This window comes from Gymnogyps californianus, chromosome 10 (genome assembly GCF_018139145.2).
Source record: "Gymnogyps californianus isolate 813 chromosome 10, ASM1813914v2, whole genome shotgun sequence".
NCBI lineage: Eukaryota > Metazoa > Chordata > Aves > Accipitriformes > Cathartidae > Gymnogyps > Gymnogyps californianus.
In genome coordinates this window covers 10,430,154-10,698,766 of record NC_059480.1, presented here as the reverse complement: position 1 = coordinate 10,698,766, position 268,613 = coordinate 10,430,154, and the positions used below count along the sequence as shown (strand labels likewise).

At 39.8% G+C, this 268,613-nt stretch overlaps 1 long non-coding RNA gene across 1 annotated transcript; it reads left to right on the top strand.

Annotated features, from left to right (window-relative positions):
• The first annotated feature begins 88,019 nt into the window (after positions 1-88,019).
• On the top strand, positions 88,020-252,393 carry LOC127020059 (uncharacterized). The gene is made up of 5 exons (XR_007767009.1): positions 88,020-88,108; positions 141,757-141,920; positions 249,091-249,183; positions 250,199-250,245; positions 251,929-252,393. It is a non-coding gene; the product is annotated as an uncharacterized LOC127020059 (long non-coding RNA).
• The last annotated feature ends 16,220 nt before the right edge of the window (positions 252,394-268,613 follow it).

Below are 268,613 nucleotides of genomic sequence, written 5' to 3'. Positions count from 1 at the left end.
TAAGAAGTACACGACTGCTGCAGTGTTGGGCAACATAGAAATGCTTGTAAAGAAACTATGTAAACGTTGTTGTTGCAGAACAGTAGTACTATCCAGCCCTCCTTATCTCTCCAGATTTCAGCATCCACTTCAATGCTTCCTCTGTTCTTTTTAAAGTCATCTTGCTCAGTCAGAAAAATTGGTCGCTGGAAGGTTTTGTTCTGTGTTTAGTCCAGTAGTGCCTTCCACTCTTGAGTTTCGTTATAACTGTTGGACAGTCAAGGTGTTCTCACCAGAAGATAAGCATTTTAAGCCAGGTCTGCAATTCTTCTCAAAGAACCTTTGTAATCTATTAATAGAAGTCGCACTTGACCCTGACTCAGGAGACCACTGCTATTCAGGAAGACCTGTGCAATTTAAGGTGATCTTTACTAAACAAAGCCTATAAACTAAATATAGAAGCTTAAAGCAGGTATGTCCTTAAATTAAGAATGGCTCTATACACATATAATAAGTGCTTTGGGGTGTCTGTGTTTGTTTTTCCAGCAGTTTCATTGTGAGAGCTAGAAGCTCTATGAAGTGGAGATCTTTGAAGCTTCCTTGAAGATATGATGTTCTTCTCCACTAATGTCTTGACTTTGTGCCTTGTCAAAACAGAAGCCTCTCTTAGTCAGTGCGCTAGTCTTCTTCCTCCTCTTAATACCTCTTCCGGTGGACGCTTCAAGGAGGGAGCTTCTTATTGTTGAGCTCCTTATCTCTTCACCTTACTGGTGAGCCCCTCATGTTTTCCTGAAACTATTTTTCTTTGCTTTCCTGTTTTCTGTGAAGCACTTCTAGCACCTCAATGTTCTTTGGCTGCTGTATGCTGACTTTGGGGACAGTGCTGGCTTAGTGAAACCTTGCCCTCTACACAGCTGCTGCTACTGCACTACCACAACATGCCAGCAAAACTTTCTGGAGACGTACTGTGAGCAGTATCACTGAATTGACTTGGACTTAAATGACCCAAGAATAGGGGAAAGTGTGAAATCCCTAACTTGAAATTGCCACCGAAGGCAGTGGATCCTGAAACTACAGCCTCTCCAATTTTACTGTGAATAGGTGGACTTGTAGCATTAATTTTTTTGGGGAAATAAGACTGTTTTTCCACATTATAGGATTACTTTGGTTTTAAAAGGCTCTGTGCTCTCCGATATCTTCGGCTGGAAATGATGGCCTGATGGAATACTGGGTGGTTTTACCTGGTTGAGTGATTTTGTTCCTGACTAGATGTGTGGAATGGTTTCATTTGAAATAAGACCTCCAAAATAAAAAGTGAACTCACTTTTTTTTTTTTAAACATCATTTAATAAATACAATTTAGAACATGATTACACAGGTAACAACACTACTCAAAAGATGGAACCTTCCAGCGTGAAACATAGCAACCTGTTAAACTTATTCTGGCTTTAGAAGAAGAGAAGCAAGAAACTAGAAGACTAACAGCTCACAGAACATGCTGCTTTCTTTTTGATGGGATCCAAAATGAACTTAGTGTTCGGATTAGAGTCTCTTTCGCACAGTGTGTTTGTTACACACCTTGCTAGCTGGCAGTGCAGTGAAATTGTTTCCTAATGAAAGTTCCATCGCTGTAAAATAATCACATATCCTTGCTAAGCAAATAACATTGTCATAACTGTGATGTGGGTTTGTCAGTCCATTTTCTTAACAGTGTTGTTATTTAAGCAGGATGTTTGTCATATATAACAGTAATATAAATTGATGCCGAATAGATTAGATATTTTAAGGAAAGCTGTGATCAACAACTCTAAGAATTTAATGGCTTTTTGGGGTGTTTTTTGTTTGTTTGCTTGGGGTTTTTTGCTGCTTATTACGTTTGTGTGCGTGCAGAGTAGAAACCACTTTCAGAAGCTTGTCAGTGAAGAATCAATGATTGATTGCATCACAATAGACGTTTAGATAGGTGCTCTCTTAATAAATTCATATTTGATCTTTGTGTAGACACTTCAAGTGTTGCTTTCCAGCAATCAGCAGCTCTTCTAGCTCCAGTGATCGCCAGAAGTTATTTTGGGAAATTAGAGGAAGTACATGCTTAGTCTGAAAATAGTTAAGGCCAATTCTTAAAAAGAGGAGTTAAGCCATGAATGACTTACAATTCACATAGATAACTGTCATTATATTATAATACTTCCCTAAAAAATATTTCAATAGCTATAATGAGAAGGAAACAAGAAATAAAACTCAAAGGAAATAAAAGTCCAATGTGCTCAAATTCTCCCTTTGTCATTTTTGCATATTTTGTTGTTTTCAGTATTTCTGAATATTCTTTTTCGAAGCAAACTTTACCCAGCAAACAAGAGTCAGATTTCTCATGCTTATCATTTGCATTCCTTGGTTTCTTCTCTGTTGTTTTCTAAGGCTGACAACGATAAATTTAGATTGACTGATTTAAGAGCCTTAGTGTTCTAGTCTAATTCTACCTTTAGTATACCTGTTTGGTGCTATTGCAGTACTGTGGTCTCTCTAAGTGTAACACTGTATGCGTTTTCATTTATTATGAAGGAAAATAATTCAAAACCAAAGTTGTGAGAACTCTTAAGGCCGCGCCTTCAGAAACAGGTTTTACCTCCCTTGCTTCTTCACAGGAAATGAAAGGTCAGGAGAGTTAAACCAGGAGTGCTGATTTTGCTGCAAAATACAATGCTTCCGTATGATCATAACTTTAAATGACTTCTCCAAATTTGTCACTGCCAAAATTAATCAGAGTAATGTATGGCAGAGTGAACTGAAATATACAAACACAATAAGGTATCCTGACTTCCTAAGACAGGAAAAAAATCGTTCATGTCTGAGAGGGAGCTGAATTAACAGAAGATAATTCTCTACCGTATGAAGTAGTCCATAAGATATTAGTGTGTTGTGTTTTGTCTACATAGCGAGGCTTAAAATAAGGCTGCGTAAAGGAAGAGGGAGTTCAATGTCATAAGGATTCTTTGTTTGGGGGTGAAGGGAAAAAATGATGATTCCCTGCCAGTATTTTTTTATATGATAATAGGCACAGTACACAGGTTGGTGTGGGAGTGTGCTGTGCACAGGCTTCCATAAACCAACGTCATGAGGCACACAGCAAATAAAGACATTCCAGATTATAATTATTGTTTAGTCGATCCCCTGTTTTAGAGCCGGTTTAGAGAGTGGAGAATAGAGATAACCCTTCCTCACACCAGCAAAATTTGAAGGAGCTGAAAGCTAGGCGATAGGGTCAAGCTTGGACATGTGTTTCTGCAGGGAAGCAGTGGGTTAAAAAGCATAGCCAACAAAGATTGGAAAAAGCTTAACAAAATCCACAATTGTGATCTTTGCCCATGGAAACAGCAAGATCAAAGCGGAGCTTGGATGCTGAACTTAACCCCGCTCACACCAGAGGGATGATCCTCTCCTGACTGGCCTTATCTGATCTCCCCTCAGCAGAAGTGACCTCAGGAGCAAGGTGCACCACGTCATCGGAGGGCTCAGCCGGCGGTCACTGCCGTCTGTGACCGTGCTGTTGGCCCTCCCTGGGGAGCATGCATGCTTGCAAGGGTGATGTGACGGGTCTGCTGCCCAGGCCCAGGCAGTGGCTGCACCCAACCCTGCTGTAGTGGGAAACCATCTGAGTGCTATTAATCACTCATCCCTGACGCATGGAGTTAGGGGCCACCATTCAGGTGTACAGTGGTAACGTACCTGATTAAAACGAATGGGGATTTGGCTGCAAGCTTCTGAATGCCTGCCTTGGTCGCAGTAGCAGGCAGAACATGTCATGACTAAGTAAATTCCTGCAGCTCACACAGTCAAAGTGGTCCTCTTTCGGTTTTATAATTTATGAATATGTTGCTGGGAATAAACATAGGGCTTGTGTGCTCCAGGCAGTGTTTAAAGCTCTATCTTGCTCTTGTTTCACTGCATAACAAAATCCCCGTCACAGATGGTAGCCAGGCCAGAGACAAAGCTTATAATGAATGGATGTTAATATTTTTTTAACACGTACAGTTAGATTTTTGTAAACATTTCTTTCTTTGTACCTTCTTGTGTATAGAGTATCCCCACGTCCTCTGCACCTGCGTGGAGAGTCTGCCACTGCTCCTAGAGTGATGTGACCTAGATTTTAAAACAAAAACTGAACCCAAGAGGTTTTCAGCTGTAGGCTTACATTTTCGCTGGAACTGAACTTTCCCAAAAGTACATTGGCCTTGATCAAGGTCTGGAACGGGTGAACCGAGAAGGGAATTCTTGCAACTCAACCCTGACTTTCAGATCCAGCTAGCATAATTATAGTTTAGCTACTGGCCAGTAGTATTGCTCTGGATAGCATCAAAGCATTCTTGTAAAACATTTTGAACTACTCCCAACGACCGCTTCTGTGGTCGGTATATAGTAACTTCTGAGCACATATTCAACTGTGCCTTGCCCAAAGAGTTATGCAGTTTCTATATACAGACACCAGCACAGATCTGTGTGAATTACCCATCTACTAAAAAGCTCAGTTGTGAAGACCAGATAATTTGACTACCCGGGCATTGTGGCATCCATTGCATAACTGTACTTCAAACGCTGTCTGGAGTTTGTGGCAGCTTCCCAGGCAGGATCTATCATATTGGCTAATGCATCCGGAATGGGCTGTATCAAAAGCTTTAGCAAATCAATGCCTACAGAAGTGTAATTTGACTTTAATCAATTTTATTGTTAGAGTAAAAGAGGAAAAGGTAGATAAAAGCTTTAAGAGTACAGAAAGGAAAAATTTAATTTGTAGGAAGCTAATTAATTTGTTTTCAAGATGTGTTTTTTCAGTCCTTTGGTGGAACGCATCTTGTTTAAAGAAACTGACTTGCTGGAAGGAAAAGACAGCATCCACAGCAGTGTTCTTTCTCTATGCAGAGGTTAGTGTAAATTATTTGTATTTATTTTCTTCTTTCTCTAAGGACCTAAAATACACTGAGGTTATTCAAAAGAAAATAAAAAGAAGGAAAAAGGGAATTAGGTGGAACTGTAGAAGATAAGGAAAGAGGAAATGGGAAAAGCATCAGAGAGTGACTGTGTCTAACAAAGTGTGTGTGTGTGTATGAATGTACGTGTGTAAAAACCAACAAATGCTCCAACAGCACTGACTGCAAGCTAACCAAAAGTCACAAATCGCCGTGAGAAAACTCAGTTCTATGTTTATCCCACAACAGCCTTAACATCTGTATTTAGTAGGTATTTATTCATTAGTGAATTACATGAAGTGATGTTTTTTGTATGGGGTTCAAGTTATGGTTTGCTTTATGTTGTAGTTGGGATGTACATGTTCTATGGGATGTATTTAAAGATGAATATCTGTTGGAGGAAATGTTGAATTATTTGTGTTTCAGAGTATGTTAAATATTCACCCGGGACTCAATTTCAGTAATAGACCTGTTTCTGTGAGGTGGGGTACAGTTCAGCAGTTTCTGTTGAACCACGGTAAGTTTGGAGTTATTTTCCTGCAGGTGATAGCCATCTTGGATCTCTGTCAGTGTAAAAGAGGTCAGTATATGATTCTTGCTTCTATAGCAGGCTGCTTAGTAAATTAGATAATCCTCTCCTATTGCTGTTTGATTTGAGGGATATCTATTCTGGAAAAGACAAATACAGATAACTCTGCCTATCCATTTAGATGATATCTGAAGAATGTCTATGAAATTAAGAGGCCAAATATTTACATTTAACTGTAGTCATTGCATGTTAATTCCTGTTCCTATTTATAATACTATGTGCAATGAAAGAAATTAAATGATGAAATTTCCTATAGATGTATGTAAGATTATCATAGCTGTCAGTCAGCCTATTCTGATAATACTATGAATCTGAGCATTAATTTTCAAATGCTCTCCTTTTCCTGGTTTTCTGTCAGCTTGCTGCTGCTATTCTTAACTCCTGAGCAGTCAGCATTTGGGTTGGAGGAAGATGAAAAGTAGGTATTTCATGTCTGTGTTTCTTATTGAGGACAGCTTAGAAGCTGGAGAGGTGCATCTGAACATTTGTGGGAAAAACTATGTGAATACAGATCAGAACTAAGCACTATGAATTTTCTATTTATTGTTTTTAAAACAGGTGAGATTTTTATAAAGTAATTAGGAATTACTTTAATGCGACAGACATAGAAAGTATCTTTATTTTTTATTTCCAGCTTTTAGAATTGGCCTGATTTCCACAAGTGCAAGGCAATGACAGATGCTGTCTTTTATATTAGGCTCTGAGGTTATGGCACATTTCTGAGACCCAAGCCATTTGCTGCTACTTCTGCACCTCTGAAACTAGCTTCTTAAGGTATTCAGGACTATAAAATGATTTATATCATTCCCGGATATTGTGAATTATTTGCAAAAAACTTGTATTTTCAGGAAAAATACTGCAATTCTTACAGCACCATTAAAGAGCAACAGACCTAAAAAAACCAAACCAAAAAATCATGTTTGCGTGAGCTATCATGCATCATTTGGGGATTTAAATCTGTCGTCTTTTATTACTATTTGCAGTGCTTTTTGTGTTTTGTTCTGTTGAAAGGAGATAGTGCTGATAAAGAAGCAGCTCTCTTCTGCTGGGTGTGAACTCTTGCCTTTCAGTTAATAATCCACATATTTAAAAGCGTGTGTCTGTGCACATACATGTGCATGCACATAAATAACAATTTTTAAAAAGAGAGGGGAATGCTGTGAGAAGCGCCTCAGTAACTTTATAAACTTAAGTGCTGACTGCTCTTAAGAGTTATGATCCTTTTGTTCTATGGTGAGCATTGCTGTAGGGTCATATTACTATTCTTTGTGCCGTATATATTTCCTTGCGTTCTTGCAATAAAAAGAACCCCTGCTTTTGTTGTAAGCATTTCCAATTTGTAACAGATCAGCGACCCAGTGTTGTTTCTTTGGCAGGGTGAGGCCATCAAGAGCTATCCTTCATGGGACTTTCCAAGTGATTTACTAGCTATGACTTTCCCTTCATATCACACTTGAAGTTTCATCAAAATAATTTGGAATGTACTGGGACCAAATAAATGGCATAGGCTAAAGTATCTGTTTGCCAAGATAACCACACTAAAACTTGCCAAACCAAACATTATTGTTAGAAACGTGGCTCGACCATAATGCCTATCTCTGAACTGGAGTGGGAATGGTTTCATGGGAAAAAGTTTGCTCAACAATATATGGGTTCATAGATCCTACATTTGGAGAAGAGACAGCATACCTAATTTGAATAAGTTTAAACTGCAGCCAGTACTGTGGTTTGTGGCTGATCTTTATTACCTGCTATCTTTTCAGATTCTACTTTTTTTTATTTTTTAAATGTTATCTCAAGATAATTCTCTTTTTTTTTTCTGGGTTTTTTTTTAAACTTGTTTCCCCCATTGTTGTTTTTGAGGACTCATTAGAGAAAGCAAACTATATTTCCATCAAAGATTCTTCTTCCATTTTGCCTTTGAATTTTGTGACTGTAGGATGCCTCACAGAACATACAGCTGATTCTTGACCTTACAGTGTTTGGGTAGTTTAGCTTGAAGCATCATTGCAGCATTTGAAGTTAGGAAAAAATGAAGATTACATGATGAGATTATTGGAAAGGAAGGGGGAAGAGGACTGGATGTTGGGCTTATCAGCTTTGCATTCAGTACTGGAGTCAGATTCCCAAATTTAGTAGCATCATCTAAGAACAGCTCATACCTTTTAAGTGGCTTAAAGGCTGAGGCTCTGGGAGGCAGTTTCCACACTTTTCGTAATCTACCTGAAGTTTGTTAATAGAGTTATGTCGGTCATGGGTGGGAACGACAGAGCAGGGTAGATTCCTCAGCATCCAAACCTTGCCCAGCCCCACAGAGGAAAACCAGCACAAGTTGATAAAGCCAGCTGCTAATTTAGTTGAAAAGTCTTTTCCCTTCATTTTTGTGAATGAAACACTCAGGTGAGACAAGTGCTGTGAGGAGGATGGTGGCAGTGGGAAAGCCATGTGAACAGTTTGTCACCCAGGGACTGGACTGCAGTAGTGCAGATGCAAAGCACCAGATCAACAGGATAAAAGGGGATTAAGTAATCAGGGTAAGTTCCTTTTCCTGATAAACTCCGTGGAAACTTTATTGTTGTTTCCTCTTGTTCTTTAGCAAGGAGAGCTATAATTAAACAGCAATGCTGAGATTGTTTCTCCCCTGTATGGAGTTTGTTCCAGCAGGTTCTGAAGAGGGAGAGGGGATAATGAAGCATTAGACTGCCGTGCTTTCAGCTGGCCTTTCCTTTCCCTTTCCCTTAAGCTTTTCTATCGAGGATCATCCAAATATATGCCATCTCGCCTCATGAATGTGTCTAGTGTTTCATTTTGTCCTTGGTTCAAATTCTCAAGTGGTTTGTGTTGTTTTGGTTTTTTTTTTCCCCCAAGCATCAATGCAGCTCGTGTTTTGTTCTTCCCACAGTTTCCATCACACTTTGACGAATTTTGACTATCCTTTCACCAGCTTTATTGTCACTTTTCTCTGTATTACTGTTTCTCAGCTTGTCATTTAATAACTGAAATACTAGGACATATAAGAACATGGGAAATGACATATATCACCCAGTTGTCATGTTTGGAATTGTAGCAGCTCTGTTGCACATGATACAGTTGTAAATTAAAATTTTCCATTGACCTGGAGATTAGCAGGGTATTCTCAGTACAGTATTTGCTTGGTCAGTTTTGCTGCTCTTGATATATTTATATCTGGGGTTTTTATATTCCTATTTCTTATTTCATTTTGCTAGTCCTAGTAAAAATCCATTTCTCTGGCATGCCCTTGCCTTTATGGGAGGCGACGTTTGCAACCATTCTTGAGATTGGGTGAAAAGTTTTGATTGTAAACTGATTGGAAAAAGTATACAAAATCCTCCATGTTTTATCTGTGCGGGAAGCTATGAAAGTTGACTTTTCTTAATATCAAAGGAGAAAGGAGAAAATTATGTCTTTTAAAAATTGCTGTATCTGAAGTAATTCAGGATAGGAACGTTTTATGAGACCTGTCTTTATAAATTCTGGGATTGATGTATTTGTCTCTTTGAAATTTAACTACAGTCAAGAGAAAAATTAAAGATTATGTAGTTTTGATAATGTAATACAGAACTATTTTTAGTAACTAAAAAAGCTTGTCAAAAGCACCTGCTTTCCACCAGGACTGGCACACTGAAGCCAATATGGGATTTGAATCCAACCCATTTTTGAGTTGTGACAGGCCCAAGATCTCTGTAAAAATTTTGAAGTCTCAAATGCTCTCTGCTTTGCTTCAGACTTTACAGGTAAGTTCTGCCTTGGCATAAGGTCTTGAAATTTCAGACATGTTGGTGTTACTTTGCTGAAGCTGCGACTGTATGTGTCACAATCAGTTTTCAAAGGGAAGGACTGTTTCAGCCTTCACTATGGAGAGGCTATTGTCTCTTCAGAATAAAGTAATAGATATTTCAGAAGTGCTTTGAAGTTGTGCCAGCCTCCTCACGGAGCTGTGAAATCTGATACCTCCGCTTTTAAGCTGTTTGTGAAAGTACAAACTGTAGTACTTGTGGAATTCATTCACTGACTTCCAAACTTGAGTCTGGCCTGGGAATGGGAAGAAAGAGTTTAAGAAAAAGGCGGGGGGGGGGAGACTTCAGTAGTATGTGGCAGTTAACTGTCAACTTTGGCATCTTTTCAGATTTGCGGCTTCATGCTTTCTAGAGATAAACTGTGACTTTTCCCTAAGGACTGGAGGATTTTATTTTCTTTTCCACTGAAGCTCTTAGGATTGTATGACTGTAGGAGCTAAGTGAAGTGCAGAACTACCAGCAAGCCGCCTGCCATGCTCTTAGTTAATTTAAGGTTGCAGAACATTTCTTGCAGCTTGTTCCTATTTACGTTAGTTTCTCAATATTTTCCATTCGTAAAACAGATAAATAGGATCCCTCTGTCCGTATTACCATGCTTTGTCGTGTTTCATCTGGGTTTGCCTGAAACCTTTTGTCTCATTAACAGGTGAATTGAAGATTTTCTGTGGGCTCAGAGCATTCCTGTGCGCCCTCTATGACAGGGGATCTCATGTAAAAGCAGAGAAGGAGCAACCCTGGGAGCAACCGAATCTTCAAAGAGTCAAACTTTCTTATCCTTTTCATTCTCATTAGAGCTCAAATGTGAGTGGAGAGCGAGGCCTCTGTTTCTGCTGTGCAGCCTGTTGCTTTTGTTTTATTTCAACAGAGTTGAAGGAAAGTATCCACTTAGGTCTCTTCATAGTGCTCTCTGAGCTTATCTTGACTATGCAGTATGAGTCATAACTTCAGTTTTGCCCAAGCTCAAGTTTTGTCCAAATGCAGAAACTTTTAAGGTGAGGATGGTGGTGTTTGTACTTGAACTGACTGGGTTGGCTGGTCACATAGGCTACAGCTCAAGTTAACGCAGTTCGTCAGCTGCTAACGCAGTTATTCTGTGCAGTAATCCAATCCCTCTGTGCAATGCAAGGGTTATTTTGCAATGTGGCTGCTCTTGGCTAACGATCCCAAAGAGAGGGCAGGCAGTGAGAGATGAGCATGGCTTACTGCATTGGGGAGGGGTGGGTAGAAATGGAAAAGGTGCATTTCTACTTGCTGAGGACTGATATGACAGATTTCATGGACGTGTAGGGAAAAGTCAGAAAGCTGAGGCTAAAACTGAATTGCAGCTGCCAAATAAGGAAGACTAGCAAGGAAATACTTGAGTAATCAAGGTGGAGGACAGTAGAAGTTTAATACTTAATGTGGAAATGAGCGAATAATAGGTGATCTATTTGATGTCTTTCTCCTTTCAACCACCACAGAAAAGGTGAATTATGACCAGATGCTTAAAACAGTTAATTTTAATAAAAATAGGACCAAAAAGGAATAGGTCGGGTGGACTTGATAGATAAGAGAGATTATGCAAGTCAGCAGGACTTGATATGATATCCTATAATGTGAAAAATTTGCAAATGCTAAGCTATCTGCCATTCTCTTTAAAAAATGTGGAGTCTCCTGATGGTGTCAAGAAGGCAAATGCATTACCTGTGTTTGAAAATGCAAGGGCAGCTGAGGGGAAGGAAACCATGGTGAATTTAGACAAAGCTAATGCTTATTCAGTATTGAAAATGAATAATGGCATAAATCATTAGATGATACTTTAAAAATCTTTCTTGTCCTTACAAATATGATAAATAACTATCATGGTGCCACTATGTACTGGTGCTGCTGGTCTAGTAGATTTGGTGGAACCTTTTTTCAAAGACAAGCTAGGACACAGTCCCACACAACATTCTTGTAAGTAAATTAGGCTGGTTTTATCTATCATGAAAACGTGGTAAAGTGGGCACACAACTGACTGAGACATCCCGGGATGAATGGGCAAATGAGGATTTAGAATTTCTAATCTGAAGAGTGCCCAGGGAGGTCATGATGACTTTGCTGCTGGAGTCTTTTAAAAACAGTGTAGATATACAGCACCTGATTGTGCCTCAGAGGTGGTATATGGACTAGATGATTTCCTGCAATTCCTTCCACTTCGCTGTTCCTGTGACTCTGTGACATGAGGCTAACTGGGGAGATATTAACCCGAGCGCAAATAACTCAAGTTAATTGTGCGCTGAAGACACAACCCTCAGCTTAATAGATGTAATTTTAAAACCTGGCTGGAAAAACGTGGTTTCATATGTGGTAGCAATGTCCCAAGAGGACATCCCAAGATGAATGGTAGATTCAAGAATGATGTGGACTGATTGGAGAGGCTCCACAGTGTGAATGATCAAACGACTAGGAAACAAACCTAGAAGGCGGACTGAAACAATTTGGATTGTGTAGAGAATAAAAGACCAGAAGAAACATTACAAGAGTCTTCAAATACAGAAAAGGCTGCTGTAAAGAAGAGCAGTATGCTGTTTGCAGAGAGTAAAAGCTCTGCAATAGGTGGAAAAAGAATTAATAGAACTAAATTGCAGCAGAAAAGATTCAAAGAAGGCATTAAAAAAAAAAAAAAAAAAGAGGGGGAAAATACCCCAAACAACTATCCAAAGCAGGGATAGCAATGCACTGGAAAAGATTGCTCAGGTGATTATGAAATCTGTAATGATCTTAAAGAGCAGGTTAGAGAAATACCTCTCAGAAAGGACATGGAGATAGTTGTTCCTACGTCGGGACCTGGGATGGACTGGATGTCCTTTCAGTGTCCCTGTCTGATTTCTTTTTCAAAGATCTTTTTTCTCCTGAGGAGGAATGCTTTGCCTTGCTACTTGAGGTACTTGGGGATGAAGTTTGTTCATTTACTTTTCAAAATAGAATTGTTACTCTCTGTTCCTACCAAAATTGTCTGCCTAGCAAGTAGGGAAAGTAGCCAGGACTGCATCTAAGGTTTTCACCTTTCTGTTCCCTGTTTGTCTGCGACGAGGAATACGTGGAAGATAACCTGTCCTCTACCCCATTGCAGCCAGCATTGCAGCTTGTGTATGGGAAGAAAGAGATGCTGTTTCTTTGCATGAGATACTAGAGCTGTGAACAGGTAGGCCATATTGAATATTCAGACATTGCAAATGAAACTGTTGTATGCAGTTGCTGTGTATGTGGATTCCTAATTAGCATTTGCAATGGTTCTTCAAATAACACTTGCATTCAAATTAACTTGTGCTAATTGCACATATTTAGATTCTGTTGCAAGTAAAATCCTCCCATAGCTAGAGCTTATGTCTAAATTTTCCTTGTCTTTTGGGTACTAAGCTGTTGGAGAATGTGATGTAAATTAAAAAAAAAACAAACCTGGATGCAAAGTGTAGCTCATATTTAGGCAATGTCAGATAAGTTTTCTGAGGCTAGATCTGTTTAAAACTACAAAATGATCTGTCATTTCTGTTTAGAAGTTCAGAAGGAAGCAGACAGTTTGGATCAGGCAACAGTCTGCAGTGATGTGTCCAAAACAAGACCTTTTGTTCCAAACTGGGCTGATGCATGCCACCAAATATGCGAAGAATGCAAGGCCGTTTGTGGTGCTACTGCAGATACCATCACCGGAAAGCTAAGTGCCCAAATTCCTGTTGAAATAGCATTGCAGTTAAGAAGAAGGCAACCAAAATAAGGCAAATCCAAAGCAGAAGGGTTCCATTGCCTGCAAGAACACTAATGTTTGATATAAAATGATCTCTATTTTTTCTTTGAAATCCATCGTTTGTAGACCTCTCCTTCAAGCCAGTGCATTGGCTCAGGCAATTAGCTGTGAAACCTTTCAGGGTCGAAGGGCTGAGGTTAGTTACAAGAAGGAGGTTAAGAATTTTTGAATCAGCTAGTGTGATTTCAGTGAAAAATCTGTGAAGGCTGCATCCCTTACATCAGGAAATGATGTTTTTCCAGTTGACGTCATTTCCAAAATCAAACATAGCCATATATGTGAAAGCTCTGTGTGTAAATATGTATGAATTGGAGGAGTTGTTGCACTGGCTTGTGAAAAGGCTCTACCAATTGCTCTGAGCAATTTTCATACCTGCTTCAGTGGTATTTTTGTAACACCACGACAATTAACAGTTAAGACTGCACTCATACTTTAAAGTAAAGTGGGGTTTATTTCTTGTTGTTAGGTATGAAAATAGTGGTTGAACATAACCAAAATAAACACTGTTCTTAGGGAAAAAGTTTATCTTTCTGGAAAATTGTATGGAAATGTATTCATTCCTTTGGGAATTCAAAGAAGTTAACAGTAACTTTCCTTAAATTTTAGAACTTCTGTGTAACACTTGAACTGTCAGGACATTTTAGTGCTTGAAGCTTTAGGTAGGCATAGATTGTAATCCACTCCAATAGGTTGACTACCTTGAAAATAATTTAAATGAGCAAAATTTCTAACATGACACTTCGTTAGTAGTAGCTAAAGTAGCTAAAGAATTAAAAAAAACTCCAAACCCACAGAGCACCAAATCTGCCAAATGGCACATCTGTATTCTGACACTTGGCAGTTTTGGAATTAGCTCCTTTGAGCAGCTGGTAGAGTTCATCTTCAGTAAAGCAAATATTTTGCAGAAGCAAGTTTATCTTTTACTCCAGAATTTGGGGCACAATAAGGAGCTGCGTTTCACAGGACCATGACTCAAGAGGTTGCTCTGTGTCAGTATGACCATCTGCTGGTGTTTGTCGGTGTGCTGTAGGGGAGGAATTTTTCATCACCCATAGGGATGAGCTAAAGTAAATCTCTTCTGCTTGCTGTGGGTAACTTTTAATAGCTAATAAGCACAACTAAGCACATCTGGAGAATAGGCATTCATAGCTATTAAACACCATGGTCTTGGCTGGTTACAAGCTCTCCTCCTGCTGGAGGGAGGCTAGAGGGGCCCTTGGCCTCACCCAAGCTGGCACTTCCGATGCTGGAAATCAGAGCGTTAGAAGTCTGGGTGCCTGGAGGTTACCTGAACGGGTGTCGCAGAAAAAATGGCCTGGAAAATACTGATTAATATGTAAAAACAGGCTGCTATTGCAGCAGCAGGGGCTGGCACCAGTGGTGAAATGGGAAGCAAAGCAGATTAAACTCCCTCTGGAAAGATCAGTTGATAAAGGTGATGATTTGGATCCCAGCCTGCCTATTAACCCATCTAGAGGAGTCACTGCAGAGGATTCCCCCAGCCTCTGTTTTGATGAAGCAGTTAAGTGGTATAAAATCACAAATTCAACACCACTGGTATTTTACTGTTTTTCACTCAAACCATTTTTCAATTATGCTTCTTTTCCTTAAGCTCTTAATACATGTATCAGATTAACAGATTTTCCTGCCTTTTTATAAGGAAATTGTGTGCTGATACTAAGCAAAAAATTTAGGGAAGAGGGACAGTTTATTTCCAGTGTCTTTATCTTCCATCAATGACAAGATGGATAGTAAAATCTTTTTTCTCTTTGCAGAACTGAGTTTGTGTTTTAATGGATAGGTCTAGTCAGAGCTAAGAGGAAATTTCACAATATATTTTTTGTAGAGAAGACTCCCAATGCTAATGAGCAGCCGAATCTGTCTCGGGGAAACAGTTTGTTACTAAAAATAAATTGCAGCCTAACTGTAACTAAAATCAGATTGCAGAAACCAAGCTACTCTGATTCCTGATTTCTACTGCAGAAGGACATGAATCTATTACAAACAGCTCTGATTATTACATATTTTAAAATGTGCCAACCGAGCCCTGTTTTGAAATTAATCCACTTGTGAGCTTCTATCAAATACGCTTACAGCATTCTCCAGAGATTTTCTTCAGACTCTGCAAAGCCAGTGAGGAACCAGTTCATAGTTATGAGGCCAAAAGGAAAAACAGTGCACGCGAGCTATTTATAGAATATGAAGCAAAACAGTGTGATAAAGGGCAAATGAAAGCTTTCAACAAGAGGCTTCTTTTCATTCTCAGTCACGTGGTCCTTACATGCAATTTATTTTTTACTGTACAATTTACCAGGGAAATTAAATCACTTGACAACAGCCTTTTTCTGGTTAGAAAAGAACCTTTCAGTGTTTCTTTACCGTTTATAATACGCTCACTTGCAGCTGTCGCTGTTGGAGAGGTTTTGTTTGCAGAAGTTTCTGCAGGGGCCAGTACTTTTCTGGCAGGTGCCAGCAGAAGTGGTGACCAGGGGTTGCCCCAGGGAGCATTTGGTGTTCGGCATTGAAAACCACTCTGCTGTCCAGGACAAAGTGCAGAGTTCTTACTCATGAGCCCCAGATGTTTGGGACAACAGGACAAGGATCTATCTCTTCTGAAACTTTGACATTTAAAGGCAGTAGTAGAAGCAAGTAAAGGGGAAGCCAACCTTTCTAATTGCTTTTGTGTCCCATCACCCACTGAATATAAATTTCCTTGTTCCGTATTCCTGCCCTTTTGTTCTCAGTGCAAAGAGCAAAGGACATTTCTGTCCTGGGAGTTTATCAACCAAGCCTCATCCAGGTATATTTTGAATATATTTCTTTCAGTCCTAGTTAGTACAAGTCAAGTATCTGTGCTCCATCTCCAGGGGCCGCCTTTAAGCAATTCTGACCTTGAAAAATAAACTTGACCTGGGTGCCAATTTGTGGCTTAGCCCCAACACCATATTCAACTCTTTCAGAAATGTAGGAGTTGCCAATTTTTGACACTCACTTAAATTAGATACTTTACTGCCTAAGTGTGATGTCTCCCAGAAGGGAATGGTGCTGAGGAGAAAATGCATGAACTGTGTCCCAGAGGTCCAGGCAGATAAAAATAAGTGGCTTCTCAGATAGATTTCTTTCTGTTATCTTTCCTTTTTCTTTGTGTCTGTGATAAAATTTGAGGGAGGCTGAAGAAACTGGATAGTTTATCTCCCAAATATGGAGAATGATGATGTCATTTCAGAATATTTTCACAGACAAGGTGATTTATGGCAGCAGCCTTTTTTCCTTGGACATTAGCAGCACATTTGCGGGTTCACAGTGTGTGTGCTACCTGAGCTCCTCACCACTTCGGTAGATCAGGCCATCACCCAAACTGTCACCTTTAGCAGATTCCTCTTCAGTCCTGGGAGCTCATGTGTTTGCTTAAAAATATTAATACTTCACAGACTCATTCTGCATTGTGACAAGTGAAAAAGTGGATAAAAGTGGATATCAAGGCTTTAACACCTACTGATGCTGTATGGGAGCTAAGCACTGCAGCTAGGAAGCTGGGTAGCAAGGATCAATGAACGTGATACATCTATCTGTATTCCCATATGTCAGTCTCTCAGACAATTTCACAGATTTGCTCATGGGAACAAGACTTTTCAGTAAAGCTTCTTCAGGGCCCTTACAGAGATGTGAATGTACTCCAGAACCTTGATGAGTGATAAGAGGAAAAACTGAAAGACAAATTTCCACTGCTGCTTCTCAGACACATGAACTCCTTCATAAGTCAGGAGTCACTCTGAGTTTAAAGCAATCAGTGCTGGCTTCCTCCCAGGATGCGAACTCTTTTAAGAACTCTGTTTTGTGTGCGTGTGTGTGTGTGTATGTATGTGTATGCATATATAATGTTATTTTCAAATACCCAGTGGAAATTTAATGGAGTTGCAGGAACAGAAGAATGGAGGAGAACTAATTCTATATCCAGCGTGTAACCCAAACACTGCTGCTGAGTCGATCCCCAAGAGGAAGGCAGGGCAGCAATGCAAAGCCGGAGTTGAGAGGTTGGGGGCTGCCCTACAGAGCTTGGTCCAGTCTAATGGCTAGAAATATCTCCACCTTCTCCGCTCCTCTAATGTTCTTGCTGGACACTAAAACTAACCTAAAAAAAACAACCAAGCAAAAGTGGAAGAAAAAAGAATTTGGAAAGCATGGAGGAAAAGGAGAAAGAGTTATTTTCAGCAATCTATTCTGTGGAAGTTTTACTTTACTGGGCAAAAATTAAAGCAGTGATTTTGAACTTCTGATGTATGCCGTGATGGCTCATTGCAGTTGTTCAGATATGTCGTGCTCCCATTTGCCTCCAGACCTTGAACTTCCCAGTCAGACTAACAACGTCTTTGGTGGGACATCACCTTTCCATCCAACAGCTGCACAGAGATGAAGCAGAGGAGCGAGTAGCTGCTTTCGTAGATAGTTGTGGAGCGTGCCCAGCTCTGTGTGAGGTGGGAAGGCGTTCCCACTCTGTCATGCCCTGTGCAATAGCAGCAGGGCCCAGGCACCCCAGTCTCAAGAGGTGGTGGCAGGCATGCGGAATGTGGGTCTTTGGAGCTGCCTGAGCTTGGCTTTGCTTCCCTCAGATAGGTGTTTCTGAGCACATTATGAAGTCTCAGCTCATCTGTTCCTGTCTACTGTGGCATCGCTGATGTTTTTTCACTTGTAGTTATTTGTGCGTGAAGCCAGTACAGCTCTGCTCCTAAGTTAGGCTATGACCAGAGCTACAGTCAGTAGGTTATAGATGGAAAAACAAAACAAACCCCCACATGCTAGTTCCCTTAGTAACAACCTGGACCGAGGGCAAGTCCAAGAGAAGGGCTTTAAAGCTGTGGTGTTGGAGCACAAGTGGACACAAATCTGCCTCACTGCACTGCCTGTCTCAGCCTGAGACTCATCTCTTGATAGCATGGAACAGGCTGATCCCGTTCATTACTGTCACCTTCAAATATAAACCTGCTGGAACAGATAGCTCTTCACAAAGCCATCCCATACTCCCACTATGTGCTAACAAACAAGACTGTGCTTGTAAGAGCACACCATAAAGTGGCAGAGTGTTGTTTTTGTTGTTGGGTTTTTTTTTAAAAGATGATCAAGAGGGACAAGAGACACAGGAGACTGGCTTAAGGGTATTCAGATCACAAGACTTTTTGATGAAGAGAACATGCAGCTGACTGCATATGTTATTCCAGAAAAATAAACACCACTTGTAAATATCTAGCCCTCTTGCCATCTCTGAAGAATTTCTGCTAGCTGATGTAAGTATCTGAGGGAGAGTTTGGAAAGCTGTTGCCCCTAGGCTGCCACCCTTCTGTGTTGGCAGGGCGAGACGGAGCAGCCTGCAAAATGCAGGGCAGAGGAGGATAAGCGGAGGGGACTGTCCTGCTCCTGGTTCTGCTGGATCATGTGTTGTGAGCCACGCGTCCTACTGAAGTACATGCAAGAAGTGTATGCAGGGGTACACAATTTACAGTAAAGACTTAAAAGATGAACCTTAATGGGCACAGACCTGTTTTTAAGAGGTTGCTGAAATTATGTCTTAAAATATGGGAGTACCTCTTATGCTCTTGTGTGCTCTCAGCTGTCTAAAACTGGCTTTTGTCCTGACACTCCAGATGCAGAGTAGTCCTTTGGCACAGAAGGGGATCCCCCGGCATAGCCGAGGGGGGCTGAGTACCTGGCAGAGCAGGGGGCTGGCTCACAGCCAGCGAAGGGCACCCAGCGCACAGATACTTAGCTGAGCTTTCAGCCCTAGGAACTCTTTGGACTTGCTATGAAGTAAAGTAGCCTTTACTCAGAGAGACTTTTCTGGCACAAAGGCAGCACTAGGACTGGGAGACTGCCAGATCTGCAAGTTTTACTGTTAATAGACATGTTTTGAAGCAAGCATTGATTTGTAAAGTACTATGTGAAGTGATAGGTCTCTTTCCTGAAGAGTGGCTGAGGCTTCAGAACAAAGCATTGTGCCTTTTATGTATTTCTCTTTCCTTTGCTGTTACTGTTAAAAAGACTACTGCAAGAAGAGTTTTAGTTTTGCTGTAAGAATTCATCCACTTCTGCCCCTTGTTCCTCATCTGAAGTCAGTGAAGTGAAAGTTCAGGTAGTTATCCAGATGTGCTTACCCAATTTCAGGTCTAAGAGTTTCCAAAATACACCAGGATTGCTGGCTTTGGACTCCAGCCCACAGACACATGCGATTCTGATACAACATGTCTGATTCTCTGCATTGTTACCTCCTTTTTCAGTGCTTTGCTTATACTGCAATAAGATTGAATTAAGCTTAACTGTATCATGAGTCATACATGAGCACACATGCAGGTCTGTATGTACATAGAAACAGGGAGATAGGAAATACACTGATACTTACAGTGCTTAATATCTATATATTTGCATAACAAAATCCAGCCTATTCTGTCTCCATTTTTACACAGACTTGTCTGATTACTTAATCCAAAGCCTCGTGCTACACTCAGTTACTGCTGAGGCGAGCCAGCAGGCAGGAGGTGAGCTGAGTTGTGTTTGGTTAGTCCCCATGCAAGTTGTTCTTTCCTTCTTTTCTTCTCCTGCTCTGCTGTTTTCTTGCTCTTCTTTCTTTTTTGCTTGCTTTCTTTTTTTCTGATGGGGTGGGTTTTTTTTGGTCATCATTTTAGATTATGAGCTTCTTGGGTCAGGAGGTTCTTCACCTACATGTTTACATTGCACCTAGTAGTATTGGGCTCTGATCCCAAATTTGGGTCTGTGTGCTACTGCAATATAAATAATAATAAGCATTGCTGCTTTGGCATGCAGTCAGGTTGGAATCACTGCAGCTCTACTATGCTTGTGGGCACTACCCGTTGCAAGACTGTTTTCTTAATTTTTGCCTGAAAGTTATGCTATGTACAGTACAAATAACCCCCAGCACAGCAAAATAATAAACAGCAACAGCATAACAAAAACTTTCAGTGGTGCCAATGGTGAAAGCATTTTCTTGCAAGAGTACAAATGTGCTGTAAGCACTTCTTGGTTTGTTAGACATCTTGGGATGTGTAAATATAACTAATCCCATCTAGGTTATCACAAAGGGAGTTTATTGGTGAGTCTGAGGTCAGAAACCCCCTAAGGCTCAAAGGATAAGGGAAACAGGTGCTTTCCCGGAGCCTTAGAAGTTATGCTACAACTAGTTTCTTCCTTTCCTTTGGGCTTAATAATATACTAAGGTTGGTATATTATAGCTATGGTAACATTTATAATAAGAAAATATGCAAATACAGCAGCAACATAATTTTTCCAGGCTGCTTAGCAAGTAAATGGTTGTGTACAGAATGGCCTTCAGTCCTGTGAATATCTTTCTGTCAGAGACAGCTCCTGTTACTTATGATGGCAATAAAACTACTGATTATTATTGGACAAATTTCTCAGACATGAAAAAAATCTTCAGACATTTTACTTTCAAATCTTTCAGTTTGTAACAAAAGGTTTGGGGTTTCAGAAGTTTAGTCCCTGAGGATAAACAAATAAAGTTGTCAAGAGCACACCTTGCTAATATGATTGCTCCTTATTAGCATAATAGTTTTCAAATAAACAACCTGCTAATGTCTCTAATAAGCAATTACTCTATGATGAAAACTGCAAATGGAGCCCATTGGTGGGTAACAGATAACAGTAAAATCTGTCAATAAACCAAATATTGTTCTGCCTGAACAGCTCTCTCTACTCCAAGAGAAGAACAGAGCTGCCTAGGTATTTTTATAGGCTGATATTTGACAGCCAGGCATGTCACAGCACTGCTCTTCTGATACGTTGCTATGATGTTATGTGGAGTCTTTACTCTTCACAATGTTAGTGTTATAACAAAATAAGACAGAGATCTTTACTTAGCTGGAAGTTACCTACTTTGAGTACTTGAGTCAAAACCACAGTAGAATGAGTGTTTGCCCAAGAATAGTGATTTGCCAGATTATTAGGGTTTTCTTTCTTTCATAAACTGAAGATCATAATTAAAATTTGGAGTGCATCCTATCCCTGAAACATGCAAATGAATGGAAATTGTGTCTCAGCATTCTTCTTGCTATTCTAAAACATAAAAAATCATTTACAGTGGCAAAAAAGTGTTAAATATGTGCAACAATCTCACTTTTCCAAACATTGAAAAGTGTGAAAAAATTTCATAATTTTTCAAGCATAGTTGACAAACTATTTTCAAAACATTTGCAGACGTAATTTACATACTTGCCTAGTTGCCTTACCATCGATTAGAAAGCCGTGTTGTGCTTGCTTTGGTCTCTCTATTTCTGCAGTCATTTTTCCAAAATCATTTTGCATATGTTCTTTTAGTTTTCAGGAAATAAAGATATGGAATATGAGAGGGTCACAAGTCCCCAAACCTGGTCTTTTTCAAATTCCATGGTGTGTATTAGGTTTTTAGTTTATATATAGCTTTGTAGAAAAGGCATCATTTGAAGGAAAATGTTGAACCATTCTTATCTTTGTTCCACTTCTGGACTGACATCATGGTACGAAAATGCAAGGAATGTACAGTAAAGCCTAGTGTGGGAAGAAGATCTTGGCAGAGGGATGATTAATGGTGTCTAAAAGAGGGAAAACAGTTATGTAATAAATACAGCCCAAGAGATTCAAACTGAAGAAACCATCACAGGTGCAGACTGTAAACAGGCCCCAGAGGAAAGAATAGTGGTCTTTTAAAGGTGGACTCTGTAAACAAACAGATGAGGCATAGGAAATATCTTTTCATATACATTTTTATGGTACAAATCCAGTACATGGAGCACATAAGCACCATAAGTGTTTATAAACTCAAAGAACATCCATACTGCAGTAAAGCAGCACAAATAGTGCCACGGTGTAAATTTATATAGCATGGGGAAGATGTGTGGTCTGATGGCTCAGTTTGGTTTTTTGACTTTCGCAAATGACATGATTTCTGCCTCTCTGGTTTTGTTTTGTTCCATTTAGCTGCTCTCAGCTACATAATTGTTCTTTTAGCTTGTAAATATTATGGTCAACCTCCAGCAAAGTTTAGATGAGGCCAATCAAATGTAAACAAGTGTGTCTGCGCCAGTGATGTGAGTAAGCAAAGCCCTCTCTTGTGATTTTTCCTCCCCCTTTTCCTAACTCCCCTGGGACTGCAAGAGCTTTGCAGAGCCTGCCGTTGTAGCCCACAGCTTGGAGTTCAGTTTAACTGCCTGTCTGGGATTTTTTTTCCTTTTTTTCGGGTATTTGATGTAGGAATTATCCAGTGAAATGAGAACAATGGACCAGAATGACTTCTGGGGAGTGTCCTCGCGTCTGTCCATGCTTCTGTCCCTGGCCCAGAGATCACTGTCTGCAAACTCAGCACAAAGTTAATACAGGTGTAACATACAGTGCCGAGGGGTCCAGAAGGGTTGAGCATGAGTAGCGACTCCTGATGAGCTGTGGCCTTACGCAATGTTGCAGTGCTGTGGCAGGACATGGTGGTGTTGCAACGATGCCGTGCGATGATCTCAGAACCTCTGCTTGGCTGTGCTGGGACTGCAGTTTTCCAGCGGGGCTCAGGCTAACCTGTGCTGCTTTGCACTGCAGCGGATAGGAAGGCCAGCAGCACCACAGGTCCTGTGGCTTGGCGGCACTGTCAGAGCTGTTCCGGTGCAAGGGTCGCAAGTGCTCTTACGCTTCAGTCACTGAACCCACTGCTTGAAAGCCTTTGAATTAAAAAGGTATACATGGCATACTTTTTACCCTTGAATACTATCTTTGAGTAAAGGGGTTTCACTCCACGTTGCTCTACTGTTTGAGCCCAAATTCAGCCAACCAGATTTAGCAGCACACTAATCCACTGTCACTCTGTACAGCCCCCAACCTATAGGACATACTGTCAACCCAGTAAATGAATCCCATGGGCTTTCTACTGCATAAATGCAAACACAAGCATGCAGGTAGGTTTTCCCTGCGTGCGAGCTCCTCCCCATTGCTTTGGAGCCCCTTGCTGTTGTGTGCTGAACGCAGGCACTGCCAGCTCCCCTGCACCCAACCTTTCCCCGTCTCCTCGCCTTGCCTTCCCACCCCAGCTTTGTGTCTTCCAAGTGCCCGAATCCTCCTGCTTTTTGCAGCCGTAGCAGTTCAACAGTAGTGGCAACCTTAAGTCCCACACCTCATCCTCCCATAAGCAGTGAGCTGTATTTGGTGGCTGTTGGGTCACGAATTGTGATTAAGTACAAATTAACCTTTAAGGAAAAAAAACACCAAAGTAATCATTGCAATGCTATTGATCTCCTGGGAGCAGAGCCTGGGAGGTGTCTGACATTTTGCATTATTATCTATGGGAGAGGAAGGAGCTGGGCTGTTTTTTCCCACAAGAAATGTATCTATTTTTGAGTGCAAAGTACTTTCTTTGCCATGGGACCCAAAACAGTTTTCATTCACTGACTCACGGTCTCCAGAGGCTTTTTCCCTGAGCTTAGTGGGCAAATGCTTTAGTGATTTGCAGCTGGAAAAGTGACAGCCCAATTAGCTAAAACTGTTAGTTTAAAGGTAAAGATGTTACCTGTTTAGAGCTATCTTGGCTTTGAAGAACCAAACAGTTTCCACCAGCCCTGTTCCTCTGTGTTTACATACAGAGTTGCTGTAGATTTGATCATAATAGCTATTGGGTGAGAATCCAAAAGCAATGTATCAACAGCATATGATTTATTCTGTAGTTCTTGTGCAGAAAGCCAAAATATGATTTCATGCTTTCCTGTTCCTCTTTAGGGTGCTTTTTCTTTTTTCTTTTTTTTTTCTTTTTCTTTTTTTGTCTTCTTACGGTATAAAAATCATTCATTAGCTATTTGCTGTTAAATTTGTTCAATAGCCCATTTACTTAATTATGGATAAATGCTTACTGATTAATCTTTCCTTCCCAAGAGACAATCTCTCCAAGGCCTAGGCAGAAACTACAGGAAATGTATTTGGACAGTGTTCAAGTTGCATCTCTTCTTGTGGTGTATGGCAGAGCCAGTATGGGTCAGTTTGGCAGCTCATGGCCTCAGATTGATCCATAGGATGCTTCCAGGTGCTTTGCTTTTTTTTTTTTTTGAAAGATGAGGAATGTCTATAGTCAGCACTCATGGTCCAAACAGCTGAAAACTCTTTTCTGCGTCTGTGGAGGGTCTGATGGTTGGATCCCAGTCTGCCTTGTCCACATGGAAGGAAAGGACTAGGTGGCAGATGTACTCTGGGAGCTGCCAGTGTCATGCAGCCTGGGAGTTGTGGCAGGTATGGGACACTGGCAGTTGAGATCAGACATCTAAGCATGCTTTTCTGTTTCATTCATAGATTACATGGGGACTGTTTAACCTTTAGACAAAGCCTTTCCAAATAAAATGTTTTACCAAAGGAACAAAATACCAAGGAATGGGATATAACAATATTTAGAATTCCTCCACATTGCAAAATCTGTGCAATAAACTTTGGATGAGTCATTACCAAATGTGCCCAGTAGCACTTCTTCATATTTGGAGTTGTTCTTAAATCTATATACCTAAGCAGCTCTTTAAGCTATGCTCCAGGCATGGTGAAGGGGAAAGAAATATTAAAAAAATGCCTGCAGAGATCAAGTCTCTTGGTCTTTTTGGTAAAAGCACTGCTTTTGCTCTTGTTGGGGATTTCATTAGTTTGAATTGTCTGTCTTAATGCAGCTTATAAGTTATTGACAGTAAAGGAGATTCCAAAATGGCATGTTACCATGGAATACTTTTACTGTTAATATATAATAAAGAGGTAACCCTCATTAATCCAAAAGTCAAAATGCAACTTCAGATTTCTTATTTAGAAGATGATATCTTAATTGAGCTCCACCTGGGAGATGGCTGGGTAAAGTTCATGTGATGTTTTTGCATAAGATGTGGCTGTCGGGTGCAATTGGTTGTTTTGAGAAATATAGCAAAGAATTTCAGTGTGGTGGAACCATTTTTGCCGCCTGTTCACTAAAGCCCAAATTTTCTGTTGGCTTTTTAGAGCTTGGCTTGAGTGAGGCTGTCTGCCACAGTATGGCAGAAGGTCCATGAGCTTACATACCTCTAGGCACGTAGGCAAGCAGATCTACAGGACAGCACAATGGAGTGGGATCCTAGCTGTATGTTGTAGTATATGTTATCAAACAGCTGAGAGCTCCTTGCACCACCTTTTTTTACACTGGTGGGCAGGGTATGGGCACACAATGGTCTGAAATGCTAAGTGTGGACAGAACTGGCAGTCAGTACCTTGTGTCCTTAGTGAAGGAGCATCTTTGATCCCAATCTGTTTGTGATGTAACAACTACCGTATGCAAAGGGCCTAATGTGGCTGATTATGTGCTTTTTCCTCCTATTCTTTTGAATCAGCCTCATGTGCAGAATCTTTGCTCAAACTCCTTCTTACTGATGTTTCACGCTTTCTGCTTCCCATTATTTGCCAATTACTAAAAGGAGGTCTCGTAACCAACGCAGCATTAAGAGTAGATCTTAGAACAATCAGTAGTTTCAGTAACTCTTTCTATTCTCCCTGCTTTTGTGGCTTATTGTAAAAGTGTCAATCTCTCACTGCTATCTAACAAACAAACTTCTGCCCTGGATCCGTTTCCTCTTGGGCAGTTTGCCAGGAATAACAAATTTAACTTCAGCTCTCAGCTTAAGAAGTTTCACTTCACTGAGTAGAGTTCAAGTACAGTCTATTACCCTGACTAAGTGATAGAGGAGTCCTTTGATGTTTGCTTCTTGAGTGGCTTATACAAGCCAGGGCTTCCTGTAGGAAAAAGATCCGCAGCTGAAGGAAATACTTGACTGGTCAGGTAACCTCTCCCTCTCACTGTTATCTGAGAGTGCCTGAGTGCCCAATAACAGAATTATGCAGAGATATAAAGACAGACTCGGTACGTGCTCCACCAGGAGAAGTCACGTACGGTTTGATGATGTTGCTCAGTTTATCAGGTGAGAGGAAGCAATCCTGCTCCTTCCACCTTCCTGTCCCCCACTGCGTTCTCCCGCTGCTTTCCCTGCATCAGCTCTGGTGCACCACCACGGCTTGCTCAACCTGCTTAGTTTGTAAGACTTAACAACTGAAGTTAAGTTTTCTGCCGTGCCAATGAGCTGAACCAGATAATTAGTAGGGCTCCTGCCACAGAAGGGGCTGGGCTGTACAGGTGGCTCCTGGAGTGGGAGGCACAGGGGAGAGGGGAATAACAGCATGGGGGAACAGGAGTCCTCCCTCCATCTGCAGCTGCCAGCCAGCAGGTCAGCCTGGCTGCATCACTGACCCATGGACTGGGGAGGTCCTCCAGAGCCCTTTGACCTTCAGCTGTGTCCCACTCTGAGCTCTTCTGGAAGATACTGTTTTTCTCCTATGATCGCCAGGGGCTAAGTTCACTTTATCACATAAACTGTTTCAGTGCTGCGTTTTGTCTCTCTGTAACAAGGCATAGTGATGCTTCATTCACAGTGATTCTGACATGGAAGTTGGAGGAACAGGTGGAAGTTGGCTAGAGTATATAGAGGAAAAATAGGGAGTGTGCATTGAAAAGGTGATCAGAGCATAGGGACTGGCTAAGAACATGGAGGAAAGGGAAGAGGTACCAGCAAACAGTGCATTGTGTAAGTTGTTTCAAGATACCCACTGTTCTTTGGTCAGTGGTCATGAACTGCTTGATCTCCGAGCTTGTGTGTTTAAAACTCCCTTTGTTAGCTTGTCACTCGCAGATAATTGTTTTTTCTGGGCCAATGTATGTTCATGACAACTTTGCCTCTCCGTGATCTTTATAGCTGTGGCCACAATGTGTGTGGTGAGTGCAGCATTGCTTTCCTGTCCATGCTGGAGCTCCCGGGCACAGTACTGACTCACAGAGCTCTCTCCTTTAACCAAAGGGACAGCTGAGCAGTTTGCGAGTAGCACTGCTGTGTCAGAAGTAGCTGTGCTAATAGCTCAGTATTACTGTCAGGAGAGGCCTTACTCCTGTTCTTAGCTCCTGGCCTTGCAGTTCTGCTGTTTCCCTTGAGTTGGACGTGTTGGGTGCCTGTCAGATGATTACTGAGCTGATTCAACTCACTAACCCAAAAGAAAACTATCCCCATGTAACATTGTCACCATTGGCTGAAAGGAGAGCATGAGGAGGTTTGGAGGAAAACAGCCTTTATTTTGCAATTAGATGTTGCAATACCTGTGGATATTGCATGTTCCACAGTGTCGCAAGAGAGTCCCTTGAGCAGAAGTCATTGAATTTGGTTTGTAAAAGCTTCTCTTAAGTATGGGCATTGGAAGTTGTGAAATTACCCATTATTCAGTGCATGCAAAGTAACAAGATATTTCCTAAACTATTTTATTACAACTTATTTTGGATTGTGTAGAAGTGGCTTTTCCTTCAGCCATATCCATGCCCAAGTTCTGGAGCAATTTTAATGCTGAACACTCGCTCTCCTGAGTTCCTTTGTTGTATAGTTAAATACTTTAATAAGGTCTAATTATCTGTAGAAGTGCACATGTTGGAGACTTCAGTGTTTTCTCCCTTTGCAGCTCTGATGTAGCAGGCAGTTTCAGAGTACCCTCAGGATGACTGAATAGACCTGGGAATTGTCTTTTTTCCTCAAGTGATCTGCTGTTGCTCTCCACCTTTCAAGATCTACTCTCCCTCCACAGAGAACTTCTGAAACTTTTTGCAGTTAGCCCCAAGAGTGTGTCCTGCATAGTGGACACTGACATTTTCCAATCAGCAATGTTATTTTTAAGCTCTGCCATGTCATCAGCTGGTCATGTATCTTATTGCTTCACAGACCCTGTGGCCTGCTTGTGCCTGCAGGCAAAGCTAGCACAGGCTAGGGGGAGGGTAATTCCTCCTCTTCTGCCTGCTCCTTCCCCTCTTACATCCCAGAGGTCTATTTCTAGCTGGGAATGGGGGCTGATTTTGAAAGGGCAGGTGACTATATATGACAGCGCCTTCTTGAATCCAGACAGCTCTGCTGGGTCCCTTCCTCTACTACCTGGTGTCTCTGAATATCTCCTGTAACCCATGGTGCTGCTTCTTCCCGCAGTGGGACTTTCGGCTCTAAAAGTGCTGTCAGTTTTCTTGGGAATTATTTCAAAAGGAATTATGATTTTCCTGTTGTACACCCAAGATGTGCTTTCTTTGAAAACCCTGTGCATTACGCCGCATATGGGCTGCAGAGGTCATTTTTTTGCACTTTGGTACTCTTCCTGCCTTCCCGTAGAAACGCTGCTCATCAGCTAGTTCAACATTTGTGCATTCCTTTTCTTGTCCTAGAGCTCAATGCTACTCATTTCTCAGTCTGAGGATGGATAAAGTGATGGTCCCTCACTAAATGGAAACATATTTTTCCCCTCAAGAGATTTGCTTTTATCCAACTTGTTTCTTGAAGAAAGACAAAAATGTCAGAAACAGAGACGTGAGCTGAAGCAATTTGTTTTTCTGACTGCAGGCTCACCCTTACTTCAAAGTACAGTATGGTTGTGTGGTCAGATTGTCAGGTGCACGTCCTGAGTGTGAGGAAATGGAGTTTACAATGACTGCAAATAGATAAGCTTTTAAAAAAGTTGAATTGGCCAAGTCTCAGTCACGTTTCTCTTGGTTCTACTCATTAAAAACCATGTTCTTGCTTTCTCATGAACTCTCTTCTGGATGAAACGTTAGAATAAATTCCGTTATGCTCATCCTATGCAGGTAATAAATATTGCAGGACTCCTCTGGAAAAAGTAAGTGATAAAATTCTGGTATCTTTGCCAAGATTCTCATTTTTGCATTCAGTGAAACACATTCCAAGGTGGTGGAAAACAGAGTTTCTGGTTTGTAGAAAATTTTATTGTTGGTGGTTTTTAATTTGGTTTTGGACCTCAATTTTTAGGATTGTCAGCTTTGAAGCGAGAATCCAGGCTGGGTCCTGGCTCAACTGGCTTCTGACCTGGGGAAGGTTTGGAACAAGGTATTTCAAATTAACAGCATTTGCTTTGGATAAACTGACAATTTAAAATGTCTAATACTTCATACTGCTGGTCAATTGGATTTGTTGTGCAAAAGAAACAGAATCTGTCCCAGCTGCCTGGAAACCTTGTATTTTCCCTGGGTGTGCTCAGGGAGACACAAGAGCAGGCACCGCAGCATCCACTCCGGAAAGTCACCTCTGCATAGGCTGTGGTATCTCCCCTTGCAAGGATGGAAGTGTAGCTTTTGTGGCTGACTGCAGCTCTGATGATAAACGTAAAATACACTTGACTATTTACACTGAGAAACAAAGCAGCCCTACAGCAATAGGACTCCTAACTGCCAGCATTTCTTAACTGCCAATTTACTTCCGTAGTAACTGGGATAAGGCCTTAGGGGGAAAAAACATGACGAGGAACGTGGCAAAATATGCAGCCCCTTTTCTTTAGTAGCAACTGCTCTCTTCCCACAGTTGGCAGTGAGGGAGCAGATGTGAAGAGAGCCTGAAGCTTCTTTGTGCCCAACGTGTAGCTTTGTGATTGATTTCTTCTGCTAGCAAAGGGCACGTAAGAAATTCCTGCCCCAACAGATTGTTCATGTCCCAAAGTTTTTAGCTGGCATCATGTCACAGAGCCAGTACGCACACCGCCCCACAAGCAGTTATCTCCCTCTAAGTATCGCCATGGCCCTGGCGTGGTGAGCTGCAGTGTTGTGGCTGCTGGTGGTGTAGCCACGAGCGAAAATGCACACTGATGGCATACCTTGGGCAGCCAACGTAGCCCGAGGGCATGTAGCCTTCCCATCCATTGGCCAAGTAGCACTGCATGTCCTGTGTTGCTCTTGTTCATTGTTTCCGCAGGTGATCGCAGTCAGTATGCTGAAGGGTTGGATGTTTTTCTTTAATGAGAGGAAAGAAGACTATGATAGAATCACCTGATTAAAAAAGTCCCATATGCGAGGAAGGACAGAGGGAGGAGAAGCACAGCCCTGACACCTCTCCACCAAGAATGAAAGAGGAAAATGATAGGTCCTTTTTAGGAAGGCTGCTTTTTAGGAAAGCTTTGCTGCTTTCTTATGAGTCGCTCCCACTGAGCTGGAGGGCCTCATTGTTGTTGTCTTTTGCCCAGCACAGGAGGAAATCAAAGCACCTACCATAGAAATTGTAGGCCTCATGAGCCAATGTCCATTGAGTGCAGCTTTGGGAACTTCATGTTCATTGTGCCAGAGGCTCGTTGTGCCAGAGGCTCAGTGTGCCTCTCTCTGTACGTGCTGCTGGTAAAGGCATTACTTGCAAATTGTTTTTGAGACTTTCTGGCTTTTTGATTTTTACTTGTGTGGGAAAAAACCCCTCCTATAACTGTGGAGAGAGGAAGGGAGAAAGGCAAAACTGAATGCAATAGACGTTTTTACATTATTATTGAACTGTTTAGGTAAGAGAGAGAAAGTTCTCTGACGATTTGAAACATTTTCATTTCTTTGGAAAAGCCCTTGCAGAAGTGGTTTCTGTTTTTTTGGCTGGCACTCCCCAGCAGCTGTTGCCAGCTTTCTTACAGGTCTTGTAGAAAGCACATGGACTCTGGTGTGCTGCAGGACTGTGTGTTCCTTAACGTGTTTTGTCTCTTTGACAGTCCCCAGTCCTCATTTCAAGTTTTAAAAGTCTGCGCAAAGATGAAGGCTTGAGCATCACACTGCACAAGTGCAAATGGAAACCACCTTTGTTTGACCCCCTAATGCCCATGGTCTTTGCTAATAAAGATTCACTGTGTAACTCCCCATTAAAAGTGGCAGTTGGAGGCCAGGAAGAAAATCAGTTATCCAATGTTTGAAATATCTGTTTAGCTGCTGGGAGCCACCATTTGATCTTGAGCAGGATACTTAGATGTGTTCATTTTTAAGTGTCAGGTTATTTCAATGACTTCACTCAGCGTTTGCATTTTATGGGGGTACATGTAACCTGAAGAACAAAAGGGAAGTTTGCTATTTCCTGTAAACATTTTTATATAAAAGTGTCACATGAAAGGCTGGTGGATGAAAAAAATACTGTATTGTTGAGTGCCTGGAAAAAAAGCACTTAGGCATCATTTTAATCCTTGGCAGTAACTATTCCAATGTATACTGTTTGTTTAAGAAATCTAGAACACTGTTCCTGAAATGACTTTCTTAGGACTCTGTGTACAGAGCCAAGTACAGGGAATCTATGTATGGACGAGTAGATAGAGGCTGTCCCCTTCGGGAGAGTAAGACCATGTAAGGGTGCAGAAGGATTCTGACCATTTTACCTGGAATTTAATTCAGACCATGTTGGGTTAGCGGTGGCATAAGCCTGTAACCAGAGCAGGTAAGCCTAAAGGTCGACAGTCATTAGGTGATTTTCCTTGTACCGCAACAATATGCATTGACAGAGAATTCTCTCTCCTCATCTTCTCAAGCTCTTTAGATTGGTTGAAAGGTGTTAAACATACAACTTTTCTAGGGCTTTCATCTTTATGGGAACAATGTTATGCTGCTCTCCTTGTGTAATTATGGTTATGTCTGGGAAAAAAAGAAGAGCAGAGAAAGAAAGAACCTGGAAAAACCTGAAGATACCCAAATGAGACAAGCGAAAACACATTTTGGGAGGATGAGGTGTAAATCAAAGATCTTGGAAATACTCAACAGCAAATTTTGTCCTTTCAGGTGGCAAAAGGATTTTGGTCATTAATTTTGTGTTTAATCTTGTATCCCACCAGAGAAATAAAAGTTGAAAGAACAATCTCTTGCCTGACAACAGAAACAGACTGAGAATTTTGAGCCTTGATACATTCCTAGCGGAAAATAAGTGCCAGTAAGAAACAAAAACATCCCTTTAATAGGGAAATGGTGGCACAGGTCATCATCTATTTTGACAAGTCGTTTTCTCTTGTGTCATTTGTTGTTTTTGCTGTTATCTGTAGGAATGATCAAGGAGGCTGATATGTCATTGGAGAGCAGGAGAGAGGTCGCACATGAAGCATGTCTTCTGTACTGCCTTTAATTGAACCTTCCCTGCTGCTTTTCCAGGCTGGTGGCTTTTCTGCACAGAATTAGCTGCAGGCAGTGCCTTGAGAGAAGCCAGGTTAGCATGACAGTTTGGTTAGAGCAAAAGTCTTGAAAGATGGCAGGAGAACTGAAAACATTGATGGGGGAGGAATTTTTGATAATGGTAGATGGAAAACACATACATATAAATAGAGGAAGGCAGCCATAAAAGGTCAGTAAAAAGCATAATGGAGGAAGACAGGACACAGTCTTTCAATGTTTAAAGGACGTTCTTTATACATGTGACAGTTCTGGACACATGAGCTGGTCTCATGCAGCTAGATACTTTTCCCAGGAAACCTTTAAACTATTTAAATGTCCTATTTTTATTTTTCGTGGTGCTTTTCACAGCTGCTTATTTAAAGATCTCAGGCAGCCTGCAAGTGTTGGTATTAAGGAAATATGAAGTGGCTGACAAAATGGCCAAACAGCATGACTATATTGTGTTTATTGAGACATACCTGTCCCAGTCTGTTTTTAATTCAAGAATGTTTAGTTACCAGTTGCTACAGTGAAGACACACAGGTCTGAGGAGGAATTGGCATCTTTCTTACCTCCTGATGCCATTGTCTCTGAGGGAGGAGGGAGAGAATACAGAGCCCCTTATTTCAAATATCCCTCTCCTGGGGCAGTCTTCTACAAGAATTTTAAAGTCATCTCATTTATCTCTATAACCCTGGTTTCACTTTTTCCTTAAATCCTCATTGAATCATGATGGCTAATTCTTATTTACCATTTCTAATTTGTAGCTCTTTAGGTGCTTTACAGTGAAGGTCAGGATGGCTCTTATTTTACAGTAGGGAAGGTGAGGTCCAAAGAGGCAAAATAGCCTTGACTCTGCGATCCTATTCATTCTGGCCCCTCTGCTGTACCTGAATGGAGGTTTCTGCTAGGAAGCCTTCAGAGGCTGTTTGCCCACCGTACCAGAGGAGTTGGGGAGAAAGCTCCCTCACTCCTTCTCTCCTGCTCATCAGAGGTAGCCATCTGACATGTTGCAAATTGTGGTCTCTTTGGAGGCAGGTCAGGTTACATGTTGTCCTCATAAATTTTCAGATAAAAGAGATGCTGAAAAAGGTGAACATGTTTAAGAGGGGAATTGGCCTCCTGGGGACTTAAATGCTGTTATAGTGAAATGCCATGGGATACTTATTTCTGTGTATGGGAGAAGTTATACGACTTGAAATTGTATGATATTGAATCGTCTGGGCTAAATAACAATCAGTGACTTAAAGCCTTCTCTTTGGTCTCTGCGTACTTTCAGCACTTAAAGTTTCTTTCTTTCTTCTTCTTTTTTTTTTTTTTTTTGGTCTTTTATTTTTTGTGGTTTTGCTTGCTTTCCTGGTGTGTCTCTGAGCCTTCAGGAGGAATAAGAAGCAGTGCCATCTTCAGACCTTGTCCTGGTTTCAGCTGGGATAGAGTTAATTTTCTTCCTAGTAGCTGGTATAGTGCTGTGTTTTGGATTTAGTAGGAAAATAATGTCGGTAACACACTGATGTTTTCAGTTGTTGCTAAGTAGTGTTTATACGAAGTCAAGGATTTTTCAGCTTCTCATGCCCAGCCAGCAAGAAGGCTGGAGGGGCACAAGAAGCTGGGAGGGGACACAGCCAGGACAGCTGACCCAAACTGGCCAAAGGAATATTCCATACCATATGACATCATGCCCAGTATATAAACTGGGGAGAGTTGGCTGGGAGGGGTGGATCACTGCTTGGGAACTAACTGGGCATTGGTTGGTGAGTGGTGAGCAATTGCATTGTGCATCACTTGTTTTGTATATTCTAATTCTTTTAGTATTATTATTGTCATTTTATTATTATTATTATCATTATCATTATTTTCCTTCCTTTCTGTCCTATTAAACTGTCTTTATCTCAACCCACAATTTTTTTTTTTTTCCTTTCTCTCCCCCATCTCACTGGGTGGGGCGAGTGAGCGAGTGGCTGCATGGTGCTTAGTTGCTGGCTGGGGTTAAACCACGACAGACCTTTATTGATAGCCAGAAGTAGCAAACCAGAAGTAGTGTTAACTATCCAGTGCAGAATCATTCCTGCATTTGAAATTTATTTTTATATAACCTGGACAAGAAAGAGCTCTTAAAAGCCATGTAGAAGATAAATATAGAAGGTGCATTAAATCGTCAGTATGGTACTGAAGTCAGATATATGGCTGCGTTGTTAGAAGCTTGAGTCGCTGTTGTGCGCTCTTACAGTGGACAACTTGCTCAATGGAAGCTTGATCTGAGCCCTGTCCTGACCCCATGCTTTGCTGCAGTGACTATATCTAAATTGCAGTTCTTCCCTTGTAATTGCAGAACTGCCCTTTCTGGGTGTCCTTCCTGATGCAGGGGTATCAAGTCCTGCTGGCTGTGGCCCACCGCACTCAGTCCCTTTGTGCACTGTGTTCAGTGCTTGGCCAAGGTGAGGCTGTGATACTCCCTTGCCAGTCCCTCACCTGAGAAAGTAAAGGAGGAACCATTAGTCCTGGCCATAGGAAAAGCCACAGAGATTTTAGGCCAGTTTTTTTGTTGTTCTGGTGTTGCGTTTTGTGCTGTACCACTCAGGACAGAGCCAAAGTCGTACAGGCAGGCAGGTGAAAGCAGTTCTAAGCTTTTCCCTGTCACAGCAACTTGTCAGGGAATCTCTAATAGGTATTTTTATTCTCGCATCAGTTGAGTCAAATCCATTCCATTCAAAATTACTGCCCTGACATTTGAACCTTTCAGGCAGACTGCCAGTGGCAGCACCTTATTTTTCTGTTGGAAAAGGGGAAAAAAAAATTGTTGACATGTAATTAACGGAACCAGATAGAATTTGAAATCTGAATGACACTCATTATTGAATAATGAGCTTCAAATCCTTTGTTACAAATCACTTCAACACAGCAATGGTATGGGAGGATTCAGAGAGGATAGTAAGTTGTTTTGCTTGAACGCTGATCTTGTACGTAGACAAATGCTCATGAGTTGTTCCATTAAAGACATACCTCTACAGAGCAGACAATCTTGGACCAAAATGGCAAAGTGGAGCAGGCAGGAGCGAGCCTATGCAGCAGTAAGACACCAAACACATCATGTGAAATCAGAGCAAACACTTAAAAATCCCATATTTCTGTTTGCTTGCACTGCAATGAGCCCTGTGCAGACGCTGCCCACGTGGCTACCCAGGCACAGGAAATCCCATGCACCCTGGGTGCTGGGCAGGCTGTGTGCATGGAAGGTGAGTATATGGAGCAACATGCTGTGCGTCCTGCGTGTTGCACTTATGCCTGCCTTATGGCTGTCAGATAGATAACCGGTGGGATGTGTGGGGTCTGTGATCCATGTGCTGCGCCTAATCACACTGGTGGAAGGAGAGGGAGAAGATGAAAATCTTACTTTGCCTTCTTCAACTTGCTGAATCCCTGCCCGGGTGTCTGTGTATATTTTTAGAATCAGGCCTGTAGAGTTCTAGATGCGTGAACTCTGTCTTGCATCTACTTTTATAAAGTATCCATCCACAAATGTGTTTCTGTCTGTATAACTGTTGTTTCTCAGAATACGAAATATTACTAATGCATAGCTTCTAATTGAATACTAAGCTATAATTAATTGTTCTTTTCAATTAAGGGGGAGCTTCGATGCCCTAAGATCTCAGAATATTGAAAGTAATTAATTGTAGATTAAATTAGAAGCCAAATTAGGCTTAACAAAACAAAATTCAAATTTGAGAAAATGGTTTTATGCTGTAAGGGGTAAGCTTTACATGAGGTAAATGGTTATAATTATAATTTGAATTATCTTTTTATCAGTCTCAAAATATCAAATTTCTGTATTACATGAAACCTAGATGAGTTTTGAAGGCATTTTATATAGTACTATGGGGTTCAGAGGAGATAGGGGATGTCAGACTGACACTGGATAGAAACAAATGTAGGTTAGCTGAAATTCTAGGGAAGCTCAGAGATGTTTAAAGAAAGTGTGATTCTATAATGTTTTTAAGAAGATGAGAGAGGAAAAACAAACAACTGTTTGCCTGTTTTAATAAGAGAGTCTGCAAAGATTTTGACATCAGTTTTTAGTGGTAACTGAAAGCTGAAGGGTTTGGGGAAATTGCTGTTACAGAGCTGTCTCTGTGGGTAGAGTCAGAGGAATGTTCTTTAATGCCACATCCCAGGATCTGAGCTGACAAAGCTGGTTTCTATGCAAAATGCATAAGACACAATCTTTTTTATGCCTTTTGTAAAAAATGACTGGACCTCTGGTAAAGTGATTGCAATGCTCTGAAAGTTCAAAGATTTGGTCCAGTCAGAACCCCTGCAATTCAGAAAACTATTGAAATTTTTCTTTCTTATCTCTGGACAAATCCCCTTGCCTGAATGCAAGCCCAGCCCATGCTCTCTTGCTTTGACTCATTCCTGATCCGAATCAGCTCCCACTCAAGCTCCTGTATTGCTTGAAGAATCTCTGTCTGTCTGGCCTGACAGGCTGCTGCCACATATGATTAGGCACGCTCAGGGACTTTCCTCAGCATTAGAAAGGTACAAAATCTATTCAATGCCTCTGCCTGTGAGGAAGCCTGTCAGCAAGCAAGATTTGGAGACAACCCAGTTAAGCATTATTGAGTCTGCTGAGACACAACTGTGTGTTTCATAGAACATAAACAAAGGAATGCCCCCACACCTTTTGGAACAGAAATGGCTGGGTGATTATATGATGATATGTATCCAGGTGGACCTGTCTCTGGAAAATGTGATTTAGTTTATGCTGTTGAGAAAAGTCAGGTTCCGAGATAGTTTAATCAGTGTACTCATAATTCTATGATAAGCATCACCCCTGACATAATCTACCTACTCTCCTTCTTGGATCTTATTTTTGCAGGTACATTGGAGACCAAGAAATTAGAGCCCAACTCAACAAACTGGGACATAGCACAATGCAGTGAGCTAGTGTCACAGAATATTTGAGTATCCCACATGTCCTGGGGACAGATCAGTACAAAGCTGGTTAGAGAAGTCTTTATGCGCCTCAACTGTTGCAGTTTGTGTCAACTCATGCAAGAGGCAAAGGAAAGCAGCTAAAATGTAGAAGAACGAATTCACTTGTAGGAACAATTTCTGGAAGAGTCAAATAGTAAGAACTTTTACTACAGTCTTGCTTTAATACCTGACAAGTTAAAAATGCACCTTGTTATACACATCTTTTTTATATAGGTATGTAGCTTCCAATTGAAATGGTTTTATATCTGATGCAACCTCTTAATGGGAACAGGTTTTCTTCTAAAAAGAGAGCAGGGTAAAAATGTCTAAAATAGTGCCTTTATTAGTGCTTCCTCACTTAACAGTAGCTCCATGTGCTTCCTGCGATTGCATATGACATGCCCATGCTAATACTGCAAATGTCTTGGGTAGTATAGAAATACTACTGGTCTTTACGAAGTGTGTCACCGATGAAGTGTACATTAGACAGCTGTGTTGTGTTCTGACATTAAGGTATTTCAGTTTACTTTTTTTATCTGGTCAGTTGTGGTATTCTGATGGGACTGGAGAAGATAAGGTTACAGGAAGAGGCTGATATGAGAAAACCTCATGTGCTACATTAGATTGAGTGGGTCAAATGCATGGCATTGTATATAGATAAAGAAGCCTATTCTTGTTTGTTAGCAGTTACTTTTATTATGGAGCAGAGGAAAAGATAGTGCTGCTTCATCCCTGTTTCAATCTAGTAGAAGTCCATTCCTCATCTAAGCTTTAGTGATTGTTTATTCAATCTGACATGATGTCTTTGGGAAGAATGACATAAAAGAAACGTCTGGAGGGGAAAATGCCACTTGACCTCACAGGCTTGTCCCCCCTTAAGTTTCTCTTAACCCCCAGTTTTCTGTTTTGTCACTATATCCTTTAATCCTTTCTCTCTCCATAAAAGTGCCAAGATGTCTCCAAGCCACTTAGACTGCAGTACTTGTTTCCATGTTCTTACTTGGCAACTAATTCCATGGGTTCATTATTCTGACCCTGAGTGAAATAGTTTGAATTTCCGGTATACACAATTATTTTGGGTTATGACTTCTGACTTTTGAACCCCTCACCAGAATGCACCATTTAAATCTCTTCATTAGCTCTGAGTGCCATTACCAGGTCAACTCAGTGTCAATATTCCTCTAACAGCATTGTGCTAGTCAGAATTTCTTCCTACGTCTTCTCTTGGAACAACTACAGCAAAATCTGGGATCTTCTGCTCAGAGGGCATGTTCGTTCCACTATTATTCATGTCCTCCAGGAGTCATGGGATTGTTTACAGCATATGAGACAGTTAGGTGCTTTATGAAAAGTAAAACTGGACTCAGTAACTAATAGTCCTTGTTGTGTATTTCATGCTCTCCACAACTGTGCTGGACTGCATTCGGATCTCATCTGTAGCAATACAAATAGTAAGTAGCACAAGCAATTTTAGTACATGACCTGAGTGCAAAAAGAGGTATGACTTGAGAAAGCATTCAGCACTCTGGTATTCCTGATCTGCAGTCATTCTTCTGTGTAGTAAAAATATTCTATATGCATTTTGTTTTCAGTGTTTAAAACATCTACAATAAAAAAAAAAAAAGATAGCAGATATTAAATATCCGGTCACTGCACATGGAAATAGATCATCTGCTTTATTTTATTCTTTCTTTCACACATTCTGCTCTGTAGCTGTAGGAAGTAATATGATATTAAAGAGTGATTTTCCTTCCTGTTGCTTCATCCATTTATTGTATTGATATTGTCAAGTACTCCTGTAAAATAACCTAGCAGCCCAGACCCACTTAATTCAGCCAAACGTTAGTCTACCAGTATATATCTTTAGTGAAGACCGATTTGGTGGAAGGGAGTTTAATAGAGGGTGCAAAATGGACATACGGATGGATTCCCAGCTGGAACTGTTTTGAAGTTTGTGTAAAAGCCGATAATAATCTCCTGAAATGCACTCTCAGCCAAAAAAGAGCAGAAAAAGGCTTACACCACTGAAGTGGTATTTACTATTTTTTATTTCCTTCCTTAGCTTACTATCAGCCATGGGAATTTACAAGCTTTCCAACAAGGCTGAAGAAATCCAGGAAACCACAATGACAGATCCACTTGAAAAGACCATTTCATGAGAGTGAGTTGAGAAAATACAAAATATTTTTTATCAGTGGCTGAAGATATCTATTAGAAACATCACTAATAATACAAAGTTCAGTGTAATAAAAGGAGTGTTTCTCATGCACAGCTGGCAGACATTTGTTTGCATCAATATTTTTTTTTTACATGAAAGCCACTAAAAGCAATCCAGTTCTCTCAGAAATGAGTGTAAGGTTACAAATTTCGAGCGCATTCTTTAAATAAGTAATTTGTTATTAACTTTAAATATTAATTTATAAACAAGAGATCTGCTAAGAAAAATCTCTATGTTTTTGTGAGGTTTTTTGACTATGCAAGTATCAATAAATGTGCAAAAGTTTGATTCTGTGAACAACATAAAGTGTTGATCAGTATAAGAAAAAAACTCTTGTTCTGAATTTGTTGGGCTTGAAAATTCTTGCCTCTATTTTGGCCAGAAATAAGAGGTAGGATGAGGAAGGAAGCCTTTCAAGAAGTATGTTAGTAGCCGTCAGCCAGAACCAGAAAGTGCAGAGGCACACAAAAATGAACAGGAAAAAAAAAAGGTAAGAAATTCCTTGCAGACCTCAAAGAAACAAGTACAAAATAAAATAAAAGCCCTTGGCTTGAGATTAGGGTAAGGATTTGGTGCTATTACTCTTTATTGTTCCCATTTTTGAGGAAGATTTTTACCCCCAGAAGTTCTTTTTCTTCCATAGGACAAATCCAGAGAGCAGACTTTAAGAACTCCTACTTGGATGATTTTGAGAGAACTTCTGACTGATGCGTTCAAAGGGAGCAGAAGAGTTAGCCCCACAATACCTTGTATTTGAAATATATGGCCACCCAGAGGAGTCAGTGTTTGCCTGTGCTGTGCCCCTCTGTGTGTGGTATTTGTTACATCTCCCACTAGTTTGAAGGAATTTTTACTATTGGGTTAAGTTGTGCTTCTCCTCTGAGAAGTGGTAATCCAATATATCTCATCTTTGTATTGTAAACTTGCTGATTTTCATAACAGTGACATTTCTACTACTTATTAATTCTATAGGAACTGTTCAGAGCCTGGCTTTGAGAAAGAGTGTGGTATTCAGTGCCATTTTGTGCAACTTCCACAGAACTGTACACAAAGTCTCACCCAGGTACACAAGTGTTGGCCTGAGGTTGCTTGGGTGTTACTGAGAGCATAGCGTACAGGTGTTGAGGCACTTGACTGCCACATTTCTGATGGGATGTGGTATGCTGGGAACAGAGAATCAGACATAGTGTGTGAAGGGGCTTCTCAGTGATTTGTGAAACGACTTGGCTGGACAGTCTTGTGCATATGTGCCCATCACCTAACCAGGTGGTTGGCTAGAAGTGCCTCAGCAGAAACTGCCCATGTTGACCTCCAACTTTTTCTGCTCCAGAGACATCCCTGTCCCCATCTCCCACTATTCCTCCACCTGCACCAGAAACTCAAAGTTCTTCTCTGCCCCTTTCCCACTGTTCATCTTCCCACAACCCTTCTCATCCTGGTGGGCCGGGGAGGGATTGGAGTACACTGTGTTACTCCTCCACCCTGGGCTCAGAGCCAGTTCAGAAGAACAATTTGTGCATGTATTGAGACTGGGCAGTAGGGGAGTTCTGGACAAGCAAAATCATCTTCTCCCTTCCATTTCTAGACAAAATTCTGGGGCAGAAAACCTGGCAGTATGGTAGTCCGGTGCAGAGATGTAATCAGTGTCTTTGTTTGTCCCACAAACTATTATTATGGGTTAAGATGGAGAAAGAAATTTGCCAGAGTGATTCTCAGATCCCAAGCTGAGCTTCCAAAGCAAGCAAAATAAAATAAAAGGAGCACAACTTATGTGGAAATCAGTAAGATACAAACAGTGTGGAATCTCAATACTAGTGGGAATAGCCAAAATATTGTAGTTAGTGAGGTACTGCTGTATATCTGAGCATGTGGATTTTAGATTGCTTCTGGAAAATGCTCTTTGTCAGCTATGCTATACTTCTTTTTTCATGCTTTGCTGAGTCCTCTGTTTAGTCTACTTTAGTCTCATGAACGGAAGTTTCCTTGACTGCTGCATGCAGGTGATAACAATATCACACGAAAACAACATATGGGCAGTGATGCCCATCCCAAGTATGTTTTGTTTGGAGCAGAGCTTCATTTAGAACAAGGTTTTGGCGCAAATGAAGGTATATGGGCCCACACTCTCCAAACTATTAGTTGGCTTTTTCAAGAGGCTTTTTTTTCTGGATTCCACAGCTTGGTTTCTAGTACATTCAACACCAAGACCTATTAATTTAATAGGATTGAGATTGTTTCCCATAACACAGTGCTCCACTGCTTCCTTGTAGAAAATAATCATGTGGGGTTTTCTGTAGGTTACATGCAGTCCTCAGGATTTTGTAATTTCATTGGAAGATGGCTACAATTATCAACTAACTTCAGGCTTAATTAGCTTATTAGCTTGTCTTGTAACTCTGCCTGCCCTTTAAAGTTTCAGCTTTTTTCCAAATGTTGCCCAGAGCATCATTTTGTACTTATTTCAATTTTGTGGATGCTTGGTGATGAATTCTTCTTGGTTTTGAATCCAGTTTAAATAACTATGCCTATATAGAACCTAGTTTGCTCTGTATAAAATACTGTACTGGCACCAATGTAAACAGAGCTGAAATGGCTAGCAGGCCACAGCATAATAAATCAGAATGATTAGTCATCCTCCTGGGACACAGATGAGTCAGCTCAGGTCAAGACAATTCTGGGAAAACTAGATAGCTGGTAAATGTATTACCAGCTGACTATCAAAGTCCCTGTGCCATACCAGGAAATATCCCTGACTTGGGCAATTCTTCCCTTCCTGCAATGACAGAAGCAAACCAACTGCTTAACAACCCATTCTCCTTCCTTCTATTCCTTGCTGCCGGTTTTGGCGAGCCAAACAAATTGTTTCTCCGTGACATTCTTTGTATTTGTGAGCTAACAACAAAGCTTTTTATTAGGTGAAATACTATCTGCAGTGTAACATGCAGCTTTTTTTCCTAGTAGACAAGAGGCAGGGTTACCTCATGATCTTTTAAAATTTATATCTTTAATCATGTTTTACTCTCTTCTCAAATGAGGTCGAGATTGTCATTTCAGAATAAAGCAGGAGCATTTTCTTTTACTGCACCACATTCTACCATGATGTGCAGAATTAAAGCCTGTGCTCCCACCTGAGTAGAGATTACATAGTTTGCTCCATTATTGGGATGTGAAACCAAAAAAACACCTGTTCTCATCAATATCTCTTCCTTTTCATACTGGTAGTTAAGGGGAGACTTGAAATGCCCTGTTGGGGCTGAGCACTGATGCCTCAAGGTAAAGATGTTTCTTAATCTGAGCTGGAAACATCCACAGCTCCTTTTTATTTTGATAGGCAGAGCTAATCAGCAGATCCACAAGGCCCTTTGCCTGTTTATTTTGTTTTTATAAGTAACTACTCTTCAAATAAAACATAAACTCCTTCTATCTTAGCCTTTTTCATATCATCTTATTTTAGATGTCTCTAGATATGCCACAAACAGGGATGGCCTTAGTGATTTGTTCATGACCTCACCAGGGATGAATTTACTAGGGAGTCTGTTAGTTCCCTCTTCTCCCTCCCTTCCATCTGCCTGTGCCTATTAGCACTTCTCAGTACACTGTGTCAGCCGGGACCTGTTGAACTCACAGCTGGATCCAGGTGTGATCTAATAATTTGCCTCCATCATTCATGCTGCTGAAGCTTTGGGCCGTAACCTCATTCCAGTGTGCTCTCTTTATCTTGTGTGTACCTGTGTGTCAGAGGTGTAGTACCATCCAGAGATTTGGGATGAACAGAGCCGATGGGAGTGGAACTGTCTGGAAATGTTCCAGTGATGCCAAGGTCTACAAACACAGATCTGTTGAGGCTGAAATGTTTGGAATTACATGCATTTTTGCTGAATTGCTGCAGCTTTGCTAAAGAATATAATCTTGCATCTGGCATATGGCTATCTCGGGAATGTGATCTCAATGCCTCTTGGAGCCTCAGATCTCAGGCTGACCGATAGTGGCCTGCCCTGCATCAGGAGACTTTGGGAACTCAGCAGAGGAGCAGCCCATCTAGGGGATGTGCTCTGAAAGGTGGGTTCCTTGTGTTTGGTGCTGTTTCCAGATGTGTTTGGAGCTGTAGATCTCAGAGGTTCCAGGTACTCAGCCTCACATGTGTGAGCATATTTTTTGGCAAAGCCCTGTACAGTGCCAAAACAAGGAACTGAACACGTTTCTATTCCTGCAGTGTGTGACCTTCTTTGTATTTGTTTCTTCAAATTCCACCAGGACAAACATTTATATAAAGAGTCATTGTGACTCAGAATTTTACCAGTGAATATATGTATTTCAGAATTTGTGTTCTGTGAGCCATATCGGTCTTAAAGTTTGCTTTTGAATGAAAGGCTAATTTAGCTTACCAACACAATGTGAGTGATGCACCTGTCCTCTCTTACAGTGAAGGAGTTGCAGCTGAAGACACATATCTGACATTCGTTTTGACTTTTCGCTGTTGGAGATGTAGACCTATATGGTCTTTCATGATACATCTGAGAATTTTGCAATGTGTGGACAACTTGCAGACATGGAAAAAAATCGTCAAATGATTTAGTTAGGTCCAGCCTGTACGTGCCAGTGATGTTCAGGTAATAAATAACTTAGTGCAAATAGATAAAATTATCTACAATGCAATATATTTGTATACATAGCCCCTCATTGCTGTTTTGGTCACTTACCTAGCTTGGCCAGAACTGCACTTTCTAAACCTATGAAAACCTTGAATGAGTTTCAGAAGAGAAAAAAGGTTTTGTCACGAAAGAGTTTGATTATTCCACTCTGGTAGATATCATGAAGGATTTGATATTGCTGGGTTAGATAAGTGTGATTCTTAGGTTTTTCCGAGTGATCTTTTTGCAGCTCAATATTTAGAGAGCTTGGCGATGGGCACTTTACAAACCTTAAGGTAAGATATATGTCCTGTGGCCTGTCCAAGGCTCCGTTTCCTAGGCTGGATGGGATTCCAAGCCTTCAGACAGATAAATCATGTGTATGGCTCCTGGGAGATTCAGATGTTAAACCGATCCTCTCCTGATAAAGCTCAGTTAAGTATCTCTTAAAGATTTTAAAATGTAGGCCTCAGTCCTACAGTATAAGGAACATTGATTCACTGGCTTCAGCTAAGGATTTACTTGAAAATGGGTGTCCTCTAGCACATAACACATGGCAGGATTGAACAGATTCTCCCTTATTTTGGTTTCTGTGAAGCTTTTACCTGAGAATAGGGAAAACCAGTGTTACAGCCATATGGATACTATTCTCAATGGCATAAAAATCCTGGTGGTCTACAGAAATTCAGTCTGACTGGTACTTTTGTCTGACTGAACAGATCTAGTTGTCACCTACCATTATTGGTTTTTTCTATTGCTGCAGTTGTGAATGGGATTTTAGAAATATAGGCAATAATGTCAATGCCACAGAGTATGTGTCTGAAATTGGAATGCTATCTTGGTCCTGTGGATTTTAATTTGTAACATGGATCTTAACTCTATAAAAAATCCAGGTAGAAGTACGTTTCTGGCTTCACACATCTCTTTTGGACTCATTACTTGCAAACAGCACTGCTCTATTAGAAGCCCCTTCCACAGAGAACTCTTTGCAGGATTAGGACTGTAAGCAAGCTGTGACAGAAATGCCAGCTGTGACACAGGATTGCATGTCTGTGCTGTGGGAAGATGGTGAAAGAGCCTAGTTCCTGCACAGCACTTCTCATTCATAGATTTTGAGGACTTCACTGTCATTTTGCAGGGCTATCCCAAGGTTACTCAGCAGATAAGTGACACAGCTGGGAATGAAGTCCAGGTGTCCTGAGCCCCAGTCCACTGCTCCATCCATCCCACCTCCAAAGAAGCAATGTTTGCAAAGAGCTGTAGGAAATGCCCGATTTGCCTGTGTTTCACCCCGGGAATGGAATGCTAGGTCAGCAGTATTTATTTTCTTATCTTGATCCCCCTAATTTTTAGTTTTTAAAGAGCTCTCTGTGTGACGGAGCCTCTTGCAAACTCAAAACATGTTGCTAGTAGAGCTTGGAAAATTTCTTGCAAGTTACTGATGCTTGTAAAATGGTGATTCCCAAACTTTTCCTGTGGAGCTTGGAAAATGGTGGTGGGAGGAACCCACCTGGCAGCATGTCAGCTGCAGTCATGCTGCTCCAATCCCACCGATGACTGGATTTGAGAGTAAAGCATGGCTGGTCCTACCTCTGCCCTGCGCCAGAGTTCACCCCATTGCCCTTGCTCTGAAGTTAATGGGTTTAGAGATACGAACTTGCTGTGTGTTTCTTGGTCTGGCGTTAAACAGATTGCTGCACTTAAAAGCCCCCCCCCCATTGCTACAAATCTATTAAACATCTCCAGTTAACCATACAACCTCCTGCTTCAGCAGCTGAGCATGTAAATTCCTGTGACCAAATAGCTGCACAGTTAACTGCTTTCACATGTGCTCCCACCATGCCCATCTCAAAAGGCGAAATCCTAGCCTAGCTTCGCCCCGTGGGCAGCCAGCCGGTGACCAGGACATGGCTATTTTGGGGGTCGGATGGGGCACCCTGGAGCCTTACTCTTCACGACTTCCTGGGAGTGGGGCAGAGGGTGAGCGGGCAGAGGCAGCCCAGGCGACAGTGGGACCTCTGGCTTGCCCTCGTCCTCCTCTCTCCTGGCACTAAGGGCTGGTGGCCGCTGTGGGAGGCCAGACTTGCTGCCAGGCTTTCCCAGGACCTGATCCTGCTGGCTCCCCAGGCATGGCTTGGTGTGCCCTGGGGTGCTCCCTCCCACAGCCCCACCGCGCTTATGGGAGGGGAAACTGCTTTTATTTTCCTACCTGCCAGGCTGCAGAGAGGTTTTTGTTCAAAGTGAAACAATGCATATCTGGGCAGAAAGCACTGTGGCAGCTCTGAGGGGCAAATAGTTTCCCCCAGCTGCCCTCTGCCCCGGCTGGTTGCTATGGCCCTGCCGCCCTGTGGCTGTGCTCTGCGTGCCCACTCTTGAGTGTGGCACGGAGGGGCAGTGGGGCCTGGGGCCAGCCCAGCACAGAGGCCCGGCAGTGGGTGCCTGGGCGGCCGAGGTGTGCCGGCAGCAGTGCTGTAAGTAACTGGCCACGTTAGAAACAAAAGGGTCGTGTCCCCCCCAGTCTGGAAGCAGGGGCCGGAGAGCCCTCTGTGAAAGGCAGCGGTTAATTTGAAACACAGGCGAAAATCGCAGCGGCGCTGGGAGCATGTTTGCCTTGGCTGCTCCAAGCCCCACACTGCAGCACCGAGCAGGCCCCTGGCCGCCGGCCAGGCTGTAATATTTCCTTTTGCTGTTGTTCGTAAAGGCATTCAGGAAAACAATTGAGTGCAATGAGGGCCTTCCCGTTCCGGCGGCGTGTGTGCCTCTGGCGAGCGGAGCCCGGGCCGCGGGGACCCTGCCTGGCCTGGGGGCAGCGGTGGGGCCTGGGGCCATGCTCAGCCCCGCAGCGGGGCTGGCTGGCTCTGAGGGAGCCGCCTTTTGAAAGCTGTTTCTCCCATCCCTCAAGGCACAACGGGATTTCTCCCGGCAAACAAAAGGAAATGCCACAGCCGTATTTTGGTGTGGGGGTTATGGGCATGCAGTTTAAAAGGATTTATCGATGCAAGAGCTGTGGCTTTTTAAAGTGCCCAGATAGCAGGGGCCACACACCCCCAGCACACGCAGCTGCAGCCCGGTGAAGATGATGGCGTGGTTTTCCTCTGTGGGAGGAGGAATACACTGCAGTGCTACAAGGCACCCTTGTAGCTGGGTCTGTCTGACAGGCAGTGTTGAATGAATTGCTTTAAAATAAAAAAGCTGCTCACCTCACACTGTTAGTTATATGGGTATAAAGTCTGTGCATGAAGCAGGCCTCAGGCTACGCAAGATGTCAGCTATGCAAAGGAAATCGTATGGAACATAAACTAATAAGGACAGAAATGCTCAAATTACATGCCGTTTGCATTACCTGGGGCACGGCAGCAATAAACGTGAACACAAGGGAAGCTTGGCAAGTCTCTCCCTCTTTGTACATGTACAACCACACCTATTGTAATGGAGCCAGCCAGGTGCTGGGAATGCCCCTTCACAGCTCAGGGAAGCTCTGGAACTGCCTGAGACCTTGCAGGATCCTGGTTCTTAGTATGCAGCACTTGCTGAAGTGTCCTTATGTAAATTGGGACAACCCTATCAAGGCCATATTTATGCTTGTTAATAGCCCTGGTTCACTGCTGGAGGATAGTCCTTGGTGTATCTGTGACAGGACAAATCTCAGTGTACAGAAAGTACCTGGTGACCTTGCGCTGATGTAGTTAATGGAAAGTGAGGTCAGCAAATCCTGGACAGATGACAGGATCTAAAAGTCTGATGTTTCACATCTGGGATGGCCGACTGGTGGCCCAGGAATTGAACCAGGCCACAGCGTGGTTTTTTTCTGGCTCTTGGGAACACTGGCCAGTTCACGTGAATGCTTCAAGAGGCTCAGGAGGAGATGTGTTGTGTTCTACCTCTTTTTAAAGACAAGCATGCTAGGAGTGTGTCGGTTTTCATCTACTGTAGTGTAGCCGAAACATGTCTTCTGGTGTTCTTGCCTGCTGACTCTTTAGCTGGACACAGAAGTTCTTCTCCCTGCACAAGCTGGACATCCATGTTTTAGATGATGGGAGGAGAGAGGGGGATTGTCTGCATCCCAGTCACCTTGCCTCTGCCAGCTAAGGCACTAGCAGCCAAAGCTGTAGCTAGTTAAGCTAAGGCAGAAGGGGATAATCAGTGGTAGGAGGGAATTGTGTAGGGCAGAGGACTAGAGCGCTTTCTGATCACATGTGTGAAGCTTGTTCAACTAAGCTTTTTGGTGTCCCAACTCTACAGAGCATTTTTTATTACAGTGACCTTACATTTATGGATTTTTCCAAGTCATTTGGGCCTTGTCTACACCTATGCCTTTCAAAACAAACAAACTTCATGAAGAGAATCAATACCTTAGGTGGCAGAGTTCATGCAATTCAGAGCCTCAGGTGAGCAAGGTGAATTGTGTTTTAACATATGTGAGTTTGTTGAGGGGAATGCTGCTGGGGAGCCACTGAGATTTTTATCCTGGACTTCCTTGCAGATCTGGGCTTGTGGGCCAAATCGGGCACAAACATGCTACAACATGTTCCTGATGCCAGGGTAATTCCATGTGGGCCAGGACAGGCTCCAGATGGGTTCATCAGCCCCTGCTAATGTCACAGGGAGAGCTGCCCACCTTGACTCAGTACAGCCCAGAGAAGCTGGGCAGCCGGGAAAGAAGCAGCTACCTGGGCTGGTATATAATAGTAAAAACTGGAGTCAGAAACCTTGGCTGCAGCATGTTTTCTGGCCTCTTTCTGGCTCCCCCCACTGTAGCTAGTGCCTGCTATCTTGCTCTAGGGAAATAACTGCTTGTTGGGTGAAGCCTTGCATGTGCCGATGTGGCACTTTCACTGTTGTTGCAGCTCGAGTTTTTCAGTTTAGGGATCAAATTTAAAGGTGTTTCCTTGTTCAGGAGGCAGGAATGCTGAAACTGTAACTTTGAATCATTAAGTGATGTCTCCTGTCAGAAGCCTGTTAGGATTGGATTGTGCACAAATGACCGTGGTGAATAGAATGAGCTTTTTCTTTTGGGCTAATGCTCACCTGACATCTTATTACAGGAATTTGTACTGGAAGGACTATAGCCTTAAGGGCGGGTACACTGGTTATACAGGAGAGCATCCATTTTTCCAGTGTAGTTGACAAGGCCTTTGGCATATTGCAGCCTAAATAAATTTTTATTTTTATTTTAATGACATTTGAAAAGCACTTGAACTATTTTGAATTGAGTTTCTTTCTAAATGCACTCTAAATGTTTTTTTCTTTTTTGCATACACCCCAAATTCAGCTGATCCTTTTAACATGAATCGTTTGTGCGAGACCTTTGGGCTGTTCCCAGTGCCTGCAAAATGAGTATTGGTTGCTTTTTTCTTTAATGCCAGCAATTGAATTATACTGTTTTGTGTTTCAGGACTGTTCTGGCAGGGGAGGGGCTTGAAAATTTACCTGGAAAAGTCATCAACAAATAGTCCCAAGAGCACAAGCTGCAATTTTCAGGTGCGTGTTTCTTCTTCTGCATCAGAGGCAAGTGGCAGGTATATGCTACCTCGAGCAAAAAAATTGCACAGTTCTTGTTGCTGTTCAGACTGGAGAGGGATGCACTGCGTGTTTCTCTTTTGTGCAGAACAGTTGTATCACATCTAGAAATACCAACAGGGAGTTTTAAAAAGCAGTCTCTCCTGAGTGTCATGCCTTATCATATTTGAAGAAACACTAGCAACTGTGTTTCAGTTACAATGAGTTTATAATGTTCCTTTATCTCTGTGAAGCCTTAAGTTTTCCTAGAAGTTGTGGCAGCCCATGAAATGGACTTCGTTTTGGAGTTATAAACTCTGAATTCAAATTTTGTCACTTCTCGGAGCTTAACAGAGCAGTGGGTTTGTGATTTTATTCACAAAGCTATGGATCATTGCAAATTGCTTCCTACTATTTGACAGCTTCCTTTTTAGAAATTTCAACACTCCTGCTATCTGCCTTCAGCAGTGTATGATTCTAATCACTGCTATGATTTCATAATCCGCCTTTAACTCAACAAACATTCCAGATTATCAACATATGCGATTTGTATTTTGGGAGAGCACAGTGCAGCAAAATTTTCCTGTTGTCAAAATTTTCCTGTTGTCAGGCTTTTAGGTTTTGTAGCTGAAAGGTGCATATGGTCAACCAGGGGTAATTTCTTAGATATAGTTTATAAATATATGTAACTATTTCGGGTTGTAGAGATAACATTCCCTTCAATGAATGTAAGAGGTAAAGCTGCAGAGTTTAAAGCCAAATTCAGCAGGAAGAAAGAAAATTACTTCCATATATCTTCTGTATGTCATTAAATGGAAAATGAGATAATTCTTCCGTACATCTGAAAACTAAATAAAGAGGTCTATTCTCCTCTCAGTTTCTGTGGATAGCTTCAGCTAATTTTTGTGGCAGTTAGGCACGTTGATGGGAGAAAAGATGCCTCAAGTAGGATGATATGGTATACATGTATTACTAAATAAAATGCTCATTTTACCTAGGATAATCCATCTTTGTTCCAGATATATGTATGCATTCTTCTTACAGCAAGTATTTCAGTTGTCAGGATGACTTGATACATTTGTTCTCTGATGTCAAATTCAGTTGCATCACTGTGGAATGGTTGCTACAGAAACCCCAGCCCAGTTTTTAAATGTATTGAGTTCACTCCTTTTTACTTAGAGAAGCTGGATTTGATTTCTTTCCTGTAAAGACGTTCATAGTAAAATGGGTGAAACCTCTAAAACTGCAGCAATAAGCGTGGCAAAAATACCCAGATAGTGAGATCAGAGACAATAACGAAAAAAGCAATTTAAAGTCCAACAAACAAAGTCTATCTCTTGATAAAATGCTCCCCATTGTAACTGAAACCAGAGCTAAATTAGATCAATACCAAAATATTAAAGTGTGCCAAACCTGTTTTCTGTAGGCTTTGCTATAATTGGATTCTGATGCGAGAGATAGCTTAAGTAGGCAAAGTCTGTTGACTCAAGACCATGATTATTCATAGAAAAAGAGCTTCCTGCTAAGGTATACAGTACTTTTATCCGGTGTTTCTTGAAGAATTAATACATTTCTATCCTTCCCTTCCATGCTGATGCATTTGAAGTCCGTATCCTGCCTACAGTAAATCTCTGTCTCGCTTAACAAGAAACTATTTCACTGTATAAGGGAGGCATATTGACAACAGATTTAACCCAGACAACTCAGCTTTATTCAATCAGAAGAATGCTGGCCTGGTTTCAGGTTTCTGGGATACAGGCACAAATGGACATGCCCCAAGTAGAATCCATTTGTTTTCCCATGAATGCACCTAGTAGGAGGTCAAATAAAAATAAATATTTTGGCTGTTCAGAACAAGATAGATTACTGGAGTATTTGTGATTCAGACTGGAAATGTGATTACAACAAGCAGAGGTAGCATCAGAAATACGTTCCATTGAGAGTAAAAAAAAGCATTGTTTTCTCTTTCTCTCTGTGTTTTAAACTGTGGTTATTCCTTGTCTTCACTAATCAGATTTATGAGAATAACTACATATATCTTAATGCCCCTCACCTCTTTGTAGAAGTCATTCTGTTCAGGAGTTAAGGAAAAATAGCCATTTGTGTAGCCTGTTGGGATTTTTTTTTAATGTAGGTATAACTTACGCAAAGGAGTAGTTTATGGGCTTCCCCTGTGATAGTAAGAATAAATCAATTTAGATCCAGTATACCAGGGGCCCCAGATTCTCTGTGGAGTTCCACCAAACAATGGAATAAATTGTGCAAGGGCGATTTGTCCCTAATGTTTTTGGCTATTTGATTTTGTTGAGGTTTTGCCGGTATTATTTAGATATTCACTGTAATTTATACTGCAGTGTAAAAAAACCCTGCATATTTGCCTGCAGGGGAGTGAGTGCTCACTGAAACAATCCTTTGAACATAATAAAAATGAAATCCCCAGGTAATAAAAAAAAATCCCCGGCTTTTATGAATAATGCATTTGTGGAGCAGGGGGGAGGCAGTGCTTTTTAGATTTATTCCCTGCTCTGCCCCCACTCAACCTGTTGGCAGAAATAAACTCTGGGTTGGGAACGGGTTCCTACATTGTGAATGTGTTCTTAGGCTTTTTTTTAAGGTCCTGGCCTAAATGCTGCAACACAACCAGACACTAAATACTAGTATTTCTGATTTATTTGTTTGTTTGTTTATTTGTTTTTAAAGTCTGTGGGTGTCTTCCTCTGTGTATTGACCATCTGGTTGTGGGTTAGACTGTTTGGGATATGCCTGGCATGCTGAAAAGCAACACAAGATTGCAAAGTGGTTGGAGGCCCATTGACGATGGTTTGTTTGGGGTCCTCAGTGAGCTTTGACAGAGAGCAGGTGTTATGATGATAAATTCAGGATGGGGTTGAGGATTTCTCTCTTCAGCTGGTAAATGTGTGGGAAATGCTGGAGGCGCACTGTAAAAATAAATGGTACTTATTCAGGAGATACTGAAATGGAAACACTTTTGTGTCACAGTCTCAATGGAAAAGCTGTTTGAGGATTTTAATGGATTTCACCCCATAGCAGTGGTTTGGGTTCAGCATAGGAGGATCCAGACTCAGAGCTGAATTATGGCTGTTGAACCTACGTGAGACTTAAAAATGGATTTTCAGTACAGTTCCCATGAACAAGTGTCACAGTTGTGAAAACTGCCACAATACCTATCGCTGTACCTTTGTTTTTTGGCAGTGGAAAGCCTATGCTCCACAGCCATCGCAGAAATCCCATACCTTCTCTGTCATTTCATTAAGTGACTTGGACAAGCTATTGGTTTCCAGTTCTCTCTCTCACTGAGATAATTGCTTTGTAGGGTGGAAGAAAAGCAAAAAAGCTGACAGTTTCCAAACTGAGGATACTGGAGGAAATTTCCATAATGTGTGTGAGGGGTGTACATCCGGCAGCAGTGAATCAGTTCTCTCAGGGTTCAATTTCTAAGAGTCTCAGCGGATGTGGCACTCTTACAGCCAGTTAAACTTTGAATAATCCTTTCAGGAATAAAATATATTTTCTGTGACTATGATGGTGCCAAATCATTTTAAGTTGCCAAAAAGCTGCTTTGGAAGGACTTGAGGAAACCACAGCTGGGAATTGTGTCACAGATATAAAATGAGATTTATTTACTCTTCTACATCCAACACTGAAATAATAAGGAAGACAGGAACAGATGAAAGAAACATTTGCTTTTTACAGATTTTCTTTTTTTTTTTTTTTAAATTTAGTTTACTTTTTAGAGAGTTTCTGTAGCAAATCTGCATTTTCAACAGGGACTTAACGCTCTTCTCACTGAGGTCATTGGCCAAATGAGTACTAGGAATGAGTCTAGTGATGCATTTTATGTTTTGGGGGTAGGGAGGAGCGTGCATGTGCTTCACGACTCAGCAGTATCTTGAGGATTTCAAAGTGCCATGTTCAGTTTGCAGAGCCTGTTTCCAGGCCCACGTTCACTGATGCTCTTCTCTGCACGCTTGTTCTGCCTGTAGACCCTACTTACCTTGTCGCCCAATATTAGAGTTCAAGTGGTGCCCAGGGACTGACTTATACTTCCACAAATAATGAATTTATCACTATGATTTTTAAATGCTATAAAATGCTTATGTATTTTGTGGGTTGCAAGGATCCTTGCTTGTGCTAGGAGTGTTTGTGGACTGCCTGTATTTCAGCCTTCTCTCTTGGACACTGCTTTGGAACTGTAGCCATATAGAAAACTTGCAGGTTTTGCTTGGACATACATACCCAATATAGACCCACTCCTGCAGTTCTGTCTCCATGGATCCTAATTTTTTTCAGGGGGAATTAAAAAGAAACAGAACTGCAGATGATAATTTTTCATAAGTCTTTACTTTTTGGTGTTACTTGTATTTGCATAACTGACCAAATTACAGAGCAAGGAGTATATGGTATGCTCTCTTCTGTTTTTCCTTATCTAATTTACTCAGAGATACATTAGCAAGAAATCTCTCTTCTATCCTGGTGCAGGCAGGAACTTTCATAGATCAGAGAAGATAAGGAATATTGTAATAATGGGAATCTGAAAATACAATACATCTAGGTACATGTGTGTGTGCATACATCCAATCTCATTGTATTGATGTTTCTAAAAGTATTAGGCCAATAAATTTTGTGTTCTTTTAATATGAGTTATTAAAATACTCTTGCTTTGCATCACAGGAAACATATTAGAATGCAATGTATTTTTTCCTCAAATGAATGCCCATTAAAAAATAGCACTGAAATTAATTTATTTTTGAGTAACTGATTTAAGCATTGGACAGGTATCTACTTTATAAGCAACAACTGGCAGGGGAGGAAAAAATGAGGCAGAGAAGAGACAAGCAGAAACTGCTAATTGTTATAGGTTTCACGCCCCTGGAAAAGGAATATAGAGAGCAGTTTTCCACTGGAATGTAGAGACAGCAGTAGCATGGTAAAGAGGAAACGTATTTTAAACAATGAAGACGTTTTTAAGGACTCCTAAAGAAGCAGTACAATTCTTGAAGGGTACAGCATAGAGTCCTTTGTAGGATTGAGGCCTTAGGATTGTATAGTTTCAAACATTGAGATTGGGATTTGAAGAACACACTTCTTGCCAAAAGGCTTGCTTATATTCTACAGTTATTAGAAAATGCCTAAATTTGGCAAATTTGAGAGAAAGGAGCCAAAATTAGGCAGGGAAAGATTGGCATGTCTGAAATGAAATGATCTAGTTCGCCTGGTATCTTTACAACCCATTCAGATGTTTATGGTAGGATTTGTGTGAGCAAATGTATAATCCCTGAGGCAATCAGTTCTGTAACTGCTGTGTAAGATGCACTTGCCACCATTTCAGTAAAGTTCCATCTGCTTCTGCTGCGAGTGATTTTGTCCTGTTTTATGGACAGCTATTCCAACAGTTCTGAATGAGCTTATTGGGGATGTAGGTGGTGTTATCAACACTTGTGTTGAACATTTTTAAGAAAAAAAAATTTCACTGACAGGGGAGCAATGTTTCCACGTTACCATGCTGCAGACTAACATGCGCTAAAGGCTAAACCATCCAGTCCGTCTTCTTGGAATGAATGCATGTTTACTCCAGTTCAGCTGATCCTCTCACATGGCAAAGGTGTGTATGTAGCCTCAACATTAAAAAAGCAAATTAATCTGTGGTTTTAGCTCATACTGCATACGCAGCATCTTTAGGCACTGCAGGCTTTGGGACTCTCACTGAGTATTTCCACTGAGTGTAATTGGTTCAACTTTTCCTCAGGTTTTGCACAACTGTAGCTCTGAGTGAAATTGAGTGCCTCAGTGTTATTATGAGGTGGATTAAGCACTTTCTATCAAAGTTGTTTTTTCAACCAAATATTGGGTCTTAGAATACTTATTGTTTTTTTAAGCACCTGGTCCTCATGGACAGTTTGGGGCTTCTCTTTCTTGTTTTAGCTTTGGGAAACAGAACACTGGAAGAACAGAGACTAAACTGTCATGACACTTTTCTGGGAAAAAGGGCCAGTGTTTCCTAAGAAGGTTTAATACAAGGCCAGGTTTTGTTGTTGTTTGCAATCCCTGCCTTATACCTGCTACAAATGTTAAGAGATGCCTCATATTCTCTTTGAGAGAGATGAGGGCTAGAGGAGACTTGAACTATTTTATTGCTACTTTGGTAATCTCAGTAGACCCAGTTTGATACCTTGCTATTTATCACATGTCTGCAGCAGAGGTTTTTAGCTCTTTTTTTAAACCACGCAATAGAATTTCTTGTGATTTTTTTAAATTGATTTTTCAGTAAAGTTCTGAACTTTATTGTATTCATGACTTTACTAGATGCCAAGTAGAGCAATCCTCCAAATTGAGACTTTAGATGTAAAATACTAACAAATTCCTTGCTGGACCTAATAGATCTCCTGACAGAGTACTCCATGTTCCTATTCCTTATGGTACTGAGTTAAAAGATCTTGGATAAATAACTTGTCTGCTGTTCTCACATTTTAAATTAACTCCTTGTTAGTATAATCAGCAGCAGCTCCTCCTGTAGTTTTGAAGCCTTTTCTTGCTACCACATATCATTGGCTTCTGTATGAGTTAAAACTCCCTTGGAAAATGCTTGTTTCTGTGATGCTGTTTTCTTTCCTCTACCTGAACAGATCTGTGAATAGTCCAGTGAATACTGTATGCTGTAATTGGCCTTTTTCTTGGGTTGGTGATAGGAATCAGTTGCCTTCACTTGCTTCCCACTTGCTTTTCTATTCTTTGAATCCTTCAGACTTTGTGCAGTTACAACATGTTAGGTCTTTTATATTTGAATATCTCCTGAAAAATAATAGCCTTCTAGTTCTGTTGTACTAACTGTTGGTGTCCTAGGAAATGTTGGAAGAGCCACTCAGACTCAGATACTGAAGTAGATTTCATACTAGGTTTGTACAACTTCTGTGAATACAATTCAGAGGAAAAGTTGATTTTCTTGTGCAGTGCTATTGATATTTGTGGAAGAGATATTATTAATGTTTTGAAATACTATGTAACAGATCTCTTTCGTACATGCAAAAAGTGTGAAAAATAAAAACAAAAACCACTGTACCCAAGACTAAATACTTGACATTTTTTAGTTTTTTGAATAAAACAAATTTTGTTGCTAAGAAAGCATGCCAAAAAAGACTTTGAAACTACTAACGTCCAGTCTTTATTTGATGTATCTGTATTATAAATCAGTGTTATTTGGCAATTTTTAGAAGAAGACATTTGCAATGACACTAGCAATTTTATGTGATGCTTCAGCTGAGTATGTCTTAAACGGTGAACTAATAAAGTGGTTTTAAATGGAAATTGAAATTATGTCTTTAAAGAAAATTATAGTGATTATCTCTAATACGTTAGTAAGTTAAATAAATATTTGCTTAGGGAAATGTGTACAAGGTGGTAGAATTTTCTAAACAGTTTCAGAAATACCTGTCTGCCTTGCAACACATTCAGGGGCTTGGATTGTTTCTTACAGCATAGAAAATTCAGCCTTGCCCAGAGGACCAAAACAGGTCAGTGTCCCAAAAGATAACATTGTCCAGGAAGGAGTAACAGTCCTCCTGATGTTCTGAAGAGAGACTGTCTTGGGGGGTGAAAAAACTGGCAGAAGAATTGCCATTTCTAAGCTCTGGAAGCTTGATTGTTCTAGAGTTGCTTGCAAAGGAAATTCTGTCATTTAAAAACAAAGAAATCCCAATAGAGCTTAATTTGACATTTTGTAAATCAACTGTACAACTGTGTTTATGAAAACACAGAGACCGTGCAATACTCTGATGTTCTATTGTTTTGTAAGGGTAAGAGATCATGACTAGCAGTTTTCAGGGGTTTACCTCTACAGCCATAGAGTCTGTTTGCTTGACGGGTAGGAAAGCATGCAGAAAAGACTGCAAGTCTTCTCAAAAAACTTCTAATCAAACTTGTTGTTTGTTCATTATAAAAACAGAAACTGCACACTGCTTTTCCTGTAGCCTTTCTTCCTTCTTATCCCTGGAGGTGCTATCTTCAGTTTGCAGTAGCAGCTTCTACCAAGGTCTGCGTTGGTGTGAAGTCTGTGTGGAATAGCAGTTCTCAGTGGTCAAAGGGTACTTTCAACCCCGCTTGCTGGCATGTAGCTAGTATGACATTGAAATGAGGTAGCCAGCAAAATGGTGAATGATCACAAAGGGTGGGATGTGTCAGTTCTGAAATTGCAGTTTCCAGCACATTTTCTCTGAGGGAATATGCCAGAGGTATGGAGGCCTTTGCCCTGGGAGGGATGCTGTTCGCCACCTCTGGACTGCTGACAAGGAGCTTTTCTCACTGTTCTCACGCTGCAATGATATCGCGCCTCTTCACTGGAAGCTGTGCTGAAGCGTTGGTGATTTTTCTGGCTTTCTTTGCAAAACTTGAGTGACTTGCATAACTTTGATTGAAGTCAAATCCTGGTTATAAGTGGCCACCATGGCCCGAGGAGGCCTCTTGACTGAGAGGACCATTAGGGCAGAACCACAACTAGCAATCGCTCTCTCTCAAGTGTCCTAAAGCTATGTTGACCCGCCTGTTTGGCTTTCAGGGAAAGTGAATATGAAAGCTTGTCTGAGATATGACAGCCCAGTAAGAGGTTAGCCAGTGTCCCACGTGAACAAAGTTGTGTCCAGGGTGTTTTTGATAGAAAAGTTGTGTGTGGAGAAACTTTTTCCTTCATGTGGTAGCACAAGTCAAAAGGTACATAATCTTAAAGGAGCATTCCTGTGTCTGGTGTAGTTAGTGGGACAGGGAAACTCAGAGCCTGGGTACTCTGGAATACAAAAGGAGCAGTGCTATGTCTCAGGGATGAGAGAGGCTTCTGGATGGAGGAGCAGGGAGACGCAGAAACAGAGGGGTGGTAAATGAAGGTGCAGATCGGTAAGAAAGGGATTCTGAAAGTGTCCAGTGTGGGAGGGCTCAGGAAAAGCATATAAATGAATGGAGAATGAAATCACAATATAATGAGGAAGAGGTGCATGCACAACTGTATGTATTGGTTATAACTTCAGCACGTACTTCCAATCATTCAGCTTCATTTCTTTGAATTAAGAACTGTTTGTGGCCTGATCGCTGGCCTGTTCTGCAACTTTTTCTTGCAAGCGAGGGAGAAATTACAGATGTGACTGCAGCATGCTATGGAAATCTTTGAGCTTCCTAAATGCTAGCTAACTCAAGTACTGGAAGCAATCTTTCCACAAGAGTTTGGAGATCAACCCAGTAAAATTTATTTAGCAGGCAGGTTGTTAGAGTTTTGCAGCCGTTGTAGGGCTTCATGCTGCTGCAACGAACCTACTAAATTATGTGGCTTGGACTTAACTATGTAACAGTCATGGCCTTTGCAGAAGTACTTGAATGGAATGTCTTGTCCAGAGCCAGCTTCTGCATGAGGGCATGAGGACTTACTGTGGCAGTGAAACTGAAGAGGTCGAGGAGCAGAGGAGTCAGACTTCCAAAAATACGTCTAGGGTTGAACAGATTTCAAGAAATCTTCTTGGCTAACCTTGACATATTGTGGCAGCCCTGAGTCTAAAGCAGGGACATTCTCATTCTCTGTTTTGGTCCAACGTCTAGCACCAAGAGCTTTGTATTTGGTTGAGCCTTAAGCATCAGCCTAAGGAACATCATGATGATTTGTAGCTTAATATTCAGTCGTGCCTGTTCAAGGCTACCAGCTGTTGTTTATGGAATAGCTGTGGTGGGTGTGTTGGTCGGTACGTGCCCCGTTTGGGCAGGAGGATGGAATACTCCCTGCCCCTGCCACCCCCGAGAAGGCTCAAGTATAAAAAGAATCCTTGGGAAAGTCTGCAGTGGCAGCAGGGAATTATAAACCGGGAGAAAACGCAGTCATGCCGGGGAATGCTTCTGCCCCGTCAGCAGGGGTGTCCGGCGGCAGTAGCCGCCCGTTCCCTCGCACGCCGGGCGCGGTTCAGCACCCTGGCCAACGCCCCGCCCCGCCCCGCCCCGCCCCGCTCCCCGCCGCTGCGGCCTGCGCGCGCCTCGCCCCGGCCCCCGCCTCTGCCCGGACGGGGCAGGGCTCCGCCGGGGCACGCTGTGGAGGCCTGGGTCCCAGGCGAGGGGGTCGGATGCTCTGTGCTGTCCGGCCCGGGCGTGTGAGGGTGTGTATATGTGGTTAGGGGGCGGGGACGGAAGATACTCATCTTCTCCGTATTCCTTCTCCCTTGTGCACCTGAGTGTAGAGCCTATTAATTCTTACACCTGGTAAAACTCTGCAGAGATTTATATGCAAGGGATAAGATCAGCTGATCGTGGTTGCAAACACGTGGAATTTATAATAAGTAACGAGCCTATTTAACCGAGCAGGAAACAACTGGCTCATAAGAGAGTGCACAGCACACTGATTGCAGGAGAGCTGGAAAATCCTGGTTGTGGAAAACCTGCATAATTCCAAATAAATAGGGAGACTGGTGAAGTCCTGTGCTCTTTCAGAACCTAGGTTCTGCAGAAAATTTGGAGCTGAGGTTTTCCACTTATTTCTGCATCTAAATGACCTATCTGATCTTCCTGCTTACTCTCCCCCCATTGTGCAGCTGTTAATGTGGCTCCCAGCTCCCAAAAGAGTGCGTGAAGGCCACTTCTTTTTTGTACACTCAGCTTTCCAGACACATGCTTTACAACATGAACACCTGTGTATATCCAAGAGCTGGCTTCCCTCTCCTGCAAGCACAGATGTCACGCACAGAAAGTGCACTTGCTGAGTTTGTGCTGCAGAATAACATGGAACTAAAGGAAGGCAGCTTTTGGAAACTTGATGCAAGAGTGTCTCCCCACAGCTCTGACATGCCTTGGAAAGTGGGTGGAGTTGTTCACTTTATTACTGAGGGCCCATTGTGCCCAACTAGCTGAAATCAGTGGCAGTTTTTTGCTGGACTTACCAGACTGGATGTCTGTCTTCCTCCCATCCCTTGCTTTGGTCTTCCTCTAATTGAGGGGAGATAGCCAAGGTCCTATGTGTAATGTAACGTGAGTGCCTGTTGCAGCTACTCTGTTTGCCAACATTGTGTCTATTCACCGCCTATCAGAACTCTGTGAAACAGATAACAGAAAGCTGCTCCTAAACTTCCAGGACATGTCTTCTTACTAGTGGGAGTGCAAGGAAAGGCCTTGCTCATCTGAGAGTGTCACTTATCTGCCTGTTAGAAATAGGAGGTGTTTATTTCTCAGACCTCTGCTTTTCTGGCAAAGTTGGTTAAATTTGGCCAATGGCTTCAGAAGTTACTGGAGCAGAGGGAATTTATAATCAGACACAGACAAGCTGGCTTTATGTGACTGTGTAAGCCTCATTTCTTTAGGAAACCATGGTAAAATATGTGGATAAAGTTGCAGTAATATTAAGGTTAGAGTTCATGCTGGCCTATGTTTCTCTCTCAGTTTTTCTAGCATGATGGTTTTAGTCAGCCTGGAGCTTTTTGAAACTTTTTATTCCATATGCAGAAATTTTTCAAACCTAGCTTCTCTATCTTCCCTGATTTTTCCTTGCTGAGCTTAATCGTTAGGTGGGAAAAGTGAACACTTTAAAAATAAGAGGAGCCTGTGTGGAAATGTTGCTGGCTAGATTTTTTTTTTTTTTGGTAAAATACTTAATATTGGCAGAACTTTCTGATTCATTATGGTCCTAAAACAGCATTAAAGCGTTCTGGCTAGGTAGATTCCTTCGTGGCTAGCCAGCAGTCCCAATCGTCATGACGATGTTACTTGAGATAGGAAACATGCTCTACATCTGGGAGCAGGGCTGTGTCCTGTATCAAGCATGGTCAGGGATAGTGTTAAGTGTGTTCTCTCAATCTTATTTTTTCATTTAAACCTGATCTGTTGGACTATAAGGTGGCTATAAGGACTATAAAGACTTAAGTGTAAGGGAAAGAGATGGAAGTATTTCAAGGGGGAGAAGAAAGCACTGCCTGACATCTATGGATTTTGTTTGCAAGGTTGGAAGTAGGTAGAATTGCCCACATAGGAATCAATTCCCAGCTTTGTGCTTGCCACAGCATATCAAATAGGTACAGAAGGGATGAATGGAGAGGTACCTGTCTGGTCACGGTTTCCTCATCAGGTTCAGCATATACGGGAAAAGGCAATCCCTTTGTGTGAAGTGTAACCTTTAGCAGGCTTTGGCCTTGTATATTGAATAATGGGATGAGAGCAGATGTGGCAGGAGACATTCAGGCTTATTTGCTCCTACAAATGAAACAGCTCTAACAGGGAAAAAAAAAAAGCCTTAACAGAATTAGCTAAAAAAAATGTGTCAGACAAAATTGTGCTTTGAATGCATTATAAGAGCTTACTGTTTTGCAGTGAGAAAAGACAGTCAGGTGTTGATAGCATGTAGGAGGCAAGAGCTGTTATTAGTGAGTGGGAAGAAACACATTGAGTGTGGTGTGGGAGCAGGGCAGATGGGAATGAATCTAGAGGCTCTTTTGGAATTACTCATATTCTGAATCATCTTCTTACAAACTTACTCTCAAAGCCTCCAGTGCAGAACACCATCATCCTCCAAGGTCCCACAATATTGCCATGCTGAGCATGGCGGTGAGAGGGATGTTGATTCAGCTCTGTGTGCAGTAGTAGTATGGGATGTTCAGTGAGGAGTTTAAGTAACTACTTCAGCCAGGTAGGTTGTGACTACAATACACAGTGGGATGCATATCCATTAATTCAAGCCCTCTGTGGGATGACAAAACGGTAGTATATTGTTATTAACATAGTTAGGAGTGTCCGTGCAGAGCCATTAGTGGAACAATTTCCACACTCATCCACTTGTGAATGCAAGGGCTTTGTTGCCAAGAGTCTAGCTGCGCGCGATACTTGGTGGGAGCCATAAAAGCATGTCCGAATGGCCTAAGATGTGCCTGGAAATGTCTAATGAGAGAGCTCTTCCTTGGACTTGACATACATGCTGAGCTCTGACTGGAGACATATGGTGATGGCGTTACAAATCTGGTCCTGGTCCTGACCCTGCAGACAGTGGTTTTGCCTACACCATCTTTTGAGAGGCACTGTCAGCTGTCTGTCCAGGCTCCAAACAGCCGCAAAAGGAAGGAGGCAACAACAGATGGACTCAATCCAGCAAGTTTGGTATTGGAGGTGTGGGCATACCCAGACTTATACAAATGTGAGCATGCCGCAGTCTGGGAGCGACAGCCCTGTGAAAAGTGGCAGAGCTGCTAAACAAAGGCCTTGTGCTTCCAACCATTTGGTGACAATGTGACAGCTCAGTGGCTTGGAAAAAATAGCAGCAGCGGGACTTCCCCAGGACTCCCTGACCTCCAGGGCTGTACTGGGTGTTTGTACGCTGAAGGCTTCTGATGGTTTATCACTGAGGCACAGGGTCCTGGCTTGTGGTGAGGACCTCTTGAATTGCCTTGCTGGCAGTATCTTTTACCAATTGCCACCTTAACCTGCCACCACACAATAGGAGAGTTTCAGAAGGAAACTTGTTTAGAGACAGGTCTGTAGAGCAAGTTTATGACTTTCACCAAGTATACTGTGGTTTTTATGCTCAGCTATGTCTTAAAACGTACCTGGCAATCTGGAGAAAACAGTAGAAGCTGTGAGGATGTTCTCCCTTTATCTTTTCCTGGCCTCTTCAGGAAGAGCACTAATAGCTGCTGGGTTAATGCCTGACTTCTGCCACTACATGAGGGCTGCACTGGGCCAGCTACAGAGTCTCCCTTTAGATATTAAAGGTAGGGACATTCTTGGTGAATAGAAAATACCAACAGAAGCAGATTGATAGAGTGCTTAACACAACTAAGCCTGTTCTCTGGGCTTGTCACAGATCCATTAACTTCTTCACTAATGGATTCTAATTCTGATTTTTTTTGATCATATTCTAAAAGAAAAGAGTATATAATTTTACCAGACTATTGCTTGCAACAATACACCTTCCTGTTTGTTGCCTTTATTTGTTGCTGAATGTGCTTGTAGCTATATTTTTACTTCTACTGCTTTTGTCTACTAATCTAGTTTACCCCCAAAGGATTAAAGAAGATTCATTTTACAAATTTACACTTGAACTTCCTAGCACAAAGTGGTGGTTTTGCTCTCAGGTTTCAGGAGTGGTGATGAAAGGTATTTCCCACAACACTTGTGAAATTTAAATGAAAATGAGTCTCTGCATTAAATTTTTATTGCACTTTATATGTAGTATTAAATTTATTGGATATTCTTTCTGAGGCTTATTATGGTGGGATTGTTTGGTATTTCCTGACCTTTGTCATTAATTTTGACTCAGATACACACATTTATGTAATGTTTATCTATATACATGGATGGTTAGCTAGCTAGCTAAATATTAATATATTTATAGTTTGTTTCTGGGCAATTGTTGTCCTCTCTGAATAATAATGGAAAAAAAGAAAAAGAAAGATAACAGGAAAATATATTTTCATTTCCAAACTATCAGGTGGCTGAAAAGTGGGGACAGGAAAAAGGAGGCAGAAAGGAAGGAAGAAAGGAATCAGTGAATAGTCATAACAGAGAGGTGAAAACGCACATCTTAAAAAAAAACAAACAGTAAAAGCTGTAGATTCCTTCTGTGTTTTTCTGAAGCCCTGAAACAATTTAAAATATGAAAAACTTAGGCTAATTGAGAGCATTATATTGTTTGGCCCCAATTTTCTTTCTTGCTTTGTTTTCAATCCAGCCTCTCTCATTATAACGTCTTAAAATAAATAAATAAAAATTCTCTCTCTCTAGATATCTGAAAGAGTCATTCTTATATAATAGCCCTTTCTTGCAGCAAAATTTATCATTATAACAGTACTGTAGTAGTTTTGCTGGCAGAATCACAACCAATCAAAGCTATTACAATAATGGAACATTTCATGGTTTTGGAAATTAAATGTGTAACCATGGCACTGAAATGTCTCTTAAATCATATTTGGAGATGTATTTTCACCAAATGATTTGCACATTATCTCATTCCATCTGAATTTTATTTTCATCAAAATTACACCATCGATTTTTTCCTTTTTTGTTTCTGCAGCAATTTTGCAATAGAACTTCCCATCTGCTTTCACTTTTTGTAAGTTTGATCATATTTGTTCAAGAAGCAGATCTAAACCTTATTTTATCATGAGGCATAATTTAACAGCTGACTAATGGTCAAACTGTAAATTATGCTGTAAATAACTAGCATGCTAAGTTGCAGGAGTGAGTAATACTGTTATCAAAATTAGTAGCTGTACTAGTTTCAATACATAAGAAAGTGGCTAATGCAGTCATTGTTCCAAGACCTGAGATCAGCTCAGGGCATGTGAATCCTCAGGAGTTTCACCTGTTGGCGACTCATGGGAGCCAGGCATTTTTGAGTAAGAAAGGGTAGAAATCTGCAGGTGGTTGTTCTCTATGCACATACTGAGTCTTTCCTGAGGTGTTTGCATGCACCTGGGAGCCGTTTTTGGTACTGAACTAACATGCAATCTCATCTTTGCTATGAACCATGTCTGTCTCCTGTTCAGGGGAACTTCATACGGTTTGTTAGTAGAGCTCTCTGGACAATTGGAAGGAAAGATAAAGTAGGAACTGGAAGACACAGAGAAAATAAAAATATGCAGAGAAGATAAAAATATATCTGTGGTATGACCACAGGCTGCATTCTAACTTGTAGAGCTCAGATGGAACATCTTTCCATTGGAGAACAGACTGTTAGTAAAATCAGTGTTCGCAAAGCGTTCACATGAATATATAGCTTTGAACAAAATGTTGAATGAGGAAATTAAGTAAATTCTCATCTTGGTTTTCTTGTTTTAGTCATGAGAAAATGTTTTTTCAGCTTCATAACTTTTGTTTATATGAACTTTAATAAATTTTGTGTGGATAAGAGAATATATGAATATAATTTGCATTTTAGTAACATTCTCAAAATGAAGTGACAAAATTTAAACAAAACAGTTAGTGATATGAAGATGTATGGATTTTTCTAGATGTATGTCCCACCTGTGAGAATGCCAGTGGCTTGGTGTCATTTGCTGCGGTCCAGACACACTCAAGGTAGTTCCTACTGGAAGCTAGGTGCAGAGACACTAGACAGGGTTGGTGTGAGTTGGTTTTGTGAAAATGATCCGGGTACATCAGAAGAGCAGTAGGGTTTATTAGTTTGGGCGCAGGTTCACCGGAATGAGGCTCTTCTGGGCTGGTGCATCCACAGGCTGCTATGTGAAATCAGGTGGGCTCACTGTCAAGGGTCACTGTTAGCTTGGGGATTTCCTCACCTTTGATGTAGGGATTTGAATGCTATTCCAGGGCACTGGCCTAATGATGGGGTTGTTGGCTGCTCTTGGGGCGTGATTTCTCTGATCAGAAATTCCATCTTGTACCCAAGAAAATGTTCCAGACAAAGTTAGTGTGTATATTCCTGCCAAAAGCTTTGGTTTCAACTAATTGACATTTTCTTTTGAAAAACAGCTTTGTCAGAAAATGACCAACCAGCTCTGGTTTCACACCCTCTGATCTGTCATCTTTGATCTGCTTAATGAAATCAGGGTTCCAGTAGTACTTGCTGCTGGGCTTTTAAAAATCTTTTAAGCTGCCTTCTGCTTTCGTCTAGATTTCTCTCTTACTCGACTCATCTGCAGCTATTTTTCTCTCCTTAGGGAGAACCCTGATCCTGTCTCAGTCTCTTTCACAAAGGCTGCCTGCTGGTTTGCTGGCTTTTCTCTCTGCTCTTTTTCACCAGAAGTGCCAATAACTAGAATGTAATGGGAAAAAAATCATCCCAACCTATTTTCAAACTCAAATCAGGATTATGCTGACATTCGGGAAAGGTTCAGGTCATGATTTCTTATGAGATCTGGATCTGATTCCTGAATCCTTTGTCTGGTTGGTGCTTGCAGTACTGTCTGCAAACCAATACTTGCAGGTAATTCTAGCAACCAAGCCACTCATTATTGTGACTCGTCCTAGGCTAGATTTTGCTCATTGTGATTCTTGCTCTTTTTGGGGGGGCTAACTTATCGAATTTTTAAAATTAATTAAAAAATAGTATCTTTTACCCTGGTTGTCACAGCATCCTATTCCCCCAAATATCCAGATTCTTGTATTCTAGACTTTAGTGTTTGGAACTGTCAAAGATAACTTCTTTATATGGTATTTCATGTTGAAAAGGAGTAACAACACATTACGGGTAAGGGAAATACAGGGGTAGTTCTGGATATGGTGTGCTTCAGTGAATAAAAGCGTTTGCAAATCTACTTGCTTTGATATAGTAAATTGCAAGAACACTTTACACATATCTTTTTCAATGTGCCCATAAGTTACACAGGGGGAAAAAAAAACCCCTCTAACTAAAACTGGCAAGTGTTCAGAAACCACAACTATTCAGTGTATTGCCTGACCATTTTTAAAATGTATTTTGCACTTTTGGTAGATGTTGTAATGCATTCAGCACAGTGTGAAGTCTTGGCATAGATGCTGGGTTCTAAAATAAGATGAGCTCTGCCTTTTAAAAAAGAAATGTTTGCCTGTGAAATACCTTTTCTATTAAGGGTCTTTGGGAAAGGGGACAGGAAATGGTGATGATGCTGCCAACAGCGAGAAAACAGATTTATTTTGAATTTTAACAAATAATCACAGCAGTGGACAAAGTCCTTCTCAGTCAATGCTGAGTGGGCAGAATTTTATCCTCTTTGTATGTTAGTCTCCTTCCCCAGATACCTTTTAACAGTCAAACGTGCTCTTGGTTTGTACATAAGAAGGTGGCATTTGATTTGGTAGAGTGGGCAGAGGTCTGCCCCACAACATACTGTGTTTCTGAGATTGGTTCCTCCTCTGTCAACTGCACATCAGCAGCTCCTTTCATGGGCACTGGGCTAGCCAGTGGCCAGGGGAAGCCTTCAGAAATGCTGATGGGTTGGCTGACTCTGTCAGACCCCTTTCAGTGAGCACAGATCCAGACAAAGGTGCAGAGCACCAGAGGCTCTGGCTGACAGCAGTGGGATTTGCTCACCTTTAGCAGGTCTGCAGCCTTGCTCTTGGAGTCAGGTATGGAAACGTAATCAGTGTGGTTGTCGTTGTACCGGTAACACACCTGAGAGGTGCCGTGCAATGTACTTGGCTCCTGTCCTTAATGTCTGTTGCAGAATATAAAGGCTACACAGATGCTAAACTTTTTCTAAAGGTGACTAGGTATTAGGAAATAGAAAGGAAAGGAGGGCTTAAGTATGCCCATGCAAAACCTGTAATGAGCTCCATATAGGTGAAATTCATGCTGTGGCAGTGTGAAGAAAATCTTTGAGCACAAATGAAGCGCACTGAGCAATTTGCTGTCCAGACTTGGGAATTCTTTCCAGCTCGTGTCAAGCTGGAGATCTATGGCTCCCTCCCAGGTTCTCCTGTGATGTGTTTTGTCCATTGGTTTAGCTGTCCTTGAAAGAGCCTGTGGAACATGCCCATCCTCTCTAGAGAAACGAGAAGTCAGACAAAGTAGAGCAGAGTCTTTATTCAAGCCCTGAGGTGGCTGCCCTCCAGACTCTGCCAGTGCAGAGGAGCAGGTAGGAATTTTATAGCTGCAGTGTGAGGTACTGGTTCTTGCTGGTGCACACTGCAGTGGCTGTTATAGTATTGTTTCACACAAGGAAAAGTGTTAGCCCTGCTCAGTTTTAGATGTAAAAATAGTACTCCTAGAGTACTTCCCTGAGAAAGAGAGAGAATCTGGAGAGTAGCTGTAACCTCTTCTGCAACAGAAGAGACTAATTGCACCAAGTAACTTGGCCTCAGCACTTTACTGTCCTGAGAATAATGTGGTTAGTGAAATCAGTGCTAAAATGAGGGCAGAGTGACAGGGTGTCTTTATTCTCTTACAGTCAGCACTGACTCTAAGATTCTCTTTTTGGCTTAGTCTCTCCATTTTGTGCCATGAAAACAAAACAAAATGAGAAAATGTAATCAATGACATAAAATATTGCAGCTCTTTCTAGCTTTTTCTTTATTTTTCTCCGTATTTTGGTTTCTTCTTAAGTCAAGTTGCAGCTGATTGGTGTAAGAAAGCTTTCTCACGCTGAGTGCTGATCACATTTGTACTTAGACCACACTGCTTCTAGCGGTCCTAAAGGGCCTCATGAGTTCCCAGATCTCACTGCAGCATGCAGTGGGTCTGGCTGGCTGTGTGTGGGGAGCATATGTATCTCCTTAAAGTGGCGTGTGATGTAGCTATAACGACTGCTGTTCCTGTCCACTCCGGGCAGCACGATGTTTTGTGCGCTCCTGCCAAGGGCGGTCCTTGTTGCTGTGCTTCAGGGTGGTCCCCTCATTAATATGATTTGACCCTGTTACCTGTGTTGTCCCCTTCCATGTATGTTCCCTCACATGTGTTCCATCATGATTATGAGTGCAGGGCTAACTCTGGGAGCCAGTGAACTTTACAGTGCGCCTTTGACACTGGAGTGAAGTTGTGGTGGGGAAGTGGGGTGTTGCACTACCGGCGTATTGCGCTGAGTCTCTGTTTCTCCTGTCAGCCCTGCAGCGTGCTGCCGCTTGTGCAGCTGCGTCGCGGATCAGAATAAAGCCCTCTTGGCTTAAATTGCTTTGTTTATTAGGGTTCCAGGGAGATGTTTTGCGGCCCTGGAAGCTTGTCTCATGTGTTTCCCTTGCAAGTGCTGTCCTTCTCTCACAGGGTATGCCTCTGAAGTCCTTCCAGCTGCTGGCTGCACCTTCTGAAGTGTCGTGCTGGGAACCTGCAGTCCCATCCCTGAGTAGCATGGCAGGCAGCAGCCGTTACTGCTTTGGGAGCTCGGGCATATCGTCCTCCTTTGGCACACCCCCTGGGGTTCTGCTATGGCTCGGTGTTTGTGCTTGGAGGCAGGACTGGCTCCGGATATCTAGCCAGATAACGGCTGCCTGCAGTATGGAAAGATGTCAGTGCTTCAAAGGGGATGAATTGTGGCCCTTGAATGTATTAAGTGTTGCAGTGAGGATGGAGGTGCCCTGACGCATGGCCATACAATAGAGGGAATGTTTGCTTCTGCTGCCGTTCCTGTCTGTGGGTGAGAGCTGACAAGAGCCCTGCAGCCTGGCTGGGAGCACTCCACAGGGCTGCTGGCCGGGCTGCCAGCGCTCCACGCACTCCCCTGGGCACTGCGCTGAGGCTGGCCCCTGCCCAGGTGTGGTAGGGAGGGGAATAGAGCTCCATCTGGCCTCTTCTTTGTCTTGTGCACCCCTGGGAAAGAAAAGCATGATTTAGCTCCAAAGCATTGAACAAAAAACCCTGAAACGCTGTCCCTCCAGAATTGTCTAACCCTTTATGGCTTAATATAATCATGCCTGAGGATTGATGAGGAAAGGATGTTGCTCCTGTTGGTAATTACAAGTTTGCTCCATTCAGTGTTTTCTATTCTGGTCGTTCCATTTCAGCATTTAGACTTTGTCTTAGGTGTGTGCAAATGCTTTCTGCTGTGTCAGGAGCTTTGCCTAGCTATTCGTCTGCACAAACCCTTGGTAAGATACTTATCTTTTCAGGCAGATCAAAGACATATGTTTGGTCATTTGGAATAGGTAAGCAGGAAGAAAGAAATCTCTTAAGAGTGATGACATGGTATAACTGCTAAGTAACAAGTACACTTATGTACACATATGCACATGTCCCCTTAATAATCACTGTTGCCAATGACACAGAAATACATAGCAATTGAAATCTTCTAGTTAATTGCAATGGCTGTCAGTCAACCTGTCTTGCCAATGAAATTTTTTCTATTTCAGTGATCAACTCCCTTCTATTCAAGAGACGAGCTTCTGCCAGCAGAGAGAATATACAAGTTTTGTTTTAAGAAACAATGTTTTGACCTGGGTGATGAAACAAAAATGCAGAATTCTTCCCTCTCCACACAAAACTAAGGGCACAAGAGCTAACTGATGATTACTGGGATTCATTCAAAATTCTGTATTTCAGGCACAATATAAGCATGTGATGTATTCAGTATAGAATAGGAAATGTGGTGAGATGCAGGTGCTGTGTTTATTTGTAGATTGCAATGTGTGGATAGATAAATAAGTTTCAGTTTAGGAACAGACATTTTTGCATACTGAAGTGTTTAGAATTCAGACAATGAAATATCATTCAAACAGCAGTGGGTCTGCCGGAGCAAGATTGTGATATATGGAACAGATAACATTCAGTGGTGCAGAGACAAGTTTACTCTTTGCAGTGTGGGGCTATACAGAGCTGCAAAGGAGCTAGCTCTGGATCAAAGCAGTATAATGCAGAGCTAGCCTGAGCTCATTAGCCTGGGCGTAATGCCATGCTAATATATCTATACTACTCCCAGGACCCAAGCTAATGGCTCAGCATGGTGCTATGCTGGGTACTCACACCAGCTGGTGCAGGGATTTCTGCATTGTATAGTGTAGACATGCCATAAGCTCTGTAAGCAAAGAAAAATGAATTAAGGGCAAGATATAGTCCAAGACTTTGAAAAGCAAGGATGTTTAAATTTGGGTTCCTGAATCCTTGTTCATAATGTTCAGGAGGACTGCAGTGTAAACATTATGGAAGTCAAGGACAGTCTTCACATTGCCTGCCACAGGCTTTGGATCAAACTCAAGAACTCGAAAGTCCAAAGTACCTAGTAATTCCTACTGATGTGATTTTTCAACACCATTTAGTTGTATCTCTGGAAAACAGGCTTGTTGAGCTAGTCAGTCAGCTGCTGTGCTGCCTTTTGAATTTATCAGGAAGAAAAAGTGACTCCCAAGCTTCTACCTTTGTTCAGGGAATGTTTATATGCAACATAAAAATAATACCCTGTTCTCCCTCCCTCAAAAACAAGGAACAAGTGGTACATGAACAAGAAGTAGATGGACTAGTTGATATTATTTAATAATGATCTAATTACCCATCTCTGGCTGAAGCTTTTTTCTTCTTTACAAAAAAGAAAAGTGAGGGCTAATGTTCGAGTCATATTTTTATTGCTATTTTCACTGGCTTGATTATCTGCACCAACTTGCTCTTACTAAGGCTGTAACTGTAGATGCCAAAAAAACAGAAAAGAGGCAGTTCACAATGTAATTGTGGCCCAGATGGACTTGGGAAGTACTGGAAATCGCAGAACTGAACCTGCTGTCATAACCAGTAGAGCCTTAGATTGCTCAGTGAAGAAGGGTTTAGGCCCAGCAGAGTCAGTGCACTATTAACTCCCAACACAGGAGTTAATATCAGCCAACTGACATACATAGGAAATGCAAAATCTTCCAGTGGGAGTTCTGCCCAAGAACTACAAGTTCTGGCCTAAGAAGAGCAAGAGATAGGCAGTTTACATCTGAAAAACAGTTATATATTATTTCAGAAAATGCCATACAAACAGTAGAACTCCAGTGCAAGAAATTATTATCACTGGGTGACAATAATAAAAAGTTTATAATGTCCAGTTGAAATATAAATTATTCTAAAATGTAATCTGGAGGGATTGAAAGAATGAGTGAGGGGCCAGAAGTGTGAGGGTCAGGACTGGGTAGGGCTATCTATCAGGGAGAGAGGCATTAGATACTTTTTCTTTGCTAAAATTCATGGCATTTTAATTTTTTTAACATTACTGAACACGCTCAGGAGGTAGTTAAGAAATTAAATACTTATTATGCCAGTTTTACAGCTGAGGAAACTGAGGGAGAGAGATTAAGTGTCAGATTTTCCTTATAACTAACTTGTGCCCCACAGTAAGTCTAACCTGAGGTGGTTGTGTATGTAGTAACACCACAGTACTGTTCTTCCTTGTCATCAAGGTCATTGATGTTGCAGTCATAAAAACCCTACTAGAAATCAAGGCTGGTGTATTCCTCATTTCCACTCCTCTCACTCCAACAGTAGTATATTTGACTTTAATATCTGCTTTTTGATTCCTTGGATGCTTTTCGATTCCTTGGAAAGTATGGCATACACTTGTGCTTTGAACTAAATGAAAACATATAGTAGTATAATATACAGTGATAGAAAATTAAAAACATCTTAAATACACTGATTTAAAATTAACAAATGTATTTTCCAATAGCATTCCTATGATTTTGGAAACATGGAACGTAAATTTGTCTTAGAAAAGTCAGTTCTGTGACACTGTTCACAACTGAAGCAGGATCTGTGGGAATAGTACCTGCTACAGAACTTCATGAGGTCCTAAGGTCAAATCACTCTTGGGAAATGGTAATAAATGGTAGCTCAGCTGCTATGTTCTAAAAATATTTGTCAGATAAAACTGTTACCAACCCAACAAAGATTAGAGGCTTCTGTGGCACAGATGGGAGCATGCAACTGTCTGATTTAACATGTGACTAAGTATGTGCCCGTACCCAGAAACCTGTAGTCTTAAAATGCAGATCATGCAGCATCAACAAAATTGTATTTGCAGTCTAAACAGAGAGCTATAAACTGTCATTGTAATAGTGATAAATGCTAGTGCTCTAATGTGCCCCAAAGATTGTTAGGACGTGTGCTATGGGACTGTAAAAAGAATTAGAGAATATGGGAAGATGTTTTCATCAGAATAGGATTCACGATAAATATTAATCTTCCACGTGATCCTAAACTACGTTTCTGGTGTAACCTTGATGATGACTCTCTAGTGCTTCGGAGCTCACAAGAAGTTCTTATTGAGCATAATATTTTCAAAAGCACCTTTGTTCTTTCAGAGTATAAACTGGCTGGAATGCTTTTGATCATTCTGGTTTTTGCCCCAAAATACAGATTTGTTGGCATGAAGTACTTTTGGCAAACCTTTTGGCAAAACATTTTTGGAGGATTTTGAAAAAAATCTGTGGTCTATTGCACTTTCTGACTTTAGCAGTTTGTTTTCAGTTTTTCATTTCAACTTGAGCATTTTATTTCAGCTTATCCATTGCATTTCATTTCCTTTATGCTTTATGTAGTTTCTCACTTGCAGGAATTTGTGGTAGGACTTGCTGGGGAAGGCCACTCCTGCCCCAATTTTCTTTCATAGGTTTGAAAATCACTTGGTGTCATTTCTCATGGGGCAGCAAAGCTCTGGAGTTGTATGATTAAAAGCAGCTTCTCTTTGCCACTGAGTTTGCCTGTTAGAAGGTGTGTTGAGGGCAGGACAAAGCTGTCTGCTTCTTTGGAAAAAGCAGTTTAAGGACTGAATTTACAGCTTTTCCAGTTTCAGCGGACAGTCTTATGGTGTCCTTTTTCTCAAATGTCCCTTACTTTTTTGTGTGCTGACTGATGACTCTGCTCTTTCCAAAGGCAAGAATGGATTGCAGAGTTCACCATGTGCCCAAGCAGACTACCATCTCTGAAAGCCATTTTGTAACATGAAATGACATCTGGTAAAGCCATAGTTATCCCAGCAAAGAAAATGAGATGTTTCTGCTGCTGCTGCCCCTTCGAGAAGCAGCATTGTCTTATTGCTCTCAGAGTCTGCATCTGAAGAGTTTTGACCAGCTGGCTGTGATGGCTGTGCTGTGCCAAGGCTGGAACGAGCGGTTGTGTTGTTCAAATGCATTAGGCAAAGCTGAGTCCTGTTTGCCAGTCCTGGCACTGTGGGCAGACTACTTAGGGGCAGTCCTTCAGTGTCCTGTAGGTGCACCTGACTTTTGACAAGTCGCATGCAGTGGCCGCCTTTCATCTGAAAGGACCATCTGCCCTACGATCTTCCTGTGTGTGACAGGAGACCCGGCAGCAGAGACCTGTGGGCTTGGCTCGCGAAGGGCAGAAAGAGAAGGATCTGTTGCTGGGAAAGGGGGAATGACATCTTTTTGCCTCATGCTTCTACATCTTAGCTTGGCTAAGTATTATGTAAACAGCTACTTCTTTTGCTCTTTAATAGCTTTGTTTAACATTAAGAGTTTTGTTTACTGCTAACAGAAGATGTGTTGCTGGTACGACATTGGATAAGCAAGTACCTTTGGAAAGGACACATGCCTCCTTCCCTTTTGTTTGATTCTAAACAACATGGAGAGGAAAGAGGTTTTGCAGTACATTTTGCTGACTCAGTGTGTTCACGTTCACAGAATTTATGTCACTGCTGTGTCTGCTTGTGACAAATTTGCTGAGGTTTGGGAGAAGGTAAGCAGGGGAATGGTGAGAACAGGAGATGCAAATATTTATCCTCCTTTTAATCATGTTTTTTAATTTTGGAAGTACTAAGCAGCAATTGGTTTGGCATTTCCTTTATTTTGCTTGTTGGTACCCGAGTCTCAAGAGTCACAGAACAATCCTATGAGAAGATTTTCTCTCATTTGGGTCTGAGATGAGCTATAATGTATGGCATACTCCACAGAGCAATAGAAGTTAGAGGTAATGGTTTTCATTTGCTGTTTAGGTAATCAATTTAGAAATACAAAAAAAGACCATGTCTGAATCATTTTGACTCTGGAATGATTGATTTCAGAATGATTTTAGAAGCATAATAAGAGTGGTAAACAAGGGATCCCCTAGACGGCCCATCTAAAAAGCAGCAGTAAAGAAAGGAGATGCAAAACAAAACAAAATGAAGCTGCTGGGGGTGTGAGGGGTGCCAGCAAGTAAGTCTGTGGCAGATGCATGTGGGATTTTCACAGAGGAGTGAGAGTAGTGGTGTCTTCTACTAAGTATCAGAGAAATTTCTGAACTGGATCTTTCCTATGCTAGCAGACATCATTTAAACCATGATCAAGCCTTTGTGATTCCTGTTGTGCTCTTAGCTGGTGTAGTCCTTTGTCCCCCTGGCTATGGGGAAGGAACTGAAAGAATGAACTTAATGAGCAACACTGTAACAATGAAAAAACACACCACTTTAAAAAAATTAATATTTATTTTTTCTTATAAAAGAAAATAATTCCTTAAATAGCATAAAATCCCAAACAAATCCTTGTATTCTCCTTCTCCTTTGTTTGTAGAATTGTGGAGGACTTTGACTCTTAAGAGAAAACACGTTTCAAAGCTGGTCAGCAGCCTCAGGGCAACCACCTTGGGCCTGCCTCCTTTGGGCTATTGAGGCAGATAGGGCCCGCAGCACCCCGGGGCTGCTGCTGCCCCTTCCTGGGCCCTGGCACCCACACGGCTGCCCTCCCTCTCTTCAGCAATGAACTCCATTAGATAAGGTGAGATGGGTCAGGAAAGTGAGGCATTAAGAAGCCAGCTCGATACTGGTATCAGTGCAGTGGGTGTCCTGGCACTGAAAAAGGACAGTTTTCAGGATCATATCACCAGAAATGATGCTCACAATTTGGAGAAGATGGCAGTAGTTCGTGTTTTTCCTATGCCATTGGGAACTATTACTGTAGGGGAAGCTGGCAGCTATATTTTGTTTCCTATCCATTGTGCTGGTTCACATCTACTCAACCTCAGCTGTATTTGTGTAAATATATATCTATACATTTGCGTACATTTGAATCTGTTTATCCCATATGCTATTCTTAGATGTCTGAATGAATTAAAGAAAAAGAACTAATGCAGAGTTAACAAGGAGTTTTAAGATTGTTTTCTTTGTATATATTTAAACCATGAAGAAATAATTGCTTACTTGAAAGTATCCAGTGCTAAGATGTTCAGGGAATACTGTAACCTACAGTTGTGTCTCTGCTGATATAACAATATAGATGAGGTAAAACGTGTGATGAGGAGCATTAAAAGAAATTATAGTGCAAATAGCATTATAAAATATTCTTTAGAGATCTGGAGACCTTAACTGAGGAAAAAATGAGCAAAGGTCTGGATTTCATACTCTAAACTTCTTATCTTCCTTACTGATGTTTTTCATGTCTGATCTTTTTTGGAAAGTTTGACATATTTGGGGGTTTTATGAGTGTGATCCCTCTTCCTCCCTAGTATTGTCATATGTTCAAAGTGAAATTTCTTTATGCCCGCAACTCATTAGTAGCAGAATCTGGAAATTTAGGCCTCTGTTTCATAGTTCTCAGTGAGAAAGAAGGGGCAATGGTAATTTGAAAAAAATGAGTCAATTATTTTTAGTTTGGATGCTTGGAAAATCATTAGCATTGTGGCAGTACTGAAGGATTTTATACTGGCTGAGCTTACACTGAAATTTCCTGTATATATCCAAAATACTGCAAAAGAATGTAGGTATATATGAGAGTCAGCCCCAAAAAGCTTCTATTTCAGCATTTCTGCACATGGATTTTGGAGATTTCCACTTTTTTTTCCCCCAACAAGGTTAATTTAAGAGTGTTTCAGCTACATTCTCTTGGACTGAAGATGCTTTATTTCTATGCACCTCAGTTAAAGGTGCCTTTTATCTTAACAGTTTTCTTCTCACTTCCTTAAACACCATTATGAGAAATTTTTATACCTACCTACAGACCTGCTAAGTCACTGTATGAATTTGAGAAATCAAATCCTCAAAGGCAGAGACTTGCCCAAATTCTGGAACCTCACTTTTCTCTCAGCGGGGCCCTGCTTCTACAGCAGGATCTGCTGTCAGTAAAAGGAAAGACAACTGAATCTGGTTTGGGCTCAGCTCACTAAAGGAAAGATCTAGATCGGGAAATAAAATTTGATTTTTATTCTTTTTCTGAGCTCAAAGTTTAGGGTTATTTGGATTCAAAGGGCTTGGTTTGGCTGCTCCCAGGCTTTATAAACAATATTAGCATCTCTGTTTGGTTGCTTCCCCAGAGGCCACTGATACTCTCAAAAGGAGTATTAGCATATGCAGCAGTTGTTATTTTGGCAGTAGTTAATGGTCAGCAAGCAAGGTTTACCTGTGCTTAAAATGTGAAGTTTATGTTGGGGATTTTGGAAGGGTCTAAAAGAGTTAGCCAATATATGAAATTTGATGAGAGCTTTGTGCCAATGCTCCTTATGCTTCCTTGAAAGTCCCAGTTTACCTTCCATCATTCTGGTCTCCTGGGCCAGCACGGTGATGAATCACTGTGAGAAACCAGACAGAGCTGCTGATAGGACTTCCGCAGAAACCCATGTTGAGGAAATACATGGAATCAATACATTGCATGGTTTCCTTGGCTAGCCCTTCTCTGGGGCTATGTTGCCCACTTTTGAGGAAGCAAAAAAAATCTGGGGCACATTTCTACTTGATACTGAGCATATGCTGGCATGGTTGGAAATGTTTTTATATCTATGATGTTAAATAAAGATGCTCACTTGAGCATTTTGTTTTGGCTGAGTCTGCCCTTTCAGGATGTATGTGTAACCTCTTTGTGAATTACTGAAATAAAGGAATTGCCTATGCAAAAGAGAAATTCCACAAATATGAAACCCTTGGAATGTTTCCTACATCAGCCATTTCCTTTTTCACTTGTGCAATGTGTATGGATTGTCAGCATGATGTGGTATGTGGTAACCAAGGCGTGCAGGAGGCTATTAATCTTCTTGTTACAGTACCGTGTTAATGTAAGATTTGGGAGAGCAGTGGAATTCTGTTCAAGCGCTCTCAGCTTGTAGTACTTATCTGCCTATATGGATCCTTTATATGCACTCACAAGCCTGAATCTACTTCCTGTATGTGTTAGCATGTTCACCCTTTCCTTACACTCTTTGGGTAAACAGTCAGCTCGTGGATCTTGATAGTCTTTATTGATATATTCCCAGTATGGGGAAGGGGGTTCATATTGTCCTGTGTGTGCTCAAGGCAAAGAGTATGATGGAAACTGGTAGGTCTGACCTACCAGCTATGGGATTTAAATGCTTGAGGGTATGTGTTGTACTTTTAGATATGTAGGTTTTGAGTTTGTTAATTTATAGACCAAGATTTCATTCTCCAACAACTTGCCAGACAGTGAAGCTTGCAGAATAAAGATTTGTTATACTGCAGTTCAAGTTTAAGTAAGCACTTAGCCAAAAAGGAGAGAACTCTGAAAGGCAAAAACATTGGAAGAAAAGTGATTTATTAAACTTTTTATTTCCACTGTCTTTGCAATTATAAGCTATCACATTGTATAAAGTTTTTTCCCTACAATGCTAATACTCCCTCTGGTATATGTAGGGTATGTTTTTTTTCTACAGTGTTTAAAGTCCGAGGCTTTTAGCAGTTTAATCCAAACCAAAGTATCTTTATCATGGGACTTGCCTTTAATTCTCTCTTAGATGCTTTTTTCCCTGTATGCCAAATTAGATATCATTCTGAAGGCATGCATTCTTAATTAACATTTTTTTAATCAATGACTGGATTCTCAGGAGGATTTTTTTTCTATGCATCATTATTTTTCTCTTTCCACAGCAACTTCACAAGCAGATCAAATAAACAGAAAGAAACACTTTGTGGATTTTTCTTGTGACAGCCTGCAAACCTGTGAACTTTTTTATTTATTTTTAACTTGAAGCTGCTAATTGTAGAACTGTATAATTAATGCATTATCCACGACAACAAGGTTACATGGTTTGTGTTTAGCAAACATGCTTTTTCTGGAGGGTGGAAAAATACATAGTGAAAACTTATGGAAATACTAGGCTGTTTTTTACCACTCTGCATGACAGCCAGTCTCTCAACCATCATTAGAGCTGTGTGCCTAATCAGACTCTGAAAAGGTGCCCTAAAAATTGGCTGGAGCCTGGGTATCATCGTCTGAGTCCACAGCTTGAACCTTGCGGTTTAGCCTTCCAGGATACACCATTACAGCCAGATAGTCTCAAAACTGGAATGCTTGCTCTGCTAATTGGCACATTCCTACTTAGATTTGGTAGGACATGCCGATTTGTAACATGACTCAAGAATTTACTTCTTAATGGGTAATTGCCTCAACTTTCCCAAATCTTTCTGTTCACCAGCCTCCTTTCTTTATTGTGCCTGTCTACTGCTCTTTCAGCATTTATAATCTTTTTTTTTTATTAGCTAGACATCCTTCTGATTATTTCACATGTTTTTCACTGGTTTGAGAATTTCTTTACTCCCTGACCTTTTCATAAATCAAGTATGCGTTGCCATGTGCTGGAAATGATGGAATGATTTCCTTATAGCTTGCAGCAAATGATGATGTATCAATGCTGACTTTGTTATTGCCGTCGTAGAAACATTTTTAACAAATTGGATGATGCTTTCTGTATTCAGAAATCAAATGCAGTATGCCTAGGAACTTCTCTGTGAACTGAACGCTTGGTAGCCCCAGAAGTAGTGTGACCTCTTCCATTATGAAAATTAGAAGCTGGCTTATGACTTACACAAGTCTAAATGCTTCTCTCAGTTCAAAGAAATGGTTGTAAATACCATAGATTTGACTGAATTGGTCTTTTTGGCAACTTCTGTTCATGTAATTTTTGCCCCCTTGCTCCTGATCATTTCATTCTCTTGATTTTAAGATTTTAGTGAAAGGAAAATCATACTGCAATTCTTGGATGAGTTTTGCAGTTATTGCAATTATCATTATACAGTTGTTGACATCTGAGAGTGTCTTGGTGAAACTGTTACATCACTGTTCCACAATGAAATACCTGCAGGAAAACACTTCTGCTCTCAGGCAAAGTGTTCCCTGGGTTTGCTCTTCCCATGCTTCCATGAAAGTGCTGAAAACTCTACAGGTGGCTTTGAGAGCAGGGAGTTTTTTGTCTTGTCCTAACAATTTTCTAATGCTTAATTTGATCAGCTTTTACCAGAATGACTTATCTGGTGCGCCAACCTACACGTCTGTTCATCAGCAGTTAGAGTGTGTGCAGGGAGCCAGTGAGTAGCACTGTGGAAGAAGGGGAAGCTTGCTCTACTCCCTTCCTATAATTGTATGTCTATAATTCATTGCCTTTGAGAACTGTCTTATCACAGCATCGACTCATTAGTGGTTTAATACAGGATAAGCTTATTAGAGATAATCTGTTTACTGAATGTCCTTACCACAGAGCAATCTAGTTAACAGCATCTTTTGAAGCTTTGTCTTCTGGTTATATCTTTTAAACTGATCCCTGATTATTTATCTATATCTATATCTTTAGATCCTTTTCTTTAGACTTGTATCTGCTTTGGCATAAAATTGCAGTGTCTGGTGAATACACTGATAAACTAAATACTCTTGTGGGGAAATAAGGCAAACCAACACCAGTTTATAATGAGGTAGTCAGGGCAAATAATTCAGTCTGTTCATAGTTGTTTAGACTTAAAAATAATTTTCAGTATTATTAGGGTAAGACTTTTCTAAAGAGCTACTCTTCCACCGAATGTTGCCACAATCTCAGCAGTGCTCGTCACACAGCAGTCTGGATGTTCAGATGTTTCCCGTCCAACATACTAGCCTCCTTGAAAATCTGGACCACTGCTTAAGATGTACAGAAGAGGAAATGGAACCTGGAAATTCATCCTCAAATGGCTAGGTTTCATTGGAAAATACTTACAAGCCACTGTATTAAAAAAGACGAAATGAGGAAAGAGCATTACAAAAGAAAAACTGAAGAAGAAAAGATGAAAGCTGTGAGACATGTAACATAGTAAGCCTGTTTTATCTTTGGATCTTTCTGACCATTGGAAACTGCTCAATGCAATTCTGCCTTGATAGTTCCAAATACTCTGCATGTTTATCCTGACACAATAGCAGCTCCAGCAGTTACTGAAGAAGGCAATATTAATGTGGACAGCGCACAGACCCTCTGTATTTCCTCCTTTCTCATGGCAGTTTAGATGCATTTAAAACAGAACTACAAATTGTCAAGCAGCCTTTTCCCTTCATAGGAAAGAGAATCTCAGACTTACCAATAAAAACAGTCTTGGAGTGTCTTAAGAAATTCTGTTTTCTACAAAAAGTTTGAGGCATATAGATAACTGATGACAGTTTTGCTGTGATAAAGTTTTAAAGTGAATGTGACCCACTGTTTTAAAAACTGTATGGTACACTCTGTACTTCTTGCTTAACTGATCCTTTTGCTGTTGATGAAGCCTGGATGCCAAGAATCTAACCAACCTGTCTGAAACCTCCTGAGGCAGTAACAGATTTACATGCTACACTTAGACTAATTTTGCTTCAGTGGTTACTGTATCTGGTCAGGTCTTAGCAAGTGGTAAGCAATGAAACTGCTGTACTTGGAGGGTATTGCATCTTGGGTGCAAGGTATACTAGATAATGCAAACTTGAATAATGTCTTGTAGGCAAAATCTAGCACCTTGTCAAGTAGAATTTTTATTTTGGATCTTCCCTAATCTCCTTTCCTTTTTCTTGGCATTATTAGCTGCATTCACAAAAGCAGGTACAAGAGAGATTAGGCTGGAGTTGATACATGTGTACCAATGTGGTATTAATTCAGATAGATAGTGTTCAAAAAATGAACAGTAAGATCTTTCGATAGGAACGACTTATTTTGTAACATCGTAGGCAAATTCCACAAAGTTCATTCTTTGTAATGGAAAATATACTTGTCACAAGGGGTGCCGAAACTTTTGTGTACATCAAGAGAAAAAAAAGAAAATAAACATTTCCTTGCCAATGTTTTTGGAAATGTAGCACCCATTCTTGCTGGCGTGGACTGAACATTGCTTCCCCAATTAGAATATGGTTGCTAGATGCTGCAGGAAGTGGAGAAGCGTTTCTTTGCAAGCACTTTAAAGCTACTATTGAATTTCTGTAAGTCCAGAGAAATCTAGTACCTCCAGCCTGTAAAACAAGCTTCTCTATTTGGCCTCATTCATGTTTAGTCTGTTTTTTCTTGGCAAAAGCACTTCAGTGACAGTCTCCACCAGATTGACACTAGAGTGTTTTCTTTACTTGCCATCTGTCTGGACTGATTGGAAAAAGTAAAGTGGGGCTTGTTTAGAAAAATATATAAGCAGTTCATTTGGCACAAAGTTTGTTATAGATGTATGAAAAGCAGCTGGGTCCAGCTCAGGAGGTTAAAAAAAAAGTTTTATTACAGAGAGATGACTTTTCATGTACAAGTTCATGCACTAAATGTGTTCTTTCTTTTCACTTGCAAGAAGTGACTAAATAAATTAGCTATGACATTTAATTAGTTTTATTTGTGTTTTCCCAGGCCACTTATTATAAGTGTGAATAGGGATCTGATTTTTCAGATGTTGCCAGTCAGTTGTAAGTACAACATTTAAAAGTAGCAGAATAGGGCTCAAAGCTTCTTAAATGCTTTCTTCCACCTGAATTCAGCAAAGTACTTAAACACATCAAAGTTCAGTGTTTTACTGGATTGATTCTGGTTTTATACATGTTTGTCTGACAGGCCTGTAGTTTTGTGGCCTTTTTTTTTTTTTTTTTACAACATTGTGAAAGTTTTGCTAAAGACAGCTTAGAATAGTAATGAAATCTTGTTCACATTAATGCTTTCTCCAAATATGTTTGTGTGTGTGTATGCATACATGTATGTAGAGAGAGCATAAGCATGCTCACATGATGCTTTTTTCTCCAGCTGTGTGAATTGCTGAGCTTCACCCTTATTAGTATTCAAAATACATTATGGTTAGAGGTCTTTAAACTAGCTATGTTTGGCCCAGTCTTTTTTCCCCTCCTACTTTGAACTATCCACAGTTGCCTTTTGCTGTGTTTTTACTATGAGACTTACTCTCTGCCTTTATTGGCTGAACCTCTGCCATGGTGAGTGTGAAGCTGAGCAAAAGCCATTTTTCTATGGTTTCTGAAAAAGAGAGGGAGGCTGAATTCTAACAGCAGAAAAAATTAGGAAAAAAAAATCCTTTCTACCTTCTGAGGAACATTAATCCCGGGTGGGAATTGTCTGCTGTGTGTATTGTAATGCTTCTGCTTGATCACAACTCTCTCATTATTGTTTCTTGTAAAAATATATCACTTTTAGGAGGGAAAATTTTTTTCAGGCTCTCAGGTAGGAGGGCTCAGACCTCAGTCTTCTATATTTCCAGTTATGGGGTCTGTGTCTTTGTTATTTATAGTTTAGTGTACATAATCATCACAGCAGGATTATCAAAAGGAGAATTTATTTCATCAAATCATAGAATACCACGTTGGAAGGGACCTCAAGGATCGCCTGGTCCAACCTTTCTTGGCAAAAGCACGGTCTAGACAAGATGGCCCAGCACCCTGTCCAGCTGAATCTTAAAAGTGTCCAGTGTTGGGGAATTCACCACTTCCCTTGGGAGATTATTCCAATGGCTGATTGTTCTCATTGGGAAAAATTTCCCTCAGGTTAAAATTCTAATGTTGCATCAGAGCTGAAGGCTAGTCCAGTTTCTGGTTCCAGAAACTGAAGAAACTGAGTTAAGCCCTGCTGAACCACAATTTCACTTTGCCTGTGGTTCATAATCATAGAGAAACATAACTGTAACCATCTGAATGTATTTTTAAATTTCAGAGGCTCTGAAATTTCATGTTTACGTATGCACTTGTTAACATCTTTAACTGAACTGGGAATATTTTGCACTGTTCTAATGTTTTTCTCTTCTGAGATTCCATTTTTGGAAGCATTGCTCATGTTGAGTGCTAATTCCTTACTTAAATATGTACTGGTCAGGCCTTATGGATTAGGTCTCATCTATTACTGGATGAGAATTTTCCTTGGTTGTGCATGTTTAACATTGCTTCTGTAACCTCTTCTAACACGTGAAGATTGAAGACTGAACATGGACTAGGTAGCTATCTTTGGTCTTCTGAATTTGAAAGTATAGAGTAGTAAAGTGAAGTTCAGCAGTCCCCTTCTGATAAGCAAACTGTGGCAGCAAATGATGCACCTGGAAATTATTTATGAATAGGTGAATGTTTTCATTCATTAATTCAGATACTAAACTGTGTTAAACACTATCAGCCAGCTAGCTAGAGACATCTGTATATGAATTACTGGCATGGGTTGTACCTGCATCTCCTCTGTGGCTGGATTTGCAGGTGGGATTTTTGCAAGTGCAAATTCTGTTGTCCAAAACCAGATGCAGCTGTTTTGAAACTTGCCAATATATTGATTTTTTTTCTCTTGAGACTTTGATTAACGTAATTATTTTTGCCATTGTGTTTGTTTTGCAGCATCTGTTCTACATGCCATGTTTACTTTGTCTCATCTTGTCTCTGTGGCATGTTCCCACTCTGTATTTTTCAAATATTGTCTGCTGGGTTGGGTGATTCATGTTTTTGCTGGACCTTATTAGCTCAATTTACTGCTTTCACTACTGTTTGTTTTCAGTTCTAATGTAGAGGTTTATTCTTCCCTTCTTCATTAAAATTATTACTTTTCATACATAATGTTTTTACAGATGAGTCAGTTAACTTTTGTAGATGGAGAGACTAATTTTCATTGAAATTTTATGTGTCCATATGGGACTTCATTTGTCTTTGTTATACTTGTTTTCTGCTGTTGTAGTTCTACTAATGGCAGTAGAAATATATTTATATAAAATTTATATAACAAAGTCCTTTAGTATTGATGACACATATTAAGATAATACAGCATCTTTTATACATATAGTAGGACAGGAAGGTGTATTTAGAACACTGATGGTCTGTTCTGTGGGCCAAGACCCCCCATGATACAAACTGGTATAGGTCCAGCAAAGTTACTCTGATTTACCAGTTCAAAAGATCTTGCCACTGTACTTTTGTATTCGTAAATCTAACTAGTTTCATAGAAGAATTTGGAGAAATATGCACCTCATTCACTTAATGTTACTGGTCACTGAACAGTAATAACATTGCTGCCTCTTTAGACAAGCTATTGATTGATACCTGTATTTTTTTTGTGCATTGATAAACTAGATTTGACTACACATAGGAGACTGGATTCTTTACAATAAGAAGAATATCATGAAAATACAAACCATACCAAACTAGATAAATACAAAGGACATGATTGATTAGAGGGGTAATCATGTGTGCTTTCATTTCAGAGCAGAGACAAATGAGTTTTTTCCTACATATTCCTTTGAAGAAAGAACTCAGTTTCCCATTGAAAATCTACCAAAAGGTGGGGAGTATTCTTCATGGTTTTCCTCCCCTTTGTAAAAATAATTGGGTATAAACATAAAGTTATGGGATAATAGTATTTTTGATAGACATAGTGTGGGCAGAGGTGTTACAATTGTTCATCATAGTGGGCTGCTATTGAGTTTCAGGCTAGTCAACAACAATGTTGAATTAATCTTGAAAGTCCTCTTGGTAGACATGGCAATTTTTGCTAAGTTTTCACATGATGGTTTATGAAATGAACAGAGAAAGACTAGTATGAGAGCAAGAGACGTTGTCCAGTTCATCCTTGTAATTGTGTACTTCTGCAAAATTAAGCCTAGTCTTACAGGATGCAGTAAAAAGATAGGAAAATAATACAGGAAAAGGAGTCATTGTCGTGTGGTTAAGGAGACTATATTGAGGACTTGGCTCTGACTTAGCTCTCATCATATGGTATTAGATGATTCACTTTCAGTAATGATAGGAAATAACCTGTAGATGAACTCAGATTACATGTACTGTACTGTTTTAACTCACAAAGAGGTACAAGGGCTGTCAGTAAGGAGATGAGGTATGGCTTTGCCAGATTTTCCTTATACTGCTCTAATCAAACAATCATAGGCTTAGAAAAGATCGGCTGAAGCTGAACCAAAACAATTTGGGAGGCTGATGCAGAGGAGGAAGAATTCTCTTTTCTGAAATACTTTCTGAAGCACAGGGCCATCTCATTTGGGTGGTAAACCCATTCACAATTATTCAGTTCTGGCATAGAGTACTCAGTTCCTGGAAAACCTTTTGGTACCTGTGTTCAGCTGTGAATGGCCAGGAGCAGGAATGCAAGAAAAAGACTGGAGGTAGTGAATGTTATGTCCCTGTGCCTCTACCTCATAAGGTTAATCTTTGTAAAAACTAGTTTCTATTCTGGCTTTTTAGCCCTGGAAAATAGAGACTGGAGAAATTTCCCTTTGGCTTGCAGAAAGTTGTTCTGGTTTTCTTCCCATGCAGGTTTGAAAATCCAGCTGCAATTTCTTGCAGTTCATCCAAATCCCACTGTGTAATTTGGGTCATGACAAAAAAACTGCAGCTGGTTTTGGGTCCTGATGCCGAGGTGGTTAGTAGACATACTATCTGTAGGAAGTGATGAATGATCAGGGATGGGTGCCGCAAACTCAGTACAAAATTTAGCTTGGGGTTTAGGTTCTGGTGAGTGTTGTGGTTCCTGGAGCTGTTTAGTGCTAGGGAAGCTAAATGGTGCTTCTCATCTCCTCTAAACTAGTCTGTCAGTATCATACCAACATAGCATAGTGGTGCTGAGATTTGCACCAAGAATGCTTCCAAACAAGGTACTCTAGTCACACCCCAGCTACAACTTACATCAGTGCTCATGTGCTGGATGGAGAGCAAGGAAGCAGTCCATCATATCATTTGACAGATTTCCGTTCTCCTGTTCGCTTCCCAGTCAAACCTGGAATGTCAGCACCACCCTACAGACCTTTGACAGACCTTTGTCACAAATTGTTCCTTGAGTTTGGGAAGTGTTTTGCTTCCTCCTCATCAAGTGAGCAGGAGGAAATTTTTAATTCCTTCAGTATTTGAACTGTATACGTGGTACATAAGCTGATGCTTTTAGGGCTCAAGGCATTTTGCAGGGAATTTTTTTCTGTGGTACTTTTCTCCCCTCAATTTTTTACTTGCCCCAGGGTTGAAATCTGAGACTGAAAAGAAAGACTAAGAGGAAAAAAAAGAAGCCAAATTCCCATAAACCCATTTGATAGATAGGGAAACAAAGGCACAGGAGACCACACAGTAGTTTGATGGCAGAGCCAGGAGTAGCTTCAGATAATCCAACTCATGTGCTTTAGTGATGAGAACATACTATCTTCCTCCTCAATTCCTAAGCCGGTTCAAGCTCCTTCTCTGTCCCGGAGTGAGATTTCCATGTACAGAGCTTCTGAGAATCACCACTCTGGGGATTTCTATTAACTCCAAAGTGTGTTATTTGCACATTGAAGTACTTAACTGAGGAGCTTTTCTTTTTCCAGTTGCATTCACAGGAGGCTTGATGGTAATAGAGCTGTCTTGTGGTCTCTGCCAAGTTTATTTTCCAAAAGAAATATCTGAATGAGGAAACAATGACTAAAGAGGATACGTGAACTGTCTAGCATACTGCAAGGGTCCAAATGTTAAGAGAGAGGATTTTTAGGATGGCTGAAGGGTGTATTATTAGGAATAAAGGCATGAAATTGGGCAAAAGAAAATTTAGGCTGACTATCAGGAAACGTTACTTCATATGGTGTAGAATTACCTCCCGAGGGAGCTGGTGGAAGTCTCATGCCTTGAATGGTTTCAAAGGGCAGAAAAGTTGTAGGAACAACTCTCCATTGGCATGGGACGCACTGTATAACCAAAGAGGTATTTTCCATCTCCCCACTTCTTGTAACTGATTCTGTGTTCAAAGTCAAATTCACGTGTTAGTTGTCAGGCTTAAAAAACAACTACAAAATCAGGCATAATTGCAAGGCCATTTGAGAAAAGAGGGAAAATGTTTTAAAATTGGGAGTCATTGGAAACTCTGAGGGGATAGTTGCCAGATTTGGAAGCTGAAGGTGAGGTTCAGCCCAGTATTTCACACCTGCTTTCTGGACGTCCCCGAAACAGGTTGCCACGGGCAGGGCCTGAGGGCCTTAATTGCCCTGATCAGCCTCACCTGGGGCCTCCCCACGCCTGCCCCTGGGCCCAGGAGCCCTATTTAAGCCCAGCCTAGGGGCCAAACTCACTTCCTGAGGAATGCCATGACAGTACTGGTCTCTAGCTTTGCTGCAGCCCTGCTTGGCCCATCTCTGCACCAGTGCCTGATGCTGGGGCTGCCCTGGCCTGGCCTGGCCCGGCCCTGAGGAGCCCTGGCTGCTGCTGGCCCTTGCTGTCTGCGTGCAGGTAAGCCTGAGGCTGTGGCTGCTGATCTTGCCTCCAGGAAATAACTTTCTTGTGAGGAGAACATTAATAGTGATTCAGCTTTAGCACTGACTTTATATCATACTTTAAATTTAGAACATTTTTTTTTGTTTTCTTGTAATTTGTCTTGTCAAATCAATTCATGTCTGTGCAGCAAAAGTGAACGTTAGGCCCAATTGCTTGCATACTCAAAAGAAAATCAGATACCTCACTGAGGAGAAAAAGAAACTTGTGTTGTCTGCCAAGTTTCAGGCTTGGATGGAGAGTTAAAATGTCAGTCAACTGGGCCAAATTGCAACCTGTGATAAACTCTGTCCTTTTGAAGAGCCTTAAGACTTACTGTGTTTTGTCTAGTTTGATATGAAATCAGCTCGCAGCAGCTTGGAGTTAAGCTCTCATATATTCTCCTTTCCCTCTGTGTGATGCTTATTACGCGTTGAGACTTTGAAGTTGTTGTTTTAATTGCACAATATGTGAGTGAAAAATAACACTTTAAAGAGAAGACATGAACGTGCTTCCTTGTTTCTTAAAGAGCCTTGTCCTAGTCATTAGTACTTTTAACAGTCATCTCTGGGACCAGTGGCAGTGCTTAAAACCCATACAGGTTGCAGTGTTTGAAATAATCATGGTATAGTGCCTTGAGCTCCACCTGTGTTCTAATTCAGGAATTTGAAAGCATCTGTGAGTTACTGGCAGGTGTGCTGCAACCTGGGGGGATGGAGAGGCATGTCTGTGAAAGCTGGTGTGGAAAAAGGATGCTTTCAAAACCATGCAGGAACTTTTCCATTGCTTTACAAGGCAGTAGTATGTCCTCTGTCGCATAACACTAAACGTAAGATTATTGTACTGAAGGACTGGGCTTTCTGCCTTTGCAGGGTGCTAGGGGAACACATATCCCAGTTAACCCCTAAGCCTGAGTTTGAAGGATTCAGACGCTATAGACAGTTAAATGTTCCCCGTGGAGTTCATACAGACTGGGCTGTGGGCAAGAGTTGGAAAGTGCAATGTGGCTTTGGCCCTGAGGAAGAGAGATACTGTATGGGCAGCTGAGTGTTCCTAGCAATTGCATAGGCCTTGCTGTGAATGTGCATTTGTCACATAGCACCGTGTTTTGGTCTCCAGCTTTTTTCCTACATCTTACCTGACATTTTTCTGGTGATTGTTAGACAGCTTTTCAAATATTGCCTGTGAGAAAGGATCCCCACATCTTAAAAATAATATATATATATTAAAAAAAAAAAAAAAATTCCAACTTTCTGGCCTTGCCCAGAGCCCACAGTCTGCATCAAACACACAATGCAAAACCCAGTTGTTGCAAGTTAGCTGCATGTGCTCTAATGCTGAAAAGCTTCCTGAAGCCTTTCAGTGGTTTATTTAGAGTTGGGAAGAGCCAATGTACTTCAGAAGCAGACACAATATTCTAAACTTAGCTAAGCATAATAGCCATTGAGTGTGCTGCTACAGTGACCCATGAAAAAAGGCAAAATGAATGCAATGTCCTTGTAAAATTTCAGTGAATCTACCTTTGGATACATTATGTAAAATCCAGGTCAAATATTGGGAGTTGGCTGCTCTGCTTTGTTTATATAGCTCTAGTTTAAAACACGTTAGGCCATATATCAACTGTATGGTCCTGTGCAAAAGAGGTATAATAGTTTCTGTTCAGTCCCCAATGGACATTACTTCATTTAACAAAACTGTAAGTGGAGCACATTTTGGCTGTTTCTGTATGAGACAGGTGGAGGGGGTGAGTTTTTTACCACAGCTTTTACTGTTAAGCAGGCTGAGTTCTTACCACAGATGGGAAGAACTGTCACCTCCATTTAAAGGTGATGTTATAGGTTTAGTGGGACAATTATGCTGCAAATGCCCACACCTTATCTAATATCTGGGTCTATAGAAACATATGCTATATAGTTTTTTTGACTAATTGGAGACACAACTTTTCATTATTATTTTTAGAATAGGCTATAAGTCTATTTGAATGTCTAAGCTTAATAAGTAAATACATACGTCTTCTAACAGCAGTGGCAAAGGTGTTGAACCATATGTTGGGGTCTTTGTTTAGAATTCACAGATGTGACTTGGTTAATTTAATAGCCTTACTCTGCAAGTTGTCAAAGTCAATTGGAAGATTCTCAGATTTCAATGGTATTTTCTGTTGATAAAGGTATCAGAACCTTGTCCTTGGCCGTTATTTTACAAGGATTATAACAGTAAAAATGAAAGGAATCCTATTATTCTGTCAAAGCAGTTACTGCAAATTTTCAGGTCGTGGGGAATCAAGGTGGCTTTCTTTGTTATTTGTTTTTGAGAGAGAAATATTTGAGAAAAGGTACCTTTGTATTCTATGTAGCTTGTTGCAAATCTTGATTATATAATAATTCCAGAGTACACCAATAAGAAAAGGCTGATGGAAGATACTGATAATTTGCAGTGGAGACGTTCACTGGCCTCAGGGAGGTAGGAATGACAATACTATTTTAAGATGTAAGAGGAAGCTTGAGAAATGGAATAAATTAAGAAAAGCATGACCTGATAATTTTTGGGGGGAGGGGCAATGGGCTAAATGTGTCATGCAAACGGACCACATGCATCTGCAAGTCCCAGGAAATTAATGGAGTCTCACCAGGAAAAGGCCCACCTTGTACAACTGCATTTGAAGTCTTTGAAAACACAAGGGTTTTTTTCTGCCATCTTAACCATTTCTTCCATTAGTATCAGCATATCTGGAATTCCACGTATTATTTGTTCAGTGCTCATTTCATCCTTTAATAAAAGGGTCTGTCTTTCCAAAGATAAGCCTATTTTTCCTCCTTCTTAAAGAGAAAAGCAAGAATGCTTGACAGCTCCTCTCTTTCTCTTTCCTCTGCTCACTATGCAGCAAATAATCAATCTTGGCTGAATGACACTTTAGAGAAATTGCAGTCATAAATGTGTCAGTACTTAAGAAAAGTGTAAAATGCCCCTTGCATTTGCATAGGTGGGAAATCAGAATTTACCTAAACATACATGTGGTTGAGGAAAGCATAAAAATAAAACTGATTTTGTAACAAGAAAATGACAAGGCAGCTTTTTGAAGGAATTGGATGATTTACCTGAAGAAAATTGCATGAATGGTCATGACTGTGAAGACTTAAATGGGTGGCTTCCAAATCAGTCCTTGAGAAGAGTGAGGGTGCCTAATTCTGGGTGGTGCTGAGTGCCCTTGGCATCAGACCCCTTTTTACAAAAGGTTCTCCTCGTGCTTTCTTTAACTGCTGCTACAAGATCAGACATAATGTACCAAATATAACTCCTCTTTTGCAGGTTGGTCCGCAACTATTTTTCTCTTCCTTTCTCCTCTATTTTTTTGTACAATGTATTTACTGTTATTTCAATAATAATGTAATAACATACATTGATCCTTTAAACACATACAGTTTAATGCTTTTCCCAGTGGCATCTCAGCAGGCTTTGCAAACAGTGATCAATCAATAACCTTCACAAAGCCCTCTCCATCACTCTCTTAGTTACGCAGTTAGGGAACTGAAGGATAAGGGTGTTGAAAGACTTGCCCAAGGTCACACAAGGAGTTGGTAGCTGACTTTTTTTTTTTTTTTTTTTTATCTCAGACTCCTATTTCAAACTTCAGACCACATGGCCTCCATATAAGCATGTTTATGTTTTGGGCATGGTATAGGGAACAGTCTTGCCACAGTGACTTTCCGGGTCAGTGACTATTCCTTTATAAATTGTAAGGTTTCCAAAGCCAAATGTCTGACAAGTACAAACATGAGGGATACTTCAGGAGTGTGAAAGCTGATGTAGCGAGGATGTAGATTTCTCACCAAGGGAAACCACTGATGTGTTCCAACATCATTTGGTTTGCCACCAACCAACAAGCTACTGACAGTGGCACTGACTTGCAGTCAGTCTGTGCGAGGTATTTGTTAATGTTGCTACAACAGATATTCATTATGAACTACAGTTACCCACAGTTTACTCTGTTTATACAACCATTTAGTGGTTATTTATTAAAAATAAAATTTATGTATGGTTATTGGAAGTATATTTTGGCAGGGAAGTGACCTTGGCAGAAATATGTCTGAATCAACACTCAGCTAGCAGTCACTCTTTATGTTGTCATATAAAACCTTGTTAAATAATATTTTGTTTCTATCTTCAATTGCTGTTATATAAGGCCAGTAATGAAAATCTCCCAAAGGATTGGTAAATGGAGTGAGTTTTTCTGTATGTTTTCTCCATAAAATAAAGAACTAAGCCAATGAGTGTCAACATTATTGCCTAGTTGAAGTGCTTGCTATAAACTTGGATGGTAAATTGTTTACTTTTAGATTTTTGCAGGTATGAAAGTTCTCTACATTTAAATACAATTTGAATGGCTTTTTGAGAACTAAGGATAATTCACATTCAGAAGGCACTTAGTGGGACTACTCACATGCTTAGAGTTAAGCGGTTGGCTGAATTGTTTAACGCTCAGAAAAGATACTAAAATAAAACCAGGGAGAAACCTCGGATTCAGACAGGGAAACAGTGCCAAAGCTGATTGTACTTGTGATATTTTAAAAAGACACCTTAATATCAATGTACAATGTCATTGCCTTTTACAAATTTGCGTTCACTTGATGTCATTTCAATATAGCTGCAATCTCACTGTCTTTTTCCTCAGTTTTTGTGATTTTTTTTTTTTTTTTAGCCTTTAAAATAAAACCTTTGCATGAAAACCACTGGACTTGAAAGCTGCTATATAAAACTAAGAAAGAATAGATATTTCTGCGTGGTAGAGCATAGTTAAATATACTGATATAGATTAATGTGAGGAAAAAGTGGTTTCCATTTTGGCAATAGAACAGACAATATTAGTAGAAACTATCCTGTTCCTCCTAAGTGAGAATAAAGTATAACTTGTTTTGAAGGAGCTTTTGGGAGTATGAAGCAATGCCTCTGGATTAACAGCAAAATGGTTGTTAGTATTTATCGCATAGAGGAGAGGAAGAGGCATGTTCTGATACAAAGGATTGGTGGCGTGAATATAGAGGAAGGCTGACAATTGTGAAGTCAGTCCATCTCCATAGACATTATCAATATGATTAGAGGGGTGCATTTGTGCTTCTAGAGGCAAAGGCGTATGTTACAATGACAGAAAGAAATGGCTCATCAGCTTGTGGACTGCTAAAAGTAGGAGTGGTGGAGAGAATTACCTGTTCTTTGTGGATGTTGACTATGATCACAGGAGAGGGACAGCAGAGGTGCAGCCACATAGCTGCACTGGCTGTCTGCAAGGACTCTCTGGGTAGCATTTAGGTAGGGCACTCATAAACAGTTGTTTGGACAGCCGATAAGGTGAAGAACAGACAAGAAGGGGTCTCTACCACTGCTAGCTACTCTGACAAACGAGGATAAATACTGTCCTCAAACGTTGTCCTAAACCCCAGGGGGTATCTCACTCTGGGGCATACCTGAAGCTGTCTCTCTTCACTGAAGTAAATAACTGGTCTGTCTCTTGAGTCAGGAAAACCCACCATAGAGCCTTGGTTGTCAGGGGAATGTAAAACAAACCAGCCCTTGGCTTCTAGAACAAAAGGAGTGTAGTCCCTAGCTGTCAGGGAAAAACAAATAAATAAAGAAAAACCTCAGGCCCTTGCTTTGGGGTAAAAACAAACAAAGGAGCCCTCTTTGCTCTGGGCTGGCTGTGGTAGTCATCATTTGAGAAAGTTAGACTTCACCCACAGTTACCACATAGCAATAGCTACTTTCCCCATACTTACAGGAATATCTCAGTCTGCCATGTGGGAACTGTGGCTACATGATGACTTCTGAATTGTGACCAGCACTGGTGTGTGTGCCTCAGCCCAGCAGTAGCTGTGGCCCTCACTGACTGTTCAGTGTTCAGAGGCCAGGGCAGATGTACATTCAGTTCCTCCCTCCTAGGGGGAAAAAAAAAAAAAAGAAAAGGAGAATGAAAGACTGTCTTAATCATGTTTCTTTCTTCTGAGAGAGACTATGGCTGGCTTTTGCAGGGCTCTGTGTATTTTTTAGACCTGTAGACCTCACCTACCTGAGTGGGCTAATAACACTAGTGTTTCCATGATTAATGTGTTCTATCTCCTTCCTTTCTCTCAGCTGAGATACTCTCTTTCTGACCGCAGAACTGGGCTCATCTGGCAAACAGAGCAGCATCCTAACAGAGTGAATGGCTTCAGAAATGAATTTTGCCTCCTACCTCCTGGCCCATGAGCACTCCCTGTACCATCCTGACTCTGAGTGCTTGCTCAGAGGCTCTCCCATGAGACTGGTGAGGTGGGCAGCGTGTATGGAGGGTCTTGCTGCCTAGTCTCAAACTGTTGTAGCACCTGGCTGTGTGTTTGTTGTGAAAGCCAGCACTGTTAAGCGTGGTATTTAACCCTCCCACAGTGGCAGCACATCTACTCCTACCCCATCTTTTCTCTTTGTGATAGAGAAGCATCTTTGTGCCTGAAAGCGAGTATGTGGGAGGCATTGTTGAGAGGTTCAGTGTGTGAGAAGGACTCCAGATCACTTCTGGTGCTTTCCCTTTCACAGCATTTTTGCTAGAATCCATAGCACTTGCAGTCCCTAATGCTCTGTAAGAACCTCTTGGGAAAACCTAGGGGCACTGCAATACAAAGGAATAATCAATACAGGTAAAGGATATAATGCAGTGAGGAGAAAGGTTTTACTTTGATAACTTTGAGAGCTGGAATTTGAAGCCTTTCAAAAAAGCTCTCAAAATTGCTATTACTTTTGTGTTTGTAGCTGGTTTTGTGATGTGTTTTTTCTCTCTATACATCATCATCATCATATAATGTTGTACAATACGTTTCTTAGATTTAAGGACAGAGTGACATGCTGTGCTATGAATAGAGTAGTGAAGTGGCCTTTATCCACAGGCCATCAGGAGCCATCAAGTAAGCGTTGCTCTTTGTAGCAAAACAAGGTATGCAGTTAGGAGTTTGAATTCATAGCCACACTTCTCATTTGTTTGACTTTGACTAAGCCTAAAAGAGCTAATATGGGAGAAGAACATATCAAATGAAATACTAGGAAAAAAGACACAACAGAAAAAAGGGGCCATTTCATATGGCTACAGACATTGATTCCACTACGCAAGCATGGCTTTTTTTTTGGTGTCTGGTGTTTATCTACCAGAGCCTAAACATGCACTGCTCCCACCCTTTCATAGCTTTTCTTTCTCTACTGTAGAGCAGCTCAGAAGCTGAGTAAGCTGTATCCTGGAAAAACACATTGCAGGAAATGGTATTTACCCTTTGATCTTTAGATCCTTCCTCTGCTGTGATATACAGTAACTTGTTTTGTCTTTGCTCAGTGAACAGGCTTTCTTCATTTAGATTTATGGCAATGGCTCATTGCTGGTAGAGGAGGCTTTAGTGCCTTTTATAAAATAAGGGAAGAAAGACCACGTTTTCCACGTATCTTACAACTTTCCATACTGTCTGGAGACTAAGGAATTTTTTGAGATACAGACTTCTTTGATTGCAAGGTATTAATTGCATTGGATTGGGTGCTACTGTCCTGACTTTGAAGTGTCACTCCATGCACAAGCCCTATTGAACTCAAAAGAAGGCTTTGTAGAGTAAGCTGGCTAAATCAGAGTAACAGTTTGCAGCACTTATCCCAGAATAGAGTATTTATGTAGTCATTTAAATGCTTGGAGTGCAATGTAGTAACCAGTGGGGCTGTATGTTCACCTTCAGATGCATTCCATCATGAATTGTTTGTATTCACATACCCAGGGATGCTATTCAGCATCACCAAGGGGATCAGAATCCGGACTACATATATTACATGATGATAAAGGGGAAAAACTGGAACTAGTGTGGGGAGTTGATACAAGCCTCTAGCACATGCCCGAAGCCTTTCTATTTAACTGTGAGAAAGAGGGGACCACTTTACATGTCTCTCTGTACATTTCATTGAATCCTTCTGGGGTGCTGACGGGATAGGATTTGCTGTCTCTGCCTTTACTTGTGTTTCTTTAACTCCACCTGCCTCTCTTTGTTAGAGGCATAGTGATAACCTCAGTCTCCTCCTGGCAGAATCCAAATTCTATCCCAAACTGCCTCCATTTCCCTTGGAAATGCCAGGCCAGTATGTTGAGGTTCTTGATTGTTGGCAGGAGGCATTATGGACACTATAGCTGTTTCACTATAATGTGTATCATCTAGGTTAGTGTTTGAAACCTGTATATGTGAGTGCCTCCCATGCACTCAAGGAAGAAGGAAACTTCAACAGTAAAGTGGGAACTGATAGCAGAAGCATAATATGCTTTCAGTCCTTTTTCAACCCTTACTAACAACTTCCCTCTCAAAATTTCACAGAAAAGTAAAATTCCAGGGTGTAAAATTGCTAAGCGAGAAATCTAAAGATTTTTAGAGTAAAGTTTGTGGAAAAATTCTGTCACTTTCATCTGTATACAGTTAAAAGGCTTTGTATTAATTATATTTAAAGACTCTTCTATACACTTTTAGCATGGTACCCTTTTTGGAATATAAAGGATATAATAATGAAGGGAAGAGTGACAAGATGTGGAGGAAAAAATGTAGAGGTAGCTTTTCTACCCAAACTGACTCAGTTATAAAAGCTGTAGGCAAGCATATGGTTGAGAATTTCCTACTGGTTTACTATTTTTTAATGCCACTGCAAGTCTTTTATTTAAATAAAATGTTTATATTTGACTTATTTTAAAATACAACAGATAAAGTTTTATTTCTGATCTGGAATTATATCTGTATGTAAATACAACTTTTGTGCAGTAAGGAACAAGTAACAAATCAGTGAAAATCCGTCTCTTTCCATAAATTTTCTGTTTTGATTGCTTTATTTGCTAGCCCTGATGATCTTTAATCTCCAAGATCTACAATCATGCAACTGCTTCCTTTTTTAATAACACTTGCACTTGAATGTTTCTAAGAATAAAAAAGCCTTCTTATACAGCTGTATGCTTTCATGAAGAATTAATGACTTGATAAACATTAGACTGTTATTGTTTATGCAAATGCAGTCAGCTCCCTGAAAAGAAGGCCAGGTTGCATAGTGCGTGCATGATTTAGTGCAAGAAAAAGAAAATATTTCTTTTTGTAGGAAAACAAAGAGTAGGATCCATGGCATAAACACCAGTAATTTCATACATAGAAAAATTCTCCTCTCTTTAAGAGAACTCCCTGCTACCTAATCACAGTTCTCTTTTCTCTTGGTAAGGAATGGCAAAGAACCAAGTCCAAGCAGTTGAGTGCAGTTTTCTGTAGCTGTTCATGGGTCTCTTAATAGATGTAATTTGTTAATTGATTAAAGATACTGAAATAACAATAAAGGCTAAAAGAAATGGTAATGCTTTGACTACTAAAGCTACTTTTGTCTTCCAAGACTATGCCTGATAGTCACCATTTGCTTTGTGTGGAGAGCTCAAGAAGGCAAGGAGGAAGAATTTTAGCAGTGAGGTAGTAAAGCACTTAATGTGCAGTGCTTTTGTTGATTGCCTTTGGAAAAGCAGATAATAGAGCCTTTTCTTCCTTAGAGTTCAGGAGATGATTCCGAAATCCACATTTTTGGAAACCTCTTTGAGGAGTCATGCTAGAAACAAGTGTAATGATGACAGCCAAGGATTGCAAATATATTCCTAATCTTAAGGTTATGTTTGTGAAAGCCTCTACCAGGCCCCTAATTTTTTGGTCTAGGTTTTGTTTATGTAGGCTGCTAATTGGGGGCATGGTTTGCAGTGTTCTGTGCCCCACAAATTACTACCTGTCCAAGATTACTACAAGATCGAAATGTTGCCCTTTTAGCTCTAAATGCTTGACTTTTGGGTAACGTATGTGTACATTTTAACCTTTTGCACCAAGAAGTTAACATATAGCTAAATAAGGGCTGGCTCCAGGCTGCTTAGGGTATATTGCCCTGAACAGAATTTTGCCTGAGGGTCAAAACCCATCAGTTTTGCCTGGCCCAGTGAAACCAGGTAAAAGCTGCTGGCTGGGGGCAGGTGAAGCAATGGGAATGTAGGGGTGGGTGCCTTTGGCATCCCTCAGCCCAGGTCATTGCTGCAAAATCTCCCAGGGCAGCAGCAGGAGGATGAAGGTGGAAGCAGGCACAGGGCAATACCATCAGCAGCATCTTTGCTGCTGATCACACAGCTGGGGAACTTGCTTAATCTTGACACCCCAGAGCAACCAGGAAAGATGGTGCCAGAGGGACATTTTCTGTTGTTGTTGTGACTTTGCCACCCCCAGGAGGCTACTGTCTACTTTGTGGCTAGAACTGGCCATAAATGGTGATGGGAGATGCTGCCATCTCAGTGTGGGATTTGCACAGTTTTTATAGAGCTAGAATTGTGGTTATGCTAGCTTTACAATAACAATTATCCTATAGTAAACTAAATTACTAAATGATTCTAGCATCAGTTATTGTAGTAATTAATGGGTCTAACTGGAGTGGATAATTCTGTTGTAGGTTATAGAAATGGAATATGTGGGCCTGCAGTCTTGTTCAGGCAAACCTATTTTGACTTTGACCTAGAACAGGTTGTCAGGAGTTGACACTGAAATGTAACGCAAAGCCCTAGCCAACTGAAAGATTCCTGATGACTTCAGTGGTCAATGGATCCTGCTGAAGAGATCCATGTCTACTTCCACTGAAGCCAACGACAGAATTCCCATTGCGCAGGAGAAAGCCAGAGTGGGCCTCCAGCAGGAATAATGTGTAAGTAATAGACACATTAATTTACGGTCACATTTTTTTAATTTGACTATGTGAAAGTACAACTTCCTCTTCAGACAATACCAGTTATTGTTGCAGTCTTGTTCGCTTCTGCTTTGAAAATAAACAACGTAAGAAACAGCTTGAGGTATCAAATACACATAGAAATGATGTTTCCAGAGAAAGCAGCCTGAAGACTTGATTATGGAGAAGGTCAAGCAGCAGTGTGGTTGAAAAGAAAAGTCAAGCTTATGATTTTGAGAGGAGATGCCAGGGCATGTGTAGTTTTTTTTGTTGGTTTTTTTTTTTTTTTTTAAGATCCCCCCCCCCCAGTCATGGTTGGCAACGTTGATAACTGGCACAGATCTCCTATGGACTTTTACAGAAGCTTTTATGTCAGAGTGCAGTATCAAGCTCCATACAATGATGCAGAATGTTAAACTTTTGACTCATTTGAATACTAATAAATATCTTCACAGGTAGGAATTGATGTGGGGGAATATATAGTTTTATATATGTCCATGGCCGTTATGATTTAAAAGATCACAGAGTAGAACAGTTTGCAGCAACCAGTTACAGTGGGAAATCGTAGTCTTTTCTGCTTGCCATATTGAATTAACTGTAGTGTTTTGCAGTGTAAGCCCTGTTCAGGTCTCTTTACCCAGAATAATATTTTACTGAAATTAAATATTCTGTAGTTGATGTATGTCTAACAATAAATAATCACCAACAGCCTGAAGTATTTGCTGAGGTATAGCTGTGAAATGTCAACAAGATGTTATAAGCACACTTGCCAGAAATTATGTATGGAGAGTGTCTTAAATCCCTACTTCAAAGACAGGATCTGATTTTAAGAAACAAGCACAAACAAGCACTACCTCTCATGTCTTAACTTTTACTTTTGTTTTCTCTGTGCTTTTTACAGTTTCTCACATATGCTTTGTGAAGAATATTAGGTTGGAGCTGTGCTTCCATTGTATCAAAGCTGGATATCTAAAATGCTTCCTACTGATCTGTGTTTCATAAACGCAGCATATTTATGGCTGAAATCCACCACTTTTTTTGCTGAGGTGCCAGAAACTGTCCAGTCACAGCAGGACTGAATTTAGCACTGGCTAATTTTCCTGGCTTCCTGGCCACTCACTAATTTACTCTGGTTATGAACTCTGTGCTAAAGCCCATACTGACATATTTCTGCAGCTCTGCTTGATCATGCTGGATTAAACTAGTGCTATGATAGCCTGCCCTACAATGATACCATTGTAAGGACATAAACATAAGAGTAGCTATACATTTTCAGACTAAAGGTTCACCTTGCCTAGTTATTGTCTGCAACAATGACCAGAAGTGAATGCCTAAAGAATTTACAAATAGGGCAAGTACATAGGAATAATTTGTCCAAATACTCTTGATAGCTTTTCAATAGTTTGCAGCTCAGAGACTTTCAAAGCAGAGATGGCTTCTATTATTTAGTAACCTTTTGGGGCTTCTCTTTCATTAACTTGTGCAGTCTCCCCTAAACTTACATGAACTTTGGTATCTGCAACATCCTTTGACAGGAATTTACCTGTACCATAGTTTAACTAGAAATCGTGTGATGTATCTGTAACCTCTTTGTCTTTGTTTAGAACCCACTACTTCTTAGCTTCATTTAACAGCCCTTAATTCTTGTACTATGTGAGCCTTTTCCACTGCTATTGTACCCTTTTTGAGTGTGTGTGCACGTGCATGCGTGTGTAAAATGTCGCATGGATATTCAAGATGTGGTAGCACCGTAGCATATTGGCGTTCTTTTTCCTGTACTCTGTTCCTGTCTAATAACACCTAACATTCAGTTTGTGGCAATTTGCTGGGTAGGGAAATCAAAGGATGCAGTTAGGACTCTTCCATTGCAGACTGCAGCATTTGGGGAGCGATACCATCCTTGCTTCATGGAAAATTGCTGAAGTACTAGCAGCCATCAGGCCACTCTGGCATTGTAGCCATGAATGCTGACTTGCAGAGCTGCTTCAGGCAGAGACTTTCTGGTACTCTGCTGCTTTATTTACCACTAACTCTGGCATCCCTGTGCCAGCCTGCAGTCCACAGTGTAGACATACTCTAATCGTATCCTGGTCACAGTCCCTATCCAGTTTCTGCTCAGTACTAGCTTTTTTTGTGTGTCTTTGTCATTGCCAGGAGACTTCATTCCTGATTTGACACAGAACACTTAGCAACTTATAGTAAAGCTACTGTGGTAAAATAGGCCCCACCTACACGTGCTACTCGTGGAAGCCATCACAGTCTGGACTGTCAGGGACATTTTGGACCCTCACAAGTCTAACACGTGACTAACAGTTCTTTAAATGGAACAAATGTCTCTGGGTATGAAGTCAATCCATGCCTAATATTACTTCATAGACTTTTGGGATGCTCACCTATGATTTATTTGCATATTAATTGTAGTTCTCATCAATTAATTACGTTCAAATGCATTCTATGCATTCTATATATTCAGAAATGTATGCTGGGTTTTATCTTCCTGTTCAAGTACATCCTGTTGGCAAATGGCAGCACTGGAAAGCAAAGAAATTAAATGGAAGACAAATGCAACTTAATTTGCCTAGGCATTATTTTGTCTCTTGATAGATTGTGGCCAGAGTCTTTTCACTTTCCTGTTTAGGAGGAAAATTATGGTTAATATTTTAAATGATAGTACAAAAAATGAAAGACTTACAATTGCTAAGTGAAGTTCTACCTGGTAGTAGCTGGAAAGATGTAATGTGAGAGAGGACAGCTTCTGGTTAAGCACAGCTCAAATAAGCTTGAGCAAATTGATTCCCTCCACATCCCCAACCCCCCTTCCCCCCCCGCCATGTCTGAAAGTGAGGGAGACTGTTATTCTGGTTGTAAATCATGGGAGAACCTCCCCCCCCCCCCATGTCTGAAAGTGAGGGAGACTGTTATTCTGGTTGTGAATCATGGGAGAAAGTCAAGAAACCTATTGCTGGTGTCAAAACCAATTGTCTGTGTTATTGTGGCCAGTCTTATTGGTGAAATAAATATGTATACACGTATAATAGAGAATATGATTGTGAGTTTCAGCATCAGGAGAGCTATGTCAGGAACTCCTCAGCACAACTTTGTTTCATTCAGTGCTTTTGTGTTGCTGTTTGTGACAATTTCTCACTAGTCTGGCTCCATTTTATTTTTTACATGCCTCCCATTTTGAATCTAGCTGTAATCAATGTGAAAAGTATCCAATAATCAATAACCAAGTAGCAATTCTGTGCTTCTGATGAAAGTTACTGTGATCAAAATATCCACAGGCCAGTTTCTTTTTTGCATTCACAGGGTTTAATCCTGACTAATTCCCTCAAATCTGTTGAGGTATCTGGGTGCAGAATTTGACCCTTGGACATTGTTTTTTGATTACTTGTTTTCTAATGGTTGTTGATTTCAATGGCAATGGAGATGGGCTCAGAAGGGCAGATTCCACCTACACATGTGAAGCTGCACTGCAGTCCTTCAGAGTAATCACTTTTATAACTTTGCAAATCTGATAAAAAGAGATGGATTGAGTCCCATATCAATCTTGCTTTTTAATTTATAATTTCAGAATGAATGTGTAAATGCAGAATTAAGAAAAGCAGAAGAGTGCTCCCTGTGTGTTGCAATTACCAGTTCATACCAGGTTAAGTGTTGGATATATATATAAAAATAACCAGGTAGTATCCAAGGATTACTGGAAACTGTTTGAATTTCTCACTCCAGAAGTATTTCCTATGAGCAATTCAGCCAGGGCAATTCTGATTATTGTTGAGATGCCCCTAAACCCCCAGGAGTATTTCTATATGTTGATTAGCTTCAAAATTATGGATCTGATGGGATGGTCTGGATTGTTTTTCTGCTGCTGGATGCTGTTTGTATAATATCCCCTGATGAGTTGCTTCATGTGCTGCATAGGGTTACAGCAAATACTGGGATGCAAAGTGTAGTGAAATGGAAGATATCTTTGCAGTGTCTACATAACATGTATTTGACTGCGTGCCCTTCCCAAAGCCCAGCTGGCTGTATGGGCTTGAGCTGGCAACTCCATGAGAAAGGAAAGCTGCGGGGAAAGTAAAAATCAACAAAAATGTTATCTATAGAGTGAAGAACAGTGAGTAACTGACTTATCTGGCATATCACAGCACTGAATATTTTGAATGTCATCTGAATTAGTCTTCTAGTCTTGAGCATTATGAAATCTGAAGGTGTTTGTTTCTAAAATATCAGAAGCACAAAGGTCAGCATGAGTACACATCAACTTGAATGCTTAGTGAGTGGCATAACATGAGCTAAGCACTCTTAAATGCAAATTGCTAAGGATCAGCTCGCTTTGTCATGCTGTTTTCCAGGTGCAGTTCAGGTTGGCAGGATGTCTCCTTGGGTGGCTGTGGGATTTTGGTTGAGATTTGTATCTTCATTTTGTTCCCTTTAGGCTTGGGAAAGGGCATGGGACAGCAATAAAGGGGCCACAGACACTTGAAGTCTGATTAGGGAAGGATTTTTCTAGTCCTACCAGTGTGAAATGACTATTTAAACATTCATAGGACAGCTTCATAGGAGACATTGGTGCATTCACCTGAAAGATGTAGACTCAAATCTATTCAGGCAGTAGAGGTTGTTCCACAGATGGGTTCAAGACTGACTAATGTGCAACCCCATGAAAAAGATGAGAGTAACAATATCACTGGCAATATGGCCAGATTTCTCCAAAAACTTGCTGAAAAATAAATTCTCAAAAATCTGTCCCAATATGTATCTGATGTCTCTGAGACTAACTTCTATTTGAATTGAGTATGAATTTAGTTTTCAACACTTAAATACCCTATTAAGTAAATGTATAAAAATAAAATCTTTAAAAAAAAAAATCTTCAGTTAAATTCCTGCTAGCCTGCTCTCCTTCCTTTGCTGTGTGTTTTGGTTGAACTGTTACAAAGGGGGTCTCTGTTTGAAAGGTGGATATCTGTAAGGGAACAGAATAAATATTAGCTTCCCTTTCTGCATTGTTTTTGAGAGCTGGAAGGAATTGCCTTCCAAACTGCAGCAGATAAACATGGTAGAGATGACTTCCTCAGGGATTCAATGTAATGCAGAATATATGCAAACAGGTATTGCATAACGTACTGTTGTGGATGGGCTGGTTTTGCAGTTGGGGATTTTATGCCTTTCTAAATGATGGAAGATGCCAACAGTGCTCAGAGACTGGTGTGGTATTCGTACAAGGTGCTTTTCCAAATTGGCTGCTTCACTAGACTGGCAGACAGAAGACTAACAAAGATTTTTTTATTATTATTATTTTTAAATATAGAGAGAGCTTCTATAATTGAAACTTTTCCCCAGTCCACATGCAGCCACTATATCATAGTAGCCTCTATGTAGGTCATTTTAAAAAGTTGTATATACAAATGATGTTTAATAAAACCTTTGTTGGCTCAAAGACATGGTGCCAAAACAGTTGCTGCAGATGTATTAGGTGACTGAAGCTGTAGTTCATTTACAGTATTATGCCCCTCTGTTTCTCTGTGTGGCCTTGGAAACAAGCCCACTCTGTTTAAAGGGGAGCCCTTGCTTATTTCTTCACTTTGTTTCTATGTATTAACTCAGACCTATTATGAGAGGGAAGGATTTGAAAGCAACATAGACACTTAACGAGATGAAATATAACATGGAATTTACTGATTAGGCCCCTGTAATTACAGTTTATGCAGGAAGAAGCACTCCCAGGAGATTCCTGCAGATAAGCAGCAGGAATGATGGTGCCTTTCTACTGCACTGCTGAAATGTGGCTTTTTCCAGATGCTTCCAGGTTTCAGATAAAGAATCTGGAGGCTGCTTGTGCTGCCTGCACTGCCTGCTGCAGGGCAGCTCCAAGGGGCACCTATCATCTAGCCTGTGTATTAGCAATTATTTCCATTGCCGCAGCTCCCATAGCTCCACCCTTAGGCAAGGGCCCTGTTCTCATGGTAGGTAACAGGCATCAATTTGAGATTTACCAAGGGACTGTTTGGTGCCATGACTTACACGGAGTTGGTCTTGTTTTTTACCACTTTGACAGAGGATGACTCAGGTCAATTTAAAACAGGTGAATCAATGCACATGTGCAGACCAGCTAATGTACTACTTTCACAGAAAGTTACTGCACTTGGATTGTCCATTTCTCTCTCTAAACATGCATGACTGGTGAAAACTCTCTACTAAAAAAAATATTTTGTGACTCATACTACAGCATTCTGTGTTGCCTAGCGGCATAAGTAAATTGGATTTAAAATCATAAAAGACTTCCATCTTTCTTTTTAAATCTTTACTTGCTTTCTAGTCTTTGACACTTTATGGCACATTGGGATCTGGAGATCACTAATTCTCTGGCCCTGAGAGTTAGGCTTTCTTTAAAAGCATAAGAAATAATAAAAAAAAAAAAACCCCAAACAATTTTGATTTCCATGCAGTCATACTGCTGGCAAAACTCAGGCAGTTAAAAATAAATTAAAAACCCAACACTATGAGGCTTGGGGATAGAATTGGGAAGTTTGTCTGTACTGAATATTTGTTTCAGTATGAAAAGCCCACATCTACAGTCTGTAAAATGTGGGAATTTCACAGACTTAGATACAGTTAAAAGGAAACCGACTGTATCATCTCAGTAGTCTGTTTCTTCACAAGCATATGTCTGTTAGCATGGATGACACTTGCCCTGTGCAGAAGGCCAGCAGACAGCATATGTACCACTTACAGCTCTTTTGAAGTCTCAGAGCGGGGCATCAGTGAAATTCAAGAGGTGCCTTGTTCTCAGAGTATCCTTTGCACAAGACTGCATCTTGCTTCTGTCTCCTCATAGATAGCCTTATGTGTCTGTGGGGAAATGGTAGACTTTCTTGATAGAGGTACTGGTATTTAAATATGCCCCATTAAAAAAAAAAAAGCCACCTTGAAATAAAATGTCCTATAAGCTGACCATAGAAAGAAGGCACTTGCATTCAGAGATAAGGAGAGATTCAGAGCTTTCCCCAGACAGCAGCCTGTGTGTAGCTGCTCAGCCCTTGGACTATGCATTAATAAAGGTGAGGCTGGAAAAAACGACCCTGGCTAAGTTTATAAGCCAAGAAGCGTGGTGTACCAATCTCACCTGGAGAAAGAGTCTTTAGTAATTTTTTTCTATCTTATTACTAGCAATGAAATCTGTTTGTGTAAAATTGGAGGCCGAAATGAAATCAGAGGTGAAATCCTACTTCTTTGTTTGCGTTAATTTTTCCATTGGTACATCTGCTGTGAAGTCAATGGGGACTTACACTGTAATGGAGACCTGCCTGCCAGTGGAGCAGGGGCTTCTCTGTGTAACCCTCCTCACAGGGAGGAAGAGAGGAGGGAAATGGACAATCCAAAGTCATTATAGTTTCACATACGGTGTTAGAAAATGGAGCAAACGGGATGGCTGTCTTGATTATTTTTTAAATTTCTTTAATTAACTTGCTGTGAGGTAATCTGTTGTGATAAATTACATTTTGCTACTTAGTATGCTAAGGACCCAAAAGTGGGAAAGGTAAGAGTATTCCAGAATCTCTTTTCCTTGTGATTAATCTCTAATTTTGATCTTTTTCTGACAAAGGTATGACATCTGAAATATAAAAAGAGTAATTTTATTTGGGTGTATTACCTGATTCCTGTTAATCTTTCCCTGAATAATGTCGTGACTGGTTGCTAAATCTCTCCCCCCTCCTTACCTAGTGAGCATTTTTCTTATTCTTCCATCACAAAAGCGGTTACACTTTGCTGTTGCTCTGCAAGGAAATATTTAATTCGTGAACTGATGTTCCTCTGAACGAAAGGGAAAACAGCTGGGCTTATTTAATTTTGAATGACCTGGCATATTGGGGGCAGTGGGCTTTAGCTTTTCATCTGTAAGTGCTGTTTGTTTTGCAGTAGCATGCATGAGCTGGAAGCCTTGTCTGAAAGCAGTGCTCATGCAGCAGTAGGCCATCCAGCTGTCCTATAGTTGTGATTTTCCCCCCCCTGCCCCCAGGAAATTGAGAATTCACTCTTGTAATGGCTTGAATTTGCAAGCTTGGGTCTTTCACTTAAGTGGTTAACAGTATGTTTAGTTATTGGTAAGATCAATGCAGTGTTTTGTTCAAATTTCTGGGCTATTAGACAGTTTACTTAGCCAAATGCTTGTGCTAAGCCTTGAAGCTGGAGTAGGAGTGTGTAACTTTGAGTCTTAGTTCTTTTCTTCCTGATATCCTCATTGGCTTTTCTGAGGAGGAAGGAAAGTATTGGCATACAGAGCTTTTGTGTTGCTGCTAATGCCTGTCTCTGCCCAGGTGTTATTTGTGGACACTAAGAATTAAAAAAACCTCCTGAGCATGACTAGCGTATTCAGTTTCTGTTAAGAATGAGTTTTCAGTTGCCTGAAAGGAGGGATGAATTTAAAAGAGGTTTTAAAGGAAGCTTCCAGTAATGTAGATGTTAATATAATCTGTTCATCTTTGTGAACATCTTTATACATCCATTTAATTAAGCTAGATCCATTCCCCTGAATAAAGACAGACTGCACTGATACTAGTGGATCTGGGTATGAGAAGCATCGAAAAGGAAGCAAGGCTACTATGATAGGTGCCTGAGGTGTAACGTGTGAGGAAGCATGTGGCTCTTCTGACATCAGCCTGTTCTCACCTTCTCACCTGTTTGGATTCCCTGCATGTGCTAATGAGAGTGGAATTGATAACAGTTACGTTGATTTGTGCCTTAATCCGAAAAAGGTAGATTTGTGGCAGCAGTCAGTGAGGGAACCCTGCTTGCAACGGCTGTGCTGCATTGGAAATGAAGAAGGTTTTTTCTTTGTGATGTCTCCACTCTTCCAGAATCAGACAATGGAAAAGGAATTGTTGTGGCTGAGAAGAGACCAGCACTCCCTGCTCACTGCTTATTTTAATTAAACTTTGCTGCATACCCATGCTATGAACTAAAACAGAAGTTTTGAACTCATGACACTTCAATTTTTTTTCTTAAGGAATGTAGACATGGAAAGTTATGTCATTGAGTGCATAGGTATATGGCATCCCAGCTGCAGTGCAGCCCTGTCTAGATCTCAGTTGCTAGTTTCTGTTCTGGAAGTTTCTGTTCTGTTTCTTTCCTGTTTTTTTCTTTCTTTTTTTTAATTTTGTGCAGTTTTGTTCCAGGCATTTCTCTTCTGATATTTCTGGGCAATACCAGGCTGGCACAGCAGTCCCCTGGTTCTATTCAGTGTTTTTAAGCACAATAATTTAAGTCATTAAAAAAAATGGTCAATCTGATGCTCACTGTCTGTGTAACATATGCCATGTGTCTGATGGCCTTTTCTCTTAAACTACCAGTCCAAAGTATTTGTTCTTCGGTGCTAATCACACATTCATCATGGTTTACTCTTGGCTTTTTGATTAAATTACTGCAGTGAATTCTACTGCTGTGGTTGAGGCTTTCACCTACTGCTCAATTTAGGAAAGATTCAAGGGAGCTGAGGTAACTTGCAGTGAGATGAAGTCATACAATTAGATGTGGTATTTCCAACTTCTTAAAATCATCCCTAGTGTGATTTACAATCAAACCAATGCTATTCTTTCTTTTTGGTTGCTCACAGAAATTCATTTAGAACAGGAGGATCTTATTTATCAATTAGAATTGAATTTTGGCAAACTTTTAAGTGATTTTGAGGGAATTTGGAACATGAGTAAAGAACTCTGAGGAGAGGAATCTGTGGAAGCCACATGTATAATTGAAGGATAAGTTAAGGAATCTTCTATGAAAATTCAATTAAAATTTAAGTAGAGGAATCCTTCAAAAATATAATGAAAATTTTCAAGTGCATTGAAACAGTTTTATGGAAGAAAACAGAAAGAAGTATTTAGCATTTCAAAAGCCAATGAGATGAAAATTCTCTTTATAACAGCCAAGAGACCTGTAAGATAGGACTTACAATACCATGCATGTCATGCTATTAAAATTAAAACCTTGTTGAGCACACATTGATCAAGTCATTTTAATACACCTGCAATAAATGACTGTCTGACTACAGGTGGAGACTACTGGTGGTACCAGACTGCAGGTGGAGAGAGTGTGAAGTTAAGTCTGAAATATGCAGTCCAGTGAACCAAAATCCTTGGTGTTCCTGTGGATGAAAAGCTATTAGACGTGGACACTGCAGTAGCACTCTTTAGCCACTAAAATTTGATGTTGTTCCTGGAAGGGGAAGTATTAGATTAGATCTAAATGCTAACAAACCAGCTATTTTGGCACTCTGATTTAATTCCTGGAAGTACTGAGTTTTGGAAGTGATATTTACAGGAATCTCTCTTATACCCATACTTTTTCCCCCTTTCTGGTGGCAGTGCTGCAGCAGGTGAAAACTATCTCCTATGCAGTTCCCAGTAGTATCAGCTCTGGGGAATGAGGGATGAATCCCAGTTCAAACACTATTCCAGTGAAATGGGTGGGGATTTGTCTGGGGTTTGGATGTGTCTCTAGCTGTTAGTGTCTACACTAATAGCTGTAGTCTCTAGCTACATACAGTGTCTACAGTTCATCAGTGAGACCCTTCATTGATTTCTCTAGGTTATCCCAGAAATTAAACTGTATTCAAATTGGAAAATGTCATTCTAGGCTTTGGAGGTCCTTCCTGCAAGTCCTCTCTTTGGGTTTGGCTACAGTGCTGCTGACAGGTGAGTGCAAGTAAGTGTCCATATGTGCAACACGCTCCCCAGCTCACTGCTTTGTATTCTGTGGACAACTAGCAGCAGCTCCAGGACTGCCTGTCTGGCCGTGGTTTGCTTGCATGGTAGGCTCAGATATGTGCCATTGGCATGAACAGCTCCCTGTATGCCTTCCCAGCATGGACGATCCAAGTCTGGCTCTAGGGGCAAGGGAGCTGGACCTGTTGTGGCTGGTTGTGATATTTTTTCCCCTGTTCCTTGATGAATAGTTTTGGCCTTTGCTTCCTTAGAATTCTGCATCTTACTGCCAGGTGTCCTGACTGCCCTTTCTACTTGGGTTGCAAGTTTTCCCTGTCCTTCTAAAAAGCTATCTCAGGCTATTTTTATTTGGCAATTCCTTAGAAGGCAATGGTTTGTCAGTTAGGCCTTTTGATTGACAGGCTGCTGTCTAGGATACTAGCAGGCATATATTGTATGACTTCAGATCTTCATCCATTGTGGGTTAATTTAAGAGGTTAAATGAGAAGCTTGAGTAAAGAGCCTCGATGCATTAGGGTATTTCTGTAATGAATGGATAGAAGAATTGCCTCTGAATTGCCTTTGGGCCACTTGGTCTGTATCACTAGAGAAGGTTTTCTCTTGCCTGTTTAGGGTGACTAGACTGCTGACTTGGGTGCCTTAGTTCAGTGCATAGCACCTCTCTGAAGACCTTCAGAGGCAGTAAAATGTGGAGTCATGGTGAATGTGGATCATCTACCAGAGCAGGCAGTAAATTGGAAAGCCTACCAAAGAATTGAGAGGGAGTGTGGTGTTCATGCTAGGAAACCTGTTAGGACTAGAAAAAGGGATTTTTCTGCTGGGAAATGCAACATTCTGTCAGGTATTTGAAAGATAAGGACAATTTCTAGTGGATGAGCAGCTAGGATTCAGATGATATCCCATAGGGAAAGGTGTTTTATCTCAAGTCTTCCAGCAACAAAATATAAGCTATTTGCTAGCAACAATAACTAAGGAAAGGAATAATGTTTAGGCTTATTCTGATTTTTCAAAAAGCATGTTTGGTGAAATGTGCCTGCTAGTGACCCCTTATGCAGGGGACTGGAATCAGGCTGCACCACTGCTGCTCTGTGTCTGACACTGTGGCCATAGAAGGGAGATATTTAATTATACATGGGATTTTTTTTTAAATCTGACACTGAGTGGCTTTGAAACGTTGCCAATAATAACATTCCTGAATAATATTCTTGCCACTTCAGAGAGAAGTAGTACTGGAGTGCCAGCAGACACCTTCCTTTTCATTTCTCCATGACTGGCAGAAGCTGTTTTAAATAGGTAGTACGTAGTCAGAAATTGCAGTGTGCTGTGTCTAAAATGCTTTTTGACCTGAATAGCATTCTGTTGATAAACAAGAAAACATCGTCTGTGTATGGAGTTGCCTGTGGCATTTCAGGTAGCCATAATCTTGCTTCTGTTGGCATCTGTTGTGCATCCCCTAGCTCCTGGCACTTCTCTTTGGGGGGCATGGTATGGTAGCACTACTTTAGTTGTTTTTTGTCTTTTCAGTGAGTAGCTCTCCAGGTGCAGAGGAGCAGGTGCAAGTAGGGTTTTTGTACCTAATACAGAGGGAGGGTCTGTTGTGAGAGGAAGTTTCTTGTATGCTCCCCTGCTCAGTCCCACCATCACAGTTGATATGACCTGTTTTGTCCTAGAAGCTCTAAACCACGGAAAAAAAACCTTTCTATGTTATTCCACTAATGTTGCTTCCAAAGTTGTGCCCATCAGATTTACAGAATTACAGCTTTAGTTTCATGCTGGGTGATTCTTTTTTGCTTAATAATGTGTTCATTAGAAGAATCCAGTGTTGGTTCACATGAAATTATCCTTAGATTATCCTAATCTAGGAAGTGGTTTTAGTTGAAGAAAAGTGTGTCAGGACTGGAGTGCCTATCACAGACCCAGCAAGGATGGTGTGAGGTACTGCTGAGGCATCCTTCCATCCTTATAATTTGTAGACTCCTGGATGCAATACTGGTGTGTGATATAGGATACTTGGTCTCAGATTGCTTCTGTGCTTGCTTGAGCATGGGAATGTGAACTTGGGTTTTCTGTGACAACTGTGATCATTCCAACCACTGGCAAATTGCTGTTTGGTAAATTTATTTCTTTAGCTTTTATTAAAAATCCCCTAACTGCCATCCCGCCTCCCCTCCCCCCAACCCAACAAACAAAAAAACCCCAAAGCCCAAACCAAGTAAGAAAACAATAATTTTGGCTGTAGGGAGAGGGGTTTCTTGACCTGAACCAAATGTTTTCATCTTGCATAACATTTAGGATAAATGCCATTTTGGGACTGATGTGAAATACTTCCGGTTCTTCATCCGGTGAGCCATGACATTGATTATTCGCACAAGGGGGGTTTTTTGTGCTGTGTTAGAAAGGCAGGCATTTTATGGGAGGTTTTATGTTAACTTTTGGCCTCTAAGAACTGTGGACAAGACTGGAGTCTACCTGATCTCTCTCCCTGGCAGAGGCTAGGAATAACTTATTCACAGTAAGACAACATAGGAGAGATAAGTGCCTCTCACAACCTGTCTTTGTGCCTGCCTGCCTGTCAGGAGATGTTGGTACAGGTTCATTGAGGTTTGGATGGGGAAGAGGCTCCTCTTTCTTTTATGTTTGTGCACAAGAGAGCAGAGAACAGCCCTGTATGGAGCTGGCAGTTTAGAAGATGTGAATGGCCCCTAGGAACGGTAGCTGTGCATCCATCAAGTTCCCTGGGTAAAAGTAGGAGGAAACACTTGAAAAACTTGGCAGTCAGAGGGGAGCTGAGCTTTATTCCTCGAAGAGTATTTAAATTGTTGCCAGAAAACCCTTCCCCTGCCCTGGTAGCCTTACATACCTGGAGAAAAAGTTGCTAATGGTTTAATGTGACTTCAGACTCCCTTTTCTGTCTTTAGAAAGTTGATGTACTGTTTCAAAGCTACTAAAAAAAAAAAAAGTAGTATTTTCTTTAATGTGTACGTTGGATTAATTATATGACTCTTTCGGATTTTTCTCCAGATCTGAATATAACAGTTTTCCAGAACTAAGTTTGGTCAGGTTGTAAGTCCTATTGCGCACGCAGTTTTCCTTGCTGAATCCCGTGATGTGACCTGTGTCCCGTTATATGCACAGAGCAGGCAGGACCTCTGCTTTTTTTTTTTTAATAAACCTTTCTTGTTCAGCTCCTAAGGGTAGCTAGGAAAGTTGCTTGTTAATATGGTCAGCTGATTCCCATGCCTCCTTACCTCAATCCATTTCCAGCAGCTCTGCAGCAAGCAGGAAACTTTAGCTGTGTATAGCCTTCCTGTCAAGGGGCCACCAAGGGGGGATGCCAAAGACATTTTCTCTGCTTTCCATGTGAACGCAGGGTCTCTTGCTGAATTCCACAGCAGTCTCGTGTGTTACTCTCCATGAAATTGCTGAATTACAGGTCTGACAAAACAGACTTCCATCTGTGATTCTGTGTTGAGAAGCTGGATGATGTACTGGGTACTGTAACATAGGAAAAAACACTCACAAAAATAGGATTACTGATATTTGTTGAGAACATACCAAAGACTGCTTTTTTTGACATTTGATGCTCAACTTTGCCATTCTAGATGCAGCTTTTATCTGATCCACAGAAGTTTACTGGAACATATTAAGTTGAATGTTCATAATAGTTTTCTCAGTGATCAGCCTTGCTGAATTTTTCCATGATACATATGATGGATTTTTATGCAATTCACATTAATAGTTTTCCAGTTAACATATATTTTTGTTGTGCTTATCTGCACATATTTGGAGACAAATATGCAAAATTCAAAATTGTTATACTAAGTGAAATGAGCTTAGTAGACTTTGAAAAAGGGTTAAACATTTATAAGCATAATAAGATAACCTAGAGTTATGTAAGAAAGGATTAAAAACATAAGAGATATAAATCCTTATGCCTCAGGGGATAATTGATGGAGTTTAAAAAGGAATTTCCCTGATGGATAAATTAGTCTATAATTGCCCCCGTAGGGACTCCTTCCTTAAATATCTGATACTAGTCCCAGTCAATACCATGCTTGATGGACCTTCAGACTAATTCAGGATGGCAATTCTCATATCATAGTAACTAACACAGTATTGTGGTGTATGTCATGTTCCTTTCTGGCAATGTAAAAAATATTTACTGTTTAGCAATAGTATGTTATAGTAATACATTGTATCTTATGCTTATGTGATATATCATGGTATGTAATAAATAGTAAATGTAGTTGCTGGTACTATGTAATGGCTTTTGGATTTGCACTTTACAAGAAGGGAGTCTCTCTCTTACAAACAGTGGAATTAGGTGACTTATTTCAGGCTAAAACTCTTTCTATTTTAGAGATTTAAGTAGTGGTAAAAGGGCTCTGAGTCCAAACTATCTGTGGAGACCATTAAAAGACAAACCAAGGATAGCATTGCTCTTGTTCCCACTCTGACTCATGGATTTTTCATATGAAGTTCCATGGGCTTTGCCACAGAAAGGGCATCAGGCAGAAAAGCAAGTTAGATATGCACATACGCAGGGACTGAAAGCCTCGCTCACCTCTGAGGCACCTTGGATGTGTGGGAGAAGGGGGATCATAGATATGGGGCTCCGTGGATTAGACCCGAGCTGCTTCTTGGGAGACTTCTGTAACTCCAGAACAGTGAAGGTGGCAGCTGAGTAAAATATTTAGAGAACAAAGACAACAGAAGATGTCTTTTCCTTTGCTTTCAGTGATCTAACAAGTCATCTGCTAGGAGCTCCTCATGCCACTTCTATGGAGGGTTGAGAAATGACTGTCTGAAAAACTGTGTTACCTTTTGAATACGTGGTATTCTTAAGGAGAGTTATGGTACTGGATCAGGGCTACTCATAAACAATAAATCCTCAGATTTGCGATGCATTAATGACAAACTAACACCATCATTAGCCCCCCCCCCCCCCAATATTCCCTGCCTACTTAGTACAGATTCAGTTCCCCAATCAGTATGCAGAGTCTTCTCCCACAGAGGGAGCTGAGGAGTATTGTAACATCAGAAATGCTTAATCACAAAGTTATTTGTACGGTCATCCCAGACTGCTGTAAGGCTCACTGGTTGTTGCTCTCTTACTGGAGTTTTGGCTAATTCTCATGCTACTTGTGTATTGCCCACCTGGGAGTGAAATTCTCTCCATGGTCTGAGAACCATCTTAAAAGTGAACCTGCAGTGGGCTGTGTGTTAGCCCCCTGCTTCATAGTCTCTGCAGTGTAGAGGCAATAGAGACCATGCTTTATAACATTTCCTCTCTTTTGTAAATGACCTCAGGTTCATACCTTATAAGATTTTTTTTTTTTACTTTTAATTTAGCTACATCTAATTTTAAGGAGTGGAGTTAATTTCCGTGTATGTGATCACTGTAGACTTGGCAGTCAACTAGAACTGTGAACTACTACTTTTAATTACAGGCTAGACAGTATTTTGGGCAGCTAGACTGAACATTTTCTTGCCCAGATTCAGCAGTGATGTAAAAACTGGCAGTAGAAGACTCACCCTAGTAAAAGTCTAGGTTGAGACAAATGAGCACAAACACTGCTGCTAAGCATGTTCTGATCTCTCACTGAATAGTTCCCTTCTTTGCTCTGAGGGAGTAATTCAAAAGAGTTTTGAATTCATTCCCCCAAATAGATTAATTATCAAAAGATAAGCACTATACTGGAACTAAAAAATACTTATGGAGTAGTCCTAGCCATTGGTTGAACCATGGCAATGTGTGGTGACAAGACACACACCTCTGTTGCCCTGCTGAGTGAATACCAAATGGGGCAAATATGAGAATGTTGCTGCCTTGGAAGATGGAGCCCCAGCCAGGTGGTGTAAGAAGCTTGAAGCTAAAAGGACTCATAGGGGATGAGAAATAGGCATCTGGGGAGAGGTGAGGAGCTTGGCTGAAGGGTGAAAGAGCCCTGGAGACAGGGGTATTTCAGAACATAATCATGAGTAATTTCAGACTTTTTACTATAACCCTACTTACAACAAAATATGTATGTGCCTGTAAAACCAGTGGTTTTTGTGTCCTCCTATTTTCAGTATTCATGGTTTCTGTTTCATTTCATGTTTACATAATAATGTTTGCTTTTGCATTCACTTAGTAAAAGGTTGTCTTGTGGGAGTTTTCTAGATGAATGATTATCTCTTTCCAATTAACAAACTGCACAACAGATTTGTACATCAGGTTTTTAGATGAAAATATTATGATCTAACAATCTGTGAAAGTTCTTCTCACAAGTGCATTTTCTCACTCACACATGGAAGTGTGAAATGTGTGTCACTGACTTTTTGCTACAGACATGAGATATAAAAGCCAGGTTTGATGAAGGGTTTGCAAGAGTTCATGAACTTTGTTTATACTATGAGTTGGCTTGGTCAGCCAACAGTCTGCACGGGGACAATCAACAAGTTGGGTATTACTGAATGCTAGTTGTACCTGGCTCTGCATAAGATCTACTGAGTGCCATGGGAAAACTTGGTGGTGGTGTCAGGTGAATTTTGTCTCTGGACACGCATTCTCCTGAACTTAGAATTATGATTGGGGAAAAAGAAAGCTTTGTTTTGCTCAAAATTGTGAGGCCAACAGCTGGAAGATCATGCAGAGTCAGTTGAAATGAAGAGAATGGGCACATCTAGAGCTAGCGTGGTACCTTCTTGTTTTGCTGTTTCCTCCCTGTTTCACTGCTTCCATCAATCCTGTTTTATGTAAGAAAGATAAGTTCTTGAAGATGAACTTCAGAATTAATACACCTAGACTTGCTATCTTTTTGTAATACTAATGAGCATTTGGTGTTAGATGCAGGAAGAACATGAACCTGCACAGCAAACTGGGTTGCTATAACTTCCCTATAAATGCATAGTCATCTGGTAGCACCAGAGTTACAGACTGCAGACTACAACCAACTCTTGTCTCCACTTTCCCTGTCCTGTGTAGAATTGACATTGTCCCAGCAAAACTGTAAAATCAATGAAACATCTGAAATCTGGGTAATGGTGGTAAAAGATGAGTGTTTTGCTAATGGAGGGTGTCCTTAAACTATGATCTTGACAATGTGAGGAAAGAATGAAGTTTTTTTCCCTTCTGCCCCTTCTCAAATACAAGGGTGTCTCACACAGCCTGCAGGTCTCTTTACATAGCTAATCTTGCCACAGTAAATAATTCAATGCATTAGAATGCAAAAAGGAAATAAACATCTGCTGACAGATAAAAGGAAAGTCACTTTTTTCCTGCAGGGAAAGCAAAGAAACTTTTAGCAATGGTCTCTAGGCAAGTTTTCTTGCAAACAAATGTCTATGTGTTACCCTCCCCCCTGCCCCAATACATTTAAAAAAAAAAAAAAAGAGTTAAGGGTTATTGAGCACTGAGTTTTAGCCATTTATCACAGGTGTTTCTGTAACTGTGATTCATGAGGAGCAGTCAGACTGTTCAATGACCATCAGGCTCTGGCTTTGTGGAGGGAGGAGGGTCTTGTGCTAGTGCTATGGGTTGCAACATAAATCATATTGGTTGACTTAGGTATGTTGTATTTTTCTCCTATATGTGCTCTGGGCTCACTTTACTTTTTGGCTGTGGTTGTATCTTCCCAGTTTTTCTTTATAGAGACTTGTATTTTCATGCTGGGCAATTACTAAGCGACTGCACTTCAGAAGCCCTGGGGAAGTTTGGTGCAGGTGTGGTGTCACTGCCCGTGAGGACTAGAGCTCCTGCGGGAGCCATGTGGCTTGGGAGAAGGGACAGTAGGGGAAAGGATGGGTGGACTTGTGCACTCTGTCTGCCTGGCATGGGATGTGTGGATTCTTTTGATTAAGACTGGAAGAATTGACCTGCATTATATTTAGGATCTGTTGGTTTCTAGGCTATCATGCTAATCTCCTCCTTGTCAGCCTGACTGACCATTTAATCTGCAAGATCCACTTTTGAATTTTCCTGGCCTTACTATTCTCTTCAAACTCTGTTACTATGGAAGAGCACTGGGATTGGTCTGGTTGTCTTGAAATAGAAAGCAAAATTTCACACTGATTCCATTGGTAAAACAGGATCAAACTTTAACATTCTAACTTTTGACTTAAGTTTTTAATATGTCTTTAAGAAGTAAATATAGGTAGCTATACCAGCGTGTTTGTGGCAACAGAAAGTTGAAAATAGGCTCAATTATTTAGTGTATCTGGTGTCTTTCACAGCTTGCACTTATATAGTTCCTTAGGCTGCAGTCATATTTTTAATAGATATGAAAAGTATATCTGACTTATTCAGTGATTTTGAGCAAATTATTTAGGGCTTGACATGGTAACAGTGATGTCAGGCAGAGCTTTAATCTTATTTCTGATATGAAAATCTCCCAATGGCCTCTGTAGTGAGTACCAATGAAAAGACTATCCTTCCCCCCCACTTCAGTGTTATCTTAAACACTCCACTTTCACTGTGATAATCTGATGACCTTGCCAGGTATTTGAGGAGAATTCCTACTTGTAATATTTCATTGGAAACAAACAAAACAAGAACAACTTCTGTTAGTTGTTATGCTTTTAGCATGTAGCTTCTCAAAACTTTGTGGCCCTCAGTGTGGCATGCTAGACTGTGTGCTGTTTTCTCTATTCTTTGGACAGAACGTCCATTTTTTGAGAGATCTTTTTATGTCTAAGTACCCGTTTAACTTCTACCCAACTGTTTTTAATCTTTTTTAAAAAATCTTTTTGTTGTATGTTGTTTATTCTGAAACCTATACTGTTTTATGAAGTCATCAGGAGATTTAGTCTTTATAATTGGTGTGGGAACATCTGTAAGTTCCTCTGTAGGAACACAATGTTTAAGTGCTGTATTAGAAACCCAGAATAAATTAATAATCCATGTCACCTGTAGCCTCCAGAATTTTGTCAGCCATTTACAAATTTACATTTTCCTTCTAACTTCCTTATAGCAACCTTCCCTGTTTTTAGGTCATTATCTTTTTGAGTTGATGAGTGTTTTACAGGATAAGTGTGTCTTTGACAGTACAAAGGTATGTTGGATGTGTGTAGAAATGTGTTGTAACTCTTCAGCAGTTTACATCTTGAACCAAATTCTGTGCTTATAATATTGCTTGTTGAGTAAATCTTACTTCTTTCTTCTGTGCCCTGACTCTCCCACAACTCTCCACATGCTTGGATGCCCCTCTCCCCTCAAATATAAATGATATCCTGTCAATGACTTGAAGCTTCCCTGAAATAATGGCCAACTACCACTCTGTGCCTAATTTACTCTTTCCAGGCTTTCTTTATAACTTTCAGGATTCACCATCTCATTGAAATATTTTCTGAATAAGAAAATCATATTTGCTCTATTCTAGTTTGTATTTTTGCATACAAGTTTAATAGTAGGTTTTTTTAAGACTAACTTGTTGCTTGTTCTTTGTTTGGCATCTTTCATTTTCTGTACAGTCACTTATCCGCTTTGTAATACAGCATGAATAATTTCAGGACTCACAGAAAATGGCCTTCCTCACGCCTGTGCAGTCCCCTTGTCTGTGGCATTAGACAAGCATAAGTGAAGGGTGAATTTGGCACCTGATGTGGATGAGTTGCACTTGAACTCACTTCAAGTATCTAGGTGGGAATTTATGCAACATCAAACAAGCTGCACTTTTGATTAAAAAATCAAAGAGTTTTCTGGTTAGGACAGTCTAGCCTAGATCCTTATAAAGGAAGATGTGACAAGGCTCAAGTGTTTGCTTGTAACAGGGTAAGTTTGTATTTTCCAAACTGGGATACTTTACCAATATAATAAAGGAGGCTCAAACACAAGCTGCTAGATGTTGATGAGAATGCAAATTGACTTGTTCTGCTTGGTGGAAAAGCCCCCTGACCCAAAACGTGTCATTCCATCTGTCAGCATGTAGGCACCAGAGGAGAAGAAAAATGAATGCTGTGGCTTTAGAGGAGTTACTTTTGGAATCGTTTACATAGCACCTAATCTATAACCTGGTTTAAAAGATAAACAGTTTTCTGCTTTACATCAGAGGTAAATCATTTCTTAAGTCAAAAGTAGGTAAATAAAATAAAATGTTGTTATGGAAAACTTTACCTTGATTGTATTTTTACTTGTATTCTGTTTAATCATCATAGAAAGGCAGAATAACAAAAAGGTATTACACTTAGATCCATACTACACCAGACATATCTTAGCCAATTGTCTTGCTTGTAGACTTTTTTTGATGAAACTAGTGTGGATCAGCTTTATGCTAGTCTTTCCAACATCTTGCTGATGGTGTTTAATTTTGATTGTTTACCTGATGCATACTATTTGTTCCAGGCTTTTTTTTTTTTTTTTAAATAAAGGCATAGAATAAATCAGATTGCAAATCAGAAAAACAAAAAATGCCATTTAGGAAATACCTCAAATATATTCTACTGCACTTAGCAAAACCCCCAAACAAACATGTGGGGAAATATCTTCTCTTTCAGTACATCATGAAGCATTTCTTTTTACAGAAATGAGATGATTTTCATATATTTCTTCTAAAATTTATGAATAATATTTTCCTTGCTTTTTGTGATAAACTTCCACAAAAGAGGGAGAAATGCGTTCAGTTCTGATGCGGTTTCTCAAAACAGCTGAATCTTAATGTGCATTATTTCCTCTACTAATTCCTATTATTACATGAAAAATGCAGTCATCCAAAATGGTTTTACTTCACTTTGCGCAAACGTTTAGCTTTGTGAGGTTCTTTTCCCCGCAGATTATGTAGTATCATAGGCATTCATGTCAGTTTACAGAACAAATGTTATTAGGGATATCAGGGAAGATCCTCACCTGGTATAAATCAGCATAGTTTCTTCGGTCTTGGTAGTGTTTTGTATGTTGAGAATTAGATGTGATGCCAGATGGACTTTTTTTGCATGATAAGAACAAAATTATATACACTTTGTACTACTTTTTTATTTACTTCTATGAGAGCTTTCAAAATAATTTGTAATTGTAAGAATATATTCTAATGATACAGCATTACAAAAATGACCAAGCACTTTGAGACAGCAAATACTTTTTTCCTTTCCACCAGATGAATGGAAAACTTGGATCATTTTCTGTAGAAAGCTACCTTGCTGTTAAAATTAATCATGTACTTAAGTGCTCTGCTGAAGAGAAGACATACTGTATGAGATCATTAGAGTAGCTATGGCTTCTAACAGAGCTGCCCCCCAGCAAGGAGAGGAAAAAAATGTAAATTTCCTCTGGGATTGTACAATTGTATCTGTTAAACAGACAAACATCACTTGATACTAATGGATCACACAAACATAAATTCTGAGTACTGAAAAAAACAAAGGTAGATTTTTTCAAGGTGGGCAATTAATGAAACAGATGTAGGTATTATTATGTTTAGATTTTATTGTTTAGGGTGAATTATTTTTGAATGAACATAGAAAGCTGAAGTGCACTAAATGTCTCTTTCAAAGCCCAAATGTGTTTTTTGTTTTGTTTTGGTTTTTTTCAAAGGAATAAAGTAACAAATTAGTCAATATCACATTGTTGAAAGAAATGAAAAGCTCACCAAACATCTGCTGAAAATATTAGATCTGGTCAAAATGAAGCTTACGAGCCCTAAAATATTTCCTCTGTATCATTCTGAGGTACTCTCTGATGCTTGAAAAAGCTATCTATCTGTTAGGTATAAAAAGATCCCACTCTGGACTGAGCAAATGATTGATGATCTTTTACGTATTTCACTACACTATAGGAGCAAGAAAATTGTATAGATTTTTCTGGGACTTGCATAGGATTTATGAAGTATATACTGGCTTTTCTTTAGTAGTGTTGGACAGAGTATCATGTTAGAATAGAATATTTCAGTTGGAAGGGACCCACAATGATCAACTAGTCCAACTGCCTGACCACTACAGGGCTGACCAAAAGTTAAAGCATGTTATTAAGGGCATTGCCCAAATGCCTTTTAAACGCTGACAGGCTTGGGGCATCGACCACCTCTCTAGGAAGCCTGTTCCAGTGATGTTATGTTCCATTGTATTAGGAACTCAAAACCAGGTGTACTGCCATAGAAAGTTTGGCATAAAATATTTTTTAGTCCCATTTTTGACAGAAAACTAACTTTTAAAGAGTGAAAATTTAATGAAACAGAAGAGGCCAAGACAGGTTTATACAAAAACATGGCATTTCTTACATTTTTAGCACATAAATATTTGTTTGCTGTTTCATACAAAGCAAATTTTGCAACAAATAAATAGTTGTAATAAAATGGTGGTTTGCTGTGAGTTCATAAATCCTAAGATTATTCTTGAATTGATAACTGCTTTTTATTTTATCTGATTATTGGCTATGCAACAGTCTACAGCCATAAGAGTAGTGATGGAGAAGAAATTTTGTTTTGTCCACAAAACAAAAATCCACATCAATGTAGTTGACAGACCATCTGGGCTATTCAGGTGTTAACTAGAGATGATTTAGGTGCACCAGAGCTTAGATGTCACTCAAGGAGTATTTGCATTAACCTCAAAATCAATCTTCAAAGGAATTTAAGTAGGATAGATGGAGATGAAAGGCATGTAAAATATAGGAAGCTGTGTATGGGAGATGGGATGAATTCCTCTAGCTTGTGTCTCTGGCTTTCGCATCTGAGAGATGCCCTAGGTATTTGAGATGACGAATATTGTAGCAACTGGGAAGGACTGCTGTTAAGTAAAGGCTAATATTGCCTTAACTGTGTCTTTTAAACTTGTAATCTTTTACTTCCACTTGTAACACAGTACTTTAATCTCAATAGAAAAGTTTTCCCTTTAAGTGCTGAGTGCTTGAGGGAGCCCGTCAAAACTAACAAGTTGGGAATAAACAGCCTCCATTGAGGCAGCAGTTAAAGTTCAATGGTTTTAGAGATTTTTCTAAACACATCCAATGGTGCAGATTCTTCAGGAATCTAGAGACTGGGCAATACTTCCTGTTGATCTGCAGGAGATCATCATTGGGGGCAATAGCATCAGAAGCTAGCTTGTGGGCAGCTGTTCCCCCAGGTAGGGACAACTGAGTATTTTCCCCCCTTTAAAGAAAAGGGTAGAAGAGACAACCCACAGTTCCAGACAAACCCCAAAGTATCCCAAGTGTTTTTACAGATTAGTAGGAGGTGTCTGAGCTGTAGCTCCTAGTTCATCTCCCATATGGAGCATGTTCTGTATTCCACAATAAAATGGTGATTTAAAGTGAACTGAGGTAGGTGTTTTCAATTAATGAAAGCAGCTTACTGATGACTTTATTCCTCAGTAGAGAAATTAATGGAATGTAGCAGCATCTCTTGCTGATTAAAAATCCCGTTTAACGCATGAAACATATTTAGGTTTACATTCACATAGAAGGAATTCAAGCTTGAGTTATACTCCATTTATTTAAGTTCAGTTTCCATACCTGAGACGGAGCGAGCTCTGGAAAGGTCATGCCTGCCCCAGATCTGCTCCTGCACATAAGAAAGCACCCATATCGTACTCTGTATCTTAACAAAGTATGCAGCAATCGGAAATAGGTTTTAACCAAACATATGAATGTCTCAATTTTGAGGGCATCCTCATCAGTTTTTAAAGGGTGGGTGGGGGTAATCTTTGGGCAGACAGAAAAACCTGTGAGTTAGCGATTGCCAAGTGCACACAAGCTAAACATCTGATGTCCAAGTTTCAGCTTCAGATATATTGTTTTGTTGCCAGTGAGATTTCATTTTTGGAAGTAACACCTTTTAAAGACTACTGAGCTAAAGGGACAAAGGCAACTTAAAACCAACCCATTTGTAAAAACATTCAACAGTCACAATGCAGGCTGAATTCTAGAGTCTCTGCTGGCATATTTGAAAAGTTTGTAATCATATTTTACTTGATGGAAAAGGACTGGATTGTAAGAGAAGGACCCTGGACACTCACCTGGTAGGTCCCACCTATTTTTTGGGTCCAGATTTGGGTCCGAGTTAAATAACAATTGGTTTGTCTGTAAAAGAGTTTGTGCCACTCTGAAATGAAGAAGTGCTAAGCAGCTACAATACACTTTTTTTTTTCTTTGCTGTCTCTGGTCCTACCAGAAATAGAACTGTTAGTTTTCCTGCAAGGAAAACTTTTTTCACAGATTTTCCAGCTGTGTGTGTTAGAGGTGAATAACTTGAAAGTAGGATTTTTGAGTACTGCGTTTACAACTCTGAGGGGAATTAGACATTAAATTGCTGTTAGGAGTCTGGACCTTACAGCTTAATCCTGCCATCTTTTTACAGTGGAACTCCTGCTTAAAACAAAGTGTGTATTTTATATGGTCATTTGGAAGGAGATTCAGGCTTGAATTATCATGTTACAAGCCTATAGAAGTATGTTAGTGCAGCAGAGTGTCTAATTAATAGATCCTGGAGGTTATCTTAGGATGTGTTCAGCACTAGGCTAATGTACTCAAATGGTCAGTTTGCAGCCCAGGCAGAGCTTTTTTTCTGGCCTGTCTGCATCTATCTAGAACTCTGGAAATTTTTACCCTACAAGACCTGCAGGACAAGTCTTTAGATATGTTTCAGGGCAACACTTCAGTTTGGAGGTGTTATTTAAAAACTTCATTGCACTTCGACTGGCTAGTGGCTTCTGATACAGTCATGTGGTGGTTCCTTATGCTTTTCCCACCTCAGTATCACAGTTTTAGCATTGCCTGGCACTCAGATATTATGAAAACAGAGTTCAAGGGAGGAAGTGTAACTGCTGGTTTTAGAGGTTGTTCTAAGTGGGAAAATTTGTAGCACTGTGATCTCGGCGTTCACATCCTATGAGCTATGCAGAAAGGAGATGCTGTTGGAGTTAGGTAGATTTTATTGTTGTCTATAAAGGGTTCTAAACAAAATTTTTATTCCAGGCTTTTTTAAACAGTTATAGGAGGTTCTCTCTACCTGTTATACCTCTTTCAAAGCCTTAATGCATAGCATTTTATTCCAAGGAATAATATACCCATTCATCAACATCCCATTACAAAAGGAGTAAAAGGCTTACCAGACATCTGCGGAAAATATTATAGTTGAGAGAACTGAGATGGCTAGCTCTAATATTTCTATAGTGCTCCTCTGATGGATCAAGCTTGCAGAATTTCTCTGAAATACAACCACCTGCTTTCCTGAAGAATGTTCTCAACTGTTTCTAATGCCTGATTGTATTTAAGTATGTATATGTGAATGTATGAGCATGCATGGAAAATTTTAAACCCACATATCACTAAGACCCCTTTCCTCCAATGAATTAACATCAGAATTTGCCTGGATAGCTTCACAGATGATATTCAGGGAACTTTGATTTAAAATACTAGATTAAGCTAGGAATTTGAAAGCAATCTGTGCGGCAGTAATGCTTCTCTTATTTCATGCTTATGTTTACTTTTTCTATCACTTCTGCAGAAGGTCTGCTCTATTCAGTGAAGCATGTTGAGCGTGCTAAAGGTTGACCTGAGGTATAAATGTGTTGCTGAATAAGGGAGATGATCTGAACTGCAGCCAGAATTTTGTATTTTGCAAATCCACCCTTTACCTGTGGTACTGATTTTTTCAAATGAGAGAACTAAAAATATCTTTCTCAGATTTCTGAAGGGAATATCCAGTCTTTCATCTGTTCTAATGTCACTGCTTCAGGAGTAAATACTACTTTCTGCAAGTTGATGACCATCTAGTAGGTAATATGAATTGGTAGAGTGACTTCAATCCCTACTGGGCGCATAAGTCTTCCACACCGATACCACAGTAATATTATAACAGGCACCCAGAGGGCATTATTAACTGGGCACTAAAAAGAAAAAGAAACTCTGAAATGGTGTGATCCTTACTCTGTATGTTTTTAGGCAGCTTGTAATGACTGTCCTCCTTCTGTGGACGTGTAGCGTTTCTTGTCATAGGAGTTTAGACTTTAAACCTATTATTAAAAGGACAGAAAAGAAGACATGACTTCTATCTAAGACCATAGTTATTCACTGTCTGTCACAGCAGACTTATTAGCATGTTTCCATCTGCTTTGAAAGGTGCTGTTCAGGTGACTTTTTTTTTTCCTTATGAAATAATTCTTTTCATGAATATGTAAGGTTTGGTATGTAACTCCTGAGGCCCCATTACAAAGTTCATATAGCTTTTCACTCTAAATATCAGTTAGTCTAAATTGTCAGTTCATATTATTCATTAACAAAATTTGCGTATGATATTAGTTTTAAAAAAACCCACAACTAGTCCATTAGGGTTCTCCCAAGAACATTAAAGCAAATGCAATGCAGCTGAGAAAATGCATTTTGAAGTGGTAAAATCTAATTTTGTTAAACACAATGAGTATGTATGCTGATATTTTTTTTCCCCTCTTACACGTGGTATGTATTTATACAGTGTGAAATAAAGCTTTAAATTATGCACATGGATTTTCACCTTCATGGAATAAGGTTAAATGTAGCTATTCCTCCATGTGTGCAGACACCTCTATTACATAGGAATTTTTGTCCTTGTGCATTGAAATGATCTTAAATTATTTCTGATGTGTCCTGGGAATTCTTTTCTGAAAGATGGAGCAAAACCAGTTCTTCTGACTTGGTCACCTGGCAACCTTTTGAGCAAGGCAATGGAAAGAGCCTATCCTAGACACCCTAAAGGCAGCAGTCTTGGTTTCTTGAAGTTGTTTTCTGTGTAAGTAGTGAGACTAAAGATTATTCATGACCTTCTATAAAGACCAGAAAACAGTCTGTGGTTGGCAATATCAAACAGGTTCAAACTGAAGTCCAGAGGGTACGATCGAACTGTATCTATAATGTTTTCTGGTTTAGGTAGAAGAGGAAGAAGCTGAAAACTTTTCCTTCTACTGTTGCCCATGTAGGAAAGCAATATTTCCTGGAGTACAGACTCGGTAAAGAGGTTTCCTCTTCCTTTGTCACAAATGGCAGAAAGAAAGGGCTAAATATCTCTCTAACCCCTGCATAGTCAGTGATATCAAGATTTATTTTACCTGCTTATCATAGATTGATGGTGAATTCTGTTCTGTCCATGTTGGATATCTTTCTAGAGCTGCCTTTGCAATATTAGGTCTTGTTTGGTCTAGAATCCTTGCTAACAAAGGAATAACGTAACAAATACTTGAAATTTTTGTCTCTACTGTTTACTAGATTCATTTTTCTGTTGAGTCTCCAGACACATCTATGTCTGGCTCTGCTAAAATGCAGTGTTTATAGTATGGCTGCATTTGATTCAGCTGCAATTCTCATATTTTTGTGGCTTCTGTTTCACAAATAAGGTGATGTTGCTAGATCATATGCAGTTTTCAAGTAATAATGTTACTCTGTGCGCATTCCAGCAAGTCTGGCCAAGTGTATTTCCTTTGTGAGATCTCAGACTACTTTATGCACAATCCTTGCTTCCTCATTCATATTGCTTTTATTCCCTTCTTTCTTGCCTATTTTTTTAACTACTTTGTGAACTGTATCTAGTTTCTTAATTCCTGACAATCACCACTGCTACTATATGCATACTGTCCCTGGTTTGTGGTGTGGACAAAACTAAATCTCAAATGCTTCAGATATTGCTACCTTCTGTAATGACTTTGAGTAGTAGCCTTCTCTTTATTGCCCTAGATGCATGGGCCAAAAGCTGCCAGTTATGAAAGAAGATGCTTTTATTTTGTGGGATCAAAGTATTCTATCACCATCAAATTGAGAAGCAAAAATGTTTGATCAACATCATATTTTGTTGAGCAACAAAATTTTCATAATGTTTTAGTTCTGATGGTGGTTTCTGAAAAAAAAAGACTTCTGTTTTTTCATAATCAGACGCATTTTTGCTCTTGTTTATTTCACTTAAGTGGTGTGTTTTGGGAGAGAAACAATGGCATATTCTCATTGTTTGGGAGAATTCCTATTATGTCGTATTTTCAGTTTTGAGAAAATACTTTTTACTTTGCACATTTTTCTCTGGAAGCCTATTGTTTGCTCTACATATGAAAGTATTGCAATGTATTCTTGTTGCATATGAAGTTAACAAAGAAATTATTTTCATCAATATTGAAAAATGTGAATCAAATATCACAGTTTGCACAAGAGCTTAGGAGGTGTATAATCCAATGTTTAAGAACTAGCTGAAGATTTGAGATACCCTGGATCAACTTGCTACTCCAGTGTGGATTTCCTGTCTGGATGAGGGCTTCTTGTGCTTCATTTCCTTAGCTGCAATGTGTTTACAGTTACACGGGGTGCTGTGATTAATGTTTGCTAGGTGCTATAATATTGCTGTAATGGGAGCCATGTAAATATTAACAATATCCAACAGAGTAGCAGTGTGTTTCTGAGAAGTATAGAGTCTGATTTTTAGAAATGTCCAATGAATCTCAGTGAACATGAGTGTAGAACAATGTGCCTGCAGAAGAAGAATCTTCTCACCTGCTAAACTTATGCCCGTCAAATGAGAATTCATCATTTAAAGGGATAATGGGTACTGTGTTTATCTATGCAATAGCTCTTTTTCATAATTCCTGATAATCTCCTGGTCTGAGTTTTCTGCAGGCCAATCTGCATAAAGCATAAAATACATGTACATCAATCTAGGCAAATGCTGGCCATGAGAGTTGAGCAAAAGGAACCTATATCATTCACTCATATTGTGTCCCTCTTGTGTCTGTGTCCGTTTGTGTAGTCTTACATTAGATCAAGTCCCCAACCATATGTAGAGTCTGGTGGTCTTTGCCTCAGATAAGTGATGAAAGTCAAAGTCATTCACCTGTGCCTGGCTCAGAATTCTGCATCTACAGATACCAGTAGAGGATAGGAGACCCTTTTTTCAACCTAGAACATGACACTGCTCTAGAAGACAGGTTTGTTTGGGTTTGTTAGTTTTTGTAGAAATTATCAGAGTACATGCATAAGTAGAAGAATGGGATTTTTCTATGCAAAAGACTATCTTCTGGACCAGAACACCATTAAAACTATTGGCCTCTGATGAGGGAGAAAAATGGACTCCTAGTGTGTGTGTGTTTTAATAAATGATTAGATTGATAGCTCTAGCAATACCTGGGCTTCAGTAATTAGCTTAGAAAATATTCCTGGGAATATTAGCTGTACCAGATACTTGCTAGTTTAAGCTAGAATTGTTAAAATGTTCTTGGAAATTGAGGGGAAAAAAATCTGTCATCTTAACACACCCTTGGATATATTTAACAGGTTCTACTGTTGTAAGTTACTTCTAAAAGGCTATGACATGCCCAGGTATTTCCTTAACAACTTTTTCAGTTTCCTGAGTCTGGCATTTCACAGTAGCATTACTACAAGCATTTAATTGGTCTCTCTTGTATATCTGGCAGTTCTCTCCATCAGTTCAAACTTCCTGTTTGCATTACCTCCGACTCTCAGTAACAGGAGACGTATGCCTGCATATACTTTTTTTTTTTTGAACTCTATTCTTGCATGTTAAACTTCTTGTGAAACTACAGAACCAGTCAGGCCATTTTTACATCCTGGTGCTAGCTAATCTTGTGCTCTTCAGCTGTGAAAATTTCATGTTTCAGCAAAATAACTTGGTAGAATTGTCAAGCATTTTGACAGTGCTTATATTCAACTGTGGAAGTAATCTCACAGTGGGAACATGGCTTCATGTCTGCACCGGGGCCTAGACCCATCAGCACCTGTATATACCTATGGGAAAACTTGTTAATGTCAGCATAATTCTGCATGGGCTCAGCATTAAATCCTGCAGGAGCAATGGCCAAAGCTGCAACTTTGAACATGACCTTCCCTGAAAATGCTTCTCAGACTTGTTCTTAATTAATATGTCTTCAAAGTTTGTCACTTTCTCAGTAAGCTAGTTTTGCTTATGAATCTACCACTTAGCTGAGTAACATTAAACGCCACTGTCAAAAGCTGATTGATTGCTGCTTTCCATGAACTTGGATGTAGGCCACCCAGTCAGTAATAGATTTGCATTTGGTGCAGTTTTCCATGGTGCTCTATTTCTGGCTCCTTGATGGTCATTTCTTGCTTTCTTGTCTACCTGTGTAGTTCTGTGCAGAGCTACTGGAGCTACATAGGTTAAATCCTCATTAGCTTCTCCTCCCCTATATTCCTCACCTCTGGATCTTTCTAAACTTTTTCTTTGTACACTGCATCCCTAGAAGTTTGATTTTTCTCCTTTTTACTTTAACCACAGGGTTTTTTTTTTGCAAAATTATACAACATAAAAGAAATATGCTGCCAAGTGAAATGCAATCAGCTCCATGGATGGCCCAGAGAACATGGGGATTGGGATCCTCAGTATCTGCCTTCCTGCAAAACAGCAACAGTAGCAGTCATCAGGGATCCTGCAGCTTCAGGCTTCTCTGGGGATGGTCTATGAAGTTTGCATCTCAAAGGCTTTTTCCAAGGGTTCTGCCTTTTTTGTTACAGCTTTCTCTTAAACAAGAAATGCCTATGTGGTAAAAAGGAGGGTGAGTCCCCTTTATCTCTCATGGAGCTGTTCATAGAGCAGCAACTTTCTTTCTGTTGGGGAAAAGCTCCATCAGGATGGTGGGAGCAGTTAGAGCTTGTTCTTTCTCATGCCAGAAATCAGTTTCACTGGCTACCTTAGTGTCCAGCTCTATACTCTAGCAAGAGCAGGAGATTTCCAAAGGTCCCATCTCACAGAGTGTATGAACCAGCTGGATGCCATGTGGGTGTTGCTTTAAAAATCTTCTGCAAAGACTTCAAATGAAAACTTAGATTCTTCACCCTGATTTCCAAAGGCCATGTCCTTTATTAGAAGGCCCAGAGGAGGCTCCTGTCACCAGAGGCAGTTAAACTTACCAACTTTATTCAGACTTTCACAGGAAGAAAAAAAAACACCAGAAAACTCTAAATTCATAAATTTAGAGGATTCACTGCACTGAGAGTGGAAGTGATCATAGCAAACTACATCTGAATGCAGTATATTGTTTCTACTCCTTTAAATTAACTTGGCAAAGATATGTGATATTCACTATTAGGGTAAAATTATATGAAGCAGCTGCACTGACAGAGAAGATTAATTATCCTTTACATTGCTGACATTAACCCTACTTGTTATCAGGGCTATGGGAAGAGTTGCCCGCTCATCAGGTAATTTTGTGAATGCATTTACTACCAGTACATTATTTTAAATTATCATAAAACATAATGAGTCAAAATGGAGACTGTCACCTCTGGTTTTCTATCAACACTTTAGGATGATCATATCTCTCAGATTTTAAAATGCAGAGGGGGAAAACGTTAGTAGCCATCAGTTAGACTTTGGAGTTCCTACAAGATATATACACCTTACATACCCTTGTAAGTGACTTGACACCATCTCAGGTTCACTGGTATTAAAAAGGTCCCTGAGACCAGAAAGCTAGTGCTGGCTGTAACCACCAGTTCTGCTTTCTAGAAGAGATGTTGCTCAAGTATGGGCAGGAAGAAATACTGGCATACCATAGGCAGTAGGATGTCTAGCTGGTGAGTTTCATGTGAAAAGGCTGCTCTAGCTTCATTTTTGTCTCCATTTATCTGTTCCAATAATTAGGATGAGATAAATATTTACCCCTAGTGTTGGACTGCACTAACAGAAACCAGGACCTCGGCTATGCTGACAAGCAGAGCTGGCCGGTGGATCTGCTGTCATGCACTCAGGTGAGATGAGCATGTCTGTCACCTCTCTGGCTATGCTGTCTGGCTCTGGACCTCTTAGATGTGTGGGTGAAGGGAGCTCTGCTAGTGAAAGGTGTCATGCTGGCAGCCTTGGGGTGGAGAGGTCCTTGGCCTCTGCCAGCCTGGTGGCATGATATGTTGAGGAATGCTGGTCTAATTCTTCATGTGCTATGGAGAGAATCTCCGGGGTGTATCTCCAGGTACAGGGAGCTGGGAGGCCAAGGATGGCTCCCTAGCCTTTGTGGAGATCTCTAATGGAGGAGGACATGGTGTCCATAAGTTTCTAGGGATTGAACCTTTTGTAATTACATTGATACCGAATCCCTTTTTGAATTCCCAGTAGGAAGTGGGAAAATGCTAGTGTTTAGTATGGGGTTAAGACACAGCTCTGCATATAAAAATAATGCTAATCTCTTGTCTCCTCTGTCATACTAAGGTCAATTTTAACATGAGTTTGGGGCATTCTTCACTGGTAAGTCTTTGTGTGGGGTGTAAGAAAAGCCAAGTGCATTCAAATTTGTGCATTAAAAATTCTCCCTGGAAAGAGAAGAAAAATGTTAATGTTTGTAGAGAAATAATGTTTGTAACTTGTAGCAGACTGGTGTAGCCCATCCCCTAGTTTGCAACAGTAAGCTAATTAGAATTACGAAAGCCATGAAGAAATATAAAGTGTTAACTTGATTAAATTTGGAATGGGGCTGCCCACCTGTTCTTCTAAATATAAGTGACTCTGCAACATGACCCATTAGTCATCAGAGGTGGGTAAGCCAGTGAAAGCTCGCACTGAGCCCTGGCTCAGGCTGGGCTCTCTGTCCGTGAATGAGGGCAAGCCAAGGAAGGGAGAAGCCTGCAAGAATGTCTTGGCACTACTTCCTGGCTCCCACAGTGACCTTAGATACATATCGCTTTATGTAATATTTTTTTCAAATGTGTATAAGTCAGCTCTAACGGCTCGTTGATCCTAGCTAAGCTCTTTGGCTTGGCTCTGCTGTCAAGTGTTCTTGTTTGCCTGGGTCTAGTAAGCTATAGGCGTTTCCTTACTATATGGAAATAAATTCAAAAGCTCCATTGTGATCACTTGTTGAAACAGCTCTGACTTATTGCACTGAGGTTCCCTGATGCTGACAAGCTAAACAGCTTTCACTTGGTGCAAAACTCTGCCAAGCAAACCTGCCTCCAGATCTTATCCACAGTGTGAAGGAGATGTCTTACAGAAGCTCATTTAAACAACTTCACACCATCCTTCTCAATAGAATTGAGTCTGCATAATCCGCATGAATCTCTTGATTTAAACATTGAATCTCAATGCATCACTACTTAGTGGGTGACAGTCACCATCCAAGCACTACTAATTAGCTTTTTATTTAAATGACTTCAGACACTAAACTTTTGTGAACATGGCATGCTTGCCAATTGCAACTTGGAGCAAAGCTCTGAAGTGCTCTTCTTAATTCCACATGTTCCTCTTAAGCACATTTTCTGTGTTGCTGTCCTACAGATATCTTCCTCTGCTCTGCTGCTCATATCCTAAAATACAGGCTAACATACTCATTTTCATAGGTGGCCCTGGCTATCAAGTATTAAATATCTGTTTTGGTGAAGTAATGTTATGTTTCTGCTAATGCTGTAACTCTGCCTCACTGCAGCGATCCTACATTGGTTGATCTTAAACCCTTTAGGGTGCACTGGCTAGCAGCTTCATTTTTGAATATGCATTATTTTCTTTCCCAGGGCACTAATTTGAAGAAGCAGCCCACCTTCTGATGATAATATAGAGCTTGACTGTTACTTGCAATTTAATGGTGTATTGGCATTGAAATGCCAACTGTCTTCACTCCAATTTTATACGTTTTATTTATATACATCATAATATTGCATTTGTTACTGGATTAAAAATTATATTCCTAATGACTTCCATGGCAATTTTGAAATAGCTGTATATATTGCATAAATAACAAGCTTTGCAGCTGAGGAGTGATTTACATCTTCCCAAGTTGCATGATTTCTTTGTCAGGCTTATTAAAAACTCTCAAAGGGCACTTTATTTTTACCTCCCTTCCCTTTCCCTGCTGTTGTATCTGTAATTCAGTGCTCTCAGAAGCCACAGGGGAATGGCAACCCTCCGCAAGCAGGCAGGCTGACAAGTAGCACTGGCTACAAGTCCTACCCTAGTGCCTTTGCTACAGTTACACCTTAGCTCTGCTCTGCAATATCCTGCTTGTTTGTTCCTGGACCTCTTCTAAGCAGGGATTAAAGGTATAAGAATGAATTGTGCAAGACTCTTCTTTATAGTGATTTTATGCTGTGGGGAATTCCATTAAAGATTAGCTTTTTGGACTATAAAACTTCTCTCAAATGTCTTCGAAGCTGGATGTGAATTCTAGTTTCCTGAGGTAAATAAATACGTTCCAATCCTGTTCCATCCACCTGCCAAAATCAGGTCCATAAGGGCAGCCAAAATCTATTATTGGTTTACACTGGTGCAAATCTTCTGACATTAAAGGTTGAATCTGTGCAACTGAGAGTGGAATTTGGCTTGTGGCCTTTGTGTTTTATATGGCGTGGGTGAAAGCCTACAGTTCAGGCTAAACTCTTGTTACCAGATATAATAAGAGGGGGCTGGTGGGGCAAAGTGATGAAGAAAAGATATTTAAAAAAAAAAAGTCTGTATACATGCATGTGGGCATATGAGTATGTGTAAATACTCTAATTGTTTATTTCTCCTTTGTATATTAATAAACCTACATAAATATATTTATATTAAATAAAACCTGCAAATATCAATTTATTTTGAGTTATCACTTCCTTCCAGAAGAGTAGCATTTTTTGGAAGTCTTTAATTATACATGCATGAAAGCCAGTCTGTTAATTTTTTTCTCTAACATGGAGAATGTTTGGGTGTCAACTTTGCCAGTTTGTGCAGCATGTAATACCCATCTGGTAGTGGTTAGAACTGAGGTTCCATTATAATAGAGAATTGTGAAAAGTAGCTGTTGCTTTTTTCTTTCTTGCTGGCTTTTGTTTCTATGTTCCCTTTTTTCCTTTTTACTGTGACATCTTTAGATGCTGTGATCATCATCTTTTCAGTTGAATGCTTCTGTATTCCACCAAGAAAATCCAGTAGCTTTTTTTGTATGTTAGGTAACTTTAGGTAATGTTAGAAGCCATTAATTTAAAAAATTCAATTAAGCAAAAATTATAATGATGGTTTCTTAGAAAAACAAACTATTTTGGCTATGGAAAGGACACTTGTGTATAGAAAAACTTCAAAATAATAATAATATTGCCTCATTCCAAAGAAAATAGAGAATAATAAGAATGGCCACTTTAGCTTAATGGAATTCTAGAACAACAAATTCAGTTTTCACTTGCACTGTTTTAAGTCTGTAGCAACTCTATTGAAGCAAAAGGAATTACTCAGGATTTATATGCTGACAATCTCTTCACTATTGCCTTTCTTTACACATGTTTACTGGTGATTTCTTCACAAAGCTCAGTGACTTTAAGCAATGTCCATGGGAAGAGAGGGCTCTTCTAAAGTTTGAGAATATAACAGAGGGCATCCAGGGCCAAACTGGTTATCTGTGGTTTTTAAGCACTCCTTGTCAGAGCACCGAAGTTTTACTATAGGTGAGGGAATGATACCTAATATATTATAGCAACTGGAGTAGGTTCTTGGCCCACTGCGGAGTAAGCGCTGCATTGCACATGTGTAAGTTGCTTGAAATCTATGGAGTCTTTCACAAGTGCAACTGAAAAGAATTTCTCTCACCCTTTCTGTCTAGCATGAAAGTTTAGAGTCCGAGTCTCAAGGTGTTAAAAATATGAATTGTGATTTCACATAATATTTTGATGTGCATTAACCTCAATGGATCAACTCATGCTTTTGTTTTGACCTTGAATTTTTGTTGTCTGGTATTTGCAAACAGTGGTTGCTTTCATGAAGGTTTTTTCTAAATCTTGTGCTAGTGCAAAATCTATCTTTTAAGTCAGAAATTCTTTTCCTCACAAATGTTATTAGGGCGCTTCTGGATCTGTGGGTGTTTAACTCAGATTCTAAACAAATTTGCCTCAGAGGCTGTCTTACTCTCCTGTGGGAATTCAGAATTTGGGAAGATTATTAGATCTTTCCTTTCTGACTCTGAAAGAGGGACTGAAAACCGAAGGGCACTTCTTGAGGGAACAGCTGTACTGGTAGTCCCGTGGGGTTTCCTCTGAAAATATGGCTGCCCAGACTCTGAGATGAACGAACATCTTCTGTCATCTGAGCCTGCCTAACAAATGTGCTGAATTGTGTTGGGAGAGGGCAAAAAGCTGGATAGTTTTGGCAGAAATGAGGAGAAAAAAAAAGGCCAGGTCAGAGCACCAAAGCTGGCTTCAGTTCTGCTTTCCAATGGCTACAGTAAGAAGACTTTTTAAAATTCTGCCTCTTGTCCTGGTGCGTTGCAGGAGATGTGCAACAGTGGTGGCTTTTTCTGTTTGTTTTGGTTTTGTGTTTTGTTTTGTTTTTTTCCCTGAAGTTGTCTGCAAATTTTATGCAATGCTGTAATCTTGTGCTTTGTGAGGAGAAAGTTCACGTTTCAGTGGAGACAAAGATACCAGGTAGGGAAGGGCCTGACTGCATTAAAAATTAAACTGTTCTGGCCTTTATTTATCTTGATAGCCATATAAAAAAAGAATGAACCAAGAGTGACTTCTCCATGTATTATCCCTTTCCTCATCTGTGAAGCTAATAGCGACACCTAACCATTCTGTAATGTTACGTAGCATACTCGGACTTTTTTTTTCTCCTGCTTTTCATCAGCGCTAGCAAGAATATAAAATAAATAAGGAGATACAAGGTTATGAGGAATAAGATGCTTTTGAACAGTACATGGCAAGTAACATGATTCTGGCTTATGCTATGGAGCAGGGTGACAAAATGTCCTTAAGTGTCATGAGAAATCCTATCCTGGGGAAAGCCAATGTTGCTGCTGCTCCCAGCTCTAGCCCAGGGAAGGTGAGGGGCAATGGCTGGCGGAGGAAGAGGAGGGTGCGTGTGCAGGCAGGTGCCGGTCCCCAGGCTCTCCTGGGGCTGGTGACACACAGCAGTAACTTGTATCTCTGGGGAGTGGGGCTGTTGCTTGTTTGAGAGCTGGCACTATTGATAATACTGACATGCTTCTCTAGCTAGAAAAATAAAAGATATTAAGACACACTTGTACAGCAATGATTACTAGAAAAACTTTACACCCACCAATTTATGCAGAAAATTTGGTGTTCTGGCAAAAGCAATTGTTTCTGGACAGGTGATCAGTATGTAGATTTAAAAGGCAACAGTAGGCATCTGGGAGATCCTTGTTTCAAAATCTACTAAATAATCACCACCCCACAATTTATTGTGGGAGTTCTAAAACCTGTGTTTATGGAGGAGGTGAAGAACAGCAGAGGTGTATGAAGTGTTACGATCTTTTGAACTATCTATCTAGCATAGATATTAAATTTTAATTTTTAAGTGATGATTTCTTTGGTATCAAGGCTCAATTTAAATATGGTGTACTGTCTGCTAAATCATTTAAGAAAACCAGGAGATGTATGTAATCTCCTAGTTTATGTAGGAGAAAGTGCAAAACAATGCAGCACAACTAATTGTGATATGAAGATACTGGTGTGTATTAAATGATGTGTAGGACAATGTGGGAATCATGAGAATGAACTCCGAGTAGCCTGTGATATTAATGGAAAAATTGTGAAGCCTGTACAACATTGTACTCACAGGTTTCCTTTGTTATGCTTTATATTGTAATGGATACCTGGTGACCAAGGAAACTGGTTTGTGCTGTCTGTTGGGGATCAGTTCCTAGCAAAAAAATGGTCCCCTTCATTTTGCTTTTGTTGGGGTTTTATTCTTGATTTTTTTCTTTCCAGCTTTCTTTTCTCTCCTCTTTTTCTTTTTTCTCAACTGTTCAGAAAATAAAAGCATGAAGTATGCAAACGGATTGCACTGAGTAGATGCTAAACTTCTGGAATAACTGTTTACAGGGTCAGGCTCTCTGCTTTCATATATATGTCTATATATACACACAATTCATATTCAGGTATGAAATGCTAAATGACTGCCTAAGAATCCCACTATTGCTAAAACCAGAGAAAGTTTTGCCATCTCTTCTTCGGTTATAAAATTGTCGTGTCTTAAGCCTGCCTCTTTTCAAGTTTCTGATAAGTTCAGTAAAGTGTTGACCAGAGAATGCGACCGCAGAAAACCACTCTCCTAAGCTTGTGAACTCCATCCTTTGCCTTTTAGGAAAGGATTATGACAAATGACAAGTTAAACTCCATGTTGCTGCTTGCAAAACTTGAATTGTTGTAAGCAGGGCATCCAGCAGAGCTGCTGAATAGCATGGTGTTAAGACTTGGCACTGTCGGTTTCTGCAGGTTTTGCCAGGCTTTTTCATGGCTTTTCTTCATATCGTATGAATTTTGTCTTCTACAACTCTTAGAAACAAATAGAAAAGAGAGAGTAGTGAGCAAAGTTGTTTTAGCTGCCTTTGGGTTACTGAACCTCTAAGCAACCAAAAGACCTTCTGCTGTAACCCCTTCTTTAAAATAATAATCACAAAGATTAAAATCTAGTTTTTAGTCTTGTTTGTTTTAGATTTAGGGATGAGAGAAGGAGGGAGAGAAACAGATATCTAAGCCCCTCCTGACAACCGTCTACTCTGCGTTTATTAGTTTCCTTTAAAATGAGGGTGTTATGAAACTATCTTGGACAAAATGTCTAATACCTGGGTGGGTAAGGGTTTGGTGAGACTAGTATTTAATTTAATTCATTATATTGAAGCATCTACTGCATGTACAGTACCATAACCCATGAGGGTAGTTCTGGTGTTTTGTGTGAAGTAGGGTACACAGTCATAGGGTAATTTTACACTGGCTGGGAGTAGGAGGCTTTTGGAATTGAGTAGAACAGGGACGCTTACCTCTAGAAGTGACAAAGATGAGTGGCCTGATGAGGAAAATATCGTGGAGAAGGAAAAAAATTCAGTGTGGCAGACTGACTTGTGGTAACCTTTCCATATTGGAAAGCCAGGCTATCGGGGAGCAGAGAACACATCTTGTGGAGGCTCAGAGCAAATCACATCAAGAGACTGCTACTAGGTTGTCCGAGTTTACTTTAAACTGTTTAGTTTTTGTAAATGCCTTTACTCCTCAGATATGGTTATACTGAACCAGTGGCATTTCAAATGATATTTTCAACAGTTCAGATATTCATGCTTATGTCTCTTGTACCAAAATAGTGTTCTTTTAAACAGGTATTTTTCTGTATATTGGCATGACTCAATAGCAATAAATAATGAATTTTTTTTATCGAGTGATTTGTCTGTTGAAAAAGGGAATTAAGAAATTTTTTTTTTGAGTGGGAAAAGTTTTTGGATGCTTTCTGCAGTGTTGGTTGAGATCAAAAACTTTGTTTAGTGTCAAATTGAGATTTAAACACCCAGAACTGAAAAGTTAAAAATGACTCAGTATTAAACAGATATACTTTAATTTTTCGTAAACTTTCAACATGATTGTAATTATTAACAGATGAACATGCCATTCAGAATCAAAGATTATGCTGCTGGCAAGGTAACTGTTCCCTGCAGCTGCAATACAATAAGGGTTTTTATTTGTTTGTCACAAGAATTTTGACTGATTTCAGGGACCCAGTTTTGTGACTGAATTCTGAACCTCTTGGTACTGTGAGGAGTTTAGCGTCTGTAACAGCCCCTGTAAAGCAAAACCAAGGTTAATGACAGGAAGCTTTGTAACTATCTGTTCTGTAGGGTAAATGGGGCTGACTTTTCTGTTTTAGGTCAGTATCCTAGATGTCTAGTTGGCTCAGGGAATTGTTAATAGGTTGCCTCCATCTGTAGGTGACCAGTGTGTGAATATTGCTGAACTTGACAGCATCTAAAAACTATTTGGTGGCATGTGTGGAGTAAGTTTGGAAATCTCAGCTTTTAATGGGCGGGTATCTGTGGTACAGGAGCTGTATTCACAACTGGCAGTTCTGTTGGCACTTTTGATGCAGGCACAGGGTGAATGAAAATAAGCATCCTACTGACCTCTGGATGTAATTCTGAGTCAGGTCTTAGATGCCTCAATGAGGGAGTAGTGTTGGCTCCCTCTGTTTTGTACCCATTTGGGAATCTCCATCTCTAAGGCCCCAGTTAGGCATATGTCACATGATACTTACTGAGGATAGGGATTCCCTTTCCCTGATGGAATATTCCAGTAAGGGAGTTGTATGAATTCAGAAGGTCGAATACTTAAAGCAAATGCCAGAACTTTTGGCAGCTTTTTTTTTTTTAAGGCAGCTGATTTTGTTTCCTTCCTGATAGGTTATGGTTGGCTGGCTGTCCTCTTCTCTGGGAACAACAGTACCATGAAGTAGACATTCCTGTGTAGTTAGATCCAGTGCCCATCAATAACAGAAAATCAAAGACAGTAGCACCAGCAATTAAAGCACTTTCTGTTTGTCAGTCTGCTAGTATTTTTAGGAAGCTGATGGAATTTGGCTTGTCATCTAATGCGTTGATCCTTTGCCAAATGTCAAGTCCCCTGACCAGCCGCCCAAGTCACTCTACCAACTGTCATCCTCCCTTGCAGAAAGTGGAATGCACTGGAGTCGGCAACTTGATGAAGAATTAACAGCCTCTGCCAGCATGCTCTTATTAAACAGCTATATAGACAACAGCTGTGAAAAATTCATCAATCACAGAATGTTTATTATTGGAATTAAAACACCTCATAACTAATGCATAGATTTGCATTGATTACCATCTCCTAGAAGGAACAAGCGGTGCAAGCTTACTGTGCCTGGGCGTTCTGAATGTTTCTGTTGCTTGCACTGTCACCCATCTGCCTCTGGTTTGTTAACTATAGTTAAAGGGTTGATCGCCTTCTTTGGAGGATCTACATCTGTAGAACTGTGATGCTGAACACTACAAGAACTCCTGAGTTCACTTTGTCATGTGGTCCATGGGGTATTTCTGTATATCAGTCTCTAGGCACATGGACAGGACTCTAGATTTATTCACACTTGAGCAAATCAGAAGTAATGCAGCAAATACTAGTTTAGTTACATAGACTTATAACCATCATTAGCTCAGAAACAAGATGACAGTAAGTTGCCTAATTTCAGTTTCTCCTAGCATTCCACTATCTAATCTAACAGTAGTGGCAACTGTGTGTATCTTTTTTTTAATAGGAGATGTCGTCCTCAGACAGTATACATTGCAGTCAAGCTACTAGAAAACTCAATGTACACAACATTTTCTAAGCTGTTTGAAGATAGTCATATAAAAATATGCTTGCATGCACTCACATTTGTATATATTCAATGCAATGTATTTGTCTTGGTAATAGCAACATCTTTGCCTGGTTTAGAAGCAAACTTGTCTATTTCTGTCAACGTTTACAAGGACTTACGCAATATGAGTTCTGAGGCACTTGATCCATGCGTTTAGGGCCAGTACAAGGCCTGAGGTCCCACTTAAGCCCTCAAAACTTGTGGTGCTCTGCCTAGAACCATTATATCCAAACTAAATGGAACAAGCTTTAGTGTTACAGCTCTAATACAACGTCCTTCTCCAAGGCATGAAACTGAGCAGAAAAGAGCGAGCAAGAGGTTGACTCCAAGGTTCTGAACGTGTGATGAGGTCTCTTGTGGTCTTCAGTGCTAATGAAATGGTACTTACAGAATCACACACTCAGCAAGCTGGGAGTAAATGCTTTTCCTCATCTAGAAAAAAGAAATGCTTGAAAATATTCAGTGGCACTGATAGAGTTTGAAAAATGATTTGGTAGGAAGGCTGAAAAAAAAATAGAAAACTTGTAAATGAGAGAAATCGTAGTGTTTTAATTTGATTAAAGAAAATGCCTGGAATCCAGTCCTGGAATGTTTTTATGACATGATAAGCAGTGGTATTTGTGTTTGTCTGCATTAGGATCTCATTCTCCCTTGTAGCACAACAGAAATGTGGTTATCTCAGAGGAGGTCGACTGGATGCCTTTAAATCATAAAATTAAAAACAAATATAAAATATGGTGCAGGGATCTAAACTTCGGATTCCTGCCAGATAAGGTTACCAGCCAATACTTCATGGCTGTAATAGAAACTGTTTTGTTTTGTATTTTAAATTAACTTTTAGGCCAAACTTGAGTATTACCCACAGCGTGCAGACATATTTGATGAGGCATTATAAACAATTCTTACTACTGTATGATTAAGAGGTAAATAACAGTTTTTAATGAATAACTGGGACTTCTCATGTCCAGAGATTAGGACTATAACTCTGTCTAGAAAAGAACAGAAAATAATCTCATTCTGTATCTTAACTAATGACTTAGGTGGCATTCATGAGAGCTGAAGGAATTCAAGAAGTTGAGGAACCCTTTCTCTAATGGGCATGGAGAACAGAGTTCATTCAGTTAACTGTAACACATTTTTTTCTTTCTTTTGACAGGCACTTTCCTACATGCTGAGCACAGCCCAGATCTTTGTGAATAGTCTGTTTACTAAGATGAGGAAAAAGAATCTTTCCAATGGGTCTTTCAGAGATTCTGCTGTCAGATGCTTTTCTGCTTTCACACAGGCTTGATCCTGAAGTTACTGTTGACTTCAATAAAGGTAAGACTTCAGATTTGTTGCCTTTTTTTTTTTTTTTTTCTCATGAGAAGAAATCGGGCATGTCCTTACATTTGCCACAGAGTACTACTGGGATTGGCAGCAGCAAGACAAGGTAAAAAAATGAACACAAACGGTGAGATGTTTATTGATGAAAGATGTAAATGCTTCATGTACTTTGTGACAACTCATGAAGACCGTAGTCATGGCCAAGCTGAATTTCCACTTACATGGACAGATGAATTGGCAGAATGTGCACTGGTATTTAAGTATATTCACTTCCTAGCCTTTTACCAGGAAAGAATTTGTTAAGTCTAGAGAATATATACTGTATGTTGGTGAGGCAGGTCTGCTAAGCTGCTGTACTTGGATGCTGTGCTCCAACTATGGTAATTTATTTCTGACATAAGAATGTCCTTCTTAAACTGCTCTGTCGTGTGTTCATGCATAGTGGAGGGTATCAGTACTGAACCCAGTGAATGTAGGTCTCAAGATGTCCAAAAGCTCCATGTGTTTTGGAGGACAAGAGAGAGGTTTTAAAACGTGTCAGCCTTTACTGCACTGAAGTGTTTGACTTTACTGCCATACTTGCAATATTTCTTCTATTTAAGAAGAGTAAGGAATACTACTAATTCAGCAGTAAAGTTAATTAGCACAGACTGTAAATGTTTATTTGTTTTTTTTAATAGCAGCAAATGCGTTATAAATGACTCCCATGTTAATCTATTGTAAAATCCTGCTGTTAGAGTAATTTGTAATGTAGCTTTTCCTTACAATAGCCGTTAGCATTGCAAAAGCAAAAATATGAATTTGGTGTTAAATGTGGAATACCCAGCCACGTAAAGTGTAACAAACCTGCTAAATTTTTAACTAGGACTTGCTATGTGAAAAAAATTAAAAATATTACATGTATATTGATGGATATTGAACTAGTTAATGTACTCTTTATTTACTTTCAGAAACCTGCTTTTGTAGGCTTCTCAAATCTGAAATAATATGTTTTTCATAAATATAGATTCACTACATCTAAGCTCTAAGTACATTTTGATAATTCTTGGCTTTTGAAATAAAAGTGTAGAAAATAGTATACTTTAAGTTTTATCTGTTAAATTGAATGCAACTTCACAGATGCTTATGAAAGATTGATAGCAAAACTTAATTAAATTTTGAGAAAGTTACAGACTTTTTATAAAATTTTTGGTGGCAAGTACTCTTTTTATAGCATTGCAAATGTACCTAATAGTGCTCCAAAGTGAGTATTTGTCAACATTTGAACTAGAGTAATGAAATCTGTTTTAATTTATCCCTTCATTTTATGCAGTTCTCTGTGGCCATTCTTACTTCAGATTAAGTGGATCCTAATTAGCAAGATCTTTTGTTAGTTAAATTATATTTTATGGGTCACTTTCACATAGAAATAAAACATAGTTTGTACTGAAATGACACAGTCTGTGAACGAAGAGCTGCTTTATAGTCCTGCTTCATGCATTTTGTACTGAACTGATTCCCATTTACCTAAGTGAGGACAGCTAAACAGATTCAGGATTAAGACAGATACATAATAGACGGGAAGTAGCGAGGTGCAATTTCTGCTGTGAGGTGATTTTCTTAGAGAAGTACATTTTAGAGAAAGATTAAGAGAATTGAGAACAAGTCTGGATTTCTAGAGTGGGAACCTCCAGTAGGTGTGGAGGACAAAGTATTTTAGAAATGACAAAAAGAAAAACAGTATGCAGAGGGCCAGGTTGCAGGGATGGTAGGTGTTATGGGCAGAAAGAAAATTACACGTACCTAATCCAGTTTATACTAGAAAACTGAGAAATTGCCATCTCATACTGTCTTTTTGCCTTTAGTTTTAAATAAGTTTTGCCCTTGATATTATGAGAGAGAAATCTCCACTTTTAATACCTTAATCAATGCTGCCTTGTTTTCTGCAACTACAGTCTTTTCATAGTCTTTTCAGTCTTGAGTGCCGGTCAAACTTTATTGAGCCACTTAAATTGATTAAGGTTTTTCCAATTTTGCATCATCATCTCTAATGCAATGAATCCAGTGACCTAACCATCTTTTCAGTGTTATTTCTGTCTCAAGAAGAGAAGTTTGGAAAATTATCCAGTTGTTGATATGCTGGATTCTATATTGGCAATATTTTCATGAAGAAACAAATATGATACGAAAAGCACTGAACTTTTTTTTTGAGAACAAGAGGAACACCTTATATACACACTCAGATATACTGTTGGAGACACTGAAATGTCACCATAAAGGCTGAATATAATTTGCTTGCACAGCAAGAGCTCAACTTCTGGGAAGATTTGGCTTTGGTATGAAAATCAGAGCATCTACCACACATTTTTCAGAATATTCTCTGCATAAAGCATGCATTTTCTGAGGATTTCCAAGTCAATATGTTATTCTTTTAAGAATTGTGTTCTATACAAACATGTGATTATTTTTGGACTTCAATCTTGAATTCCATATACAGTAACTATAACTTTGGCTTCTGAAAAAGTTCCCACTCCAGAAGGCAATTACTTTCTTGTTGAAGAAATAGTGTCTTAGTGAGAAAGATTCTCTTTTGTTTATTAGCCATTGCCTGCTTTATGCTTTTAATGAAGATATTTGCAAATGTCTCATTAAAGCAACAGATCCAAAAGAGTGGAAAGGCATCATCTGATCTAATACTCGGTGAAGCCAACTGGGCTCTTCACTGACTCATTAGGAGTTCATTCTAATTGGAGTAAAATAACCTGTAAAGCTATGGGTTATGTTTTCTTAAATTTAGAAGACTAGACATAGATCTGACAAAGGCAAAGTTGCTTCATATTTGCTTGGATGTTAAAAAAAAAAAAAATCCCCAGAGTTTGATCTGCATTCAGTTTCAGTATTGCTTATGGGGCTGGTGAAGGGGATTAGGGGAAGAAGAGAGGAGCAGAACACTGATGTGCAATCTTATCCTTGTTTTCAGAGTCCTACCAAGGGCCGATCTCCTTTGCTCCAGCCTTAAGTGAATATCTGAGTCCTTGGGAAAAGGGATTAATTTCATGAAGCGGGGCACCACTCGGTGATTTTAAAAATTGGTGTATGTTACTGAGGAAAGCTTGATGCAGTATGTAGGCATGGGATGGACTTCTAATCAATGTGCCAAGCTGGCAAGAGGGGAGATAGAAGTGTCTGCAAACATCTAACATCTTGTGATTTCTACCTGTGGTGCCAGTTACTCTCTGCTTTAGTAGATAAATATAAGACTTGTTCCTCATGTTATTACTCAGTGTTTTCCCACTAACTCCATGGGTTTTTTTATTTGTTTCTCTTTTTCTTATAACAAAACCTTACACAATTTTATGAGAACTCATCTAGTCTAACAGTAGCTCAGCATGGTCAGCTGTTGCTTCAGGTTGCACACATGGCATTCCTGTACATCTGAGCTGTTGGTTTTGTGACTCTGACCCTGAGATTGGGACATACAATTCTGCCCACCCAAAGGAAATGGACCTGCTGATACTGACACAAATGTTAGTATAGTAGGTATAGATGTACTTGCAGAACAGTGGACACTCATCCCCAGCATCCTCTTCTGTCCTATATTGAGGTAAACTCGCATCAGACAGGTTTTATACTTCTATTAGAGAACATGTACTGCAGATAACTTACAAGGAAAAGTGAACTGTATGTGAGTCTTTTACATCTCATAATGTAGTGCTTGAAGGGGTTCAGAGAAAATAGTTAAAGGGTTGGGGAATCTTCAAGAAGTAGGAAAATATATTTAAGAGTGTTGAAAGCAAATGCCTAGAATGAATTTTCTTTATGTGATTTGAAATCTGCCCTTTTGCTTTAAAGTTGTGACCAGATGATCACGAAGGCATTATACCTTCCAGTAAAGTGCTCTGAGAAATGATTACACACAGTTAATACAGTGTCGTTACTCCATTGTGTCTTTTTGATCATAAGTGGTGGGATGGGAACAGGTTATTGCTGGAATGATGTGTTTAATGACTTTCTGGGTTTGATTACAGCAGCTTCACTCGCTGCCCTCCCAAACAAGCTTTCATAGCATGTGTGGATGATACGTGCCTGTCAGGATGCTGTTGCTCTTCACATTGTTACTTCTGCATTTAGGTCCTGTTTGCAATCACTTAAGAGTTCTTATTAATGTATTGATGGCAAAGTCTGTCTTATTTTGATGTCCCAGACTGTTTATGGTGTTGCTTTCTCTGGGCCCTAAAACAACTCTTGAAGTAATGTTGATGTTGGTTTTTGCTCTTTCTTGCCTTCCGTGGAGAATACTAGGCTCTCACCTCTGCTTACTATACATTGGAATTAGAATGGTGGATAATAATCAACATATGATACTTCAAGTATAAAATGTGTGTATCCAGATATTTGTCCTCCAGATATTTCTGTCCTCCAGCTCTGTCAGGTTCTGTTGCCTTTAGCTACGTTTCCCTGGAAACAAGTTCATCATAAAAACTTAATCTATCACAAATTTTAAAAAGTTTAATTCTAAAGTTTTAATTTTATAGACTTAAAAGGCTGAATTATTTATGATACAAATTGGGAAATACTCAGTTTTAAATAATAGCACAATGTCATTACACAGTGTGTTCTTACCTGCATTTAAGCTTAGAAAAACATATTTGGCACAGATGGGAAGAATAATCATAAACCTATTGTTATTAAAATGCCTTAATATATTTTCAGAGGGGATCTCCCATTCACATGTAGGTGTGGTTTTACTTTTCCAAGTTTGATAAAGACAGCAATGAGAGCTGAAATATTTTTAGCACCCTTATAAAGGGGAATATATTAGGAAAACTTTGTGAGTGCATGCGTCTATTTCTTTTTTAGGGAATCTTCTAGTACAAGTGCTCATTAATCCATGAAACCACTTACAGATTTACTTCCTTTGAAAAAAGGTGGCTACTTCTGGTCTCCCCGAGTTTATATCCACTTCTGTAGGGTTTCTGATTTGCTTGTGACTGAGGGCCATAGAGTTCTCCCTTTTGCTGTGAGATGGCACGTGTGTTTCTTTCCCAGCCACTCTTGGCTCGTAAATCACACTCAGAGCCTCAGTGCAGCCTGGCTAAATAGTCGTTCTTTGGCTAGTATTTAAGGTCAGTATTGCTGTGAGTTAAAATGAAGGAATAACATACTGAACAGTACAGCCTGCAATTTCCAGAGTGCCTGTGAATTGGAGACTTTCACCTATGCAAGGTTTTAATTTCTATGTTTTATTTCTATGTTTTCATTTTAAATGAATAAAGCTTAAATATATTGTTCAAGAAATAGAGAGCTGAATTAGCGAAGCCCTGCTGAGCAGGTGATGGTTGAACCCCTGGATAGCAAATGAAAGGGAAAGTACTTTCTACCTTCAGTAGTAAAAAGTTTTATCTCCCATTTGAAAATGCTATAGACATATCCATCAAGTAGTCTGACAGGGAAATTAAATTGGGTTACAGCACTGCAAGAAGTCCAGATTATGTTCCTGCTGAGCAGTAACAAATTGTGGTGAACTTTATAAAAAGTTTCTTTCTGTTTTTCACAAAATAATGCAGTATAGACCTAGTCAGTGATCACAAGAGACACTGGGGAAACTTCTGGAAAAGCTTAGTATTCCTTAATAAGGAAATGAAATGAAATTATAGATGTGGCTTTCCTTTCCTGCAGAACTACTTGTGTTCTCTGCTCCTTTATAAGCACACCAAACATGCACAAGGTACAATTTGCTTTATTTACTGCAAAATGAAAAAATTTAAATTACTTTCCTGACCATGAGGTAATATACTTGTGCCCTAGTTGTGGTGGGTCACCATTAACTTCCACGGAACATGGTAAGAGATGCAGGTATTCTGCTGGAGGTCATAATGGAACCCTAATTTTCCCCCTGTGATTTTTACCCCAATAATCAAATAAAGAATATTTTAATTCAGCTCACCTCATGTATGCACTTCAACTAGACTGGCATGTCAGTAACCTTTCTTATCTTTCATTTATTTAGAGAGGAGCTCTTATACACAGCTAGGATCCAAGTGCTTTTGAACGCAGTGATGTTCAGATCTAGAACTATAGCCTATCTTTGCTTTTCTCTCTTATCATTCCCTCCTGGCTCTGAATACCCTTTAACTTGAAGCGACTTCAGACCCATTTCTAATGGCAATGAGAAGCTATGAATGCTTGAAAACAGGTCCGGAGTTGTTTTCAAGCTTTGTGAACTTCAGCCAGCCATTCCATTAACGTGAGTGTCAGGTTTTTAACAAAATCTGAAACAGGGAAAGGTTTCTGGTGTCAGGTTTCTTTGCATCCTTCTGAAAATCTTTGCATTCATATGAAAAATTAATATTGTTTATGTATTTGCATGTATCTAGGTATGGATGATTAAGTAAAACCTTTAGTATGTGAGATCCTAGGTGTTTTAACAAAAGAGAATTCCTTCTGTTAATTCTTTGTTGTCTCTTCCAGAACAGTTACATTTAACTACACAGCCTAGGCTATTTTTTTAATAATACCCATACATTCTTAGACTCAAAAGAAATATAAAAAAGGGAGAGAAAATCCCTTCCATTTGGATGTTCCTCTTACAGCGTGAGCATTAAAAGCCATTGGTCTCCAAATATCTTGTTTATGTGGAAGTTAAGCTACCTTTTAAAAATAGACACAAATGAATGCAACTGAAGAATAAAGGAGAAAGTTTATTAGACAAGGAAGGCTAATGTTGTTTAATGAAGTGTGGCATTCTGATCTGTTTTAAAAGCCTTGTTCTTTCTCAGTAAGCAATAGGAGTAAAATGTTTCTCTTATGGGCTTCTGCTTTACACATTGCATGCTTGCCTTGAGGGATTCAAAACCTAAATAAACCCTAACTCACAAAAGATGTAAGTATGAGAAATCTTGTACTTTTTCTGGAACAGCTTAGGGGCTGATTGTTTATTTAACAAGCTGGTGCCCTGATTTTGCCACTGACACGCTTTGACAACAATCCCCTCGCAGGCATTTGAAGTTGCAAAAAGGAGGAAAATTGGAGAGAAAGATGTGAGTCAATGTGCAAAGCCACAAAGGTCTGCTGACCTAGGTGTTTTCAATATTTAGTAACTATATTTGCAGAGCTAGAATGATCTGAGAGAGCAGTCAGTAATGTTCTGATGTAATCAAACCAAATGAGATCTTCCTATGAGTTGTTGGTTGCTTGAGTTGTTATGTACAGGAACTTACTCTGGGGAAGAGGGAAATCACATCTATGGAAAGACCCAGAAGAGTACTTACAAAAATCCTAACAGACTAAAGTGAAATTTAAATAGTGCATAGGCTTTGTGCCAGCTCATGAAAGGTGAATGTGTTTTATCCTTAGATGTCAACATTGTTGAGTGGCTGAATTTGGGAATTGCCTTTTGTTCTCTTCATTGAAGCAGCTGGGAGTTGTGGTAGAAGGCAGGTGCAGATGCTGACATAGCATCCCTACAATTAGCGCTTCCCAGTGGAGTGTTAAGTGCCAAACCCAACTATGAGAGCCAGTGCAAAAGTTGGTGTTTTGCCTATGGATTTTTTTTTGTAGGAAAAATGCTGTTTTGAAACACTGATGCAAAACACTTTTCATTGCTGCAAGATTCCCTTCCCACTAACTAGGGCTTTCTGGATACAAAATTTCATTCCATTTAAACAACTTTTTTTTTTTTTTAACTAGAAAGCATTGGCTATCCATCAGGGAAGAAGGTTTTTTCCTATGTCCAGTCCCTTTCCCTTTTCTTATTTACACATTTTTTTAGTACCAAGATGCAAGAAGAGGGTGTATGGAACAAACTGAGGAATGGGGAAACAGTTGGGGAAAAAAACCTTTTTATATCTTTTGGAACGTAATAGGGAAGAATGAAAATAGTGTTTTCCCATTAATTTACATTATTTTTTTATTTGTACAGTTGGAAGGGAAGGGCAAAAAGGAAGGTAAAGAGATTTCCTTTCATGTCATGGATGTTCTCACTTTTGTCATATGAGTTTCTCCAACTGTCTTCTACAAGACTAAACTATCACATTTCCCTAAATGAGATTTCCTATGCTTGTCTCATTCCAAGTCACAGCAGGTTCTTCAACGATCACTTTTTGAGTTCCTGTTTCTGACATTGTGAAACTTGGGTTCTACTGTAACTATTATATTAAGATTCAACCCAAAATCTTCTAATAAGCAAAATTTTCAGTTTCTTTTCATGTACCTAGGATGTTTATGGTTTTTAGAAAGCACTATTTCAATATGATTTCACTTTGACCAGACAAATCATTGAAGTTTCTCAATGACAGGGTTAGTAAACCTCTTGATCAAAAGGGAATTTGAGCACATGATTCTGAAATGTGCAAACAGATTCTATTAGTAAGTGGTATGCATTTAAGAGGATAGACATTGTAATTAAATTCTACTTCATGGTGTCCTAATGTTTGTTTAAATTTAAGTAATGGTCTGAAATTGACCCAGACTTGCCTAAAACTCTCTCAATTGCAGGATGGAAATGTGGGCATATGTGATTTCTCATATTGTCTAGAGTGGGTGAATTCAAACCCCCTAAATAATTTTTTTTTTCTTATTTTATTGTTTTCAGCCCTGTGAAAACTCGACAGTAAGTACAAGTGGAAAAGAATAAAAGAAAAATGAACAAAGGTTTGATTTGATTTCAGTTTAAATTTCATCTGAAATAATTTGCTCAACCCTTTTTACTTTTTAAAAAACTTATTAATGGAAATATACATTTAAAACATAGTTTAAAAGTTAAGATTCATTAAAAAATGACATACAGGTGTATCCTAAATTGGAATAAACCCCAGCATCTCAAACTCTCCTCAACTGAAAATGTTGCTCCTCTTTACTTTACTCCTAGAGAAGAATGGACTTGAAGTGGTTCAAGAAACTTAGTAAAAAACATTTTATTTTGACTTTCATTTTTTAGAACAAATAGTAGTATCTCCTATCCATTCAAGTAGTTTTGACTGGAAAATAAAATAATTTGTTTCATTTCAAATGGTATAATTTTTCCCAGATAATCTTTTCCTCTGAAAAGTTATGCCTCCAGTGTTTTTCTAATTTGCTGAGGGGGTTGGGAGGGAGTCAAGCACGAGAATACGGCAGACACACCTGTTTTAACGAAAGCTTTCCAACCAGTTCTGCTCTGTATGTAGTCTTCTAGATTTGATTTTTTTTTTCATTGAGTAAGAGATTCTCCCTCATATCTACATTTGTAATTTCATTGTGTTTGACCTATTAACTAATGCATACAGCAAATCTTTAATTTTCAATACTTGGTGGCTAAATATGAAAATGGGTCTCGTCGAGTAACTGCAAAATGAGCTTTAAATTCTAATTAAAAATCATCTTAACACTACATTTCACACTGTATAGTTATGGGTCTGATATTTTCTGAATTGGTTATGCTAGATTACTTTATAGTACTTTGATTGAGAGGGAGCATGACTTTTTTTGAACAATTTTTTTTGCACAGCAGGGTGACTTAAATTAGTGTGGCTGACATCCTCCTAATACGCTTAAAAATCTTTGGAACAATTGATCTGAAACTTGAGCATTTTCATTCTGATTGGATCAGAGCACAGGGAAGAAGTTGGGTATGCTGTGGATATGCAAGCATATTCACATAGCTTCTCTTAAATCCTGATCCAAGGTATATCTAAGCTTGTGTGTAAACTTAGTATATGAACATTGCTGAATCAAATGGAAAAATTCTGGCCCAGAAGAAACTGTCACACCTCACAGGAACAAAAATGAATCCAAGACTTTACCCAATGAGTAAATTTACAAAAGGCAGGTGCTTAAATGTTTGAGAGAAATATATGTAAAAGAGGAGAAAAATATTGCCATGGTTGACATTCTCCCAGATGAAGGATCTTGCATGCATAAAAACCCAATTAATACCAAAGATGCTTTCCCTGGACTAAAACCTAAAACTAAAACCTGAAATTTTCCCTGGACTAAACCCTGAAAAAGTATTTTCCTTGGCAATGTTGCTACTAATCTGCAGCATGTAATATGCTGTTTACTTGAGCAGGGAGTCTCTTGTATGGAATACTGTTCCCATCCCCCTCCCCAATCCCAGTCACTAATTTGACTTCCTTAATACATTTTTGTATAAAAATTGTGCTTATAGATCTCTAAGCACCTGTCTCTTGTATCTGGCCAGTAAAGTAGTGCTAGCATTATAAAAGAAAAATTGGAAAATAGTAGCCGGTGATCAAAGCATCAATCCAACAAATGAGATAATATTTTTAAGTTGTTGTGTCCTTTCTGCTGTTGAGTATGCACCTATGCTGAGAGTCAGTGTATCCCCAAGGGTAGCAAATGATGTAAATATGATTAGGAGCTGTGGAATGAACTGCCCAGAAGAATTAAACACTTGTGTAAATGAACATGTCCTGAACTCCCAAAATCTGAGCGATCCTCTGGCTGTACAGCAGTATTTACAGTACATTGCTTTTTAAAGGTACTGTCACAAGGTAATAGAAACAAATTTTGAGTGGAAACACATGTGCATCCTATTAAAACACCTGTGTGAACACTGGCATGGTCAGACTCAAATGAAGTCACTAAGCCTTGTATTTGTCTGGCTGAGAGGTGAAAGGGTCAAACTTCTGGCCTAATGGTTAATTGTTGATGTTGTGAAATTTATTTTAGACAGTTATTAGACTTGTTCAACAGCATTCCTTTAAGAGCTTGGATCCTAATGCTTCAAGATGCAGAATTTCAGAACTCCACAAGAATATACAAGTACTACTACATTATTCTCTGAGTATACTTGTTTTGCTGTAGAGATGACATTAGAGCTTTTTAATTTAGGAATAGATCATCATCTTGAAGGAACAATTTATCTCCTAGACACTCAAAAAATACAATTGTCTGTGGAATGCTTAAAGTAAGATACACTATTGCAGCTGAAACATTTTCTAGTGACAATGTGCATTCCTCTGCAGAAGTTATACTTCAGTCTTGCACCTGACTTATCAGGTTAAAAACACTTTTGCATTGACCCCCATGATATCAATATGACAGCACTAAAGAAAGGTACAGTCTTTTCCCCTTAATCCACTTGCCTTGTCCATTTCTCCTGTAAGACAAATGCTATCTGGCTGGAACTAATATGGATTGAAGGGGAAGTCATGTTAGCAAAGGTTTGTGAGTTGACTGAGCATGTGAGTGTCCTTTGGTACCCTCAGAATATTGTTGTGGGGTTGTTCAGTCAGCTGAGAACTGAGGTCTGGAGTTCAGTTGGTATTTAGCACAAATGATGTCGTCATACCTACAGGGTACACTTATATGGCAGGGCTCAAGAGCTGATGCTAAACCATGTATTGATGTGTAGTTTGTTATGCCATGGATTAAGCTTATGCACTGTTACTGGTAGTGTCACTAATGATGTATTTGGCATCACTAACTATACTACATTTTGATTTAAAAGATTTAGGAAATATGTAAGGTGATGAGTTTCCTAAAGATCAGGCGATAGGTACATGAATGCAGTTTTTGTGACATTCTCCACTGAGATTCTCACTTGGTAATTCTGTATTTGTTCCAAAAACTAGAGAATAACTCTTATTCATGTGTCTGAATTGGGTGTTGGGGAGCATAGGGCACGGGATAAGGAGACAAATTGAGACAAATAGTAAAGAGAGGCAGAGAAAAGTGTGATGACAAAGGATTGTGTGGTGAAGCATTATGGCTAATCTGAAAGTTTCATTAAACTTCATTTAAAAAATAAAAATCAAGCCAAAGCTGGAACAATTTGCCTGAAGGAAGGTGCTGCATGTATGCAACTTTAAGTGCTGACAAATTAGGCAAGAGTGTGTAATAACTGCTATTCCATAATAACAAGCAGTAGTAATAGCAACCTCACTATTGTGTGGCACCCACGTGCCCTGAGCCATTAAACCAGAACACCCAAAGACCATCTCTCGCAGCAAGCATTTTCACCTCCCTCCAAGCACTAGCTCAGCAACTGAAGGAAAAAGCAGAGGGACTATGTTTATGGCCTCTTTCATTTTTCATATGCTCACAAAACAACAATAACCAGAGGGTAAGGTAGAGGTGTCAAAACCTGATTTCTAGAAAGGATGGCACACAGGTCTGATCCAGCCCTGGAATCCAAGGGATGGAAAAACTGCAGTGGATGGGTTTATACTGGAATTATCTTTGTTTAAAAGAGTACCCAAATGCTACCTTGAAGCCAAATGCTGCTTTAAAGGCCACAAATGGGCCATCTTATAGCTGTTGCTAGGATCCAGTTTTAAACCTGCAGTTTCCCTGAGCTTCAACCTCTGGCACCATGGCATGTTTGTAGTATCTGAGTATCCCTAGCAATGGCTAGAGAGCATGTGTGCACCTGTTTTCTAGGTGTTGGGTGTTTGTTTCTTTTTGGTCTGCATATGATTGGTAGTTGTGTATTTTCCACTACTACTTCTCAGCTTATTGGGGATCTTTTTTTTTCTTTTGAGTTTTAAGTGGTAAAAATTCTTGTTCTGTTACATTTATGGTTTTTGCAGAGTGAGGTCTTTTGGGCTAGTTTCTATAAAGAACATAGACACTGTACTGCCAGGTTGGGCATGTAAATCCACCATACTGACCCTTAAAAGTCCTGCTCAGTTTTCATCTAGTCCTAAAGCCACTGCTTTTCACAGCATCTGCATTTTCACAAGCAAAGTCATGTTATGTGCTTGCACGATCTGGGGTTCGAGGGGTGGTTTTTGCCTCTTTCAACTCCAGAGCCTGACCCAGCAGCTGTATCTGCAGCATGCATTGTGGATACCAGGTAGCCTAATCAGATAAACCTCTTTATCAGACAGCCTGGTGTTTAGTGTATGTCTGTACTATGTTGGATGTCTTATTTCACAACAGATAGAGCAGCCTAGCTGGCTAATAAAGAAAAGCCAATCCAACCTTTCCACAGTTTTACAAAAAAATCTCTTGATGTGTATAAAATTTGACATCTAATGAAACAATGCTGAATCATGTGAATATGTTGCAGTCTGTGATGGATCGGAACTGGAATGCTGACAGCTCTAAGGCATTTTTTTTAAAAGCTGGTAACAGTTCAAATCTCATCAGCTTCTGAGATTTCATCTGTTTCTTTGGGAGGGTGGGATAAATGTCTCTGGACATGATGCCAAGCTTGAATCTTTAAGAAGACTTGGATGAAAATTCCTTTCTTCTTCTGACCCTATCTCTTCTCACTCATTGTGATATTATACAAGTTGAATTTCAGGGCTCATGAGCTAAAGTTTCTGCAAAGGTCGGCAGAAGTGTGTTTCCATCTGATTACCCTTGAGGTCACAAGCATGTAATATATTCAGGGGTGTTTCTAATCGAACGAAGCTCAGAATATGTGAGGGTTGTAGACAGCAGCTGGCCCCAGCAGAGACTAACAGATTTGCTGAGAACCTGCAAAGATCTTGGCAGGATGTTAACAAAGATACTGCAGGGCTGCTAGATGCCAGGAAAACGAGATCTTTGGTTTGCGGCAAGGAAAATGGTATTTAGGGAGGATGGGATGAAATAAATTACAATTAATAGCACTGTGAACAAGTCTCATCCAAAAGTATTAGAGACTGTGACTATAGTGGGAAAGTTGTGTAATCATTTTCATGGATGAAAAAGCTGAAGTAGAAGCAGGTGAAAACAAGATGTGCTTTCTTAGAGTGGCAGAGTATTATCAGAGCCAGGAAAAGTAGTAACTCGATCCTATGTAGGAATTGGTTTTTAAAAGAAGTGAAAGATGAAGGGAACAAAAGCAATGATGGAGAAAAGGCTTAGCTGACTTAAAACAATAGAAAAGAGAAGAACGGAGGCTGGGTGGATAAAATAGAGATGTTTGTGGAGAACAAGTTCGTAGAAGATTTTGCAAGGGCCTTACTGTCTTTCTGGGATAGCAAGAAATTGAGTCTACAGCATGAGGAGTTTCTAGCATGCAGCATCCAACTATAAATTTAGGTTTACTCTGGCCATGCATTTGCTAGTGATTTCCTCTGCCAAAATATGTAGGTATTTCTCTGAAAGCTTCAGGTGCTGGAAATCTTAGTTGGCCATTTACCTGATCAAGTGTAATGGTGCATGCCTCAACCATGCCTGACCCTTAGATGTTTTCAGAAGATTTTAGGTCAGTCTGCAGGAAACTGTTTGATCTGTTATGCTGATGTGTTCTCCTTGCTCCCTCACGAGAGTTTTAGTGAAAAAGGTGCTCTCTAAAGAGCCTGTCCAGAATTAATATTACTGAAGCAAAATTGTGGCGTTTAAAGAGCCAGCTTCGTGAGGAGAGAAAAGAAAACAGATTCTCATCTAGTTGGGACATTGAACATGACACAGAGAATAGAAGCCCTAATGGGGAATGCCTGCATGGAAAATTTCTGCCCTACATGATAGGTTTTGATCAGTGTTCTACAAATTTGATTTAAATTATTTCAGGGAGACTTCCTCTTCATTTACCTGGTATAGCAATCCTAATTACTTATCACTGTTCTTAGGACTTGATTTGATTATATCCTCCCTGATTACTTTATCAAGTTAAAGTCTGTGGGTTATTGACAGTTCTGTGTTAACTAGGTGGCTTTGGTACTCTGGCAGGATGCCAGCAGAGGGGGAAAACAGCTGTTCCTTGAGATGGGAATAATAAAAAATGCCAACTGATAAAATCTTTCTGACTTTTGCAGAACTGGAAAAGGCTATTAGCAACTCTTGGAATTCCTCAGTTTCTTGCATACTTACATTCCAAGAGAAATGATGTGGCAGGCAGGATACCATTGAAAATGTAATGCAATGGGTACTGGCAGAAACGCCAGATGGGGGAGGAGGGGGGAATCCAAAATGCAGACTATTAGTAAAATACATGGATGACAAGCAGTTCCTTACTAATATATTTTTATTTCCTATTTCAAAGTAGGAGATGGTGTGGGCTGGTTTTAGAACTATTCAGTGGGCCAAATCCCAGCTTCCTTCCATGCTAACTATTAGCCTGCTCAGAAAATAATGGCTTTAAATAGCAGTTTAAACCTCTCTAGTTTTGTGATAGTTATACAAGACTATACAGAAATTTTCCACTATTTGTGCTTTGTTCCTTTCTCCCTCAGCAACACTCCCCCAAATGACACTTAGTTGTGAAGCATTGCCTTTAGCACAGGTATTAAACAGGTAATAGAGCAGAGGACTTGGAAGTGGTATAAAGTGCAAGAGTTACAGATCCGCAGAGGTGTTTCTGGTGACAGTCTCCATACAGGCAATCTGATGTAGAAAAGAGAAAGCCCTGGAAGTCTCTGAACCCTTGGGCATGAACTTCTCTTTTTCAAGATCCTGTTAAAATAGGGAGCCAGTGGTAGCAGACTGGTCAATGCGGCTTCGAAAGCTGTGGGGATCTTTCGACAGCAGCTGCTGTGTGTCAGAAGTCTATAAATTGACTTCCTGCCACCGGAGGCCTCCAGCTAGTTCAGCTGGAGAGCTACTGGGGGGAAATCCTTGCCCTCCATCTTACCGGCAGAGGGAATATATCCAGGGCTGTGCCCAGGGCTGGGGAGGGGTTTGAGCTGGCGGATTTCTTGTGTCAGCCAACAAGACCCTGAATAATAAAACTGGTGTGGGTGGAGACCTCAGTGTTTTGTTGAGGGAGAGAAGGCACTCTCCTTTGAGTAGTATATGCACACATCCATCATGTTCTTTGTCTTCAGAAACTCCCAGATGAGAGCACACTTCTTTTCTTTCATCACGTCTCAGATAACATCAAACAAGATCTTTGCTTTTTTTTTTTTCCTTTGTCTTACAGGCAGCTATGTGCTATCCCCTCTGTTCAGGGTGGATGCATGTTCCCTTTCCAATGTTCAATTCCCTTTACAATAATCCTTATCTACCAGTTTTGGAACTGTCCTTCTCCAAGAGGGTTTAATTTCCTTTAAAAATTGCACTCTTACTGAATCAATAACCTAACAGGAATCTCTGGCAAAGGACTGGGTTTTGATGCAGTAGGTGTCTCAAGATTTAGTAGCCTCTATCATCATCTTTGTTGGAACTCATTATTTAGTTAAAGTTTAGCTCCTGAGCTGCTGAATTCAAGCCTCTTGCATTTCCTTTCTGTCCCTGATGAATCGGCCTGTTTTCTGCCAAGAGAGGTATATAATGATCTCAGAAATATATAAGCTCCTTCTCTACATGTCTCCTGTATTGCCGAAATTTTCCTCTACTCATTCAGCATATTAGATATCACTGCCCTTCATGCCAAAACTTAGCACCAGGTTTGAACTCCTTTAGGTTAAAAACTGAACCTGAATATGCTGTTTCATACCAAGAAGAGTCATTCTTTTGCATATCTGTGGTTTTCAAATACAGTCATGAATTCTGAAATGAGGAGGAAAAACCCACAATGAGATATTTTGAAAGTTTATCCTGGCCTGTATCCATCCTTGATTCCTTTGCTGATGTTTTGTAGTGAAATGGGAAATCCAAAAGAAAGCTGAATGTTCAAAATTCTGGAGATGTTTTGAGCCTTGTGGAAGTTGGTAAAGTGGAGGAAATGTTAACTTGATTTAGAAAAAAATGCAATGTCTGACTTCTCAGAGTGTTTTAGGTTTAGATTGTTTCAGCATCATAGATTCTGGAAATTGCATTTAAATGCAGTTTAGAAATCTATTCAATAAAGTTTTCTGACCTTGGTGACTTTTGGGGTTGGGAGGGTGAGGCATAAATAATAGGGGAGGAAAAAATAAAAAGGAAACCAAGAGTTGTAGTAATTTTTAAACCATGCTTATTAGAATTGGGATCCAATTTGAGCACTGCCAGCTTGAGCTGCTTTTTGGAACCTTCTGTAGAGCACTGATAACTGCTTTCCCACTGTTTGAGTTCAAATCCCAGTTTCAAATACCTACAGTCAGAGACCCCAGATGTGAATCTTACAGATTTTTGCCATGTCTGTCTCATAATGTTCTACCATGTGTGGCTATGTGGGCAATGAGCACTATTGCAAAGGTATCAGGTTCCACCCTGCAAAGGCAATTCATGTATTTGTATATGGGGTTTGTTCTTCTGCCTTTGTCTGCTTAAGGCAGTGGGTTCAAACACAATCTGCATCGCTTGTCAGCACGTCAGTCAGTGATGTTGTCAAAAATAATACTGCTAAGGAAAAAACCCCAATATTTGGGCAATTCCAAACCCTCTCCAATTAATTTCATATCAGGGGAGGGCAGAAGATCGGGAGAGCTTAATTATATAGCTCCTGTGACATGCTGTGCCAATTTGATCTGTGAGGAGACTGCATTGTCTGTCTGTGCATGTGTATTTTGGAGGGATAATATCAGGGAAGGGCTCTGAACCCATCAGGCACACAGGCTAAGGTTCATACACAAGCTTTCTTAGGAGTCCCCTGTGCCCTTCTTCTGTACAATTACCTGATACACGCATTGGAATGGTTTGTGCATATGTAAATACAGAACGCTCTCATACAAAGTGTATGGATATAATTTAGAAAGCACTGTTGAGTTTTTGGCTTATATAGGCACATTCTGTGGCCTGACAGGATTACTCCCGTTGGAGTAATAACTAGAAGTTTTGCTTATTTAGGGCCTGTTCCTACTCCCTTTGAAGCCAATGGCATAATTCCCAGTAATGCTTAGTGGTGCAGGGTCAAGTCTTTAAGGATGATAGAATTTTATGTTGGAGGCCTCAGTCAGTGCTCACTGAAGTACACAGGGGTTTCCCCAGTTATTTCAGTGAGCAAATTGCCATTAGTTCATGAAAATAATTATTTTAAAAACAACTTCCATAGAGATGGTGTTAGTGTTAAACTTCAAAAAGAAGAAAGTAAATCAAGAGACTTTCTTTATTCTGGCTGATACCATGCACTTTTTATAACACTAAAACATTTCGTTCAAGTAAGTTCCCAGAAGTTTGGAGCAGCCACATCCAAAAGCAATGAACTTTTTAAATTGAAAAGGACATTTTGTGTTGCTGCCACATCTCTTGTGACTTCTGAATGCATTTCACTTCTTCTGTTGCAAGAACAGACATTCTCATGGTATCTCAGCCTTCATGCTTCTGGTCTCATCTGGTCTGACCCCATAGCATCTGCAGGGAAAGGAAGATGATGAAGAGAAATGTTGCAGCTGCTTTAGAAAAATGCTGGCTCATGCTAATCCCAAAGGCCAGTACCACTCAGAACCATTGCAGGTATTAAAATAAATAAAAAAATAAATAAAATCCCCTTCTCTTTCAATATGCTCCCTGACACCCAAGGAGTTCCCTTTAGTTCTGAAATTGCCTTCACCTACATTTCTCATATGATACTGGAAGTTTTCCAAAGCTTGGTTATTTTTATATTTTGACTCTGGTACTTTAGGCTTGCTAAGCTAGGTCTTTAAAGGGATAAAGTAAAAATACAGCAGACTGAGGAGAAGCACAGAAAGCTGCTAGAGGACATTTGTTGGCATTTTCTCTTTCTTTGGTTCAACAAATCTATTGACCTAGAGGGCATGCAGGAGAGCCCATCTGTTTTCCCATGGTTCTAAAAGGAAAACAGAGAAGGACATGAAATTTATTGAGTGTGTATTAATATTCTATTTGGATACTGCTGATCTACTGGGTTGCTTTAACTGAAGGACAGAAAACAATTTTCCCATCTTGTTTTCTTCTGTTTGGATCTGCTCACATGCAGTTATGATGGACCTAAGTACATAGAGCAATCTAAATAATGTTACCGGCTAGATTGTCACACTCCTTGTCTGGATGCTATTTGGCCTCCTTTCTTAATGTACAAGTAATCTCATCTGTGTGATTTAAGCTTCTTTAGGTCTATATGTCTACAACACTTTTTATCACCTAGCGTATCTGCCAGTCCTTTCACAGGAGTGGGGCCCAATGACCCAGATGTCCTTCCCTTTTCAGAGGCAGCATTAACACTTCAGGCCTTCCTATACCTTAAATGCATATCCTAGAGTCCCAGCTTTTGGTGTATGGCCACCTTGTGTAGCGTGGCACCAGATTCCACTTTAGATAATATGAAAAACACTGAGATCTGGAAGCTAATAAACACAATACATATTTCCTTGTCTCCCTTTCATTACTAATCTGAAGAGTCCTCTAGGCCTAGGACTGTAGGGTACCTATCTTCTAGACATCCAGTATATTAAAGAAAATGCAGCAATATGAAACTGGTATGGTTTTAGATGTTGTCAGTGGAAATGGAGATTCTGGCTATTTGTGTTACACTACGGACCTGTGTCTATGATTTATGTTACTTCCTGGTCTAATATATGTGTTTGGTCTCTCATGCGATGGTAAATTTTACAGTTGTTTGAATGATTGTCTGGTCTACTACAGGAGATGGCCATAAATTTTAACAAGTAACTCTGCACCAATTCAACAAGACCCAGTTGAACTAGAATATGTCTTTTTATATGACGCTTGTTGTACTCTAGCTCAATAGCCTTTTGGTCATGGTGGACTACTTGGTGTTCACAGAGACACCTAGGGGGTTGTAGGTGATCTGAACATGTGGGAAGATGTGAACCAGCTAGGGTTGTTGAGATCAGTATTGCTGGGCTGTTCTGGGACCGAACCACACATTCAACCCACCGTCATCCTGCAGTGGGATGATGGATCTCCTGGGAAATCTGCAAACCACTCCTGGAGCTTCTCATTCTTTTGTCTCTGAGGTAGTGCTATCTGTGTGTGGCTTTCAGCCACGGGGTTCACAGAGTTAGGAAGACTGGTTGCTTTTGGACTCTGCCAAAAAAAAGATTAATTTCATTTTCATGTGTGTATTTGATCATAAATATGAAAGTGTGTTAATAGTATAAGTATGTGTATCCATAACGAGTGTGTGTTAGTATTTAAGTCAATACTTACTCCCAAATAAGAAATGGAGCAAACTGAATGCAGATATTATTACAAGAGTGACTACAAAAAGATGCAGGGTGTATATTTATAAAAGGAAGTTTTTTGTCCAGATGTCCCTCTGCACTCCTTAGGGGATGTTTCTGATTGCTCTCTGAAATTTATATCACTTCAAGTGAAATATATGATACAAAACCCCCTAGGGCCAGGAAAATTAGCAAAGGCACTTAAACTGTACAACAGCATCACTTAACTGCTCTAGTTGAATTATGTTATAAATGAGCTATCACAGAAGCCTCCGGGGAGCTTCTGGTTGAACACTTCAACGTGAGAGAAAGCTGCTTTTCTTAGTTTTGTTTTTAAAATTACTTTCATATTTGCACCAAAGGAGAGAGGAAGCAAAAGAGACTAAAGTCACAATATTAGTCACAGAAATCTGCTCCAGTAACACGCTAATATCTTTATCTGCACCAACGGTGAATGTTGAATTGTGGAATAATACTGAAAAGTTCTTAGTGTTTATCAAAACTGATGGGGCTGATTTTCTTTGTGTGTGTGTGTTTGTTTTTTGCCTCCTTATACCTGTAAAATGTGCCTGAGGAATGTAAATTCTGATTTAGTAAGGCTTTATACTCTCACTTTGCACAGGGATGAATAGCTGTAAAGGGAAAGAAATGGCAAATCAAGCCCAACTGAAGACATGAGGCGTCCCCCGTTTTTAAGGCAACAAGGCCAGCGTAATGCAATCAGACAAAAAAGGCAAAATATTTTGAATAAAGGTCGTAACCTAGGATTTCAACATTGATGAGTCTCTCTGCCTACTGACGTCTGCTGCTGGTCAGATGTACAGGCAGGAACAAATCACAGGAACATTTTACTTCACTTTGACCTAGGGCTGCCTAAAGACATTGTGTGCAGAAGATGACCTTGAGTTGTTAACTCAGGGTGGCTTGCAGAAAACAATTTCTTGATCTCGAATAGTAGTGGCTCTTTTATAACTTTGTAAAATTTTCAGGTTGTTCTTTGGAACCACTTAGAAATACTGTGCCTGTCATACAGCAGAATAGAAGTGTTATCTGTAATCATTTAAAAGCTTTTAAAATACAGTCTAATAGAACATCATATGATCATTTCATATACAGATCCACTCTTTAAGTAATTGCAAAAGCTGGAAAAAGTTATCAAGGCATATAAAGCACAGATGTAGAAGTCATGGGGAGAAAAAAAAACCTTTGTTTTTTACTTTAAGTTAATCTTACATTTAGTCTTTGCATGGCAGTGTTCAGTTTGGAGATTGTTGGCACTAATTGAGAGTGAGTTTTAGGACAGACCAGAACAGAAGAGGAAAGTAAGAGTTTCTGCTTGGTGCAAAATTTTTCATGCAACAGGAGTGAAAAAACAGGAAGGACAAAAGATTGAAATACTCATCCCATGACAGGCATTAGTTGTTTTGTGAATTTTTCAGTGGGCAAAAATGTACAAGAGATTCTTTAAGGAATAAGTGAAACACAGATAAGCTCTTTCTTGGACATTGCTCTCTTGTTTGCACTACTGTGATGTCTGTCTCTAGCCCAATAAATACTGACTCCTCTTTTGCAGAGTGGCATGGCTTCAACAGCTCTTCACAGGTGTATGAGGACCTTGTGCATCTGTAGATATGTGGTGAAGGTGTTGTCCTGGCAAGTGATAGGTTGGGACCTGACTGTCCCATCTTTCCTCTTCAAACTAAGCTCTATACTGAACTATGTCTTGGATAATGACTGTAACACTTCCCATTGTGTGGATGAAAGAAAGAGTTGTGGTCTCCATGTTTTCAAACCAGTTTCCATAGGAGTGTCTCCAGTCAGCATAACAACTTGCTTATTGCATGCAGTTCCTCGGGAGATAGGTGAAGAACCACTACTAGGAGCATGAGTAGGCTTAAAATATGAGCTAGGCACCAAGCAGAGCAGTCCTGGTAGCATCTGCAGAGCATATGTTCTGGGCATGCAAAAAAGTGGAACTTTATGCATCCAAAGACTTCTAGTGACAAAATGAGTGTCTGTGAACTTCCCTAGGGAAGCTTGGATCCTACTCTTTCACTTGGGAACTTGAAATGCCACCTTACATGCAGAAGTCTGGAGATCTGGACTCTTCATTTTTGAATGGGAATTGAATAAGAATGATAAATCACCTTGTAGGCCTTGCCTAGACAGGGCACAGAGGGTGTAGGAGATGGCAGTTGAGAACAAGATAAGGATTACTCCGACCAGGTTGTTGATGATCACTTTGATGTTAAAGATGATAACTTTAAAGTGTAGAGGTTACAATTTTCTGTTCAAATTAACTTGCTGACAAAGTTGATTCTTCACCCATTTATGGGGATTTTATTTTACTCAGTTAACCCAGAGGTTGAACTTAATAACTTTTCTAGGGAACTTGATGTGAAGTCTTTATTTTTTAATTTATTGTTTCTGTAATTCTCTTTTAGCCATCAGCCATTGCTGTATTTTCATAGATGTGCAAGTAGTATAAATACTATGACCTGCTGTCATTCTGCAGCTAAAAAACCTTTTAGAAACAAAAGGAGTTTCTGTATTGGGCCAGGTTCTAAATTTGGTCTTGGCATTCTTCAAGAAGCAGCACCTAATTTTTATAAAGGATTACTGTTTCTCTTGAAGAACTTTATTAAAAAGGGCAATTACAATAGAGGAAACTCCTTAATTCTTCCTGATACTTTCTGATTTAGTCAGATATTGACTGCCTATTCTAAATTGCAAATCAATAATCTAATTTTGATTAAACTCTTCTGGCTGATTCTGCTAAGCTTATATGCTGTAGCAGCTTTCCTTAATTCACTGGGATGCCTCATAATGTGGTACTATTAACACAAGCACTACAGCAAATAATTCAAAGCTATGTTTGTTGTGGAGAGGAGGTAACTTTTTTTTTTCCTAGACAAACTGAAGTTTTGTTGAAAGGCATTTTCCCTGTGGGATTTTTTTTTTTAAACAAGTGAAAAGGGATATTCCATGAAACATTTCTAAAACAAGTTTTCCTTTCCAGCTGCTGTTTTTATGTCATTTTGGAAAACAAACAAACAAACCAATCAACTGAAAAAAAACCCCAAAACTACACCCCCACAAACCATGTTGCCTCATTTGGTGTTTGGCAATCGTAAGGTTTTAGTTTTCATTTTTATTTGGTGGTTACTAAGTTCCCTACTTCTCTCTCTTATTTTAATGAAAAATAACATCTCTCTCTCTCATCTGTTCCCAAAGAGAGGAGAGAGCAGAAGTTAAATAAGAGAACAGTCTCAAACTTCTTATCACAGGAATGTAACAGCAGCCATGCTCCAATCTGTGAGACTTACTGGGTGTGTTAGCATTTCCAAAATTTTCTGTAAGGTAGCATTACAGAGACTACGGTTTTCCTTTTTCTCAAAATATAAGCTAATGTTATTGTCTTGAAGATAGTGTTGCACCAATTAGGGATAAAGATTGGTTTGTTATTGTAGTCTACTATAAAATTTTATAGACCAAAAACTGAGTTGCACCAAGAAACCAATGGGAAGCTGATCCAATTTAAGCAAAATGGAGAAATCAACTTCATAGGAACAACCCATCACATTTTTAGTGGATTAATATATTACATAGCCTTTGACAGTTGCCCAGGAAATGCTGCAGCAATTTACATCAGGCAAGTGCTAAATTTAAGAGGGAAAGATCATAAGCATCTAGTTGATATGGATAGTAAAATCTCCACTATTTTCTCCATTGCTGCTACTAACTGGGAGTCCAAGGTTAAGAATTCAGAAGGAACTGAGGTCTGTGAATCTTGTTACTTAGACTTGTATCTGTCTTCTAGAAAGTATATATATCTGTCTTCTATGTGTCTATATATATCTTCTAATAACAAAATACAGATGCAGGTGCTTTCCCATGGTATGAAAATCTATATACTGGAGTTTGTGCCTTTCTAAAGATAACTGTAATTTGCATCTTTCAAGTTTTTCAGAATAATATTTTGTCAAATTTTGTGAATGATGCATGCGAATCTTACAGACTCATTTATTACTAAGTTGGTAGCAAGTTTTAATCTGTAAAGAAAACAACTAAATCTTAACCAATGCAAATTAGTTACAAAAGTATTGTTGCATTTGTGTTATAATTAATGCTACATTTTAGTTTTTCCACATATTTATTAACAAATATATGGCAGGAAAATGGAAAGCATTGTTATTCAAGAAACAAAACTGTCCCATGTATGAAAGCAGCCTGTTGCAGTAGTTCTCCAGATGTGCCTAGACACTGTGCAAGTCAAGTGAATAGGCATCAGAATGCTTAGTCATTTCTCATTTGGATACAATTTATATTCATAAACAGTAACTTGATTATAAAAGTCTGCTGGAAAAAGTAGTTTACTCTTTCCTTTGTGATTTCTGTGTCTAGGGCTGAAGAACACCCTGGAGAGTGTAAATGTAGTCATCTAACACTGGGTTTTTTTCCCAAGCACTTTTTTTTCCTTATTAACATCAGTTTTAATAACTGTAGCAGTTCACAAGACCACAGTAGTATGTTCTCCTTGCTATTGGAAGTAGTAGAAAAAACGAGCAGACCTCAGGTTTTGGCTCCCGTTCGTACACCACTGGTGCAAATCAGTCGCAGACAGGATTGAGAAACCTTTATGGTGACATTGTTTCAGAGGCTTCGTATGTGAGCGGAATTCAGAAATTTAATTGGTTATGCAACCTATTACTGCAGCACTTCACATTGAGTGGCACTAAGTAATTACACTGTAACTGCTGCACAACTGTTGTAATTTTTCATGCAGCTATGTTACATGATAACACGATAACGCTGATGCTAATACTAATGTTGGGTTAGGCAGCTAAAGAGGGGATTACAATAGAGAAGTGCTAATAGTATGTTGTTAGGACAGAGAATGACAAGAAGCCATTAGAAATGAGAGTAAGAGAATAAAATGAAAACTACAGTGGGAAAACTGGAAAATATTTAAGGCAAACTACAGGCAGATAGTGTTGTGCTGTTTTTAGTGTCTTTAAATTCTTGTTAAAGGGTATAGACTGAGAGGTCGAAAAATCTATGATGATGTGAAAAGAAGTGGGAAGTGATGGGCTTGTGAGCAGTCACCTCATTTAATGGCTACAAGGTGTCTTCACATAATGCATCTGCTAGGTTTGTGGAGTATTTCTTTGGCATAGTCCCATAGCTATTTTTCTGAAAAGAGTAAATTGATATTCCTAAAAATACCAGAGGGTCTCCTGAGTAACATGAAATGAAGAAAAGGGCTCCAGATGGTGGTGGCAGGGATGAGATAGCAGGCTCTGTTGCAGTTTTGTAGCATCTGAAGTGAAGAAGGTCAAAACGTGGTGTAGTTCTGCATGGACGAGAGGTCTCCATACCCAGAGCACTGTGACCTCCCCTTGGTAATCAAACTGGCTTCCTTAAAAATGTTATATGTATAAATGCCAGCATGTAGAGATTGGGATTTTCACAAGTACATTCAGAATGTGGTAAGTTTCCTGCCACACTATCATCACAGTGACATATACACACAGAAGTGTCAGCAAGCTTGTTTTATTCTGCACCAATATGTGGCAATGGGAACAGCACAAGGATCTCAAACGGAAGAGGACAGGCAGTGTGCTGAGTGCTGTGCAGGCAGCAGGGGTTGCTCCATGCAGAGCCCCCAGTCTAAGTGAGAAAGACCCAGGGCAGATAAGGACACGAAAAGGCTGGAGGGCCTGTGTAATTTGCAGAACAGGAATCCCCTTGGAGAGTTGTGCTTGTGCACACAGGTATTTGTGGCCAGAGGTATTGTAGGGAAGGCTTGGTGGATGGTGAAGCCTGTGCTTGCAGTCTAGCCCCTCTCTTGTTCATTGTTGACTGAGCTGCTGCTGCTTTTGCATGTCTCCCTTTCTTTCAGAGTACAAAATATTTCTATATGAAATACATAGATCTCTGCGATTAACTGGTACACTGATAGTGTTTGCTGACAACGTTGTTATATCCACCGCTTGCCTACATTTGAGGACTGAAAATGAGGATTTTAATCTTAGCCACGCATGCACGTGCAAAGGATTTTCGTGCACATCAGTATATGGACAATATACTGTCTAGTCCTTACAAGGTTAAACTGTAAGAAATGTAATAGTAAATAGTGCCAGCATCACACGTGTACATATCAGCTTCTCAGTCCAAGTGGCCTACGCTGGCATATGTAGGCTTCTGCTTTGTTAATGGGCAGAAAAATCTAAAACGAACAAGCCATTTTAAAAATCAAAATGACCATTTAAGAAGCTTTATCCCCACAAATTATGATGTGCAGGTGGAAGGCAGGGAGTTTAAGTAAATTTTGGACTAACTATTGCATGGTAGATACTAGGTGTTTCAAATCCAAAGGCATGAATAGCTTTCTTAAGAACAAGCAAAACAAAAAATCTCTGACTAGAAAATAATTTTTCAAACACAACAGTGTACTCAACTTTCAGTTATTTTTCCCTACTGAAAAGAGAAAAATAACATCTGGTCCCCATTTGTTTTGTCTGAAAAACATCAGGAATATTAAACCTGCTCTTTGCTAGTGAGGGGTTAGGTCTTGTAACATGCCTGTTGTGATTTCTTATGCCTCAGCTAAATCTTTAATGAGAGTGTTTTCTATCTGAAATACTAATTAATTGTTTCAAATTAGTCAGATGTTAATGTAAGCATATCGGATTTCTTCTCAGCTTTTTTGTGGTCATGCCTCTGGGGTTTTCACTATTCCACTAATTCTTACAAGGTCCCCAGGTCTTACAATACCTGACATTCGAGCACAACCTCTATCTCCAGGAAACGCTCAGGCATTTGTCAAACATAAAGAGGCAATGGACAAACCCACTGGTTTTCTTTTGAACCTGACCCTTTCCAATCAGTGAGGCAGTAGTATGAGCCACTGCTTAATGCTGAATTTCACAATGAAGCATTATTTATTGGGCCTGAGGCCCAATAAACCCTCAGAGGTTTGTTTGTTTGGGTGGGTTTTTTTTTTCCCTGTTAATCAGTGTGTCTGCATCTTTACATATTGTGCATCCAGAATACGCTTTAGCTGTCTCACAGCATCATCACATCCCTGGCAGTACTGGGTTTGATCAGAGGTTGGTACTGGCAGTCTGGGACTTGTTCAAAAACCCTTGGTGATTTCGTGTAGTATCTGTTTCCCCTCTTTCTTGCATTTGCAGTTTTCTCTCCTGCATCTTTTTGGCAGACCTTTTCTATGTATTAACATACATTTAACATTTAAGTGTGCAGCCCAAATTCTGCTTTTAATTAAAGTCAGCTCAACTCTGAGGAAGTTAACTGAGTAAATAAGGGTAGCATTTGTTGTACCTATCTTAGCAACATGAAGCCAAATTCTAACTCTGTTTTTCTCCAATGTACTTATTTTAGAAAACATTTCAGGTATGTCAGCTAGCCCAAAGGCCACAACTGCAGTCTGATCATAAATACAAGCTAATGAACAGAATTTCACTATCTGTAGCGCATTTCTTCATTCCGGCAGAACATAAACATATATTAAATAGGGCATAGGATCTAATTTTCTACACTAAGTGCTCCAATTTAGTGGCTTCCTGAGGAACTAACAAAAATGCTCCGAGTCTACAGGGAACATCTCCGCTCTTAGAAGCACCTTAGAAAACACTAATGTGAGTAGTAGAATACCACAAAAAATTGATAGAATTGCTGTATAAGTGAATAAGTAACAGCATAACATCCTTTAGGAAAAGCGGTTTTAGTATTCAACAATGGAAGAGTGTTAATGTTCTTTGGGAACTTGCCCTTAATGGCAGTAGAGAATGAGCATGCTTTGCATCTCATAACAGGACACTTCTGAAAACAAAAGCACCTCTAATATGTTTCTGAAAGTCACTTGTTGGAAACCAGAAGGTAAATAAATGTAGTTGCCAACAGCCAGGCTTAGTGACCTTTAAAGTTCCAGTTCTTAGAATAATTAGATTTATAATAATTGGTTTGGTCTTGACTAATATTATTATGATGGTTCAAAAATACTTGCACAACAGTATTTCAACAGATAATTCTTTCAGCAATAAAATAAATATATTACATTACAGTGAAATTAAGTCTGTTGAAGTTGCTGAATAATATATTTAACAAATATCTTTTCTGGTATTCCACCAGGCCTGATTATCACCTGAATTTTGAGTTTGCAGTTTCATATTGTGTTCATGTTATTTTTGCTGCTGCAAATATATGCCTGGTTTGATAATACGTTGACAATCCAAGGCTTAAACTGTAAATTCCCAAGGGACTAGAGCCACTCTTAAGTGTGTAAAATACTAAGCAGCAAAAATATTTCCTATGCTATATTCCTATACTTCCTGTGGGGTCATCATAAGCACAACTGCTTAAATGCTAATACCAACTCTTGGGAAAGCCTGTATGAAAGTTTTGCTATCCCCTCTCAACCAAAACCTTCTCTGATGTGACACTGACACTGAGTTTGAGGGTGTCTTTCAAACAGGGATGAGTACTCATCTGTTGCCAAAATTGGCCCTGGCGAGCTGCGACTGAGCCCAAAGTTGTTCTGACTGTGGCTCTGGGATGGAGTTGTTGACTTGTGATAAGTAATCCTCTGAGGCTTTTGTGGCGCGGACAGCTATGTGAATTTCTCAAATGGTAGAAAATTTGCTTGTATTCCCTATGGGATATATAAGGCTCAGTCGCAGCCTAACTTGTGACACACTGACCTCAGCTTCACTGGCTGTGCTGATGCTTGCCAGGATCCCCTGCAGAAGGAGCCTGCGCTGACTCACTGGGGCAGTGGCTGTGCTCTGTTTCTCCTTGTGCAAGACAGGTGAGCACAAAGTGGGCCAAACAGCCTCGCAGCTTGCTACTGCATCTCTGGAGCCTGACGTGTCCCTGCTAAACCCCGTAACTAATACCCTGCAATGCATCTGAATCAGTTGAAAAGCCAAAGTTGGAAGGCTTCCAAAGATCAACAGAAACATGCTATTTCTGCTTCCCCTTCTTTTTCCCCCAAGACTTTTCAGGTGTTATTTGAGGCAGAGAACCTTAGGAACTCATTGTCTCATTGCCTGCTTTTTGCCTCCTGCAGGTTGCCTCTCTTTTACAACTTCCCAGTGCAAGGGGATCCCTGTGGTTTCCCCTCCTGAAAACTGGGGGGGGGGGTATTAAAAGGACTTGGATAGCAAACAGAGATGTTAGCTAATGGCTGGTGGTTCTTGTATTTGATAGGGCATAATCCTGTGAACTGCTCACCACCCTTAATCTGTCGATAAAAGCCAGTAGGCTTTCCAGGTTGTTCAGCAGTACTGAAAGATGTGAGGCCAAGAATGCATAACTGTTCCAGGAACGGATGTCGCCGTGAAGTGGAGCAGAGTGCACAGAGATATCACTGTCACATCACCCTCAGTATATCGTTCTTGGATGACGCTCACAGAGAGGATACTGGCCTCAATCTTCATCTTAGCCTACATGATGCAATTGCCCAGAAAACAAATAGCAGACCTGAGTTCGTTGTTAAAGAAATACTAGGAGAACCACTCAAAACAGCTCATAGGAAAAGAAGCCATGGCCACTCCATTCCTTATCCATATCTCTGGTCTTAACGAAATCCAGGCTGTTGGTGCATACCAAAAAGAATTTGAGTCTCATTCATCACTTCCTATCTGTCTTAAAGTGAATGCTGTAGATGGGATCCAATTACCATGGCACAAAAACCTTTTGTGTTATTTTGCGGTGACACAATTTTGCACCAAGAGTGTATGGATCCTGTTTTCCCAAGAGCTGCCTGTGGCAGCTGGGATTTCAAAAGCCTTAGGATACTTTCCAGCACAAATGGCGTGTTCCTCAGCAGCCCTGCAGCTCCCACGATCCAGGGAGCAGTGGGAGACCAGAGGCAGCTGTGGAAAAGCCTCTCCTGAGCTGAGGCAGCAGGGCATGCCCTGGTAGTGGAGAGAGGTGGCAGAGCTAATTCCTTGCTGCTGCATGCTCTTCTTACTAAAGCGGGTCAAAGGACTGGTAGTAGTGTGTTTAGCAGCTGGTTGTCACTATTTTTCTGTACATCCAACTTTCTGTGAGTAACTTTGTTGTTTTGTAAGTGTTTACAGATCAATTTGGGGAAATAAGTTTCCAAATTGTTACTTACATTGGCTGCATGCTTCATTCACTGTTCATTATGTGCAGTGTGTGATTGGTCACAGAAATCCTAGGCTGTTATTTGCTTGATAAACAAAATTGTTTTACAAAAAGAATAATGAACACCAAGTAGCAAACAATGAATAACCATAAATGCTCTTATTTATGCATGAATTACCTTTCCAGCATTCTAATATGGGCATTTGTATGAAGAAGAGTCATTCCTACAATATTGTGAACCAAAACTTTTGAACAGATATTTGTGTGTTGAATATAATGAGAATACTTAAACATTTGGTATTTGACTGAATAGTTGCACACGCTTGCTTTTACTATTTCATCAGAGGGTGATTTTCAAAGGCATAAGGGCATTGGAAACAGAACAACTAGCTGAGACTCAGAAGTTTTATGATGGGGAGGGGTGCTGGAGGAGACATGAATTCCAGTATGTTTTTGTACTGAAGTGGAACAAAAAGTGACATTTCAAAATTTTCCACTCAAAGGAAAATGGGAAAATTTTCAGTTCAGGAAAATAAAAAAATGTGTTTTGAGTTTTCCTAAATGAAACAATCAACAGCTGTCATAACTTCTGACTCCTGGCTCTGCCATGGCTCCCTGGGGCACCCTGGGAACCTCCCGTCCTGTTGGAAGCAGCTTGGGAAGTTCCCTGAAGTTCAAAGGGTTGCTCAGGTTAGAACCATGATGGCTGTCAGGGTCCAAAATGTGTGGCAGGAAATCAGGAAGCCCTGAATATGCCAGCTTCCAAGCACTATCCTGCTGGTTTGCTCTGGCAGCCGTCATGGCAAGGTTGTCGTCTGATGCAGAATCTGGGAATGTGGGTTTGCAGTAGTGTATCAGGCGAGGTGGAAGGAAACCAGTCATGTTTCCAACAGGAATCTGCCTGTCTTGGGAAGATGTCACGCCATTTCCATGAGATATTAATACATCAGTATTCCCCATAGGAAAGCTGTTTCACCAAGAAATTTACAAGCAACTGTTGGAAAGGCAGTGAGGTTTGGATACCAAATTGTTATGACGTTTTGGAAAATTTCACTTGAAGTTAAAAATTAGTACATTAACTATCATTTCAGGTAAACACAGTCCACCCCACCCTGCCCAACCACCTGACTGGGAAGTGCAGCAATTGGGCTTGATTCAGATTGTATTTTTGCTTTGCAGCTTATCTGTCCTCCCTCCTGTACCTTATATACTCATAAAATTTAAGACATTATAGCTTTTGCCTGTGAAAACATTTGGAAAATGACTTTCAAAAAGCTATGCCAGTTTGCACCAGTTGGGAGTCTGCTCACTCACTTATTAGGGGATACTTACAGCCTTGTGAAGTGTTAGCAGTATTAAGGGGCAGTTAAAAGATGCACAATAGGCAAAATTTAGACAATCTGTCATCTGATTTTTTTTTTTAAATACATGGGGAAAATTATTTTATGCCATTGCATGTCATGGGGAACCAACTTGTCCATCGGGCAGTGGTATAAAAAGTAGAAAACTAGGCTCTTATATTTGAAGAGAAAAAAGTGTGCATTACAGAAAAATGGGGAGGGCAGGTGAGGGTTAAGCTGAAGAATGTACCAGCTTGGTTCAGTTGAAAAAGGAGTCCAGGAATATTATACATGTAGGCAAAACGAATACTGACATTTATTTGTTTCTTTCAAGCATTTTACCTTGAAAACTGGAGCTATTTTTCATCTTTATTTTCTCATAAAATAAGCCAAACATTCAGAAGAGAAGGAGAGTTGGTGGACTTGTTTTAATAACAAACATGTGCCTGCATGTGTGTGATTTCTTTTTTATGCTTTATAATTGGCATAAACTCCTCATGTGACAAGTCTTCAACTTTAACTACTGAACTTGTGCCAACATCAAAAGTCATTGTGGAATTTCAGACCTTTGATGTTTGGTTTAACAGAAGAGCTGATGGCTGCTAAGAAGTAGCTACCAGGAACAAACAGTTTTTCTAGGTCTCATCACACACAACTTATTTTCTGCTCATTTCTGATGTTTTTCAAAGTTGTACAAATGTTCTTCATGGTGCCTAGTTGTATGTACTTTTGCTGTTTCTGATGTTCACAATGAGAATTTGGCCTAGAAAAATATCTTTATACAGGTAGAAAAACTAAATTAGGATATTAAAACCAACTAAAACCCCCCATGATTTCACAATATTTTGTAGTGACTTTATAAACATTTTGTCTTTTTTTAGTCTTGCCAGCTATGTTTTCCTTAATTTGTATCTTTCTGACCCTGTAAGTGCTCATGGATGTGTATTCAGTTGCTTTTCCTAATATTAACCTATTGTAGCTACAGAAAAGAGTTTAAAAAAACAAACTCCCCCCCCACCCCAAAAAACACCCCAAAACCAACAAACAAACTATATTTACTATTTGAAGTCATGCACCTGGGTTTGGTCTCACTTTTTCTGCCCATTATATCTCAGTAATCCAGATTGCTATTTTGGTGCAAGTCCAAGCAGAATCCAACACCTAAGAGGAAAGTTTGTGCCTCCAATATACGTGGCACTAGCTACAGGGTAGCTCTGTAGCATGCATAAACTAGTCTTGAAGTAGCACAGGTGGGGAAGATGAGTTAGAGACGGCAATGGAGGTGAAATTGCAAAAAGCAGGAAAAAATACAATGGGTAAAGAATGAGGATGAAAGATAAAAGGAGAATGAAAGAGGAAAAAAAGAAAAGAATGGGAGAGAAGACAAGGAAACAAATGTACAGAACTGTGCTTTTATCCTTGCTTAGGCTGCTGTTTAAGTTGCTCTGGAAAACAGTGATGTATTGGGTGGATCCAGTTGCTTTTGTGTAGCAGAGTTTGCAAGCAGAAATTCTGCTGGGTTCAGACGACCTTTTTCAGAAACAAAAAGCCATAAAAATAAAAAAATAAAAGTGTGCTGTTAGTCTAGAATCTGCGTCATAGGATGATCTCCCTCCACGCTGTGGCTCTTGAGTGGATTTGCCAGGAAAGGCCAGCTTAGCATTGCACGAGGCCCCAGTGCCTCGTGGGATCTGAAACCCAGACTGTGTATGAGCCTCCTGAGACATCTCCAGCCATACTGTCAGAAAGCAGGCAGGATGCCTGTTACCCTGTGTGCTGATCTGCTCTGTGTGTACAGTCGCTGACCCAGTCCATGAACTTTCTCTGCTTATGAATGCAGGCATGTCTGCTTAGTTCCTTTTCCCTTACCTTTGTACAGGCATGGATTGTGTCTGTCAAATACAGCGCTAAGCACCTTAGGAGATTTCTGTGCTTGTGCGTATTTAAGAAAGAGGATTAAAAACAATAATTCAGTGTCTGGGACACTCCCAGAACAGTGTCCTTATTTAGCTTCTTGCTGAGGTGTGAATACTTTTTTGATGACGGAAAGTCATTTTCATCAGTGTTTCTAAGAGGTTTTCAGGCTGAGACATGATTGTCTGGACTTTTCCAAGTAAGGAATATGAGGACATGTTCCTGCAGCTTAATATGAGCTATACAGTGCATGCACTGGTTTATTTCTTTAGCAAGTAGCCATCACTGCATAGCATATTGAAGGCTTTATTCTCCAAGGAGCATCTGCAATCTGCTTGATTCTCTTGACTGCTAGTATTTGTGTTTGGCTTTAACAGATCCATAAGTGCACGAACTGTTCTGTGTCTCCAGCAACAACTGCTGATTATCATCCTATCTGCAGAGACTACTGAACAGCAGTTAATTGAGCTGATGGAAATTTTCTGCTAGATAGAGCCTTGACTTTCAGAGCTGTTATGGTAATAGTGTCTGTATCAGCAGTGTGATGGTATGAAGGTATTCCCTCCCCCCACCCTCCCGCCTGCCCAAGTAATTTCATGAAGAATTCATAAATGCAGATGTGTTGCCCTTCTTGGAAGACACAGAAACATGTGAACAGGGTTCACTTCATCAACTTCAGATAAAACAGTTTATTCTTTGCTTATCTCAGCTCATCCCCCTGAGTATCATAGACCTATGAAGCCTGCAGTCTGAATCCAAGTTCTTCTCTGGAACAAGTGGCAGTATTTTCAATTGACTGTGCAATAAACTCAGCAATACAGATGTTTCAGACAGAATGTAGCTCCCTAAGGACAAAACTCCACAAAAGGATTTAAGAAGGTCTGTAATGACCACGCAGGGTTTAGGAGCAGCAGCAAGTAGGGTTTTCCAGAGTTCAAAGACCCACCCTAGAACAGGTGGCCCATCAGGGCTAACACCACCTGGAGGATTGAAGTGTGGTCAGCTGTAATAACCAGGTATTCACTGACAGCTGAATCAACTGGGATTAGCCTTTCAGGTGAGCCAACCTTGAACAAAGCTTTGAGTAAAGCTTTTGGGTCTACAGCAAGACACTTTGCCTCTCTGTCACTAAGCATAGTGTCTCTAATTTCGTCCAAGTGGTAGATGGAAATGCCTACACAACAGCTTCAGAAAAAGGAGGTGGAAGAGACACAACAAACAGTTATAGCCTGGTGGTAAGGATGCATGCCTGACAGGACAAATAGATGAGTGTGAATTCTTTTTGGCATAAGCAAGGTAAATCGGCTCAGGTGGAACAAGTATACTAAAATGGCTAGGTCACTTCTGTTTTGTTTAAGACTGTTTTACAAAGTAAGGGCCTAAGTTTCCACTAACAGTGGCTTGAAGGGTATGCATCCCTTTGAACACAAATTTAAGTTCCTAAACCACAAACTGCAATTCTCAAAACCCCATTCTACTTCCAGTGCATCAGGGAGGTGCCTAAGTCTGTTTTCTGACAGACATTCCAAAGCTACTCTGACACTTAGTGTTCTGCTACTGCATCACATTGAGCTCTGCTGCTGCCAGGTAGCCAGAAGTTTGTCTGGTGCTTGTGCTTTGACAGAACTGAAACACCTGGTGATCTGTGAGAGCCCAGCTCACCTGCCTGCTGAAAGCTCAGCGAACTGAAGACTCTGCACAAACCACAGTTACCTCTGTAAATCCTTCCCTGCAATCAGTTACCTCTGTAATTGCAATGGGAAGGATGTAGCCTCAGTGACACATGTGAGGGGAAACACACTGCACAACTATTGTAAGCTCCAAAGGCAAGTGGGGAAAGCGGTAGTAAGGAGATCGCCTGTTTACCTTTCCTTGTAAATCTGTCCTGGGTGGAGCTCTTGCCCTGCGTTGCAAACTGTGAAATTGGATCCTATGTACGGTTCAAAGTGTGTTCCCTCAGCTGCTCTAACCTATTTTGGTACAGGGAGGTTGAGGATCAGCGGTCTCTCTCCTCCCCTCTTTTCAGAAGTGTTCTGCTCCATATTCCTTAGGTCAGAGAGAAATAGCGACTCTTATTCTCCTCCAGATATTCTGTGTATTTACATAGGAAGAGGGAGATCTGTTGCTCCAGAAACAATTTGTGCATTTTTGCCACTGGGTAGTGTAGAATACAAAAAATAGCCTTTAAACCATGAGCTGAAATCTGGGGTTTCCTTCTCTACTAAACCAGAGACTGCTTCCTCTAGTGTGCTCCTTCCCTCTCTTGAGCTGTAGAGAGAGTATGATGTTGTGTTGATTTATTTTTCCAGAGATAATATGCTTTCATGATCATCCACAGTGGTGCAAGTACTACACCAGGCTGCTAAGTCATTATTCATAAGATATATCTAAAGCAGGCTCCCCTTTTTATTGGTTTTAAAGGGAAGGATTTGAGCTCTTGGACTTCATTTTAATTTTTCACAATGAGTAATTAATACTTCTACCTACTGTTCGAGTTCTTTTATGGACTAAATCAGCAGCTGGTTTAAATCATCACTATTCTGTTGAAGCCTGGCAGAATGATGCCAGTGTAAACCATTGAACAGCTTGGCCCCATTTAACTTTTTCAAGTATTCAAAAAAAATTGTATTACTCTTACTAAACAATAAACTAACAAAAGCCATAGAGCATATCCTTGAGGAGTCTACCCATAATAAATCAGGTTCATAAATAAGTGAGATGGGGAGCAGGACTGAAAATCTGGCAGGAAACAGGCTTTACTCCAAGCTTACAACTGCTCATAAGGCAAACTGTGAGAAAATACCATTTAAAAAAAACATTCAATATGCCTGGTGTATGTTTCCTTTATCAAATCAGAGACAACACTGTTAATAGAATCATCTGAACATGCTCATCACACAGCACCAGGAAATTAATTAAAATTTGCTAGGACTCTTTTTGCAGGTAAAACCTATCAAAAGAAATGTACACATACAGAATGTTACCACAGCAAAAACGATAAATGCTAGAACATTTCAGTTGCTAAAGACATTATTTTGCTTATGGCAAGGCATTCCTTTCCAGTCAGCCAAAGACTGTTGCTGTACATGGCAAGATTAAAGCTTGTACTGTAGAGCGTGATCCAGTTTAGCATATGGGCTGTGAATGTGCACAGTCCCATTCGCTCTGTACCTCCAGACCCATTGTACCATTATATGCTTATTGTAACTGGCTTATTTATTAAACTTTGGTTTAAGTAAAAACCAAAGACCTTGCTAAAGCAATAACTGCATGCTTTCTTATTCCTGATCATTCATATTTCAATTATTCTGACTCTCAAAAAAGTCTGGACCTGCCTTTGTAGAAAATATTTGTCATTCACCTTTACCTAAGCACAGTGTACAGTGAAGCCAGTAATCTGTATCTTCACTTCTGCGGCTAATGGATCATGACACGAAGGGGTTTTCAGGGAGTTGGGATGCAGTTAATGATACCATGGTCCTTTTTCTCTAAAGCACTTAGCATTTGGAGTATTGAAGCAATATTTGAGCATGTACAAGCAAATCAAGACTGAGGAGATAAGCTACACATCTTTAATTTTTACATTAGTGGTCAGGGAACGGATGGGAGTTATAAGTTGCATACAACAGAGAGCATGTAACTGTGTTGTAATTATAGTAGCTATAAACCAATTTATACTACTAAAGAAATGTGTATCTCAAGTATGACAGCCTTCATATTTGTCACTCTCCATCCCTCTTTCTTCCTACATGCAAGTAAAGAAAGCTGATCTGCCATTGATATTCCTGATGATGCTTTTCTTTACTAGACAAACAAAGACTTAAAGTTGCCATGGAAATACCCAAATCTCTCAGTTCATGCATTTATCAAAGAAGGATCATCATCATCAGATAATATTGATAGAGTGCACACTGTCTTGCTCTAGATGCTTGTCACAAGACTCTTAATGTCAAAAGAAAGAAAAAGAAAAATGAGGTGTACTATTTCATTAATGTTATGTCCATTGATCAGTGTCTAAATGACCCATTTCTCATTTTAACAATGTTTGAAGTGAAAATCACACTCCCCAAAAAACAAATATGTAGGTATTATTTCAGTGTGCCTTCATTTAAGAAGTGTGATGATTTTGAAGATCTCAGCTTTCCAGAAAGCAAACTCATGACAGAATCTAATCTTTGAGCTTTTTATATTTTTGCATGTTTGCTTTTATTAATGGACATTTCTTTGATTGAATTTGATTTTATTCCACATCCTCCTCCCTCTGTAAACACAGAAAAGGGGGGTAGTAATTTGTTTTCTATGCTCGTTTGAGATGCAGTAGCTCTTTGCACCAGCTGTTCTAATACTGCTGTAGAACCTCCTAATGTGTTTAATCTTCCTAACTGTTTTCTAGGTTTGGATCCCCTTTGCTCTATAAAGGCTGCTGGAGCAAATGGGTAAGGTTAAACTACAAACTAGCTCCCACACTCTGTACATGTGAGTGCTGATGAACTAAAGACCACCAACATTTTCTGTGTTTCTGTAAAGTGGATATAGACATGCCATCATCCCTTGCCTTGGTTCCAGTTTTCAAATTTCTTTCTGAAAGGCTTTTGCGTGAGCTTTTTGCCACATATTTCAATTTCACAGATTACCAGCACCATCGGAGCAAATCATCTGAGCACTAAATGTGTAAGCAAAACTGAGATATCCAACATTTGTATAAGGGCAGATAAATTTTTTAAAAAGCATCAAAATGAACAAATCCCCAAGAGAAACTATTGAGTTGATAGCCTTGAAGGGGGAAGAAAAAAAAAAAGGCAAAAAACTAAAATAGTTGTGAATTTGCAACATAGGAATGGCACCAATCCAAAAATATATTGGGATATTTTGGTAGTGGAGTTTTTAGTGCTATCATTTCAAATATTTGCTTTGCTTCACAGTGCTGCATTTTCATTGGCATTTAATGAATCTCTGAAGCTTCTGAGTTTGATGTGATCACAACCCCAAAACCCTGGTTTTCAGGTGAATATTCAAGTTGCCTAGGTTTGTAGGAATGAACTGAAAAGCTTGAAACGTGACTGGAGTGAGAATTTCAGAACCAGGTGAATCTGGATGCCTCTTTGTAGTCTAGTTTCCTAAGGAAATAAGGCTTGCATGATTGTACTTTGTGGTTAATTTCAGTTTCACAGGGAAGAGATATCAGAAAAACATTAGTCTCCCAAAAGTTTGAGTAGTAGATGAGAGGAGTATACACAAAAGAGCTCCCATAATTATGTCCTGTAAGTTTTCTAGCAATGCAAAAGGCTACATGCTGAGTTCATACATTATTTGGCATTGGTGTCCATATAGGAGAAATACTTTATAAATGTCCCAAACTGAAAATTTTTCTGTCAGAGTTTGCAGAATCCAGTTGCAGAAGTCTGATTTTACTAGTTCTGATGTCATGGCACTGTTTGTTTGTTCTCGTTTGTGCGTTTCCCTCATCTGCAGAGAAAGGTTTCACTATGGTTGGTCTTAAAGAGAAGTCAAGACAGTTTCCAACATCTCATATGAAAGTATTGTAATTAACTGCATTTATTTCTGGCAAGAGAAACTATCATGGTATAAGTTGCTTCATGTTAATCAGTTAAATAGGACTGAGGCATGATATGTTGTACATTGGCTAATAACAGCAGATCTAATTTCCGTCAGATACATTTCTCATCTTTACCATACTTCCTTGCAGTCTGCTCTGGGGGTAGCAAGTGGAAACACAATTGCCAGCCTTGGGTATAGTATTTGCTTTCTTATTTTTAAAATGTTGTTATTGATCCATAATATCTGTATTTAACACTCAGTCTCCGGGGCCAGTGAAGACGACTCGCACTATTTGTAGATTCAGTGTGTATTTTTTGACGAGGATTTCTATTTTCTATACCCTTTTTAGCCAAAGTGTGTTGTCTCTTCTTTTGCAGTGTAGTGATTGGCCTGGATAGTGGTTGGACAGACTGGTAAGGATACAATTTCTTGTAATTGGAAGACAAGATCTAATTTCATTGTACAACTCAGCTACTTGTTTTCACAATTGTCTTTCCTTAATTAATTGTATTTCAAGGTAGGCACATTATATTATTATCACTCTATCGTCACATGCCTGTTAATTTTGTAATTAATTATCATGGCTAGATCTGAGTAAATAATATCTAAAAAATAACTTATTCGGTGACTTCTGCCTCTTCTGTTCATTAATCCTGTGCAAACATCATGATTTTCTGAAATTGGCTTGTTATTTCACTGTTATTCACTGAGTTATTCTTGGTCAGTAAATACCCAACACACAGTTCTTCACAACCTTTTAAAGCCTGAAATAAGATGCATTTTGACCAGATTCAAATGTTTGCATGGTCACATGTTACTTATCAAACCCCTTTTATAACACAATGTTTCTTAGAGTTGGGGTTTTTTTGAAAAATGGTTATAATCACTAATCTGACATTTACTTTGTATCAGCATTCTTCCAACGTTTAATTATTGTTCTTTTTTTATTGGGAACATTCTTGCCTGCTAACTTGTTTGGTAGAATATTAGAAGGTAAGGCAAATGCAGCAGGAGGCTGGAGAGATTTCTTTTGAAAGGCTGTAAGGCGTGCAGTTTTGCTGCTGTGCACCGTACCCAGTTTGTGGAAGCAGTCGATGCTAATTCAGCTGTGCTATATCCATTGTGGCAGTAATGGTGTGTTGTAGACGTGTCCCTTTGTTTAGCTGTGCTTTTCCACTGTCAGTTCATCCCTCTTTAATTGCCGTTCTGCTTTCTTGACAGCGTAAAATAACTGGTAAGTTGGGCCCCACTCGGGCCAGGTTTGCATTCTATGTTTGGCTTGGGCCTGAATCAATGTTTATGTCGCCATTTACCAACTATCCACACTGTTAAATAAATAGTGTCATTGCCCTCAGCCTGGTCAGTGACACTGAGGTTTCTCTTCTGAGAAGCAAAGATCCAGCCTTCCTGGACTTGAGGTGTGCTCAGATGCTTTGATGCAATGTCAACACAGAAATTTGCATTAAGAGCAGAAAGCAGCAGCTGAGAGGTGGTACAGCCGAGCTCCTTGGTGCCTCTCAGCTCTACCTGATGGAAGGAAAGCACTCCCTCTGCCCTGCAGTGGGCCGCAGCGATTCGGGCTAACCCATGCTGACTTTGCATTGGAACTGAAGAGGAGCACTCGTACACTTGGACTCCAAACCCTGCTGAGAAATGGGTTAAGAAGTTGTTCTTTACTGCCTCTCGGCTCTCAATTGCCTCCTCTCAGCAGGGAGGCATGCTGGTTGTGTGCTAATTTGGACTCTAACAGCAATCAGTCAGGAGATTGGCCAAGGCCAAAGCCCCTGAGCTCAGGCTTCAGGCCAAATATGCAATGCAGACATGCCCTAAGAGACGGGAGTGAAACTGTAAGCCTGAATTTCACTGGCAGAACTTAGAGAGTGATTCCAGCCCCCTGTATGCAATAATTCATTTTGGATAAAGCTGCTTCCCCGTTGGCCTGTGTGTGTCCTTACAGTGCGACATTCCTGATGAGCCCCCAGCTCGCACCCTTGGGCTCTGTTGCCATAGCTCTGTTTTGCTGCTGTTTGCTATTCCTAGCTAGATAACCTTCTGAGGTTCCCGTTACTTCACACTCTCCGTGGGTGCCCAGAATTCGGTTCAATTGTTTCCCAACTTTTTTTGGTATGTATTTACAGCCCCTGAGCTCTCCTGCTGCCTTGTCAGATGACACTCTACCTCAGCAGCTCCCCAGAGGCTCTTCAGTTTCCAGGCTACCTATGGTATTTGTTTTTCTTGGTCTCCTCATTCCCAGGCAGGCAGACAGAGCTTTTATGGAATTGACTTGTCTCCCAGCTAGACCAAACGATTTGAATTTTGCTTTTCTTATATCTAATGAGCTGTTTAGGAGTGAAATAAGATTGGTATCTTCGGGCACAGTGTTTCTTACAATCATCTTTAGCGACCATCCAATGGCATCAGATATGGTGGTGTGTGCATTGCAATATTTTACAGGATAGTGTTTACTTTTTAGAATGACATTTGCTTTCTGATAAAATGGTTGTGGTTTCCAGCAAGGTGGAATGAGTACAACTGCATTGGACGTGGCTAGGGAAAACGTGAAATGGGGAGCCTCTATTACCTCCTGAAGCCCATGGTGAAACTAAGTATCAGACCAGTTCTGCATGAGCATTGGGGTAGGTTTGGATAAACAGGACATGGATCTGAAAGTATTCTGGACAGAAAGACTGCAGGTGAAACCCTTGCTCACCTTATTCCATGCAGGGACAAACTGGAGAGGCAGCAATCCCATCCCATGCTGTGAGCTGAGTCAGAAGGAAGGATTGAATCTCTCCTTGGGAAGTAGGTAGTGGAGTTGGGAACACCCAGGCAGGATTTCACCTTCACTGAGTAATTTTGTAGTGGTGCTGAGGTGAAATTTTATTCACAGATTTCTGTCTTTCAAGGCTATATTTCCTCCTGCAATGTATGATACCCTTGAAATATGCCCACAGTATTTCTTTACAGTTTTTATATTTAAAGGAGTTTCTTTTCCGTACTTTTTAAAGTAATCAGTGTTGCGTGGGTCTGGAGTTCTTCTAACATCGACTTCACACTACTGTATCACAACTTATTACAGTGGAGTCCAGACTGCTCTTCCCTGGATAATCCATTTGTTTCCTAACAGTATTTTCTTTGCATTAAGCTCCTTGTTTTTACCATATGCCATCCATATAGTAACTTCTGTTTTGCTGTTGATACTTTCACATGAATGGAGGCTGGCTTTTCTAGAAGCATTTGTCTATTTGTTAGCTACAATTTAGCTAGGTATTTCTGAAATAGGACCCTTCTGTATGTTTTCTTCTTACTCTGTATTGGTAGGAGCTTGCTTCTTCAATATTGTGAAATAAAGTGTCCCTTCTCAGAGGCACAAGGAGACATATTTCTTCCTATATTTACACCTCTCAGTTGTCTGTGCTCTACTCTGTGCCTCCAATCAATCCCTGTCTTGCTCTAGGGTCTTCCAGCCACTACTGACACCTTAGTGCTTTCTCTCCAAGATTCTCCACCTCCTTGTATTGGAGAGCAGCAGCGGCAGGTAGGCTTTGAGTGGATTTGATGCTATTTCATACCCTTCCATGGTTACAGCTTTTGTGGGTGCAGTGATAGCTTCTGGGGCTAAATATTAGGTGTATTCTGCTTCATGAATAGCTGGTAATAGTAATGTTTCTCACTAGCAGTCTAGAGTAAGGCCATAAGAGGCAGTCAGAGGGTCAGGCAGCATTGTCTTTTAGGCCATCATAAACCACTAGTCTTATTTTGCTCTAAAAATAATTTTCTGAAACTCCAGCTTGGCTCTTTCCTTTTTGTGTTATGCTATAATAAGCTCTTCAAATACTTCAACAGAAAGTTGCATTAAACTTGAGCCAAACTACAATCTGGATAGAACACCAATGCAGGTTTACAATTTGTAAATCAAGATAATGGATTCAGAATAGCATGGTGTCGCATTTTGCAAATTTATTCATATTTATAACCCATACCTATTTCAGTATTATTCATGAGTGGTATGGGATTACAGGATATTTCTGTTTGGTTTCTGGCCTGGAAATGTTTTGGGTTGACTTGAAACATTTAATTTGTCATGAAACTAAGTATTTCATTCCATCTTCTTATTGCTTTACCCTTTTAAAACTTTTTTAAAGAAAGGTCATTTGAAACAAAAAGCCTAAATGGTTTATTTTGTATTCCTTTTTTACAATTGGAAAAATTTGCTAAATTGAACTTGTATTTAAAAACTATTTTTTGCAGTATACTATTTGCCAAAATAATCATACTAGTCCCCCTGGATTAATCCTTTACTTACATTGGTGTCTATGAAAATTTTATGATTGCATTTGCACATGGCAGATTTGCCATATGCCCTTTGCAATTAAAAGAAGTGATACACTTTCTTAAAAAAAAAAAAAAAGAGGCTTCAATATGCTATTTAACGTTGCATATATTCAGGGACTATTATCGATACATTTTTAATAGTAGTCTTCTCTGTGGTAGATGACTGTGACACTCAGAAACCTGACTGTGACATGCTGACAAGCTAAACCTAGAGTAGCTTTGTGTCACTTTGGGTAAAATTTGTCCCATAAATAATGAACAACTAAAAGTTGTTTACATTGATGTGCTAAGCCCATAGCAGCTGCTATAGACTGTGTCAGCAATCAAAAATTTCCCTTATTATGAAAGTAGCAATAAAAGAAAGTGATGAAATGCAAACAAAAAGCTCTGATAGGACTGTAGGGCTGATTAAAATGAACAAAATCTGTTGGCTAGGACGTTAGCATGCTGCAGGTTGGCTTCTGCACTAGAATGCAGGTGTCATCTTGAATCCTGCACAGTTGGGAATGTTTGCAATTCCTCCTGGAAGCAGGATGGGCTGAGCAGGAGGCACAAGAGCTGCCTCCAGCGTGCTGGGCCTGGCTTTTGTCACATTCATCTTTAGTATATAGCTTCATGCTAATTTAGGTTTAGGTATCTAATTTCATTTTTTTAGGATTTCATGTGTATCTGGTAACCCTTGCCGAAGTGATCATATGCATGTTTTCACATTCATGATACATGACATGCATACACATACTTTATAATAAACAGAAAATGTTGGAGGACTGTATTAAGAAGTCTTTTATTTTAAAAATGTGTTGAGTTACCAGCTATGTCAAAAGCAGGTGTTGAAGTCTGGTGAGAAAAACACCACCTGATGGCAGGTGCACAGATTCTTCCTTGAGGGTGGAGGGTTAGACCCAAGTTTGCTGTAGTCAACAGGAGCTTTTCAGTTGCCACCAGTTAGGAGATTGTGTCCTGTAGCTGGCTACGTGGATGTGACAAGCTACACCGAAGACCTCACTATGTTGTAACCTGTCTGCTGGCCCAAGCAGTATGAATACCACTGCCCAAGTCAAAGAAACGGGGGTGTTGTGTAGAGAGTGAATGGATGGATTAATGGACACCAGGAAATTTATATTGAGACTTTGTCCTGGTTTCAGCTGGGATTGAGTTAATTTTCTTCTTAGTAGCTGGTACAGGGTGTTTTGGATTTAGTGTGAGAATAATGTTGATAACACTCTGATGTTTTAGTTGTTGCCAAGTAGTGCTTTTAAGTCAAGAACTTTTCAGTTTCCCATGCTCTGCCAGCAAGCAGGTGTGCAAGAAGCTGGGAGGGAGCATAGTCAGGACAGCTGACCTGAACTAGCCAAAGGGGGTATTCCATACCATAGGATGTCATGCCCAGTATATAAACAGGGGGGAGTTGGCCGGGAGGGGCAGATCGCTGCTCAGCATCAGTCAGTGGGTGGTGAGCAATTGCATTGTGCATCACTTGTCTTTTCTTGGGTTTTATTTTTCTCTTTTTTTGTTATATTCCTTTTCATTACAATTATTATTCTTAGTTAGTAGTGTATTTTATTTTATTTTACTTATTAAACTGTTCTTATCTCAACCCATGAGCTTTACCGTTTTTGTTCTTCCTCCCCATCCCACTGGGAGGGGGAAGGGGGAAGTGGCTGTGTGGTGCTGAGTTGCTGACTGGGGTTAAACCACGACACTTACACATGTGGTAGAATCAGCTTGGTGTTGGTTGCACCTGGCTGATAATGTGCATAGCTGAACCAGATTGTACTACTCAGCTTACACAGCCTCATTACTTGAGCCAGGATTTGTTATCGAGCTTTAGCCCCATGTCTGTCATATTGTACCTGCCACCCCTAGGAATGTGCACACTGAAACTGAGTTGTTTTGTTTTTTGGAAGCGTATGGAAAATGTTTGTTTAGATGATGCCAAATGCTTCCATCTTTACCATAGATCCAATCACATGCAAACAGATACAGAGGCACACACTTGCATGCACATCTGTTTACATAATACAGGCTGCAGAAAATATATTTTTCTATCAATGAAATTGTTTACTTGCTACCTTTTCATAGCTGGGAGATTTAAAAAAAGGAATATAAATTACCTGTAAAAACAGATACTGGCTTAGAGCTCTGTTTTAACTGAAGCTGAAAATAATTCTGTGCTAATGTTCACGTTACCTGTTATATAGGGTTATAAAGTTGAGCCTGTGTTCTTTGTTCTGGTCAACGACTGATTAAAAATAATAGCTTCAAAATTATTTAAATGCTTGTACTACAGTCTAAAAAGAAAGCTTTGTTTCACAAAGAGAAGTAGGGGATCTCATGCCATTTATTCAACGTGTTTATCTTAACAAATTGCCTTTTGATTTTTTTTCAAGGATTCATAGCTAAAGCTGTGAACTCCTTGGTGCATATGGTGAACATACAGCACCTAACACAGCAGGCTCCCTGTTCAGAGGGGGGTCACTGCATGTTGGCACATCATTGTTATTGTGGCATCTCTATCAGGACTGCACAACCGTCTCCGTTGATAAAGTGGCCTGGCGTGAGTGGTAACACAATGTGAGCCACTGTCTCTGTAGACATTTCCTCACTTGTATTAATATTTCAGCAATAAAACATTAGATATTTAAAAGTGGGAACTACTTTTCACCAGAGATTTCCAATAGTGCCTGAGCATATCCTTATACAAGTAAAAATGTATCATTGATATTTTAAAACGGGAGTCCCATGATGGAAGATTTAGCACATCCCTTCCAGGGATGGACTTCCTCACAGGCAGGGAATTCAATACTATTTCCTTCCAAGGGGTGGAAGAATGGTAAGCTAGAGCTTCTGGGGTCTCCTCCATCATAACCTTAAATAAAATCAGAGGGAGATTTGTGGCGGGGGGGTTCACAGGGCCCCATTCCCCAGATGCCAGCAAGCAGGATACCCTGGCTGCTAGCCACAGGACATGGGAGCCGTCTCTTGTCCCCTCTCTGGGTCAGAAATGGGGCTGCCTCCATCCATGCCTGAGACATGGGTGGTGTAAGCCAGGTACAAAAACTCAAGAGGAGAGCACAGACAACTAAAGGCAGAGAATTAAAGACACAGTAGTTACTTCTGGACTGTATGAGCTTTTCTTTTTCAAAAGGCCTTTTCTAACACATATTTTTATGTAACTCTTTTCTACAAGGTGGTTTTTTTTAGCTTGAAAGTTATGCTTGTTTTTCATTACATTCTAAAATAGCTTAATCTCTTTGGAATCTGACTGCTATGTAATTAAGTTACCACTGGTACACCATCACTTTGGTTTTGAAAAGGTGTTACATGTAAATATATTGTACCGTGGCTGCTGCCAGAAAGGCTTCCCTGCATTTTTATAGGTGTAATGGGTAGTCAGAATTATGTTTGTTCTGGTGGTACTATCTTATGGTTCATATATATGTTCATGTTCACATATAAGTGTATATATTTGTGTATATATGTATATTCATAAATATATACAAACACATACTTATGAACACAAATATATATGTGTATATTGATTTTTGAATGTCACTCTTGGGGATGTGGAGAAGTGGATCTAGAAAGGAAATATGGACATTTCAGTTTCAAGTGTGAAAAGAGGAAGAGCCTATGAATTTTAAACTAGGAACTGATTTGTACAAAAGATACAGATTTTCATACAAACTGGCAGACATGGCGATCAAGATGTTCTCAGTGCTTTTATCATTTCACCAAACCTTATCATTATTTTGCATCAAATGCAAAGTGATAGCTTTTTGAAAAACAGTTCCAATGTAACATAGTTTTCCACTTAAATGTTCCTGTATGAATCTGTATGATTGGTTTGTACATGTTTCTGAACTGGATCAAGCCTTCTGAGGTTTAACAAGCTAAATATCAAGGAGCAAAAAGAGATGCATAGCCACACTCTGCACTATGTGATAGTGTTCCTTGTTTGTGTAAGAGGTTTCTGTATCAAATAACAGGATTAGAAAGATCTGGTATATCATCAGTTGTTCAGGATCATAGAGTTAATTGATTCTGAGCCATTTATCATGAAACTCAGTGGGAATAAGACTGAACCTGATGAGAAGCCTGATGAGCAACATTTTGAAATCTGCACAGCTAATTTGAAAGGTATAAGTCTAACCAAGTAATCTGATTTTCAGAGGTAAGCAGCAGTGTCAGTTCACAGTAAATGTAATGGGATCTCCAGATGAATTGGTACTTAACAGGTCTTTTACTTCAGTTGACTAAACATAGATGCAGGTGTTTAACAACAGCAGCCCTGAAGTTTGAAAATGATGATGTGCAGTGGATATTGGTTTGGGATTTACGTGTTTTTGCTGTCTGATGACACTAATGGGATTATGAGGAAGATGTTTGATAATGCTGGGATCATCAAGATCTCTTAGCAATAGAGATAATAATTCTCTCTGAGATTTTAATGCCTCTAATATTCTTTAAATGTTTTCCATTTTGCTTGCCCAGAACTGCTTCAGCCCAGCTCAGGAATCCTGTTTTGTTTCTCCACTGTGATCCATTTTCATTGTATGGGCTGTTTCAGTGCATGTGCCTCTGTCCATGTTCACTTAAAACCTGCTGGCCTGAGCACTCTGCTGTGAGGTAGCAAATGTGGTTTTCTCCCTCCTTGCCTGAATTCAAGTCAATGACAGAAAGAAGGTTCTGAATAAAGGAGGCATGGCTTCTTCCAGTGGCAGAAAACTGTGTTTAAATAGGGCCACTATTTCCTTATAAATTATCTGAAAGGACTGATGTTAGCACCCAAGGGCAAATCTTCAATCTGTGGATCATGGTAAAAGGGAAATGCTTCCTTTATAGTCTAGTCAGGTGCATCAGCTTTTGCAAGGAGCAGTTGTATCCTAATCAGTGCATGGGATTTTTTTTGTCATCTTATATTGTGGCACCTCACTTTTCACATGCACAATTTAAGGATTGTAGGTGCTTTATGTGGCAATCTGGATTGAATTTTGGACTAGGGCCTTGAAAGGTAATGGGTGATAACTGACATGGAGGCATTGATTTCTATTATCAGTTCTAGCCCTTCAGATGCACCTTGACACATCATTATAGCTGCATTGCAGTCTTAACAGACTTACATCTCCGATGTAAAATTTTAGGGGTTTTATTAATGCTCAGCTATTTGCACCCATGGAACCATAACTCTGTGGAGGTAAAAATCATAGCTACAACTTTATAGTCTAGTTTGACATTCCCTTGAAATACTGACTCTGAAGCTGTAATTGATAACCTAACCTTCTTATACTTTTTTAGAGAGATTTTTTGAGAGAGACTCTTTGGAATCATGAATCTCTACAAGCTTGTAGGATAGGGCAGTAGGTGCTCATTTGGATAATGTAATTGAGAAAAAAGGAAAAGTCTAAGCACACACGGTGAACACATCATGTGTTAGTCTGGCATAGGAGTTCTAGTACATGCCTTGTATTATAGCCATTCAGTGCCCTGGCTTGAGGTAGGCAGTTGAGCCCATGTCAGAGAAGCTGGCAACTGATAAAGAAAACGCTAATGTGAGGACCAGTTGCATCTCAGATCCAGATTTGTGAGGCAAGCATTCATATTGACTTTGCTTGGAATCAAATGCTTTTTCAGCAGGTTTAGTTGACTCATGCACCCCAAATTATCCATTCAGCTGCTGCAGTCTCCACATGGTTCAGAGAGCCCAGAAACAAAAGTTATTGATATGCAGTTTATCCTGCTCAGTAAGCCTAATTAGCTGAGGCTGTCTGAAGTGCATTTGCCAAGAGAAACAGGGGAAGAAAAGGTTTGTCAGCCTTGGGCTTTCTACGTCTGTTGTTAGAAATGTGACCATTAGGAAATAATGGGAATGGCAACTTAATCTCATTGCATTGTTGAAACTCTGAGTTTTTTCAAGTTTATTTGGAATCTGAAGATCTAGTGCTGTCCCTTTTCCTCACAATCATTAGTCCTTTATTCTGTCAGTGACACCCAGTTGAAACACACGATATAATCTTGAGGACAATAATACCTTCTAGTCTACCAAGTTTTTCTGTATGAAAATGGACCTCGTGGAATAGAGGTCCATGTGGTCTTTAAGTCAAGGTTCTTCATTCTTCTTTCCATTCTATTCTTGGTTGTTGCATTTCCTTACTAAACTGCTGTGACGCCTAGCTACAAAACTAGGGAAGGAAGAAGACCCAGACTAAATCAGCCAAATCGTTAAAGGTAACAGAAGTCAGAATTATTAAGGGTAAACTCCTTTTTACTAGATTTACTGAGGTATTGTACCTCCAAGGGACCTCAGGCACTGGAGAAATAGTCAATCCAAATTCAGCCACAAGCTTAAGCACTTAGATTTATAATACCTCTGTTGTGAGTAAAACTTAAGAGTCCATCACTTTTAGAAGACATAGTTTGGTCACATCTACAAAAAAAAAAAATTGGTTTATATGCTGAGAACTTGTAATGTAAAAGTTCTAAGTGTAGTCCAGCAGGACATGAAAGAAATCCTGTGCAGAATCCCCAACTCAGTCTGCTACACAGTATCCTGAGAAAAACAAATTGCTGGTCCTGTTCAGGGGTATTTTCAGCACCTGATACTAAAGAAAAAAAAAATATCTCTCCATGGTTAAACATATTGTAAATCTCAGCTGAAAGAAAACATCGCATCTCTTCCTTCTGAACACAAAACCAAGATGACTAAGATGAGGTAACTAATGCAATTCCAAACATTTTATTTATGCAGTCAGAAGTACTTTTAAAACCACTAGTTTTTATTTGTTCCAAGCTCATCTGTTTCAGAAACTCTCTTCAAGGAGTCACATCCATGTATAGGTCATGCAAATGAGACCAGCAGATGCAAAACTTTAGTGAGACATGATTCATTTAAAACATTTGATGGTGTATAAACTCCTTCTTAGCAAGATTTTTTTAGTTTTCATAACTTTCTCAAGTTCATATTCATAGAAATAATCTGTAGTCTTGTTGACGTGACCACCAGGAAATGCCTTTACGGAGCTAATGGAAGGTGAAGTGTGCTTAATAGAAAATTCAGCCTACAAAGATGTGATTTTTTGGTTTAAGAAAGACTGCTATTACAAAAGCCCTGACTTTACACTCCAGTATTTTTATCAGATTGTGATGGCAGTCACTGCATATGCTGCTGCAAGCTGAAGTGATGGGCTCTGGAGGGTAATGTTAACATGATTCAGAGAAAATTAATCAACATTAGTCAGCACTTGTCTCTCATGTACTTGAGGTCGTGGCCTGTTCTAAACTAACTTATTTTCTTCCTATTCGGTGATGCAGGAAGGAAGATTTAAAACCAGCAGTAGGGTAGTAATAGTGTGACAAGAAGAAAAAGGTCACTGGGAACAATATGAAAGCTGATTAATAGGATCATCCTCATAGGTGAATTAGAATTCTGCAAATGACTTTTCTATTTCTCATTCTTTCCCCATTGCAAAGTAGTTTTATTCTGGAACAATGCATCTGAACAAGTGCACCTGAAAAATAACTCTTAAAGGCTACAAGAATTGTTTTCCATTTTATTTCCTTTGTATTTTTCTTCGAGCATTAGTGTGCACTAAGCGAAAGAGTTCCAAGCTGTGTATAGATTTTGAAGAAGAAACCACCAAAACCTCCCCACCCACCCACCCCCCTCCCCCCAAAAAAACCCAAACCAAAACAAACAAACAAAACCCCACAAAACTCTCATGGCCAGCAACATGGGGGGGATCCAATACAACAAAAACTATTCCTGCTGTTCACAGGCTATAAAAAATGAGTCTCATTATTAAGCAACAGCATTTCCTAAATCATGCTGTTCATGATATGCTCGATCTCAATTAACTAAGGTTTAGGACTCTAAAGTTTTGTCATAGTCAGTATGTCTGGGGGACAATGTAATACTAATAAGTAAAGGGATATAAGCCATGAACCTGTGATGCAGTGCTGCTGCAAATAAGGTCTTCAGAAGATTCTGAAGGTGGGATTTTTCTTTGCTACCTTTAACCATCTAAAAGCTGGTGATCTAGGCTCCTTCTACACAAAGTTGAAACAGAAAAGCACCTACAAGGAGGTGTTTCTGCATTAAAGTTGACTTCTTGAGATGCAAGTCTACTGGCTTCAGAGGTAAAGCTCAGATGCAGATGTACTCCAATGGGAAAGCGTTCAGCTTCCTGCTCTGATTACCCACCCTGTCCTGTCAGTGCAGAGCCAGAGGTGCTTTCTAATGCTTTCTGGTGAACCTGCAACCTTGCCAGCACTTCCCATCAGTTTACTGTGTACTATTCAGCTATAGCTTTTGATTGAAGTCCTTTGTGTCCTGGGAGAACATTGTGAACATGACTTAACCTGTAAACTGGAGGATTAAAAGCATAGAGCACCTCGTTGCTATTTTAGTACTCTATTGCTGATTCCTCTAAGGAAGTGAGGTATGCACCAGTGAACAATACCATTAATTTGGTACCGTTTTTCTGTTTGTGACTTATCTGTAAGGCTGTGGTTAGTTTGTCCCTTATTTAACAAATGTGTTCTGTGGACATATTGCAGTGTATCAGTTGCTTATGAGCTATTTTCTTGCGCTGTTGATTTAAGTTTTCAGTTAGTAGGTCTCTTTTAATGCCATGTTTGATTAGTTGCATTTGCTGTGTCCTCCTTTTTTCTGCTCCTTGCCTACTACCTCCTAAACAGGCTAAGGACTTGCAGGATTCCTATAGGCAGATACACAGTTTCTATGGCAGATACTTAGCTATATGTGAGCACAAATTTATATGTTCAAATAGGGTTTTCAAGCCTTCTGTGTATTTTTTGTGGGCAAGTTGTACTCTTAAGTGCAAAGTGAATATAAGGGCCAATACCACTTAGGCTACATTATTGTTTTGTCCAAATATTATTCAGTAATTGTCAGGGTATAAATCAAGTTTGGTCACATACATCCTGTAGTTTTTTCAGTAATGCTGTACAAAGAAGAGCAAATATAAAGTTCCATTAAAATGCAAAGTTTGAGTAAGGATGAATTTTATTTAAGTGATGTTGAAATTACTATAACCAGGCCCTTGAGGAAAAGGTAAGGGAAGAAACTTAGATCCTTCATGCTGTAATTCCACATTCTGAATTTCATAAGCTGAAGTTTGGCTCGGACATGTCTTCTCAACATTCATCCCATTCACTTGCTTACTTTGGATGAGGTATATTAGGCCTAGCAATTTGCATGAGGTCTTGAGGTTCTTGTCATGTGAAAGTTCTCTCCTACAGTATAAATATTTACAATATATGCCATATAACATATACAATAACTGCCATCTGCCACTGTGAAGAACTGAAATGCCTATGGTCTGAGGTTTCAAAAAGACTTTAACTTCTTGCTTTTTTCTTGGTGGCAATTAATTAGCCTTAGAAGAACAAATCAACTGATTGGATTTGTTTAGGTAATTTTTAATTATTTAAAGAAGAACTGATCAAACCCAGCACACGCAGAGGATGCATTATGTCAATGTACAGAGAAGCCTGTATTCATTAGGAGGTGGCACTTGTACTGCCAAAACAGTGAACTAGTTTCTGAACAATTAAACCAGGACAGTATTAATGGTAGGAAGAAAAGATGAACTCACAATGAGACAGCACTTCTCTTTAAATGGTGTAAAGAAGGGGATGGGGAAATGAAATCCATATTCTATGAACTGAGCTTACAGCAGGCCTGCTGCGTTGCCCCTCAGCTGCTTACTGGAGCTAGGAACTGCCGCCAGAGCTGGAACCAGCATCAGAACATCAGCACCACTTATCCAGAGCCAGTCCACATCTTGTTCATGTCTTGTGAGCTGACCAAACAGGCAATGTACGGAGAACATGGCTGTGATGATTGGGTCGGTTCATCATGTAGTTTTTCTGCATGGGCTGTCTCTGCCCTTGGAGTAAATCTCACCCCAAATGAATTAATTCTGAATTTAAACATAGAAAAATGGGAATCCTAATCAACTTTGACACAGAGACCACAGTGCCAGAAAACAGAGCATAAAGACACCTAATGAAATATTTTGTGGAGAGATATTGTTCTGTTTTGCAACTTCAGTTTCCTCTCCCTGTTTTTTATGACTTTTCACAATTAATAATTTAATTTTAATTTTGAGTTTTGCAAAATTTCCAGTTTTCACTTTCCACAGTTCAATGGAAAATGCTTATTTGAAGATGCGTATTTGAAATGCTTATTAGAAGAGCCTGGTTCCATGTTAAGGTATTTAATTATCTTCAGTGCTATCTACCTCCTTGAAACAACAGAAAGTCATCACTGCAGCTTACCATAGAACCAGAGACAACAAGGAACTACTTAGCCTAAAGAGCACCCCTGGCACAGGGACAAGTATATGGATTGATCATGAATACGTTTAGGCTGCAAATGAGGAAAAAATATTTCTACGCATTCTTGAGCACTTTTCCAGCAAGAGTTATGGGGGCAGAAAATGTGATTGCCCATAAAAGGTGAATTTCTTTTTTTGTGAGAAGAATCCTAAGATGTGGTGACTGCAGTAGAAGACAACTGGAGATGTTGACCCGGGAAGGTTTGTGGATCACCTTTGGGGAACAGGTGTGCCTGAAAACAAAAAATGTGTGTCTCATATTATGTCAAATACTCCTATCTACCACTGTCCCATTTTCCTAACACACCTGCCTGAGACTGAAGTGAGATCTGTGACAGTCTAGGTATTGTGACGCAGCAAAGCGCACCATATGTTACCCACTGAAAAATTATCCTAGCTTCCTATAAAATACACCATAGCAATTAACTGCTGCTACCTTGATTTCTACTGGGAGTTCTGCATAAACATGGTATGCCCCCAAGGCAGTAGTAACTTATGCTCTGCAGTTTGCAGGCCTTACGGATGCACCTGCACACGATTCATCTGTGTTAGGAGCACTGGGTGGAGTTTAGGTTTGCATGATAAGTCTATGCATACAAAAATAAATGTTTCAATGAACTGTGATGCCATTTTTTGCTACCCCTTCCATCTGTGGTGGCCAACGTGCACAGTGGCCCTTGATGTGACACAGTTTCTCAAATACGTAGTTGTAAGCGGACTAATGAGACCTTAAAGTTGTACCCAGCTTTGCAGGAAATAGGTGAGTGTTGTAAAACTCAGTATGAATTTTACTTTGCCGATATACTGGGGAGGAGACTCTCAGGTATAACTGTGATGCCAAGGCAGGCATGTGGAGAAAACATCTGGGGAAAAGAGGTGTGGAAAAGGCCTCTGGAAAGTAGGAAGAAGCATTCTGAGAATTGACTTTTTGAACAGGAAGGTGTAGTAGAGACTGGATACCCTGAATTGTGTCTGGTTTTTTGAGTCCTGGTCTCTACAGCAAAGTAGCAGCACAGCTAAGCTCTTCTGAGATAACTGGGAAATCTCTGAATGTTCCAAATAAATTCCCAGCTGACAGCTTGTTCCATGACACTCATTCCAGAGAAGACTGGGAAGCTGCACATCAGGCTACAAAGGATATGGTGACTAACAAACCTGTAGGTGTATATATAGGAGTTTGATATATATAAGTTTGCTAGGGTTTTTTTCAGAAGTGGGAATAGACCTGTAACATATATAGAAGCAGAAGGAGGAGAGCCCCTGCCTGTTTTCTGAACTTAACTGTGAAATCTTCCCCTAGATTCAGAACCTGGATTTTATTTTTTTTAAGATCAGTTTTCAATCCATCAGAACGTCTCTATCAAGCCTATTCTTATGACTCCTGATAGCTCAGTGTAAAGTCAGAGCATGCAAGGATGTTGTGCATTTGGTCAGCTGGCAATATTGTATATGTCACATTCTTTACTGGCATTCAGACTATTCTACAGGATGAAATTTCATCACCCATGCATCTGCATTCAAAGCTACAAATGGCATAACTCTCATAGAAGGAACTGTGGAACCATTTTGCACAACTGAAGGGAGATTCACACTGGTGTCCCACTGAAGTTCTGGTGTGAGGCATAGGGCTGTCATTTTAGTTCATCTCTGAAATGCAAGTTGTGCACAGCACTAGGCAACCATCGAAACTTCCTTTGCTCAAGAAAAATCATGTATGGGTACATATTTTCACAAGATGAGAAAAAGGGGAGTTTTCTTAAGTGCCTTTCGTGATTGTTTTGGTTAGAAGAAACAAGGCTGTCAAATCTACATAGACAATTTCTATATCCCTCTGCAACATTAAAAATGGTGCTGTACCTCTAGCAAATCCCACATGAGCTGGGGAAGGAAATCTAGTGGGTTTTCCGTTATGATTAGGAAAGCAGTTTGCTGCATATCCCTGCTCTTTGATTATGTTGAGAGACTTGTGACAAGCCCGGGTGTCCTGTCTGAACTCATTCTTCTGATTAACTCTAATGGTAAATGATTCTGTAACAACATTTCTCTGGGGATGGTTGAATAATGGCAATGCTGTGCTTCCATTAACCTGTTCTCTGTTCCTTGGCCCATGCAGAAATCTTGGAACTGGGGGTGAACAGGGTAAAGAAAGGACTTTGAGACAGCTGGAAAGGTAGGCAGTGTGTGTAGGAGACATGTATAGGTACACACGGCAGTCAATGTCCTGCAAATTGCACCATGCTGCTGGGCTTTGTATCTCTTCTGGAATGTCCTATGGAAGAGGAATTCAGTCTGATTAAGTGTGGCATTCTCCTCAATGCAACTTCTACAAAAGCCAGTACGTAACTAGTTAAGGGATACTTCTTAACTATCTCTAAATGTCCACATAGCGCATTCTTGCTGGCAGGGACAAACTCCATTGTCACAAGGAATTTCCTTCTGTTTGCAGTTGATAAGGGAACATACTATGTGTAATGCATTCACCTCCTTAGCATATAGTGCAAACTAATCCTGACCCCTTGCTTGCTCCCTGTACACATAATACAACATAGGCTTTGTCTGAGCATCCATACCAATACAAATTGTTGATGCTGCTGAAGCTGTTGCTTAGAGTTTACATTGTGATTTTTCCTGCATCTAGGATCAAGAGCACTCTTACAGATTTACTTGTTTGCAATTTTGTGTTGAGAAAATGTGCCGATCTTATGTGGCATGTGAGGACACAGCGCTGTTATAATGATGAGTTTGCTTGAACGGCCTTGTCTGTCACAACTTCTATCACTGAGCTGTTGCTTAATAATTTAACAAAAATTTTAGCAGCTTCTGGTTGCACTATGACTTTTCTCTGAGGTAATATCATGAGACAACATCTTTAGCTTATAGTTGTGTTGCAGTGCATGATGGAGGTAGATCTTTTTGCATACAAGTGTCACTATATTCTTCTTCCCTGAACCTATTAACATGCAGTTAGATTCTTGTAACTGGCTACACCTATTAACTTAGATTAGCAGGTACTTCAGCTGTTTGTGTAAGGATGAAAACTTTCAGAAATTTGATCTCATTGGAAACCTGTTTAAGCCCATACTTTGATTTCCCTGTGTGCCAATCCTGTAATAAGGGGCTCATCAAGACAATGACTTTGTAGCTGCTAGAAATTTGGAGAATTGAAAATCTAGTTTCATCCTAAATGGGTATGAAAAGTTTTCTTTGTAATATTCCAATTAGATCTGAGCAATTTGCTTTGTATTACAAATGCAAAAGGTTACAACTGAAATGAAATGTGTAGGACTTGGTAGTGGAAGGCTGTTAATATTGATGTTTCCTTGGAGTGTTATCTGCATGCTTCCAAAATCAAGTTGAGTTCTCTGCGGTTGCAGTCCTCTGCTTATACTGAGGGGGTTGCAGCTAAAATACTTTATAGTTAGTTTTATATTCTGATTAATAATTCACATGCGGTAGGTTGAACATTGGAAGCAAGTAGGAAGGCCTGAGAGCACCCTGCCCTGGGATACCCAAAGGTCCTGCGAGTAGAGCCTTCTCTTGATGTGTCTATAGGATGGGGGAAGATGAGAGTTTCAGTTCTCTTGCAGAACTGTTTTCTATTTGTCATCGGGATCCTGCCTGAGTATATGGACTGTTAGGTCAAAGGTAGTGATAGACTACTTTGTTTAAATCAAGAAATTCTGGAAATAGTGACAGTAAGAGGAAAAAAGTGAAAAGGATAAATAGAGTTTCATTTCTCTTCTTTTTATAATCATTTATCTCTGTATTATTCCAATAACAATGTAAGAAATCTAATATTTTCATTTTTTGTGTTAGTTTCCATTACGTTCCTTGAAGAACAACAGAAAGGGATAGCAGCATACACCAGGAATTCTCAGGTTTGTTGGGGTTTTTTGTTTGTTTGTTTTCTTTTTTTGTGTGCAATGATTTCTGGGGTAAATAGCAATAGATTACTTAATAAATATGGAAATTATTAGGTTTTTACTGTTCACCAGTGACCAGTTTGGCTCTAAAGATTGCATGTCTCATTTCTCAATAGCAACAAATTCTTGATCTGCTCTCAAATATCTGGCAATGTGTTTTAGTAGGCTGAGCATGTAGAATTTGTTTTGTTTTGTTTCCTTTGCACAAGAATGGTTACACTCAAATTTATTGGTAAATTTGCTTAATGCTGTGTTATCCGCTATATTTTGAAACAAGGACTTTGTGAAATAATTTTTTTTTTTTACATTTATATATGCAGACACATTTTTTTTGTGCTTAAAATTTTCAAGTTTTTGATGGTTAGGGATATGTCCGTTTGTTTTATGTCTAAATCTATTTCCCCTGATGAGGTCCTGCGAAGTGCTGAGCATGCCCCCCTCAAAAATCAGACCCATATCTCAAAATGTGTGCTCAAAGACAGACACTTTTGAATGTTATGAGTAACAGCAGAATAAAAAATACAGTAGCATACTTAGAGAATTTGCTTGAAAGCAGAAAACTGAAGAAATCCCAGACTCACATGTTTTTATGACTTACAATATGGGTCCTACTCCAAGGCAGAATTCTTCCTATCCAGTGTTGAGGTGGTCTTGTCTGTCTTACCCCAGATTCAGCTGCCTGTATAAATGCTACTCACCCTTTTAAAGTCAATGAAAGCAGAGGCTCTGCTCTCGGACACAGGCTAGCAGAGCATTGCTGGCAGAATTGCACATGAGCTTTACTGTTTCCATGTGCAGAAAGCATTCCCATGCAGAACTGCACAGAGCCATTCTGTTCTGGGTGGATGCAAAGCTCTGCACGAGGTTTCAGCACTAAACAGGGAGTACAGATCTTCAGTGCCATTGGTGAAGTTAGGGACATGTGGCTGAGGATCTGATTTTGGTGCGTAATGCATGGCAGAAGACTTTGAAATGTTGACCTTTATAACTGGCGCAAGAAATTTTCTCCTGTGGCTTATACTCTTGAATCCCAGGCTAGCTAAATAGCCCATGATACTCCACATTACAGGACTGTTCACTGGTTTTCCCCCACTAGAGAAATTGTAGGCATTTTCTGTATCCAAGCAGCTCTGGCATCATTACAGCTGTTGTAGAGAGGAAAAAGGATTTTATCACGGGCTGGGCCATGTGTTTGCACAGCTGCTGCTCCATCCAACTGTTGAGATGCTATCACACCTTCAGCTTCTACTTTGGTGGAGCTGTATAGCGTGGGGAAAATGCTACTGATTTTCATGTCTGTGGTGGACCTCTTGGGAGCTGAAGTCAGTGATTGTCTGAAGGACTTGCTGGTAACAATATTAACAGTGGATCCTCATGGTAGTGAGGCAAGCAAATCGTATTAGAGGAACAATGGGTAAGAGTGTTGTAATGGAAATTCATTTAAAAATATGATACATACTTTGTTTACGGTAACATTGTTTTTAATAAATGCTTAGTAAAGGGAGGGAAACAGGAAGAGATGCAGTAAATGAAGCTGAGATACTGTATTTAGATAAATAGATGTCATATTTTAGGGCAGATATTGACTGTATTCATTATGGTTCACTGATCTTGTTCCTCGATCATATAATCTGTGCTAATTGATGCAAATATATTTCCTGGAAGTTAACTCAGAAAGCATTTGTCATGGCTAAGTTCATGGTAACATACACAACAGTCGGCAGGAATAGCAGCTTAATGACTTCCACTTTGATAATGCTGTTATTTTGCAGAGATATTTAATAACAGTACTTTGGTTCCTATCAAAAACCAATTTAGCAGATCTATTAGTTTGAAGAAGGATGTTAAATAATTATGTAAAATTGTTCAGTACAAATCACTCGGAGGCTATGTAGAATTCTCTCCTAGCACTGATAGCAACATGAAGAATCACACATTGTTTCGAACAAGTGTTAAAATTCCCAGAAAATTCTGTGAATCTTTGGGTGAAGCAGTAAAAATATCTCATATCTGTTAATCTTGTTCCCTCACTTAGCCTGCTGTAGCAAACTGTCGAAGGTTATGTAAGAACAGAGAAACTTTCCTTAAAAAAACAGAACTTTCAGTGAACATACTGAAGATCAGAGCTTGACTACTGAATCGGCTCTTCCATTCAGGTTTGACAGTCTGTGCTTTTTCTTCTTGTTATTTATTGACTCCAGGGAAAAAAATGAAGAGAAGGCTGCATCACCTCCTCTTAGTGCTGCATTGCTTCACAGGTTGCAAGATTCTGCCTGTTTCTGCACAATTTGGTTTATTTTCTGGTTGCTCCTGCGCCAGCTTTGGAAATGAAAGGCTTATGATAACCACTGGTCTAAACCTCTAGGGCAAACAGCCAAACTGCAGATACGTTGCTACATTTTGACATACCAAAGGTTTCTAATCACAACAGAACTGTGGTTTTTCTGGTTTATTAGCGCAGCTCTGCACAGTCCACCAGTGGGGTCAGTTGGGAAAAACTGGATTTATTTGTACTCTTGCACTTGTAAAAAGTCCAGTGGACTAGAAACTGGCACTGTATTTCCACTTGCCTGAGATACTTGATTCCAGAAAAGAGCAAAAGACAAGGGGACTTTTGTGTGGATAAAATGTGGCAGATTACAGTCATGTTTTCCTTGTGGGCACTTGGAGCTAAGATGAGCTGCAATTATCCACAGATCTCATTTTCCCTCATCTCAGACGATATCAAGAGCCTTCTAAAAGGATTACAAGGACTTTAGTCTGTCTTCTGTGCCGAGTCCTGACCGTGTGGCATTGCTGCACGGCAAGAGGGATAAAGGAAACTGCTGTGCCTGGCACAGCGCATGCTCTGGCCTGTCTGTCTAGCAGTGTTGCTTTTACTTATCTTAGATAATGCTCCATTGGCAGAAGATTTTTGTCAGCTGACTTTTGTGTTAGCCGAACTCTTTCTTTCACTATGAAAAGCAATTTCAATAATTTATCTAAAAGGAAACTAAAGTTGTCTTCCAGAGGAAACCCTATGGTTTTAAGTACCAATTAAGCAATCCACATCAAGTACATAGTAAAATCTTCATCTAGCAAAGGCTATGGCAATTGCATTGAACGTTCCCCAGAGCAACATAAATCCCTTTATCCCCAGTAGACTTTAACTTGCCCTGTGTAAAAATCAGACTTTCTTCTCTCCATAAAACCTTTAACATGCATTAGTAAGCATCTGGTAATGAAAATATCCTGTCACCATAACTACACGTCCTCATCCAGAACAGAACCCACTTAGTTCTTGTCAGGTGGGGATGGCAAGAAGGAGAGGCAATCTTGGAGATCCAATACAGCGCATGAAAGATAACCGAGCATCTGTAGAGAACATAAGCAAAATATGTCTAGGAAATTACCGAACCTAAAGGACATTACTAAAGAAAGTTTGAAATGAGAAAAGTATTAATGAATAGTAAATCTATGAGAAACAAAAGGAAACTTAAGGGAAAATTGCCTGATGGTCAGCAGTATCTGAAAACTTAGCTTTGGAGTGAAATGGTATAAAGACATACTGTGGAGAGGATATCCGTGCAATGCAGACAGATTATCTAGTTTTAGCCAAAGCAGCCACTGCTTCTGCAGCAGTATCACATATATGGGATGTCATGGTAAGATTCAGGCCTGTACTTGACCAGAGGCACAGCCCAAGTGATATAGTGCAATGTCCTACCAGCCCCCAGCATGCCGCTTCTCCTACCCAGGGCTTCTGTGATGTATGGGCTTGTGAGGAGTAGGGGTGGGAAAAGAGCCTAACATACGTGCTAGGGATTTTCTTCGTGGAAGGCCCGTGTGGTTCAGACCTTTTTTCATACCTCTGAGCTTTTATAAGTTGAAATGAGCCAGAAGATGGTTGAAGTTCTCACTTAGATCGTGTCAGTAAATTGAAAGATTGTTTTGAAGCAACAATAAAAAAATCCCAGTTGAACCTTTTTGAAAAAAGGGGGGAAAAATGACATCTCTTGTTTATTAAGTGGCAGTGTTTTTTATTTAGCTAGTACTGTTTAATCGTTCCTTTAATTTTCCTTTACAATGCTACATTATTTCTAATATTGAATATTAAATATTCTATTTATTTTTGTTATTTGATTTTTATTCACCTGGCTTCTAGCCAAGGATGTCAAGATGTCTTAAGACCTTGACCCTATGAGTGTTTCTCTAAATCATTCTATAAGTGTGGATGATTTCCAGAACTGATGTTAGATTGGTCCTGTAGAAAGTGTTTCACTCTTTGCAAGCAGAGGGGAGTAAAATGAGAATTTAATGTCTGTATTATCTTGACCTTATAATTAAAGGTCCAATTTTTCATTGACGTAAATCAGGTAGTTCCACTTCCTTTATTGAAACTTCACTACCGATGAGGATCTGGACCTAAGTCTTTAAAAGGTCCCACTGTAAAACTTTCATTAGTGGCTGATTTCAAAGTTCTTTGGGGAATTTGACATTTTTCATCTTTTACCTGTTCTGTGCTAGAGAAAATATTGTTCACATCCAAATATGTTAAATGATGGTAGTCCTATATTTATGTACTGTGTTGAGCCCACAGTTACTGTCTTTTTATGTACAAACCACAACTTTTAACTTTTAGCAGCTTAAAAAATTCTAGCTATTTTCTAGAAATTAGCTCAAGATTTATCACAGAGAAAATCTAGCACTAAATAGACAGGCTGGGCTGCCACATGAACTAGGAATGCATTAAAATCCAATATATTTTAAAAGTTCCAAATATTACACTCTTATGCTTCCACTTCACTGCATTTCTTGAGGAATTGAATGTGAACACTAGCCTTAAAGAATATGAAAAGTTAGTATTTCTGCTAGAGGGACATTTTATTAGGCTTTGCTGTTTTGCTCATCATGCCATTAGCATATTAATAGCTATGTATTTTAAGAACAGTAAAATACATGTCTCTGTACGGTACAAGATAATATGAGAAATTAAAAACAGTGGATTCTCTGTCTTCCTAGGTCTAGGTAGCTGTAGCATGTGACCTCATTTTTGGTCCATGGCTATAAAAATACCCTATCCTTTAAACATAGAGGTTACCTTGAATAACCCATCCCTACACAGAGTTATATTGCTAGCTTTCCAAATCATACAAATTACTCTGAAGTGAAAACCGCAATGGAAACAGTCCAAAATCACATTCTTGGCTCAGCTCATCATACCCTACGTTATTTGCCAGTTCTCTTTTCCTTGAGCTGTTGGGGTAGTTTATAAAAATGTTTCTGTTTATCACATTGAACACTCAAACCAATGTTATCTTCTTCACATTCATTACTTGCTGCTATCAAGATAGTATCAAGAAGGAACAAATTAATGTAAATCAAATAGCACAGCTATAGTTGAAGCTTATTTATTACGTTAAACAGGTGACTGGTTTTACTGTGTTTGTATGCTCCTTGTAGTAAATGTTATAATTCAATACTTGGAAAATAAACATCAGAATCAAAAGATGGAAAACATCTTTGTGATGTGCCACAAGGTGTCTTGTGGTTGCTCAGAGCTTCAACCAATTGCTCACAAATTTTTGAGTCATCAAAGTGCCTTTGAGGGACTGTTTCTTGGAAAGGAATTTCAATGCAAGACAACATATAAATAATCAGAATATCTGATCTGCATTAGGTATATTTCAGGAGAAGGAATTTCAGGGAAAAAAGAATGGTAGTCCAAAATTTCTACATACTGTAGTTTATATTGTTCTGTACACTGCCCAATTAAAGAAAATTTATTGCTCCATGACAGCTTGTTTATGAGAATCTAGTCTTAACACCTACTATTTAATAGATGAAGGCCAAGATGGAGAAAAATTACTCTATAAACAGGAGAGGTAGGGAATATTTAAAAAAAAAAATGTCTGAATATCAAGGAGAAGCTTTCTGGTACATTCAAATGAGAGGGGCAAGTAGGATCCATACTGCTTAAGACATTTAGAAGAAGCTAAGGATCAGATTATGATATCCTTCTCTAGCTGGCATGTCCCATGAGTCCTCTAACAAATCTATTAAAAGCTGGTTGGATTAGGAAAAGAGGATGTTATTCTGTAAAGGTAAGTGTATCATAATCTCACTATTAAATGGCAAATCCTCTGAAGGATTTTTCTTAGAGTACTTTGGAACAGATACATTATTACTATTGTTAACCATATCAGACTATAGTAGGGCTAAATTATAGACAACTACTTCCCCCTGTAGAGGCAGACAATATAATTCCAGATCCTGAAAAATGAAGCAGTTACATGTTTAATCCCAATGTTTGATTTCCTCTTTATTCATGGGAAGGACAGATTAATTGGTGATTTCAACATTCAGTGTATCAGCTTGCAATGCAATCTGTTCTGACACTACTGCTTCAGACTAATGATCCATGCAGTAGCTTCTTGAATGGACTGGAACTACACTTGCAAACACTGCCTTGGATTCTGAACATCTCAGACTTATTGCAACCTTTTGGTATCAACCACTCATGGATGTTTGTACTGCCATAAACATTTGGATGATGGCTGTTCTTCACATTGTTTTAGTCTCATGTGAATATGGTTATTCATTCATGTGTAAAAATTATTTGCTATTAAACTATTAATTAAAAGATTTCATATATTTAGTCTGGAAGCAAAAAAAACCAACCCCACTATATGATGTGAATGACCAGTTACATAGCATAAATAAGAAGTGGGAAAGAGTTCAAGTGAATATTTCACAAATTCTTTGGGTAAAGTTTGTTCATCTACAGCCCTTTCCCATAGCCCAGTGAAGTTGATGAGAGTTTAGGGCTTTGGCTCAGGCACTTCAATTGTCTGTTCTACAATTACAATAACAAACACAACAGTAGTCTGTTTGCAAACAGCTGGTAATTGGAAAAAGGGCTGAAGCTGTCAGCAAATGTATTTGTCAGCACTGATTTGACCAGTTGTACACATTACCTTAAATGATATTTCTTCCCTTCCATGAGAAATTGTAGAGTCTATGTTCAACTAGTTTCCTCGGTGGCTGTCATGCAGTGGGCATAGCATTCTCTGGTGTGTATCCATTGCATGTTAATACTCTCCAGCACTTGCTGTTTATTATCCAGTATAAATAGGCTGTTTTCCAATTACTTTACCAAAAACCAGTTCTGGTAGCACAGTAGACATATTTGTGACAAGTGGAGTTAGGCAGCTCTGCCCAACTTAAGGTTTGCCTATTGATAATAGGAGATGCTAAGTGTTCTTTCTTGGCAGGAGAATGATGACACTTTTAGAAGCAAAACATATCTTCATCCAAGCTATGGCTGTTTTGGTTTCTTTTATTTAGGTTAAGAACTATTTGTATTAGGCATCCTAGTGCACAGTTCCCTAAGACAGTTCAAGCTTGTGTAGTAGTCACTGAAGCTCACAGAGGAGTTGTTTGAATTCCTATGCTTTTTTATATCCTGTTTACAGGTTCAAATATCTCCTCTGAATTTATCTGCATTTCCAAAGGTCTATCTGCCTGAGAACTGTGCTGAATCCTTGACTACAGTAGTGCCCTCCAGTGCGATAGCACAGACACCTCCTTTGCCTGTGCAATTTAAGTGCTGCTGTTCTTGCACTTTCTCAGGTTTCCTTTTTAAGGTAGCAAGAGCCAGCAGCTATCACATCAGCTCATGGCCATCGTCCTGTTTTCCACACTTTATATGTGTGTGTGTATACCTTTTTTTTTTTTTTCTTTTTGAGAAAGTGGATGAAAAACACAAACTCTACTTATCAGTCACGTTTGTAAGCTGAGCTGTGACATTGTCAAGACATGATTCTTTTTCTGGTCTGAGGCTTGTATGTTCTTTCTTCTTTACCTTTTGTGGTCCGCAGGCTCTGATAGCAAATGTTCATGGATGACCTGTTAGTCACCTCTTGGGTTTTGTGGTTTGTTTGGTTTTTTTTTCTTTGCTGTCTCCCCCCTCCCATGTTGTCATTTTCATGTTCTTTTTCTGTTCTTTTTCTTCCCACTTGCTGCAGTCATCCCTGAGCAGGTGCCTCTACAGCCTGGACATCCTGTGGTAAAAATATATGTTGGCATCCTGTTCCTTCTAAAATTGCCTGTTTCTTTATGTGGCCTACAGATAGAAGTGAAAGGCATTACTGGTGGGTATGTCTCAGCCCTGGCCCGTGTCTTTCATGCTTCTGTTATTTGGGCAGTTGTAAAACCAGGAAATACTATGGTACTGTCATTGACATATGAAGAAAAAGTAAAGCATAAAGGCGAATTAATAAAGTCTTTTGTGAAACAAAACAAAAACCTGGAATGATACAAAACTAGTTTTGTTGCAAATTATCTTTGTTCCCTGTAGCAATGGGATCTGTCATTTCCTGCCATGAGATGCAGAGACTAGTCTCATACAAACCTATTAAAATCCAGATTTGGATTCCTGTGGTCAGATGGGAAAAGAATGGGATGGAGAGAAGCTGTGAATCTCGCTACTCTCCACTGCACTGCTAGGGTGAAAAGATACATAACAGGCTCCATGTGAGTGAAATCCTCTCCTGTATCTCATACTTATGCTATTGTCACTTCTTGACGGTAGTAGCCACCACGTTTTATTGCACATCCTGTGTGCTATAGTTTCCTTTCTATGACTTTTCAGATTGTGGCTGTTCCTGTACAGGTTGGCACAGGATTTTGCCTTTACAGTACAGCCGTAACGGGCTGTGTTCTACTGAATAGTCTGCAAGCACACAAGGAAGTGAATGTCCAACATTAAGGTATAGGCCTTTGTGTCTTTGACACTACTGGTTTTTCAAGCATCAATTTTGCAGTCCTTGGGCTAAGCAGCAGTCGATGGAATTAAATGCTGAAGTGCTAAAATATCAGCACTTCATTATGATGCTTAACAATTAGGAAAAAAGCCGGTGTGATGCATATTTGATCAGTTGTGATGATGGCACTGTTGATGATACATTAGCTGTCTAGTGGAAGTGAATGTATATTCTCTCTCTTATGTGTCTTTCTTTACGCCCTGTTATGTGTCTTTTCTTTCATGCTCTTTCTCTTGTTGCTTAGTAGACTTCCCTTTGGGCTATTAAAGATGATGTTTTACATTGGTAAACTTTTCAGTAACTTCAGTCAACAACCTGTGATCTAATGGATGGACAGTGCACAGCCTGGCTCACCACAAAGAAGCACCCTTACTGTGATATTTAAAAGGTAAAACCTAAAGTGAGTAATGGAAAACCTGAAGTCAAAATGATCTCATCTGTACATGCCCCATTATCACAAATGGAAGCTGGTTGAATATTTGTCTGTCACAATTTTTCTACCAGTAATTATCACGTCAAGACTGAAAATATTCTATCCACAGGGAGCTAGTGGATACTATGCTTTTTTGAATTTCTATATGCATTATAAGACTTCCTTCTCTGTTAGCTTGCTTATCATTTTGACTATTTCTTTTGAAGTAAGAAACAGATGGCAGCATTCACTGTAATAAGTGAAGAAAAACATGCTAGCCAATTAGGGAGGTTTCAACTGACTGAAAACCTGCATCCTTTTCCAATATTTTGGTGATTCCCCCCCGTGTGTCTAGAAGAAATTTTTATTTATCATTTTTTTAATAGAATCATAAAATTAGAGATTAACGGAATCTTAGGTCATTAAATCTTTAGCAGTGAACCTGAAAACAGAGCTGAAATACAGTTTATGGATTTTTTTTTTTTTTCCAAAGGACCATTATTGTCTGCCATAAAATAAGAAACCCCAAAAAGCAAATAGCCTTGTTAATGTGAACCCTGTCCCTCACTTGAATGGGCCAGTATAAACTGTATCTGTATATGATCTTAAAATATTTACTAATTCTTCAAACTCTAGCACATCAAACTCTACCTCATCCAATAAGCCCCCTTTCAAATATTGCAGGATTTTAAGTAACTCTTTCTTAAATCCTTAATGTCTTCTCAGGTTCCTGAAATTGTGAAATTGTCATTCCAACAGTTCACTTCTCAACAACGTTTTCGGGGCGATATGTCCCCCACTTACTTCATCATCAGGGAATGTTACTGTCCTCTCATTTCCTACCAAAATCAGGGAGAGTTTAAGATGCTTTAGATCCCTCAGAAAAAAGATTCTTCTTTGTTTCACCCTATGAAACCAAAATTAGAGGTCACTGCTGAAAATGCGGGTCATTACCGATATGCACCTTATGCACCTGTACATACCTTTATCCCTTTCTAGCAGTCAGTATTATTGAGACTATGAAAAAAGGGCATTTTGGCTTCTAATATGTGATTTTATTGCCTGGTTTTGTAGTGCTTTGATCATTTTTGTGAGATATTCTGTAGTCCTGTCCTCGCTGTTCCACTGTTTCATTTCAGAGGTAGAACTATGTGGGTTTCACTGCTTCAGGATTTTCAGCTCAACTTTTATTTTTTATTTTATTCTACTACTTTCTGCTGCAACCTTTCTTTGCTATTCTTAAGATTATACTCTCTACATGTCTACTGTAATACCATTATGTATATTTCTCTACTAACCTTTTGGTATCACTCTTCTTTAATGACTTTTCAATCATAGTCAATGAGCTTCTAAGGATGTAACCTAAAGCAAAACTGGTGCCACTTACTAGGGTAAATTTAGTCTATGAAAGATGAAATTCTGCTTCAGGCACTAAAGCAATTTTCAGAGTAGCATATCAGCTTTTATTAGGCTTGGTCTGTTCTTCCTAAATGAAGATATTTGGTCTGTTTATGGGTGACTACGGTCACTCTGGGAAGCATTTGGTGGTAGTTAAGGGTAAAATAGTGATTGTTCTTCAAAATTAGAAACAACTGGTAGCTCTGCAGTGATGATTTAAATTTCTTTTTTAAATTCTTTCAAACCACAAAGCTGTGTGTTGTTCAGTGATTGAATGCATTTGGACTTATGGAACTTTTCATTTAATGCTGTTCTCCATTGTTTTTGGCTGAAGCCCAAGCCTCACATCTTCTAGTTGCAGGATTCCTTTCTGCAAACTCCATCCTTTGCTGAAGGCTCAGTGTAACATGAGACCATCCCTGTTTCCCAGCAGGCAGCACATTAAAGGTCTGCCTGTTGACCAGCTGCAAAGACAGGTGTTATTCCCCTTTTCTTTTTTCTTCTCCCTTTACTTGGTCTTGTAACTTCCCTAACATACTGTCAAGTCCTGAATGAAATGAATGAGTAAACTTTATAAGCTTGGAAAAAGCTCTAATTCAGATGGTGCGGAGCTGGGGATTTTGGTCTTAACCGCTTGTTTGCCACATTTTCATTGGGCCTCCAAGAGACTGGCCAAACTGGAAATGCAGCTCATAAGGATAACTGCAGAGATCACAGGCATTGAGCATTTATCTTTCCAGGCCACTTAGCACTGACAGCACCATACTGCAGATGCTGCAGAAGCCTCAAGGTCTGGATACGGCACACACGTACTCTGCTTCCCTACCATAAAAGAACTGCACACAAGTGACTATATGTAAAAATATGTGTGAGCTATCAGTGCACCTCTCTCACCTGTATCTATTTCACACGCATGTTACCTGTGTGTTGGGTCTAACCCACTGCAGCCATGGGGCTATGTGAGTCAGAGACTATTTCTGTTGTTGTGTTCAGGGATTTGTAAGAAGAATAAGTAAGGCCTGAGAAGGAAGTGCAGTGAGACCCAGTCCAAAACTCAGTCTAGTTTCTTGACCGATTACTGATGAAATGCATCTCTTCTTCCTGCTTCCATCACTATTGCATGCTTTCAGTATTCTGTTTAGTGTCTAATTTAAACCATAACCTTTTCTGCCGTGATCATTTTTTCATACTTGCCTTTACAATATCATGTATACCTCTGGTGTTCTACAGGTAACACAGAATAATACATTTTTAGGAGCAGATTATTCCTCAGAGAAAGGCAACTTCTCTAACAAAAAAGAAATGACAACTGGAACTTAAACCAACCCAGAGCTTTAACTTCCTTTCTAGCCAGTGACAATGGCTCAATCTAGTAATGGTCTATCCATCAGTTAACATAATTTTGAGGAAGATTTACCAGTCTATGTCAACTTTATGGGCCTGTCTCAACCACTCAACCCATATCTAGTATTACAGCCTGCATGTCTCACTCCTATCACCTTGAAATTATCATGGGGAAAACTAAAACTGAGGCCCTTGGAAAAATATTTTGTTAATTTTTGCAGCGGTTATGATAGTTCAGCCTGGCCTTATTATGTGCTACAACAGCTTACATTATTGTCCATTAGTAGTTAATAATGATGGTCAGCACAGGGTGGAAAAGCTATGCAGATGTTTTGAAAACCTTTCTCTGACTCACGCTTTTTTTTTTTTAATGCATTAACAAGTCAGAGAACTGATATTCTGTAGCTTCAGTTAAATTACAGTTTAGTGATTGATTTAATCTTTCTATTATTAATTTGGTTAACATAATAAACACTTTATACTGATATCTGGATATTCTGATGTACTAATTTTGAGTGAAACAAATTATGGCAATAATTCTTTAGAAAGGATTTATTGCAAAGAAGAAATTATCATTCAAATACTATGAGGTGGCAGTGACCTCACCCACTAAAATAATTAAAAGTACTGAAGACACAAACATTAGCCATCCATAAAACTTTAACCACATCCACTTTTCTGCTTTTCATTGCATAGTCAAAAAGCATTAAGTGAGCTATAAAACATGTGAAAAATTAACTTGGTTGATGGGACAATAATTTCATCCATCAACTAGCAAAACTGTCCAATTCATACTAACCTTACTCTGCTCTAGCAGAGTTTAGGCAACCTTCTGAATATTTATTAGCAATTTTTATTAAGTTTTAAAAATTAAAGTGAATTAGAACATGTAGAAATGCTGATAGTGCTAGATTTTATTCCTTTTTCCTTTTGTCTTTCTTAGGTAAAACCCTAGTGATGCTCACTGGGATTTTCCTTAAGGATTGAGTAGATTTGAGTAAGATCTTATTCAAGCTATTTAAAGCAAATACCCATGCTCAAAAAACTGTATCAGGATATCTCATTTGCTGGACATGAATAGTAATAATGTTGTTGTGGCCGCTCTGCTCTGATATTTCTGCTGCCCCTGACCAAAATGTTGTCCGTGACTTAGAAAAATATTATACATCATTTACTGCCTAAAATTGTATCGAACTGTAGATTTAAGTCAATGGCAGAACTCCTGCTAGTGTCAATGGAAGAAAGTGCATAGTTATTGTTGACAGTTTCTTTAGATGCTTCGTATTAGTTGCTTTTAAAACAGAATTGCACCTGGAGCCTGTGTTGCTTAAGGCAAAATATATTACTTGGAGATTACTCTTACTGAGGTCAGTGATTGACAAACTTACATTGTTGAGTACAAGATATTGCTGGACAGAACTATTCCTTTAAATCTTTCAAGATTATTTACATTTGGTAATGTGTAGAATAGTATAGCCTTATAGATCATATTTACTGGAAGTGGCCTTCACAGGAAAATAGTGGCCTTGTAACAAAACTTGATTGTGTTTCCTCCTTTTTCTGCGCTCTCTTCATGCGGTATAGCCGAATTTCCATAGACAACACAAACCAAGCTGCAATGAGATATGACAGTAGAACTGTGGTACTCTGTAGTTTCAGTGTAACCCTTGCTTTAAATGTAGACCACTGCTCTTCTGTTTCCACAGCCCCCTCTGCTTGTGCAAAGCAGATTAGAAATCTTTCTCATGAGGAAGTTTTGCATCCATGTTGCCTAGGTCAAATGACAGCATGATGCCTAGGTCAGGGAAGAATCAGATCCAAAATTTCAGTTGTGAAAATGTGGGTACTTGATTGTGATTGTGTTGTGAAGGGAGTGAATGTTATTAAAATGAACTCGTTTGTTCATATTTCAGAGAATGTTACAGGGTATTATAGATAGCTATATTTAGCTTGCATGACAGCTAATAAACTCTTGTATGCCGACAAAGAAAAACTGTACTGACACTTACTGTTGGAATATGACTCTTCAGTCAAAAGTCCTGCACCTTTACCAGAACTATCTTATGGCTTCTTTAAATACCTCAAGCCATTCTGATCACTTTTTCTCATGGCAGTTTACTTATTTTTTTTTTAATATATATATATTGCATGTTACTGTTCAACTGTGTTAGTTTGGTTTAGCAGTGAGTTAAATGGAGGAATAATTTACATGTGAGACATGCTTCTCCTTAAAAAAAGCTATTTCCCTTGATCTAGAAACATAACAAATATTCAGAGGGGACAATGTATGATAGATAACAATTGGCCCAAATCACTAATTTGATTCTAAAGTCACTTTCCAAAGCTTTGATTGGTATTGTTCTTTGGATAGTTTGTTTCCACCATTCTTAGAGGCTTTATGAAGTTTGAATGCAAGTTCAAATTATTTCCAGGTCTGGGGATGTGATTAAATCTGATGAATTTAACAAATACTGTAGTTGCCTCTAAAAATACAATGCAGGATTGGACAGAAAATTTTCAGTTACATATTGTTTGCTGAGCCTGCATGACTGAACTGTGTTGCAAATATAGTCTGGTTTTATCTAAATGGACCAAAGGCTGAGGGTTTCTGGAAGCCCACCTGACTTCTGCCTGTTCACCTCCCAGGCTTATGGCTGATTTCCTGCAGTAGCTGCCGGGGAACCCAAGCCCTGGTTCAATGGTCCGTAGTTCTGTAGCAGCCATTGTGCTGTCTTAGTGTAGGAAGAGTCCAGAGCTTCCCGACTCTCTGCTTTTACATCAGCCAGCCAGTGACTTAGGTTTCACTAATGAGGAAATTCCTTGCCTTGGGAGGTCATTAAAATAGTATTTGCAAATATTACTGCTGGTGTAGTTTTCCAAAGTACTTATTTAAAGAAATGTCCATGATTATGTTCAATCAAAATCATGTTAAAGTGGCAGTAAAAGATGGAGTGAAACTTTTAAAGCAACAAGGATTTTTTAGAATTAATGTTTAGATGCTTTAAACTGGGCCTGCTGTGGCTAAGTATTACAAAGATCTGAACTGTGGTATTCTTATCAGATGAATATTTCCCTTTGAGCTGAAATAACTTACTCAGAATTCCTATGTGTCCATATTTTTCCAAGTCATATCACAAAACCCTTTGAAAGATAAAGATGGATGTGCTGACAGCTGTGGAGTTGATTCTTCACAGCTGCTAATTATAGCATGGTTGAGTTCTGCAATAGTGCATCACACAAAATATTTGTCTTATCAGGACAAGCCTGATATGTGGAGAGGAGTAATTATTTTCTCCCCTGCTTATAATGGTCCACATATACCGGGAAAAAGCAAACCTAGTGAGGATAAGTGACTTCTAGTATTTCTTAACATCTACCTGAAGACCAGATGTCCCTCAGATGCTCTACTGTCATTTTCTTATAGTTGTCTTCTGTTCTGAGGAAACCTTGCTCTTTTTTGCCCTCAAACACCAGGGCTAACTGGATGAGTATTAAACAACAATTCCTTCTGGTTTCAGAAGGAATTTGTTGAGCTGAAGGACTGCAGAATTTGGCTAAGCATTGGATTAATCCCATTACAGTGGGTTGTTATCTGCATACAAAAAATGAATGAACGTACAGTGCTTTGTTTTATGTTCCTTTCAAATCAAGGGCTTATTTCTGAGGTTTTGGCCACAGCTAGTGCTTGAGGCTTTTCCACCCCAGGTCTCAGGATTTAATATTTTGACTCAGGGGCTGGAAGATTCTTGGCATTGTTGATGCTGACATTGGGATGAGGGTTTACCCTGTCCCCCAGCAACTGCACTAGCAAAAAGTAAGTCACACCTCCTCTCTGTGACCATGTGTGGAAGCTGGCCCACAGTAAGGTTATATTATCTCCAAGCCCAAACAGCCGTTCATCTGATGCTTAATGTGAAGGAATGTGTTCTTCTATACCAAGATTTAATTTTGACTCTCATTTATGTTGATATACTATTGATTTCAGTGATGTTTCACCAAATATTCCTTTGCCTGTTGCATGGACAATCAGGCTCTGATAGACATGAAAAAGGTCCTAACATGTAGGGCCTGACATCCTTCACTGAAGAACAGCCAGTGAGCGGGGGGTGAAACTTTTGAAATGTATTCTAATAATGTCTTTACCCTTCTTCCCCTCCGTGGGAAGTCCTTGAAGAGTGCACTCAGCTGCAGAATAAGCCAATGCAGCCTTGAGTGGACTGGCAGAGATCTGTGTAAACAGATTTGCCAGAAAGGAATAAAGTTGTTCTATAGCTTGTGACTTATAGAAGATATGGAAAACACTATAAAATTTCAAGTGTGTATGGCCATGCTCTCTAATAATACAACAAACCCTATGAACCTCCTACCCTGCTGTGTTGAGAATTGCTAGCAATGCCAATCTTAAGGCTCAGTTTTCAGCTACTGCCTTCTTTTGGGCCTGTGATAGCATGAGAACATGTGCATGATCAAGAAGCACTGAGGCTGGTAGATTCACACGTTCCCTGTAGGTGCATCCTATACTGCGCCTACTGCAATCTTGAGTTCTGCACTAAAAAGGACCTCTTTTTGTTACGGCTGCAAAGGTATTTACAGGTAAATCAGAACAGCCTTGTCTCTGAAAGACACAAGGATATTTCCTTGTGAGTGAAACCCCTAAAAGAGGAATAAAATAAGTGATCTTCTTCAAAGTACCATCACAGAATGCATTAGCCAGCAAAGGGAGCGCTGTCAGAAATAGCAACAGAAAATAGTTTATGAGAAGGCAAAATGTGTTTAAGTCCTCTCAACTAATAAGGGATTTGCTGTCAGCTTTGTGGGAAATACAAGACTCATTAAACATCAGATATGAGCTGAAGGTACAATAGAATCTGTTTGCATTTCTGGATTTGGATTTCAAACAAAATTCCAGAGAGTTTGTGTCTACAGGCTTCTATCATCTTGTTGTAAATGTGTGACACCTATATATAAACACAAGATCAGAAATTGAACTAAAAAATGCATTTAGGTAATGCCACTTCACAAGATATCATGCATCATCCAAGTTATGATATTTATTTCTGTATGGTATTAAGTAGCAGCAAAGGCAATGTAATGCATGTTGGATAACCCTCTTTAATAGCAGGCTAAGTTAAATCGAATTAAACTTGCAGTGGGCCTGTGAATTCACCCAGACAATTACCACGGGTCAGCTGATTTGCAGTAACTTGAATTCCTTGCATCATCTGAGCATGTGTAAGCTTTTGTTTTGGGTAGGAGGAAACTGTTGCATAAATCTCAGATATCTGAATTTTCACAGACTAATTGTATCTCTGGACCCCCCTATACAAAAGGTAGAATGTGATATTGTTTCGTGGAGGCTTTGGTTTATAAAGATATAGCTGTAGAAATAACACTTATACTTTCTGGTTAAAAGGGTCCAATTCTGCAAATCATCTTCTGTTAGGACTTCTTTCCCAGATAGCTCATTGGCATTGCTTGTAGCTTATTCCGCGTGAACAACTAATGTTACTCCAAATCAACCCTGTACTGCGTGAAAGCTGTGCATTAAACTGGCACCTGTTTCTCTTGAAAGCATTCGCAATTTCATTTTTGGACTGTGAGGAACTCTGTTGATTGATCCAAAAAACACCAGCTTCTCAAAAATCCAGTTCTCACCACAGTACAACAACTATAATCCCAGCATCAGATTTATCATGTTTTTATTTGACCAGATATATAAATAGTTTCAAGGTTTTTGCACTAATAAGTTGCTTTAGGTTAATGTGAGGTACCTTCAAATCATTAGAGATTTCATTGTGGAAAATACTTTGCAAAGCTGCATTTCCTAAATGGCTGCTCTCCAAAGTCTGGAATTCGAATCTCATTTACCATAAATGACTGGCAACCAGAAGATGTATAAGTTTTGTTGGTGGTTTGTTTGTTTGTTTGTTTTAACATACTTAATAGAATATAGGGGGAAGGGGGCTGATTTTTCAATTCCCATATAATGCACATGGGCTTATTCAAGAAATTAACCATAAATAAAGGAAATACTTCTCATTAATTAGGATAATATGTATTGTGTTTGAAAGCAATACTGTGAGATTTGATATGTCCTCAAGTAGTGGGTATAGAGATCTTTTGTTGCTTCTGTGTCATTTGGCGATCTCAGTTCAGGTGAGATTGCAGAAGGTCTCAGTGTTGGTCTTGCTCTACCTCAAGTTACAGATGCCTAATGGCAAGAGAGGAAGAGTTAGATGGATGGTGAGTGCTTTTCAAAATCTCACATACAGCACCCTAATGCAAGCAATATGGATGTGTGTGGGCTCTAAACTAGGAGCCTAATGTCAAGCTGATAAATCTACACTCATTGTCCACGGTCCTCCCTACCCTGCCACCTGGGAATCAAGCAAGTGCCTAAAAAAGAAATTTTGGGTCTAAATATGGGCTCTTATTTTCAAAACTATGTATTAACTTACATAAAATCTCATGTTTGAGTGGACTACTACTCCTCATATTGCTGTGAGTAATAGGTTTCATTTAGCTCTATGTGCTTTCAGTATACAAATAAAAAAGATAATAGCTTCCATCCTAATTTTGATAACAAAATTTTTGACAGTTACAATTATGAACATTGAGAGGGATAATACTTTGTATTAAAAGGAGTTATTTTTTTATTGATTTGGGGGAGTTACTTATTTATCTGCTTCATCCCATAGCAGTCATCACCTCCCCCATTCATGTGAAAGAGCTCCTTCCAGTTTCCTTCACAGAAAGTTTCCATTCTGAGGAGAAAGAAGGCAAGCAAAATAGAGCAGAGTACAAATAATGTCCCTAAATATTAGTGAAGGATTTTAAGTAGGTCTTGCCAGAGGTTGGGGACTAATCAGGCTCTTGATGGGCCACATAGTTCCCATTGCCACATCTAGTAGACTAAGAAACTTGGATCCTATTTTTGGCTTTGCCGTTGACTGGCTGGTGTAACCCTCAGCCAGACATTTAATTCCTTTATGTTTTTGTTTTCCCTTTTACACATAGCCTGTCTTGTCTGTTTAGTTTGTAAGCATGCTTGGACAAGGATTGTCCCTTGTGGTGTTTGTATAATGCCAAGCTAGCACAGCTTCAGTCTTGGCTGGAGCTTTGAGGTGCTACCTGGGTATAAAATTATTATCATGTTAGTACAGTTATCAGTTATCCCAGTTGATGTTGCAATGACAATTTGCTTCGTTGACTCTTAGTAGTGTGGATGAAATCAGAGAGGGTCTCCATGTATTCCCGCAGTGGACATTGTTGAGCTATAGAAATAAAAATAATCATAACAAAGAATGTGTTGGAGCCTTCTGTGCAATCCTGGCACCATTTAGGTTGTTGTAACAACTCTTTCTTTCTTTGGGCTGAATCGGTTTCGGGATAGAGATTGTAATGCTTTGAATGGAAGCCACAGTCTCTGCAAGACACCGAGTGAACTGTAGCAGGTTACATCACTTGGGTTAAACACCTCTTTTCACAACTGCTACGCTTGCTGGCATGCTCAGCAGAGATGTCACGGGCTGTATGTGCTTAGAGACTGAATTACCCAGTGTCTTACCCAGCTCCCCTCTGAGCAGGAGAGGCGTCCCACTTCCTTTTAATGGGAATGTAAAGGGGGTAGAGGTGAACTAGGTATCTGTAGCTGATCTAGCAGTCTGACAAGATTTTTTTTTTTTAGATTAAAAACACTCCAGACAATTTTCTGAATACAAATAAAGTCAGAGGAATATTCCTGAGAAGACTATCATTCTAATGTGCTTTGGTGTTCTAAATAACTTTTTCAATATGCCTCTCAACTTTTCAAACATTGCCGTATACGTGATTGCATTCACAGGCCCTGTGAAATCAGCCCTGCTGTGAGTCACTTGTACATACTGCTGCTTTCCAGGGTGGCAACAGAGTGAGAGACAATCTTTTTGGGCTGTGATCAGGAGGCATTGTTCTATGTCCTGAGACACGGACAGGCAGATCTATTCACCCACACTATACTTTAAGGTGCGTCTTTGATGGCTTTCAGAAAGGGGATGGGAATAAAACTAAACCAATAAAAGGAAAAAACTACAACCTTAGCTCAGGAAAAGCTAGCACTGCTCAGTAATAAAATATTGTAGGGAGTGACTTTAGAGATTGAAGTAATGTCTGTGACGCACTTTTCAACAAGGTGAGTGGTAAGCTGTGCTGGCTGTAGAAGAAGCAATTTCACAACACTTGTGCAATAGGAATAGGACTGGAGGGAACAGTGTAGCAGGTAAGAAGAATCACCTGATTTTAAAGATTTAATTCCCCCAAAGAAAAGCTAAGCTTTGTTCTTGAAGAGTCAAGTGAAATCCTGCTTGTAGCAAAAATTCTGTTCTCCTTTTGCATGCCTGCTGCTTTCTTAGGTTCATCAGGACCACTGTTATTACAAGAGTCTCTCAGGAGCTCTGCAAACACATAGTACTATTTCACCCATGCTGGAGAACTCACAGTCCCACTAGCCAAGGAAGAGGTGTTAGTGGCTTGTCCTTAGATACTGGCAGAGCTGGGACTTGAACTCATGTTTCTTACATCCGAGCTCAGTATGCGAATCCCAGCATCACTACAGAGTCCACCTTAGTTGTCTCTTTGCAGAGAAAAGTGATCTTTTGGTCTCCCAAAACTGGCTTTTTGTAATAGTAAGAACCATGGTAAAGTGTTAGAAGTACAGTACTCTAAATGCTCAAGATAAGTTACTGAAACAAGAGTAGAGAAAACAAACAGCAGGTTCAAAAGATGCCTCCACGTCCACCTACAATGGGTGCAATATTCTCTGTGCAGGACTTGTTCTGACTTGGACAAGGTTGGTGAAAGTATATGTGTCTCTAATGTGTGTACGTAGGTCCTAGTCCTTATAATGTTGTTGAGCAAAAGCTGCTCTCTATGGCCTGTTCTGTGAACTGTACCATATATTATATGTCCTTTACATGCAATAGCTCCATATTTTCCTATCAATACAAAAACCCTGATTGTCCTTACTGCCGTTGTAGGTGGTTTAAATGGGCCACCTCTATGAAAAGGCTGGGGAAATAGCAGACACCAAATGTTGTGAGGAGATGAGAAGGGTGAGTGGAGTTGTACTTGATCAGCTTGGAAAAGAAGGAGCAAGTATAATGCTTTGCAGTTTGCTCCTGCTAGAAATAATTTGTTATCTGAATGGGGAGAATGTACCACATCTGCATACAGTAGATCAGGAGGAGGGGTCTTCACAGTAACGCAAAAAACTGATCATACTCATGTCAGTAGGGATTTTGACTTTGAAAGCTGCAGAGGTAAGGTATCATCTCGTCGTTCTCCCTGGCTTGTGCAGCCCTGCACTGGCTCCCGCTTTAGGGTAGTGTCCTAAAAGACACAAAGCTTTGTTGTCTCCTAGTATTCAGGAAAAAGAAAAAAATTCTGTCTCTCCCTGTTCTTAGTGGAGTGAGTTTAAATGTATGACTGACAAGACAGCAAAATCTCTTTTTCTCCATTCTGTTGATTCTCATATGAACCCTGGGAAGGCCTTGATGAAAGCAAATGCTGAAGCGCATGTCCTGGGGGTGAGGGGCAGGGGCTGAGCACTGGAACATGCTGCAAATTAATAGCAAGAACTGACTTTTCACTGCATGTTCCTACTGGCCACAAGTACCACAGCGTCGTCTTAATAGCTGTCCATGAGCTGACGAAAGTGTACTATCCTGTCTGCTAGGAGCACATTCATACTTGCTTTATTGAATAATTTGTCTTTACTCTTTTTCATATTACCATCATTTTATTTTTAAGTAAGTCTCATTTTTCCTTCAGTATTACCATCAAAGATTTCACCTCAGGTCTTAGTTTCTCATTTACTATTGATGTGTCATCCCACAAAATTAAATGAGGATTCATGATTGCTGTATCTTCTTGAGCAGCTCAGATCCTACATATTAAATGAATTATCATGATCAGTTTGGCATGTTTCAGAAAACAGTTACCATGCACTGTTGATAAGAACAGTTGTAATCTGGGGAGTCATGGATTTTGTCTGAATAATAGATTCTTCTGGGCACTTCTTGGGAATATGTAAAATTGGGGAGTCTTAGAAAACGCTAATTCTTTCATACTGTTACAAATGGCAGCTTTTGCTAAGTGTGAGGCAATTCCTGTCACTGAAACGTGTATTTATACTTGAAGTTTTTCCATAGCGACATGGAGAATTAAATCTCTTCTGGATTATATTGACTTAAATGGAATGAATTGAGGTAAAGAATATAGACTTTGACTTGTTCCATAAAGGTTTGAAACACCTTGAAGCACCCCATGAAATCCAGCACCTAGTCATAACACTTTCCCATTAACTCACCAGTGTGTAACTGCTGAGGACCAGAGTCTATGATTACCTGTTTGCTTATGACGTTCTCTGTTTTGACTCTTCTTGGAGATGTGTACAAAATAGCTCTCTGGGATGGGATCATCTCTGTGTTCCGTGTTTGTACAGCACCTAGAATAATTGTTTCATGATGACTTCTGAGGAGCTTCTACCATACAAATAAAGGGGGTGCAGGAAAGAAAGGAATGCTTTGTTGATGGATTTAGTGTGGCTTTCAATGCAAACATACACTAAATGAAACTTGGACAGAAATTTGATTCTTTGGTCTCACTGTTAATTTCCAAATGTGCCAGGACAAACTGCTTAGGGCTTGACCCTGCAAGGTGCTGAGCACATTTAGGATCTGCAGAGGTTGCTCAATTCTGAACACAGGTTCTTTTCTCTTAATGAAACTGTTGCACTTTACACATTGGCAGCTTGGAGTTCTCTGAAATGGCAAATGTTTTGGAAGAGACATTACTGTCGGCTTTCGCAACAGTCGGCTCTTTGGAAACATTCCCCTAGAATAATGTTAAAGCAATTCCAGTTTCTGTAATTTAACTCATCCCTATCATCAGCACCAATAAACGAAACCTCTACAGATTCCAGGCTCACCAGGACCGTGCCAAGAGCTGGCATTATACTCTGAGCCAAGTAACTTATTATAAACGAGTATTGGGCTCAACAAGTGTGTACGTTCTTGCAGGGTGTTTGTGTGTGTGCCTAGCTGGCACCAGCGGTGAAGAGCTTTAGATCCTGCTGTCACGTTCACAATTGTATCTATCAGAATTGCTACCAAAGTTGCACTGGCAGATAAAATCATACAGCCTCTAAGAGGTTACCTGGGTAACCTCTGTGGGTGTCATCTATTAACAGATATAAAGAGTTCAGGAATTATTTCATGTTTTAGGTTAAGGATTGTGAAAGTACTAGGAAGCTACTGGTTATTGTATTCTTTCGGCCTCTGTAGGTACACCATGTTTTGCAGTGCTACTGTGTACCCTTAGAAGAATCACCTTCCTGTTAACTTGCATGTCAAAATTTGGGTGTGAAGAAAACTATGGTTTTCTAAGAACCTTAGGCTTTGCTGCATTTCCATAGGAGTTATTTGTGTACCGCAGCGGTGGCAGGAGTGAAAGGCCAGGCACTCAGCTGGTATAACTGAGTATAACCAAAACGACTTCGGCGGCATCTGGTCCCAACACTCAAGGAGATGATCATCAAAAGAGCTGTGCTTCATTGCAGAAAGGGATGTTAGAGCAGGCAGAATACCAGGCCTTCCGACTCCTTCCTCTTCCAGTGTCTCCCAGGTTTACTTCCACTGTGTTTGTGCCAGGAGAGACTGTTGCAAGGTGTGACACAAAATAAGCCCCTTCTGTCCTTTTAGTCTCACATGCAAATTATGCAGTTTAATAGGTAAGTAGCCTTGATACAGCTTGTTAGTAGCACAGTTTGTGGGTAATAGATCCTGTTAGCTTTTTTGCTTTCAAACTAAACTTTCAGATACAGATCCTCAGAAACCTTTTGCTTTTTCCCTTTTTTATGAAACTGAGTTTCTTCATTCCCCACTTCAGTACAGCTCCCATGGGAGAGTGATGAAACTTCCAGTCTTGCCCAAGACCTTGTCTCTGCAGTTTTCCAAGGGCCAGAAGCCTGCTGACCTGCTGAGCATGACAAATGTAGAGAAATATTTGGTGTCTCTGATCTGTTCACTTTGGATAATGGAAGAAGATCTTTTATTACCTCTTTATTTAACCCCTTTGTCCTTGTTTTTTGTAGCAACAAAGAATTTTGTCTCTTTTCCCTATCATGATCTGTTTGGGACATTTATTTTGTTGTTTTTTCTCTCACTATAATTTCCAGAGCAATAAGCTAGTGCAGCCCCTGCTTTGGTTTGGGCTCTTTCAATTCAATCTTGTACTCTCACTAAACTTCTGTGTTCCTATGGCAGACTTCCTATGCCTTTTTTCAATCCCCTTGCTATTCCAAAATATGTTTCACCTTCATCACAACAGTGGTATGAGATGCCTTTAGCTTCTGTTTCTTGATGGAGGATACACCTGAGACACACTTGTAAAAAGAGTGTGTTTTACTTATTTACTCCCAGTGCTTTTTCATTCTCATAATTGAAACCTGCTGGCTTTTGCACCAGTGTCCAACTTAAAAGGAGTAAACGTGCCTTCTGCTTTCAGGCTGATAGCACATTCATTTTCTGTAGCAGAGCTGTCCACTGGCCCTGTGTCTGCTCCCACACTGCTGGCAAGTCCAAACTCTTCTCAAGTGACAGCATTCCCAGTCTGGCCTTGTCCTGGCCTGTGCTCGTGTTTGCACCTGCAGTCCGAACACATGTCTGGGGGGCTGTGCTCCCTCCTCTCTGTCCTACGTAGTCTTTAAGGACTCTTTGTCACATCCTTAGTGGCACGCTCCTGTCCACTCTTCATAGCTTTGGCCCAGGCTGGGGGACTAGCGTCTGCCAAATTGTGATAGCGTATCAAGAGTTAATTTGAGGTCCTTTTGTTCTTTCTCTCTGAGTGTCTTTTCCTAGATCCCATTCACCAGCTCATCTCCTACCAGGTACTGAGACTCCCTGTTCAGCTTTAGCTGAAGATGGCTCTTCTACTTCCTTGTTCTTTTTGTTTAAAAACAGAGCTTTTTTATGTTTCATTTTTGTGCACCTTACAATACTCAGATGTCTGTAATCCCACTGCCTAATTAACAGCAAATTACCAAGAACATTACAGCACTTCTGAATCAACCATTTCCCTGCATAATCCTGTCATCTGACTGGTTTCTATTTGCTGACACCCACTGCTTGCAGGTAGAAGGTGAACATCACACAATTGTCCAAATTAAGGGCCTAAAGAGCTTAGGGGATAGTGGGGGCCATTAGGGAGGTATGTGAATACTCTCAAGGTGTAAACTCTCAGTCATTTTCTCATCTTCTGAAAGCTTGCAGCTTCTGTGAAGCTTCAGAAGCTCTATTCTCCCAGTTAGAAGACAGCCAATATAGTTTTTACTCTCAGTACCGTGTGCTGTGTTCAGTGATGGTGTGTGGTGTTTAAAACTTCTTGCAAGAGATCTGTCTTGCTCTGTGTCTAATTCCACTTGGTTGTGCATAACAAAAACTTCCCTGCACCCTAACTAGCCTTTCAGAGGCTGGGAAACTTGTTCCTTAAAAACAGAGCCCTCTCTTCTGCAGCTAGGAGAAGAAAAAGAAAGGTATCGCAGCCTTTGTAATACTGATGTAATATGAATTCATCCTGCCTCAGAAAGGGGTAAAAATACGCAAGTGAGGGAGAGCAGAGATGCTTGTTCTGGGCTTTTAAGTTGATATTTGCCCTTTTTGTATGTTTGCAGGATCACCATCTAAATAATTGACTTGGCAAACATATAAAGCTGTAGTCAAAGCCTTTATTTTATATTGCACGATGAGATATTGTATTTCATTTCTCCTGTAAGATACTTTATACTTTTCCAGAGTGTCTTAGCCAGCTTTTGGCTCCAAGCAATTACTTTTAATAACTGAGACTGACCAAAAGGATGTTGTCTTCTTCAGTAGCTTAGGCATGAGGTATGATAGATCACCTTGTTACTGTCAAAGAATGGATTTTTTCACTCCGTTGGCAACATGTTTAATCCTGGATCTTGTTACTCTGCTCTGCCTCTGCTGCCATTCACTGGGACAGAAAGAGGAGAGGGAAGAGGAATTTTGCCTTTTAATGTTCCAATGAAGTCACTCAGTTCTATCGAGACGCAAAAAACCGTTTGGTCCCGTTTGGAAATTAACTCTGCAAATTGACTGACACATTGCTGGAAGAATAAATAGTAAAATAGAGCATTGCTTGTCTATATCTGACAATGTGGATTTCTTGTGAAAAATTGTTTGAAGTACTGGATAGCACCCAAATGTAAAATCTTGTGCTGGCTAAAAACTGAAGTGTTCTTAAAATTGGCTTCATCTGATGTGTTACAAGTGGAGTTTTCAGCTGTAGGCTGAAAGGGCTAAAAATCCAGTCTCATTCAGACAATAATTTGGTGAGATTGCAACCCCTCACCTTTCTGGTGAAACCATCCTCTTCAATTACGGCTTGATTACCTTTTCGAATCAGTTTTATGTGAGGGTAATACCACTGATTTCATCCAGTGATTTACACCAGGGAAATGTCTTGATTCTCCTCTCTTTCCTGCTCCTACAGGCAGATTTTATGTGAGAAGCTTTTAGAAGGGCCTATGCTGAGAGTCCCTGCAGGGTGTAATTCACAGGGCTGGAGGGTTTTTGTCACTAGGTCCAGCTTTCCCTAAATACCTGTCACACAGAGGCATTTTGGTTCTGGGAGTAAAATGTCGATCGGATGATGCCTCGGCCTCTCCCACCCAGTCTGCTCTGCACAGCCCTGCCACGCCAGGGGCCCGCGGCTACGTCAGGCAGCGCCAGCACCTCACTCCAGACCTGATGCTGCCGTTGCTGTGATGCTGCTTTATCATGTAGGGTTTTGTTTGTTTTCACTCTGGCTGAAATACCCTGAACAATGCCTTTGGGAACATGGGGCTTGGGACGGTCACGAGGTTTTACTTGAATTTAAAAGGCCTGCTTATTTTTCAGGGTATGTCTCCTCTGTGGCCAAAGATGCGATGGCAGCTGTGGGGACGGAGCAGAGATGCACTAAAGTGTCCGGTGTGGGTGATGACAGGGGTGTATTCAAGGCCACACAGGGATCCTTAGGACTCTGTTAGACCCGCAGCTGGGATTTTTGCACCTTGGCGACTTTTGTGCTGTTACAGCTACAACGTGATCTGTGCCTGTGTTAGCTGGGTGTGCTCCTGTCCCTGGGAGAGCTACAGCACCTCAGGCCATCAGAGCTCCCACCTGCAGATGTGGGCTCTCAGGCCAGCAAAGGTGGGTACTCACATGAGCAGGGCAGCACCCCGTAGCTTTGGTTAGGCTGTTGATTACCAAAACTCCCACTGTCAAGAAGGCTGAGTAAGATTTTGTGACAGGTTAGAGCCAATTAATTTTATTTTGGACTAATGCAATGCTGCGTTTTGGTAACGATAGCCAGTTTCATGTAACTGTTTGGGAAGGATGGGCTTGTCCTGATGGCAGATGTCACCAGTTCCAGGAGCACCTGGACTCCAAAGCCAGGCTTGGTCTGCATCTCTCAAGTTGCTGAAAAAGTCTCGGGTCCAAACATATCCCAGAAAGGCAGTGCTTGAAGACTAGGATGTGAATTTTTCTGTTCTGGTCTATTGCTATCAAATTTTGTAAAAAAATCTGGAGCAGAAGTTGCTATATATTTTTTCAGATTCTTTTCAGACTGTATGCTTAGACTACGGAGTGTGTCACTTTTCTAAATGCTAAGTCTACAATCCCACAATTTTTGGCTAAGCTGCCTCCTGCTCTGTGCAACAGGATGGTGGGCTCTTTTTTGTGTGTTGATATGCACATATGGTGCATAGACAGTTGGTGAATTCTAAAGGAATGACCTTCAGGACTGACGTTCTTCTATATTTTCATGTTTTTGTCATGCTGTGGTGGGTTTGTTCCTTCCTCTTTCCTCTCCTCTGAGTGAAAAACTCTGCAGTCTTCCAGACAGCGTCTCTCTCTCACTCTCTCTCACTCACTCAGTCAGACCATCTGTTCCCAGATTACAGATTTCTCTGCATGAGTACCAGGTAACAGACGTGACTTCGCCCAATAACTACAGCAAAAAAGGCTTTCACACACTCTCCACAATCTGTGAACATATGATCAGTCTAGGATAACATGTCGTGCCAAACACACACCAGAGAAATTTGTATGCAGTAACAGAATGAACCCTGAAATCAGGTACTTGGCAACCCCGAACCCGGCATTTCCTCTGCGTGTTTTGAAAAGAGGCTTCTGTGCCTGCAAGAAAGTCTGTGCTCCTGCCCTGGTGCCTTTTTCTCAGGGGATGGCATAAAATGCTTCTCTCGGGTTTTGCTTAAAGGGAAGCTGGTAGCATCACTGCCCCATGTCAGCCCTTGAGGTTGGTGTGGGGACGCGGTCTCTGTTCTCTGCTGGCAGGTCAATAATGGGCATTTGCTAAGTGATGGGAGACACCTGAAAGAACATTTTTCCCATCTTTTATCATCTTCACTGGATTCTGCCCTTTTTGTGAGTAGGATGTAGAGCTAGACGGATATCCTATGCACAAGTGTGTGTATATCATATATCTATAAATATAGATCTAAGCTCTTTTATCCCCTTTCCCATTGTAATATCAGTCCTCAAAGGACCGTAATTAGACTGAATATTAAAGCCAGGGGTTTTTTGACTGGAGGGAGCTGCTGCTCACTCTAACAACCATTGAGTACTTGCCTCAAGCCTGTACTGCTGGTTTTTTCTGTAATGGTTGAAAAGTTAGGAAACTGGCTTGAAGCTGAGGGACCATGTGTGGGTACCAAAGACAGATAAGGTACAAAGCAACAGTCTGAGCTATCCTGTGATCTGTGGGCCAAGGTTAGTCTTTATCTCTGCTGCAGGGTATGTACTGCAACATATTCCAACAGACCGGTAATATATTTATTTTTTGATAAGTGGATGTGTGTGTTAAATGTCTCATGTTAGTCTTACATTCCCCAGTGACTTAATAGAAAGAATAAGAAAAAAGTCTTACACAAATTAGTACTCAAGAGAAACTACTACAGAGGTTGGAAGGGAATTTACTAGTAAATTTTGCTTTTAGCTGCCTTTTACAGTATTTTTTATTATCCCTTGGATTTCTGATAAGAAAAGGAATTGGTCATCTGCTACATAGCACTACATGAAAAAATACTTTGAGCAAGTCAAAACCTGAGAGGAAAGATTTTTCACAAACGTGGGAGAACCTCAATATATTGCATCTGTGTGTGCACTAGTTATTACAGAAATAAAACAACGTTCAGAGAGTCAAGATGCGTTGATGTATTCATTTATTATTAACCTGCCTCATATGGCCCTGCCTGGGTCTTGGCTCCCAAGAGCCAACATCCGTTATCATGGTTACAATATGAAAAACAAAAGTGGTAGAACAGTATTTTGTGAGAAGTCTCAGTCTTGGAAAAAGACTGCTGCCTCATAAACACGGTGCAAACACAGGACAAAAAGATGCTCTGTGTGTCTGACTGGCATGATCTAAGACAAAAGACAGTAAGCGTGTACAAGTGGTAAGCTGTAAGTGTGTGAGCTATTGCTGTGTGCATAACTGCTTGTCTGGGAATCCATACTTACTGCTGTATGCTTAATTAAGGGGCACGCTGGTTTTGGGATGAGCATGCATGTCTTCTGAACATTTACAAACAGGCATGGTCGTTTACTGTGCTTTTTTGTGTCTTAAATGCACAAATCTAATAAGGCATCATTGGTGTAAAGGCTTTATTTTATATTTCATAGTTTAGACAAGTTTTATTGCCATACCATTTGTACATAAGTTAACAGCAAGCTCACAGCTAGAATATGACCTTGGTCTGATATTTGAGAGACAGTTGCCACGCTGAAACAGTTCCTTTTGTGATTTTGTCCTGTTTACTGAGCAGTTATTTTTCGTGATGATTAACAGCTCCTACTGGATCCTAAAGAGGATTACATATAGGTAGGAGAGCAGTAGGAGACGCAGTAGGGTAATCAAGTGGATAGGTTGACCTCATGTTTCCTCGTGCCGCTATAACATTTTAGCCAGTCGGTACTGCTCAGGCTTCCCTGAGAAATTGGAGAAGCGTTTTCTCAGAGTCGGGGCAGAGGCCCTGAGCCGTGCGTGTGGGGCATCGGGTTTGTGGCTGTGCAGGGCTGAGCCCGGGACACGGGAGTGCTCTTTGTCCTGTTGGAGAACACCAAAGGAGGTGCTTCCTCCACCTCCCTCCCTCTAAAGCAGGGATCACTTTCCCAGGGAGTCTGGAATTGTTTCTTGAGCCTAGGGGTAAAAATGCAAGATACAGTATGTTTCTGATACAGAGGGCAGGAAAACTTGTACTTTCTGGCTTTCAGCGAAGGTAATTCACTTGCGCAATCACAGCAGCAGACAGTTGCTGAGCACACAGACATGCTCAAATATTTGAGAGTGAAATGTAGTTATACGCTAATACAAATGAGAAGATTTTGACTGTAAACAATTTATTCATTGCTATTCTTTCCTGAAAGATTAGCTCCCGATTTGGAACAAATCTCCCTTTATCCAAGGTCCCCTCCTCTCTCTGCTGTTGGAGAAAACAGGAAAAACAATCATTTAAGCTATGGAGTGGTAATATTTTTGTCAGAAGAATTGCTTTGTTCTGAAAATCAAAATGATCTGGCTCTGATTACCTCTGTGTAGAGATTTAAGTTTTCAGCATTAGGCAGAAGGTGTTAAATAAATGTTGACTCAGGCTTCTGCATTTTCTCTCTAATTTCCCACATCTTAATTCTTTACTTTGTGCAACTGCTTCTGAAACCTGGAACTAAATCTTCATTTTAATGTTCTTTTTCGTGTTTCTTTCACTGCTTCATCCACATCTTTCTCCTTTAATACTACAATAGTGCGTGGCAGGATTAGTTACACTGATTAAAAAAAATAGAAAATAGAGCAAGAATGAATTAACCTAAAAGCCAGGCACCTTCATTAAGCAAAGTAGGGAGAATAATATATATAATTAGCAAGAATTCTGCTTACTGTATGGTCTAATGTAATATATTAGCCATCTAATTATTTTAAAATATTATTAATTGCCTTGAAATTGTTAGCTACTGTTGTTAATAGCCAATTAGGGCTACTCTTAAAAGGGAGCTATTTGCTGATAATAATAAAATTTTAGAAAATCAGGGTACTTAGCCACATTTGCTTTCATACTTCTTTTTGTTTATTCCTTTTCATAATCCAGAATTCAGAAGGGCAAAGAGAGACAAACCCATATTCTATAAAAGGTATTTACATTGGTAAAATAGAGCACAAGACCTTTTTTCTCCTTTTTGATAATATAAGTGTACAAATACTCAGTAAAATTTGCAGTGGAGTGGAAGCCCGTCTGTTTACTGCTCTGTGCAGTGCTCTTTGCATTGTACCTGTATTCCACAGCGAGGGAGCATGATTGATACCAGCACAGCCTCTGACTTATTCCTAGAAGTACTTTTTCCATTTAATGTTCATGTTCTCAGAATAGTGAATTACAGATATCGCATTCCTGTTCACTAACCTCCTGTTCAGCAAGATCTGTTCTCCTGTTTCTCTTTTACTTAAACTTTTGCATCCATTTTCTTCCATGTTATTATAAATTAACATATAGATCATTGCATGGCGGGGAGGGGCTAGAAAAAGCTAATTTTTTTTCTTTGGCATTTACTTCGCAATAGAGAAGGAGATATACAGAAATGCCGAATTGTGACTGAAAGCTCTTTCAGCTATGAAGACTGTAGATGACTTTTTCTTCTTCCCTGTCATGGCTGGACGTTTACAGAACCTATAGAGAGGACAGTGGCAAATATTCTTTGACTAACAGGAATATGGGTTGTTCTGTCATTTCTGCCCTTGCTGGTGTGCTTGTGAGCAGCAGGATGTGACATCTCCCTGAAACAAGGACATGATGGATGTAGGAAATCCAGCACTTCCCCAGTCCTCCATGTGTCAGTGTGATCCCAGTTTAGTATCTCCTATCTATAACTAATCTGGTTGAGATTTCTAGGGAAACTTAGGGAATTAGGGGTTGCTAATGAGCTTCTAACCCTCTTCAGCACCCTAGCTTTCATTTTCAATGATAGTTACTCTCACACAGTAAGCTGTAGCTCTCAGGGTCCCTATGGCCATACCTACGGATTCCTAGTGAGCAAATCAGATTCAGCAGAAACCCATAAGCAGCTGGTACTTCAATGGCCCAGTCTTGTCTTGATTGAAATGACCACAATCTGTTAAATAAGCAGAGATGCTTCCACTTACATTTAGGCTGGTTGTGATCCATTAACTGTTGTCTGATTATGTTGACTAAAATTAAAAGGAAATTTTGAATGAAACTATTCATACCATTGCTGACTTTGATGTAATATAAGCCATGCTTTACAAATCTATTGGACGTCTTTGAAGAGGTCGATAAGGAAGTGAATAAGGGTGAGCTAGTTGCTGTGCTTGTATTTCTGAAAGGCTTTTGATGAAGTCCTGTGCCAAAGACTTTGAAGGGAAACCAAGAAAATACACAATGGATCTCATTAATGGGAGTTCTGCAGAATCTGTGCTGGGTCTGTCCTGGTAAACATACCATAAACTGCTGGGACAAGCCGATGAACAGAGAGGTGAGAAAGTTTGAGGATGATAGGAAGTTAGCTACTCAGGGTAGTGAACATGAAGACCACCTATGAGGAAACACAGAAGTACCTCAGGAGACTGTGTGGGCAAATGAAATTTAGTATGCATAAATCGGAACTGATGCATATGGGAAAAAGCAATCCTAAATTCACACACAAAATTATAGGCTCTGAGCTGACCGTTATGATTCAGGATCACAATCTTGGGATTATAATAGTTAGTTCCATGAAAACATTGTCTCAGTGCTGAGTAGCAGCCAGTTAACCAAATGTTAAGTGAGAAAAAAGACTAGAGAACAACTCTATGAATCAGTGTTCACCCACCTGTTGAATGGTGTACACAGTTCCAGTCCTTTCATCTTAAATAGGACGTAGTACAACTGGGAGATGTTCATGGAAGTGCAAGAAGGGTGGAATGACTTCCATAGCAGGAATGGGCTGCATACGCTGGGACCATTCAGTTTAGAAGGGATGCGATAGACCTACAAACTGATGAGCAGAATGGACAAAGCGGATAGGAATTGGCTCTTTGCTGTCTCTTCCAATGCAAAAACCGAGGACCATCAAATGAAGCTCGTAGGAGCCAAGTTCAAAAGAAACCAAAGTAAGTTTGGTTTCTTCATGCAACAGGCAGTAGATGTGTAACTTTTTCTAAAGGACATGGGGGCTGCTTGGAAGTTTACGTGGGTTCAAGGAGAGATTGCACAACGCTATGGATGAGAAATTCATTAAGAATTATTAAATTGTAGAAACTGCATCCACTCAGAAAATCCCTGCAGCTAAAAATAGTTGTTATGTGATGGAACCTGTGGGGACTGTCATGCATACATGCCTTCTTTCTGCTTTTCCCTGCTCAGCTCCTTAGAAACCCTGCTTGGAGACAAATCCTGGGCTCAGGGGACATTTGGCGGGACCCACTATGGCTCTCTTTATACTCTACCAACACTCTGGTCTTGTGCCTCAGTGGTGTCAGGAGAGATTTGGGCTGTGTAATAATTGCTGTGGGAGTGGGAAACTTTTCTTTCTTTCCCATTCTTGGATGCTATGATACATATCTGTTGATTAACCAACAGATGATCACCCGGTCCTTAACTGACCAAACCTGCCTTGCCAGATAAAGCATCATTTTAAACTATGCTCCAAAAATGAGACATCTCTGCAGTATTGGGGAAACCTGCAGCAAGCAACTGTAACAGCTGGCAGACCTGTGAGACCCAGTGTCTTACATATCCCAGAACAAATAAAAAAATCTTTTGTACTGCCCAGGAGGAAAAGCTATCAGAAATTGTGATAGTATTTCCTTCATTGTGAATTTATTTCTAGTAGCTCCTAGATAGACAAAAGAAGAATAGAAATCTAGCTTCTGCAAAAATGATGTTACAAAATAAGTTACAAAAGGCTGTAGGAAGATCAGCTCTGATCGCTCGCTGGTGACTTCCTAATTTACAGCAATATACTGCTGTAGCAGAATGAAAATTTATTTTATTAAGCTTGTACTTTAAAGCACAAATCTAAAGGAAGGACAGTGTGTAAACTGTACTACTAGTCCAGGAAATGTGCTGGCAGCGATGGGAGCAGCGTTGCTGTTGTGGCTCAGGGAAAACAGCCCAGACATGACGCTTCTGTTTCTCCCACTGCAGCTGTACATTAGCAGCAAATTAAAACTCATTATCGCTAGCTCAGCTGCTTGGACACACGAGCTCCCTTGCCCTAGTGAGTGGCCGAGTGGTGTTTTATGATCAGTTTATCGCTTCTCCACCCTTTTTTGAGTCCTTCCCAGTTGCTCCAGAGAGAAAATACAAGAACAGAAACCTCCACTTGCTCCCAAGTTCCCGATGGTCTGGGTGATGGAGGACATGTTTATACTGCCAAAGCTTGGGTCCCCAGGTCCTCAGGTTCTCCTATACTCATCATATTTTGGACTGTAGTTTTAGTCACATCATTGTCCCAGTAAAAGAGGATTATTTTATGAGATCCAATGTGTGATCTGTAAACATTGCCTTTCAAGTAAATCCATTTTAAAATTTTCCAGAAGGACTTCCAGTTATATGTGCAAATATATGATGGCTATATCCACGTATATTAAATAATTTTATATCAACCTAGAAAGGTTTCATCGTAAGGTACTGATTTGACAAATACAAAAAAGGATCTAGAATTTTCACATCAGTAGATTCAAAATGCTAATGCTTTCACTTTATTCTCTTATATTAATTATACTGTGTTAATTTCAAAACTCATTTCAGTATTACCTAACATGGATTTTTTAAAAGTTTCTATGCTGAAGGACATTTTGAAATTTGTGGTCCACTTCTGATTTGGAATGAAAGGAAATTTAAAAACGCTGCAATTTTTCCCTGGAAAAGAAATGCAGGAATTTCATCAGCTGTATTTGAGCTGTTATAGAGCAGATGGATTTATGCTTTTTCTTGCTTTGTCTGTACAATCCCATCTCTCTTCCTGTATGTGGCATTTATATAGATATACTTACACATGGACATGATTGTCCATTTTTTGTGGAAGCAGCCTTCTTTTTAGTCTATATTTATAATTTTTTATAAATATACACCAATATTGTAGCCAATGGAAACTACCTCATTTCACCTGAAGAAAGAGGAAATGCATTTTGAATGTGTCATGAAGAAATTGCTTTTTAATTAATCTCTTTAGCTTCAAAATTATTCACAGACTGAGGAGTTCGACTGAGCAGAATTAAATCTTTTCATATCTTATTTTACTGTATATGCAGATTTTTTTCTCATGTTTTAAGGAGATGAAAAATAAGAATTTGTGCTTTTTTTAATTGATATTTTAGAATCCAGAATGTTAATTGCTTGGTGTGAAATAACATGAAAAATATAGCTCATTCTATGCTATTATGTTCCATTCCATCATAAAATCACTTCAGAAGATTTGGGTTTGACCAGGTAATACAGAATTCATGTTTATTAAATTCTGCATTTTTAGTGGTTTAAAACCTCAACTTCAGAAATTCTAGTTATGTTATAAATGTAAAGGTCTATGGCTAGAAACAAGGAAAGGTTTCTGGGAAGAGGTGTTGTTGTTTATGTGGTGAGTTGAAAAATGGTTTGGAAAAAATGGACACTTGAATCATAAAAAACCACAATCGACAGAATTAATTGATTTGAATTTCTAAGTGTGATTCCTTACATCTTGAAGATGGAAATGAAAATGTGTCAAAAACTCACCCAGTTGAAGAAAAAAAAATCCTCTAAAATAATTAAATTATAGACAAGAAAGAAAAGCGATATGACTCATGACGCTCCCGTTGGAAACTCTCTGTCCTGAGGGAAAACATGTCTGCCTTGATACAAAATATATTATTAGAGGGGGTGTTCTTTAAGAAGAGACAGAGGGAACTTCCATTAAGTTTTGACTGTCATTGACCTGTTAGGAAAATTACAAACTACTCAGATGTTTCATTAAAAAGAATTCTACCACTTGAAACATGATTTCTTGGCTAGCATGGGGTTGTTTAGCTTTTAAGACCAGAAGAGATGATTATAATCATCTGCTCTGACCCTATGAATAAAATGGGCCATAGCAATTCGCAAAATTATTCAAGCCACAAGCTGGAGTGTAGCTTTTGGAAAAGTGCCCAGTCTTGAAAAGTAAAGAGCGTCTCAAAACACCAACAAAATAAAATGTCTGGACAATATTTGACACTTATATTTGAAGTGTCAAGGAGAGGCTAAAAGATCTTTAAAAGGCCCATCCATTGTTGTTTGTTTTTTTTTTAAATGGTGACGTCAGTTGGCTATAGTTCATGCCAGTAAAGTGTTACCGTAAAAGAAAAGAGCAGGGAACATGCTAACCACCTTACCAAGGACTCCCCCCCACCCCCCGTAGAGTATTACCTGAAGTAGTCGCCTTGGCCCTGACTTTTACCTCTTCTCTGAAATGTGCTCATTTCCTTTTAAGTCCAGGGACCCACTGGAGAATTAACCTCAGACACTGCTTCCCAAGCTTGAAATAAGTTGTAGTGAAAGCTGAGACTCCTGCACACTTCACTACTTTGTTTAATTCAGAAGTCAAGAATGGATTTATCTAACTTAATAAACATATTGTTAAGGAAACCTAAGTAGCATAAGAGCTCTTATGAAACTCTTAAACAGAGGTTTACAAACTTTCTCCATACAGATATGACTGAGGCTGGCACTATAATCTTATGGGAGTTTGTTTTATGAAATGGCTAAAGGGGTAAAGCTGTAAAAATGAATAACAAACTCCTACCCGTGCCCAAATTCCCATGTGAAAAGATGCACCAATAATTATGGTTCCTTCTTTCTTCTGATGGTATTTATCTTGTCTGTTTTATTATTTCTTCCCCTATAAAGTTTAATTTGGATATTAGCCTGCTTTATGAAAATAAATCCTGTAGCTGTTGTTACACCACCTCTCAGGACAAATATCTATGCATATAAAGAGTAACTATCTTAAATTTCTTTGCTGTGTACTTTTGAGTAACAGGTAAGGATTTTTCTAGAGTTTGATCCTGTAATGGTCTGTCTCCCGCCTTCCAGGCTTCTAAACTTCAGTATGACGTTTAGGTTTTCTTTCTCTCTTTCTTTCCCTTCTCTACTACCCACTCTACTAGCTCAGTCTGCAGCATGTGCTAGGAAACAGGGATATCAGTATGCTAACAAAGTACTTTGAGAGAGACAAATTGCAAACTAAGAAAACCCCCATTCCCCAAACTACCTGTGTTCAATGAAACCAGTGATGTACTACAGAATTAGGACTGTGGAAATCAGAAGACAGTTCCGTTCAGTTCCCATTCAGCTCCAGTCCACAAACATGCAGCTTAATGCAAGTCCTCAAGTGAATATAGCTTATTCTCTTTGCCTTTTACGCATAGGAAAACCCAGTTAGTATTGTATCTATTCTTAAATACCAAAATGAATAACATTTCTGACCATTTTCACTGGTAAGAATCACTGATACAATTTGTATGGCCTCGCAGTAGATAGAAAAACCTTTTCAGGAATCTGCCTGCCTGTAATTAAAAAAGTTTGCTGGTGCCCAGCTGGAGATAACAAGCATAATAACGACACGTTACTTTGTGCTGAACTGAGGCTATGTGACACTGTCGTAGGGCACACAAAAACCTAAACCACGATGGAGTCACATAGCTCCCTTCTATTACCTTTTAATGCTAGTTGTTAATCAGTGCAACTGCACTATCCTGAGACGAGTTACTCTTGATTTGCATTAAAGTGAGGGGGAACTCTTATTTTAAGGAGCACCAATTCTTTTTAGAAGAGATCATTAATGTGCCTGATGTTTCCAGTTAATGAAATCCAGATTTTTATATTGTGCCTCCAGCTGGTCATATACTTTCTTTATAAATTGTGCAGAGCTCCTTGGTCCAAAGTGAGAGTAAACAGTATCTTAAAAGTAGTAGTCATCCCAGTGCACCCCTGAAAAGTATGTAAAGCAAAGCACCACAACTGGAGAAAGATTGCTATTTGCTGGGGTTTCCACAGACCCAATCTCCTATCTGAAAGCGTTTCCCAGTGTTTGTGGTTTCCGTGCCAGAACTCACTGATAAGCATGTTTGTATGGTTTGCAAAGCATAGGTGGTATATGTACATGTGTAATTGCTTTGTTTTCCATGTGTGGCAGAGACACAGTACAGGTGGCTAGACTGTGACTTTCACAAACACACACCACCCCCTCCACCCTCCCCGCAAAAAACCCACACCAAAACCCCATATACATCCTTTTCTTGCATATTTGTGATATACAAAGGTGAACAGTGCAGTGGTAGAAGATTATTATGCAGCTCCTTCAGTTTTAACTTAGCAATTCAAGTTCTCTGAAGGGCTCTGTGAATTACATGAGAACAGATCTTTTTACGATATTCTAGATATCAGGCAAGTTAACCCTGATTTATACTGAAATAAGTGATTTCTTGTCTTTACAGTGTGCTGAGTTTGATTTTAATTTGCACTGAGGCAAAAGTCCCTTCAGTAAGTCAGTCTTGCCTAGATGAGAATACATGTCTTTGCTTTTGAGCTTTTGTCGCACAGCTCATTTTGCTGAACCATTACAGGAAAAGAAATGCTTTTTGTAAGAATTTAGCACTTGCCATCCTTCAATTAAGAACTGACAGATCTCTCACCTGCGCGTTTCTTAGTTGCTTCAAAAATCTTGTTTTGCTTTGTATTTCCAAAGAAGTCAAAAGAGGGAAATAAAATGAAAGTGGTACATGTTACACATCTATAAACATACACACGCACAAATATGTAAGCCCTTCAGCCTACCCAAAAGTAAGGAGAACCTTCCTGAAGAACTGAAGCAGTGTTGTTTGCTGTCTGGTATCGTGTGCTGTGGAAGTGTTGTCCTAGGCATGACTGTGGCAGGTACACCTGCCCCGATAGAGGCCAAAACTCTTCAACTGAAGAAAACAAAAACTAGAAGCCAGAGTTTGGGGGTCGAGCCGCCTGGCCCGTGTGGTAACTGTGGTCACGTACACACTTCGGTTGGTGATGACCATCACATACACACCTCAGTCAAGCGATAGGAAAGGCAAGGCCCTTTGGTCAACAGACAAGGCCCTCAGCCAGTGAAATGCTTTGGTTCAAAGAAACTTCTCAACCGTTGACCGTTTATGACCATAGATCAGGTTCGACTAGGGTGTAAATGGAGCCCTGCCGGAGGGCAAATTGAGCCTGTCCTCCTCAGAGCAGCAGGTCTGCAGTCAGGGACTCTCCCCTTGGGTTGGGATGCCGCCTAAGGAAACTCCTTGAGGTTGAGAGCCCTCATCTTTTAGGTATGTGATACGTGCATTTTGGGTCATCATTTCTAAAGCTTAATAATTCTTAAGTCAGTTGTCTAGTATCAATTTTCCCTTACATCACTGAACCTGTGGTTTACTAATGTTGTCGGAGTTCTACACGATTTTGATTGAAGAATAAATTTCATTGAGTTTGACACCTGTTTAATTTGATTGTGTGAGCCTCTGCGACAATGACCCTGTTATACCAACTGCTATCATTCTTATAAATAATTACAGTCAAGTCAGTGGAGAGCTACGTGTAGGGAGCGGTTGTTTTCATGAGTCAGACTTGAGGAATTCAGTGCTGCATTTTTGCAGCAGGCTTCTAGATTTAGTTGGGAAGAAATGTTACAACTTGCTGTGTACGTTGTCCATCCAAATGTCACTGCATAGCTGAAGCTGAATATTTAAGTTGGTTATATGTATTGTCACTTCACCCTGTGGCAGCTGTTGCTGTAGTGAGAGGCTGAAAGGCCTGTCATGGGGATGGAAAGATAAAGCTCTGCACAGGCTGCATCCAAAGAGAGGATGGACTACCTGCTTCCAAAGGCACACCCTCTTCTACCTGACGCTTAGGATTAGTTAAATCTATGTCCAAAGTGTGCTATTTGTTTACCTAAAATGATATTCTACATGGCTTTCAATCCTGTTACCAGGCTTAAAAATGACAAATGATCTTCTCAGCATCTAGTGCATTATTACAATGTTTTTATCAGTAAATAAAGCAAATAGGTTTCAAGTTAGCATCAGATGCATGATTTTGAGATACGAAACATTTTTCTCATGGTCCTGCTGATGCAATGGATCACATTTAACCCATGGAAAGATTAATATAGATATCATGTGACATCTTCTCTCTGACTCTTTGACCACTACTAAAGCACAGTACTTTGTAGTGTTATCCTGCACCCATTTGTCAACTGTACCTAATTGATTAGGCTACTGTAGCATTTTTATTCTGCACATGAAGTTCCCTCCTCAGCAATCTCTCCCTCCCAAAATGTACATTCATCATTAATTACAAAATCAATGGCAGAGATGGTCTGGACGTATACAATTGATAGCTTCCCTCTTCAGATTAGCATAACCTACCAATTCGTTATGTGGAGTGAATAATACGGTTGCTGCCACTGTGAAAAGGGGCAGGTCACTTGCTGTAAATTCCTTAACAAAATGTGGTGTCATGTGCCTTTTCATTCCCCGAGTGTTTACTGTGTGTTTGGGGGGATCCATCTTCTTTCTGAGCCCAGATTTGTATCCTATCTCTTGGCAAAGCAACAACCATAAATTTAGACAACTAAATGCTTAAATGTTGAAAGACTGAGAGGTTCCTCCTGAAAGCTGCAGTGATTAAACTGAGAGCTGCATAGTGCTGAGACTGCAACTATGAATAAGATATTAAAAAAAATGAAAGGATCAAAAAATTTGGTCCCTTTAAACCCGATGATGTTTCTTGCATGAGAAAGATGATTGGAATTTAGGCCACAGTGTGCATACTTTCCTGTGTTGTAGCATATTAAAACAGTGAAATCTCCCAGATATCTCTTTCACTCTGTACTATATTAGGATTAGAGTCTTCTGTTTCTCTTTTCTCAAAGAAATAAGCTTTCAGTCACATTTTCCAAAATAATTTCTGTGGTCTTTCAGTAGCTACCCATTTATAACTTTACAAGCCAGGTCAATTATGAAAAAGATATAACATTTCCTGTAAGAGTCGGGAATGCAGCTGACATTAAATAAATACTCCTTTAATAGATGGATAGAAGAATACCCCCCCCCCTTTTTTTTTTTAAATGACAGTCAAGGATCAGATTCTGATATCGTTGTCTATGTTGTACCTTACTCCAGGAGTTTCACTGAAATTAATGGGACACCCTGGGGAGTAAGGAGGTGGACAACAGGAGTAATGTTTAGAGTCTTCCTGTCAGTGCCAAGACACTGGAATCTTTATGCTGAATAAAGCTTATCACAAACTACGCACACATATAATAGGAATCTTTATCTTAAATTGTAAGATATGAAAGATGACTTAGCCATTTAAATAAAGGGAATGCATGCTTACAATTCCATAAACATTAATGGAGATTTTATTGGAGTTTTAGGGGGAGTAAAAAAATCATTCCTAATTAATTAACTGCAAGAGCGCCATTCACCTCAGCAGGATTTGAACCAGGTTTCAAGTGATTCTTACTGACTTTAATGGACTTTGTTCTAGGGATTATAAAAGCATGCCCTGTAATGTTTAAATTGGGGTTATAAAACTAAAGGTATGAACTGAACTGAAGCTACAGTAGCATTATTAGAAAATTGTCATCTACAATAAATAAATTAGGGAGAATACCTGAAGCAGGGCTAATACTCGTATTTACAACAAAATTCAAGCCAGGCTATGAAAAAGAGTAATGATAGTCGTCTTCCTTGTTATTAAATTGTAGTACAATTATCTATGTGTTAGAGGTCAACAGAATATACAGATAGTTACAAACATGCCTTAAACCAAAGATGTCTTTATCTAGTTTGGTATGAAGGGAAATTTATTATCTGATTTTATTAGCACTTCTGGATTGCCCCTTGAGCTAATTTTGCAATACTCCCAATGTGATTACCATTCACAGTTTTTATTTAGGACCCCAGTGAAGAAAATAACTGCAATCTCTTCCTCTTCATGTGTATGTTCCGAGTCAGATATTCCTCTCCAGAAAACTTTCCAAAAGGATTCATTGGTGAAGATCCAATTGCAAAATCAAAGTCTTAGTCTACTGAAATGGTGGTGTCTTTCAGCACAGAAAATAAGTGCAAAGTGCATGTAAGTATTAAATCCATACTGCTAGTGGTACTTCCCTGTCAAATATATGTTTCTATTATTTGCTTCAGTATTATTTCTCATGTTCCAAATCATGGGGTTTTCCTGTGTTTGTCAGCTCCTCAGTCATCTGGCAGGATTTCCTGGTTGTTACTTTCCAGTAGTCATAATTTTATGATATTAGTACAATCCTTGCCAGAACCCCTTTGTCTCACTTTAAATAATTCTTCCACAGTCTTATAGCATGCTCTTCAAACCTCAGTAGCTATCTATCATATCTTTCCTGTCTTAGCCAAACTATATATACAACTCTTTCATTAACATGACACATAGAAAAAGGAAAGACGGATGAACCAGATCTGATTATTTCTGCATGAATAAGGTTTTCTTAGCTAAACAGAGGCCCTTTCCATGTGAAAAAAACTTGCAGATTATTGGCCCATGTAAGTACATTTATGAAGTCTTCTAAAAGCACGTTATTGATGTATTTGTCTGTGATGCAGTGTTGCTACATTTTATCATGTAAATATGTACTTAGGAGCCTTTATAAAATGCAGATTATTGACCCAGTCCTATAAATATTTACTCACAGTTTTAAAACTCAAATGATTTGACCTGATTGTGTTACTGTTCATTCTTAAAAAAGAAGATGCCACTGTAGTATATCTGTATTTGGAATTCAAAAAAGAAGCTTAGAATTATCCCAATAAGCTGTTAACAGTACTTTTGGAGTAATTTCAAACTCTACACGTTGTGCGTTTCTCTTATAGCATAGTGGCTTGCAAAATTTTGGTTTTAAAATATGAATCTTCTTTTTAATTACAGGAAGAAAAAAAATTAAATATGTTTCAGTTCTATAACTCGTTTGCCAAGTTTCAGCCCAGAGCAAAATTTTTATGGTTGAGTTACAAACCTCTGAAAATAGGGGTTTATAATGGAAACACTGATATCGCTTTAACTATAGCGGCACTAGCAGTGCAGTGTAATATACACTAGAAATAGAAAACAAGATTAGAGATGACATTTAGGACATGAGGCCTTCTCCAGGCTGTGGGAAAAATAACTGTGTTCTATTTTTTTCCATAGCCTGAAAAAGACCTCCTGGTCTACGTGTCACCTCTAATCTTATTTCCTATTCATACTGTGTATTTAATGAACCCATTTTTTTAATTATTATTGACAGCAATTTGTTGCAGTTTTAAGTACCAACCCATATCCAAATTGTGGCTTCCCTAGCTACTGTATGTCAAGGTGGTGGGGAAAGTACCAAGGAGACTCAGTACTTTGTTAATATTTCCATATCAAAGAATCATAGCCCCGCAGCTGGCTGGATCCTGTCGCTACCAGCTGTGCTAGCTGATGAACCAGGCAGGGGAGAGTCCCTCACACCCGTGCCAGAGCAGGGAACTGCAGGACTGCGCATATATGCAAGCTACTTGTTCTAAAGGCAAAGTAAAAGTTGACAATTAGATACGCTTAGCCTGGAACCTCTGGGAGCAGTAATCAGGATAGTCACTTATTCAGGTGCAATGACTTCCACCACCACCACTTCTGGAGCAGGCCGCATCTTCCACCACAATTTAGCCTTGAGCCAGGGTCCTGAGTACTGTACAGTGAGAATGTTGCTGAACACTAAGAAATAATTTGGTAATGTGACTCTGGGCTGGGTTGCCTTCACCACAAAGCCCTGGTGTTAGCATTGTCAGGAAGATCTCTCCATCACTGTGGCCCTCCATCAAAGGAGGGACTTGGTATTGTCTCAGAAAGGTAGCTAAGCTCAAGAGGTAAATTTTAGATTTCTCCATGTTGAACTCTTTTTCCTTCCTTAGCTATCTTCCAACTTGTAGCTACTTCAGTTTCCTATTCACTGCACTACACGATAATTGCCTGTAAACGTATATGGCCTTTTAATGCCTACTGTGGTGCTACAGCATTGCTTTGCTGTGATCTTGCAAGCTCCATTCTCAGTGTGGGGTAAAAAGGAGCAATAAGCAAAGAAACTACCACTGCAGAACAAATGCAATTGTAATTACTTCTTGCACCCACCAGACTAATACCAGTAGGACATCCACTATCCCAGGTAGTCTGCAGCCAGTAATTGCCAGCTGCTAAATGTTCAAGGAAACATGATTTGAATTGCTCTCCACACTGTGGGAGAGTGGCCAGGAAAACAATACACATTTAATATAATCAACGGATTCAGTTCCTGTAGCAAAGATACAGGAAAACTTGTTTATCTGTGTACATCTTTTGGATTTTAATTTTCAGAAAAAGAGGTGAATAATAGTTGTTGTCGCTTGCACAAATGATACATCTTAAAGCCTAGGCTGGCTCCCACAGAAAATCTGGACTATGAATGATTTGATAAAGCTGAGCTTTCATGTTCATTTTTCAACAAGATTTTGACATTGTTATTGGCACAATACCTTATTCAACTTCATGTTGTTTATAGATACAGGAAAATGTCATATACTTTTTTTTAATTCTTAGGAAGTATAAACATTCTTTTTAAAGTGTTCTTTCCAGCAGTTACATCTCTCACTGAACAGTATTTTTTGCACAAGCCAAATGCATGATATAGTCATTTGACAAAAAGTAGCATGATGATTTGAAATGCCATTAGTTACTGAAGCTGCTGTAGCAGGCTGGTAACCACAATACTTGTTCATAGGCAGCTGCTGGGAGAAGGAATGTTCTTCCAAAAGCACCTTCTTGGTCATACAGGGCTGTGAGTGTGGGACATGAAGAATGGGTGGAACAAAAGTCTATGTTGGGAAAGCAGAAGCCTCCACTTGAGGCTATAGCTGTGCTAATCACTGCATGTGGAGTACTAAATTATTCCAGGAGATGTGCTGAACCTACCTAACAGTCATGTCAGAACACTGTGTTACACCAGCCACCGTGTCTCACTTGTGACAGTGTCCAGTCACATTTTTGGCCTGCAGGGCCAGAACAGGAGTTTCTGAGAAAAGGTTCTCTACACATAGAAGCTGCAAGGAGTTAATCTGAAAGAGCTCTGTTAAAACAGTGCAATGGAGTGAGTGGGCATTGATGGTAGTTTCACCTGATCCAGCCCCAATGTGATCCAACTTAACTCTGGTTTAAATGATTACATGGGTTTCCATGCAAAAAACAATTTAGCTAAACACACAGTATTTAACCTTCTGTTACCCTGGCACAGCTCTGTGTACAGGTGATTCTATCCCACCCAACCTGAAGCAATAACTGTGGCCTGCTGTTTGGTAGATGGGAGGAATGTACTTACAAAGCAAAGCTCATGGCTGGCCGGCATGGATCTGCAGCTTTCAAGATCCCACCAGCCATGCAAGTCCTTCATCTGGAAAAAAATCTTGTATTCTCTCTCTAGGCACAGGTAAATGACTTTGGAGGTGCTGTGGCAGTAGGTCATATTAAGTCAGCACTAGGTCCTTTTCCTTGTTTGCTCTTGAAACATTTTGTGTGATGATTCTGAGCATATATGACACTACTGTTCCCCTGCACTGTCAAGAGACAGCAGGAGATTAACTGTGTGCTGATAATGTGCAAGGGAGAAGAGGACACGGCAAAATTTGCCTAGGTTCAGCACTAGCTCTGATTTTCCAACACACAAGTCTGAGATTCATTGCTGAGAAATCAAGCAAAGCAAACCAGCCTACTGGCAAAATTTGCTGAAGCATAGGTAAACTGAAGTTCTGAGCTTCATACAGCTCTATGTCCACCTTATCCAATTCTAGCAAAACTTCATGGCTTCATGCTGCACTTCTTCCTCTGAAAGTCAACGTTACTATTTCCTGCTGGTTTATTTCCTTCTCGTGTACCACAGAGACGTGACAGTGAAAGCTCAGTTTCAGTGTACATGCACAGCATTTGAATTATCTCATTCCAACAGCAGGCCCTGTTCTGCACACATCGTTCATAAGAGGCAATAGGAAGAACGTTACAATGCTAAATTGTGAAGATTTACAGCAACAGTTTTCTGTGATAACCTTATACTTATGCTAATCAGAAGCTAGTTGAAATATCATGCTGATATTGTAGTACTGCTACACATAATCCAGAAACTATTCACCATATTTCTCTCCACATTCATCTTATGACTTGGTAGGCATGTTGGCTGGAGTTGACTGAACAGATGTGTACTGGGTGATGAAGTCTTTTTCCTCTAGACTCACCTTGGTTGCTTCCCTTCCCTGATGAACCTTTTCCTTTAAGTCGGCTTGGGAAGCAGCACTACTGGGAAGCAGCAGGAATCCTCCTGCAAGAGATAAGGATTTATGTCAGCATAACACTGCTGAGGATTCACAGTACATCTACACAGATAACTCTGTCCTTCTGTTGTTTCCTTGTGGTCCCTTTGGATCAGGCTTTAAAACTGACCATCAGCTAACGAACTTCTAGGTGTCCTGGCTCAAGCTGACGCTCCTGAGTGGTTGGAGTTGGCTCCTCACTACTTTACCTCTCTGTCATTTTCTGTGCCCTAGACATTCTCCACTCCACTCTGGAACAGATATTTGAATCACAATTTCCCAGATGCCAGGGAGTGCCTTAGCCACTACGAAATAGGTTGGCAATTCTTCTTTATCTGGTTCAGTGACTCTCTTGCTATTCAGACCAGGTTGAAATGCCTTAGCAGGAAGAGAGCCTGTCTCAGTCCGGGACAGCCAGTTACCAGGTGCTTGGGGCACTCAGCTGATAAGGAAGGTCTTGCTCGGACTGAGAAGAATCTGCTAATTATTCTGAAGTCCTCTCCCACTGCATCAGACATGTGACTCCATGACAAAGTTCACATCTGAGAAGCCCCTGGGGGAAGAAATACAGAGGTGCCTAAGCCCTGCTCCATCCATTGGCATCTCATTTCTCAGCTATTCCCTTTGGTACCCTTTTCTAGAAACCTAATTCTCTGCACAGGTTCTTGGGGAAACCTGTCTTTAGCAAAGACATCTAACAAGCCAGATTCTATGATGCTGACCCTAAATGTGTTTTTGCAATGTTGCTGATAAGCTTTCTTATCTTCTCTCTCTGCTGCTCATTGCAAAAGGGAAGGATTTTCTCTTTGGTTTTAAGAAAATGCCTCTCTGATTTGCAAGTTAAACTATTAAAAAATAAAACTAAAATAAAGCTTGACACATCGTGTCTGACAAAAATCCTTAACTACATCATGATTTTGCAATACTTTGATCAGTGCCAGGTTATAAATTCTTACGGTGAAACTGCTATTATATGGACAGAATATTGCCTAAAAAAGACACTGTTACTTGTGGCTACTGGGAAATGCCAAATCCTGCAGTCTGGTCTTAAGTCTCCCTTTGAGCATTTGTTAGGGAAAATCTGTAAAATTTATTAATTTATTAAATATAATAATAGTAGTAATATTATACTGTAGTGAAGGTTATTTTGCATAACTTTAAAATATTTGCAGAAGGCTCAACATTTGGTGTCTTCATAAGGATATATTTTCACAGTAACAATTAGCAGTTTTGTGGTGTCTGCTGTAGTAACTGCTACAGTGGTAAGGGTCTTCTTGCCATGTTTTTCAATGCAGAAGGTAGCGTGTAGAGCCACCACCTTGGCTGGGGTCAATCTCAGGGTGTTGGCTGAATAGCTTAGAGCTCAGCTGTGACAAGTAGACAAGCAGTGTGACAGTCTCCATGCTAATGTGTCTGCAGGAATTTGCACAGGGGAAACAGAGCACTGGTGAGAGTAGCAGAATAAATCAAAGCGTGAAAGCAACTGCAGTCAAATGTCACACCCAAGCAGTCAGTGACTTGGCATGCTGTTTGGAAATAGGTTGGGTTACCTGTCAACGTGGCATTTTCTTTCTGTTGCTAGCGAATAATGTTATCTGAGGATAAAACCTAAGGAGCACAGATGGTTGTTACCCAGACTTGATCCTCTAAACCCTTATCGTAGCAAATTATTCCATTGACGTAAATGCGACTATGAAAAAGAGCTGTTATATTTTCTAATTCTTTTATTATTGAAGTGATTGATTAAGTACAGTTTTATTGCTTTGTGTGTGTAGATCTATGCATCTTTAACAAAATAACATTATTTGGGGGGCAAACTCTGTCATAGCCTAACAGTCACTGGGATCAAAGTCGTTGTTTAAGACTGTAGGATACAAATTCTCACTTGGAAACATTATCTCTGCACTTTCTAAACAAAGAGATATAGACTCTGGTTTGACTCGGTATTTTCTTTGCTTGGGAACCACCAGCCCGGAGTCCTACGCCTGTCTAAGGTCTAATGCTTCCCTTTGGTTTTTATATAGGCATTGAAGACTTGTGGTTGTGGAGCAAGAAGAGTTTAAACTGTAAACAAGAGTAAACCAAGGAAAACGGATTAAAATTTAGAATCAAGCCTTATTTGTTTTTACCTATTCCAAATTAGTTTATGTATTATGATGCAAATCTCTTAGCATTTCCTGAAATATTGATTGTTTGAGTGTAAATGATTTTTACAGTTGCTATTTCTGTTGTCAGGCAAGCCTCTATGCTCTGTGAAACTTTCATGAGCAGAGGGCTGCACAGTTCATGTCATTTCCCTTACCCCACGCACTGTCTTAGGAAACAGTCCTGCTGTCTTCAGGAACATAGCAATCAAAATAAGAGTGAGTTGCCTTCAGATGGAGATCTTGCAGCCAAGAAGTTGACTCAATCGCTTAATGTTATAATGTACCTTGCTATGTCACTGCGCAGTTTTGGCAAGGCAGCTTTATCCAACTTTGTTAGAAAATACTTCCCTTCTCCTCACTTCTTTTTGTCTGTTTCATTGCCAGTTTAGAACTGAAGCCGAACTCTTAGAAGTCTATTTTATCTAAGCAAGGATTAAGAGAAAATATTGAATCCCTGCCCACCCTCAGTTTTGAGGAAAAAAATTACAATTCTTACAATTCTTTGCATATAAGCCATGCAGAACAGGTCTGAGCCTGAACTTTCCTCAAATTTCAGTGTTTGTAGTATTTTGGACCATTATTTAGACCTTCTCATTTACAGTCTACTAAACCATTTTTATTTTGAGGATACCTTTTCCCCAGGAAAACCTGAAATGTTGGAGTTGAAGCTATCCCCTGCTTGGGAGTTTGAGGCCCTGGGACACAGGCTCACCTTTAATGCTTAACTCCTGCTGGCACTAGTGGACCAGGCAGCAGCAGACTGGCTATACAGAAATGTCCCATGATTTTTGAAAACTGGATTCCCTCTTATTAAAAACACTTTATGAATTCTCTGAAAGGAAAAAAAAAATCATAGCATTTCTGATTTTGATTATAGCTGTCACTGTCACACCACAGATTCAGCTAGCTGAACCGTTTGTTATGAATAACATTTAGTTTGAATTCTGGCATTTTTAATTGAGTAACTATGAGTATTTTGCCGTTATTTTACCAGAGGTGGATTGTAATGAATCTGCCTGCAATGTTTCTGGCCCATATTTTCTTTACAAACAGAACCAATGTAATGACCTGCAAATATTTTGCTTACTTTGGTGCTATTTACTCCAGCACTCTCCTTCGGTAGGAACATATTTCTTCATTAAAGCCTGAAAAGAATATTGGTATTAGTCCTAGGTTCTCAAATACAAAAGCCATGAGGAAAAAAGATGGAACCATTTTCACAAATAACAGACCAGCCCAGAGCTCTTCTTGAAAAACAAGGTAAGGAGACTTTATACGCCCGTCCAGGTAGAAAACAGACTATCCATTTGTTTTTGTATTTTTTTCACAAAAACATCTTTGCCTCTGGTATAATGGAGCATTCATCACTGCCTTTTATCTAAAGAAGCCAATCCACAGAAATTGTTTGGAGCCAATTTTCTGGAGTTCCATCTGAATCTCAGTATGTGTCCGAGTAACTCGTCTGCTGATGGAGAGGTATGTATGTATGTCTAAATGGACAGGCCTAACACCATAAATTTTAATACAACAATGACAGTGAAGCACAGTGCAAGCTAATTCTGAAATTCATTTCTGCAGCTGTAATTTAATTCAGTCATAAATGAACTTGGTACAAGTATTAATTTGAAGATGTTTTTATTTCTCCTCTGCTGGCTAAAGCTTGCAAACAACGGGGTAAAGGGCTTGCTATACTGCTACAAATAAGTAAACAATCTTTTCTGCCAAGAAGACTACAGTGTAAACACAGAGTCAGGGAATAATTTTTGACTAATTCATCCTGCATATGGATACTTGGAAACTACAGATGCTACACAACAATCTCTATCTACAAATATTTCCCAAAGGAAAAGAGAACTTCAGTTGCACCTAATTTATAATAAATTATTGCCATAGACTGCTGTTAGCCCACATTAGAGAAGCACTGTGGACAGGGTGAGGTGTAGGCAGTCTGGCTTAGCATTAGGAGCACAATACCCATGTGAGGGCAAAGCACGGCAAGTTCAGAAGTTGGGAAGAGGACATAAAGAGGATACAGGAGAGAATGAAAGCCTCAATCTATCAGAAAGCAGCTGCAAGAGCTTCCCTAAATACACCTGCTATTCTCTGATGAGGTTGCAAGCTTATCTGCGCCACGGCTAGCTAAGCCAGAATTATTTGTCCATTTAGAGCTAAGAAGGAGCTAAAGGAGAACTGGATTGAAGCTTGGATTGAAGTCTGACATGTAGATTTAAAAGCCAAATTGTTTATTTCCCTTCTTTTCCCTTACTGTGCACAGCAATAGGAGCAGCGTGGCACATAGGTCCCAGGTCTGGCTCTCTAACAGTGAGTAATAACTTCTCTGACGCTCACGCTTGCCTGCTTCTTTTCCTTTCACTCCAGATCTCCCTCCTGTGCTGTTGTCGTTACCCATGTATCTCTAGATGTAGAGATAATTCATCCTTCCCATTTTCTTTACCACATGTCCACAAGAACCATTCCCCTTTCTGACTTGCTGCTGTCACTTTTGAACACTGCCATCTCCTCAATGTCACTGGACAATCCCGCTTGTCTATTTATTCTACCAAAAGTTAACCTGCCCCTCAGTTCCCATAATCTCTCCATAACTCTTTCCCTACCTTTCCTTCTCTCTTCCTCCCCCAGTTCTGTTGACTCCATGCTTCCACCTATTCCTGGGGCTCTTTTCCTCCTCTTCCATTACTCTGTGCATACCACCAACCCACAGCCCGGGGATAGCAGGAATGCAGGGAAAACAAGGCTGCGAAATTAACTCTCTATTTACATTGGTTTCCAGCTCATTCTATGAACGGGCATATCGTGTTAATCTAAACTAACTGTCCAACACGTTAGTGGGAGGGAAGTAGCACCCAGAGGATTATTACAACATTTTACCTGGCAAATGCCACCATATTTATTGATATGAAAACTTCCTCCCTTCATATCAGCCACTGAAACCTCCCTCTGTGAAGTTCTCTTGAATTTAGGCATAGCTCTATTAAAATATTTTGTTAAACTCAGTAAGTTTTACTGTGGCTAGAGTCGACATTCTTTATTCAGGAAAAGTTATCACTAAGGTCAATAGAATTTTAAAGTAATGAATGACGTGTTTATTGTATTTGGCTAGTTGCACACATATTACATTTTTATGGTTAATTTCTGTGGGCTATATATACATATGTGTACACATATGTATATGTAAGTATATATGTATATTTGATTTTGATCTCCAAACCTTCTATTTTATATCAAATATTCCTAAAGAGAATACTTAAAATCAATTGATACTGACACATCAAAATACTAAAAAACAGGGCCAAAGTAAAGAAAAGTATTACTTGAATTAACTTTCAGATAATCCTGAAATGTGTAAGAATGTCAAGCCAAATCTGGAAAGCATTTATAAAAAAAGGCAGGAGGTATTTGAAAAAAAAAAATTATCAAAGTTTCCTTATTTGTCTTTTAAAAGTAATCTTTTGAATTAGATTTCCTACAGTTTTAATCAAATAACCAGAGCCAATATAAATACAAAGAAAAAGGGTCAAAGACTATTTAAAAACCATCCCTTGGAAGGGCAAAAGCTTTCTGTTTGGTTTATACTTTCACAGAGAAAAACTACATTCAATTTAGTCAAGCACTGCGTTTTCAAAAATGTTGTGGTTCTGGCTCAATTCCACAAAAGAGAAAAACTTCAAAGTTAAGGATCAAGCCTCCAATATTTGGTCACAATATGACACAGTTGGGTAAAATTAAGGATGGTAACCCGTTGTGATAGACAGTGGGGAGTGGGTGATCTCTGACCCTGGATTTCCTTTCTTTTGCTGATTGAATCGTAACAAATCCCAAACATAGTTAGATGAATTTCTTTTGCTATTATGATAATGTGCCTTTCCTTTTAATTTGGAAGCAAATAAATTCCAAAATGTCTGCACATGTAGATTGGCAATAAAATAGCTGCAAAACCTGACTCTCCTTTCGTGGTGACCTGTTCTGTGTTCTTTGTGTCTACAGGTCCTTGCGAGCACCCTTTTTTTTCTATTGGCCGACATGGGAACGTGATCATAATATCCAGTGACATGCAATACAGTAGTATGTTGTTCTACCTCTAATGGGATCGGTATATGAGAAAAAGCAAGGTCCACACGGGGAAACATCTTTAATAAATCCATTGATAGAGCTTGGGAAAGCAGGCAATGTTGTCGGCTCAGAGCCAGTGACATTTAGCGCAATTTTCTGTAGCAAGGCAAGTCAATGGATATGCAGAAAAGACTGTTTGGGGGGAAAAAAAAAATCACACATGTTGCTACATCTTATAGGTTAGAAATGTTCCATCTCCATCTGTTCCTTAAAGGGAAAATTGGATTTTGTGAGAATATTTTTTCCCCAAAAAAGTATCTGCTTTCTGTAGAAAATTAGAGCTATTCATCAGAAAGCCAAACACCTGCAAGCCAAATATTTCTGGCTGAAAGTATTGATTTGGAGTGCTGCTGCCACACCTCTTGGGAGGATGGCAGTTTGGTGCTTCATTTCCACGCTCTTTGTGAGGGGGCTCACAACCACCACATCTTTACTGCCTTACATGGCTGAGCTCAAGTAGGCACAGGAGCTCATGCAGCCAAATGGCTGCAGCACGTGACAGCAATGCTGCCTGTAAAGCAGAATTTGGATGTGAGCTGATTTCTCCCTCCGCTCCTCCTGCAAGGCTAGGGCCTGAGTGCAAGCAAGCTGGGGCAGTAGGGATGCTCAGAGAGCTTGGGCTGAAAACGAGCTCCAGGAACAGGCTAAGCAGGATGCTGACTCTGATACAGCGCCATAGAGAACAGTGATGTCTTCAAGCACCTAAATCTACCATCTGCATGGCTAGAGAAGTGTTTCTGACTTGGAGTTTTCACATAGAACCTTTGTTGTTTCACCATTATAAAAAGAAATATTGTCAGCTTGTCTAGTTAAAAATAAAGAAATAAGCTTGAATAGTTTTTGGAAAGTAAGGGCCTGACTCTGCTCCGTTAAACTGAAGGAGGCATTAATTGGGCAGAGGATTACCCAGAACTGAAGCTTGGTAATGCATGAATTTTTAGTCAATGGTTCTAGCTAACAACTATTTTTTTTTCAGAATTTTATTTTAGTTTTGGCCAAATTGAGCTTTTAAAAAATGTTGGCAATATAAAAAATAATCAGGAAAAGTATCATTTTTGTTCAACCTAAAATATTTAGTTCAGCTTCAAAGGAATGGCTTCATTTTTGGTCTTGGGCTGTTTCACAAGTTTTAAAGCTTTTTTTCTTTTTAAATTTAGGCCAATTTTAAAATGGACAGCTAAAAAGCTTTGCTTTGAAAGTTTTTGGAAGTGTTTTGGCAGCTCTAGAATGAAACCCTCAATTTTGAAAATACTAAAATGAAGTGTTTTGACATTTTAATTTTTTTCTCTGCATTGTTTCATCTGGGACTATTTGCTAAATTCCACTGAAATTCAGGAAGAGTCTCACTCCCTCTGAAATTTGTGTGGTATATTTATTATTTGTCAGAAAGCAGTGATTCATTAACCTCTGCATCAGTTCAACTTTAATGGGAGAGAATGCTTAATAGGGAATTGATTATATACAGCTATGTTTCTCACTCACCTTATAATTACTACCCTAATGGAGAGCATCCAGCTGTGTGAAGCTGCTGCAGGAAGGAGGCAGCCTTCACCCATCTGGGAGAAGAGCTGGCAGACAGACCCCAGCACCTTGAGCTGGTGCTGCTTCCTCCTCTCTATCAAACAGGACAGTCTTCCTCCTCCTTGAGTGCCCATTGAAGTCTTATGGCTTGCACCAGTGTTTCTGTAGCCTTTTGCTAAGTACTGCCTTCCTGCCACTGCCTATATCACTGCTCCTGACACTGAAGGAAGAATCTTTGCTGTTCATGTTAGTATATGTGGTCATTGCACTTCTTATGTTTTATTGCCTTTCTTCTTTCTTTCCTTTTTCCTATTTGTCCTGGTTTCAGGTGGGAGAGAGTTAATTTTCTTCCTAGTAGCTGCTATAGTGCTGTGTTTTGGATTTAGTAGGAAAATAATGTGGATAACACACTGATGTTTTCAGTTGTTGCTAAGTAGTGTTTATACGAAGTCAAGGATTTTTCAGCTTCTCATGCCCAGCCAGCAAGAAGGCTGGAGGGGCACAAGAAGCTGGGAGGGGACACAGCCAGGGCAGCTGACCCAAACTGGCCAAAGGGGTATTCCATACCATACAACATCATGCCCAGTATATAAACTGGGGGGAGTTGGCTGGGAGGGATGGATCGCTGCTCGGGAACTAACTGGGCATTGGTTGGTGAGTGGTGAGCAATTGCATTGTGCATCACTTCTTTTTTGTATATTTGAATTCTTTTAGTATTATTATTGTCATTTTATCATTATTATTATCATTATTTTTCCTTCCTTTCTGTCCTATCAAACTGTCTTTATCTCAACCCACAAGTTTGGTCGTGGTTTTTTCTTTTTTTTTTTTCCATTCTCTCTCCCATTCCACTGGGTGGGGGGAGTGAGCGAGCAGCTGCGTGGTGCTTAGTTGCCAGCTGGGGTTAAACCACGACATCATTAATGAAGATTGGGTTGAGTATACTCCAACTGGTTTAAATATTTCTAAAAGCTATTCACCTGCATTAGAAGTAAACAGCTGGCATACCAACATTTTTGTCTTTTCTGGCTGCTCAGCTTCACCAGGGCTATTCACAGCCTGCACTTTACTAAGGTCGTTGGTATCACCGTTACACATTTCCTGTATTACATGAGGATCAGGTTCCAGTAGTTAACAAGTCAAAAAATATTCCTGAGGGTGGGAGAGGAACTAGGTAGATAAGTGTGTTCCACATGTCTGCTTTATTTCTGGAATTGCTGCCTTTATCCATGTAAGAAATAACTGTGATCAAACATAGGTCTGAAATGTGGTACCCCAAATCACACAGAAATGTATTGGTAGTCTGCACTCTGAATGTTCCAGTCCACCTCGGCCAAAGTATGATGGGACCTCAACTGCTGGCCACTGCTTGGTGCCTGGACTCTAAATAGTCTGTGGGCCAAAATTTGTACTACTGTAATTGGGAATAGTGCCAATAAAATCAGCGTCTCCACATTTATTCTCTTGAAATTTAAAGCCAGATTGGGCCCACTATGTGGACAGAGTTCACCTGAAAGCTAGGGGCCAGATTCTGCTCTGACTTACTTATGGGAAAGTAGATGAGAATTAACTCTATTGCAGTTAATAGGGCTCAATCCTCATGTGTCTCACACTGATATAACTGTTCTGACCTCGGTGGAATTGATCCTAATTTATGCCGCTGTAACTGAGATTGCAGCATGCATTGTTTAAATTCTGTTGGGTGCGCCTTCTTCCAGGATGGAAACTATTTGCAAACTATAACAGCCTCTTCCCTAGCCTTGAGGCTTGCCATATCTGAAATTTTTGATGGGGCAGGGGTGTGGAGAAAAGGATATAAAGCCAACTTTGTGCTTAGTGCTACCTTGTATACTTTGAGTCCTGCAGTGTTCTGTTAACTTATCAGTGCTTAATTAGGGGACTAGAAGACTCCTGTCCTCTCATCCTAATACAGAGAATGTGTTCCAAGATCACCCAAAAGGACGGAGGAGGTAACTTTAGGAAATTCAAAATGGCAACGTGGTGGTTCTGTGCAGGCCTTTTTTCATATATGGTCTTTCCTGCTAGTTGATTTTTCTTGCCTCTGCAGCTTCTGTTTTTTCCAGCTTCACATATTATATTTCTGAAGCATATGATGAATGGGATGCTGTGCAGCTGAAAGATCACATGTCTCCAATGGCTCACTTGGCGTTCTCATACTGAACTGACTGGCTGAGTTGCAGCTCTCTGACAAGGGGAATGGTTGCTTTTCTCTCAGAACACTGTAAGTCTTAAATGCAACATAAAGAAGCCTTCACCTAACGATATTATACACATATATATATATGAGTGTGTCTATATATATACACATATATGTGTGTACACATATATATTTTTGGAGTAAAAAGCAACTCTGTCTTCCCTTGCTTGCACTGGAAATGTTCAGTTTGTCAGGCTGACTTTTTCCCCTGTTAGCAATGAAATTTGGCCAGGAGTCCCAGCACGCCATAAGAAATCAAGCCGTGACCACATTAAGCATGAATGGCAGGGCAAGGTTATAGCATGTAACGCTATGCTGTAGTGACCTGTTACAGAGTTAGAGGCTGGGAGGTGTGAGGCTGGGTCAGGTAACTATTGCAAATGAAGCACAAAGCTCAAAGCTGCTTTGGCTGTTTACTCTTTCAAGAGGCATTTAGTGAGGATTTTTTATTTTGAAAGCATATTTTGAAAACTTCAGCTGCAGGGCTTGTAGCCAACCTTCCAGAGTCAAATCAGAGTATTTCTTAGTTTTACCTACAAGTAGTACACTTATGGCATATTCCTACTTATTCTACAATAATTTGAAAAGCTTTTCTAAAACCTCACGTACAAAGTGACTGCTGAAAACAGGCTGTCAAAGACAGAGAGGTTCAGCTGCAGTGAAATAAAGCACTGTATCACCCAACCAGTAACAGGAGTAGGTTGGTGGATCTCTCCTGGGATCTGCTCTAGAGTTGTTCTACTCAGCAGGAAGTTGGGCATCCTCTTAAAGAAGAAAAAAGAGAGATGCCAGGGAATTGTTTACACCACCTATGAACTTTGTTCCCCAAATCTTTATTTTATCTCTTGAAATACTGAATTAAATGCAGATGGAAAAAACAAAGACATTTTTCATTTTGAGGCTTATTCATTTGTCTTTGCCTTTTTTTTTTTTTTTTTTTGGTAATTTTTAATTTCACTTACTAGACCCAGTAGCCCAAGAGGTAGCACCATTTTAATGTAGCTCTGAAGGGAATTTGGCTCGGTGTTGTTAGGCAGGCTAGGGAAGAGCCTGGTCTTAAAATAGACACAAGGCACAGTACATGAATCAGCTTCCAGGATCACACTGAAGCACAATGTGAACTTTACTTTCTGGAGTGGCATATTTGAAGAGCACAATGAAAACTTTCAAGACAACCAGAACCAGGGCTGCAAAAGATCTGCAGCATCCCACCCTTTTACAGCGGCAAATAGGTTCGAGTGACGATCATGCACCTACACCAGCTTTGCCTCGGTCTAACACTGCACACCTTTGTGTGGAATCACTTGTGAGTTATCTTTCTGTGAGGAGAGGGCAATCCAGCTTTCTCACACCTCAGTCAGTTGGGAAATATTTCAATTTTTGTTGAAGATATCACTGAAGCCAATAGAAAAATAACTTTTGGTATTTGTAAGTTCTGGCTCACATATCATGGGTAAGGTCTAAGTATAATTAGGATTTAGGTGTTTAAAAGGTCAGTACTACAGCCTTGCTTAATCATATAATCCAGAGCTGTACGCTGGGCATAGGTATCAGTTCAATGGCAGCAGCACACTGACCAGGGAAGTGCCTCAATTCAGCATACTCATTAGGGAGCTGTGTATTGTCCCAACAGAAATACCACCACTGCCTAGGGTGCAGAACAGCAGGGAATTACTGAATGCCAATTCTTGCAAGAACTTCTAGATTAGCAGGAGCTTGGAGCACTTTCTGCATCCTAGAAAGCTTAAGATGCTGAGGGCATAAGAGGTCATTTAAGGACTTGCCCCAGCATAGGCCCGGCCACATCTGCTTCATTTCTGATTGACATTAGTCCACCCTGTTCTTAAAACCTCTGTGACCGAGCACCTCCATAGCTTCCCAGAAAGCAAGCTGTGTCTGAGCTGGTTCTTAGCATTAGAAAGCTTTTCCTAATGTCCAGTATGAGTCTTTCTTGCTGCCAATTATGTTGTTCTCACTTTTCTTCTTATCTGCTAAGCACATTTCTTCATTTTTATACCAGCCTTTTCTGTGTGTGCAGACAGTTATCCCAGTCATCTCTTCTGCATGCTAATTATCTTCAATTATTCAATCTTACCTTTTAAGTTGTATTTTCTAGATTTTCAGTTCTTCCCAGAGCTCTTATCTAATAGCACTCTCTCCTGTCACTTAACAACTTTCTGGAAGTCATGTGCTCATCACTGGACCCGATACTTAAGCTGAAGCCCTACCAGTGCCCAGTACCTTGTCATACGGCTAATTTATGGTTCTTTCAGTCCCTCTGGTAGGACTGCTTTCACCAGGGATGCCAATGTCTGCTTTCAACATTTAATTAAAAGCAAAGAGGATGAATTGATGCTCAAAGAAGCCAGACATTCAGCTGGCATAAATTGATGCAGCGTCTTAATGTCCATAAACAATACTGACTTACGTTATCTGAGCATGGTGAACCTACCAGGTTTACAAATGCCCTGGCATTAAAACATCCAAGCCTCCTGATCTATTTCACTACAAGTGCTGCTTCTGCCAACTGCATCTGTGGCTAAATCTAAACCTGCTTCACTGTTGTGATGGACATAAAACTCTGGTGTATGAATGATTCATGCTTGCATAATTAATACCAATTGTTTAACCAGAAGCAATTGCTGCATGAATTATTAAAATCATATTACATCCAAATACTGCTGTATTTTTTGGTTTATGGATACTAGTGTTTAAAATTCAGTAATCAAAAGATTATAACAAATTATTTCAATTCTATCAAAATGTACCAGCAGTGTGTTATATTCAAAGTGTCACCAGCTCTGATCAACTCTAAAATAGAAAAACATGTTTCACAGATTTGAGGCATCACAAAATGATCATAAAGTTATCCCAATTAACAATGTAAGTAAGATTTACACATTGCGTAATTTATTTCACACATATAACAATTGAAATTTAACTAATGAAACCTGAGTAAATAGTGCTAATTAGCAGTATTTTCAGAAGCAAAAATGTTTCAACAATCAAATTTGGATAGTATCTTATCTTTTTCCTTTCTTACCATTCCTTGCTGGATTGTTATTCTGCTCCCACATTTTCAGATTTTCTGGTCTTCTTTTTGGTTGTATTTGACTGTGGGGAAAGAGAATGAGTTTTTTAATAGCTGAAAATCTTTAGTTGATAAATCATACTATTCCATTTTAAATTGTTCTTATTTTATCCAGCGTGGCCCTCAGACTTGCTGCTGGGCCTCAGACTTTTTATCTACACCTTGGTCATATATTAATTTAATTCATTGTACAGCAGAAATAGCATATTATATTCACGGAACTGAAAGATTTAACAGTTTTTAAGACTGATTGCTATAGTCTCATTTATGACAGTGTAACTTAGTTGCAGGCTCAGCTGAAGCCTTTCAGACTGGAATGGATCAAGGAATAATTATTCTTATTACAGTATGTTTTACTTAAATCAGGCAACATCCTTTTCTGTTACTATTATTTAACATTTATATAGCAGTAGCATCAAGAAGTAAAGCTCTATTGTTTTAATAATTATACTGTCTTGTTTAGGTGTATTGGTAAATCCCCTACCTTGGTATAGTGATGAGAAAAGACAACCTGGATAGATAATTATTCACAAGGGAGATTAAAGGGCTTAAAATTTGGTCCCTGTCTGAAAGCTGACAGGGTATATCATTCCATGTCATCAAAACAAACTGATATGAAATTGCATTGATTACTATAAATACTACATAGTCTCTCCTACTGCTATACCCAAAGTCCTTCAGTAGAATCACTCTTCTGAACACTGTTACTACACTTGCTATATGCACTAGCTTTGTTAATAATACACAATGCAAGAAAACAATACTGCAGGTGTCTTTCAATGTTAGCATTTACTCATCTTTGCATAACTTCTGAGTGAGTAACAACTCACTGTGGTGAGTCTGAGGAAAGACTAGCAAAATAGATAAAACAGATTTTTGTTTTGTTTTGTTGTTGAAAGGGGCCTTTATGCTTAAATGGAGACAGCTTACAGGATTGGGCTATCAGAGCAGCAGCTCATGACTTGCATTATGTTATATTGACAATGTCTTGGCAAATGAGAGACTGACAAATTGTTTTGCAATGAAAGCATAAACTATACAGAATATTGTGGAATGCAGACAATATAAGGAGACACCCTCCAGTCTCCAAGGACTTGCATTTTTTTATTGCTTACCATATTTTTTTCTAATTTCAGTGCTGATGCAGTGTTTCATTTGGGGAAGTGTTTTTTCCCTTCTGCTTCATACAAAGCACCCAGCAATACTCTGAGCCCAACACCACTTGTGCTTGTCAAGTGAAGTAAAGAAAATGCAGACTGCTGTGTTACAGAGGCTAGAGGCTTTCTTAGGGGCTAACCTCAAAGACTGAAAGATTCGTGCTGCAAAAAGAGCTGCATGGTACGTATTCAAAGAGGTAATGTCACGGAAGATTCGGGTTAGACTTTAGGTAAAGGTCTCCAGAAGTGAAGATGGATACATTTTATCAGAGAAGTTGTGGTATGCCCCTCATGGTCTTAACAAAAAAATAAAATAAAAAATAATAAATAAAATAAAATCTCCCACAAAACACAATCATCATTAAGCTAAAAGCAAAGACAGCATGTAGATTTGACTCTTGGCTGAGGATGCACCAGAGGACCTCTCACAGCCCCTTCTAATTCTGCTTTCAGGGTCAGATCTTGAACTGGTGCTGAATTCCTCACATTTGGGTGGATTATGCAGGGCTGTCCATTGGTACTGATTTCTGTTTGCCTCCCTTTTGCAGGAATGGGGCTTTAACTACCTGATAGTCCTGATACTCGGCAATACCCTGTCAATCTTGTGTTTATTAAAATTTTAGATAAAGTAATGTCTTTCAAATACACTTAGAGATAGATTACTAAAAAAATTTTTAGATGTTGCCAAGTTTCAAAGTTCAGCTGTTCTGGAATGATGTGTTTAAAAAGAGTAAGTGTGTGGCACCAGTTTACTGTGCAAAGAAAGATGAATTTTTTCAACTTCTGTCTTTCAAAAACAAGCAGAGAACAGGAAAAACATTTTTTCTTTAGCTTGTTACAAGCAGTAATTAAATCAGCTTTCCACTAAGATAACATATGGAAAACTCTGATTCCAAAGAGAAAATAAATCTAGAAAGGTATGAATTAGTGAAAAGGGAGATAAAGACGAAAGTAGCCTTATAAGTAAATGCTATAATATAAAACACAGTAACATCATACTACTCTTTCCGTCATATTTTTATACACTAGTAAAGCCTTATTACCTATTTCTGCAGCCCACTCTTTCATGGGTTCTTCAGTATTCCCTGCTGTGAAAAGCAGTCATCCGAAATACCTGTGGAACTGGCCTCTCCTGAGACACCTGCTGTGGGTTGTTCGCTAACTACTGATTTCTACTATTTTAATGGCACAAAGAATTCTGTGTTTTGACATGGAAATCCTTATCACTCTAAAAATGAATTACAGTATTCATCCAATCATAAAATGACATTATGAAAGCAGCTCTTTTGCTGATGAGGTGACTATAGAGTTGCTTGACATTATTCTGGTAACACAGTTTGACTGGATATATGTTTTGACATCCAGGAAACAGGGACACTGATGGAAACTGATGGACCCAATGTCAAAAGAAATAAAACTGGCTGCAGGAGGACATCCAGAAAATTAATAAGTGGATTGTAAAAAAACCCCTTTCCCAAAGGGTAAAGTCAATAAACAGAGGACTGAAAAAATGGAAAGAAAAGGCAGACAAACCAATTTTTATATTTCTTATAAAAATAACGAAGAGATACTGAGGGGAATTTTAGAACTCAGTAAATGTAGGCTGAGGACTAGTTAGTTTTAACCTGAATAGCTGACATTCAATATTCATATTTCTGTTTCTGCTACAGCCTTCAAGAATAACTGTGCTGATAATATGGAGTACCTCATTATTAAGCATCCTTTATCTTGTTCACACTTTTAGTCTTTTTCTTAATTTCCACCATAAACGTGTTCCAGAATATTGTGAGCAAAATGCCATCCTCAGGAGGACTAGCATTTGTAGACATTTTTTGTTGTGGACATTTCATTGCAGAAGCCAAGACCTTTTCCTACTTCTCTCAAGAGCATTTGTAAACACATTTATAAAGTGTATTTATATATAATCTCCGAAATCTCCAATATAAAAAATATTTGGTTTTGGAATCAGCCAGAAACATACCCTTTCACATAGTTTGTCCATTCTGAACTGAGCATTTGTATGTATCATAGATTGGTCACTTTTCCCTGTCATTGAGTGATAATATGTCATAGGTAAAGGACTTATGACAGGGCTTAAGGTAGAACTGTGTTAAATAATGCAGTACCAAGAATTCAGTATTAGCACAGTCAACAAACTCCTCCAAGTAAATGATAACATTTACATATTTTGCCACCTGCTGACATCATGTCTCCCTTTGCACTGACTCCAGTATCAGACTATTTCTAAAGTCAGTCAGGAAGACTTCATTATTCTGATGTTTTTGAGCAGTCTGTGAAGTCCCTGAGCAGCAGATTTTGGAAGCTGGGAGACTGGTATAGCTAATATCATTATATACTTACTGTTCTCTTATATCCTTCTGTAGGCATCTGCCGTTGGCTACTGTTGGACATAGGATACATATTGGCAAAACGGACCTTTGGCTTGCTCCAGAATGGCCGTTCCTATTGTTCTATGCAAAAAACCCCCACAAACAAAACCCAATCACACAGTCATCCAAAATACCAAATAACAAGACACAATTTTGTTAGCAAGAAATGATCCTGAAGTCAAAATACTGAAAATCAACAAAAAAGAAAAAAGAAGTTTTTGTCAAAGTGAGTTGGCTCCATTTTCCTTAGTTCTTGGCTAGAACATTTCCATTGATAGAGTTGTTAAGTGCATTCTATTTACAAATATAAACACTTGATTTTGATCAGCAAAAATGCATCAGCACACTTGAACAGTGTCAATGATGACATAATTACACTCACAATTTCCTCTCTGTAATGATTTTTAAATGTCAGCAGTCATTTTTTGTCTAATTGTAGCCTGCATGTCAGCACTTCCTCTTAAAACAGCATGTTCCTCTCTGCTGGAATTTCACACCTCTCCACTCACTCACTCACTTCACCAGTGAAGATAATGAAGATGATATAGGGCTCCGGGATATTTTTACTCCTGTGCTGTTTTACCATTTAACATCAAGCAGGCAGAATGAGGACTATTTTTTTTTTTTTTTTAAGTACAGAGTTTGATCAGTTAGGCTCTAAATAATTATTTGATTTTAATGAACAAATCAAAAAGTAGTCTTCATTTTTCTGGCCCCCTGCTGGTGCTTTGCTGATAACCTGTTTAAACGCATGGGCTCATGATAAAAATATTCCCACACATCTATACTGTAAACTTACTCACTAGAGGAGAAGGCTTACCCTGCAATGCCAGACAGTCTCTTGATCAATTCAGTGTTTAACGTGCAAAAGCAGGTGACCCTTTCCCTGCAAAGGCAGCCTGTTTAGAGATGTTATCACTACCGTCTCATGCTATGACCTAGAAAGTGACTTCTGAAATGTTATTTTGCATGGTTCCAGGCCTCCAGAGCCCACAGCATAACAAATAGGTGCATCTGGAGTTCATCTCAGAGCTCTCTTCCTCTTTCCATAGATCACAGACCGCATCATCAAGTGTATGGAAGTGTATCACTTGTGCAATGAACTGGAAGCTCTGCATTGAGGTTAGCAGCATTTTCCACTCATCTGAACATACACTGGAATTGGAAACAGGGGCTAAAGAGGCCTCCTTCAATCCAATTTGCTTACAACTCATCTTCAGCTCTCTGTTGATGCTTAACTCTAGGGTTTAAGAGATAAAGCTTATAATTTACTGGCCCATTTAGTGTCAAAATAGGTGAAGAGCCATAAAGAATGCACACTGTGAAATCAAATAATGAAATAATGTTGAGATGTCCGATAAAAAAAAGAATACGATTGAGTATCTCTGATTACAAATACACACACCCACACAAAGACATATCAACCCTACTTATGTGTCTGACTGGATCCCCAAAAGATAGATGAACTAATGAATAAATTGAATAAATAATTTGTAGGTGGGTGGTTGGAGTGTGTTTTCTAAAGGCCATGATAACATTTATTATGTGTCTCTGTGACTTTACCACCATGTGACACATATACACACACACAACTGTATATGTGCACATAGGCACGGGGTGATTGTGCATATATTCATACACCACAAATGCTGACCTGGTTCTTTTTGTGGTTTATGCTGCATTTTGTCCCCTACACTTTGAATTTTCCTTTTTGACTAAATTAGTGCCTCAGAAATCTGGAGCTGTTGGAAAGGGCAAGAATTTTTTAACAATTGCATCCTACGCACTTGTGAGAGGTATGAATGAGTAGAGACAATCTGAAAAGAGATGCTTCCAGGTCACCCCACTGCAGAGGGATGTCCCCAAGGGCCATTTCATTAAGGAAACAAAGCAAACCAAAGAAACCATCAGCCCAGCAATCAAGAGGAAAAGAAACCAAAGTCTTTGAATACTTCTGGGAGAATATGAGTGCTGAAGCCAGACGAAGACCTGCCATGGGGAACACAGTGGGTGCAGCTAGCTTGCCTGTGTCCACCCTTGAGAGAACAGGAGTCAAGAACTAGAAATACTAAAAGCTGAAAAACTATGCAAGAGATTAACCTAGAACAAAGAGATGCTGATCTAGAACTTTCCTTCTCCCCTACCTTTTCTTTTCCCATTTTTATACCAAAGAGAAAAGTAGGAGATATTAAAATTAATTCTAAATTGGATGTAATATGCTCATAGGGAAGTCAGCTATACTGAAACTTTACCACAAAGCTTCCTTTCCCTATGAGCAGGCTCCACTTCTATGCACTGCACTACCAAAAAGATCAACACCTCCTTGCCACATTGCTCAGCTAAAGCTAAATTGAGAAAAGGCAAGGCAAGAGCCATTCCTGGAGTCTTCTGCAGTTCCAGGTGGCTTGTTGGAGGCAGTGAAAAGGATTTTCTTAAGGCTAATAAAGAGACTGCTTTGAAAAGCAGGTCTGTCTATTTCCATAGAAAAGCACAAAGGATGTTTACATGTCAGTTTGACTCTTTGGGTATACCTGCAGAGGACAATGCAAACCCCACACAGAGTTACCTGAGTTAACTTGAGATTATTGCTGAGTCTCGGTATTTTGGTTTGAACCTCAAGTTTTTTAATGAACTACAAAAGGCAAAATGCCCTTCATCCCCCGCCCAACATCTGAACATGAGGAAATTTGCAAAAGGAAAGTGGAAATGGAGTTTTCCATTTCAATGGACCAAAAGTATTGGATTATTGATGTTACACATACATAGGAATTAAGTTTATGTTTTACAACATTAGTCAAGCATTCCTGTAGCTTCAGACAAATAAATAAATGCTGCTGAAAGGATGACACATTGTTCGTTTAGTGTCTAATGGTGGTAGGTTCAGCCTGTAGGAGTACAGAAACATTCCTTATGCCAACTGAAACAGGTTTATAGCTTTTTAAAATAAGACTGTTACGGACTGTGCTGTTTGGCAGATTATTCATGACTCAGTCACTGCATACAGGGCATTGACTTTTGCTGCATCTGAAGGTGCCTGACATCTCTTAAAAATCATGCCAAAAGTATTTCAAGTTGGCCTCTTAGAAAATGATGCACATTAAATTAGAGACCACATCTGAAAACTTCAGTTAATTTGCCTTATATGAACTTGAATTGAACCTCAACCTTGCAAAACAGGGCATATTAAAACATAAAGACAGCTGAATGGTAACCATGACAACAGTACTTCCAAAAAAAAAAAAAACCCCAGAAGTATAGCCAACATTTATATACACTGTGAGGGATAACACAGTCTATTGTACACTTGTTAATATCAGTTCATGCTATGTGCATTACTTTTCATCAGCAAAACTGTATGTTATGCAGATCTTTCCAGATACCCTATTAATTTACCATTGAATTTTTTTTCTTTTTTTTTGCTACTCTGACAAGGGCCATACAAAATGAAGTTGGTCAAAATGTTCCCAGTTTTAGGTTTGGGTACAATATGGTCTCAAAATATTGTCTCAGTTTTAAAAGTCTTTCTTTTGGTAAAATTTGGTGCTGTAACTATAGGTTGTGTTCCACTGAGCCATAATATTGGTTATAACACTTTCACATTTTTAATTGTGACAAAAAGAGTGACATTTTTCATTGTTTTATTTTAGGAAGAGGGCTACCGATTTTTCAAACAGCTTGTTATATTAAATGAGACTTTATTCTATCTAGATATCTGCTATTTTTCAGTCCTTAGACTAAAGGACCATTCTTTAGTTTGGACCCTTGTCAGCACTGAAATAAAATGCTTTATGTCTCATTTTTATAACCCATTTCACCCCAACCAGGGTGCATTTTTAATCCCCTTTTCTCTAAGTTGAGAAATACAGCCCTTTCCATCACTTTGGGCAGAAATATGTTTAGTTTATTTTGAAATACCCTGCCAAGGGGCATTTTCCTAAATGAGGAATTTCTAATCTTTAATTAGTATCACAAATACTTTTGCTGCCTGCACATTCCTCCAGTGAAAGGTTGTATAGAGCGAGTCACTGAATTCTGCATGTCCTGTGGGACTATGTGAGGAGCTACACGCTCCCCTTTCACACAGTGAACAAAAGCCAAATTCTTGCTCTTTTTTTTTTTTTTTTTTTAGGTCTGAAATGCTAAAGCTATAGGTGCAATACTGAGGGCTGAATACTGATGATCAGGCCTTCTTGGGTGGCATCAGGGTGAGGCTTGATGTAGCTCTCTAATTCATCTTCCATCTTTTCTTTTGCTATTACATTGCGTTTCTGGCCTCTTATATATTTACTTAATAGCACAGATACAGTGTTTACTATTTCTTTGGAGATCTAATGAATTGGAAATACAATGTCCTTTCCCCTAGCAAGACTAGAACAAAAATAGTTCAGGGTCTACCAATCAGAAGCACTACACATATACGTAATTCTTATGTATTTTTATGTGTGTGTATGTATTTTTTTTAATATATATATATAAAATGTAGTCCACTGACAATGCACCTTAGTCCGTTAACTAGTCTGATACATGTCTTTAGGATCACCCGCTACTATTATATAGCACATTTAAGTGATAGCTAAGGCAGCCTTAGAGTGCAAAAGTATTTACTTTTGTGCTAGTAATGCATATCATTCTTAGCTCATCTGTTAAAAGCTACGTTAAAGTTTCCCTAACTAGATCTGCAATCATACCTTTTAATGCACTCCACGCTTTGGGAACTAGACCTGGCTTGCATCTGGCCTCAAAAGCTGTGCTTGCAGTCTCAGAATAGTGATTTAAGTGAGGCTTGTCCATCCTGCAGGGAGAAACCCTAAATGTGATCTGGTGTTTAATTTGTCTTGACTTCCCCTGTCCACAGAACACGGTTGGCTTCTCCCAGGCTAAAGCCAGAGTGTAAGCTAACACATAAGTAGTATGGGTAAAAAGGGTGCCAGGATTTGACTGTAAACTGCTGCCCAAATTAGCAAAATTGTATAGATGTTATTATAACAAATTGCCTAAGGTTGTCAAGAGACCTCCAAAATTTGAATTTGTGCAGCTCTCCTGGTCTTAAACACAGGGGTCCGTTTCTTGCCTTTTCAAAATAAAGAGCTTGAAAAAGGAAACTTTCTTTGCCCGTTCTACTTGCCTATTCCAGGGTAGGTGTATGAGGGACAGCTGAAGTGATGGCAGCATCTGCCTTTTATTGATGTTTTTCAGTCTGAATTATCCCTTCCTTAGTGTGCGGAACCATGTTCTACTTTGGGGACAGCAGGAATATATAACCCAGTAAATCCTATCTCCATCTGGATGCCCCCTTCCCTTCTTTATCTGGCACTTATTGCATGAATGATACTACAAAGTTACCATAAGACGGCGCTAAGGGCACAAATGCACCTCATTAGTTGTTAGAAATTCAAGAGCAGTGACACCCTGGAGGCTTTAACGGACAGAAGAATCATGGCATGAGCAATAAAAACCTGTCAGGCTGTCCTCTTGCTGTGACCCTCCCTCTGGCTTTTCATTCAGCCTGGGCACTGGCCTGGGGCTCTCTCTGGACATGTGCTAGGGCAATGGCAACAGTTTGTGCCTGCTGCTGGCACCGTGTATCCTGCAACTAGCTTCTGTAACCAAAGCCCATTCAAGCCGTTGGGCAGAAGTCCAGCCTGGAATCAGCCATAGCATTGCTACATCTTTGGGTGTCACCAACACTAATTGAAATGGCAAGCAAGGCCCTTGCATAGCTAGCTAGTGCCATCATACTCCTTCCATCTTAAATGCAGTTGGCCCAAGAAAACTTGACATTAAAAGCAATGTTACTGGCATTTGTGTTGCTGTGATGCTGTAAAATCCTTAGCAAAATGGGATATGTAGAAACAGCAGCACATGCTAAGACACCCTCTCTCTTCTCAAGCAAGACAATACCACCACATTGCACAGAAAAAAACTAAGAGTTACCAGCCCAGTTGTGGAAGGTATCGCCATGCGTGGCTCCCTGCCTGTGCTGGTCTGGGCACAGAGCCACACTGATGTGTCTAGGATCCACACTAGCTGGGTTAGTGCAAAATCCAAGCTCTCTGCAGTAAGATTTAAATTCTGGTTTGTAGAGAATAGGGAGAAGAGAGGCTCCCTGTCTTACAGTCCTCTGTGAAAAGTCACTGCTTCCCCAAATGCTTAGGGTCTTTAGGAGACAAGCAACAAACTGA